The following is a 276,552-nucleotide window of genomic DNA, read 5'->3' as shown; positions in this document are numbered from 1 at the left end:
GAACGCGTGGTGTAGGTTGGTGTCAGAACAGCTCTTTGTAGATGGTTCTGCAATTGATAACTGTTATTTGTGGTGTGTAGCTATGAGGAAACTGAATTTGATCATGCAGATAGAATTTTTTCAGTATTAAATTCTAGCCAGGGAACTACTTTACCTTGGGTTTTTATTTACACCCACGCCCATAATCTGATACAGAAGTGGTTGGGATTTTTAGGTCAGTGCATAGCCATGCTGACAGAATTTCTATTACACTTCTGTATAAAAATCAGTTCTTGTGGATATGACTGCAGAACAAGTGGCACACACTGTAAATGCCAAGGAAGGGGTAGCCGCCTTGTCTCAGTTCTGTCATGTACCTATGTAAATAAATTTTACTAATGATGGGGAGGGAGCTGGAACTCTCAAATAATTTGAGAATTCAAGCGAAGACCGAGAAGAAACCTTCTTGATATGCATTTCTGTTTTTCTCATTGGAAAGAAGAAGTAAAAGCAAGCAACATTTTTTTTGGAATTACATTCATATTTATTCTTGAAAATTTAACCAAAAAGCAGATGAAGCTAAAAGCACTTTTTCGGTGGACAAACATGACTTAATCCTTTGCTTATTCTCGTAACTGGAATTGTCAGTTTGCATGCGAGATCTCTGTTAGTTATAATTCAGGGAGAAAATAATGATTTTTTTTTTTTCTCTTAGTTTTCATTTCTCCATTTTGTGCCATATAGGAACTACTCCTCTTGCTTAACACTTAAGTATTGATCAACTTCAGAATAGACAGAACTGAGTTTTAGCAAAAAGCCTCTGAACAATGTCAAGCTGTCATGTTAAGCAGCTGTGCCAGAAAACAGCAGTTAAGTGTTTCAACAAGAAAATAATTAAATTACTCCTTCAGTGGACAAAGCTGATGTGAACAAAACATAGTTAATGGTTGACAATATAAATTTTTAACCCTTCTGATTTTTTCTTTCAGAAATACCACTGGGAAGGCAAAAGGCATTGAAAGAAAGGGATTAAAATAATGTGAGCTATTATGGCCTAAATGGGTTCCTCACTGGATATCACTGACCTCTTTCTATTTCACTGAACTGCTTTACTGTAAAGAAGAAGGTAGTATTTGCAGAGAGATTTCCTGTAGCTCTTTAAAAATTTTATGACTGCCCATGCAGTCCTTGTTATGCATTCCTATGACTAATGAATCAGCTGTAGGGACGTTCTTGGTGTTTCATATCCTGACCTTTCGACTGTTAGAATTGTGTAAGAATAAAGAAAAATTGTAGTAACATAGCCGATAAGCATGTTTCGCCTAAGTGTTGCTTCCATTATTCTTCATTTTTAATTCCACTGAAAGAATAAATGTGAAATTGGGTGGTCAGGGGGTATTTCTAGCAGCCAATCATGAAGTGGTCTTTGGCTTCTCAGTTACTGTAGAGTGTGGGGCTTTATGCTGATAATTTACTGTTTATCACTGCATACAGTAAAACAACATAATATTTGTGGATACTTGGCCACTAATTCCTTCCAATATCCTGGTACTTAAACCACTAGTATTCATCATAACTATGAGTCCTTGATTTATTAAGCATTATAATACTTCATTTCAAAGCCCATGGCCTTACATAAAAGCTTATTATTTTCTATTTCATATTCATCCTGAAATTTGTATAGGGTAGTATAACTTAACATATGCCACTATTTACCTTAGTTCATGTGTTGATTGTAGCCACCAGATAACCCATACTCTGCTTGTTCACTAAAGAACGTTTATCCTGACTGTAACTCTATGCTGTTTCTTCAAAGCAACCAGTATTTCCAATAGTCTTCTGCTTTTATTTTGTTTCACAGACTGAAATTAACAGACTGAAAACAGAATTACAAGTCCCAAAAAAACAAAAATGTGAATGCTGTAACCATTCATTTGGCCAAGGTTTTACCTTCCTTTTTCCTGTAAGAGTCCACCTGCTTACTTGTGTAGGTAAATTGACTTTTCCCAGCTTCTTACTCTTAAACCTACAGAGCAGGTTAAGACCTGAGGGAAAGACCAAGCATTCCATCTTGTTTCCCCAATTTACAGAGGTGTAGGCAAAGTGATCTGTGGAGTCTTCCTCATTAGCAGTGAAGCAATCCCAGTAAGAACCCATCTTAGGCAGCAGACTGAGCTTGCAGGGCTGGCAGTATAAGCAAAAACAGAAACATCATTTGAAATAGAACCCAAAGTAAAAACTGAACAGTGGTGACAGTTTCTAAGATAGTTGTCATCTGAGCCAAATTTAACAGCAACTCTTCACTGACCATACGAAATGACAGCATATCAAAGGCAAAGACAGCAGTCTACCAGATTGTCTTGGCAGAGAAGGAGGAGGGAGTATGTATCACACAAGTGCTATTTCACCAGCCGCACACTGAAGCTCATTTAGAAAATTAGTGAGAATCATCCCAAAGGTTACAGTGTATGTTTTCCTTCAGTCAAAACTCAGATCTAGAAAAGAGTTTCATTTCCAAAGCAAACATCCAAAATCAGATTTTCAAATTAACTCTAGTACAGAGGTGGCTTGACATGCAGTGAGAGTGATATTCCCAGCTGAATTATGTTCTTTTTTCAAACACTGTTCATCTTTTAGAGAAACAAGCTTTGTCTTCAGATCATCAGGCAACAAACTGTTTGCCTTTTCCCTGTTGTGATGCTGTGCCAGCTTGTCAGTAATGTGTTTTTCAAATTCTACCTGCCTCTGTGAACCATTCCAAGCACAGTTTCAAGAAGGAAAGAGCAGTTGTGACTGGAGTCTGAAGATCAGTAGCTCAGGGAACACAGGATAAAGAAATGTGCATGATGTTGTGTAGAAACCCTGTATTCCCCTGCCACAGTTTTGTCCATTTACCACTCACTCACCTTTGTGAGACTGTTCTTATTTTGTCTCCATGAGAACAGCAGCAAAACTGGCATTAGAATTTGAAACACCGGAGTTTCAGTTTTCCCTTTAGATTCCCCTATGTATCTTTTCATTAAAGAAGAGCTCTCTAACGCTACACATTCCCCAAGCCATTTTAGATAGCAAAGCTTTTCTAAAAAGCATTCAAACAAAAGGAGTTCAGTGGGAAGCAAGAATACACTTGCTAAATATTTGTGTAATTAATGTAAAATCAGGGCACGCAAATTTGCTGACAAGCTGATTTAACTTCCAGCAGAGGATATAATCTCTATCAGCAGGGTATACCTACAGCAAAATTCATTTATATGAAACAAAATAACCATAGCTGATACTCAGTCAGAAATTTTGTACTTACTCAGACAAGCCTTTGTGTACTGAACTTACATTCTCTGGCACTAATGTTAATATTTAAAAGTGAATTAAATGCATGTTATTAGCTGAAAACGAAGAGATTATTGTGAAAAACAATGTGAAACAGCACAGTCCTTTTTCAGGTCCAAAACTACTTGCTTTGGATTGTAGACAAGAAAAAGCTAAATGAGAGAAAAATAGGGCTAGATGTGAAAACGGGGATTTTACTTCAAATATATTATTAAGCATTCATAGAAAGGAATGTTGCCAAAAAAGCACTCCGTGGAGTTCTCCGTTGCTACTGCGGTCTATAGCTTGTTTTCACCTTTTGTCTTTAAGGAGAATGCAGGAGGCCAAGAAGTTTATCTGTCAATTAATGCTGTTTGGCCTTTTAGCTTCAAGTGTGATTCATGCAATCCTATACCAGAAAAGTTACACTTAGTCCATATGATCTTAAGTGATTAGGGTGAACTCCTACTAACCCACTATATAAATGTATTTAAGAGTTGCCTATGAACTTTCTGTAGAGGATAGTTCTTTGCTCAGGTTTATATCTTGCCATCCTTCATAAAACCTAGGGTTTAATATGATCTGCTGTCCTGCAAGGGAGCTGAATTCAGACCTTTGAGGGCTGACAAAGTGAGCTGGAGTTGTACAGAGGTGCAGCCACATGACAGCTTCAGCTGGGGCTGCTTGGGGGACTTTAACCTCAGGCAGAAGGGGAAGGGAAACAGCAAGGGCCAGTGACCCTATAAACTGCTATAGCAAGGTTTGCCAAAGTCAATCTATCACATCCTCTAATGGCATTTACATTCCTTCAGCTAACACGTGCTGATTAGTGCGAGATTTAAAAACACTGTTTAAGCCTATTCCAAGCCTCAAACTATCACTATTTTAAGCTTTGTGCAGACCTCAGGGAAGTGACTCCTTATGCCCAGACACATTTTTAAACTTTTTTGCAACTCTTATAACCATTTTTTACATTCTTTTGGAAGTCTGAATTTATACAGTAACACATGGCTTCTGCAAATTTAAAAGATATCTAGAAAATAAGGCGGCTACATGCTTTAAAATACACATGGGACATGCAAAAGGGTAAGACTTAAGGAGAGGGATAAGCTGCTAAAAAGGTACTGCGCACCCATGCAATGTATGTGCAGCACTCCGTGGTAGCATCAACAGACCTAAGGGCTTGTGCTGCAAACAGTGTGACGACAGCCCAAATCCACATCTCAGTGTATGAACACTGAAGCTGCCTGCTGCTGAAGGAGAGGCTGTGAAACAGGTACATTCAACCTCAGAAGTTAGCACTGTGGTTGGAGTTAGGGTATGCATGGTCAGCCAATGAGCTACAGTTACTTCTGACAGCAGCAGGGACTGCTGGGCTAGATTGCAGTCTGGCATGCAGCCAGCACTGTCCAAGTTTCAGGATAGTGCTAAAAAGTGGATTGTGTTTAGGATCAGTCAGGAATGATCTGGTTAGCTAAGAACAGCTCTGAACTTTGCAGATGATGCAGTGCTTAGAATAGTTTAGATGATAGTAGCAATCACAAGGCAAAGTCTGGGATTTGGAATAGGGTTAATACATGACCCACGCAGCTCAGTTATAGCTTAGTAAATAAAGGGCCACTTGATCCTGGTTTAGGGGTGACTTCATTTGGATTTCCATTTGGCAGTGGTCATTGAATGCCTGAGACTATGATTAATATTTGGTTGAAGTTTTGGCCTTGTAAGAAGCTGGGTCTGAGAGCAGATGGGCACATTATGCCATGATAAGACCTACCATGTGGTTAGTGGGTCTAAGCTTCAAGTCCTTAATGGGCTATGACTAAAATTGAGATTAGGTTCGAGATTAGGTTCAACATCAAGGTTTGTCATAAAGAAGGCCGACAAACTATGCAAAGGCAAATAAGGAGCTGGCTAAATTTAACTTTTAATCTAAATTTGGGGCCCAACGGGAGTGATTAACTATAGATAGTCCAGTGTCTGGCAGGGGGTCCCAAGGGTAATGTAAGATTGGTGATAACAGGGCCCAGATGGCAATCCTTTATGCTTCTGTCTACAGGGATCACTTAACACTGCATAAATGTTAGATTTGGGTTACAAGCTGAACAGCTACGATACGATCTAGGCAATACCTTGGCTGGGTGGAGATTTGGCTTAAGATTTGATGCTTGCTCCAGCCTTCAAGCTGCTTTCAGGACTGGAGTCCAAAAAGCTTCAGACGAATGCTGATAAACTGGGGCTGCTCCTGGAAAGAGAAGGGCTGCTTGAGTAGCCTTGGTTTGTACTGCAAAGCCTTAGACTGTTAAAACCTGAAATGGGAGTACTGTTATGTCTTATACCAGTTCTACCTGTTGAGCCTGGAGAAGAGAAGGCTGCGTGGAGACCTCATAGCAGTCTTCCAGTATCTGAAGGGGGCCTACAAGGGTGCTGGGGAGGGACTCTTCACTAGGAACTGTAGTGACAGGACAAGATGTAATGAGTTTAAACTTAAATAGGAAAAGTTTAGGTTAGATATAAGGAAGAAGTTCTTTAATGTGAGCGTGGTGAGGCACTGGAACAGGTTGCCCAAAGAAGCTGTGAATGCTCCATCCCTGGAAGTGTTCACAAGGTCAGGTTGGATGGGGCTTGGGTGACACAGTTTAGTGTGAGGTGTCCCTGCCTATGGCAGAGGGCTGGAACTAGGTGATCTTAAGTTCCTTTGCAACCCAAATCATGTGATTATATGATTCTATGACTCTATGAAAAACAGTTTGGAGGCTGCTGCTCTAGAGCACTAGTTCACTTTGAGCATTATGTAGCTATTATCTCTGTACCGAATAAAGTACACGTAAAATCCTCTACTTTGGCCTGCATCTGTAGCATGAAAGAGAAATCCTATCAGGCAATATAAAAAACAGTATCTTTTTCCCTCTATAAAAATAAGCTAAATCTACTTCCAGCTGTGCCTGGTTGGGCAGTGCTTGCTCATCCTCCGTAATTAAGACACAGTGGAAGCTGAGGGCTGGATGTTTTGATGTGTGCTGTCTCATAAGGAGTTCATGTCACAAAACACACATGGGGCCTATTTAATTGGATTTGGTATTCAGCCTATAAATGGCTGAATGTGATCTGGGCATACAAACAGAAGGAAATACTGAATGTGCAAGGACACTTTGACTTTTTTATGTAAGCTGGAAGAGTTAAGGATGTGGAACTTGGCAGCCTCACCCAATTAGAGCATTGAAAATTATCTTTTCCAATTCAAAATATGTTATTCTTACAGGTTACTTTTTTTTTTTACCATTTTTTTTTTTTTTTCCTTTGAAGGTGATATATTTAGCAGACGCTAGCAAAATGCCATTCGCAGAATGACATGTAGTTTGCAGAAAGCAAGAGGAAAAGGAGAATAACTGACAGTAAGGTTTTGACTGGCAGTGGATCTTTTGTTCATACAAGCGTTGCAGCATCTCCTCTGCAAAATCAGGCACATCCTCATATGCCTGGTTTTGTCTGTTTTCTCTTATTCTCAAACTGGACTGTGTAAGGCAAGGGCTGTGCTTTTCTTCTCAGTCTGTAGAATGCTAATAATCCCTTCCATTGCTACAAAATTATGCTCTTCATAACAAACAACAACTACACTACAAAAAAAATACAGCCATCACAACAACAGTACTTAGGGATGTCGGATGTGGAAGGTCTAATCCTGAACTGCTAATACAGCTTCATTCACCAGTGGAAATTGCCTGGAAGGAGCCAGACCGTGAGGACTGACACAGCTGTGGGAGCATGAGGAAAATTCAATGAGCAGGAGCAGAAACCTCATGGTAGTGAATACACTGTTTTCAGTGGTACTTAAATTGTAATTCTGTATTAGGAGTAGGTTTGAATTACAGCATCAATTTCTTCTCTACAGATACAGAATAGAGACAGCCCCTCCGTTCACTTGTTCAATGCTAAGAGCTTCATAACCTCTTCTGAAGGAAGAGACACAAGTGGCTCCCCAGACCTGCCCCTGCCTCCGGAGAGCTGCCAGACTCTAGTTTTGCAGTAGTTTGGCATAAATAAGCATTGCCATCTGATGGCGGAGCTTTGGTACTGTAGTGAGAAGTTGACATTAAAGCAAACGGCTTTTTCTCAAACAAAGTGTCTATGACTAAACACCAGATATTTCCCGACATCACTTAACGATGATTTTGTCGTGATGAAAATACTGTTTTCCTGAACTAAGCAGGGTTTAAACAGCAGGAAAGAGATCACCTTAATGTCTGCAACATTAAAAACCCTTTTTATCCCTGATCACTGTATTTATAGTTTTTCCTTAGAGACAGGATGCTGGAAACTTTTGCTCAGCTTTTGCTTTTTCCCTCTCTGGGCTTCCTGTGGTGTTGCTCACAGCCATTCAGACAAGCATAAAGTTTTAGGCAGTGAAACCTCTCTGAGTACATATACTGTGATTTTGGATGGTTGGCTTTTCCCAAGTGCCATTCTATTGTTCTAGGTGGCAGTGTGTCTTGCGCTTGGACAGGCATCCCTTATAAAGACCTTAGTTGTCTATTTGAGTTGTCAAGAGTGGTGTTTTCATTCTCCACTATTGTAGTTTTGACAGGGATTTGTATAACTATGTGTCAGCATCACCACTGTAAAATCAATTTTTCCAATGGTGCCGGGCTTACTGCTTGGCACAGGAAGCCTGCCCTTCCATTCAGAATTCTGCTCCAGATTAATTGTCATCAAAAGAGACATACTGATGATCTCAGTGCTACGGCTAAACCAGGCCAGATCAAACTAGCATTGGCTGTGGGGCCTGGAAAAAGAAAAAGATTGATTACTACTAATTTATTTTAGGAGGAGAAAAGTAAGTAGCTTGAAATTCTACTTCATAGTCTGTGCTAGGATATCAAGGTCTTTACTAACTGATTATCTTCACAGCCTATCCTGTGAATGAGGCAACTCTGATATATTGCTTTTCTCTGAAAGGCCAGGCAAAGAATTCAACATTCTTAGCACATAGCTTTTCTCTTCCTCAATTTGGAAGATGGTGCTCACAACTTTGTATCTTAACAATTTCCTCCTGGAAAGAAATGAGGTATTGAGATTATTTCTCCAGTAGCCTGGAAATCACTGTTAATTAGCTCATGCAGAGCTCCATGCTGCTAACAAGACTAAACCTAGCAAGTCTAAACCCAATATATATATATTTCTGCATGGTAATGCAAACTCTCATATGCAAAACCCACAGTCCTTTGAAAAGTGGAACATACCTCAGCCACTTGACCTGTGGGTTTACTATCCTTTGTCATGCATGGGCTTACTGTTATAAGAGCTCTCACAGTTCTAATTTGTCACCTGCAAAGTACCATCTCATCTTTGTGAAAAGATATAACATTTAGAGAGGATCAATGCTATCTGTAAGTGCTGGATATCTGCTCATGCTCTACTCAGCATGCTCTACTCTATTCTGTACTAATGGCTTTCCACAGGGTGAAAACAGAGGTGTAGGACTTCTGTTCTCGTTCACATACACAAACATGCAACTTAAGTGGAGGTACAATCCAAATCTGTTCGACAAACCTTTAGCCTCAATTTGCTCCAGCCTGCTCATAAGTGTCAAACCTGAGTACTTCTTCTAAAGTGACAGCTTTACTAGACCCTGGTTGTTCTCTTGCTTGGTTTTGTAAGTTGTTACCCGCTATTTGTCTCACTTCATTAGTGGAATGTGTGATTCTCCCTCAGGTTTTCTGTGGTGCTTCTGAGAAAACAGATTGAGCACTTCCTGGCAAGAGAGAGCTTTGACTGCTGCATTTCAATGCATCCACTCCGTGTACAAAAAAAGTACACATTTCATTATGGCCTCTACTTAAAATGCTGAAGATTTCCTCCACGATTACTCTGTAACATGCCTGCTGCAGCATGCTGCAAACTGGACTTTCTTCTTACCAGAAGTCATACACAGCATATCAGTGAAGATGGATGCAAAACAGAGAATGAACCAGATGAATTTATAAGATATTTCACAAATAAATTCTTAGCCTTAATTAATTACAAAGAACTCTGCCAATAAAATAAATTACATTTCAGAGCCATTTATTGATTTGAACTTCCACATGCTTCTTTGTCTGCAATCACGAGAAACTTGAGCTTCAAGTTTTTAGCCCTACTGGTCTGTAATTATGCTCTCCTAACAACACTGTCAAAAAGACTCCTTATTGAGAATACGGTGAATTTTCATTTATTACTTTGTACCCATTCAAGAGAGGTTTTAGGCAAGGAAACTACACCTCATAGTTCATAGTCTTTGAGAAATATTACAGAAGAAAGTGAAAAAAAATAGAGAATACATCTTTTCCACCGTACTGAATGATTCAACTGTTGTTACTCTTTCTGTCACTAGTAAAATGTATGTGAATGAAGCATAGTCTCAAATAATACAGATGTGTATGAATTAGCTGGTATCATCATCTATTCCAGCATCATCCCATTTGTTGGAAGCTGTGAGTGTGAAATTTTCTCTCCCTGCTCTGATTTTTTATCTTGGTTTTGGCCTGTGTGAAAGTAGAAAACAGTGTAATCTGTAACATGCCCAGGAAATGGTCACCTAGCTGCAGTTTGCAGTGAGTTTTCTCAGCTACTTCTGTTCTAAAAAGGAATAGACAATGGTCTATGAATTGGGGCATGTTGATGTGTCCTAGACCTTAGGCCAGCCTTAGCTACAGGCCTTTTGTATGTGTAAGCAGTTGCTGAAGAGCGTGAAATAAAGATATGAGATAGCACTTTCTTTAGGGAAAGAGTTAACTTCTGGTCTGCAAGGGTGGCTTAAGCAGCAATATGCTCTGCATAGTAAAGAACAGCAGATGGGTTTAACATGAAAGGTTATTCCTAAAGTCATCTTGCCATGGTGAAAGCAGTTCCAAATATCTGTGCTGTTTGTATCTGCTGGTATGGTGGTGTACGATACCCTTATCCTGATTGTCCTCAGCATGAACAGTGTTCTGTCTTAATAGAACTGTCAGAACTTAACAGAACTGTCTTAATCAGTGTAGTCTTAATTCTTGGCATATATTAAAAGGATATTCTTATCATAATCATAGAGTCATAGAATAGTTTGGGTAATAAAGGACTTTCAGAGTTCATGTGCTCCAACCCTCCTGCAATGAGCAGAAACATCTTCAAGACATCTTCTTGGCAGGTGCATGAAGGCAGCAGTCATCTGCTATTCATGACGATAATCTGTATGTTACTGTTATCTGTATGTTACTGAGTTGTGGTGTCTGCAGGGACTTCTTTTTCTCCTTCAGTGTTGTTCATGAGGTTAGTTCATCATGCTAACTGTTTTCATTTACACTCCTTTCCAGATTTCCCACTGAACCCAGCTGACAGCTGCCCTCATCTGGCAGTGCTTTCACAGACTTTGGCCTTCTGAGTCACACTCTGCTCCATCACCTTATGTCTCTCATCTGAGATCAGAGATCAGGCTTCCTTCACCTTTCTTGCAATACAATGCTCTTTTCATGAGCTTCCAGATGCCCTGTGGCCAGGCAGGCATCGCAGAGGTCTAGTTCTCATCAACTCAGAAAAATGACTTGGCTGCCAGTTGCAGAAGCCCCGCTAAAAGTGTTTGTGTCTCTGTGTGTGTATGCATGTGCATGCTTCTCCCATGCGCCAGTGTCAGCTCTGCAGTTGCACTGCCCTGGCCCCACTCACACAGTGGCAGCAAGTGGCCAACGGAAGACATACTTCAGTGCCACAACACTTCTGATCTTTCCTAGTCTAATAATGCATGTTTGCTCGTTTAAAAAAAGGGTTGGAGAAGCCCTTGGAAACATGTCAACAAAAGTGATATATTTTGCTGAGGTGGGTGATGTAACAGCCAAATATCCCCTGTGGAGTCAGTGTGCACTGGAAAAATGACAATATGTCTATATTTTGAGGTAGTGGGCTGGCACCCCTTTTTGCTCTTTCCAGTCAACGCTGGATCCCCCATGAGCATTCTTTAATACTTCTTCAACCACAAAATTTCTCTTCAGTGTTGTGTACTCCACAAGCCTCACCCCATCATTACTTCAGATGCTAGCTTCAACAGTTGGCTAAGTTTTGTAAGATGTTTCTAGGGCCAGAAGAACTGTGGGAGTCAAGTTGCTTCTGGACTCACTGAAGCAAGTCCAGGTCCCCCTTGTGTTGGGGGTCCCCAGAGCTGAACGTAGAACTGTAGATGAGGTCTCACAAGAGCAGAGTAAAGGGGGAGAATCATCTCCCTTGACCTGCTGACACATGCCTTTTGATGCAGCCCAGGGCACAGTTGGCTTTCTGGGCTGTGAGCGCACACTCAAGCTGGATCATGTTCATTTTCTCATCAACCAACACCCCCAAGTCCTTCTCTGCAGGGCTGCTCTGAATCTCTTCTCTGCCCAACCTGCAGCTGTGCCTAGGATTTCCCTGACCCAGGTGCAGGACTTTGCACTTGGCCTTGTTGAACCTCATGAGATTTGCAGAGGGCAGCCTCTTTAGTATGTCAGGGTCCTTCTGAATGGCATCCCTTGCCTCCAGCATGCTGATGGCACCACACAGCTTGGTGTCATTTGCAGACTTGCTGAGGGTGTACTTGATTCCATTGTCCATATCACCAGCAAAGATACTGAGCAGTGCTTGTCCTCATACCAACTCCTGAGGAGCAGCATTTGTCACCAGTCTCCACTTGGACATTTTGCTGTTGACTGTATCTCTTTGCTTGCAGACATCAAGCTAATTCCTTATCCACCAAGTGGTCCATCTGTCAAATATATGTCTCTCCAGTTTACAGACAAGGATGTTGTGTGGGACACTGTCAAATACTTTGCACAAGTCCAGGTAAATAACATCAGTTGCTCTTCCCTTATCCACTGATTCTGTCACCCTGTCATAGAAGGCCACCGACGCTTATCAGTAATTTTAAATGTTTTGTTGGGCTTTTTTTGCCTGTACTTTTGGCATGGAACATAATATTTATGGTAAAGAAGAGGGGAAAACCGTATAAACAGTCACTCAGGCTCATTTGTTGGCCATGTTTTTTGGATGTTACACAAAAGGATTCTTTCGTGGGTATTGTTCTGCATTTCTTCATAATGCTCTATAGTACCTCTCACTACATGAATTTCAGGTCAGACCTTCTTCACACTGCCAATAAAACTGGAAAAACCAACCACTCTTTCTTCTGTGCCTTTATGCAAGGAAATACTTTCAGTTGTGCTGATAAACATTTGAGATTACCTAGAAATTCTGAACTGAATCATGTAAAGTTAAAATTACCAGAGCTGAAAAAATGCCTGAGTTAGACCTTCACAGCTGAAACTCTGTTAACACTGTCCATGTAATTAATCCTGAACAACAGGATCTGAAAAACCTGAACAGATTGTACTTTGAAATACAGCAATATAACTAGATATTGAGCCAACAATTCAATCGCTAATGGGAGATCTGTCCCAGCAATCTAACCACGGATCAGGGTCTAAGAACAGAGTTTGACCTTTTATACGATGTGTTCTTCCTCTGTCAGTCTTCAGTTCTCCAGGATCCCAGATTAAATGTATAAAAGTCATTTTTTTTTTCCATTTGGTTGTTAAATTGATAAATTGCATCATGTAATAATGACATTATGTCACTCAGTGCTGACAAAAATTATTTATTTCTGCAAAGTGAACTGTTATAGATTATACCTTCCTAGCTTAATACTGAGTGCATCAAAACCTTTACATGGTTTTAACAGTTTTGTTTTAGCTTTGTCGATGTAGGCTTGGCGTAATTACTTCAAAGTCTTTTAGTTTATACATTTTACAAGATGAGAAGTAACAGCAAATGTAATATTCAGGTAGCAAATTCTTTGCTCTGCTTTCTTGGTAGGATCTTGTAAGTAAGTAACAAATACAGAGATTTAAACATTACTGTTCAATATTCGTATTTCAGAGGCACACAGGCTTCCTTTCCGGGATCTACTGTCTGCACATTAAGTGTTTTGTCACCCTGCAGAAAACTGCAAAGGGACTCCGACAGAGTGCCTCTCACAATAAAATGCTGACATTATTCATACTACCACAAGAGGGCAGTAAGCAAGCACGGCACAGGAAAATCCTTTTGCACTGGATTTTAATTAATATCAACGTCATAGTTCAATTCTGCTTATTAATCATAGGAAATAGTACAAATTGTGAGAGTAATTTAATGCATAATATCTAATGACTCTTATTTTACAGCTACTGTACTAAGGAATTTTTTTTAGCATATAATATATATAATTACATATGTTTAAATATAAATTTATGACTTTTGGTATCTTTCACCTGTGTCCTGAAATGCGAAGTACTTTGCTATCAATCACAGTCATAAATAAATATTCTGGGATGCTGTCTCAGCATAGGAAATTAATGCTGGTGAAACAAAGTGCTTTCTGAAGCAAGGAAGACAAAAAATTGATTGTCTGGCTAGAAATCCACTTGGTAATTTCCCATGTGGTATTCTTCCCTTCCTGGAGCTCTGCATATACTACTGCAGTTCCTCCTGATTGATCTCCTGCAACATCCAGGACCAGCCTCAGTCATCATCTTCATTCTGCTCCAGCCCTAAACCATCACAGTATTGCAAGGTAGAGAGCATCTGCACATGAACACTCTTACTTCACAAAAAAAAGGGCCTTTGTGAACGAGTTTGTTTTTTTAGCAGTGATTTGAACCTACAAGAGGCAACCTTCATGATAAAATGCCTGGGGATTTCTCATCAGCATGTGTCTTATTTTCAAAAATAATTAGATTTGAGATTTTACATGCTGAGAGAAAAGTTTGTTTCAAAGAAGTTAAGTGGTTTTGGATGCTTATGGTTCTAAACCAGCTGTGAACCATGTCTGGTTGAACACTATCTGTTCGCAAACAAGACTGTTTTCTTCTATATAGAAGTGAGCTGTTTCAGCAATGTTTAATCAACCAGCATTGACCTTTCTTCTCAAGTGCCACAAATTCGTTTTCAATAAATGTTTAACTACTGATTTCTAAAGGGATAGGTTCACGACACAAAGAACCTACTTTTAATCTTACACTGATTTTATAGTTACCACATAGCATGGTTGGTGCAGGGCTGCATATGCATTTTAGCAGGTTAAAATCTTTTATCTGTATTCCAAATGCCTTTTTACATTGTGTTATCTCCTTCCTCACTTTGCTCCTGACATTTTTCTGTCCTGTCCAAAGACATGTGAAAATACTGAAAATGAGGAAAAAAAATGAAGCTCATAGTCCAACACTGGTTAAGCTGCTGTTATACTATGAGCTATATATATTTGTTAAGACTTTTTCTCTTAACAAATGCATGTTTGAGAATGGATCAGAATAATCTCATGAGACCTATACTGCTGACTGTGGTTGGTACAAACTTACCTAGAGAGCTTAGCTAGATAACCAGTTATAACAGAAGGGAACTCACTCCAGATTGCAAAGTCTGCCTGAAAAGCTGGGTAAGTATCAGGCAACGTATGGCATTAAGCTTTATGTCTACCCTCAACCATTAATTATTCAATCTAATTTTTCTATACTATAGCGAAATCCTAGAAATGACCAAAGTTTGCACATATTGCCAGGGGTGTGAAAATGAGTTAAGCTATAGTATGTTGAGTTGTCTTGACTGCAGAAGATTATGAACATGCTATATATGCTAAAAATAACTACATCACTTCCCCACAGTGGAAAATGTGCATCTGAGTATACCAATGTGGAACTATCATCCCTTCAAAGGATTGCTATTTCAGTTCACAGTTTGCTTGTTTCTACCTGGCTTCTGTGGTAAGAACAAAGTGAAAGTCTTTTCCCACTTACCTCACCAACTCCCACAGGGCAAGGAATTCAGCTTAGAACTTGAGGAGGGTAGGCACAGCCCTGTGAGTAAGGTGCAAGAGGTAAGCTCTTTTCATGCATGGATGCCAAAACCTTAGGCTGTCGCTACTTGTGGCTATTTTACACTGAACTACAGCTGTTCTGGAGATTACTGATGTATTTATTGGGGTTTTCACAATTAAGGTAAATTGTCCCAGATAGGCAACTCTGGAATTTGTTGCCATAACTCATATATTCCCAGGCTGTTCAGGTCTACTTGCTTCTACCAAGTTTAAACGCACTGATCGGAAATGTTCTCAGGTCTTTCCTGTTAATTGTTCTCAACTATTAAAACTGAAGTAGCTGCTATATGTGTTTGTAAAGTGTTGTTTATCCTTAAGGTACAGATAATCAGTGTGTTTTGCATAAAGAAAAGAACATATATATACAAAGAGGTGCACATTTTAAATCATTTTCATCCTGCATTTGACATCACCTGAAATGATTTCAGTATGCAGTATGAATTTTCAATTTGAGCCTGCTTATCCAACTCATGGAGGTATTCTGCTGGAAAGTAATCAAAATTTCTTGGATTTATCTCCTTAGATAATGTAAACATAAAATGAGGGGTAGTATAACAAATGTACCGAGTCAATCACTGGTATCCATATTTGTGTTTGTCAAATTATTATGTGAAAAAGTGTAATTAGGGCTGGTGTTGGGTGAATTTGCTTCACTTACTACTGCCTGGACTTTTCTGATCAAACATTAACCGCAAAACATATAGCTTGGTTTTGCTGCACAATCATCAGAAGGCTGAAGTCGAAAGCAGTGAGATTCATGAGGGTCCATGTACCTTGGTGTGTTTTGCAGCAGTATTTGTATGAGGTGCATTAATTTCTAGCTTTTGGAGTGCAAGTTGACCTGTATCTTTTTATTCAACAAGTTTAGAGAATTTGTTACAAAACTCATTGGGTTCAGCTGCCAGTAGCTGTTTCTTTGCAGCTTTTTTGTGGTGTTGGATGTATTGGTGCGTGTGCGGTTAGCATGATCTCTTTAAACAGAAGAAGTTAATACTTGACGTAATCGATTACTAAATGTGTGTTTTTTCTGTACTGCTGGGTCAGGATAAGAGCATTCCTGTGAGGCAGAAGACATTAACCTTGCTCTGTAGGTTGTGTGCAGTTCACCATAACCCAAAAGTCACACTCAGGGTTTTGCAATGAAGCAGTGAAATGAATAGGACTCCTACGGTTTTGGGCACACTTTCAGGAATATGAGCATTTAAGCGCAGGCAATGCAAACGCTGCCAGGACCTACGTCTCGATTTGCTTTCTGTGCCATTCACATACTTGTGCCTCCAGCACTCCATGCACCACAGTGCATGGGAATTAGACGTGCTTTGGTAAAAAAAAAAAACAAAACAAAACAACATACCAAACCAAACCAAACCAAAACGATGCTTGCGAGGTTTCTCTGCCACGGTTATTCTTGGAGAAAGGTGGAGTAGGACCCCTCTCACCCTCACCCCCATCCTCATGCCTACCCCCGGCCACCTCCAGCCCGGAGGAGTCCCCTCCATCTCGGACTCTCTCCGCCCGGCCCCGCCTCAGCCCCGCCCAGGGCCCGGCCCCGCCCCAGGGGGGCTAGTGGTAGTGGCGGCAGCTGCTGCGGCTGCACTGCCCCCGCGTCGCCACCATGACGGACCGCTCCGCCTTCGACACCAATGTCATCACCATGACCCGCTTCGTGATGGAGGAAGGCAGGCGGGCGAAAGGCACCGGGGAGTTCACGCAGCTCCTCAACTCCCTGTGCACGGCCATCAAAGCCATCTCCACCGCCGTCCGCAAAGCGGGCATCGCCAACCTGTGAGTCCCGGGATGCGGGGGGTTGGAGCGCCGGCAGCATCATCCTGCACCTTCCCGCACCCCCGCGGATCCAAGGGATCCTGATGCCTCCCTGGTGGTGGGGATGGCGGCTGTCCCCCGAAAGGCGTGTCAATGGGGTGACGACCACCCACCCGTTATACGGAGCTGTAAGCAGCTCCTTTAGTATCTTGGAATCTTGATTTTCTCAAGTGAAATGGATCCTATGCCTTTTAATAAGATGAGGCTTGCATTCTTTGACACGTCTGATTGGGTGCTTTTGGATGTCAAAATACGTCTGACTTATTGCTCACTGTAGTTACTAGCTTAATATGAAAGCACTGTTTTATGCTGTGAGGCATTTAATCAAATTCAGTGTGCTTTTTTCGTATTGCATCATAGTAACTTGAGTTTCTCTATGAAGCTTTGGATGTCTAAGGCCTTTAGAAAGAGCACTGTTCAGGAACAGTAGTCATCCAGTCAAAGAGGAGTTGCCACAGCCCCCTCCCAGTTACAGGCTCTCTGCAGGGGCCCCTGCCATGCCTTCCCACGAGTCCCCAACAGATGAAGTGCTGTAGCTGCTGACCATGTGTAGGTTTTGCTCTGAGATTAGAACTTGTGCCTCCGCCCACAAGTGTGGTGTTCAAAGTACGTTGTTTCCTAACAGCACTTTAATGCTTGCAGAAAAATGTTCAAGCTATTGTAGGAAACAGAGAAAAAAAAAAAGAGAATTATGCCAGGTCTTTTACTTTTTCTTGTGCATTAAACTGAAGGAATGAAGTACATTCCTGAAGTAGAGTGTTCAGGGTTATTACAAAAAGACCTACAATACCGGTATTCAGGCTAATCAATTAATTGCAGCAGAAGTATGTAAGAGTCATCTGAATGTGAGCAGAGCTGGCAATTGTTTTTCTGTTATGAGTTAAACTTCCCATCTCTCTCTGTTTTGTGCACTTTCAAAATCTGTTGCAAAGTCTCCTGGTACTTCCTGATGCCAAATGGTTTGATGAAGATTAGCTCGCAGGGTTTGATTTGTGTTCCATATTTTCATTTCTCGGTTTTATTCCCAAGGAAATTTTTACTGCTTGAAGTCAAAACTGAAAATATCGAACCATAAAAATGTTGATTTATCTGTGAGCATCTGTGTTTCATCATATTGCTAAGTAGGAGCAAATAACATAGAGAAGTTACACCATAACTGTGTTGTCAGATTCATTGCTCCTTTTTAAGCGTAAGTTTTCTAAAGAAGTCTTAGCTTTTAGGGTATGCAGCTATAATATTGGAATTTAGGATTCAGGGGCAGTATTTAGGTATTAAAGGTAATTAATTCCCCATTAAATAACAGTTACAATAAGTCAGCCTTCACAGCCAGCTGTGGCTATGTTTGCCTCTAGTTTATGGAGTATGAAAGGTGATTCCTTGTTTTGTGTTCCTCACGTTCAGTGTCTTCTGGATTTGCTTCCACAGCTAATGTTACCAGGTCTTGGCAAGAATCCATGGGACAGTAAATAAAAAACAGGCTTAGAGAACTGAGAGATCATCCAAAAGTGTTGTTTGTTTTACAAGCATAAGATTGCCATGAACAGGGTGCTTTGGAAAATGTAGTGCCCTGTTCTCATGAAATGCCCTTTCTTGTCATTGCTCCAGCTATGGGATTGCTGGGTCTACCAATGTGACAGGAGATCAAGTGAAGAAGTTGGACATCCTTTCTAATGACCTGGTGATTAACATGCTCAAGTCATCCTTCAGTACATGTGTAATCGTGTCGGAAGAAAACAAGGATGCTGTGATAGTGGAAACTGAGAAACAGGTTAGTAGCTTTAAAGGTTCTTGCTGCTTGACTTCAAATCAGCCTTTACAGGTGTATTGCTTCAGGTCTGAGAAATTGAAACTGACCTAAAAATTTCAGTAAACCTGTACTTCTTTATACTGGCAAATGAAAGGGGTGGGCTGGGCAGAGACAGTGTCATTCAGCATTTGTTCTTTCTGCTAATTCTGCTCTGGAGACTGATTCTTACTTTTATTTTATCCTGTTGTTCCTCCCCACCTTCTTTTTTCTCACCTTTTCCTAATTGTGGAGGGAAGTTATTTCTTGCTTATCCCATCTGATCTCTGGGATAAGCAAGGGATATGTTCTGACTCAATCAAGCCCTTTTCTAAAGTGTCTTTGTCACTAGGACACTGAATACCTGTTCTATGCAGACCAAATCTTGAGTTTTTTAATTCATGAGAATTCTCCTTGAAGCCCATAAACGACCCAGCAACAATAAAGCAGAAATATTTTTAATTTATTTAGATTCACATGTACTTGTTGAGTCATAGCTCCTTTTTTCCTAGCTAATATTTTGGTGTAAAAAAGTAGAAATCTGTGTAAAAAAGTAGCAAAACAACCCTGACTAAAACATGTTTTATAAAGTATAATAATGTTTGCTTTGCTGAAGCAGTTCTCTCTTTTTCTCCCTGCTGAGGAATCTTGAAAAATTATTTTATAGGCATTGGATGAACAAAGATTGCTTTAGATCTGAACAAACATGATTTCAGATCCTCCCTGAGGGAGGCTCACTGTTCATGCTTTTCTAAATTACATGTGAGTAACTTCAGAGTAGAGAATTGGTGGACTTAAGTAAGTTCCTGGCATCCTGGCATGCAGAGTGAAATCAAATGAAAAGGAAATATATATATATATAAAAGCAAATATATAAATAACTGTTGTTACACATGATTATCAAAATGACTGTGGATAAAATAAAGGGAAAACAAGCTATTTAAAAGCTACAGTTGATTGAGCTGTTTTCTCTGTACTGGTAATTTCCCATAGCTGTAGGAATCCTTGATACAGCAGTAGGCAGAGATTCCTTTTTTGGTGGGGAACTCCAAAAGCTGTGTTTCTTACCAAAGATTGGCTAAGGTAATTTCTGACCATCTGTGCATGCAGAGCACAGATAAAGTTTAATGTTTAAGATAAAATGAAATGTGTAGTTTATGAATGTAAGCTGTTAAAGCTGGTTTTAATGTCTCTTATTTTTAGCTCTACATGAAAAAGACTGATCTTCTTGTCTTTTCTTCCTTATGATTCAGAAAGCCTTTTCGAAGGAGACAAGAAACCGTAACCTGAGTAGATATTAGATAGATATTACAGAATACTTATCAAAATGCAAAAACATTAAGTAGATGAAGCTAAGCTAATAAGTAAAAATATTATCATATATATATAAATATAATGTATATATGATAATATGTAATAGATATAATTCTGTGGGAAAATCTTTCCCATGTCATCTCCTATTGCTTACTTCAAAGATTTCCCATCTTCTGCAGTGGCACAAATCTTGCAGTTGTAATCAAGGATGGAACCTGGGCCAAAGAATTTCTAACATTTGAATTCAGTTCCTTCATAATGTATAAATCCTTTTAGTTTATATTGTTTTGAAAGTCTCTGATACAATTTACCTTCCACAGTATTTTTATTTAGGGGAAGTGGGTAAATAATATCGGTAGTCTATTTGATCCCTCTTTTGTGTTTTCTAGGGTAAATACATAGTCTGCATAGACCCTCTAGATGGCTCATCAAATATCGACTGCCTTGTTTCCATTGGGACCATCTTTGCCATCTATAAAAAGGTAAAATGATTTCATGTAGGACAGGAAAAACTACTACTGTGCATCTTTTGATGAAACATAATTTCTTGTGAAGACTTAATAAAATCTAACCAAACTTGTTTGTGAAAGACTTTCTGGATCAGCTTTAAGTTAAATCTGCTATTTTACAGACATTTGTATAAAACGTTTGTGAGGGATTTGCATTAGTGTCTTGGAAGATGAGTTACCTATATGTAATGGAAGACTGACTGATATTTAATTATCCAGCTAAAGAAATTATCCCTCACAACAAATCAGGTCTTAGGTTTCATGAATATTTGTGTTGAGACAAAATACCATGTGTTTGTCATCTACCTGGGGAATGTGCTTTCAGGTTTTCTTGTTCTCTGTGCTAATAGTCCTGCTAGCCTGAGGACAGGCTTCAAACACAAACCAGAGCTGAAACATGGCATGTACATTTGAAGTGTCTAATTCACTTTGAAAGGCAGAAACCTTGTCTGAAGAAGCTTGAAATACCGGACCTACATGCCAGAAGATGGGGGAAAAAGTAAGACAAACCACACCTGGCTGTCCATTTTAATCATCGTTTATACGTTGTCATGTATTCCAAAATAACTATTCTCAACCTCATTTTTGTATGAAGCAAAAGAAAAAAAAAACCACACAAGTATTTTTGATCAGCTGTGAACTCCATGAGTCATTTTCATTGCTTGCTCTTTGTGCCTTGGTGTTTTCCTTTGAGTTGTCATCACCTGCAAGGAGGTACACAGCTCTATATTGTCACCTTAATTCTTTCCGGCTTCCTGCATTCCAACTAGGCTTATACAAGTGCGTTTCTAGATCACCGTGTTTGTCTCCTCCTTATAATTTGTAGTAGTGCATCCAGTAGGAATCTTAGCTGTTGGTCATGGTCATTTGTGCCACCTCATGCATTGTTATGGAGTAAACTCCCAGGGAGTCCAGTTATGTACGAATTATAGAAATTAAGTAAATTTGCCTGTGCTACTTCCTATTCTAGGTGTCCCCTGAAGCACCTTCTGGGAAAGATGCTTTACAGCCTGGGCGTAATCTTGTGGCAGCTGGTTATGCTCTGTATGGGAGTGCCACAATGCTGGTACTGGCCACTTCAGCTGGAGGTGTCAACTGTTTCATGCTGGATCCGGTGAGAATGTCTTCTGTTTCTTTGTTTTTTTTGTTAGGTATAAAAAGGTTACTGTCTGTAAGAACTGTTTGCTCCCCTCCCCCTGAATCAAACAAAGCAGCAATTTTCAAGCTAATGTGGAGAAGTATGCTTAATAACACATCAGCAGTAATGTAATGAGATTTCTGTGTTCTGCCTGTCTGCTGCAGTGGTGCTATATGTGATTCAACAGTGGGAAGATAGCCAAGTCAGTGAAGCAAATATACAGCATGTGTCAGCCCATGTGACATTTAAAATGAGCTGTTTTCTGCAAGGCAGAATGCCCTTTAAGACTTTATTTATCTTTTCCTTAGTGTTAGGACCTTAGTGAAGCAGAAAAGGAGAAATATTTAACATTCTTCTGTGTTTTCAGATCCCACCATGATGTATAAAAGAGTAAGTGAAGTGTGTGGGTGTGTTTGATGTTCTAGCACACATTGACCTCATAAGTTAAAATAAAAGTTGTGTTTATCGTAACAGAAAGTTGTTTGCTTGTAGTGAGCTGTTTTTTTTTGTAACCAGTTAGTAATGCTGCGCCACCTGCCAGTGTTAAATGTTTAGAATGTGCAGTGGTCAAGCTGCAGGAAATACTACTTGGTGCCCCTGGTTAAGTAACAGTTTAAGTAGCTGCATGTATTTTTGTCTATATTTAGATAACAAATTCAACTTTGAGCATGCATGCATGTTATTGTGTTTATTTTTATCACTAACTTAGGAATCTACTTTAATGAAAACCAAACAGACCAGACCTTGGTTGCAGAGATTGGCTCTCTTGACTCCAGGGATCCACTTAGCTCAACCTAAATGAACTAGAATTTATTAATATCTACAGCTACTTGAAGATGCTTATACATTTCTTCAGCTGATGCTCAGTTTCTAAACTCCCCAGAGCTGCACTAGCAAGATGGTGGAGAGTTCAATAAACAAGCAATGGTACTTTTTGCCACAGAAAAGTGATAGAGAGCTGGGAGTGGTAGTGTGAAGAAGCTTGCTTGAGCCCAAGAATTTGTGCTCTGTGTTTCATGTATAAAAAACTACTTCTGATCTAGAACACTTTTTTGTAGGTACTGATTTACTAATGATAATGGCAGCAGTAGTAAATTTTTTCCTGAATTGTGTATGCACTTGTTTTTTTGCTTTTGTTTGTAACTAATGAGCAATTAATGTGAACAAATTGGTTTTCTTTCTTATTGCTAGGCAATTGGAGAATTCATTTTGGTGGATAGGGATGTGAAAATCAAAAAGAAGGGAAATATCTACAGTCTCAATGAAGGCTATGCTAAATACTTTGATCCTGCAGTCACAGAATATCTCAAAAAGAAGAAATACCCTGAGGTAAAGGATCCTGTTTCAGAGAAAGTTTCTGACTACAGTCAACACTCATAATTTCCAACTATATGACCAATCACTGGTCAGAGCTTGGTCTTGTTTCCTACCTATTTAAAATGTATCATGTAGGACTGATAATTAGATAATTAGAGCAGTGGTTGATGTGACCAGATATTTCACCATCCTCCTGTGCTGCTCTTCACCCTTCATCTCCTTTGTATGTATTTGTTTTCCTTCTTTCTTGTTTCTTTTCTCTCTTTTTTTTTCTTTTTTTTTTTAATCTTTCCTTTTGGCTGGGGGCCTGAGTAATGGTGCTAGGGACAATACTGGGCATCTGGTAGCCAAGTAGAGAGGAAGTATTATCTGGTCATGAAGAAATTTGGTTGACATGTGTGTTAGATTGCTGCTTCTTCACTGCAGCATCTGAGTATGTGGAGAGCTGCATGGGGACAGCAGTGGGTCACTGCTGAGTGGTAACACAAGCTGGGTCCTGCAGGGGCCTCTCACTTCAAAATCTAGTGTAGTTTCAGGGTCCTCTTCCTCGTTTGGCAACTTCCTGGTGTCAGGAGGCCTGAAGGTCTAAGGAGTGCCCATAGAAATCATGTCTGTTTTCATGCCTCATGCCTGTCATCACTGGAATTATTATGCGGACATTGAAATGTAAACATTTACTGTTAACTGTTTGTGTACCTTCTTGACTTCCTGATCTTGCTTGGAACAAGCACTGGTGTTTTCATCTGGCATCTTGCCACACTTATGGTCTAGTTTATTTAGATAATAAAATAATTAATATACTGGCTGGAGTATAGTAAGGAAATTGTACCAGTAGCCAACTACTGACTTTTTCTTTCCAAAACCAAAAAAAGTAGAACATGACAAAAACATGTAGAAGAAACAGGAAAGGTCACTTCTTTTGCTCCTTGGTATTTTTTCTCCTACAAAGAAAAAATCCCAGCATCAATTCCTAGCACTTGATCTTTTATCTACTAGAAATGCAGTGTTTTTAAAGGGTTAGAGCACTGATGGAGAGCTGGGATGCATTTTCTGTTGTTGGCACTACCACTCATCTATCCTGAAATATTCTGTCAGTCCTTTTTCTTGGATTTTCTCAGTTAGAAAATGAGGAGGAAGCTTAATTTTTCTCCAAAAGTACTTTGAATATTATCAGTGAAGAACAATATGGAGGAGTTGGGTGTTAAGATGAGTAAAGAGGGTGGGTGGATGGACAGGGAGATGAAATTAACCTGATGTGCTTGAAAGTTACACTTATTTAAATTTCTTTCTGTAGGATGGCAGTTCACCATATGGTGGGAGGTACATAGGATCTATGGTGGCTGATGTGCATCGCACACTGGTGTATGGAGGAATCTTTCTGTATCCTGCTAACTCCAAAAGTCCCAAAGGAAAGGTAAACCTGAATAAGCCCAATTATAGAAAATGTTACATTAGATACCTCAGTATCACAGAACAGTATTTTGACTGCAGAGCATGTGTTTTACAGCTTGTTAGTTTGCACGTCTGGTGTGTGAGTATGGCTACCCCTTGCACACTGTCATAAGTGACAGCAGCCTGTTGTCAGAGACCTACTTCAGGGCTACTGCTAGCCTGTTTCCACTGCACTGACTTCCCTTTATCCCCAAACATTTTCAGATTACAAACTGTACCTGGGGATATGCTGCTCAAACAGGCTTCTCTGTACCATCTACAACCAAATTGGGCTGGCCACAACCAAGTGAAACATTACAAACCCACATTATCCTGAGATTCCCATTACAAGCTAGTATATAAGGAGCCTAAGGGTAGCGCGCCCCTTATGAGTAGCTCTGCCCAAAAGAAAATCATCTTGTGTCTTGTACTTGGTAGCACCGCCTTATCTGGAGGAGCTATGCCTGGCTGCCTCTGCCAGGACAACAGTCCATCAGGGAGGATCACACACTTGCAGGCTGACAAGGGGACTGTTTATTCAGCAAAGACCTTTCATGTGTTTTGCAATTGTCTGTAAATTATTGCTTCAGGTTGTAGATAAGATGCAGTTATTCATTAGAGAAATTTAATGGCACACTCGAGTCCACTGTTTTTCTTTTCACACAGGCCTATGTGGTCTGCTGCCTTGTTAAAGGTTGCATTGTACATATGAGCTTTATCTCTGTGTAAAGAGCACAATGCAAACATGACCTGTGGAGAAAGAACTCAAATTGGGCAAATTCACTGCGTTCACCATGTTTTGTTTAAAGTACAAATCCACACAATTTCCTTCCTGAGCTAAAGTTTATATGAAATCTGAAGTACTTGGAGTGTTGACTGGTTTTAAATCAAATGCCAAATGTATTTACATTTCACTGTTCTCAGCATTACCTGGGCTGACTGTTGCTATTTTTACTTTTCTCTTTTAGCTGAGGCTGCTCTACGAATGCAATCCAATGGCTTTTGTTATTGAGAAGGCTGGGGGAATAGCAACAACTGGGCATCAAGCAATACTAGATATAGTGCCTGAGGATATCCACCAAAGAGTGCCTGTTGTCTTGGGATCTCCTGATGATGTGAAGGAGTACCTTGAGATAGTCAGGAAGCATTCAGCTAAGTAGAGGAAGCTTGCTGGAGTCACTGTGGAGATGGGGAGAAATGTCGGACAGCTGAACCGAGCAGCACATTGCAATACTGCAAGGTTGAGCTGTCTGACCGCTGTAGCAAGAGAGCAGATAAGCCGTATTTTCTTAAGATTTTGTTGGGGTTTTTTTAAGTGAAATCTTGTGCAATTGCACTGTGCAATAAAAGGCATCTAAAGATTGTATTAAAGGAAGCATTAAAAGTAAAAGCAAAGGAAAAATGTTTACTTGATAGTTTATCATTTGTCATTACACAAAAGCCACTGTGCTACAGGGCAATACTGCATTGCATTAATTAACTAGTGGACCATGAAACTTTCTTAGACAAGCTGCAGCATATCCTGAGAATATCTGATTATGTCCTCTTCTGAAAACGCTGTGGTAAAGACTCTGCAGCCTCTTACAATGAGTGACATTTCCTAGACCAGTTTGTAGTTGTTTGGCAATAAGTATCCGTGCTGATGTGGGCACCTCCACATGTTGTTTCTAGGCCCCAGAAGTTACTCACAGGACTTTGGTCTGGGCTTAATCTGACTGAGATTTAACATTTGTGAAACAGGTACATTAGTGTATGCTAATTCTGGCACATACTGTTAATATTGCAAGTTGGCATTCTATCAGATCCGATTACACAAGGACGGAAAATGGCATTTTGAAGGTGGATTTTGAATTGGGTAAGGAGCATGTGTAGACAGCTTTGGTGTCATTCTGCTTTGACAAACTGGCTATCTTTGCCAGAAATTAACCTGCTTGCCTGATGAAAAAATGAACATCTGTGTTGCTAGCAACCCCCACCAGATGTTCTTTGTGTTATTTTTGGAGTGTGCATTACCATGGAAAGGGATTCTGCTGCTCAAGCAGAATTAAGTTGCAAAGATCCCCACAAAGCATACTGACATTTAATATGCTGAATCAGAGCATGCTGCTGGGAACACGGCATTAGTGCTTGAGAGCTAGATAGGCTGACCACCTGTTTGGGTATGGTTCATGTTCATGACTCACAAGCTTTTTTGAATTGGTCCAAATCTACAAATCTTTGACATTTCTAACTGCCCCCTTACCTTTTCCAAACTCATACTAAGGGATGTTGCTGCTGGGTAGACTGCTACTGAACTTTCACTCAAGCCATGGTCCGGGAGCCCATGGCTTATGTATTTTTGCCTGATAAGCGCCTGCAAAATCAGGCACCTCAAAAAGAGAAACCATGTGGCATGATAGTCTGATTTCTGACTAGTTCCTTCTGGGAGAAGGCTCAAACCCCCACCTCCCAGTGAGGTGCCCTTGTCGCCAGTCTGGGGGCCAGCCTGGAAGGAGAGGGTGTACTACCCCAACCTGTGAGTGCTGTGCCATGATGTGGGAGAGGACTTCATGCAACCAGACAGAAAGTGGGGCAGCTGTGTACTGGGGGAATCCTGGGGCCTGCGCTTTTCTTCATAAGATGCTCTTTCTTGTGCTAGGACCAATGCTGCTTCCTCTGCCTCTTCATGTGAGCAGCAAACCACTGGGATATGGCGATGCTCTCACTTTTGTGAAAGAAAGAAAAAAAAATGCACTCCTTGCATCTGTGTGATTTCAAAAGAAACAGCAAGTCTGAGTTTTGACAGGGTATGAAGGTACTAGGAGTGGCTGGAGATTCCCACCTCATGCAGTGAAACACTTCCAAAGGAATTGCATGTTCCTGTCCCTAGCATGTTCTTGCTGGCTCTGGCACATGCTTTATCGCACTTTAAAGGGCTCCATGCTCACTGAATCAGCCATAGCCAGCAGCATACTGAGAAGGACTAGATCTCTCAGGTTCTGGATGCTGCTTCTCAGGGAAAGTGCATGAATATTGTTGTCATACACAACTTTTTTACATCCTTATGTTTTTAATTCAACCTGCACCCAGAGCCATGGCACAATTTTTTGTTTAATATACTAAGCAGAGGATAGTTGGAAGCCCTTACAGATCTTTTCTGGTTTTCCATATATGAGTTTGGACTGCAGTGCCTCAGTAGTCTGTTGGCACAAGACAGAGTGTGTCCACATTGGCCATTTTTGTCTAGTTGTAGTAATTCGTCAGCTGTATTCTGTACTCAAGCTCTTCTGGGGTCCCTAGGCTGCATGTATCTATTTTTAAGACACCATACTGGCAGCAGGCAAAGGTTATAGAAGGAAAGCCAATACTCCCTGTGTTTGTAGGTCAGTTCCCAGTGTTTTGGTTGTGTCTGTAGGCTGACATTTTATAGTTATCATTTTCCACATTGTGACCTGGGTTTTTCTTTCTGTCTGTAACATGTAAGCTCACATTTGAATGGCATCCCCATGTAGGCACCAACAGGGAGGACTATTCAGTGATCGCCTTCCACAGCCTTCTTTCCAGTGCTTGCCTTGCACTCTCCTGAGGGTTGGGAGTTCTGATTTGTCACAGCATCTGCTGTCAGCCCCCACTGCAGTAGTGCCCACTGCCCTCCCTGCTCAGAGGCTGAACCGTGGCATTTGGTGAAAGGTCACTGGCTCCAGTTTCATTTGGCACCGTCCAAGAGACTAACATTTAAAATCAGCTAGAAAAGGTGTCACCTTCAAGGCACAGGACTAGTTTAATATGCCAGTGGAAGTCTGAATCACCTCTGAGAGCTCTTGTGTAAACTTAGAGCACAAATCTCCCATCAATCTGTCAAATGGAGGTGTTTATATTTTTACTTTTCTATACTGTTCCCACCCATCCTACTGAGTGGTCCTCAGGCTTAAAAACAATCATCACACACTTTTTAAACAATCTGATTTTTCCCCTTATCACCCTTAAATGCTAATTATGTGTATAGCTTAATCATCAGTTTAAACATCAAGGTTTTTATCATTCTGTGGGATCGCAGTATTTATCTAAACAGGGTAAGGTTTGCATGCAACACAATCTTGTGCCTTTATCCAAGTTTTATCCTTTTAGTTCTCTTCTTGCTTTGCTGCTGGCTACAATGTTTCTAGAAAGCTTGAATGTAGAGTCTGTGTTCTTCACATATTAGTCTAAGTAAGTTAAATTCATATTGAAAGAATGTTATACCAGTCTCTTCATCTCCTATTATTAGTTAGTGCTTGTGTGTACCCTTTTGCCATTTGTCTGTCAAATCTTTTTACAGTATAAAAGCCTACCTATCACTTAAAAGATCTATAAATCTAAGTAGAATAAATAAATATATATTCAGCATATTGTTTTTGCTTTTTATTTCATTATTTTGCCTTTAATCTTTTGAGCAATGCCACACCGACATAAGCTGCGTGTATAAAGTAACTTTCTTTTTCTCATAAAATTTTTCACAGGATCCACACATTTTTCATTTGTTCTGAAAACAGTTTCATCAGTATATCTATGCCCTATCTATTACTAAAACAAAAGCTGAAATGAGTTTTGGATTAGTGCTTAAAGGCTGGAGAAGGTCTGGAGAATGCCACAAAGATTATCCAAGGACTGGGAAGCCTGCTATGTGAGGAAAAAAGGCTCAGAGAATACCTTATCAGTATTTAAAGGGTGGCTACAAAGAAGATGGATACTCCCTTTATACATGTAATCACTGGGACATCTAGTGTAGGTCATGCTTGGCCTAGAAAGATTGGACCAGATAATCCCTGAGGTACCATCCAACCTGGTACTCTATGACAGATTCTATGACTGATTCTCCTTGAGCAGCAGCTCAAAGCACTGTGATTTATATATACTAAAAGGTATTCAGGACCTGTAAAAAGCATCTGAGGATTTTTGAGTGAAAAAAAAAAAAAAAAAAAAGGAAAATAGTAGGAAAAAACAAAAAGAGGCAAATAATGGACTTGCTCTGATAGCACCCTTTGAACCACTAAGTCCAAAACAAACTTTCTGTTAGAAGATTATCTGAACTTTGTCTTCTTGACCAATGTAAAAGATCATTTGGAATCAACAGAAGAGCTGCATGTGATGTTTTGACAGATGTTAGAAGCAACAGGCCAAACACCACCCCATTTCTTATTTGATAATTTGATTTAATATACCAGTGATGTTCTAGCTATGCAGCAGAGGGATTTTGCATTAGAAGCATTTTAGTACCGGTCAGGCTGACAACTGCCATGATGGCAAAATAATGTGTAGAATGTAATGGCTGTACCAAAAGCAGATCTCTTTGCATTATAATGTCAAACCTGTCCCCTTCTTTTATCAATAGCACCATATGCTATGCCAGAGCTCACTAGGTATGTTATTTTCTTGTTTTGTACAAAGTCTGTTTGAAGAAAGAAAGCCTCAACCTGGTAAAAAGTACTCGAATCTTGTGACATGAGTGGGATTACATAGTTTTAACTACAGCACATTTGTAGGAAAGAGAAAAACTAATCTTCAAGATCACTTTCTTCTACCATTGCTTTAGAGGCAAGGTCTGCCTGCTGCTTCACCTGAGGAGCTCTGCTCATCTGTTCCTCCTCCTCCTCAAAATGAGACTTGAATAACATCCTCACAAAATAAGCACATGAGATGCAAGCAGCACTGAACTTGTTGCTAGTGCTCAGTGCTGTCACAGAACCATAAAATCATAGAACGGTTTGAGTTGGAGGAGACCTTAAAGATCACTTAGTTCCAACCACCCCTGACATGGGCAGGGGCACCTCCCACTAGACCAGGTTGCTCCAAGCCACGTCCAACCTGGCCTTGAACACTGCCAGGGATGGAGCAGACACAGCTTCTCTGGGCACCCTGTGCCAGTGCCTCAGCACCCTCACTGTAAAGAATTTTTTTCCTAATATCTACTCTAAATTTCCCCTCTTTCAGTTTAAAACCATCACTGCCTGCACTTGTAAAAAGTCCCTCTCCAGCTTTCTTGTAGGCCCTCTTTATGTGCTGGAAAGCTGCTTTAAGCTCTTCCTGAAGCCTTCTCTTCTCCAAGCTGAAAAAGCCAAACTCAAAGCTTGTCTTCATGCAAGAGGCACTCCAGCCCTCTGAGCAAATTCGTGGCCTCCTCTGGACTCACTCAAGCAGGTCCACGTCCTACTTGTGTTAGGGTCACCAGAGTAGAAGAGGTGTGTGGTACCGTGGGCTATTTCCCAAAGTATGACATTTATTGATGACAAGCACACTTTTGTCTTCCAAAGCTTGCTCTGCTGCTGTGGGTTTTGGCCAGTGGTGCATGAAAAGTGTTTGTGTGCCTGTCCTGCACTCATCCATTGCATGGAGGGAGAGCTGGAAAGCAGCAGCTGCTGATGGGGCAGCAAGGCTGGAGCCCTCCCAAGCACAGGCTTGCTGTGAACAAGCAAGAACCCCCAGGGAAATGCAGCTAAGGGAAGAGCAGAGTTCAATCCTGCTATGAGTCTGCACTGGGCATGAGTGGCCCTGGAGTGCAAGAGCAGCGGGCAAGAACCAAGTCCAAGGGGCCCAGGGGATCCCTGACATGGAGCTGTGCTCAGTGCTGCAGAGGACAAGCAGCAACCCCCAGGGGCAACCCTGGAGTCTAGAAAGCTTCCTCCCCCCTGGATGCAGGGCACGAGGGCCACCTGCATGGAGCATGAGCAGGCACCTAGTGAAAATGGCCCAGAGAAGCTCTGGCAAGGTGCCATGCTCAGTGCTGCAGAGGAAGGCAAAAAACTCCCAGGAACACTTACGAGCCCACTGTGGGGGAAAGGAAGCCTTCCTCCTCCCAGCTGCAGGACGCGAGGGGCCACCTTCGTGGTGCATGAGCAGCAGGCAGTAACCTAGCCTGAATGCGTCACAGGAGCCCTGACAAGTGGTCATGCTCAGTGCTGCAGAGGAAGGCAGAAAACCCCCGGGGACCAGTGCCAATCTGCCCCGGGGGAAAATTCTTCCTGACCCCAGCATCGGTGATCGGCTATCCCTGAGCATGGGAGCAAGACCTGCTCCTGGTCCACAGGCTGGTCATGCCTCCTCAGAGATGCTCAAGCCCTATTCTCCCTCAACCTGGAACCACCTCAGAGTGGCCAAATGCCCCCGACCTGATTGACCTTGAGGGCAAGAATTCTTCCATGCCTGGTAGGGCACCAGTGGGTGCTCCCTTTCAATGTATCTGCGTCCCATTTCTCACAGCTACTGCCCCTGGCTCCATGGGGAATGAGAATGGTGAGCTCAGCAGTGCTCCTCAAGAAGGCATTCCCATTACTGGGCCATGGCTATCCAGCTGAAAAGGATTTCTGTCCTTCAGATGAGCTTTGAAGGTGGCCCCAACAGGAACTGACCTTGCAGTGTAGAACATCCAGCAGCCTCTTCCAGGCTCTGGTCTTCTTCCCTCTGCCCCCTCTAAGTAATTCCAACAGCTCATGGACTTCTCAAATGTCTCTGGGCTTTCCCCAGGCCATTGGTGGCAGAGGAACATGGGAGGATGATCCCTTTTATGCTTCATTGTGACTGCTGTATTGCTGGGTGGTGGCACTGTGATATGGGGGTAAGAAGGTCCTCTGTGTGCAACCCTGCATGCTGCCTCTCTGCCCAGCATCCTCTGGAGGAAGGCCTTTGGGGTTTGATGAACTGTAGTTATGTCCATTAAATGGGTGATGGGATTGTAAACTGTCACTTCCTGACTTTCCCTCTGAGCTCCACCACACCTTAGGAAAAATGCTGTCAAAAAGCAAGAGCTGATAAAATTTGAACCCTGTAGGGAAGACTAAACTGCTCTAAAGCACTTTTACAGGACTTTGAAGTGACTCAGTTAATGTTTTTATGCTCCTTACTGTCAGTCTCAAGGAAGACCTTTGCTTGAGGCTAGTTTCAATGTAGAAAACCTTAGCAATCAAATCCCTTTAAAACTCTCCACATGATGCACTGTTCATAGGTGAACAGATGCTTTTAGGAAAATCCAAAGAAATGCTAAGGATTAAAAGAGGAATGCAAAGGGAAATCAAAACTCTGTGCCTACAGCTACAGTTCCTATTAATGAAGGCAAAGCTAGGTATATTTTGTTACTGAACTTCGTTTCAGTCTTCCTGGCATGATTTTAGTGCAGTAATTTGGGTTAAATGAATGATAACAATGAAACTCAATGAAACTTTTCTTGTGTAACTCTCAATTTTCTTGTTTTGCTTGTGGGCTTTCCAGATCTTCTGCTTAAAAACAAGAGAGTGCTGCTAATAAGTAAAATGAAGGCTATAACACGTAATTGTTCGTACTTCCTTATCTGGGTGGGAAGACAGTGCTGTAATTAAAGTGCAGAATTCCATTGATCCAGACAGCATGTAGCTAGTTCACTGACAATTCTGTCTCCCTTCACATTAGCAGCATGTGATGCAGGTATATTGCTTGTAAGGAGTTACAGGCAGTACAATTGCAAATTTGGACATACCTATATTTACACGGCATACTACAATACCAAAGCTGACATAAAATTTCATTTTGTGAGTTGTGAGACAGACATGCTTAAATCAGATAAGCTTTGTTTGTAAATTATTGAAGGTGTAATTATTTTGTAACCTATAAAGCAACACCTCACCAGTACCTCTCATTCACACAAGCCCTATAATATTACAAGTAGCGCAGACTGGGAATGAAGTCATTAAGAGGAGATTGCAGTAGACCAACTAGCATCATAAACCATTTTAATAAATGCATGTCTAGATGCACCCTGCACTTACTCTTGATTCCCATGGGTTGTGCCGTACACCTACAAAACTCTCCTCTATGGAGAGGCTGAAAGAGAGCGAACAAGCAAGGATTAAGGCAACATAGGAAGGGAAATTCATTGTCCAGAGCCACAGCATGGCGGATGCTCTGCTGTGGGGCACTAGGACTCGTGTGGTTACCTACACCCTATGTCTTCATTTCTTGTGCCTTGCAAATTGTGTGTTTTGCCTTGGCTGTGCTGAGCTTATTGCTGAGTGGCAGGTACAGGAAAGCAGTTTCCAGCTAAGTGGACAGCGAGATTTTTGCATTACAGTCTAATGCAGAATTTGAGTATGTTAATAGATCTGCACATCACGAATTCCAGTGTTTGGGAAAAGCAGCTGAGCACTGGCTGCTGAGCTGTAGTCCCGTCTCTGGCTCCTTTTCTGTATCCAGAGGAGCTGTGGAGCCAGCCTGGGGTGCAGTTATTCTGAGCCCTCAATCACATGGTCTCAGAAACATCTTAATAAAATCTGACCAGCAACGCAGACAACAGCTTTGCCTCAGAATAAAACAGCTACCCAGGATCTCCGCACTGCAATAAATTGTCCTGTCCAGCCGAGGAGTGAGGAACTCTGACACCCAGCAAAAATGTCCGACAAAACCCCCTTCGAAACGGATATGCTAACGCTCACGCGATTTGTCATGGAGAAGGGACGCCGTGTTAAAGGAGCAACGGGGGAGCTGACACAGCTGCTCAACTCCATGCTGACTGCCATAAAGGCCATTTCCTCTGCAGTCAGAAAGGCAGGCCTTGCCCACATGTGAGTCCTACCTAGCTATAAGGGGAGGAAGAGGAGGTTAGAGAGACAGCTGCTTGCACAGGAAGGCTGGGGAGTGGGCAGGGATTCACAAATACGTTGGAAGTGTCTTTTTTAAGCCAAGTGACTGTATGTATGAGGCCAGAGCCTGGATTGTCGAGAGTGGGAAGTGGGAAATCTCTTTTTTCTGGATTATTTTAATATCAGCAGAAAGGCAGACATTTAAACTAACTGCTGTTACTCCAAAAATGTAAGCCAGAGCATCAGTGCATTGCTCACCTCATCATCCCTTGTAAATGTTGATATTGATCTACTTTTAAATCTACTGTGAATTTGAAGAATATCACACTGTGGTATTTTCAATGCAGAATATCACACCATGATATTTTTTGCTAGCATCCAAACCTGGTGCTGAGCTATGCAAATCAGAACTTGGCTTATCTTTGGGAGCTGATGTTCTGCCTCACTGCAGTATAACTGATGGTCTGAAGCAACAGACCTGCAAGAAATGCCATATGCTGCTACGCATAAGTGCATTTCCCTTTTCTTCCTCAAGCAGTATCAGGGGTACAGATGGGGAGTCTTAAAAGGCCCTGTATGGAAAACAAAAAACACTATTTGGCATGTAGTTGTTTGGCAAATAAATAAAGAAGGAATAAAGAATTGCCTTAGCAAAGCCTGGAATGAACCAAGCTGTTCCTCACACAACCAGATGAAATAGACATCAGTGTCATTGTTTTAATGGTGATCTATCTGAAGCAGTTCAGAGAGCTGGAATATCCTAATAAAATTATGTATTTAAAATATATAGGTTTTGTTACGTATCGATATACATGTTTCTGTACGTTCCTGCGTGTACACATGCATACCATGCATAAGAAAGACAGGTAATATATTTGTTAAGAAACACAACATTTGTCATTTGTTGGGCTTTTTGTTGTGGGTTTGTTTTTTTTTTCTTCCTGTGGAAACACCAAAATGTGTAAAACCTTGAGGGGGGGTGGGGCTTGTGCTTTGTTGGCTGTTAGACCATTTGGCCAAAGTCCTTTATGATCTTTGCAAATGGTGAATTCAATGTCTCAGTACTATCACTCTCACTTTAGAGGTATGGAACATAATATGTAGAAAGGACATAAGGCATACTCAAATTTAACCACAGCACCAAGCTCCTATGCCTTTAGCTGTTAAACTATAATTTGTCTCTGTACTCACTAGGTGAAGCTGAGCTGTTTTGCCTCCCTGACTTAGAGGAACAGTTGCTTTTGTCTCATTTTAATCTTTCAATATGCAGCCTCTGAAGTGTTTAATAAGTAGGAAGAACCTCTATTTGATATACTAGAGGTAGAATAGCCACCTAGTCTACAGGATACATGGCTACTGTGCTAATGAATCTTCCCCTCAGAAACAGAACACCTGTTATGTTAGACAGCAAATGTCCTTTTCAATAAACAAAAGATTCTGGTAATGAACCAGAAATATCTGACATAACCAAACACACAAATGAGTAACTTGCACCATTCAAATTACACCAAGTAACCATGAAAATTCAGAAATTCTCATGGCAAGCTTTCAGCCAGTCACTGGCTTGCATCCATCTGTATTTGTGAAGCTAGAGAGCTCTGATTTTTTTAGTGTCTCCAAATAGACACTGTGAAGTGTCTCCTTCAATGCTAAAGACCTCAGCATGAATTTTTAGCACATTTGCCATTCAAAAGTAAAGGAAGACTTTTTCCAAGATAAAGACTTGAGCTGGGAATGTGCCTGAAAACACACTAACTGAAGAATGGGTGCTAAGGACTCCCTGAAAATCATGGTTCTTTCCAGTATCTCAGACTTGGCACTCAAAAATAGAGTGCCCCAAACACTATACTTCTGAAAAGCTCAGGCAGTTTCGAGCTGTGAGTAAAATAAAAGATTTACCCTGCTTCCAGCTGATGCCTGCTGCTGACCAACACCTTAGGGACTTAGTTGTCCCTTTCATTTGTTTTTCTTTCTCCATAATGAATAAAAGTGTTGCATCTATTTCCTGCATGATTCGTTATACTTCTAAGATGCCCAGACCATGCACATCAGGACTAAACAGTGCTTCCTCAACTAGAAATCTCAGAAATACGTATACTACTGTATACTGCCTCATTAATATATTGCTAAAAGTGGAACAGGGAATGAAAGCATCATCTTAACTCAGCCAAGGGCCACTGAATGAAACAGACCTTGATCCTGGAACACAGTTCAGCATGAGGAATTATCTGGAGATGTCTTCAATGTTTCTGGTTTTGGGGTGGTTGGGGACTGAGTAGGGGAGCGTCAAAGGTCATCATGGAGCTCTGAGCAGCCAATGGCAGAAAATAATGCAGATGCTAACTGCCTCTTCTCCTTCCTCAAAGCTGCTGCCAGCTGTTTGTGGGGTTTCTAGGGAAGCCTGGCACCCACTGGGTGGGCTGGGGGCTCTGGTCTGTCCTGGAGAACGTCCAATCAGGAGCAAAAGGACCCAGATAAAGCCTCAAAAATGGTGCCTTTCTTATGCATGCTTTCGTTTTTTTGAGCAGCAGCAACCATCTCGTAATTCACCTAGTAGTTTAATCCAAAGATTAGAGGTTTGGGAAGATGAGAGGAAGGAGCCATCCTGACATGGGTTGGGTTTTTTTTCCTAAAAACCTGTAACATTGGCCTCCCTCCAGTTTCTTGATGTTTTCCCTTTTCTGTAGGTTTGGTATAGCTGGCACTGTGAACGTGACCGGGGACGAAGTGAAGAAGCTGGACGTACTATCCAACTCCCTGGTGATTAATATGCTACAGTCCTCCTACAGCACCTGCCTCCTGGTCTCGGAGGAGAACAAAGAGGCCATCGTCACCCCCAAGGACAAGCGGGTCTGTACACCGGCTCGGGCGACAGCAGGGGGCAGTCGTGCTTCACGTGTGGAAGCCAACCCTCCCCGAGGGAATGCGGAGCATTCGCGCTGTTACTGCGTTGTTTTGGTTAATAACCGTGGTGCAGGGCACGGCTTCAACAGCCAAATGAGCTGTGCAGGGTAAAATTATCATTAAAGTTCTGTGAAGGGGGGATACAAATAATTTTTGATCTTGCTAACACGCTCCAGATCTCACGTGTATGCGTACTAGTGTATTCCCTGGGCGCCAGTGCAACAGCTTTGGATTACATTAATAAATCGGCAACATAAAATGACAGGAGAGGCTGGCAGAACTGGGGTTTACATTATGTGTCCAGAGGAAACACCTGACTGTTTCATTAGGCTTCCCCCAGGAGGGGATCCTATTGCAGCAAGATACTGCTCACGCTGATGTAACCCAGCCTTTCCCCAAGATGTTTTCTTACTCTCAAACCTCCCATCACAGGCAAATCCTTTAGTCTGGAACAGAATGTAACAAAAAAAAAAACCAAACAAAAAACCCCCCACCTTTATTTACTTGAGGAAGATGCTTGCTTCCAGAATGAGTCACTCCTTTCGCTTTCAAGTGATTTCTTGCAATACTTGGCAGCAGAGGACTGCTCCTTTCTATCATCAGATTTTGTGCTGTCTGTGCAGAAACATGCTCTCTCCTCTTTCTCTGGCAGGTCCTGCACGGAGTGGGTCTTATGCTGCAGGGCCAGCTGGGCCAACAGCACAGCTCTCTCTGGCAAGCCATGTCAGGCATGCTTGCAGGACTAAACATAGTGATAAAAATATGGGTTTTGTCAAGTAAAAGGAGAGAATAGTGTAAGAATATGGATCACTTAACGCTTCCCTTGCCAATTCTGTTTTAGGGTAAATATGTGGTGTGCTTTGACCCCCTTGATGGTTCTTCCAATATAGACTGCTTGGCACCAATAGGAACAATATTTGCTATCTACAAGAAGGTAAGACAACAAAGCACACATGGCATGATATGCTTGGTGAAAGCAAAATTTGTTGGGTATGTCAACTTGCTTAGTTTCTTTCCTAGGTTCTGTAAGTGATCCACAGAGCCTGAGAAAGTAAAAGAGATGACACTGGAGATTCACATGTGCTAAAATGCTGCCTAAATTCCCAGGAAGGAGACATTCAGCCCCATGAAATTGCTGTGTGACAGCACTTCCCTCCTTCAGCCACACAGACACTTAAACAAAACCCTTTCACCATTAGGCAGCTGGGTAGCTGCTCAGTGATTCTTTACTCGCTGCAGGTGAGCTGAAGGGTGTCACAGTGCCTGTGAATCACAGTATTTGTATCATGGATACTGACTGGGGAGGGCTGATGGTCACTGCCTGGACTGTATTATGGCTAGCAGTTTGGTGACCTCCCACTGCGTGTTGTGTGCTTGTTACAGATGGGAGTTTATAAGCATGCTAACAAGTGAAAGCCACCTGAGGCTGAAGGAAGCGGTTACTTACAGCCATCAGGGCCCTGACAGTGTATCTGCTCTCATGGGGCTGTACAGAACAGCAACTGCGCAGCCAATTAATGAATGTTAATAGAGTCATGCCAAGTCTTGTGATTTGATTGTTAATCTCTCAGTAGCTGGTGTTTTTCCTAAACCCTGAGCTTGCAGTCATATGACTATGAGAGACCCTTGGCCATTACTATTGTGAAGTAACATTTACAGTACTGCAAAGAAGTCTTTACAGGCTCAGATGCTACACTTCAAACATATGAAGATAAGTTTTTAAAGTCTGTCCCACCTTCTAACTCATAATTTTCAACTGGCTAGTCCTCCTTTTTTACATTGTTAGGCAATACACGAATCATCACTGCTGAGAATATGCATCTACTAGCAAACCAAATAGTCAGGGCACGATCTCTACAGACTCATGACACAAGCCAAGTGCTGGAAAATGGCTGCCCACACTGTTAATGGTTAGTGCAAACCCTCATCATAGATGCAGGCCTGGCCAAACAACATTGAGATAATGACTGGGTATGGTTTGTGGAAAGAGCAGTCCAGGACTACCTCCAGTATCTTCCACCATCTTGGTTTTTGCAGGGAAAAGAGTTTAGCTCTATGGATACAGTTGATGCCATGTGTTCTTATGGTAAGCAAAGGGGCCCCCATCCTTTTCACTTACCTCTCTAAATATAACCTAAAAGACTACAGCACCTCCTAAGATTGACAGTGGGCAATAGCTGTGTTGTCCACTGTTCTTAAAGTTGGTAAGCAGCATCACATAAACACTAAACATTAGCTTTAAAAGCAAGTTATCAGAATTCCCTACCATCTTTAGCTCACCTGATAATGAGTATGAAGACTACAGACTGCCTAGTCTTCCGAAGCATTCTGCTTCAGAACAGAAACATTCCCCAAAAGACTCATATTGTTCCCAAATGTTCAAGTTTTCAATTTATTTTCCGATCCTTCCACTGTTGTTGCTCTAGCATAAAAATAGACATGAGCCGACAATGTGTGCTTGCACCCAGGTCAATCTTGGCCAAAGGAGCATGACCAGTAGGTCAAGGGAAGTGATTCTGCCCCTCTACTCAGCTCTGGTGAGACCCCACCTGCAGTATTGCATCCAGCTCTCGAGTCCTCAGTGCAGGAAAGACATGGACCTATTGGAGAGGGAGGGACCGGAGGAGGAATACAAAAATGATCAGAGGGATGGAGCACCCCTCTCATGAGAAAAGGCTGAGGCAGTTCAGCTTGTTGAGCCTGGAGAAGAGAAGGCTCTGGGGACACCTTATTGTGGCCTCTCATTTTTTTAAAGGGACCTGTAAGGAAGATGGGAAAAGACTTTTTATCAGGGTCTGATGCAATAGGACGAGGGGTGATGGTTTAAAACTAAAAGAGAGGAGATTGAGGCTGTGTGTTAGGAAAACATTCTTTACAGTGAGGGTAGTAAAACACTGGCACAGGTTGCCCAGAGAGGTGGTGGATGTGCCAGGCTGGATGTGGTTCTGGGCAACCTGATGTAGTTGGAAGATGTCCCTGCTCATTGCAGAGGGGTTAGACTAGATGGCCTTGGAATGCTTCTTCCAACCCAAACTGTTCTACGATTCTAGTTAACATATTTGTTGTAAAATACTGTTTCTAAGTTTCTGTTTTTCATGTGGGTGGATACCCTTCAGCACCTCATAAAAAGCACATTACATTGCTTCGTACAAACACTTCATGTACAAAAGAAAACCCTGCTGCTAGGATGAAGTGTGGTTTGTCAATTATAAGAACAACTTACCAATTTTCCCTGGGAAGTTAGAAACAATGTGGAATTTACAGTCTTTCACTTGCATAATTCTTTCCATTAAAATTCTAATTCTAAAGTACATATTAATTAATGCGTCCTTCTCTCAGAGAAGAAAATTTTATGGCAACGCTGCTAACTTTAAATACTATTAACTTCAAACCCTTTGAAATAATGAAATAATAATGCTTTATTGATTGTTACTGAAGAGTAGTACGAAATGAAGAAAGTGAGATGTTTATCCTGATGGATGAGAATCACTTAAGAAAGAAAACACAATTTCAAACTATTCAAGGTTCCTTTGGAAAAGCTATAAGAATTGTAATTCCAAAGGATGATCCTTAGCTCCTGTCTGATATTTATTACCTTCCAGTTCTCAGATGATTATCTGATTATCTCACCATGTCAACACTTCATTTCCACAGGCCTACCCTCCAGAACTGAAATATTTCGGAAAAAAAAATAATCAGAAAATAAAAAATTAAAAAAAAAAAGGATAGACAGCACTTTTCTACAAAGGTCAGACTCAGTGCCAGCACATTGCAAACCTGAAAATGGTTCTCTGGCTGCTCCCGGTCCAGAGCCACCACCATAGTGGCAGGAAAGCACTGTGTCAGTTTCATAGAGAAAACCACCAAAAAATAAATGTCATCTGAAGTTTATTTAATTTTCCACCTGGCTCTTACTTTCTGATGCATGGGTGGTATTGATAAAATAAGCAGAAACATCAAAAAAGCAGGGCTGAGGGAGGCCCCTTGTGGAATCAGTGGAAGTCAGAGCAAGCAATAGGACATTGACAGTCACTGCCGCTAAGGGGCTCTCAGCTGCTGCAGTGCAGAGGGTGGTGACAATATGTATTTTTTGCTTGGATTCTTCAAAATTTTTCATGCCACTGAGCTGAATCAACAACTCTCCGTTCGTACTGCATATACATGATATGAAACTCTGCTGCTTTTGTTTTGTTCTTTTTAAAACTTGTATCTTTGCACAGTACCTCAGATGCATCCATTGTCATGAGGACAACATCCTCCCCTCTATGTGGTCCCTCATGGGGAAGGTGTAAGAATTCAATTAAATGCAATGGATGCTCATGAAACACATGGTACAAATAGAGACCTGTAAACCAAGTCCTTCTGGAGCTGTACCCGGTGCTGATCAGAACTCCTCCATGTGATGTCAGGCAAACCATACATGCAAATATTTTCCAACTCAGATATCACCCAAGGGTACCCCTATAGCAAGACTCTGCAGACCTTGTTTCATCTGCTTCACACCACCAACGAGAAAAAGTGACTGTGTCAGTGCTTGTCAGAGCTCTTTTGCAGTCCCTCTGCTTACTTCAGTGCTTTGCATAAAGACCTCTCAAGAGGTTTGACTACCACCATTTCATAGTCAAAATGTAATGTAAAGGAAATCCATCTGTGCACTAGAAAGGACTGAAAATATTAGCAGCTATCACAGTCTACCGGCCAGCTTAATTCCCTGCTTTGTTTCACAGTGCAAGGTACTTGGCAGGACTTCTGCAGTCCTAAAAATGAAATATCAGCCGATCTCTAGCTTTTTTACATTCTGACAAGCTCTGCAAAATATTTGTTTGAGTTTTTTTCCTTCCTTTTGGAAGCTGCCTCTAGGAAATGCAGTTGTGAATTAGTATGGAAAAAACAAGTTAATTCTGCCAACTGTACATCTCCTGATGGAAGAGTTCCTCTGTTTTTTCATAAGAGTCAGCAAATGTGTGGTTTCTCAGCCATGTAAACATAGAAATGAATTTAAGAGATAGGACTGAAAAGCTCATCTCACAAGATATTTTAAGTCAACAGCACATGTAACCAGCAGCAACATATACTATATAAACATCGTGCTCTACAAAGCAAACCTGTTTACTGTATTTATACAAAAATATTTTTTATTCAATGAGAAAGCATACAAAAACCTAGAATGATCATAATATGATTGCAACTAGTTCTGTAAATATGTTTTTAATTCTGCATTTAGTGTTGCAAACCATTAGTCTATTATAGACAACCATTGCTTTTGATGTTGAGATGTGCCATGGAGATACATTTTTGAAAAAGAAGATGCTATATGTAAGGTATAATCCTTATATATTCTGTAAAGATTGTTTAGCAAAGGATTAGCCACTAGTCGTCAGTACTCAAAGCTCTGGAATATACAAACAGGGGTTTTAACCAGGCTTCCTTCATTACATGCATTATAACTTCGCTGAATAAGCATCTTGATGTAGAGCACTTCCAAGGGACTGCATACAAGATGTATTTGTACACACTCTATTTCAGCTCCTGTGACAAACTGGTTGGCAAAGGGAATTTTTTCCACAGAAGAACTTGGCAAAATAATACTAATAAAAATTTTTGAGCAAAATATACAGCTAAAAACTGTAAGCCACAGTAACAAAAGTAACAAAATCTTCTAGTTAAAAATGAAAATATTTTTATGTGGAATTTGTCTTCATATGCCAAGAAATATGTAGTTTTGGTGTCTCTCATCTCAGCTTTCCTCCAGGTGTTGGCATAAAATGATGAATGGGATCCCCAGGTTACTCTTAGCTTTCCACCTTCATAGGACCCTTATGGGCACCCTGAGAGTTACTTGCTCTCCGGTGTGCTCCTCTCCTTGGAGGAGAGGTGTTTTTCTCTGGAAATTATCTGCGGAAGGCATTCTTGATTATTTAAAGAATTTACTCAATATTCATGAAATATTTTATTTCCTACACAAAATAGTCACTGATTTTTATTTTTTTAACCACATATTTTGGAATAGACCTGCTATTTCTATTTAGCTGCTACTTAATCTAATTAAGCCCATGCACTCACTGAGAAATTGTCTGAGTTTGGAACAATAAAATGCTAAACTGGGATGGAAGAAAGGATCTCATTTTAATTCCTCACAAACCACCTTCAAAACATCCACAGAAGACCCTTCACAACTGACAAGCCTTTAAAAAGAAGCATTACTGTCAAGCATTCCCTACCCATTTTGCAGTCCCAGGTACCCGTCCGCGTCTGTTATTCTTCCTTATCACAGCGGTCAGTCTCTTGTAAGTCTTGGCTAAGGCACCCCCTATTGCTGCCTGGAAATATTTGCACCAGGTCTGACTGAGTTGTTGTTGTTCAGTGATATCCAAACCAAAATATGAGCGTCAGAAGGTGATTAAAAGCCTGACTTGAAATCTCATGTGAATGTTCTATGTAGAGTTATATATACACACCTCCATACATTAAACATGCTACTTTATGTATAATTATATATATATAATTTTATAAATAGTTTTTTATAAAAATTTATTTTATATTTAATTTGAACATTTATACCACTTCAGTTACCCATCTCTTCACCAGCAGAGACCGATGCACAGTCTTGGTTCCATCATGTTGCACCATCTATGCTTTTATTCTGATTACTGAAGCAGTTTGTCTGTAATACTTAATGACTGCACTCACCTCACAGTTATTTCCTGTGAGGGGTGTCAGAATGATAGCTTAAATTTATACTTCCAGAAAATTAGTGCTATGTCTCAAATTTCTAGTGATCTGGAATTAATGGACTGTGCTGTAAAGCTAAGGTATCAGCTTTTACTGCAGGTATTGTATTGATTGCATGACATGTAATAAACACAAACTCTCAACATCCTGTCCCAGCATGCACATGTACTTGTACCAAACTTGCCCTGAAGTAGTGAGAACAATCTCCACTTCAGTTGTTTCAAAGGCCTGCATAGAAACAAAAGGGAAATCTGCCCCACAACATTATTGAAAAGTTGTTTTGATTGTTTCTTGTAAGAATTTAACCTTCAGTCCAATGGTAATTCTTCCTCAGGAAACAGACGATGAGCCCTCTGAAAAAGATGCTTTGCAGCCTGGACGCCGTATTGTTGCTGCAGGCTATGCCTTGTATGGGAGTGCTACACTGGTTGCCCTCTCCACAGGGCAAGGAGTGGACTGTTTCATGCTCGATCCGGTACAGTCATGGCGTTAATCACATTGCCATAATCTTTTAGAGCCTTCTGTGCTTGGATTTAATCATTTTAGTTACTCCTTGTCTCTAATCTAGGCTATCTATATGATTCTTGTTTTCACCCATGTCCTGGAGCATCCCACCTCCACCTTACAAGTATTTAATAATACATTAATATGTTGGTTGCAATACCTCTATTTGGTTTTTCTCCTCAGTGGAGTGTAAGTTATGAGCATTCCAGACTGCTGTTTTGCACAGACACTTAAGAAAACTTACTCTGAGCAGTGTCTTTGCCTCCACTTAAAGGACGCCTGCTTTTAGATTGCTCTTGATTTTTCTCTCTGTAGAAGAACCTCAGCATGTTCTGTGTTTAGCTGGGGGCAAGGACCGTTTTTCAATACAGTTCATGCAGAGTGATGTCTGATTGCCTGAGTGCAATTTGGATTTATGGCTAAGCCTTCTAAGCTGCATAACCAGCAATTTGCAAAAGCAGAACCATACCCATACAATTGGACATATGCCACCCTTTGGTGCCCACCCTTGGAGCCCAAAAAGTGTTACTGGAGGAATGCAGAAAAGAGACCTCTGGTTTGAAAGAAACAACATTAGATGAAAGCAATACTATAGGAGGTTTTTTGATACGAGAATGCATTATTACGAAACTTCTTTTAACCTTATAAACAGGCTTATACCAAGTGTGAGGAACTGGGAGCTGAGATGCTCTGGTTAGAGACAAAGGAATAGAAGGTGGAAGTTGTACTCAGACTGCAGATAGCAACACCTGGGGGTAGCATTCACTTTAAGATATTTAGGCAAGACAGGCAAGAAAAGTTCAAAAATCAGAAGGCAGTGTAATTTCTTAATTTGTAACCTTGAGATCTGTGGTCAGAAATTCATTATACATCTGTTTTCAGGGCTGCCTGGTGTTCTTTCAGTAAGCTAACTATTAAGAGTTGAATTGCTTTTTATTTATAGTAATAATGTGACAAGTTTTCATGAACTTAACCCAGATTCTGTGCTTTCTGCTCTGTTTGAAATGCTATCAAGCTGTACAGAGTCTGTTGCTAAAAGGACCAAGCTGTACTAGAGTTTCTGCCATCACTAGTGTAGCAACTGTTACAGAAAGCCAACAAGCTTTTCTGCTGCTTGCTAATGGCTGGTCTACCATTTTCTTCTATAGGGTCTTGGTGAATTTATTTTGGTTGACAAAGATGTTAAAATCAAGAAGAAAGGGAAGGTATACAGTCTGAATGAAGGTTATGCGAAGTATTTTGATCCTGCAATGACAGAATATTTACAAAAGAAGAAATTCCCTGAGGTAAGAAAATATTAGTACTGTATCCAATGTACTGCGGGCTGGCAAGCACTGCATTCCACAAAGTCCTGGATGATAGGAAAGGATCTGAAGGCCCCACTGAGTTCAGCCCCATATAATCCTTTTGTGCTATTGGGTCCATTTTGGGTATGTATCCAATGTGGTTTTTTCTGGCACCCTGACGCCTTTCATAACTTAAACTTTGGTAAGTAAATTCATAGCTTGTTCCTCACTGTATGGAGGAAAATATGTTGTACATGAAGAACCAGGTTTTTCAACAAAGCTCTGAAACTGTGCCAGCAAAAAGTGGTGGTATCCTTATTTTCTACCTTATCGGAGTATGCAGCTCAGTCATACGTGCAGCTGAGCATCTGGGGCTAGATTCCACATACTGCTCAGAAGGTGCTTTCAGGCATCTGGGTGGCATCACCTTCTCCTCCCTGTACATGTTTGCATCTGAGGTGTGCAGTATCACTCTTGCACTATCATCTACTTGAATTATATGGAGCATGAACCGACTCACAGGTTGGGAAAAAAAAACCAATGGTGTAAGGCATACTTTCAGTATATTCTGTTAAGAGGATTATACTGTAACCTTCAGAGGGATAAAGATGAGAACATCCTGCACCTGATGAACTTCCTTGTGGAGACATAGAACTCTGTATGACCTCTAGTCAACCATAGCAGGATATCACGCAAGTTCTCAATGTGGAAAACTGGAAGCTCCCTAGGAAGTGTGGCTATGTGAAAATTGATGTATCCAGTAGAAAACTTCAGCATATTGTACCTGGGAAGTTAACAAGTAAGAGTTTAAAATATAATCCTGTGAGAAGCTCCTTCTCACATATATTGCAATGCTGACCTCTCATTTAAATGTGTTTTCTGTATTATCAAATTGTAGCTACAAAGGGTGCCGCATCATAGCGTTTTAAACACATTCATTTTTAATATTTGAGGTAATTTTGAAACTTCAAATTCTGCTTTCAGTCCAGCTGTGAGAGAAGCCGAAGTCCACAACACAAATTTCATACTTCCTGAAAACTAATCCAGCTGAGAAAGAGAAGTGCCTCTCATTCTACTCATGTTATGCTGAGCTACGTATTCAGTATAATGCACCAACACCGGATTTACTAATATGTGTTTTTTGCAAACCACCCAAGTGCTGCTTAAAGTAAAACTCTCAGTCAACCCCAGGCAGCCTCAAAAGATCAAACTCAGTGGAATGACCAGGCAGATATTTCACCACAGGCTGAGTGAGGACAGCTCTATCATGTGATTCACTAATCCTTAGGACACACAGGAAAAACCTCATTTACAAGCACTATTTTATCTTAAATCTGTGCTTCATTTGAGGAAAATCTTCTGGAAGTGTCATTGCACTGATGCAATAGAAGTTTGCAGAAGGTGTTTTCGTTACTTTAAAGCAAAAAACTAGTGGTGCATAGGTTATTTAGGGCAGCAGAAGCCTCCTCAAGGGTGCTGAGCAAGCACATTGCTTTGCTACCCTGAGAAGTAGGGCTGTCTGCATGAGAAGGGCCAAGGCACCAGTGTTACTGCCACAAAGCACAAAAAAGTTCCCTGCCTATCTGAAAGCTTGTTAGGAACCTGACTTTTGGAAACAGCATATTTGCTGTTATTTGCATTGTGGAAGGACAAGAGGGAGAACGTGTCACCACACTTCCATAGCATGAAAACTGCTTCCTATCATCACCTGTAAACCTTACCAGCTACGTTGGTGATGATCCTACCTTCCCTGCAGCACCCTGACAGCGCATTGCACAGCTTTGGTATCTTTGTCTTCCTCTCTTCAGTATGCAGAAGGGCACTGGGGGTGTCTGCTGGATACCTCCCGCCTGTGACTTGAGGAGGTGTGGGGCATGGGGGACCCCTTCTTACTCAAGCAGACCACTTTGATCCTGTGGCCTTCTGGTCACTAGAAGCCAAGAGACTAGGCATTTATTTTAGCTATTTGTCACTACCTTACCCCTTTTTTCCTTTGATCCTACCTGTATTTCCTCCCTGTAGTTCTTGATCAATATGCTGTTCAGATGACACTAACATTGCCAGAAAAAATCAAAAAGTTAGAAATAAAACAGGAAAAATAGGATGCTGTCTTGTATTCTGTATCACTGTCATTAGCAATCAAATATTACAAATCAACTGTTTATGGGGAGAGGAGATATTTTCCCTCACTATGTAACCAGCATTCCAGATCAGACAGTTAAGGATTTGCCTTAGCAGTGACATCAAAAACTTAGCAACAGCACATTTTAGCACAAAGCATTCTTCTGCCAGTCAGCCAAGATGTGCCTGAGTGATTTTAAAAAAACTAATAAAAACTCTGTGCTTTTGTTACCATATCTGTAGGTGGACCAAGGGATGCAGGGTTTTGCTGCTGTATTTTTCTCCCCCCACTCTCCTAAGTCATTACAGTTATGCGAGAAAAACATGGTCTTGTTTTGCTGTGGATGAACATAGCTGTTGGAATATCTGTGGAATAAAGAAAGAAGTGAAAAAGTAACTCCCATCACATTGTGAAATAAAAAGAATCACAGGACCTATCTGTTACGAGCCATTTTTTGTTCTTTTGGGTTTCGCAAACAAAAAAAACGAGGGTGAAACTGAGTGCAATCACAGGTTTACTCAAACACCATGAATGCTGACTAAGGGAACATCAGGGTTTTTCAAATCCTTCATTAGCATCAGCCAAAACAGTGTGAAGTTCTCACTGGGCAAACACACAGCTTGATATTACTCAGAACTCAGTATGGAACTCCCTATCACTCATGCTCTGCTTTTTTGTTTGAGAAGAAAGCGTAGGCAATATGCCGACACACACGCAACCCCTATTAAACTTCTCATCTGTAAGACAAATGCATAAGTGACCAAACACGAGAAACGAGAAGTAGCATTTCTAATAACTGAAAGGACTATTTATTCCTCCCATGCAGGTAGCTGGACTCTAAGAAAGTGAAGCAAAAATTTTATTTCAGTCTGTAGTTCCAGAGATCAGTATCAGAATGAAGGACTTTTTCATATGTAATTTTCTCAGCACAGATTCAGCTCTGTGTTTCTAGCAGATGAATTTCTATCAGGGTAAAAAGCAATTAAAATTGCAAGTGTGATCTTGTCATCCTCACATAACAATGCCCCTATACACATAAATTGTGTAAATGACCTGCTCATGAATAGGAAATCCAGCTCATCCCAACTGCATCTGGTGATCTGTACTCAGGTGGCTCAGCTCTGCCAGGATCTTTCATTAGACAACTGATCCAGACAGAAAAAATGTGCAGAGATCTTTCCAAACCTGTAGCATTTCAATACACAATTGCATGTATTAAATGTGTGCAAAGTCCCCGTGTCTAATAATTTTCTGAGGAGGCACAAATTCCTCCTCTGCTTCATTGAAGACAGAGTGAAATATACTGACAGATTTCTTGGCATAGTAGCTTTCAAAACGCTTTCCTTCAGTTTACATTTGTATTGTGTATCTCCTCCTTATAAAAGTACGGTGATGCATTGCTTTCCTCAGGTTATATATTTGGTGTATATAACTTCTATTTGTGCAAGACACCTTGTTTGTCTTCTATATTTCCTACCTTTCCTTACCATTTTTATAACCAACAAACCTGGCACTGATACGAATACTCCCCTGTTTGCTCTTAGTAAAATGAACTCTCCTTCAATTGCATTAATTTCTCAGCTTAGAGCAAGGAAAACCATATTCATGAATAAACTGCTTTCTCTTAAACTAAGCTGCAGAATGAATGTTATGATCAATTTCCCAACTTGACGAATAGGCTAGAAGCCCACTGGGAAACATGTAGACCTGTTGTGAAAAGTGACATCCTACGTCTTGCCCAGGCTTAGGAAACAGTGAAGGATCAGCAAACAAATGGATACCTTGTTCTGATAATGCCAGGAAGTTTTTACTCACTTTGCAGTGAGTTTGCAACCCTCGCTTTTTCAGACTGGGGATTGATACCAAATTACAGGTTGTGCACTCAAATTACAAGCAGCTTGTTTTCTATGCTGTGAATGCAGCTCTTTAAAGTGCTTATTTTAGAACTCCATAGCCAATCTTACAAAAAGCTAAGCTTCAGGCTGGTTTAGGCATTTATAGTGTCCGTAAGCAGCCATTGATGTAAGCAGATTTGATTCCTGTTTCGTAAGAAAATTACATTTGTCTGTGCTACTAGCTGTCTAGCCTGGTAGATTTAATGCTTTACTCTACGTTTTTCAGGATGGCAGTTCCCCGTATGGTGCCAGGTATGTGGGCTCCATGGTAGCTGATGTTCACCGTACATTGATGTATGGTGGGATTTTCATGTATCCTGCTAATCAGAAGAGTCCTAAAGGAAAGGTAAATAGTTTGACTTACTGTCTGGGGAACTTAGTCAACCTAATTCCTCTGGTTTTCCCACAGAAGTAAAGGAATAGTTTATATATATAAACAGATAATAATTTTGCATCCCCTGGAGAAAATTATTAATTGATACGATGGTCAGCTATCAAATTTAGGCAAGAAACTTAAACAATTGTCTATTTAGGCAATTCCCAATTTAGGCCAGATATCTTCCCGTGTGCTTTTCTATTACAAACTACTCAAATGATCTTCACCGCAACCAAGGGCTTTATTCATCTTTCTGAAGTGAAATATTTCAGTACCACAGAAACCTGCTGAGATACCGGTGACAGCTGGCATAGCTCCGGGGGGGTGGGGGGGGGGTGGGGGGGATGGGGGGGAAGAGGAGGAGGAGAACAAATAAACAAGACCAAAACCAACCAAAACCAACTAAAATAAACCAGCAAAACCCCCTCAACCCATTAAACAGTGTGGATCTGTTTGTGTATCAGAGCAACAGACAAAAAAAGGAATTTGCTGTGTGTGAGAAAATTGGATTTGCTGATGGGCCTCTTCAAATTAAACTTTTTGTTTTGAAATCTGTGTTAAGCCATTGGTGTAGAGAAAATACGAGAAACAACAAAATTACAAACGTACAAAGTACAGAATTTTATAAAAATCAAGATTTCTGCATGAGTTAGCCTACATTGACTGTTTGATCTGGTTTGCACTGCCATAATGAAATAATGGAGAGAATATTGAAAGAAGCAAAACTACTACCATTACAAATCAAAATTTTCTTCTTTCCTTCTCAGAGGGCAGATGTAGACAGTATTTTCCACATAAACCTCTTCTTGATAGAGAGATCATGCCTTTGTGGCAGGTACCTGATCATTATCTTCTTAAAGACAGTCTATGCACCTAGCTGAAAGGAACCAAATGTCATAGCAAACATAAATGACATGCATGTAGGCTCTAGCATATAGAACTCCTTCATTAGGTTAAAGAAAGAGCTAAAACAAAATGCTCAATAACCAGTACTGGTTCTATCAGCCAACAAATAGATCCTCTTTTCAAATTAGATATATTAAATCATAATTTTTAATCAATTTAAGGCTTATAGTTATCTATTAGGTGAAAAATGTTAAACCAGTCTGGAGACAGAGCCCATCTGAAGACTCGTAAGTGCAATTGCACTATTATCTGAAGGAAAGCTGCTTTATTTAAGCCACACAGTCACAGTATAAGCAGTAAGAAATTCAAGTTGTAGTTCCACTGCTATATTCTGGCTCATGATCTTGCAATAGTTGTCCACGCACTGAAAACAATGGAGACTTTGGTCCTATGTTGCCTCTCAGGTGGAGACCTTGTACCAGAAATAGCATTTTAGAAGATACAAATGAAGGTGATATGTGTTATTAAGTTTTTGACACATGGTTTCATCACAAACAGCATGATAAAGGAATGATGGGTAGTAATGTCCTGTGTCCAACCCATTTCTTTGTCTCTTTATACTGTTGCATTCTGTCATGATTTCTTTTCACCAGGAAATACTCTCTCTTTTGCACATATGAACAGCCCTTTAAACATAGTATGTACTAATATTGTCTCACATAAGCACTTCATAGACCATCAAAGATTCAACTAAACCTATGCAAACAATGTCTGTTAAAAACCAGCCAGCTACTACCCGTGTCCTTTTAAACACAGAAACTTTTGGCATATGTCCCAAATAAGTTTGCATTCCACACAGGCACTCCAGAGGCAACTTTTTTAAAGTTGTGAACAGATATCAAGGTCCAAACCAAAAGTGTGTCCATACCAAAAGGGAAAATTTGCTTTTACTAATTACTGCAGTTACTTCTGAAAACGGAGTAGCTATCTGGATGAGTTCAGGCAATTAATATCTATTCACATTTCTGAAGAGTGAAAATGAAATACTGAAATTTGAAACCAGGAGCATCAAGTTTCAAACTCCAAAATATCCTGACCAAACACAGTGTGATTACCCCAAGCTTTGAGGTAATCATAAAGCCTCCATATGAGAAGAGATTGTGACTTTGGTTTCCAGGTACTGTTAACTTAGCTGACTGAACTCTTCTGCTGATGTCTTTAGCTGACAGCTACTTTTGACATTTTTGGCAAAATACAGTTTCACTGGTGCTGCACATCAGTCCATCAATTTGGAAACGATGGTGGTGATGCTTGGATGCAGGGTCTGTACACTGTTCCTCAAAACAGAAGATGTTAAGGGAGGTGAGAGGAAGAAAGTGAAGAAGGTGGGACTGAGAAACATTGCTACTTAGGTCAATTGACAAAAGGAAGGTTAGGTTCTGGTAAGTTCTTTGGTGCAATTTTCCCCAAAGGCAATCATGTGCTCCTTCTTTCTTTCTAGCTCCGACTTCTCTATGAGTGCAATCCTATGGCTTTCATCATTGAGCAGGCAGGTGGGATGGCAACTACAGGGACTGAGGCGGTGTTGGATGTGAAACCTGAGAGTCTTCACCAGAGAGTCCCTCTCATCCTTGGTTCTCCAGATGATGTGCAAGAATACCTCACTTGTGTACAGAAACATCAGAAGAGCAGTTAAAGGCTTTTTGGCATCAGAACTTGCTCATTCATCTTCAGTCTGCAGGAAAAGCTGTACCTTTCAAGATGGTGGATTCTAGCAAGTAGCACCCATCTCCAAGTGAAAATCCCACTTTATGAGAACAAGAAAAATAGTGGGAAAAACAAAAAAAAAATCATCTTTTCTTGCAGACAAGCATAAAAAAAAAATCCACTATCTCTGATTTATGCAGTGCAAATTTAGAGACAGAGACCTGATTGCTAAACAGGAGCAAATTACTTTATATAGTATTAACAAAGGAAGTGGATTGTGTCAGTACCCTCATTTGATGTGAAGCTTTACATCTGAAACTACATGGTTGGCATGGTTTTCACATCAACATTTGCAATGCCATTATTTGGATTTTGTGTCAGAGGTTTAATTGCAAGGTGCTTTTTATCCTGACAGCCCTGAGAAGACCGAAAGTCTCATGTTGTCAGAAAACAGTGTTTTTAAGCTTCAAATTATATATGTCTTGGGTAATTAATAAAGATGAAAAGGCTGCAATGTTGCCAGGGTAATTCAATTCTCATAAGAAGGAAAATGCCCTCTGTTATTGCAGACAGGTAATTGTCAGTGGCACAAATTCCAATAAACCGTTGCTATGGATGTGACACTCAGATCATGCCTATTCCCTGTTTATCCATTGTCCTTTGCAACAGAAGATGAGCTATCACCACAAAGCTGTTACACCTCCATTTTCTTTTACTTTGAAAGGTTCTAATTTCAGATTGAAGCTTGCCCTTTTCTACACATTACACTGGCATTCCTACCCACCGCCAGTACACCCATCCTGTCGGTACCCTAGCGCTGTCTCAGGTTTGACACTGCCTTAGGAGATCAGGAATCAGCTCTGATGTGATACTGTGATACTGTGTGACACTAGCAGACATTCATTAACCAAAGAGAGCTATTAATTAAGAGAAATGTGTGATTATGTTAAGTGACAAGGGTGTGAAAACTGGGCTTTAGGTCACTTTTAGTATTAGACATCCTGATACTTAGACATCCTGATACCTTTTTAAGCCTCCTGTCTCATGATATGGATGTTTGTTTGGGCAACCATCTTGATGTAAGCAATTCCTGCCCCTACTGCTCATTTTCACCACTACTCCATGCCCTCAGTCATGGGTTACATGGAGTAGTGTTGTCTTGTATGCTGGTACAAGACATTATTAAGAACATTCTGTGAATTACAGTAGGACACAGATAGGAGAAATTCATGCCAGAATAGAGTTAAGTGCCAGGAAACTCCAGTGGCTATTTTTAAACTTACAACTATGTTCTACTATTCAAAAAGAAGCAGGCTGAACAAAGGTAAACTGCAAATTATACAGCACGTCTTTATCCTTAGGCGTTGTTATCCCAGTGGGGAGGGTGTGATTTCAGTACTGCTTCAGGTATCAAAGCACTCTTTTCACAGGTGTTAATCTGGCACTCTGTAAAGCTGTAACAGTGACAACAGGATCAGCAAGTACACTGTGTACTTGTTTATTCTGCTCCTCGTCATGTGCTTCCTGAATCTCTGCTATCAACAGCAAAACGCAAGGAACACTTAAATCCTCGAGAATCAAGAGGAGGCAGAAAAACCTGTGAGGGTTTAGGTAACAGCAAACTTTACACTGGAGAACACAATTGTGCACTGACTATGAAAGCTAGTAAATCAATTTGCCTTCAGACAAAGTATGCACACAGTGTATGTACCCATATATATGTTCACAAATATATTTTATACATACATAGTCATGCCCTACCTCTCTCCCCCATGTTCTCCATATAAGAACAAAAATAGTTGTTGATGTCACTGATTTACTGAGAGACTCTGTTGCATTTTTAAAATCAGGAGGTGATCCTGCCCCTCTACGCTGCTCTCGTGAGACCTCACTTGGAGTATTGTGTGCAGTTCTGGTATTCTCAACATAAAAAGGACATGGAACTGTTGGAACAAGTCCAGAGGAGGGCCACGAGGATGATCAGGGGACTGGAGCACCTCCTGTATGAAGAGAGGCTGAGGAAGTTGGCTGTTCAGCTTGGAGAAGAGAAGGCTGCATGGAGACCTCATAGCAGCCTTCCAGTATGTGAAGGGGGCCTATAGGGATGCTGGGGAGGGACTCTTCATTAGGGACTGTAGTGATAGGACAAGGGGTAACGGATTAAAAGGGCTGAGAGAAATGATTAAAGACAGAGAGAGCAAGAACAGGGTCTTGGTACTCCCCGGTGTAACTGCAGGGCCTCTAATAATAAGCCCTTTTCAGGGAAATGCTGAAAGAAAGTTTGTATAGCAGTGGGTATACACACTCTAATGACTAAGTTCAGTGTTCCTGTGCTGGCAGTTAAATTAAATATCTGCACACTGCAACATGTCAGTCATTCAGTGCCCTGATGCCAGCGTAGAACCATAGAATAGTTAGGGTTGGAAAGGACTTTAAGATCTAGTTCCAATCCCCTGCCATGAGCATGTCACATCAAACTGTGTCACCCAAGGCTCTGTTCAACCTGGCCTTGAACACCGCCAGGGATGGAGCATTCACCTCCTTTGACCTGCTGGTCATGCTCCTTTTTATGCAGCCCAGGATATCGATAAATCAGCAGCACCAGAGTTGTCTTCATTTAAGTATGTTTTCACAGCAAAACCTGCATATAATCCCAGCTGCTAGACTTCCCGTGACTTTCTTTTTTTCCCTGAATTTACACCAGAAACACATTAGTGAAGGAGCTAGCACTATGTCACCCACGTGACAAACAACTGCTGTTTGGGTGGCTGTTGATGCTTAAATGATAATGCTTAGATTTTGTGGGCTGCAGGGTGGCTAGTATCTAGGAAGAGATCAGTATCTTCCCTGTACAAACAACCCATGCAAACCCCAAGTGCAGATTAAGAAGGCAGTGACTTTGGTGTGAACTGTGGATTTTCTTTGCCAGAGTTCCACTTTAACGTACCACACCTATACTGTTTTCCTAAGTACTTCTGTGATATCTGCTACATCTAGTACAACTCTGCAACCAGACTGCTCCACTGAGCCCTTCTTAAACCATCAGGACAGAGTTTTCAGTTTCCCTTCCCAGTGCAACACCATTTCAGACCATTTCTCCAGAGCTCTCCAACAGAAATCACAGGGTGTCTGTGGCGGTGGTGATGGTGGTGGTGGGGTCACGATCTACAAAGCCCTTGTGCTACTGAACCACAACTTCCCTTTACGGTCAGCTGCCAGGGTGTCTGAGGGCATCCAGACAGCTGAGAAAACAAGACTTAGCTTGTTGTTGTGGCTTGTCCTTTTTTAAGAATCCAGAGACTGCATCTAATGGTTGGAGCAGGGAGGGGATGTACCATTAGCAGCCATCAATGCCGCCTACAGGTGCGAGGAAGCTGGCATGGACCAACACTCACTGCCTCTGCTTACTGAAGGTGATGCCAGGTATTATTCCTTGGATACTCATCAGCATGATACAAAATTATAAATACATGGAAACACCAAGTACATGGAAGAACAGACACACATTTAAATATTAGTTCACATGTGTGCCTTTGTGTTAGTATTTAATGGTTTCTTATGAAATTATATATAAACTAGATATTTTATATAAGTTTTTTTTTATTATGGTTTTATATATAAACCACTGCCAGCTTGATTTCCTACTACTTTTGGAGGAGGACATGGAAAGGAAAGTATACTAGTTGTATTGTACCAGGTATGTAACAAATATGACTATTCTTAAAGCACTGGTTTGTGACTTGTTGCAAACCTAATTTTTACTTCCAATTGCAGAACACATTTGCATTGTTTCAGAAGTAAAATAAAAGCTAACTATATCTAAACCTGAGGGTATGCAATAGCAGAAGAAAATGCAGAAACCCCAGCAGTCTATTATAAAATGAGCAGATGTTCACCAATTGCTTTGACTGGAAATTAAGTCAGTCTGAACAGCCAGCCACAGTGTTGGCCTTGTGACTGCAATCACAAGACCAGGGATCAGAGAACAGGTTGAGGCTGGCAGGCTTCCCACCCAGCTTGCGGTGCCCAGCCTGCCTGTGCTGCTGCCTGCCTGCCAGCCCAGCGCTGCAGGCTGCTGATCCTGGACCCTCTGCAGTGGGAGCTCACCCTCCAGAGACAAACCAAGACAGCTGAAACACAGATGATGTTTGAAATGTTGGCTCAAACGTACCTTTGGGCATTTGTATCAAAAGTCAGTACTTTCATTCTATTTTCCATGAAACACACACACGGAGTTCTGTTGTTTGGGTTGTTTGGGGTTTTCTTGTTTGTTTGTTTTTAAATAAAGACAATTGATATGTGTGAAAAAATCAGGCAAGACTTTTCTTTCTTTGTAAAATGGAAGCAGTATACTTCATGAAAATTACAGAGAAAGCCCAAAAAAGAGCTCTCAGTACACAGCTTATACTACCCAGTCGGGAGAAAAGCATCATTGGTACTTGTGAAACAGAATTGAGGGATTAACAAGGAGAAAGATCATTAAGTCCTTCAAGACATCAAAGCTAGAAGGATCTGTTTTCCAGAGATATCCAGTGCCCAAATGTGGGTAAAGCAGCGAACAAAATGAACATTGAGCTAGAGGATCTGCAGGCAGTTACCCAAAGGTACAGAACAGTCCCTACCATTCAAAATTTATGTCATCATGGGCAATATTCACAAACCCCAGGCACTGGTACTGAAAACACTTTCAGGTTTTGTTCCTAGCTTTCTGCAAATACAGATGTGGTTTCAATAAACAAAAATAAAAACCTCAAACCAAGCACGTGATCTGATTTCACTGAACTGATTTTAATACTGCATGGAGATAGGTGACAGACACGTTTTCCCCCGGAGATCTGCCTGGGGTGGGGATTGCTCTTACCCAGTGCGATGATTTACATCGTGGATTTGCAGGATCCTGTTCATTAGGAGCCCAGCAGGTTTCTGGCAGTGGATTTTGCCATTCTGGCCACTCTGACCAATGAAGCGAGCTTGGTAAACCAGCTTGGAGAGGGTGTTGGCCAGGATAGCTATGTACTCACACACTGATAAACACAGTTTGGCCTAAGTATTCTTGTCAGCTGCTGAGCAGATCACCCAGTGCATATTTTATCAGTTTTGAAGAGACTCCTCCATAGAGGAGATAATACAGCTGCTCGATTACCCACTCCGCTGTGCTGGTGCTGAATGTGCGAGGCCAGCCTAATCCCAGCCCGAGGGACAACTGTTTGCCATGTCTCATCCATTCAGCATTGCGCTCAGTTGCACCATCGGCACATGCCCAGGAACTAAAGAAGTCGACTTCTCCCCACGCCCAGCTGTGGCAGCACTGGCCTCGGGATCACATGTTGAGAAAACCACTGCTCTGACACGCCAGTGTGCCCTGCGCCTACCTACCAGGTGACACACAATCTGTGTTCTGCCCTTTCGATTGCCTGGTTTCCTGTTTTGTTCAACACCAACAATTTTCTCCCTCTTTCAACAACTCAGTGTGATTTGCTATTCCAAAACAGGAAGAGAAAAAGAAGATGCTCAAATGAAAAGAAAGCAGGAAAGATAAATGGAAGGGAAAGAGCCACGCAGGCAAAGGTACATCTGGAATTTAATCTCATGAAAAGAACAAGAATGGGGATGTTTACTTTTTAGCTGTGTTGAACCTACACTGGGAGAAAACGAAGCCAAAGAAAGGTAGCCTTCTCCCAGATGTACATGCTGTTAACAGCTGTTAATCAGGTGCATGGCCTCTCCCAGGCAGCCTCACTGCTTTTGGCCTTTTTAATTCTCCCACTCCTCAGCAATGTGCCAGTTTAGATTAAAAACTTGCTGGGAAGAGAGGTTCTCTTGCTTTTTTGTTTTACAGAGCGCCTAATAAAATGGGACTATGAAGTTTGTTTAAATACCTGGAAACAGTGCAGCTGAAGTAACACTTCAAAACTATTCCTGATGGGCTTCCTGTGACAACAGTTTTGCTTCTGAAATGCTCCGCTATATTGTGAGAGGTATGTGATCAAACCTCGTAATAGCCCTGAATCAGAAAACACAGGTCCCCTCCAATTCTTCCTGCGACTACTGAGATACTAACGGCCAAATGGCAGCAGTTTTTGTCCTTAATCTTTGCACAAGGCATTATAATTTCTCTATAAACACAGACAGAAGTTTATTTCAACTACAGGCAATTATTATCATAAATCTCCAAAAGCCAATGCAGTTTCACATCACAGCTGATACTTTCAGTATGTATTTCCTATTCAAAAAAACCACCCTGCTGTCAGCCAGTGTTTCATGCTTGTATGAGGAATGCCAACTGCAATACTAGTAAACACTGCTGAGCAGAAGGTATGTTAAAGAGGGCTACAGAGAACTTGGCGCTCACAATTCTTGCATTGCTGTGGCATAATTGTAAAAGATTGTGGTATGTGCTTGGCCATACACATATCTAGCATAACTGGGCACCTGCAGAAACAGCACTGAACTGTTTCGAGAGCTCTGTGGGCAGCCCTGTCTAGGTTTTTTTTTTTCTGTGACTTGTTACCAGTCTCATAAACGGATATATTAGAGAGACATCTAGAGATCCTGACTCCTTTTTAAGCGTGAAAAAACACCTGTGGTTTTTCAGACTTGGCCAATTTTATTTCATTTGACTTTCAGATTTTAAGCAAAATCAACTGTGTCCCACAACATGTGCTACAGCCTTAATGAGTTCTCAGCATCCCATTTCAGCATCCCAGAAATCTAAGCCTGTTTGAGTGTCTTAACAGCCCAGCATTTATTTTAAACAGTTTTATGTCACTGTACACATGCTGTACAGGAAGCTTTCTCTGGTAATTAAAAAAATGCCAACTTAATCATTAAAACCAAAACTTAGTATATTTCCACAGTGATTCCCAAGATTGTGATTTTCCCATGTAGACACATGAGTCGACATGGGAGGAGAGAGCTTCAGCGGGTCCTCGGTGGCACCCCGGGAGAGTGCATTTAAACCACTGTTGCCCTGGAGGAACACACATTAACACAGATGAAGAACTTACTTTGAAATTAGAAGTTAAAACCTGATGAATGTCCAAAGTGGATCAGATGTCACAAAGCATATGGGTGACCTTTACCAGGCTGGAAAATCATATCTTTCCTTGCTCACATCTCAGCCCAAGCACAGTCCTGCCCTGGAGGCCCTCACAAAGCCAGCTCTACCCAGAACTGTCTTCTGAAGGTGGCCAGGGAGAGGAGGAGCTCACTCTGACTTTGCTCCATCTTTGACCCCTTCTTTTGAAACCACAAGATCTGCTGAAGGTAAAGTAGTAGGTATCAGAGCTGCAGCACCACACCTACCAACATGTTATTTCTAAAACATGTATTTCCCAGCATCATTTTGTTGAGAAAGGCTATCAGGTTTTGCTCAGAAGTAGGTTTTGCGTCTCCTCGAGGTGGTGAAAAGTCTAATTGAACAAAACAAGGAAGAAGCATTTTAAAAAGAACACAGTATGTATTATATAAATACCTGCTTTCATGGTTTCATTGCCCCTTTACTCACAAAGGTTGGTGGTAGCTCTTCAACACAATGGAAACAAAAACTGCCACATAAATAAAATTTTAAGACCACTGGAAAACGTATAATCACGCAACTTAGCATGAAAAAAAGCAAGCAAGCAAGCAAGTTCTCTGTGAACACAGATGAAGGTGGTTTCTACTGCGGACCAAATGACTCCAATATATCTAATCAATCCATGGATCAGGTCTCCAGCATATGGAATTTCTTCCCCAAAGTTAAAGTTTCAGGTTGGGCTCCTTGCCTGTTTTCAGATGAGCCTTGCTGAACATCACCTATGTTCAGCTTTGGAATTGAAATCTTTGTGAACGAAATTTTGTGTCTGATTATATCCTTTCTTCCAAATGCTTTAGGTGCCCCTGCAATTAAATTAAATTTCACCAATGATTTGATAATGGCCTGCAGAAGAGAAGGCTCCAGGGAGACCTATAAGAAATCTGGAGAGACACTTTTTACAAGGGCAGGTGGGAATGGCTTTAAACTGGAAGATGGTAGATTTAGATTAGGTATTAGGAGAAGTTCTTTACTATGAGACTGATGCAACACTGGAACAGGTTGCCCAGAGAAGCTGTAGATGCCACATCTCTGGAAGTGTTTAAGGTCAGGTTGGATAGGGCTTTGAGCAACCTCATCTAGTGGAAGGTGTCCCTGACTGTGGCATGGCGGCTGGAACTAGATGACATTTCAGGTCCCTTCTAACCCAAACCATTCTATGATTCTATGATAAAGCCCTGATTACAGAATGAAAGAAAACATCCCTATTAGTGATTTCATCTTGAACAATTCTTTCTACAAAACAATGTATTAGTTAAGTCAGCACTTCCTGCTATGACTTCCCAACAAAATGAGGGAAAGGTACTGGGACAGACTGCAACTAAAAACAGGCTCTCAATCTATCATATACCTTTAAAGTGCAAAAAGAGCTAGGAAGCAGAAGCATCAGCTTACATTATCACAGCTATCCAAGTATACTCAATTCCTCGGTTAACAGCCAGAAACTGAAGTTAATCTCAAACATGTAAAAACTGATTAAGCATAAGAGATACATGGCAGGATTTTTTATTTCTTCAATGAGATTAATTAAAGACCAAATACTGATTAACTGATGCTCAGAAGCTAGAGTTTTTGTAGTTTTATTTGGTTTTAGTGGCTATTCCTATTTTCCTACACCTCTGGTTGTCTCAGAATGATGGGTTTGATGAGTGCCCTTATGCACATCACCAGTTAATCATTCACTATAGCAGAACTTCACCGATACAACTCATCACACTTGGCTTTCCTGTAAGGTTTCAACAGTGTGAGATGACAAATATTTTGTCACTGTAGCCATTCAAAGTATTTTGAAAATTACTTTCATGTATGGATTGTGTAGGAGGATAATAAGCTTATTTGTTCCACTGCTAATGTTAAGAAATTGATGTTAACATTAGCAAAGATGAAAAAACATCCACATTAAAAAGAAAAAAACACATACACCCCCCCCCCAAAAAAAAACCAAAAAACAAAACCAAAACAAAACGAAAAACTTTGGGAAGTTTGTGTGCTTCTTAGACTGGTCAAAAAAGAAAAACAAACAAACAAACAAAAACTAACCCGAAAAACCAAAAACAAACAAAAAAAATCCATTCTACTTAGCAGTCACAGGTAGAATGAGAAGACCACTTTTAAAGGGAAAATAAAGCTTCCAATGACAGTTAAATTAATTTCTTACTGCAGTTCAAAGAACAGACACTTCATGTGTGAGTTGAATAATTTATTTTCATCGTTCTCCTTGCTTCAAGAGTACTTGCCTTTAGAAACTCATGACCAGCTATTGATAAATAGTCATTCATCAAGAAGATCAGGGAAACTTACGATACCTTTAGGTCAAGCACAGTCTAAGAAGCACACAAAAGAAAACGCAAGATCTTTTTTCTTCCCAAATTTAAATAAAACAGGAAAAGCAAGCAAGGAACGCACTGCTTTATCACTACACAGAATTGCCATCTACCGTGCATGTAACAGTGTCCGAATCACGTATTTTGATATGTGTAAGACCCCATTAGCAACAATAGCTGTAATAAGCAGGGCCCAAACACAGCAGTCCAGATAGGGTGTTTTACTGGTAATACCTGTGCATTAGTACCTTTATAAATAAAACATCTTGTAAGAAATGCAACTTCAGCTATCAGCAGGAATATAAAACCAAAGAAAATCTGGAAAGAAAAATACTGGCACACAGCCAGAGAGCTATAATTACTCACAGCTTTTCTGGGAACAACTCAGAAGCTTTCTCTGCACATGCATAATGTGTATTTGCTGTATCTTCAGAAAGGAACTTTTGAGAGCGATGACACTTTGCCCAACAGGATATACCATTATGGAATCATTTGCTATTTTGTAATAGTACTTCTGAAGTAAATGAAACAGCTCTACAGAAGATAGGGCCACTGCAGTGGAATTGCAAAAACAGACAATGTAATTCTTGAAATGTCACAGATTTTAAGTTTCTACCGCTTTGCCTAACTACAACTTACACAAAATTTTACTGTTTTAGTGTCATGTAAGGCAACAGTGGCTGAAGTTTATTCAGTTATCTGCATCACCTGAGTTACCCTGTCCCCTTCTTGATTATTCCACTCAGAAGAGAGGATGTTCAGCCAGAACCATCAGCAAGTTTTAAGGCATACAAATAGTGGCATTATCACATTTTACTTCAAAAAAATTCAGAGGCTGATGAGTCTTTTGTGAGCTACATTCCTATTTACGTGCATATACTTTGGGAAGTTACATACTTTTCTTTTCCCATCTGTTCATAAATACCTTGTTTTCACAGCAACTTTTATTAACCTTGGCTTTTGTAACCAAACACCTGTGCCTGCTGCCCATTATTTTACAGCAGTTCAAGTCCTAGCAGGCTTTGTACTAGTCTCACCCTTCACTGGATATTCTCACTGTCTTGTTTTAATCAGTATAGAAAACCAGCAGCATTTTAAGTATGGTAATGTTAGCTTTCAGGATTAAAAAAATGTTCAGACAGGTCTCTGCCAACCCCCAGGTCTGGGGCAGCAAGAATGAAAAACAGCTACATAAGCTGATAACAGTCCAGGGCTGTCAGCGTTTTCATCTTGCCTCCCATTTTGAATGGGTATATCACTGTTATTTCCTTCTGAACATAAACCTCTACAGAACTACCAGTTGAGCTCCATATTCATTTCCTCCACTGGTTCTGCCAGGCAGTATGGATGCTATCCGTAACAGGCTTAGCAAGACAACTTAATAGCTAAATTCTAACCGGTATTTCAGCACTGTGGCTTCTTAAATAGCTACTATTTAAGGCTAAGGGAGGTTCTTCCTAAAAAAAAAAAAAAAATCTCAGGCAGATTCCAGGTGAAGGAATTCATCAACAAACAGCACACAGCAACTACACACTAGTTAAGTTTTGATTATTAACTCATCTTGGTTTTATTTCAAAAACTAATTATGGAATGCAAACTCAAGGCTTATTTTATAAACAAAGATATTCAGTTTCTGTAACACGCAGTCTAAGTGTTCCCTTGAATGCATGGTTATCAGTTTCAGGAAAGATACTGTACTTAAAAAGAAACAATACACCCATAAAGTCTGAACTGGTGCTGGTTAATCTGCAGGACTAGGCTCCTTCCCCTCCAGCCCAAGTATGAGAGGAGGCAAAAACAATGCAAGTCTTCCCCCCAAGCTGTTTTTGGTGTTACCAATTCATCCTCCTCTGCAGAAACTACTGTTACCAAAACCACATCTAAACAAGAGTATGTAACAGTAATCACACTTCAGCAGCAGAGATACTCTCAGAAGAAAAAAGTCCTTTCAAAGAGGAGATAAAGGGCACAGTGTAAATCATCATAGTTTGGTCAGCCACTGAATATCCAACGACTGAGAGTGGCCCAACTTCACTTTCCATAGGAATAAAATTCCTACCACCTCCCCCCACTTTTTTCCCTAGACAAAGCTGGTGTATGGGCAGAATATGTAGGACAATAAATACTATCTCAAGAACCAAGCTTTCTCTCTCTCAGAATAGCCCAGGTGCTTTGGGTGTTCCTGCTATATCCTACAGTGCTCAAAGGAGACAACTGCTCTAACGTAAGTGTAGTACTTTCAGGTGGCATAAGAAAACATTGATGATATTACACTTAAGTGAAGATCAGCTGCTGTATGCAGGAAAAAGACTGAGAAACTTTGTAACGAAGTACAAAGAACAAGAGATACCATCATGTCTGGACCATGGGACTACACCAGAATTCATTTACAAATGCAGTCCAGGGATCATATTTTCAGTCACTTCTACATTTTAGCTGATAAAATGAAGTTGAAAAACATCTTTGTGTCACAAATACTATAGTTTATAACAGCTATTAACCATTCCCAGATAGATAGGGTTGTGTTTTAGTAACTGATAAAGAAGCACAAATACAAACTTCAGCTAGTTGTACGATTTAGGACGCCCATTTGATGGAGTCTCAAGTGGAAAAAACACGTATCAAACAGCCAAGTCATCTGTACACACTGGAAATTAAAAGATTTATTTATAAAGTAAACCTTTGGACATATTGTAATTCTTTTTTAGAAAAAAAAAAAAGAAAAATACAAAGAAGAATCTATTAGATTAACCAGTCAAGCCAGCAATATCACAAGCTGTTTACATACCAACATTTACATTAATTTAAAACAAGTGGCATGTCACCAACATGTAAGACATATTTCAAAAGTTAAAAAAAAAAATAAATCAACTTGACTTTTGAAAGATACAAGTCTACCACATATAGACCAAACATGGGTTTGGTCATTCAGTTTAAAATCCCCTCTTGTACTGAAATGTTCAGTCTTCAAATTATACAAGTGGATAGCTAGCAGCTGTTGCTATTCCACAGTGGTTCTTCCTGTCCTTGGCCATGTAGATATATCCTTTGTCACCCCACTTCTCACCCCAGCTGAAAACAGAAGTAAAGGATTTGTTTTCATACTCAGAAGAGACTTTACCCTTCCCCCCCTCTCCCCCATATTTAAATTGAAGACTGCTACCTTCCATTTGTGGAGGAAAAAAAAAAAAAAAAAAAAAAATCAAGATTCTGCAGCCAAACTACAGTGCTTTCCAGCAATTAAATGCATGCTGCAGAAGAAGCACCCCAAGCTCACAGAAGGGTGAGCCATCCTCTCATGAGGTGGAGACCTCAACATGCAATCCTTGATTATAGATGCCTGAACCTCAGACACTGCCCCCAGCCAAATTTAAGGGAAGACCAAGACTGCAAGCAGTCTGAGGGTGGTGCCTCATTATTGCTGAGAACATGAGACAAGTTCATGTGACATGCCCTTCAGCTTTAATTTATTGTTTTCTCTCTAACCCAGGAGGCAACTCCCTCTTTAAAGTTCAAGCATTACCCTATTTCACACATTGAGCAGTGCTCTGCTTCCAAAAAATCCATTATACCCTCACGAACTTGCTTCCTCTTGCTCTCCTCCACCACTTTAACATCTACTAGCTTTATAGGTTGTTGCACTACTGAGCTCCCTTGAATTAACTGAAAAAGCAGAAGAAAGAGTTTGCTGCTTTGGTTCTACTTTATGAGGTTGCCAGCAGCATAAGCTGGGTTTAACTTCTGCATAGAGTACAACCTGGAAACTGTTCCCGTATTTTTATGCTGTTTTTAATTGCTGTTGTCTTTCTGCACGTACACTGAAAGTGACAAACTACCTTCCCTTCCCCCCATCCCCAGAGTACAAAGCATAGACAGCAATCTTACCTGTTCTTGACAATCCAGTATTTCTTCCCATCTACATCTTCCCCCTCAAAGCCATAACCTACAACCAGAACACCATGGTCCAGGTCTTCACTGCTGCAGTCTGGTTCATAGTAGATACCTGTAGAGACATAAGACGCATGTGAACGAGCTCATCTGCAGGAAACTCTTCTCCCTCACCAGAAGTTCTGCGTATTTCAAATTAAATGATGCACAGCCTCTAGAAGGTCATAGAAAGAGGAGTCATAAGTGAAGTGTATCGCAGCAGAAACTGAAGGACAAGTACACAGCTATGTAAGAGAAATGTGAAATGTGGAGAACCTGGAGTAGAATTCAAATGACTCCTGATAACTTCAGCATCACAACTGTGGTGGGTTTTCACCTATTAAACTCAAGGGTAATGAATACGAAATAAAAAAAAAAGCAGAGTTCTGTGCATGCAAGTTGCTAACAAATCCCCACCTGACTGATAAAACTGGAATGAAGAATGGCCTGCATCAATAGCAACAGACACTGGACCCACAGCTGCTACTGCTTTCATGAGAGCTCTTTCGTGTCCTTGAGGGATGTCAACAAAGCCAGTGTCATTAGCAGCATTGTACTCTGCCTTGTAGCGACAGTCTTCATCATCCTAAATAAAAAGAAAGCCCTAGTTATTACATAGACATCCTCTTAACATACAGGTGAACACATGAACTTCCAGACATCCTGGGACTTTGCTGCCGTGAAAACAAGATACTGAAGAGGATCAAATTGCTTCAGCAATGCTTTGAAAGAACAGAGGGAGAACACAGAAGGGGCTTTTGAGTTTCTCAAAGTTACTGAAAAAGCACAGGGAAGTGGAGCCCAAAAGGAAAACTAACAGCATGCAAAGGACCATCACATCCTGGAATCCTGCTTTTTCGGCGAGCAGGACAAATGTCTTTTCATGGAGGAAAGAAGCCCAGAATGCATTAATGGGCAATGCAAGAGAGCCAAGTATTCATTAATTACTAAGCAATCCAGAAACTGCTCATTGAGCAAGCACTTAAAAATCCACAATTTTACCTTGTCATACCTTGAAGAACGGTACAGAATGATTTGGAAGTTAGTCATTTGTATCATATGACCTTACATACAAGTACGTTTACTTTTTTTTTCCAATAAAGAATGAAGCCGAACTGTTAGTGTCACAGGCATTTACCACAAGAGAGAGGCCTAGTTTGGAAGTTAGGCCATGTGAAATTTGAACAGACTGGAGCAAGCACATCCCTCTCTCGTGTGGCAACTTAAGTTACTAAAGTTGCATCCCTGAACTAAAGGGACACAGAATACACCTCAGTTGCTTACTTTTTACACTCTGGAAGTTAGGCACTTTCTATAATCCACTAGGATCTCTGTAAGAGCCAAGATTAGGGAAAAAATTGAGATTACAGGAATGCAGATGAAGAGGAACCAAATCCACAGGCTTCTTTCTCTATTCCTCACAACAAATGGCATTGCTATTCCACATTCAGTCAACACTAAACTGAAAGGGAAGGTACTCTGCACTGAGCAGAACTCTTAAGTAGTCAAAAGGTTAAACCATGGGCTCTCAAGTAATACCACAATGTCCCACTGTGCTTTTGTCCTCTCATGTCTAACTTTTGATAGATAAGAGATTTTAGAAGTCTGCCCATTATATGCATTTATGCACATTTAATCTAATGGCGTGGCCAACAACTATTGTTAAAAAAGCAAATCACACTAGCTGCAAGAATTAGTTTGTCTATGGGTAGCAACTGCATAATAGCTCAGTTATGGGAAGCTGAACTGCACCCCTACAATTACGTAGCATTGTTGACAAGGACCGAGTCCTGGTCTAGTGGGTCAACCAAGATAAGGAATGACATCTGATAGGAGGGCAGCAATGAGGGAGAGAAATAGCAGTATTTCCCCTAGTTTTTCCAACTGGTCTGGTAAGATTTTGACCTCAAAGAGCAGTGCAGTACGTGATTCCTACTGGGGCTAGCAGTCACTCTAGTTTTCTTAGGAAAGATGCAACAGAAAGAACAGATGTACCTATTACTATATAGACATTTTCCTTTCTAGGTATGAGTTTCCCCAACAGTTTGTCCACAGATCTGATACCTGCAATACAAGTTCAGCTATTACACTTACCTTTGCAGTGTATGGGTAGGATTCCTCTGAATCAATTCCCCCATTATCCTGCACGTACTGGAAAGCCTGGTCCATAAGACCACCATTGCAGCCTTGATTCCCCTCAGGGCGAGAACAGTCCACCAGATTCTGCTCACTCAGCGAAACAAGTTTGCCAGTTTTCCTGAAGTGCTGCCCTTCAAGAGCTCCTGTTGTGCTGAAAGCCCAGCAAGAGCCGCACTGACCCTGAGGCACAAATGAAGTCACATGTTACAAGTCTGGACAGATTAGGCAATTACAGTTCCCTTATCACTGACCTAAGCACAAGCAAGCCCAACACAAAAGCCACAAGACTAACTTCAGATTTACACTCCTAGCATGTCCAAGTAAAGATATTACAGGCCTGTTCGGTTCTTAAATATTTAGTACAGAATCCATAAAACAGCCTAAAGGTGTGCAGCAATTTTATCAAAATGGCACCCAATTTAGTAAGCTTGCCCTAGGCTTCATTACAGAAGTCCATAGTTTTTCCTCTATGGAAGTGGACATAGCATTCAAGAAGCCAGATCTGCACCTGGTTAAAAATCTCCACTGGAGAATACCTGGTCTTTAACTGGAGTTACATATCCCTTCTCTCTCCAATCTACTGATCGTGGCACTTCCAGGAAGCTGGGCTCAAGGAACTGGGATCCTCTGTATTTCCTTTCTGACTTCTTGTGTATATATCCATTCATCAGCTGTCTGAACTCCTCAGTTGTCTGAAGAAAATATAAGACATGAAGTCATCATCTATCACACACTGCTGTTTAGAACTATGTTTCATGCCTCTGTACATACCATGTCACCAAACTGATTCATTCCCAACTTGTAGCTGTGTTTTCCTAAAGTGTGATCCAGATTATGGAGTTCAATCATTTTCAGATTCTTCTCCCACACCACTCTTCTCCAGCTTTCCTCTCTCTAAGGGGCCAGAAAACAACATACTTCAAGGAGGCAGCTCAAAGCTCACTTGCACAAGAGTTACGTGCTTTGTAGATTACTTGAATCATAAGTCTGAATGCTGTTTGAGATGGTCTTTTTTTGCCACCCTCCTAATAAAAACAAAGAGTACAGTACAGCTGAGTCGAAGCACAGGACAGGGATCTGGGGAAAACAGGATTATCCTTCCAAGTGCAGACCATAGTCTACATAGCGTAGAAACAAAGCAGACATGACTCAGCTGGCAGGGCCCTGCTGAATGCGTTCAGAGCTTGCCGAGCAGAGCACGTATGCCCGGCGCTCACCTCATGGTACTCCTTGTTGTGCCACGACTTCCACAGCTGCCAGTGGCTGTCGAGCTCGGAGTCAACTCTCGGAGCGGCGAAGGCCAGCCCCAAGCAGAGGCAGAGCGTGGTCAGACACAGATTCATGACGGCAGATCTGCAGGGAATGGAGGAACAGCGGTCAAACGGAGCAACGCGCCGGAGAGCCGCCCTTGACTTCACAGCCCTGAGCAGCGATGTCCGACCCGAAACGCGCCTGTTCGCAATTCCCCCACCCCTGCATTAAACCATTCACAGGAGAGAGGAGCAAGCCACGTCCTCCAAGCTCTCCGGGCCCAGCCCGCTAAGAAGCTGGCTGCCCCGGGCCCCGCTGAGCCCCCCTTCGGAGGCCCCACGATCCGAGCCGGCCTCTGCCCGTTCCCCCCTGCGGTCTGGGTCCTCGGCCGCGGCTGTAAACAAGCTCGGGCGGCAGGGCTGGCGGGTTGGAATGGCGGCCCCGTCCCGGCAGCAGCCGCTCCGCCCCAGCACAGGGCCCAACGTCCGCTCAGACCCGAAGCCCCAGCTCAGGCTCGCTTACCCCCCTACCCCGCACACCAGCCGACCCGCCGTCCAGCTCGACAACACTGAGTCCCCGCGGCCCTTCTTATAGTCGCCGTGGCCGTGTCCGCCCCGCCGCTCCGATTGGCGGTCGCGCCGGGCCTCGTTCCGCTGGGCCGCGCCTTCCGCCGGGGCCTGGGCGGCGGCCTGGCGAAGCTTCGGGGGGGTTCTGGCGTGCCCTCCGCGCTCGGACGGTAGGGAGCCTGCCCGCCGCGGAGCACGGGTGTCCGGAGCTGCTGGAGGTGATGTGGGGCTGCCGTGGGGCAACCCGCACCGCCAAGGGAGCCGTTACATTGTGCAGTGTTTGTCTAAATACTGATGATGGGTCCGGGCAGGCTGGAGAGAGTGGCAGCACACTAGGGCAGCTGGAATATGTGTAACCTGGGGAGGACTTCAGGGTGGCAACTTTGACTAAAGAAAAACAAAATCTGGAGGAAAAGGACAAAACCGCAGGTTGCAGACCAGTTGAGGATGGCTCTTGCTCTGGTCAGCCTGCCGGGCTGCACCCGTGCAGCAGAGATAGTCTGTGGCCCTGGGGGTCTCAGCGTCCTGCCAGAGGCCAGGCAGGCAGATGCTCTTGCACCGAGTCTGGTAAGAGTTGGGCATTTTACCACCAGCGTGGCTGGTGTCTATATGCGTAGTGTCCGGCTACTGGAAAGCACTACAGCACTGGGAGTTGCAGCACACGAGATGCAGAGATATACAGTGTCTTGGCCTACATCAAGCTAGGACTAGATAGACTTGAATTTTTATCAGGGAACTTGCCTCTTATAGTGGAATAACTGCAAGAGCTATGCAGGGTTCCCCCTTACACTCTCGTAAAGCCTGTATTTAGCTCACAGACTTGAAAGCATGTATTTAGGGTAAAAAACAAGGTTTGTAGACTTGTGCAACAGCAAAAAGGAAGAAATCATATGATGTGCGCTTCTCCCTTTTTTGATGTCTTAAGACAATGTATCATTAAAATGAGCAATACATGTTTCGTTACCCCGATTATCCTGGGAGCAGTCTCTGGCTCAGGGAAACCCTACAAAGCCAAATATGAAATATGAAATATGACCATCTCAAATATGAAGAGGAGTTGTTTTGCCTTTGCAAAGTATTTGTGTAAGTCTCCTGACATTGAACTAGTGTACCGATTCCACAAAAATACAGCCAACAATGGATCTCCTTGATTAGTGAGTAGTCATAAGCAAGCATTGGAAAGCCTCCAAGAAAAGAAGGTAATTTAGAGCTGAACTACTTACTTGGGTGAAAGCTCGCATATTAACACTGAAGACTGGTTTATCAAGATCATTTATACATGTGCAGCCGTACCACTTTGAGCAGGGATGTAAAATGTAGAGGGGACTTCTTCAAAATATCACTGCAGCAAATGTACACTGAGTACATTACAATTGCTAGGGATTATTTGCACCCCATTTTAATATTTACTTGCTTTGCAAAGCTGTGTTATCAAATTTCTAATGGTCTTTGTGGCTGAAATTTCTGGAAGTTCTTGTTTTGCCCAGAGTTGTTATATGGCTAGTAGCAGACTGACCATACAGAGACTCTGCAAACATCTTCTGAAGCAAGGAAGAGTGTGACATACACTGCAACAACCAGCACTGAACACTGGCACATATTAGAAGAATTAGAATGTAGGTGTGAAAAAGTAAGCTACATATCCTTGTGCTTTCTATTCAACCATTTGTATTTCCAGTTGTCAAACAACAGTTTCAAGACCAGCGTTTTCTAAGGAAAACTGCCAATTTCCTTAGGAAAATGAAAATGCATGCATTGAGTAAGACTATCATTTGTGTCTTCCCAGCATGAAGCTTTTCACTACTTAACCAGTCCTCATGTAAATACCTTAGGAGAGTTAGATGAACTTCATATAATTTGGCTAATTCATAGTTAGGTTTTTTGGTGGGTGTTTTTTTTTTTTTGTTTGTTTGTTAGTTGGTTGGTTTGTTTGGGTTTTGTGGTTCTTTTTAGGTTTTTATTTTTTGTTTGTTTTTCTTTTAATTTGTATAGGATTTGAGAAGTTTTTATTTTAACAGCTCTTTGCTATTATTTTCCATGCAGTGGGACTTCTCAGTCGTATTTGGGTTAGCTTTGTTTCTGCAGTTGTATCTGTTATCAACTGAACATTGAAAGGCTACAATTAAGTTCTCAATGAGCTGTGGACAAGGACTTCTCTCCTAAAAGGGCAAGATGTTTAGCTAGCATGACAGGAGGTAAGGTCAAAATTACAGAGTCTTGCACCATAAATCACATGTCTGCTGCTCTGTAATGTACCCTGAGATCCATGAAGCTGATGCTTTTCTGGATGGTGTGAGGTCCTGTCTCTTTAGGGAGGTTACCATGTAGTCAGCTAAGCATGTGATACCAGTGTCTTACCTCTCCTCATGAATACTCTTGTGCACGTACACACACACAACTGCCAGGTACCATTTTTACTATGAAGCTAACTTCAGCCTACAAGTTTATTTATTATAGTAGGTAGAATTTGCTGAAATTCTTGGAGGAGACAGGAATACTTTCACCTTCAGCACACTGACTTTGGCTTGCACTCAGTCATAACTGTTGTGTGGACATACCAGTTCTCCAGGTATTTTTGGAAGGGAGCCTGGGAGCCCAGGTGCAGAAACATAGGCATATACAGGGGAAATCTGTGCTACAACAGCTGTGGTCAGAACCTGGTCATCACAAGACTGCCATTTAGAAACCTGTGATAGAAAGCTAGCCTAGGACTACCTCTAACTCCTGGATAAACTTTTCCTCTCTGGGAACTAATTATATTGTCATCAATGTGAAGACTGCCAACCATGCTGCAGAGACTGTTCGTGACTGCAGACAAGGTAAAAAAGTCATACAGCACAGCTACTAGACATCCCCCTGTCCCAGCACTATTCCTGCTGCTCCAGTCTGTACACTGTGATGTGTTCACATGCCAAACTGCAAATGCGGTGTAGTCTGCTGAAGTCTGTTGAAGATATCTCTGAGGGCAAGCAACCATGACATGGTCTAGTGGCAAAGCACTCCTTTCACATTAGCAGACTGAAGGTGTGAAATCAAGAGCTTCTTCAGTTCCTCTTCTTGAAAGCTCAGCTGTGCATCCAGTCCAGAGGAGGTCTAGATAGCCATGCTAATCACAGTAGTCACAGTCCTTTCTGCAATAACCTGAAGCGCAAAACTTGGAAGGTAGAAAGCCCTTGTCCGTGAATTTAAATCTCTCCTGTTTGGAGGGTAACTTTCCAAATTGCTTTGAAAAAACAGCTTTTGAGGAACTCTATCTGTGCAGAACTCCAACTCTTTTGCCAAAGGCATACCACACTTCTAAGACACAGGAATAACACGTTTTAATAAGTGGTCATGTTTTCATTGCAACAGCTTAAAGATTGCTAACCTCCCTGTAGCTGTCTGGTCCTACAAGTTACCGGATGACAGAGGCCATGCATTTCTCAATATTCCCAAGAATGTGCACAGCAGTGTGTTGCCTCTGTGCTTGGTGGGTGGTCTCAGCATGGATCTCCAGTGAAGCATCTTATCAACGTGAAACTCAGCTGCCACTGCACATCTCAGGTGTGCAGCACAATCCTCCCCCTCTGGAGCCACTCTACGTGTTTGAATCCAGGATTTCTGAACTTGTTTGGTACTTTGAAATATTTTTTTCTTTTTTCTTCTCCTGGTAAAAGTAGTGCAGAGGAAAGGGCCAAGGGCAACCTCTATCTGCCAGAAAAAGACCCAGAAATCAGAACAGCAAAGCTCCTTTGTCATGGTAATTGACTTGCAAAGCTACAATGGGCTGCCAGTGTATCAAAAACATTTGTGCAATGTAAACAGAATAAGCTAAGGTCACACTTAACCATGACACAAATGTGTGCAGGGGCAACTCCCACAGACCAGCAATCTCAAGATAACTCATGTACTATGATCATTTCTGAAGCAAAAACAAGTGGTTGGTTTGGATGCCATTTATCACAACAGCAAAGGAAGTAGATTTTATTTAGGCAAACATATTTTTTTTTTCATTACTATGAAGACTAGATACAGGATCTTTATTCCTGGAATAAAAAAAAAAAGTTGAACTGGCTTACTTTAAAAGCTTTAACTGTGAACATGTTTATTTATACCACATCTGGCTTAAATCTGTGATTAAGGAATGGACTTCTACAGCAGTATGATCTTAATCACGGTGTATCTTAAAATATTATTTACCCTCAAATGCAAAAAAAAAGAAAAGAAAAAGAAAAAACAGAACAAAAAAACCCAAACCACACACACACCAAAAAATAAAACAAAACCAACCCAACAAAATTCCTGTCATATAGGTACTTCTGTTCAGTCCCACATTGATCCAGTTTAGAAAAGTACAGGCATATTGCAGAGCACTGTGCTGATTTACATTTATGTGTAAGAAATACCAGAGTCATACTTGTGTTTAGGAAAAAGAAACTTCAAAACATCAGGTCATAGAAAGTTTCAGAAAAATAATCATGTTTTTCTTTTATTTTATGGTAAAGATTCTTCTTATAGAAAAAAAGCACAGTAAGTTTCCAATACCAGAGTGACTATTTCAGAAAGCTAGGAGGATGTGGGTAGATAATTATAGAACAGATATCCTTGTGCCATCTTAAGAAATACTGCTCACTTTAATAGTTATTTTTAGTGCCAGTTTTTTATGTAACTTGATTTGAATATGGCTGGTAAAAAGGCTACTAAAATGCATGGAGAGTTTCTCTTCTTCCTTAAAGCTCCATGCAAAGTAAGCAACCTTTCTGCCCAACCAAAGATCTGAGGTGGGTCTGGAGTTTATAATATCCCTCTGGAATCAATAGCATTCATAAGTACCCACTTAAGAATCTTTGTTTTGGATTCTCTCTTGTAAAAAATCAGATTCAAACTGTGCTTCGGCTATAGCACCCATAATGAAGTTAGTTGCATCATTATTAGGTTAGAAAAAGAAGCAACGTGTGCTTCAAAGGAACATAGATAGGATTCTGTGAATTTTCTGAAGACCTGGGAGATGGCTGGGACGCAATGACACAACCCTTTTGAAACACCTCTTTGTTTTCAGCAGTCTTATGACCTCCCAGAATCATCATTTCCTCACCCAAGTTCCAGATAAGAAACTGCATTCCAGCTTCTCTGCTGGCTCACAAGGCAAAGGCGACTTCGTTTGCATCTCAATGTCTTACCTGATCACAAGAGTTGGGGAATGATGCAAGGAATTGCTTGCCTTGCAAGAAAGAAGAGGGGGGTGGGGCGGGGGAGGTGGTGGTGGGGGGGGGGGGGGTGGTTTGCTATCACCGCTGCTTTAGGGTTAGAATTTCCCAAAAGCAGTATGATTTTCCTGTGAGGTTTTCTGGTTATTTTTGTGTGTGTGGCAATATAAGTTGATTTGCTTTCTTCTTCCTTAACCTTAACTTGCATTTTGTTTAGAGAGGCTAAATATCGAGTCATATTTGAAGTCAGCTTTGAAGCTTTGACCATGGCATAGCTCACGTATTTAAAATGTCAAACCTCAGTTTGATCAGTTCCTCATTCTTTACTCAGTGTCTTCTGATTTCTGGTGGGTAATCATTTCTGAGTTTTGGGAGACTTGTGATTTTAAAAGCTAACATGGGGGAATAGTGGCGGCATGTGAGAAAGTATATTAAATTGCTGATGTAGAAGTTCATAAATAGAGAATTATTTTCATATTGATGTTTTCTCTAAAATTTAAAGGGCATTGGTTTCCCCCCCATATTAAAAAGGATACTTTTTTCAATTTTTACACAAAAGTGGTTACTATTTTCTGACTCTCTTAATTTAGAATTTTATTGTAACAAGTTTGAAGTTTCAAATCTTGTCTGTGTTGTAAAGTTTCTCTGACCAAGATCAATTTTTTACTGCCCATCTCTCCTCTAGAGATCACAGTGAAGACATTTTTAACAGAATTCAAAGAAGGCTTTGGGGAGTACTTCTTATATTGTTTAATGTTTGAAATCACATTTTGATTTAAACAAATAATGATACAACATTTCTGTTTTGAAATGCAAGCAGTAATTAAGTTCAGAGAGGTGTAAATCTTGCTTAAGTGCAATGTTTGTGCTTCTGCAAGGTGTTGTAAACAGTTACAGAGCACGAAGGAAAGATCTGTGTCCTGTTGTTCTTGGAGCAGTGGTGTCTAAAGGGCAAGCTGACATGCTGGAAAGCATTTCCCATGATAAGGTTAGAGACTGTGAATGATGTGAGGAATTATTTTTAAACTGAAAAGTTACAGGCTAGGCTTCATTAACAGATCATGTGAGGGAAGGTTAAACAAAAGCTGCTTGCAGAAGAGGAGAGAGGTAATTGAAACAATCCACTACTGGTTTAAGGTTTGTTTTCCTGAAAATCAGGTAAAAGAGACCAGTGCATGTGCTTTTTGTGTGAGAGCAGTGGTGACTCACAACTGCTGCTATTCCCACTTTACAAATGGAAATACTGAGGCAAAAAGAAGCCATGGTAAATCATAATGCATCTTTTTCCTTTCTTCAGTTAATCAATATAAATGCAAGGGTTAGCTCATTTTGGGAGTGTGAACAAATGTGATATAAATCAGTGCAATAAGCATTGCCTTCCCTGTCTTTTGAGGACCACTTGAAGCATACTCAGCCCATTGAGCACCAGCATGCTGGCATTTGCTGTCAGATTTACATAATTATTTCAAATATTTTAGTAACTGTTTAATCACTGTGGCAGACACACACTGCACCAGGTCATTTACATGACCTTTCTGGTGGCCAAGGATCTGCTTGATTCAATTTGTGTCACTATCAGTAGAGAAGTTTCTTTTGATCTGTCTTTGATTACCCTGCAGCCATGGAGCATCCTAAATGTACATCCCAAAGCATCATGACAGCACAGCAGAAGGAGAAAGACTTTGTGCTGGTTGCTTACGGGGACTGAAAGTGAGTGTGCACAAGTGGATGCAAGAGGAAGCTGGTTTTGTCAGTGGCCAGCATGAAACAAGATATTTTTAGAACACATTTCACGTCGTGGCAGTGCCGTGATGACTCCATGAAAAGGCCATACATAGTGCAGCAGCTGCAGAGATGAATGTTGTGTCTCTGACTTGTCTCATGGCAGCTATAAGTTTATGTAATTTATAAGCTTATGCAATTTCCTCTTGCTCCATATGGGAACATCCATAGGGAGTTTGTTAGACTTTACCCTTAGGCTTGCAGAAGGGCACAGCGAGACACAACATTTGTATGATTACTTCTCATCCCTGTCACCAGAGTCTTCCTCTCCCCTTGCAGTAGGCAGTCTCTTTGTGTGTGATCATACAGTGCTAGAAAAGTGGGCTGGCATGTGGTGATCACTGTGGTGTCAATGGTAGCATAGAACTATGATGGACTGTGGCCCAGCTGCCTAATATTTGGGCCTGCTCAGGTCCAAGCCTTACCATTCACATGTCAGCATCCTTTACTTGCAGATTCCTCCCTCCCTAAGCAGTATTGTTGTAAGTAAGAGTTTCAGGTATCAACCAAATAAACTGCTTCACACACTGCTTGCAACCAACTCATTACCTACAATACCCATGATTATATTCAAAAATCTGACTTTTGCCCACTACTGGAAAGGTGGTACTGAAGCCCCTTTGCCCAGGGTCTGTCACAATGCTGTGTGCCAGAGTTGCCTTCTGCTCCCCTGCCCCTGCTAGCATCCGAAACACCTCCCATTAGCATGAAGAGCAGACAGCTAAGCACACACTGCAACCCAAGCACAGCACTGGCTGCTTTCTCTCCCCCAGTCCCAGTTAACTTTTTTTTTTTTTTCCCAGTATTTTGTGTTTCACTGAACAAATAACTGTTCAAAACACAGCCTGTGTTTGAGGGAGAGCAGTTAGGGCTTCTTTTTAGCTTTCTTTAGTTGGCACAGGTTGGAGCAGCATTGCTGGGGGGCATAGGAGCCACTAGCTATGTCCCCCCTGCATCATGGGAATTAAGTTTGCCTGGGTGAATGCAGGCTGCTCCAGCTACCATCTTTGCGGACAGAGGCTTTCCTTGCTGCGGGTTTCAATCCAAGTTTACACAGGCCCTCAGTAACTCAAATATAGCATCACACCTGCTGTTTCATTTATTGTTCAGTGGGCTGAATTTGTACTGTCCTAAACCAATCATGGAAAGTACCTGAACATGCCTAGAAAGAGGGGTAAACTATTCCTGGAAAAACATGCTTTAGTGATGTACTGGATTTAGTGTACTACGATAATTTAAATTAAAACGTTCCTTCTTAATAGTATTAAAAATTTCTCCCCTCGAAGCAGTAGTTGAAGCTAAAACTGCAGAATTCTCTTATCAAATACCGTATCAGACTTGGTTGAGCTAGCTAGAAAGGTTTCTAATTCCACATAGAAAACTTTTTTCCTCTTCTTTACTTCTCACTGAAAGACAAGCCAAGAAAATGTGGCAGAATCCAGCTGAGATTCAGACAACTGGCTTGCTTTCCGTGTTTGCTTTTAAACAGGAATCAATATGCACTTGTTTTTAAGTGATACCAGAATAGCTACCATGGATATGTCTGCATGTTTTAGCTCTGGCTGTGCCCTTTTCACCTGGACTTCGGGATATTTTCTACCTTGCAGGTAATCCCCTACAAATCTAGTGCCACCAAGGTTGTTTGCTTCTCCAGGAGTAAACTCAAGGTAGAAGTCCACTTCCTCAGCTGCTGACCTCTCTGCCGCCAGTGGTCTTTCTCTTAACCTTTCCTCATGTGACAAAAGCTGGGTGCTGATGACTCCTCATGCAGAGTGAAAATGAAGACAAACAAAGGGCAGAGTTGCCAGAAGTGACTGATAGTTGGCCTGAGTAGAATATGTGAGATTTCTCAGCATTTTCGCTGGCTTTTTTCTTTTCCACCCATCAGGTCAGTTCATTGTCCTTTATAGTGCTCTTTCATCCCTCAATTTTTTCAAAACAAAAAAGAGCAAAAGCAAGCTCATCCTCCCTTCTGCACCCAACTTGTATCAGCAAGACCATTCACTTTGTAAAATGTGTTTTCATTAAGTGTCAGCCTAACCTTATCACTATCCTTTGAGAGAAGCAGAGAGCAGCAGCCACCCTAGATACCCTGTTAATGCCCATTGTATGTTTTCAACTAGATCTGGAGTGAAGATAATCAGAACAAAATGAAAAGGAGATAATAAAATACCTCACTGTCATGGTATCAATACTAACTTGGATGCTTTGCCTTGATTGAATGCCTTCCTCTTCCACAAACATTAACGAACAATGTTTTATCCTTAGGTAAATCCTGTGAGGGAGTGGGAGATCAATCCTGAAAATAATCTGGGACTGGTGTCTCTGTGAAATCTCCACATAGCTGTCAGGATGCTTTCCTATATATTTTCCTAGCTAAAGCGTGTCTGAGGAAAACAAATTCACTGAGATAACAAATCAATGTATGTGTCACTGCAGGGCTGCCTGATCTTTAGGGGTGGAAGATGAAAGCAGATTCTCAGATTATTTTTATTTTTTCTTCCTTTTTTGTTTTCCTTTCCTTTTTCTTTTATTTATTTTTTTTTCTAAGATAAAATGTTAGTGCGTTCTTTGAAAAAGGCCCAAAACCATTTGTTTCATGCACAGCACTGGGAAGACTACAAGAATTCATCACCTATGTTTGTATTTCATCAGTTTAGATACAATTATGCAGCCTGAACTAACTACAGGCCTGGAGCAGAAAACAACAGACTGGAAATATCATGATACAGTGAGGTCTTGGCTGAGTTGTTGGAGTTCTCCTCCTCAAGCAGAGGAATTAAGGAGGATGCTGGTTACTTGTTCTCACATTCTACAGCAAAGGTACATTCATAGAAACCCAGCTGCATGTGCAGTGGTGTTTTTTTTTTTCTGATAATACTGCAGATAGTGGGGCTGTGGGTGACTCTTTATGAATGCTAAGTGGGTGCGATATATCATAAGAGAAAAGTTTTATCCTCAGGTCCCTGAATGACCTTCTTCTCACCTTTGGATACTTACTTGGAATTACATACCTGCATACGCGGGTACACAAATGTCACCTGCCTGTTGCCTGTTATTTTCCCCTGTGTTTCCACTCCATTCCTCCCTCCCACTGGTTCTGGGAACAGCCAGGGTTACCTCACGCTTTTCAATCAGCTTTTTAAATTTACTAACCCCAAGTGTTTTTCTCACTATATTGCTAAGTGTGCCACAAAGCAGCAGCTTCTTATAAACAGGGAGTGCATGCAGAAATTCAGCACAACTATTTTTTTCCATTTTCCTGTTTTGGAAAGACAAGAAAATACTCAGTTTTGTGTGAATCATAGCGAAACGCACCCTTACGTAGGCTGAATTCAGAGTGACATTAAGAGCTTTGCTAGCTAGGCAATGCAGAAAAAACCACACTTGCCCTCCCTTAGTCAGACCATCAGTATCTTCTGGGTTTTTTTTTACATAAAGAATATGAGACCTAAGGCATCAAATCATCCATGTGTCTATTTCCCTCCTCATGTATCTTTTGAGCACATTGTGTGTGAAAGGGAGAAGTCGTCTCCAACTTGCCTGGAAGGCAGCAGTTTAGTAGAAGAGAAGACATACAAACCAAACCAAACCAGTGCCTCCGCTGTGGGAAATCCAGGTAGACCACAGCTGCCACATGGCAGTGCTTGTCAGTTGCTGGTGTTCCTTAGCTTGAGTAGGTTCAGCTCTGGACTGTCTGTAGCATAGCTCAGCAGAGATGGGAATAGGTACAAAGAGGAAAGGAGCAGCTGGAGACAAAAGAGAGATCCAGCAATAATGAGAATTCATAGGTTTTGCCCTCCCAACATTTTTCTGCCGTCCATGTTGCCCAGCGGTCGTCACAGCTGGTTCTTTCATTTACTTGCAGAAGATCCTATAGCTACCTCTGTGTCACTACTGAAGACAGATAAACAGATTCTTGAAATGATGAATCTCAGCTATGAAGAGCAAGTGGGAGCGCATTCCTACCTGCAATTCTTTTGTTAGATTTCATGTGCTGAAGTGAAAGGGCAGTGCAGTATCCTTGGGTAGGGAGACCAAGCCTTTGCACTGTAAGCAGGCAGCCCACAGACAAAGGAGGAGGCAAAGGCAGGATGAGTTTTTCTTTCCTGTTTGACTTTTCTGTTTTTGCTTGTGTAAAGTCTTTTGGGGTGAGTGAAATCATTGTAAAGATTGAACACCCTGCAACTGTCGAGTATGATGTAACAGTGTACCGATTTCTGGTAGCAGAAGCCAACAATGGTAATAAACATCAATAATTTTTCTAACCAAACATCTTAGAAAAGCAATTAGACAGAAATGATCAGCACTAAATCTCAACATATTGCATGAAGGATCCATTATTTAATACAAATTTTAAAAATAGAAACCTTCCCCTTTTCTATAGATGCCACTTCTAAAACACTTGTCAGGAACCTCCAGCCACCCCAGTTATGAAGAAAGGGAAAACCCACACCATGTAATATTATCCAGAGGGATGGTTTCATGTAATTCTGTGAATTCACTCACCTGAATAAACTTACACACCTTTAAATGTTTGCAGAGCTGATCCCTAATCATCTAAGCTGTCTACTTCAGTGAGAGGGCACAATTAATTATTTTTGCTCAGGGAATGCCCAATAACACTAAGTCTTTTGTTGCCTCAATTTTTTTCTCAACATTAGATTTCATGAAGACTGTAAGATAAAAGATAAATAATTATAGGGCACACATATGCAGTCTTACTCAACAAAGTGTGTTTTGAAGAGTGTACAATTGAAGGCCATATTTCTCATAAGACTAAATGGAGAGGAACCTAATGTTTTTGACACCTAACTTGAGAAATTAGTGACTTTCTAAGAGACGTATAAGCAACTAGTATGTTGCAGAGGCCAGGTGGAACTGAGAGTAAATTATCTCCCTGCCCCAGAGCTGCTGTGAGGCTCATGTGGTAGTTTTTGCAGGTATTGCTCTCTGGAGCGCAGAGTATGAGGATCATTAATGGTTTGTTCCAACCTGTACAAGTGTTACAACCTATTTCATAGCTGTTTACATCTCTGTCCAGACTGAGTGCTTGAATGTGAAGAATCGATGCTGGTAGTGTTACTTTTTGTGCACAGTGTGTTCCATGCTAAAGAGATGCTTCTCTTTCTCTTCCAAACCCTCCTTTTGTTTTTTTTTCTTTCTTCAGAAGTTATTTGGACTTGCATGTGGGAAGGAGAAGGTTCTGACCATGAGCTGAACATTTTCTTTAGGCAGTGTTGATGGGGCAACACCACTCACACATGAGGTTAGCAGTCATTCACATTACTTGTACATGGAAACTGGCAGGATGAGAGCAGAAGATTATAGCTGCTGTTTTACATAGACCTTTGTTACACTCTTCTTTTCTCTTGCCTTTGAACCTTGCTTTATATGCTTTCTTGTCTGACAGCCTCTGTAGGGTTTTCTGGTTTTCTGCTGCCACTTGAAGAACTTGATTTCTTCTGAGCTTCCTGAGGCTTGAATGGATGTGTGTGGTTTCCCTCCCTGCATGCCCTCCCCCTCCCTTTGACTAAAAAAATCTATCCCCTGTGCTGTAAATATCCCTGCAGGCTCTTTCTTTCTTCTCCAGTTGTTTGCCACGACAGAAAAGCCCAGCTATCTATCTACATAGAAAGGGTAACTGAAAGGACAGCATGAAACAGAAAATGATGTGGAGGATGATCTCCTCTATATGACCTTCTACAATATGGAGCCTGAGCAGAGCAAGATAAATTCACACTCACTAATATGATGGGTGCAGCACCCAAACTGCTGGACAGAGAAAGGCATTATGTTTTCCCTTTGAATGATGAAACAATTCCTAGGCTCTTTTTCTGCTGCAGAAGTAGTGTGTGCTTAACTACATTCTCATCCAGCCAAATATTTAGAGACATTTAAGCATATTTTGCAGGGGCCCTGCTAGTGTGGTGACTTCAAAGGCATGTGTCTGCACATGACTTACTTGGCTAGCAGCTATAGCAATTAAACAAGTTTTGCCAGTAGCTTGGGTCGACATAGTCCTTTTCCCATTAAATAGGTCACAACATTGTTTTTTGATTTGTGCCCTTGTTGATTGGATTCTTACCCTGACTGGCAGATTGCCTGAAGGCATGATGTTGCAAAGGGGCCCTGGGATGACTATAGGTTCACTGATGAGAGATATGTCCCTCCTGTTCAGGCACAGAGCTGTACACTGCAATGTCTTGTATCTCTACAGGAGTCCCTGTACACATGGACATGAAGTGAGGGAAGGAGATTGGGTCAGAGCACATTGTACTTTGTGGTTGGTGATCGTGCAATGCAGTGTCCCCAGGCAGAAACTTAAGCCAGTGCAACAGGCCACTTGACTCCCCACACCAAATACCTCCCCATATTCTACCAGAATGCATCGCACACAGGCTGTACAGGAAATCAGATGTAACAAATATGTGGTTATGTTGCAAAAAACCCTGACTCTGTGAAATCACCACATTTGTTTATCTTAGAGAATGGTCAAAGGAGAGACTTCTCACCTCCTTTTAGAGGTGAATTGAGCAGCTTGTACCTCCAAAGGTGACGGGGGGGGGGGGGGGGTGGGTGAAAAAAGACCATCTCTTTCACCTCCCAGTGGCAAGTGTGCTGGCAGGAGTTGAGGAAGGATTGTAAGACAGCCAAACAAAGGAGGCATGTTGCAATGGTCATTTTGAAATAAACCTGTTTGTGATGAGCAGTGACTGTGGTGATATTTATGCTATGATTCATACCGAAGTGCAGCACCTGCAGTTTTAGTCTGGATGGCTTTTAGGATAGAAGCGGCAGCAAATACTGTTCTAACATTTGAGAGTGAGAAAGCAAGCACTGAAGCTGGTCTTGGATCTTGGACTGCACTAACTTAGAGTACAACTTGTTTGAGAAGTGGCTGGAGCATCTTTCCAGCACAAGGTGCAGCTTGCTTATAACTGACATGACAAACAGGGGTTTGCACAGTTGCATCTCTCTGTATTCCCTTGCAATCTCTCTTCTATGCGGTAATTGGAATTACAAGGATCTCTGAGCTGGCATGTATCATACCACATTAGAGTTTTTTGAGGATGCCCTCAGAAAGCCCCATACCACCCTCCCACCCCCTGTTCCTCCATGTTGACAAATCTGAACTTTCTTATCTGTGTCTATGCTGGATTGCCAGTTACAGCATCTGCGTCTCTGTCTGCCAGCTCCAGACATCTACTGGTAGCCCCCTTATGGCAGTCCTTACTGAGAGACATGCATGTTATTCTCTCAGTGCTGCTGATAAGCAAACTGATATAGCCAGGAAGAGGTCAGAGATAGTCACCACTTTGTACGTCTGGTTGTTGATGCTGTCAGAAGGCAGTTTGGGTATCTACTTTTAGAAACTCATCAAATTCCAGTGGGCACCTTTTGAAGCTGCCTGTGATGACACTGTAAAAACATCTCTTCTGAGGGAATCAAAATGGTAGGTTCCTGTTTCTTTACAGAAACACAGCACAGAGGCTTCAGAATGTGGGACTGCAGTCCCACTCCTGCACTAAGACTATTGATAAATACTTAGTGAAAATCTTACAAGGGGAAAATAAGATCAGGAAAGGAAGTGCCCATAGATTATTTCCTCCAAGAATATCTTTGGTTCCAACAAAATCTTCAAAATACAGGCTTCTTAGTTCAGACTGCAAGAGTATTCAGTGTTTTTTCCTACCAGTGCTTAAAATACTTCAAAGTACTGTGAAGAATCTTCACACAGGCTGATTGGGTGACTCCTCTGCTTAGCACTACACACGTTCTGTTGTTGGTTTTTATCTTTACTCAACTACTCGAGGGCTAGCTTTGAACAGTTTGAACAAAACACCCTTAAACACTTAGGGACAAAAAAAAAAAAACAACAAACCAAAAACCTCTAAAAAAAGAAAAGAAAGAAAAAAGCAGTTTGTTCAAATAGGCAAATGCTTAACCAAAAGCCTGGAAGAACTGTTTCCTGTGAGAAACTTGCTTGCTGACATTTTGCCCTTCTCACCTGTCTTTAATTTTTCACTTGAAGTAATTTTTGTTTCTTTTCCTTTCCATTTCAGACAGGGAAAACTACTTTTTGTCTTCTAAGTCAATGCAAAGGTATTTCAGATCCTAGCTGGTATATTTTCTTTACTGCTGAAAAGGCAAAAGTCATACCTCTGCACTTTGGAAGTGGGTGTGTGTGAAAGCCAATGTTACCCACCCCTGAAGTGATGACAGATCCCTTGCTTGTCCTAAACTTAACAGTTTTTCCCCACAGCACAGCCCAGTCCTTCCTACTTATTTACATTTGCTTTATAGGTGAAGAGGAAAAAATTCAAATACAGATTCCCAAATCCTTCCTAAATTAATGGGGATCACAGAGCATCCTTTACATGCATCAGGGTTTATTAAAATACTTGGGAAAGTGCTTTCTGATTCACTTACAGAATCAGTAAGGTTTGTTGGTTTGTTTTTTTAATGCTTTCCCAGGCAGTGATCTAGACTGAGGTCTTGAAACCACCAGTAATATTTGGTGTGCAAGCAACGGAAGAGTGAACCTTGCTTTGTAACAGTACTTTGATTTTTAATTCCATTTGCTCATTATGTTGGTGTAAGAAGCATTTACAGCAGCTGCTGTAAAATCAGGGGGTTTCCCCCTTCTTTTCTGACTGAAAGTAACAAATCCAAATGCCAATAGACTAAAAATACCTGCTTGAGCATAATAAAAAAGATTAAAGGGGTGAAATGGCACACAGATGAGCTTTACTCAGAAATGTTTAATCGTAAGTAGTACTGTATTTCTTCTTCATGTTCTGTGTCTTCTGATCAACATCTCCAGCTAATGTTTTGTTTTGTTCCAGCATGTAAAGCCCACATCTGCATCTCTGTGACAATGCTGTAGGACCACAACATGCCCTGTAATCTCTAAGAAGTCTAGCCAAAGCAGTGTGAAGGTGTAGAGGTCTGTGGCACTGAGACTACAACCAGTTTTAGAAACACTCGCTGTGCTGAGCCTCAGTCCAGCCCTCACAGGCAGGGTAGTACTATTATCTGCCTATGCACTGCAGAGGGATGAGTCAAGGATGGACTCTGCAACTTCAGCAATGCCACAAGAATCCTGTGGCACAGGCAGGAGAAGCAAACTCCCTTATCCTTGCTTCAGTAGTAACATTTCCTTCATCACGAGATGGACCAGAATTAGCTGTACCCAGACAGAGCTTGAGAGAAGGAAAGGGCTGTGGATGTCACTCTTCATTTGCTAATGGGAGCAAAACAAAACACTATTCCTAGTATTTCAGGGATGGCCATGAGTCAGGAGAGCTGAATCCCACAGGGGGTATTTGCCATGCTGCCCTCTCCTCCACAGTGGAGCAGATGTAATTGGTGCTTAGGGCTAGCTTTTCTGGTTAACCATCCCGCAGGGTACAGGCTTTACCATCTCACACTTGCCAGTGTTTCTGGAATAGTTGCTAGTTCCCTAGAAGTGGGTAGAGGACTGTTTTAGTTTACTGTGATCTCTTTAAAATGTCTTTTCTGCCAAGAAGCACTGACATCTGGACAACAGTTTTACCAGAGCTTGTAGAAATGATTTGTTAGCTAAAACAAATACTGAAGTCAAACCTTTACAGGGTTTTAAACTATTTCTGGGTGTGGTTTACCAAGCATCTTAGGCTGATTTAAACCAGCATTACTGCTGAGAAAAAGGCATTCTGGCCCTTCCCTGTCCTGTTGACTTCTCATTCCTGCTCTAAGCTGTGGCAGCAAGCTCATTGGACTGCAGACAAAGCCTTCAAACCAAAGTGATAGCTTCCTGGTGTATCAGTGAGCCAAACTGGCTGGGCATGCCAGGTAAGAGGCCAAAAGATGGCAAAGCAAGGGTGGAGAGGACAGGACTTCCCCCTTCAGTGCGACACACCTTAGTTTAGCCTCAGGTACTTGGGCAAATCCAATGCAAGTCTTACGGTTTCAAGACCTGAGATATGGCAGAACTTGATTAAAGTCTCTTCTATGACAAGCTGAGCAGGAATTTAGATCAGCCAGCATCAAATTCACCTACTCTTATACAAACTGTCTATCTCCTGACATTGTTGTGAAAATGCTCTGGATTAAAGATAGAAGAAAAAGCAAAATGTCAAAACCACAGATGTTACTGCAACAAGGTATCTAACCCCCATCAGCTGTCCTGAGCGTAGTTATAAATTCGCATGCAAGCCAGCTGCCCTGCAGATAAGAGATGTCAGCCTTGGACAAATCCACTGATCAGTTGCCAGCAGTCTCCTGACTGAAACGTATGCAGTAAGGCTTCGAACTGTGGCTACTGGCCAGAAGAGCACCTGCTCCTCTTTGCTCCGAAGGTAGTTACATTAGCTGCTGCATGCTAAGTTTTGTTTACTGTTTCCCACTAAGCTCTACCATGCTGCTTTTCCAAGAGAGCTTAAAGATGAATACAGCACTCACTAAGCTAGCAGAATTAGACTCCCTCTTGCAATAGATGTAAATGGGTTCTGCGAGAACTGTATGTACAGAACTCTCCAGGAACCCATACTAGAACATGGTCCGGCTTTAGAAAGAGCTGTTAATCTATTTCCCAGTTGCCTTGTTTACCAGGACTGCAAGTGAACCAGGGCCTACCCCTTTCAGGACACTGCAGCACAGGGAGTAATGCAGGGGATTTGTCATCACTGCTTCCTGCCAGCAGTTAAAATTGTCTGTGCTCCCTACAGAAAGCAGTTCAGATATTTTTAAAGGTTAATGCCATCAGTATGTTCTCTAGTCTGGCTATTTCTATGTTCTCTAATTTGGCTATTTCAACTTGCTTGTTTCATTCCTGCTCCCCAAAACATTTTCTTTAATTGGCTCCTTGGAGCAGGATTACAGAGATAGGCTTCGAGGAGCAGAGATTAGGAGGAGCACATCTGGCTTCCCAGATTTGAAACTGTCCCTGAAATTTGGTGCCCCAATGAGCTAAAAGTCAGGACTGTAGTTATTTGTGATACAGCAAAGGGAGATAGCTTGTGAAATTTGTTCCTCATACAGGAGCATGAAACTTTTTTTGACCCTAGTCTCTAGTTTCAGTTCTTGACATCTGAACACTGCAGCTTTGATCAACAGACACTAGTACGTAACATACTCAACCATTTGGCAAGGTCAAGGAGCCACTGATTTCACACATTTCCTTATTTTTCACATTTCCATTCTACTTTCATCATCAGCCCCATTTCATATAATTTATAGAAATGGCCAGAGATGACAGAGGACACTTGAATAAACTTTCTCACTTATGGCTTGCACTGTAGTCCTCATCTCTTATTAGGGCAGTCCAGTAGAAGTCCCTTGGCCACATCAACTACTGCATCTCTGCTCATCAGGAATATGATTGTGCCATTCCTGGCTAATGCTGGGAAATGTGAGGAGACGACATTTGGGAGTCTTAACTTGGCTCTACCATAATACTATGGCCATGGCTGTAAATTTTTACAGTAGCATGATTTGGACAATGTCTCTCATCAACAGTTGGACTGATTCAAACACTAACAAGAGGAAGGACATCCTCACAATTAAGCATGTGTCAGATGAGAACTAGGTGGCAGGGGCAGTTTAATAACCTAGCACCACACCCTGCCTGATGGCAACAGAGAACGTCAAGAAGCCACTGTTCTGGGTTGCTTCTGCTAATGGAGGCCTTGTCTGAATTGCAGAAGTGACACAGTACATCTGGGATTTGTAAGTGTTGGCAAGTGCTCTCTGGTCCATGGTACAGAGTCTTCTGTTGGGAAAACACAGGAAACCAAGCAGAAACACACTTCTGCCAAGCAGAGGAGAGAGAAGTTGGACTTCTGCTTGGAGCAAAAGAAAGCATTCTTGGTTGTGAATGCTCCATCCCTGGCAGTGTTCAAGACCAGGCTGGACGAGGCCTTGGGTGATGTGATTTAGCGTGAGGTGTCCCTGCCCATGGCAGGGGGGTTGGATCTTAAGGTCCTTTCCAACCCTAACCATTCTATGATTCTATGATTCTATGATGTCTCCAATGAGCGATTCCAACCTGATTTCTTAATAGTCATGTTTCAGAATATAGCCCCAATCAATATACTAAAGGCTTTCCAGACTTCATTGCATTTCAAATCAAATTTAGATTTGAAAAAGACAAATGACTTGGCAGATTTATTTTTTTTTAACTGGAAGCTGCAGAAAGAGCATAAAAGCAGCTTTTTATTGCAACTGAAATGACCTTACCTGCACCTGATCTTAGAGCTTCTCAAAAAAATCTTTAGCACTGTTGGTCCACTTCTTGAGATTCACCTCAGGCTGGATAAACATGTGGAGTTCTGGGCAGATAACAGGAGTAAAAGGGTAGGCAGAGAAACGTAACCCAGATAGTCCTGAGTAGGAGTGAGGCCAGGTCTGCAGGTCACTTCCTCCAAGCTACAAATGGAAATTGGCTTCAGCTTATGCAAAGTGTGGCTCTGGGCCTGGCTGGTATTAAGAATAAGGTTCCAGGGGCATAAGCGGTCCTTATAAGTCTGACCACCTGTAGAAAGTACCACAGGTTTCATGCTTACTGTGTATGCACAGATCTACTAAATACCTGTTAGGGAGAGTAGTCTTCATTCCTGTCATGCAGAGGCATAGAGAAGTCATGACTGCTGTGGTAGTTAGTATGTAAAAGCATAACATGGAATTGTGGCTCTAGATTGATAGTGGATTTTAGTTTTAGTGGATTAGTTTTGAAACTAATTCTTCTAATGACAGAAACAATTTGCATAGTATTTCACTTACCAGTTAAAGTAACAGTGGCAGTCTCTATTAATAACTCATATGAGTAGAAAATTGCTATCAAAGGTTATGTTTATCTTCTGGGGAAATTTTTTTTTTTTTTTTTGAGATTTCATTGAAATCTCAAAAATCCTAAAACCAACATGGCCCAAAGATGGAGACTATAAACACGTGCTGAAAACAAGAGGTTTCCAGCACTTACATAGAGATTGGCTTCACTTCTCAGAATGAAAAAGCGGTGTCCAATGAATGCTGAATGAGGCAGGAATGTTTCCCATACTTCTTAATGCAGTAGTACTGAGCTTTATACAAATACATGAGTATCAAATCTGAGTTTAGCAAGATGCCTTTGTGCTTCCAAAGCCTGTTCCTGAGCTCACTGGTGGAATGTGAAAGATGCTTCATGTCAATCACACCATAAAGAAAACATAAGACAGTTGGCCTTCTGTTCTCATCAATGGATGTGGTATTTTGTATTTGCAGCTAAAGCATGGGAAAGTCAGAGGTATCACACCCATACTGCATGTCCTGGGGTCAGGAATGTGGTTGATCTGACAGTAGAGAGAGGCCCTGGGACCGTCACATTTATCTGGGCAGCGACAGCAGCCACCACGTCCATTTACTTTGACCTGTGGTGTTATTGCGTGCAATGCCTGACTCACCTGGTGCTGCAGATGGCATTTTGCACAAGTGACATAGCACTCCTTCCTGCAGTGAGTAACTCAAAGCAGAAAGGCAGGTCTGGTAGGGGAGTTGTGAAACTACTGCACTAGCATGGAAGACTGCAATGTTTAAATAACTGAATATCCTTACTGAAGAAGCCAGAATTTCTCCCTGACACGCTTTTCTTTGGTGACTATGGGAGTTCCTACAGGGCTTTCCTAGCCATGATAGTAAGAACTGGGTTAACTGCATGGTGTTAAGTCACAGCGGGAAAAAGTGAGTCTTCCCATAACACTCCTTGACCTTCCGCCAAATCATATTCTCACTGTTTTGTTAATTATAGAAGAGACTGGGCCTTGGAGAGTGAATGGCAACTGGGGAGGTCATTTGATGGCTTTGTGTTCATTCTTTACACCTGCTCTCTACACCCAAGCCGACACCAGTAGATTAAGTTCCTTTTCATATTTTCCTGAGAAGGCAGCAGCAACTGCTTTGCGAAGTGCTTCTCAGCCAGGTAGCATTACCTGGGATAAAGAGGTCTGGAAATCCTCTTCCCAGTAGCACTTTGGAGCTCTGGGCTTTGATTCAGTTCCTGAAGCATACATGGAAGCTGTGTTAATCCATCAGTTTATACATTCATGCAGCTTATTTCTGAACGTCAATTAACAGACTGATACTGCAGGTCACTTCCTCAAAAGCTTCCCTTGACACTCTTTACTGGCACTTGACTGCCAGGTCTAACAGCTGCAAGCTGTATTTCCTTGAGCAACTGAGGAAATTCAGCCCATCCTATCTGATGCTAATTTGGTTATGGTGACTCAGCTCCTTCCACAATTTCCAGACTAATTGCTACAATATTCTCAAGCTGCCAACACAATCCCCAGGGGCCTGTAGAAAATTTTGATTCAAAATGTTCTAGGCGTAGGGGATGGTGGTTTTGCTCCTTATGTATAAATGTATCAGAGAATGTAATCTTAGCTGTCAAAGCCTTTAATGGGTAGAAATGCCTCCAAAATAATCTCCTGCTGCTTCTGCAAATATGTACCTTAGGAATGGTACATACCATAGGTTTAGGAAACTTATGGGGGTTTGGCACCGGCTTTCATGTGCACTCACATACTACCTTCAGCACAAAATTCAAGACCTATACCCTCTGATTTCCATGGTAATATTCCAAGCAGATGACCCTTCCTCTTTGTGTTCCCTCTGTGCAGCTGACTCACTCTACTACATACATTTTGGCTTGTAAGTATTCCCGCACAGGGGAAATTCAAGTAAGACTGATTCACTTCCAAGGGAAATAGAATACACTATAACAATCAAATACACATTTTTTTTTTTTTGTGGGCAGGCTAAAATAGTGGATTTTGCAATACAAAAAGCAGCTCGAAAATGAAGCACAGCGACTCAGAAAGTCGTACACACATCATCCTTTAACAGCATCAGCAGTCTAACTCCAATAATGCAAGAGTTCTCCCTTCTCTCCCATGTTTCCTTGACAACATTTTGAAAAGCAGAACTTTATCCTCCCCACCCTGTGCACCTCATGTGTCTCACCCAGCCTGTACTTACTCATATGAATTCCACCACCTTTGGCAGGTAACCCCCCCCAACCCAGCCTTAGATGCCAAGATGCAGCAGAAGCATCATGATTATACTTCAACACAGATGGCCTAAAGCTTCTCCAGGTCACTTACGCTCAGCTGCAACAGTGCCCAAGTCAGCAGTAAAGATGCCTCACCGGACTGCACTCTTTGGATCCTGTGCAGGTACGAGAGAGAGCATATTCCTGAACCTGGACACACAGAAGCTAGAAATGCCTTAATTATTGCAGCAGGTACTATGATGTTTCACAGCAGGAGGAGGAAGTATAGGCCCAGGCTGTCAGCATCCACCATGATCCTCCTCTGGCTCTGTGGCAGCATTAGCTGTTGGCTCCACTGTTCCTATAAAGCTTGTTATGATAAATGGTATAGCCACACAGAGGAATACCAGCAGTCCTCTTCTATATACAGTCAGATGAGCTGTATATAGAAAACACAAACACTTCTACAAGCAAAGTCTGAGTGGCTTGGCCATAACCCTTTTGTGTCTCACGCATCTTCCTCTTTTCTACCTACTACCTTGCCTTCCAAATCAGACAAAGACTGAAAAAACATGGGAGCGAATCTCTGGTAATGTTTAGTATTTTTGGTGATTTAAAAAACAAAGTCAAATAGAAATAAATTTTAATATTGTACATAGTGCTTTCGGGCCACCTTCAAAGAAGATACTGCACTGCTTCATCTCCTCTGGCCTAGAGAGAGGTTTCAGCCAACAGAAAGCATCATTTACTTACTTTACTAAGTTACAACTTAGGCGTTACTCCTCACTTTCACTGGCAAGCTGAAGTAGCAATATGAATCAAATGGAGGCACATGTTTTAAAAGGATGCAATGAACTGAAAGGGAACTCCTTGGAGTGGGGAATGTAGCCAGCACACGTTCAGGTCCTGGAATTTGCTCCAGCACAGCCAGCATTAACAGATTCACTGTTACTCTCTCTAGAGACCTCACCATTTAGGAAACTGTGTTCTGGCTCCTTTCTAAGCCTCCTGGCTCTGTCAACCTTTTTAACATTTGGGAGTCGCTAAATCCCTGTAGTCCACAACTCTTTGTCAATCATTTGAATCACAGGGATCCTAAAACCTGTGGCTGTCTCCAGTTTACACCATCTTCAGGCAAGAAGAATCATATATATCCCACTTCCAGCCAAGGTCACCTCTGGATGCCCTTCTTGTCCCACCCTAAAATCATCTGCATGTAGCCACTTACCTCTTGTGGCTTTTCAAATTTATCAGTCTGGTCAGCAGCAGAACTCCCACAGACAGTAAAACCCAGTAAACCCTAATACAAACAGCAATATGAAGCACTTCCCTACCCTGCTGCATGGCAGAGAGAAAAGACTCAGCTTGGAAAAATGTTTTGCACCAAAATGTTTGCTTCTTCCCTATCACCACCTTCTTCAGAATGTTTTGAATCCAGATGCCAGTAACACACGTCTAAACAGGAAGGCCATCTGTAATGCATCTGGCCTTGAGTAACTGTGTTGCAAGCTTGAGAGTTTGTCTGCATTATGGATTTTGAAGACAAAATGAAATGTTTGACTTTATCTGCTTTATCTTCAAAATTCTGTTTCAGAAGCTCTGTGCTGAGGCCAGAAAGAAGTGGAAAGTAGAGAGTCTCTTAAGAATATCCAGCCTCACTTATTTCACTATCAGGAACTGAACTCAGCATGTTCCTTGAACAAACTATACATACTGTACATTTATGGCTAAAGTGCTTTGATCTTGCAAAGACCTGCATTCCCTCAATTTCTGAGGTGAGTAAAGCAGGCTCAGTGCATGTTAAACACAGTTCTAAAAACTGCGGAATGAAGCTCTGCTCTTAGTGGCATTCACAAAGCAAAACAGGCAATCAGTAAAAGTGAAGCAGCTGAAGGGATGTCCACTTTTATCACTCTGCTAACCTTTTTTTTTTTGTGTTATTTAGGACAACAATTTTTTTTTGTCAGTGGCACATGACTTGTAGGAAAGCAATGCAAGCTATCCTATGTCTGTGATTCACTTTCCTGAGCCTATTACCATGAAAACTGTAAATGATGCAATAGGCTGTCACTGCTGTTCAAGGAAACATCATAGCATCTGCTAAGTCATTTATACTCTTATTTTACAGGCTGTAAAATAAGGGCTGTATTTTACAGTAAATGGAAGCAGAGAGTTGTCAGGAACATGCTGTTGTTTTCTGCATGTCAGGAACATGCTGAAAAAGGGCAAAAGACTATTGCATCAATGTTGGTCAGTCAACCACGCATAAAGCAACACAGGAGGCAGGCAGGGTAGGAGCTACCTGGTATCTCAAAATCTTGCCACTCCACCACAAGCAGTACAGTGGTGAACTAAATCCCAAACTAACAGACACTGCTGACAACCCTGCTTTGGAAAGGCATCTCGGAGTAGTCTCTGCTCTGAAAAGGCTTCTGATGGCAAGTCCTGCTCTACTGCAGTCACATGGACTCAGTGAAGGTAACTTCAAATTTGATTCTTGAAAACAGGCCTAAGGAAATCAGCAAGAAAACCATAAAGTCTTATGAGATGAGAAAGACCCCTCCACATACCAGAATTCAAAAAAAGTGCTGAATGTGTTCAGAGAGGGAAGTTGAGGCATGGAGGTGGCCATGATATGACCTAAGTGAATACAGCCTGTGGAAAGCTGAGCTCCTCACTGAGCAACTTTGGGCACTGGTGGGAGACACTGAACTCGGTTCATTGGAGGCAGACTATCAGAGCACAGACACCTCAGGTTAGTACTGGCATTAACCACATTGCTCACTGAGGACTAAGACTTCAAGAAATGTCTAACAAAGGAGCCCAGTGATGCCGGGGGAAGAATTTAATGAAACAAGAGAAAATATGGAAAGAAAGGCAGTGGAAAATGACAACTATCAATTTAAGAGATGACTATTTAACTCCTTTGCAGCATACACAGGGAGGAGGTATTGTGCAGAGCGGCCTGCATAGAGTGCTGTACTGAGACTGTGCAGCTATCAGTGAGTGATGCTGAGGGTTTAAATGAGCAGCCATAGCGCTCATGTCATAGAATCGTAGAACGGTTAGGGTTGGAAAGGACCTTAAGATTATATAGTTCCAACCCCCATGATGAGGGGATCCTTAATGTAAAGGACTAATACTGCAGCACAGGCTCTAATGCAGTGTTAATCCCCTTTGCAGCACAGCATACTCGAAGCTTCCTGATGACAAACTCATGTCTGCTGTTTTGGTTTCCATTGCAGAAAAACACAAAGGAGAAGCTATGTAGCACAGAGCTTTGGCTTACCATTTGTCAACCAGAATGCAAATCCCTCTGCTGCAGAGGGACCACCTCTGCAGTAAAAAATGAATAAATATTCCTCCTGATTTCTAAGAAATTCCCCTGAAATGAAACAGAGGGTTCCCAGGACTTCAGAAGCCAAGCACTGCCTCTCCAGGATTGAGACACTAAGGAAAAGACAAGTTTCAGTCCCTTTCAAATACAGAATATGAACGACACGGATGCAACAAGCAACAGTTTATTTGTAGAAAAATCCTTTAAAATTTTACTACATTGTAAGATTAAGGAAAAAATAGTATTAATGTATGTACATACAATATATATAAACAAACACACATCGCACCATTAAATTACATGCTTTTCAAAACAGAAAATGGTTCATATTCCCTCCTATCAATTTTAAAGTTATCACTGCAAGAAACCTTGCTTCCTTTTTGTTTTTATCCCCATCGAAGTTTTCAAGTACAGGAAGTAAAGTAATGCAGGATCTAATAGTAGAAAACCTTTGTTACACACAAACGACTGACAGCTCTACAATATTTTTCCGCAGTAACCAACACTTGTGTTTTTCGAATTCTATAATGAAAAGCTAACTTTTACCTGAGGTGCACGGAAATAATGAAGCATGGTAATTGGCAAGTTTAAGAGATTTTCACATTATGATCCCACTGTAATTGAAGTTGATTAGGTATCACATGTCTATACCCATAGTACTGGTACAAGAATGCTCTGTGTGAGTTATCACCAATGTCTTAGAAGTGCAGAAAAAAATCAAAAGGCAAGCACCACTCGCAATGATAAGCATGCAGACGATTTAAGTGAAACAGAGGTAGCATGTTCTTGTAACTCCAGCAGGGTCATTCAAATCAACTGCACCCTCCCTTCTGCAAAAGGCACTCACTTTATCAGCTAAAAACAGTAAGATGGTTTGAAATTCAGTCAGATTGACCACAAATGGTGGATTTCTTTTCTCTCCTTACAAATATAAGAAAATGTTAAGCAGAGGATGTGATGGAATTTTTTAAAAAAAAAGGGTGTGTATAAGACATATACATTTCAGGTAATATGTGCTATTCCTCTCCCCTTGCCTGTTATGGGGAGACTCAAAGTATTTTATAAAAACATTTGCAGTACATAAAAGTGAAAACTTTCCAGTTAAGATGGCAGTATTAAGCAGCACATTATGTATAAAGAATAACTCTGAAACACCAGAAGTACACCAGCCTTTTTAATAGATAAAGAGCAACAATTCACAGTTAGAAGTAGAAAGTTTATGCACAAAAGGTGGTGCTAGAGAAGGATAATGATCCTTTGATGTAAGAGCTCATAAACTAAAATGCACAGAACTTTTTGTACTGTATCTCTTATCCTTTCTGCAGTTTGAAAGTATGTCCATGCAAAACACCTGCTTTTACCGTGACACTACAGAGCTAATTGAGTTATAAGAAGTGCCACTGTTGCAACTAGAAGCATAAGCTTCTGGACCATTAGCATCTAAATTTATTTTGAATACAGAAGATGCCTTCAGTAAAAAATCTGCTGCATCTCTGCGACCTAATTCCCTCAGCTTAGACATTAGGATACCTACAGTGCTCTCGGGAGCATTACTCCACTCCTGCAGGAGAGCATGGACTGGGCTCGAGATAAAGTCATTTTGTGTTCCATTATTTGTATTGTACTTTGCAACAAGATCAGGGAGGCCTAGGTTCATGGCCAGAAGGCACCAGTCTTTCCCCATAGGATCAGGTGGATCCAAAAGTCGACTTAGTTTTCTCCTGGTAAGTAGATTTAGATCAGAAACATGAATATCCATTCCTAGGCTTCCCTGGGAGTACACATCAAGACACCCAAAACACAGTATACTGCTAAAGCTCTCTTTATATCCCCCCATAGTGTTAGTTAGTGATGTCTCTTTTTGACTCTGTGCACGGAAAAAGTCTCTAGGCTGGTAGACCATTACTGGTTCATGATGTTCCCTCAGCTGCTGAGGACTAAGGTAGTATTTCCCAGTCAGAAGGCCTGGTAAAGTTGTGGCCATTAAATTATCAATGGTGCTGCATACAGAATCCAGAAGTAAACAGCACTTGATCTTCTCTGTTTCCAGTCCTCTAACTTGAACCTCTATACCCTGACCATGGTTGACCAGCAGCACTAAAAGCTCAGCTCCACGATTCATAATCTTTGATCCATTTACCCATAGACGTATATCTGCATCTCCCTCTGTGCTTTGCTGATGAACCCACCTGCAGAGATTCACCTGAACTTTATGAAAAATTCCACACGGAAATGGGGTAAGATGTTCCACAGGAACGATTCTAACACCACCATAAATCAGCACCTCATCCTCCTCATCTGTCCAAGACCTGTGGAGATTGTCAGTCTTTATGAGAGCAGGAATATCCACCATTGCTCCACTGCTAAGGTCCCTTGCACAAATATCCATTGCATCCAAAATCTGTATCAGTTCTTCCACATCACTATCTGTCACCAGACGCTGGATATCCTCTAGAGTGTACCGACCTCTATAGTGATGGAGGGCTTTTGGGTTCTCCACTGACAGGATTTTTCCAAGGACATTTGAACAGAGCCAGCGAGGATCCAGAAGCACAACATCTTGGACAGTTTCACTCTGCATAATGTTAATCTGTTCATAAATATAAAAGTTATTATTTATGTCTTGTGAAGTACATGATACCCCATGTTCTTTCCTCCCTAACTTGCTGACCAATCATTTTGTTAGCACTGCTGACAAGAGAAAAACAAACAGTGCATTTTATTTTCTTGCAAGTATTCAGAACAAAGAGCAGGTCTTGTTCTTGATTTTCACTAGTAATGAAGACTTTAGAATCCAACAGCTGTACAGCCTAGCCATGCCCTGCAAGCTGTTTATGCAAAGGTGTTATGCGTTGATTCAATTTCTAATGGACATACAAATTTCTCATATGCAGTTAACACATTAGGCACTGCTTCATTAAAGATGAAATCATACTTACACTTTCTGGGTATTTTACGTTCTTACAACTACAGAATAAACTGTAATTCTTCCTGTTTCAAGGAAATGCTGTTGAATGAAATAGGAGCCACAGGACAATAATGATAACAAAAAAGCATTATTAACCAGTCTACGTTTTATGATGTCTTAAAAAGGGAGGAGGAAAAAAACCTACAAGCTACAAGACACACTACAACTACAAACTTCCAAACTACAGACATCTGCTTCAATCTCATTAATCAATATTCTACCAGAGCAGCACCTTGCTAATAAAGAGTTGCAATTTAGATAAAAACACTTACCTCTCCTGTGCTGTGCAACTGCTGTGCAATATGCCGTAGGTCATCTTCACTTGCTAGGGGATTAAGGTGTTCCTCTACATCGTACACAAACTGCTGTAACGACATCAGCTGGTTGGGTCCATTCATTTTTCTCCATGAAGGCAGTGTGGAGATTATTTTTTCACACAGATGAGTCATAGGTGGGCAACTCTTATGAAAGCACAGAAAACATGTTTGTAATTCTACTGTGCAGAGAATGACAGTACTGTTGTTGTGGGTTTTTTTGTTGGTTTTGGGTTTATTTTTTAATGGAGGTTACAAAGTCTAATATATTCATGGCGTATATTCATGTCTAAAGACTTCCTCCTGTGATGGACCCTTACTCTCCCATTTGCTTGCCATAAGATCTACATTTTCTTAATAAAGTGTTTTTCAATTAAATTAAAACAAGATTTTTTAAACATGATTACAAAGAGAATCCTGACATGTGAAACAAAGCTTGGTTTATATAGTCCTGCCTTGTCAAATGTCAAATGACCAACTTCATGGTCTAGAAGATAATCTTTATTTCAGAAATTGTCAACATTATCTGTACGGGGCCAATTTACTTCAATAGAGGAGACAGCAGGGTACCAGATCAGAAGATGTTACTTTTATTTATTGATTCTCTTGGACCTCACTGTTGCCTTGCACTCTCAAGCCACAGCATGCACATCTGCAGCAAAGCCCTCCAGATTTCAAGCTAGTGAGTGTGGCTATGATAAAGTTTTGTCAGAGAAGAAAAGCTTATTAAATCAAGAGACCACTGGGAATGTAAAATAGACTGAATTTGGTATGAACCCAAACATTTCCTACAGAATGAACTAATACATTCACTTTTCATTCATTTAAAAAAAAAAACAGCCTATCAGAAGTGGCTACAGAACGTCTTAGTGTGTCACACAAGTATGGTATGAAGAAATTTAAAACCATATAGCACAGGCTGCATATCGACTTGACTTGGTCACTGTTGTTATGGATTCCTGTGATATCACCAGAAATGCTGTGGATTCCTAGTAATAACATCAAGTCATGGCTATTTTACCTACAGTCTCATTTACATATACTTAGCCACATCTATACACCTCCAAGCACACATTTTTCAGTAAAAAAGTAAAAAGTTTATTAATAGTCAGTTCACACATCTATATTGGGAATTATCTTTCTAACAGAATCAATGTCACTGTCAATTAAAAACATGAAACTATAACTTTGAACTGAAAATCTTGAATTGTTTCCTTTTAAAAGAGATCATTTTGATGACCTAATAAAACACCTATAATTTTGAAAATGCTGACTGAATCTTTGCTGTCAGGAGTTTCCTTATCACCATGTTTGTCATGCAAGCTGCTAAAAAATTTGAACAGCACTCACTGAAGTTACATAATGTAAGTACTACATTTACAGTAAATTATTGCACAGGATTCTTGCATTTTGGCTGGTCCAACACAGACCATTAGAAACTACTTACAGAAATTATCTGGCTTCTTATTTCTTGCAAGTGATTTCGGAGAAGCTTCATATCTTTAGACCCAGATGCTCCAGCATCCAACACATATAACTTTTCTGAAATTTGAAGATCATTTCCAAATCTAAAAGAGGAAAAGCAAGCAATTATTTACGTAGTCCCAAATCCAGTTTTATTTCTTAATTCAATTGTACTTCAGTCTTGAATTACAGTTATTTTTCTCCTAAGATGAAAACATTTAAGTACTGATTATGCTAAGTTATTTTATAAGCACAGAGAGTACAACTGCTAATTTTCTTGAAAATAAACAGAGATATTGAGAGAAAATTGTATTTCCAAAAAATGGAGGCTGAACATTTATTAGAAAGTAACAACTGCATCACAAGACTTGAAATTACAAACTCAAACATTTTACTAAAGGAGGGGTAGTGGAAATTAATTATTTTTAAGGTCTCTGTATTTGCTGTTTTCTTTTTTCTCACTTTGAATAGTTCAGTTGTCATTGCTACTGACACCAGCTCTCTTCTCCAGTTCCTTTTTTTTTTTTCAACAGCACATATTTGTTTTCTTAGCTCTGGACTTATCTGCATTTAAAAGTATTCCAACATCAACGATTATGCAGGTATTTCTGTTGGTTTATTTCAACTGATTAAGACACTGCCCTGCCACTATTGCACTGGGATTCCCACATCTATTTCTTGCACTCCAGACAATTATCTATGCCTGCAGGTATGGACAGTTGCTCATATCATGTGTTACTCACTTACGTGCTCACTGTGAACATAAATTATTGTCAGTTTATACAATAGTATGTCGATGACAAATTTCCCTTTTCCATCTCCAACCAGCATGCTCTCCAAACATTTGCTGAAAAAGGCTAGAAGTTTCCCTAACTTCTAGGTAACTCTTGGATAACCTCGTCACCTGTGTGACTCCACAATACCCAGCTCTTCACAAACTGTGCAGGGAGTACCTCCAGGTTTAAGTTTTTTCCTGCCCATCCTAAATCGATTCAGAGCAAAAGGTGGCTTTTCTGTAAAGCTTCCTCTTTTGCACCCAGAGTCTGTAGCTGAGAACTGCCCACTTTTCTGAGACTGGTGCAAAACCTGAGTACCAAGTGTTAGGCAGATGTCTGATATGAATCTTTGGATGAATCCCAGTGTTTACAGGGTGAGACTTCCTAAGCCTCAACTGATTTTTGCATCACTTAGCTCGTTTGAGGTCACTTCAGGCAGCTTGCTCACTGTATTAATGGTAAGTGACTAAATATTTGCACAGTATAAGCTTCCTGAACATACTCACAACATCAAATAATAAAGCTTAAGCCACATAAAAATCTTTTACATATTCCTATCCATTTATTATTTTTTCTTTCTTTCCACTTGGCATGTTTAAGTGCTGTGTATATCACACTCCCCACTCACCTGTTCCTTACTTCTTTCAACAATGACATATCTTTGTCATACCAAAACTCTCCCCCAGCAGGCCGAGGAAGATTCACTATGTCAGCATGTGTGGCAACCAGAACAACACGCAGTGGACTTTTCAGCTTTCCACCGAATGCTGGAAGAGAAACAAGAGCACTCCCTCACTATTAGACATGCCTATGGAGATGGCTGCCTTACTAAGCCAGGAAAGTAGCAATACATTTTACATTCTTCATACCATTCATTTTTTGCAGTGGATTTACCAGCTCTAAGTACAACCACAATGTGGGTACACCACTGATGCTTTGTGGTTTTTATTTGCCTATAAGATTATCTAGGTAGACTCCTTGAATATCATCAGATACATTGATACTACATGACTTTATTGTTTTAACAAAAACATTAATAACACTAATGACATCTATTAACACTTTGACAGTGTGAGGAAAAGAAGTAAAAATAACAGCTTCTTCAAAGGGTTTCTCTCAATCTTTGGATGATGCTTAATACTACAGGTACACATTAGAGGACTATAAGTAGAACACAGAAGGTCAACATTCATACATTAGCATGAATGCTATTTTGCAGTACTTACACAAACAATGACCTCTCACTTAGGTGAGAGTTAAGTAGGAAAGCCTGTCAGTAACCATGAAAAAGAATAAGAAAGAAAGAAAGAAACAAATGACATGAATGAGGTGACAGGATGGAACACAAGAGTTTTCAATCTTTTCTCAAACTATCTTGCAGAAAAGAGGAGACATTGTTAAACTATTTTTTTAAAAATGACTACATCCAATTCTGCTGTTTTAATCTAAAAAAACATTCAATGGGAGAATATGCTTACATCACTAATCAGTTTTCATCAGCCAAGGGCTACAGAATCTTGATTCATTCATGAACAGTCACATTTTCCCAAATCTTTGCATAGTACTTCCACGGTTAAGTATTTTGTACTAGTATATATTTTTTTTGGCAGCTGAATGAAGTAATTCCAAAAGTATAAGTTTTCTGCTAACATCAGTTACTACAGATTACTTACAAAGAACTTGTACAAAAACGCATGGGTACCCAAACTGAGCCCACCATTATAAACACTGATTTAAGCAAAGTATTTAAATAATGCTGATAATCAGCTCAGCAGGAAGAGACAAATTCTAACACAGTCAAACCAAGAACTATGCTTCCTCACTATAGACTGAGGAGCTGTTAATAGCTTTCCACAATTGCAAACTCATTGCTTTTTTCAGCTTTGATTTTTTTTTGCATATTTCTGAGCTTTTACTTCCAGAAGTAATTTCATGTTGGGTAGATCCAAATGCTCATATTGTTAACCTCTGTGACTACTGTAACTTGATCTAAAATGCAAAGTGCAAATGCCTGAACTGAAAACTGAAGGTCTTCCTGGGCTCATCGTTATCATTATTTGTCTGAGACAATGCACACAGAATTGAGCAGAACACAAAAAAGAGAGAAATACTCTTTGCACTATGTAAATGCTTAATATGCTTGTCTGTTGAGTCCCTAGCAGCATTATACATGCTTGTGAGTGCTGAGCTAGATCCACTGGCTGGAATAATATTTTGATTCATAGAACCAAGACACATGCCAGACCCTGGTTCATCCCTGAAGCTGCAACAATCTGCAGACCAATGCTCAGCTAAAAGCACAAACAATTTATATGGTGTATACATACCCAGACTTACAGACCTTTTAAGGATTAAAAAAATAATTCTGTTTGCCTGCCGAGTAACTTTGTTAGAAAGCTTATATATAAAACAGATAAACTTACTCAAAACCTGTGCAAAGTCTGAGAATATACAAAGTCAAATTTACAAGAAATAGCAATTTCTGTACACCCCGATACACCAAAAGGTTAACATATTTGAAGTCCCAAGACAACTCTAGTTAAACATATTAAAGTTGCATGTATTGAGAGATAATGCCATGTCACTATTTTCTGTCCTGTTCTCACTGACAAGACTAACTTATGCTGGAAATGCTGTTAATTTGGGCTAGATTTAAGTGGAACTTAAGCAATACATCTAAAACTGGTTTTAAATTGTTCCAACCGTCTGAAACACTTTTCCACACAGCTTATTTAACATAAAACTTCATGTGCCATTTACAGATGTAAATCCCAGTGCCGCAGGAGGCTGCACCACACTTCATGATCACTTCTAGCTGGCCTAAGTGGTGTGTACAACTCTTCAGGCTTGTTCCACAGATTAATTCCCTTTCTTTAAGAAATCTTGTGTGAAGTTTGTTTGAATACATGGGGATGACATAACAGTGCTCAACACAGATGATGTACAAAGTTGCAGAGAAAGACAAGAAGCTTTATTCTACAGTTCCCTATTATTTAATTAACAGGCAGAAGAGCATACCTATTGGCTCCTCAACTGGGACTAACGATTTCAGTAAACTGAGCCAAAAGGTCACTTGGTTTAACTGGATTTCGTAAGGCTCCTCGAGACTAAAAAGCACTATGTGAATTGCTGTGGCATCATTTGCAGCAAAATAATCATAACAGCAGAAGTACACAGGATTCCCAGAAAACTCCCAGATGCTGAAATCACCAACTCCTGAAAACAGACAAACAGATGAAAAGATCACACTTTATCAGTAAGCACAAAGCATCTTTCAGCCATGGAAAGACAAACAAAAGAGTTAATCTGATTTAAACTTTCACAGAGATAAACCCTATGAAACCCGTATGAGAATGACAACTGCAAATGCAATCATCATGAACAAAGGGAAGAGGTTTCAGTCAGTTTCAGAGGCTGAGAAGTTCGGTGCTCACAATCTGTTCCTCTCTCACATTCATTTCTCTCAGACAGTCAGCTGGATGCCACATGGAAACACCTGTGTGTTAACCGCATGCACCCTCACACATTAAATTTGCCTTTGCCTTGTAATTCACTTGCAAAACAAGAGTTACAGCTTCCCTTCTTTTCCCGCTCACCCCCAAAATCTGGGCATTTAAATTAATTCTTCTTCTTAACATGTCACTGCTGCTATTAAAACGAGCTGAGGGACAAAAAGAAGCCTTCTGCTTTACAGAATTGCAGTAATATTCACATCACATTATTAACTCAGGATTTAAGAATCACCATGTTAAGAATCCCAACAGATCCATGCTTCTTGTTGCCATCTCCTTTAGCTTTAGGTGAGAAAAGTATTAGTGTGTTGCAGTATACAGTACTTCCCAGATACACCATCTGATTAGGGGTAAGTCTGCTGCACTTGTACTACCTCTATTTAAATAAAATGCTGATTAAGATGAACCTTAAACTTCTAGAAGCTAGAAACCTCAAACCTGCTGTTAAGAGTACAGCTATTCAGAGTTCACCCATGTGTATTCATTTTATATCAAGACAGCACAGAGAAATAAAAGAAACCCTTTCTGACAGTCTGTTGCACAACTGTTTCACTACAGAACTTGACTTGATTTCAAAGACAGAGGAAATTAGCCTGGACAAAGAACAAGCTTTAGCTGCATGGCAAATTCTTCAGCATCTAGGATGAACATTTTGTCACTTCATGTGTTAGTGTGTATATACTGCATTCATAAATAGTTTTCACCCTCCAAGACAAAAATCTTGATTAATCCTAAATCAGAATCAAAATTGCAGCTGTTAAGGCATTCAGAACATTTTCACTATGAAGAAGAGATCCTACTGGGAGAGATCTTACCCCTATATAATAATATGGCTGGTGGTGTATATGAGCTCTTTGTATGGTCTTCACAGTCAAAGCCATATATGTAGTTATGACAACTTCTCTGACTGACCTCTTACTGCTAACATGTGTATCTTTTCCTTTTAAAAGAACAATGGAATCAGAAGCTCCGCTCACCAAACATGCTCTAGCCCTGTTATGGGGTAAGAATGGTAGGTCCTTCATACAGCTGGGAACTATTTACATATCGAGGACACTTGGGTCTATAGGACCAGATTAAATCCAATAAGGATATGGCACAAATGACATACAGTTTTGGTGAAGGAGCCTTGTTTGCTAACCCACTCTTATTATACTAAGTCCTTCCTTCCTCCCTTCCTCCTGCCCCACTTACTCACCTTAAAAACATTTCTGTGTGACACTATAAGCACCTGACACAAGTGATTATTATGTATATTACAGGCATAGAACTTTATGCAGATTTACCTTCTGCTTAAACAAACCAAATCCCACCACTGTTGAGTTTTCAACCACAGTCTCTACAATATCAAGTCAGATTTTTTCTTCTTCTCAGTTTTATTTTAAAAAACAAGCAATATGGCATTAGCTGTCCCACATCATTAAGGCACACGATCCCACAGCTTTGCTTACCATGCAAATAGGCATTCTGAATATCAATGGCCTTGGTGGACTGGTCATCAGCAGGTAAGTGAGAGTGATGAGCAGGTGAAACGAAAGCTTCTAATACTCCTTTGGTCAGGCCCGGCTCAAACATCATACTACGGCTTCTCACACTCACATTCTCACAACCAGGATAAAGATTTGTAATACTTACTGAAACTAGGTCAGGGAAAGGAAAATGAGATTACAAAACATGTGAAAATCACAACCAGATAAATTCAAAATTAAGTATGCAAAGCATAAAAGCTGATTAAACAAACAAACTGCTCTTCAAAGAGAGTAGATGACTACCAAGCTGTGAGAATACCAAACTACATCCTTCTTTGACTGAAAAGGACAACATTAGAATGATCCCATACAGCACTTATTGCCCTTTAGCATGTATACTGCTGGGGAGGAAGCACAGAAGAAAAACTCAAAACCTGAAGATTTGTGAGTGAAAAGTTTCAATAGTTAAAATTCTTCTATGTTGCAAAGATAAGCTGTTTTTTTTTTACCTAAGTGCTGCAATTTCCCAGTATGGTCTATTTTTATTGGAATATCACTACCTATTCATATTGTTGATTCCCGCAAGTAAGGATAAAAATGTCACTATGTAACAACACCTTTCTGGGGAGATGGGGGAGAAAAGCAGGCCCTTAACCAAAATTATTTTACCAGTAAGCAATTTGTTCAGCTCTTGCCTAATTCTGATTCCGTTAAGAGAAATGAAAGGGCTTTGTAATTGACTGGCACCATCTAGTGGAGAAAGTAGTTTCCTCTCCTTTACTAGACATTGCATTTAATATTGGGTTTTAACATAGAAAGCACCTGTCAGCTGTGAAACTGTATTTTAATGTTTGATCTTCTACTGTATTATTTGTATCTTTAGGCTCTTGTAAATAAATACGTGGTGAGGCCACACATTTATTTTTGCAGAATATAAACAAACCTAAGCACATGGAACCACAGAATCAACTAGGTTGGAAAATACCTTTAAAGGTCATCAAGTCGAACCATTACCCCAGGACTGCCAAGACCACCACTAAACATGATCAAGTATAGATCAAATTGTGCTGGTTTTAATGTTTATCTGATTATGTCACTCAACCCATAACGTTATTTATATGTTATATAAGGAATTTCATCCAAAGGAACAGATGCTGAAACAAGCAAAAACCAAACAGGAAAATAATGCCACAGTAGCTTTGTTTGCATAGAATTGCACAAGTTTCAAGTGTGCATAGCACTACACAACTTTTTGGTTTATATTTAGGTAAGCTGTTTTCAAGTGCACACTTTGAATTCACCGTTATTTCTATAATGATTTGCCAATATGACTAGTAGTGTGGTCTAGATTTTATGATGGTGTGAGTACATAACAACTATCCTCTGCTTCTGATACCAACCAACATTGAAAAAAATCTGTCTTAAGTCAAAACCTTCCTGAACTGCCTCCAGGTACTGACAGAAACTTCCAGGTACTGATATTCTTTGAGTGACTTATCTCCTCGCGTATGACACAGTACATTAAGATAAATAAATCAAGAACTCCTATTGATTCCTTTAATCAGTTCTTTTTTCTGTCATCACAGATGTGAGCTTCTTATGTTAAGTAAACTGCAAATGCAATAACAATCTCTGTGCCAGCCATCTTGTCTTAAGCCACTCTGAATACCTTTTAGCTTCCCCAGGTGACTAGAGAGAAAGCAGAGACAAAATCTACTACTAGCACTGTCCTAACATGCTTAAAAATGATGAATAAAACCTAAACCTGCAAGTATTATCCAAAGGTTTTTAAAGAAAAAGGCAACCCTCGACCCCATCTAAAACTTACTTAGTTAAGACTATTTCTAAATATCGATTCAAATTTGAGTTTCTCCACGTGCTTGCTTAGCTTGTATATTGTGCAGTCTCTCAGGACTAGAAGAGGCACCTGGACAAATAGTTTGCTACTCTCTCCAGAGTACTTCCACCACAGCTGTAGATTCCTCCAAAGTCAGGCACATGCTGAAGTATAAACCTAGCTAGCTCCTCCATGTTCTGCAGCTCTTCCAGCTTCACACGTGGGCAAAGTTTTCCCAATTATTAGCACACATTTATTTCAGTTTAGAAAACTTCTATTTCCACCTTGTTTGGAGAGAATTTTAGACATCTCTAACTGGGCTAATGCACTCCTGTACCTTACAGAACAGCACTCCAAGGCATCAGAGGCAGTCTGAATGATCTGTTATTACTGAAGATCACAAAAAGATGCAGCAACTGTTTCAACTCTGCGCAGTTTATTGGAGCTACTCAAAAAGAAAAGACTGACACAAACCTAATCCCCAAAATCATGACTGTGACATGTGGTCAGGACACTGGCATCACAGCCTAGGGCATTTTGTGAAAAATAAATGCCAGTGTTCACAAGTCCTGTCCTCCACTCTCCAAGTTCATGTAAGTAAACAAAACCTTAACTACTCCTGCATCCTCCACACTGCCTGCTCCCCTTTGCTCTTACTGTAGGTACAAGCCTGTGTACAGGGAAGTCAAAACCCTCCCCAGTTTTTGCTTTGGTTTCTTAAACAATTTGTGTGTCCTGTCTTTTGCAGTGCAGCCAACAGCTCTTCCTTGGGAGCTACACAGACCAAGAGGGAATGTCTTCTTATTCAAACATTACAGCTTCAAAGCCATACCTGAGGGTTTGGATGACAAAGGAGATGGGGGAAATCTAGTTGAGTTTGTGGACGAGAGCCTAGGCCTTCGTCTTCGGAAAAAGCTTCGTATCAGGCCACATTTGAGAGACTCCACGAGGGTTGTTTTTCCAGCACCTGAGTGTCCAAACAACTTCAGTTTGATCCGGGGCTGTGGATTCTGTGTGTGTCGCAGTTGCTGGATAAAAATCCCCCGGTGAGCATCCTAAAATTCAACATAAAGAAGAAATCAGAATGTGGCAGGGAACTCGTGCCTCTCAGTAAGTTCAAACCACAGGGTTTAGGTGACACCTTCTTGCGAGGCTGGTGTTCATCTGGAGCAGTTCCTTTATCTGCTTCACCATGCAAGTGATCAGTTACTGGCAGAAGGGCAGGAATAGGTAGACAAGGTAGAGCTGACAGCTTGCTTTCAAAGTGCCACTGTGAGTCTTCATGAAAATCACACATGACTTCAAGCTTAACATCTGTGAAAAGGATCATTCTGACCTCTGAGAGAGAGGGCAAAGGAAGATAACCTAGCCTCTTTCAGCACCCGTTCTCCTTACCTGTCACTCTTAACAGCGTAACTGATATTCATAATCTTATATAATATACATATACACACAGCATTGCAGAATTTTGCAGGGACATCTACTACCTGAGCAGTCCGAAAACTTGATGTGTGTTTCCCCTCTTCTTTACATCGACTTCTTCTGCACTTCTCATATTTGGGAGAACTCTCCTCTTCCCTCTCCCTCTCCCCTATCCAGTGTTCTGTATACTTTCACTCCAGTTCTTTGCAAGATAAGTATGCCTTTTCCCAGACCACTCTTACCTCTCCTTTCCCCACACTTACTCTTCTTTACATGAAAAGACCTCTCGCAGACTATTAATTTTCCATTTTTCTAGCCCTCTACTGGAAGTGTACATCCTCTATACTCATCTCCCTCCTTACTCCCAAGCCTCCCTACTCAATTAACCTTTCACAGTTTGCCCTCTGTTTGCACCCATTGTCTCTTTCATAGCTGCAATCTCATCCTCCTACACAGGCCTTCTTCAAACCCAATCACATCTACAGAAGAGCTTTCAGCTCCCCCATTACTCATCTGTATCTTTTCTTTTAGTACCTGAAGTACACTCCTGTTCCTGCCAAAGATAGGAACGAACAAATCAAATCTATCTTTTCTTTTTGCCCAGCAAGAGGTAATCAGAAATGGATAATCTTTCCCACATAAAATGAGCCTGGAAACTCAATTTAGCAAGGGGGTGCAGTGCAGGACAGCAAACTATCACGTGTCTCTCGCCACAGAAAGATGGGCTTTAAGAAAATTTGGAGATAGCAGAAAGGTGAAAAGGCAAAGGAAGTAGCTTCATCTTCCCTTCCTTCATTCCCCTATTTGGAGCTGAGACAGAGGCTCTGTTGTTCTGCGTTTGTACTGAGTTTAACACGTAGGATGAGTCATTAGATGAGCACCTACAGCTCCCCAAAATTATAAGCATGCAGCAATTAAGCTGAGAAATTTGACAGAAATAGTAGTGCATTTAATTTAGTTCCTTCCTCACCAACAGACATTTATTAAGTAGTCACAATGCAAATACTGAACCCCTTATGGCTAATACTGAATTCTCTCTAAAAACCACTAGGTAACACTAATGACAGTAGGTTCTTCACATGTGCTATTGGAAACTAACTCCTTCACAAGCACTGAAAAGATAACAAGTGACAGGCACGCTCTGTAATAGATTATATTGATCATTTTGAATAATACTAGAGTATTGTTAGTGGTTTGATGTAATTCATTTCGATTGACTAGATTGACTCTGTTGCAATGACTGTGCTGATCAAGTATGTAAGACATGTTTCCCATATATATACATATATATATATATATATATATATATGCAGGGCTTCAATAATTAAATGTACTTTGCTATCAAGAAGAAAGTTAACAACTACTAACATCTCTTTCAGAAGATGATTTATCTGACCTCCCTTTTGTTCCAGGCCAACTTGTATTAATTTCATATCTAGATCTTGACTAAACCACAATTTTATTTATCTGCCTGCAGACACCAGCAAGGGTTCGGTGTGGGGATACAACTGTGCAAAAACCAGATCCTGTTACCACAAACATATAAAAAAGCTATCACTGCAAAGGAAGCCTGAACTTTGGCACTTTCTTACATCTTCACTGATATACTTTACAATTGTAGCAAGTATAGTTTTACTGGCAGGACTAAAGGATAAGACTCTACTTCCACCTTGGCAATGCCTGGCATGCACAATCTTCTATTGCTACTCTGCAATGTTCATTTATTTCAGTTTTCCCCAGGCCCATCATCATATTTAAAACAGGGTTCTTTTAACTGGTCTGGCTTTTGCCTGTAACCAGGAAAGTGGTCCCTGAACCTTCACATTCTGAATGATGCTGCCTGTCCAAAATAATCAATGCCCTATCAGATGTGTCAGACCTACTGCCTTACAAGCCTCGCTTCCTGGGAAGATCAGCTTTCTGTTCTAGTTGTCATTCTAAAATTCCAGAATTAAAAGAAGACATTGAAAACTTATGCAACTCTTCCATATGGTATTAGTTTCCAGAAGAGGCACAACCCCCTCATACTTCATAACCCTGATCTAACTAAAATGGTGATGGGTAGGTTAAATAAGTCCTCTTGTGGGATGTGCTAATTCTCAGTAGTTTATTTTCCAATTTTTTCTAACACCTTAGCTGTTTTGCAGGCAATGTCAGAGACAGGATATGACAGATTAGTGGTGCAGATTAGTGTAGCCATTTTTGTTAGTATGTACATACTAGCTTTAACTGAGGGCATAATTTTGAATTAAATTAAAAACAAAATCACAAAACCCAAACAAACAAAAAAATCCTCCTCCCCGAAAGAAAGAGACACCATTCCAGTAAGGATTTTTGCAACTGCTTCTTCAGAGTGGCTTTGATGAGAATCTTATCGCATGATTTTCCACGGTCAAACTTTTCTTGGTATCTTAAAAACAGGAAAACCACAGTTAAAATTCATGCATTCCCAACCTTTTTAAGTCTTGCAAGCAGACTGGCTACATGTTCATGCTGCTCTGCTCTGGCAAGATCTTCTGCTGTTTTCCCATCCTGTCAAAACACAAATATATTAGTAGCAGTTCCTTCCTTTTTTTTCTGACAATAAAAAACCTCACATGCAACTTAGCTCAGCTACTCAAGGCAGCAACAAAATTGCTGTCAGATGCAACTGCAATAGGCAGAAGGAAAAAAAAAACAACAAAACCCACACAACAACCAATATTGATCACACCCTACCAGAATCCCCATCTTTTTTTCAGTTGTCCAAAAAAGATATGGTACAATGAAGAGCAATGGCATTTCTTTCACAAATTGGCATCTGCATACCACTGCAATAAGATATTTTGAATTTATAACCTGCGAGTGATGCCAGTACTCCCCATCTGAGTTTCTCTTCCCATCAATTAGAAGATGATAGCAACTTCTACACACTGAATAGACACAGAAGTTTAAATGAATGACAGTGGCATAACAGTCACTGGAGGATTCCAGAAAGCAAGAACTTTGTAAGGGATGTTGTTTAAATTGCATCAGCAAATCTTAAAAAAGCAAAGCTACCTTCAGCATTCTTCAGGTCTTGCCATTTAATTACCCATGTTTCAGAGGTCAGCAGCTTAATATTAAATTGGCTGAAAGGAAAGTTGCTCACTACTTATACAACTACATTAATGCTATTGTATCATTTAAAATTTGGTAACAGCTAACTCACAAGCACTTTGCCTCTTTCACTCTCAGATAAAAACATTCAGTTATTAAGAAGTAATACTGGAAAACTAAGGTCTCTTTATTTGTGTTTCTACCTTTGATTTTCCTAGTTTTTCATGTGAAACCTGCATCGTCTTAAGTAGTTCCTGAGGTTATTGTAATTATTACAGTATTATTACAATTACTGTATCATAGGAAATAAACACCTTTGACAATTGAGTGTCCATATACAGAAGCAATTTTCAGGTTTCCGTAAAAGTTATCATGTACTCCAGAGATAATTCAGGCAGAATAAGAACAGAACATTAGCAGGAAACAGACAAAATTGTAGTTGATGGCATGAACTGGCTAAATTTGAACCAATGCCTTACCCTTCAATTCCTTCCACAGCTGACATGTAATTGCACCTTTAGTAAAGAAACATCTGAATATATTTCTAAAAATTTATTTTCCTTAAAGATGTATCAAAGGAAAAAAAATTCTTTATTTGTGCTCACCCTACTCTCCAAATCCTAGTTAATTCCAAGTGTCTGCTGCAAGAGAGGAAGAGCAGTCTAGTGGCTGGGCAGCTAGCCTGCCATCAGAACTTCTTCAATATTTCTAATGCTTCCAAAGTTTCCAGTCTTGGGCACATACAGTGGAATCCAAAACTTTAAAGTAAAGGGGAAATCTTGATCCCCGTGGTAACGGGATGTAGCCTCCCCCAGACGGAAGTGTGAATTTTATCTGAATCCCCAAACCGTTGGCCTCCTCTTAAATCCAAAGCAGGACTGTTAGAGCCCAGCCCTGCACTCTTCCTGCTGCAGCATACGGTTGGAAATGGCTGTCAAACTCCAGCACCAAGCATGTATGCAGTGACAGATTCCTGCATTGGCATTATTTCGTTGAATCAAAGTAGGTCCCACACCTCTTGATGGTACATAACAACTGTATTGGCAAGGCTAAGATAACTTCACACCCTTGTTTGCTGTGTCTCAGTGCTCCATCGGGGTTTGCTTTGGCTTCAAGCCTGACTTTGGCTACTCAGCTGTACATCATCTGCTTAACTCAGCCACAACTATATGGGCACAAACACAAAGGAAATAATCTGGTGAGTATTTGAAAAGGAGTGTGGGTGGCAGTTGCTCATTGGAAAAATGGCAACAAGAATGGTACAAACTGCTAACAGTCTAAGCAGATGTGTGAACAGAGCAAGCCTACCAGTAAAAGTGGGGTGGCACTGTTATGACCCAGAGATCCCTCTCCACTTTTTCATAGGTTTTTGAGCTCAAGACCAGCTGCTTGATATAGCTGTCTAATCTTGGTGCTGTGAAGGAAGAACACCTCAAAAGCAGCCCTACCAGGAGCTTTGCACTACTTTTTGCTCGGGCGTTGCTCTTACGCTGAAGCTTTTGCCCTTGGTCTTCACCTGAGCAACACCACAACTATATGTCTGTGTGGCCATGTATCCCACTGACCCACCTCCTAACTTCTGGGTTTGACCTTGAACCTGTTTCTTCTCTATGGAGTTGCCCGGTATCACTAGACCCTTGGCTGACCGTGGTCACTTAGCCCAATTCCTGTCTGAAGCTGGTTGCCATCACTGCACCTGCTCTGCCTGTCTTGCTTGGATACTGCAGGAGCCAGCCCTTGTTGTGGAGGTCACTGTCCTTGCTGTGTTGTTTACTCTTGGCTCGTAGCTCACATCTGCTTACAGCGAAATGCCTTAACAAGGGCGATGCCTGACAAGCACGAGTTTTGAAGTTGTGGTCATTTGACCACAGAGTAAACAAGACATGCAGAAAGGCCACTCGTGTAAGAGAAGGATACCACAGAGCGCTGGCAACAAGTACAGCAGAAAGAACTCTAGGTCAAATTCAGGCCAAAAAAGCACTTTGAGATGTTTACATTGGCAGAGGCTAGCAGTTCAGTTCACATGTCTGTTTTAAGTACAGGCTCAGATCTGGAAGCTCAGTTGAATAAGATAACATGTAGAAAAAGCATTTGCTTCTATGACAAAGGAATTGACAGAAGAAAGGTCCCTTTTTGTCCAAAACTGTAAACAAGATGAGGCTGTGCACATTCTCTGGGTGTCCACAGCAGGATGAACTGCAGAACACAACAAGAATTAGAAAAATACATACCCAAGTAAAATACGAAACGTGTTTCAGTAAGTTATTTTCCTATTAAAGTTTTCTTGACAAGTACAGGGTATATATACACTGCAACAGCAATGTGTAAGCAAAACTGGTATCTAAAAAGGGCTTGGGTACAGGGTCAATAAAACCATATTTCATACCTGGTGGTAGCATTTCACTGCAATTGCTGACTGTCTCTTGTTGCAAATCAGACAGCTATGCCTGCAAGAGGTGGTCCTGGGTTTAACTGGCCATGTGCAAGCATCATCATTCAAAGGTTTTAAGTAATTTGACAATCTTAAACTTGGTACAATTTTAGAAACTTCTGTGAGGAGAAGCCAAGAACATGGTGCCAGGTAGGGTGTGAGCACAACACAAATTTTCTGGTGACATTCAAACATTGGAAATGATTGTCTACTTCAGGAACTTACGGCTTTTTAAGGTTACTTAACAGCATTCATGCAATCTAATTCAAATAAACTAGTCCTTAAATGGGCTTACTGCAGCCCAGTTACTTAACAGTGCTGGAAATGTTAACTTCTCAGAAACAGCATGCTGAGAGAAGAAAAGGGTCATTAATTCTACCGCGCTGACTCAGAAAAAGCTGTTACTAAGACTTTTCAGAACAGTTTAACATCTACCTGGAAAACTAACACAAAACTGAAATTCTATTAAAATCACAACACTCACTTCCTCTCTCCCTCTCCTCCTTTTCCTTTCTCTTTGCTACAACAATGCTAGAATAATGGACAGTTATGTATTCAATCTGCTTCTGCCACATTTAGTATCAGCACGATTCATTTTGTTAAGCCTTTCAAACTATCTAAAGGTAAAAAATACTTTTATCTTGTAAGGACAGGGTGCATACAGGTAACTATACCAAAACGGCTGTCATCATGACACAAAGCAACACAGCTCAAGAATTCTCCTGTCACCTTTTTGTTTGCAAATAAAACAGATTTTTTTTCTCCTTTTTCCCCCCTCCATTTCAGCCATCTCAGGAGTAATTTATTAGAAAATTTTGAAAAACATGGACTCTACTAAAATCTAATCACAACATGATTTCAATATACAGAACAATAGTTCTTTCTGAGCAGAATGCACTGGTTAGGGCAAGTAGCTATGCAAACATATCTAATACATTTGAAAATAAAATACGTTTAGTTTGTTCAAAACACAGGTAGTGGTGTGTATGATACCTAAAATGTATCACATGCATATGAAGGTGTATGATGAAGGACACTTCATCCCTGCTGTGGATGTGTCAGCTAGGAGGACGTTTCTCATATTAGTGAGAATGAAAAATACCTTCAGTATTGCTAATTGGCAGCAGTGGTGCTGACTGCTCTGACACAAATGATTTGCTTTGCAAGGACAATTGCATGCTAGTTCACTCATCCATGAACCCACACATTTCCCACCATGAGAACAAAACTTTTTAATCTCCTGAAAGCAAGAAAAATATTTAATATATATACAGTACATTTGTACGGCAACTGTACGTGATGTGAAATGATGTACACCTTCATAACAGCAGCCCTGCCATTAAGCACACATTTCTGTGTGCTTACAGAAAACACAGTGCTGTAAGTAATTATTAAGTCAAGAAATTCTTAGGTATAAATGAAGTGATAGCTATAGTGTACCTTGATCAATTTCAAAATTGACCCCTCTCTAAATTAATTTGTTTCCTACTATCATACATAAGAAAAGCAGTAAGCATAAAAGTATCTCTCAATACTTACAGAAGTTAAAGCTTCTACATTGGCCCCAGTTAGACACAGGAAACGGACAACATCAAGAATGCCATTGTTTGCTGCCAGATGTAAAGGTGTTCTTCCATACTAAAAAGGTGAATAAAGTGACATTAGTCAAAGAACTTAAATTTTATGACTAATAATCAAATTTATTTTACAATTATACATCCTGATACACAGTAAAAACTGCGAGAAAAAGTACTTTTGGTTACAGCTTAAGTACAACTACTTAAAGTTTAATTAAAAAGAAAGGCTAGAGCGACTACTACAAAATGAGAAACAATTTTATAGCTGAATGCCCCACAGCTCTAAAGGAATCCTTGATTTTTTCTGGCTGTATTTGAGAATGTGGTTTTAATTTCCAGAAATCTAATTGCATTTTGCTTAATTAAATATGAACCAGTTAAGCAACACTAAGTCCTTAACCTTTAAAACTCTGGATTTTATTTCAATCCAAGTTATTGAAGACTACGTATCTGCAGTCTTCCCCTTCCACTGAAAGGAATAAGAGGAATGAATGCAAGAAGTCAGGCTGAAGGAATTTGTGCTTTCAGTGACAGATGAAAAGTGCTGTAAGTATTGCTTCCCAAATTTTTGCTTTTCTTTGTGATTCTCTTCACTGCCAACAAGTGCTCACGACATCCACTTCTGGTCTTTAGTGTTCGAAGCTACTGTTGTAAATATCACTACCATATATTCTCTGCGTGTAACTCCTCTTATACTACTTCACATATTTTCATGCTTTCATTACTGATCTCCCTGTTTCAACCCTACATTCAGAAACAAACTCACAAAACAGCTTCACAAAAGGATGTTTCAAATCAAAGCTAACTTTTTGACAACTGGAAACTGAGAAGATGCCCAGCTCCTCAAAACTCTATACCTCAAGGCAAATAGCATCTGGGATTGTATCAGAACTAGCGTGGCCAGCAAGACTAGGGAAGTAATAATCTCCCTGTACTTGGCACTGGTGAGGCTGCACCTTGAATCCTGTGCTCAGTTCTGGGCCCTTCACTACAAGAAAGACATTGAGGTGCTGGAGAGGGTCCAGAGAAGGGCAATGAAGCTAGTACAGGGTCTGGAGCACAAGTCCTGTTAGGAATGGCTGAGCGAACTGGGGTTGTTTAGTCTGGAAGTACATAAAATAGAGAAGGCTCAGAGAGGGACCTTATCGCTCTCTACAACTACCTGAAAGGAGGATGGAGCCAGGAAGTTTCTGGTCTCTTTTCCAAAGTGATAGGACGAGAGGTAATGGCTTCAGGCTGTGCCAGCGGAGATTTAGACTGGATATCAGGAAATAATTCTTCACTGAAAGGGTTGTCAATCATTGGAACAGGCTGCCCAGGGAAGTGGTTGAATCACCGACTCCAGAGATATTTGAAAGATGTGTAGGTCTTAGGGACACGGCTTAGTGGTAGACTTGGCAGTTTTACGTTTATGGTGATCTTAAAGGCAATTTCAAACCTAAATGATTCTGTAATAAGTAAATGTGTACGATGTTTTACTGCACATAGTCTATGGAAAAAAGAAATGGTGTCCTCAATTGGTATTATGTACATGTGGGACTAAGGATAAACAGTCATTAATTATATTAATGCACTCCCATTAGAGGGCTCACTGCTGAAGAGGACCAGCAGAAATAAATATTCTCTATTTGATAAGACCCAAACTCACCCTTTCAAATAAAGAACACTCTAAAAATCACTCTTGTATACACAACTGTTAAAAGAGTAACAGAACACAAGCTATAAACATGATCCTACCCCCACTGAACTCAAAGACTGATTTATTTTTTCCAGACCATGCTTGCAGCCAGGCCATTGATGCCATTCTCCATTAGGAAAAGAGGTGCTAATCCAGCCTTGTGCTTAACTCATATTCCCCAAAGTGTGTTCTCAGCTGTGGATCTTGATTTAATGGCTTAGTCAGTCAGGTTTAAGCTTAGAGGCAGGACTGTGGAGCTCATTATTTTAAGTTTCTTTCACTCGGCAGCTGATGATTTTAATTATTAAAACCAAAAGTGATTGCACTGGATAGCCCTCAAGCGAAAGTCATTTAGCTGATGAATACGGAGAAGGTCAGTGCTTGGGTAATAAATGGAAGTGTTAACTGGCAAAATGTAATTACCAGCACATGTACTTTTCCAGAAACACAAAGAATCTACAACACCTGAATCAAACAAATTGCAGAAAGAAATGTGAATATTCCTATGAGTAACTTTTAAGCTTTGTAGCATATATAAAGTTTAAAAAGGGCAGAGAAAGATATTCAAAGCTAAGTATTGTGGCCTAAGCCCCATCAGCAGAGTCCAATGGCTGACCTTAACCTATTCAAACTAACCAAAGGAAAATTTCCTGAAACTGCTTACTTCTCTTGAAAATCTCTGGTGAGGATGCCAGAATGTGGCATGATGCTTTACAGAAACCTGTAAAGCATCACAGTCAATTATCTCATACAGTGACTGCAGCACTAGCACAACAGAAGCAGCAAAAAAGATACTACTGTCTCAAAGTTTAGGGACAGCTATTATATATTCTTTTGGCAAGTGCTTACAAAAATTATGGACAGTTCACATTTTTACCTGGCAGTAACCCAGTGATATACATTGGGATCAACATTTTTAGCGTTACAACATTTACCAAGGGTGTCTACAATTGTCATGTGTTTTTGAAACAATGAGCAATAAGAAAATTCCCCAAAAGCACCTTACTCAGACTGTCAACTTCAACTTTTGAAAATAATTTTACATTTAACATTTTACTTCTGAGGTTCCTGTACCCTGCCAGTGACAATCTGTTTCATAAATAAATTTAAACTATTTTAAGATAAACGTTTTATTACGGTTTATTGTAATAAACTCAATGCAGAAAAGCATAAAAAAGCCAATATGACACTTACTTTTATAACTGGGAATAGAATCTGCAGTTGAGTTAAATCCTTTGGTAGGTGTCAGTACAGAACTTTTCATGTAATTTGGAAGAATTCAAAACATATTTTTCATAAAACTGTACATTCAATTCTGTATATAAATTACTGGTTTTAAATCACATCAAATCAAGGCCAGCAGCAATGCATATTATCTGTTCCCCAGTGCCTAGATGTAATTTGCACAAAGCAAAGCAATCCAGATAGGGAAGAAGGTTGGCATATACTTCAACATTAGAGCTGAGTGGCAAAGTACACTGTGATATTTCAACTGGGTGAGCTTTTCATGTATCTTTAATCATCTACTCAACTGAAACAAACTTAGGCGAATGTGCAAAGCGACTTGTTTAATGCTTTGCATTTGGCCACTTCAAGAGATAAAATATTTTTTGTATCAGAGAACTGGAAAGGTCATCTAATGCAACAGGTGAGCTATTAAACAAAGGAGTTCAGCATCCATATTCCATTTACCTTATTAGTGACATCCAAATTACAACTTGCTTCACAGAGTGCCATCACAATAGGAACATTCCCATCTTTGCAGGCCACATGCAGGGGAGTGTTGCCATGTCTGTCTTGGAAATCTACAAAACATCCTTGACTGATGAGAGTTTTAACTACTTCTATTTGACATCTTCTCACAGCAAGGTGTAAGGCTATATGACCATCCTGAAATAACAAGACAACGTGTAAGTGAGATTTAATAATGCTAAAAATCAAAGCATTTTGCAGAGTCACCATATTTTCACGTAACTGGGTGTATCTCCTTGCCTCAAGAATCACAACGGCTTTTATTTCGAGCGCGGAGGCAGTATCTGTCAGAACAAATCAGTATGGCATGAAAGCAAATTTCTATTAAGGCACCAGGCTTTGCAGTGGAATGGATGAAATGCAAATACACATTCTTTACTAAGAGCTTCCCTAGGAGGCGAGAGAGTGGCCAACTGTAACAACCAGTTGAATATTGTAAACCACTCTAGCGTTTGCTTACAGAAATTAGTGATGCAAAAGTCATGCAATCTACTTAGTGGTCAGGGCTTTCTCTCTGCAGAGTAACTAAAAGAGACAGTGTGACTAGAAGCACATTTTAGAAGCAAAAGCATTTTTCTGAACTTGCTTTAGTAACTAAACAGCAATAAGAGGACAAGCATACCAAAAGTGCAAGCAATGAAATGTTAAATTTCTTTCTTGGGATTACACCATGAAAGACAAAACCTGATTCTGAATTAAACAGAGTTACATTTTTAAGTAGTTAGAATTTAACTTATTGAAAATAGGTGTGATTTATCCAACCACTGGGAATCAAAGGCAAACAGTAAATCCATCATTTTTTTCTCTTAACAGTTTGTTGCCAGTTACAGAACCCAAAGTTCCTGCCTTTTGTACAGTGTAACTCATAAGGTGGTAATTGATAAGGTGATGATGAATCAGCAAAATCCCAACCATGGAAAAATAAACAGCAGCCAACTTTAAAGACTGCTGCAGTCACCCACAGAGTGTCTGTGTGAATTACTCAGAAAATCCACATAATGGAAACAATGAAGCATTCAAATGAAGCAATTCAAAAAGATGGCTCTGTGACACCTTTGATGTCTGGATGTAATTCCTGACCAAAAGAAACTCAAATTAACCTTGTCTGTTGCATGAAGATCAGCCTCATGTTCTGCCAAGCATTCCACTATATCATGGTAACCTCTAGCAGATGCTGTCAGAAGCGGAGTCTCCCCTTCTTTGTTTTTAATGTTCACATTGCAACCTGCTTCACAGAGTGCTCTGGCAACAGAGTAGTAGCCGTGCCAAGCAGCACAATGCAGTGGGGTTTCCTCCTCCTATTAACATAAAAAATAAAAACAACAAAGCAGAGTTGAACCAAATGCCAGGAGGAACAATTCCCCAGCTTAACTTAGAAAAACAGAAAGATGACACAAAAGAAAAAGGTATTGTAGTTTCTAATGCTGACATTCTCAAAGCAAGGTAACGTCTTCTGATATACCAAGTGATTATAGCAATGCAATAGATTTTCACCATACTTCTCACCATAAAACTATCTACTGACAATACCTTGCATATCTAGTCTTAGTTTAGATGGTTCCATGCTCTTGAGCTAACTGTCTTGGTTCTCTCACTTGAAAACATTCTCTTTCATAAGAAACTTCTACATCCTGTGTGCTGAGAGACTAATCCAATGTTTAAAACAGAACACTCACCAAGGAGATGCAAACCCCTGAACTCACAGAGCACAAACCACCACCCATACCTTTGTGATGTTGACTTTTGCCCTCGTTAAGCTTTCTGAGAGAGCCTGTGTTTTGTAACAGTAGTTGGTTGGCCTTATTTGTAGAAGAAAAACAGTCTCCATGACTTACCTTGTCTTGAAAGTTTGGATTGGATCCAATGCTACAGAGAAACTGAACCACATCCACATGCCCATACCGAGCTGCGACATGGAGAGCGGTCTCCCCAGACTGCAATTACAGAAGAACATGCCACTGTAATTTCATGTGTCACCCTAGACATACACTGCTGTGTACAGCCTGAATACAAGGCATGTACACTGCATGGGGTACTCCTCCCTCCCTGTAACCCAGTGGCACAGCTTCAGCCAGCACAGATCTTCCCTTACAAGCTGTAGTTGTACGTGACAGACTTGACAGGTTATTTCCTCAAAGGCCTGACTTTTTCAGAACTTATTTTCCTACTTTACTTGTTCCAGGTCACAGCCACAACAGGATTTCTGAGCAATATGAAGAGGTAACTGCATGGGCAACTGGTGCTGAAACAGACCTCCTACTTCTATTCATTCTATTCCCATATGCCCCTCTTCTGCCTTATATATACAAATGTAAGGAGCTCGCCTAACACCTTGGTATGTCCTAGCATATTTGGGTCATTACATGTAATTATTTGCAACCTTTTATTGAAGTTGTACGAAAAATAAATGGCATTTTTATTAAGAGGATAACCTCTTTCCTAGTAGCCCTATCAGGAGTCAAACACTAATTTTGCTAATGTGCCTTGCACTAGTTCTCTAAGGAAACTGTATTTCACAAGTGCCTCTGTACTGCAGCTTTAGTTAGTATAAAAACACCACAACGGCATAAGATTTTAACAGCAACTAGTTTCTAGGGCAAATGTTGCTAAAGTAACACTGCTGGAGACAAGGTAAGTGCTCATCAGCTATAAATTGTTAGGCTTCATTATATTCAACTTAATAACAGTCAAATTTACTTGTCAGACAAAAGTGATTTTCAATCAAGAGGAATAAAAACCAGAATCACGATTTTGCCCTATGTTTCAATGAGAAATCTAGTTTTCAAGTGAAAATTAAGTTAAGTTTGTACTTCCCCACCTACCCACCATGTAGTCACCACACTTAAAATGCATGCTTGGTTAACATTTGTCAGGAAAACAATCAGTACATCCAGCTACTTTAAAGCTGTGTTATCACAGCCCTGTATGTCAGCTTATAAAACCACACTAAAAAACCCGGTCATATGGTTGGAATTACGGCACAGATGAAAATCATTCCGAAAGACCTTTCTCCTTGTTAAGATAAAGTTATAAGAAAAAAAGCTCTCTGCATGAAAAAGAATTCTTTGCTTACCTTATCCTTAACATCCAAAGGACATTTATTATCATCAAGAAATTTCAGCGTTTCTACATGACCATGTCGAGAAGCCCAATAGATTGCATTGGATCCAGCCTGTCATAAATATTTGATTACAGAACTTTTTGATCTTTTTAGAATCCTAATTCTAGATTATCAGATGAGGTATACATGCACTTTGATGTACACAGATATAATGAACAGATATTAAAGTTTACATGAATATATTTACTTTAAAAAAATTCTAATTGAATCAACAACCCCACATACCAATGATGACAACAAAACCCCCTCTATGCAAAGGACGACTAACGGGATCACTAACAGCAAGGATAATCCTCTTTTTAAGGGAAGTTTTTTGGAAACAGTCATAGAAACCTTTCTGTTTCTGACTTTGCCATCTACAGACAGAGAAGCAGACAGTGCTTCAAGTTTGTTTTAAATGAATCCCAGACTGTTACACTACATTTTGGAAAAAAGCTTGCTGCAAAGTATACCTTCTGTCACGTACCAGTTCTAGTTGCAATATCATTCATCACTAACATGTGTATTCATCATTCCATGATAAATAAAGCTCACCACTGTGTTTCAGGGCAATCACTAATTTGAACTAATTGAGGCAATTTTGCAAGCATGAACTGTATTTTAAGATTAGTATCAAATTATTTCCGCTAATAAAGTGATCAAAATCAGAGGATATGCACTAGAAACAAATGACATTATTAAAGATTTGCATTTATCTTTTTGCTGTAGAAGACAGTAAATGGGCTCTACAGCCAGCATTTTTTAGTTTCCAATACAACTTGGTCAGAACTGCTTGTCTACTCCTAACTGTACCAAATAACTTACATAGAATGGTGACAAAGAAAAACCCTGACCTTATCTTGAACATCAATACGGGATCCATGCTTTAAAAGCAACTGAAGCATCTGAATGTTTCCACAGCCAGCAGCAATCAGTAGCGGAGGTGTTCCATGCTAACAATGAAATACAAATGAGAACAATCTATTCAATTTTTGAAGGCTTAAGAAAAGAAAGCGGAATAAAAAGCAAGTACTGAATGGCATCTCTGGGTTTCTAGTTTCAAATTATGTCTTCAGGGAACACTGTATAGAAATAATTTGTCCCCTTGACCAAAGAAATTTATTGCATGGCAATCTTCCAAATTTTTGGGATGAATTCACACCTGCTACATGATACATCACACATTAAAGATATGTTTTTCAAATCTGGAATATTAATGTTAGGCTCTCATTAGGCCAGTCAGGTAAGGATGATCCCCTTTGCAACTCCTTTATATCTACATATCTACATTTAAAGCTGGATTACCTAAGGTATTTGAAAGACGCAAGACACCAGCAACATATAGGAAAGTTAAATGGGACTGCACCACTAAAACACAAACCCACTGATTTTTTTAAAGGTAAAAAAAAGTAAAATAACAGATGCTTTCACTTTACAGTGCTCTTCATGAATATTTCTCAAAATACAGATTTGGCAGTCTGGTTATTCCTACATATTCCGCCATGTTCATCTGCCACAAGAAACAACAACAAAGGCTAACATCTGATATACCGCTGTTCTTGACAACACCATTCCATTAACACTTTCTTAAAGGCCTAGGGGGGAAAAAACCCCCAAACAACAACAACAACCAAACCAAACAAAAAAAACCCAAATATTTTAGGTTCCATTTTCAGGTAGTTTGAGAAGTCTGAACACAGAACACATTAAAATTTCTCCTAAAGAAAGTCAGAATCATTTCCCATCCACCGGTCTCTTCTTTTTGGGTGCTGTATTTCTACCTTACAACCATGCTGCTCTATTCAACAGGGTGATAGCTAGTCCCCCACGCACCTCAAGCAGACCCACACTACCTTGTTGGGTTGATTGACATCGTAATTTGTCAGAGATCCCAGAAGGTGCTGTAATCCAGGAAAATTGTCATCATTGATGGCATGAATAATAGCTTTCATTACAAAAGAATCTTCCTCATCCTTGTAATTAAATGAGAAAGAAGAAAAATTGTTAAAGGAAAAAAATCCCAATCTCAACAGCTGCCAAGACATGTAAAAAAAAAAAAGTAACATTTTCAAAGTCTTCAGCTGCAAGCTGTAACCCTTTGTGAAGCATATGGCTAACATGTCCACAAGTTATATGAAAAGAAAACCCACATCAAAACCCCCCTCACTTTTTCCAATACTGTTAAGTTTCCCCTTTCTTCGCATATGTACCCATTACTCATTGAGATTCCAAACAGGTTTCTTTTATTAGTTGTACTTTCCTTTTCCTCCTAGGACTTTCAGTAGATGCAGTACTTGCATCAAATGAAACTAATTCCATGCATATATGTGAACATTAAAAATACCAAGAAGTACACAAATACAAACTGGAATATCAAGTCTTGCATGACTATGACATAGGAGAAGTGCTTTGGATAAAGCTTTCATTTATTCAAATGGACCAGTTAAAAGTCTAGAACGTAAGTAATGAGCCTAGATCCCTCTACAGCTGTAATTTTGTTGTTTGGTTGTTTTTTTTTCCATGCAGTAAAATATCAGAGAACTGAAAATCACTGAGTCCAGTATTTGTATTACTCCTACCTCCTGTCTCCTGAGGTTTCAGATTTTTTTAGAACACTAACATTAGGCTACAATCCTTTCTGCTGCAACATAGGCTGAAATGCTGATCCAGTGTTAAAAGTCATAATGATAGCTGAGGTGGGGGAGGCAGAGAAAGGAAGGCAAGATGGAGAGAACAAAGAGCATGGAAGTAGAAAGATAAGAGGAAGAAAAGTAGAAATGGGTGGAGAGCTGCACAGGGAAGATAATATGGATAAAAAGGGCTCTGCAAAATATTTGACGTTTGATCCTATTAATGCATTGAAAGATGAGGTTACCCAGCTCTAAACATATTAACATACGTAAGTTGCTGATCACAGGGAATTTGTGACACGTGTATTAAAACCTGGAGCGTAAGCTAAAGAAGAATGTTTTTGCATTTACAAGCATTTGTAATTACAAAGCATACAGCAATTGCTTCTGACTACTTAAATCTAGTAAATGCAATATTACAAACTGATTATTGGCCAACTTAAAGATTTCCCCCTTAAATAAATAACAGCTTGTGATACTGCTGTCTAGCATTTCACTGAATCTAAGAGTTTCAATGATTTTGAGTATTCTGTTAAAAATGCCATATTATTTTACTCTACACAGCGCCGTAAAAAAATTCAGATGCAACTTTTTCACATTATAATTGTTACAGCACAAAAAATCCCCTTGAATAAAAACAAAGTTAGATGAATTTCTGGCTCTAGCTATCAGACTCACCACGGTAATTAATAAATTCAACTTCAAGGTTTGTGATGTGCAGAAAATCAGACTATCAGTAACTGATCTCTGCAGCCTTATTATCTATTTCATCCTACATAAGAGATTGATTAATCGCCGTGTTTTTAACAACCCAATATTTCTGTTAAAATAATTTCAGAAAACGTTAAGTTTCAGATGTAATAAAGCATTCTAAGCATGTAAGTATACACTTACCAGAGTATCATCACTTCTAGCGACACTCATGTTACTTCTGGACAAGAAAGATCTCGATAATCTTTGGCACAAGGATATTAAGCGCACCGATTGCTTTTCAAAAACAGAAAGAAAAAAGCTATATTAAAAAAAATTAAAAGGGAATACTGTCATATTAGCAAAACAAAGTGGAGCTTGAATTCAACACCCTCATCTCCTTTTTATATTGCATCTGAATCTTCAAATTCTTTTGCCATTTATAATGCAAACAGGGTATACATATACACTAAGCAAAGCTATATATTATTTTAGGATCACTACTATTTCATCATGCTGTTCAAAATAAAGCAAACCTGATTTGTATTACATCCTCTGACTTACATTGAAAACATTTAAATGTAACTACTTTAAAGCATTTACACACAGAAAACCTAAACTGAGTGTGAATTAGCTGACAGCATTCCTTTAAATGCCAGGTGTCAAACCAGTTTAAGATATCCCTAGACCCACTATTTCATTTTAAGGCAGCAGACTAGTACTTGAATTTTATAAACACCATAGATGTTCACCTATCACAGCCACTGAACTGCAGAAAAAAACATTGTACTGCCTGCCTGAACATTTTGTGCCTTCAGACCATAGCTTAGCAAAATCATCCTATTTCCTGGCCTCTGTGACAATGAATGAAACTCCTTTTCTAATAAAAGTGACTTCTCTTGTCTCATGTCTCATCTCTCCTCATGACAAAACAGATTTCACATACAACATTCATGCCCTCGTTTAGCCTCAGTGTGAACTCCCCTATGGGTATGCTGGAGGACGAAGGACCTGTCTCAATGAACTGCTCCTTGCACAAATCAATGCTTTCAACTAACACCTTGCCTCGCTTCTGGAAAAATAACCGATGCCAACCTTCTGAACAGGTTGGCAATCTCAGACCAAAACTCCTCTGCAAAAGAGACTAGTTTTTCCCTCCTACTCTGTGAAGTCTTGGCATAAGTACTGGAGCATTTCATTCTTTGAGGCCTGCTTAAACAATGCTTTGTTTATTGGGATTATTGTCACAAAAACATGTACCTACACTTAGAAATGCCTTAGAAATGTTAGAAAACATTACCAAGAGAGATGACAGCATACAGCTAGAGGCATAAAACAAAAAATCCATACACACACATTTACATGCAGATCACTAACGAAGAAGTCTTCTCCCATACCACCATATTCCAAATGACAGAGGAATGGGTTTCTTCTTCCTCCTTTTTCACTCCTAAAGGCACTGATGTTTCCCTGGAGCAGGTAAGTATTACTACCTCATTTGTACGTCACCTATTTTCTTAAGATTTATTGAATGACTTACTTTCCATTTCCGTCGTGCTGCAAACTTTTTGAATTTCTCCATATTCACTGCAGATGCTTTTCTACTAAGTGCTTGCTGGGTGTCTTTAGGCTATGTGCAACAGGAAAATAAAACCGTAAATCCCAAAATTACATTCAGAACTTTCCTAAAATACCTTTCTGTATGCAAGACTCTGTCCTTCAGTGATGACTTCCACTTACATTATAATAATACTGTAATAATAAAGCAATCGTAAGCACATCATTTTAACATCCACAGCCTAGCGGCGCATGCAGACAGGATTTCCTCAGAAAATGCCCTGAAGAAAATCCAGACCTAAGAATATTTCTTGCAATAGTAAAACCTGTTTTTTTTTTCATTTTTAACAAAATAAGTCAACACTCAACAGAATATTCAGCTTTATCCTTCTCCTCCCTCTATGACAGAGGCACTGGATGTCTCCTAAATAAATCCTGTCTTCTTGGAAGGCTTCCTGCTGATTCTAAATGCAACCAAACATTGTTCCAGTCTCAGTGTAATCAGCTGGATATTGCACCAGCTACCTGTGGAACATACCAAATTTAGACTATACGTTCCCATACTTGAAGTAATTTTTATGGAGAAATGCAGGTAAAGGTAGTGAAGGGAACAGGAAAGAGAAGATACGATCAGTATGGTGGGGGAAAAATGCCTGGAAAGTTAAGATATAAAGGACCATAAAAGGGTACAAAACAACATGCCTTGCTGCAGAGTGGAGGCCTTGGTCCCTGAGAGACAAAACTGGGCAAAGCTTGTAGTATAAGAAATCATTTCAGCATGTTTCAACTATTTGAGATTATCCCACCAAAATTCAGCAAAGCACAGTCAAATCTGTAGCTTGGTGTATAGGAGTAGAAATGTCTGCACTACAATGCTGAACTGGACTGGAACAGTTGCGGCATGGGTAAATATTCTGCTAACCAGCTCTCTGGGAAGTGAATGGGGTCAAATACACACTGTGAATTCCTAACACCTGGGAAATCAATGGCACTGAAGAGGTTTACTACTTACAATCAGAATGTGGTATGGAATTTGAAAAAAAAAATTAAGTGGCAGGTATTACTATATCCATTAAGAAGTATGAGTCCCACTTCCTCCCTTTCAACCTAGCAACACCGCAACAGCTCAAAGCAAATCACACACTATGGAACACTGGAAGAAGCAGACCACTGCCCTGCATTAACTGCTTTCTTCAGTTTAAAGAGGAAGGACAGAAGAGATGACCCTTTTCATTTTTTTTCCCCCACTATAAAGAAGGAGATTAAAAGATGAAAAACATGACAGGAAACTGACCAGGGGTCAGAGAATGTATCTTTGTCAGTGCAATGCTCCCTGAAGATTACCTTCTCTGCCTAAGCACTCATCTCAATAGTGGGCTACATCCCTACTGATGACTTACATAGAGGATATATTAAAGAAGTCCACATTCTGCATCTATTAGCTTTCATACAGACAGCTTTACAAAACAGTAAGTTATATTAAACAGTTATGCCAATTTTCCCTGTTAAGGAACTTGAAAAATGAAAGCGAAGTACGAAATGAAGAATGATTAAAAACAGGACAACAGAATGAATGACATGCTAACCTTGATCCAAGGATGCAGCAAACTATCTTGAATAGTCATTCTCTTCCTTTAATAGAATAAAAGGCAAGACTGTTTCAGATAGTAAAAAATACATACAGCTATATGTTTGTTAAACTAACATCTAAAAACATAACGTGAATTTGAAACACTACAGACATAGGCTGCAACAGTGTATACACAACAGAAACAACTCACTTTGGATCCTTGACTAGAAGTCTTTGTATAAAGTCTTTAGCTAGCGCGCTGGTATTACTGAAGAACTCTTCTTCAAATTCATAATTCACAGCAGACACATTTGCTAATGTTTCCTGTTTTGTTTCTCCAAGAAATGGTGATGCACCACTTAGTCTGCAAGATAAGTGGTATTCCTCTCATTTCATGTTGTAACATTGCTGTTCCAACCTTCTGAGGTCAACTAACAGTAGAAAAGCGAACATTTTTATTTTCTGCTCTAAGACTGCAAACAGACTTTCAGGAGGATGTGCTGTAGCAGGGCAAAAAGCTTTGCTGCTATTTCAGGGAATATTGACCAAGATAAAGCCACTGTGGAAAATCATCTACAGATCTGAAGACAGCTTCCCATGCTATCTTAATGCTAATTAATGGCCTTCCTTTCAGTAAATATATTATTATGATTGTTCAACTTGAAACATGATGTGCAATCAAAATGGTTTGACTTCTACGAACACCACTGAAAATCCAGATGATGGAATCAGAATAAAAAAAAAAAAAAAGACAAAAAAAAGACAAAAAAAAAGAAAAAGCATTTTCAAGAGCACCCACAGATTTTGGTACTTACAGAATATAAGTTATTACACCGATGCTCCTGGAGTGAAAGGTAAAAAAAATGGGTGAGGGAGGGGGTAGAGAAACAGATGGAGGGACAGAGAGGAGAGAGAAAAAAAAAAAAAAGGTTAGAACATAAGAATAATCAAGAGAGATTTACTTCAAATAAGATCCAATAACTTACCACATATCTGCTTCAAGACCAAGAGGCTCATAATTTACTATTTCAGGAGCTAAAGGAGAAAGCAGGAAGATCAGTACGTAGTCAGAGAACAGATCTATGTCACTCTGAGCCTATATATGTCAGAGATAATAAGCTAAGATGTTGATAGATAAAGACACCTTAATGCAAGTCTAAGTTGGAACTGAATGATACAAATTGCTTATTTACATTTCAAAATGTCATGAATTACACACAAAGTGCATAATCTGTATCTCAGCCAAACCAAGCTGTGCCACAAATTCTGTTTCATAGACTGAAAAGAATAGTTTGAAGAAAAAACAGTTTTCTCACCAACAAACTCCGGCGTTCCGAAGATATTTTTGAATTCATTTCCAAAGTCAATTTTGTGTGCTAAACCAAAATCAATAATCTTGATTCGAGGCTTTGGTACATTCCTGTCCAACAACATTATGTTTTCAGGCTTTGAGAAGGAGAAAGGGAAAGAGAAGGAGAGATTATACATAGGTACAAAATGTGCAATACATATCAGCATTACTCAGCACTGAACACTTCTCAGTCTAAAATTCTGTCTTCAACAGAAAAATCCCACCTTTTCCTATTATGATGTAACATATGCTAAAAATTAACTACAGTAAATTAGGATTTTGTGTTGATGACAGAGTGCTATGATTTCCACAGGGGCAAGCTTTTAGCTCTTGTAGATACAACAGCTGCAGTTTTCTTGTGGACTGACCGTAAGTGAAACACGCTGTCTTCCCTGAAGACCACAACTTCTGTACGACAGCCATTCAACCAGCCCTGGGAACTTGCAAGAAGCAAAGTCACATAAACTAGCATTTGGGCTTGGTTAACATTACTCCTTGAAAGAAGTTTCTTTCACACTACAAGCAGTCAGGGAGGTATATCTTATTGCCTTTGGATCTCCAACATAAACTTTTGGAGTGGTCCAGCTCCCAGATTTTAAGGTTCAACATACTGACAAAAAACGAAGCAGAACAGGTCCTCATGTCTTTTCTATCTTATTTTAAAATACAGACTTTGGATTATTTTACAGCAAAGATTTGCAAAACCATAAATGAAGTTAGGAGGTAAAATTTTGAGATTACCAAAGGAGCCTGATTTTACACTCCATCACTTTAGTTCGGATACAGAACCAGCTACTTAGTCTCCATATCCTGACATGCCCATAAGCTGGCATGCTTTGAAAAGTTCCTTAAGTTACATCCATCTTTGTTCAGGACTTCTGGAGTCATCCAGCTCAGCTTTTCATCGTCACCCTTCTTTTACCTCTCCTCCCCAATGAGAGGGGCTGATATGTGCAAATGTAATATTCTTCCTTCCCTTCCTACATTTCTGTTGCGTACTTCTATTGCTCGGCATACTTTGAGTCCTGTTGCATACAATTCCTATGTTCTTGGTATCTGGTGAAAGGGTGCTTTGTATTATTACATTGCCAATTTTGGCCAAAATTTACATTTCATATTGTAACAAATGTATGTCTTACTAGATTCACAATTTTTTTCTCTTGTTAACTGTCATATAAAGACCAAGTATATTACTGTAGGCAATGAGGATGAGACTGGGAAAGGTATGCTTATTCTAAAAATCATTTCCTTCTCTACTTCATGCTCAGAACGCAGCACCCCTTTCAGAACTGCACTGCAATGTAAGAATTATGACTCCTTTTCCTATTATGGATATAGCTGCCAACTTCAGGGTATGTTCAGCGGCCTACCTCTGAAAAAAATCTTACAGAAGAAATCATTCTGGAATTAAAACATTAAGAAAGCAATAACTGAGTTTAGATACAAAAGATATCTTTTCATTATCAAAAGGATGCAATTTAACAGGCTTTCAGAAAATGAATAAAAAAGCCCCAAGAGCAAAAAAAGCAGACAAAATGAGCTGCTCTGTTTGCTCCGTAAGAATGTTTGTATTTAACTCTGTACTGTTTCAATTTAGTACCTATAAATAACACACAACAGCAAAAAAAAAAAAAGTTAAAAAATGCATCCTGTTCAGATTATTTCATCCAGATCCCGTTCACATTACATAAAATCATAATCATCATTTTTATTTTGAGACTGCTTCCCCAGAATGGTTTAATTTCATTGGAAGTTGCCATTTTCTGTGAAGAATCTTACATTAAAACCAGATGGGAACTATTTATGGTTTAGTAATTTCTTTTCAATGGCTGACCTTTCCTCCGTCTACATAAGCTAGCAAAACAAAACTGCCGCCAAGGTCTGCATGACGGTGGATTTGTGGCTGGTGTTACAAAGAACTTTAATGGAAACTGCTTACAGTTGTCAAAGTTTTTATTTGCTCAACACACCTTAAGATCAAAGTGGGCAATTTGCAGAGAGTGGAGATACTGAACACCATTAAGTATCTGTTTGAGAAATTCTGTGGCTTCCTCCTCTGTGAGAGATTCTTTCTCAGCTAAGAAGTCGAAGAGCTCTCCACCTGCAACACTTGGAGAACAGAAGCAGAGTTACTGATGAGCTTCCTTTATCCAATGGATTCCTTTTAGCATAGGTAGTCTCGAACTAGCCTTGAAAAGGATACAGATGCTTTGAAATCTGTCAATACCAAAAAGAACATCAAAATAACTTAATTCAATACCCCAGATAGTTAGTAACTACTCCTTGTCTCTGTGAAAGGAATACAATGAAAAGAGTCTTATTTGCTAACAAAAGAAGGTTTAAAAAACCCAAACACATATAGTTGGCTGTATCTAAATTTAGATTAAGTAAAACCCACCCACTCTGTGTATGCACATTTAGAAGAACATAACTAGATGTGAAGTATACTGAGAACATACCAATGTAGTGGGACATCTAGAAAATAAAACATGAATTGGTTCCTATCAGTAAAACATCAGATTTCCAACCCACTTCTCTCCCCCATTGAAAAATACAAAATTTAAAGTTTACTGTGAAACAGATACTGGTAGCTGCCCTGCTGTTCAGTTTCTAAAGTCCTCAAGGCATTCAACTCTTTGAAAACATAGTCTTTGAAATAGTGTGTTACATTCAGCATGTACGTTGTATTTGTTCTCTAACATTACCACCCTTTTCCTGCAATGCAAAGCCACTACTGCCCCCAAATTCCCAGCAAGTGTTTTAACTGTGCAGGCAGAAAGAGGGGTAAGAAGTGAGGAAGGTACATAAGCACATCCAGATTTTTGCGTTTAAGGAAGCAGAATAAACTGAAGATGACCCTTTTCTCAGCTCTGTCAGCAGTTTGGCAGGAGAGGCAATAACTGTCAACAGAAAAAACAGATACTGAAGAGAACAGGAAACATGAACTACAACTATTCTTAAACAACCCATCTCCTCTCAGTTTAAGGACATAGGGAGATGACTGTCTACTATGGCAAACTGTTTTTCCTGTTTATAAAAGTAGCTTTATTACTTAGAAATGTCTTAAAGACCATAAAGATAGTCATATTACCCCCTATATTTTGCACTGTATTGGGATCAGAAAGTACACCCTAATTTATGTTGCCTTTCTGTAGGGAAAACAATACAATCTGTTCACAATTTACATTTCTGATTATGAAAAATAATGGGATTAACACATAACAATAGCTAAACAATCTGTGCAAATTTCTGGAAATACATTTGACTACTTTACATGTCAACTTTTCAAGAGACTTAATCTGCATTACTGTAATGCAAATTGCATGAAAAGTGTATTTTAATGAGCTCTTGGAGCTTTCACTGAGCTGCCCAGACAATAATGAGAGTATTGTTTTTGGTATTACTTGTGTTGTAGTATTTTCTGCATGAAAGCAATTACTTAAACAAAATGCCATTAAATACATGAATCATGGACTGGAAGGAAGAGAGGTAATTTTGTTTTTTTGTTTTTTTTTTTAAAAGAGATATTAAAATAGAATTTCTAAATATTAAATAATTTTACAGAGGCTGGTCAGAAAAATCTTACAAATGGATACACTTGCATATTCTCTCATTCTTTGCTTCCAACTGAAAAGACAGGAAAAGGTTTTCAGGCAAAGGTCTGTATCTGCAGCATTTTATGATAATGCACAGAAACATGGATGGTGACACAGTGCTGGCATTTCTCTTCATTTTCAGTTACTGGGCTAAGAGACTTAGACATCCATGGAACTTGTTTCCAAGTGGATGTCTGCTGCATTTGCCAGGAGGCTGTTAGCTGAAGCACAGCCATGCCACACAGAGCAGACTCACTTGTGGTTGCTTCCCCAGCCATGGGCAGCCACAGAAGCAGTCACAGCAAACCCCAGCAGCTCTGTGCACTCAGCATGGTTTGCCATTGGGCTGTTATGCAGTTTGGTGAGCTGGCGGAGCTGGACCCTTGGCTGAGGAAGAGTCCCAAAGGCTCCACCAAACACATGGTTATATGGTCTACTTCTCATGTGAAACAGTGAAAGTGCACGATGATGCTTAAATCATCAGAAATGCAAAAGAAGTACTCAAAGAACACATTTTCAGCAACAGAAACTTGCAACACTGTGCTGCCCATCCTGCAGTCTAAAACAGACTGCGACTGTGTCACACAGGTATTGGTATGTTTTATGGCTGTTACAGTTTAGTCTTACACCCACTGGCATATTAAAGATAGGCAATCTCTGTGAAACTTATTAATCATCTGTAAACAAGCAGCACTGATTACACAGCTTCCTCTTAGATCCAGAAGAATGATTTTATTCCCAATGTTTACTTATTTTCAAGTTACCTAACAAAGAAACGTTAACTGTGTTTGTGTAAAATGGAAAGAGTCTCCTCCAGGTTCTTATCTGCAATCATTCCATTTCGTGCAATTCTGCATCCTGAAACTTTACACTGCACGAAAGTGTAAGTTTCATGCACATGCACCTTTATGCGCCCCAAAGATGTCACATTTGTGAGTAGTTAATCGCATGAGATCACATATGGCTTTTCTCTAGCACTGCTGAGTACTATCCTGTCATTGCCACAGGTTAGTTTTAGTGACATTTCTTTTACGTGAAGCCTTATGCTAGAGCAAAATTGAATGTTACCTGTATTTTGCAGGTAATACAACTAGTGCTCATCAATCTTAAAACTGAGGTCCAGAGAACCTAACTGGTTAAAAAAAAAAAAAAAAAAAACTGATTTTTTTTTTTCCCCTTAAAATTCAAAGCTAGTTAGCAAAAGTTGCAGATTTTTATTAAGTAAGTGCTGTGTGCTTCTTTAGATGCCTGTGACCTAAGTGACTTGGTAGCCCTATACTTAAGCAGTGTGTGGGTGAGGGACTGGACGTAATACACTCACAGCTTTGTTCCAGAAGCAGCTGGACCTCTGGTCTACAGGATTTTACTGTTTCCCTTCACATTACTCATCTTAGCCTTAATGCCTAGGGTAAGATCCTATGCAGGTTCACCTCACTGAAAGGCAACTACTTCAAGAAAATCACAGAGGTTTAATACAGCTTACTTTACAAGTTTCACTTCCACAATTAATTCACTGCATTATAGTGACCCAGGTCTATATTCAGAGCCTGCTTTCATACATTTCATTACCAGATTATATATCTAAAATCACTAGATGATCTTGACTGGACTTTCAGATGTCACAGGTCAAAGAAATTTATTAGAACAAGCCAACAGAGACACTAGCTACGTAAGCTATTGCAGTCTTCACAAGCCTCCTAAAATCTTGCTGGGTTTTCAAGCCTAGCCCTGCACCTCAGCCAGGATAACAGAGTCCCACGGTAAACAAACACTGCATATTTTACTATCCCAGGGTCACCTTCAGAGGTGGAGCCAGAAACCAAGCAGAAACACCATTCCACCACCACTGCACATGTGCACATCCCATCTCATGCACAAATGCAATCTTAATCTAAAGGAGAAGGGGCAGACAACTCCATATATCAGCTTCTACAACTGATCTTTTTGAATGTCACCTTCTCCCAAGTAGTACACTGGTTCCACTTCTATTACAATCCTTCAGCCTTGTTTCTAAGTTAGCTTTAGTGTGGCTGGTGCATGAATGCCTTGTTGGAATCTGCCTGAAACCAGGTCATTATGCGTGTTTCCAGAGCCATGCAAACTGCCTTCAGGGCTCTGCAAAGAGGCCCATGCAGCCAGCATCTAGCAGACTGACATCAACCAGTGGCTGGATAGATTGCTTCCTCAAGGGAGTAGAGGCAAGAGGTTAACCAAGCACTAATGTTTCTTCCTGTAGAGCACTTTGGAGTGTCTGTACCTCGTATACTCTGGAAGCACAGACGTTCTCTTCAATTTCTCTGTTTGCTGGTAGGAATTATCACACAGCTTTCTGAGCAGTTCATCTGTGCTGTAACAACTCTGATCGCCAAAGTGCTCATAAATAACTGATAGGGAACAACCTATACCCCTTCAGATTAACAGAAGAGCTTGATTACAGCCAAGTCACAGCTAATTCCTTTATAGCTGCAAAGCCCCTATATTCTCCTTCACACACTGTTTTCCTTTAAAGCATTAGTTCTTTAATATTCCTGCATAAAAGTCTGTAGCTTACATTTAAACCAAGTCACAATTTTGCAGGCATCATAGGGTGTTCAATTATTTTGCTCAATAAAACAAGAATTTGTGACTCCTGGAGATGACAATTTTAATGATAAAATTTTAATCTTAAAGGACATGTTATATTATTGACCATGATATAACACAGAAAGCCATAAGGGCTCAGTAAATCTATTTTCACTGTTATAGCATGACTGCATTTTACATTGGTTTTGAGTAGCAGAGCACGTTTTCATAAATACTTTGTACAAGCACTAAGAGCAAAGCTGATACGGTACGTGTTACTTCCCCAGCATTTCGAGGCAATGCTGCCAGCTCTCCCTAGACTGATGCAAATAAAATAAAGCTTTGGGTCAACTGCATTCTTTTTTATAAAATGCCGCAGTGGTAAGAGCATTTCACAAGCATTTTTAAAGGAAGGTCTGCAACCCACATATTTCCCTCTGGAAATGAAAATATATCGCCTCTGGGAAAAAGGGTTTCTGGATAGTGCTTTTGCAAGTTGCCAGACTTTCTTAACTATGAAATGGAACTGATCACCAGATCTCAGAGGAAGTCATTATGGGAACCTACATAGGGAACTTAGAACTAATTAACCTTCTCAGCGCAGTCACCTTGTAACAACCCAGTCATATGCCATGTTGATCACACTGCTCATATTGTAACAGCACGTAAATGGTAATTAATGATTACCTAAGGATTTCTAATAAAGTGAAAAAAACACAAACCCCCAAACCCAAATGCAAACCCCTTGCTTGAAGAAAATTAACCTTGTAAGTTGAAGCTTACAAAGCTTAACTTGCCTTGCCTACATTCTGAAGCAACATAAACTAGTAAAATTGAAGATTTCCACAACCATTTTATTTCATTTTTTAAAAGCAGGTTTGATAAATTATCTGAATCCTTCTCTAATCCACGTCAACTGCAAAATAAATGCTTTCTCTAAGCATCCTGTGGTCAAATGGCTGCTGTATGACCCTTTCCATTCCTTTAAAACAGAAGTTATCAGCCTAAGACTAGACTGAAAAATTCCTACTTCTGTTTTATTTAAGGTTAAGTGGTTTTACCTCCACTGCTTTTCACAACCTTTATGAATTGTGCAGTTACCAACCCACTCATCAGAAGTACAAAGTGTACTGCATGTTTTGAAAGAGCAGAATAAGTCAGTTAGCTGTTTCCTACTCACAGAAAAACACTGTGCTTAGCTTTTTCTTTATCTAGCTACCAGAAATATCAAGACATGTTACAGCATCGCTATGCCTCATCATTTTCCTTTGTCCGGCTTCCATTAGACACACCAGCTGTAATGAAATAATCTCTTCAGTGTGACTGAAATCTCTCAGACACTGCGATGCTAAGGACTAAATTCTAAAGAAAGTATATAAGAACTTTTTAAAAAAGCATAAACCTAGTATTTAATACACAACGACTTGTAAGTCAATGTCATTCCTCTTTCTGAGCTGACACTTTCAAAGCTTTCTTCTTTTCTTTTCTGAAGTTCAGCATGTTATTCATCATTCAGAACTATGCTACAAGAGCTGTCTTCAGTTAAGATTTCCAATTCAGAAATGAAGGTATGTTTCTTGCAGAGAAAAACTCCATCCACAACTTCCCACTGAAAAGAGTCAGCTATTGCTATCAAGCTATTTTAAAAGGTGATACCATCTGATTACTTTTGAGCATTCTAAGGAACTACCATGTAGTTTAAGATAAGGGCATTCATTCTTTGCAGTTGAACTGAGAAACCATAACCAAGGTTCTACAAAGCACCACACACAGTATATTCTGTAGGTCTGCAGTCTAAATGAAAACAGAACAAAGTGGAAGGAAAAACACAACCGAAGAGTCAGATTATGTATCAAAGGTCAGCAAAAGGGGAACCAAGTAGATTCAAAACATGCTTGAGGAAAGAAAATAATCATTACTGTGCAACAGAAGCATCTGTGCTTTCTACTCTGTGAAGTCTGAGAAAATGATGGCTTCAGCAGAACTCACTGAAATAGCTAAGAAATAACAGAGACTACTTCCTGCAGCTGGATAGAAAAAAGTACCATAAAATTCTGACTAATTAATTATTTATGTGAATGGAGAAAAAACCCACAAAAACTATTACAGTTTTAAGCTAGATGAGGAAGAGACAGTGTCTTCTAGTTAGTATGTAACATGCACAGCATTCCTGGCAAGCTGATGAAAGAATTCATAGAATGGGAATTTCAAAGGTTATTTCCAAATCAGGGAGACACTTGCCATTAAGGAAGACCTAGAAATATGAAAATATGCCTGATTTCTCTAAATATACCAGGAGTGTCTCTCTAAATATAAAACGCTCTTCAAGAATATCTCATGCTAGTGTCTAACTTCTGAAGCTCTTAAGGATGCATTTGACTATTAAATATTTCAGTTTTTTGTTTTGTGAGGTTTTTTTTGGTTGGTTTGTTTTTTGTAGGGTCAGTGAGATAAGGTAGTTGAAAGAAAAAACGCCAGACATCTATGTGGATAGTTTTTGATACACAGCTCTTTTCTGCATTCAGTGTTGTGAGGACCTTGCAACCATAATAATTAACTAACTGCCTACACATTTCTGCATACAAATCACCACACTGAATACTTTGCTGGCTGATGTAACATTTACCACAAGGGAATGAAGTGAAAATTTGTAGAGACAATCATGTCTGAGAAACAGCTGACTAATAACACATGAAAATGTTTAGGATGCTGCACACAATACTGCAAGCCTCCTGCTGAACCAGGAGATAAAAATCAATACTGAACAGGCAATAGTCACTCTTGCCCTGAGACTGTGGATGTCAACATCTGGCAGCCAGCAAAAGGGCAGCTGCAGTGGCTTGATCTCTGTGGGCTGCAGCTTCTACCAAGAACAGAAACCAGAGATACTTTTCCTCACCTCTGCTCGTGTTGCTACCCTTGCTTATTAACATTAGTGTTTCCTCTGGGCTTTTGTTTTGTCATGAATCTCCCATACATAGCTGGAGTGTTGATTTTTAGTTTCTCTCTAAATTCTAGAAAAATCAAGTTACACAAAATTCTATCTGTATGTGGTATACTGTCTCAAGTCATAAAGGAACACGAGTCCCAGGAAAAATGTTATTTTCTGAGCAGAAGGGAAAACAGCCACTTAGGATGGGTTTTGAGCAGAGCAAACCAAGTTATTTAATGAGCTTTCAGCTTTGCATTTGTTTGAAACTGTTCTGTAAGAGCAAAGAATGTCAGGGGAGTAAGTCTCTAGGCATAATGCAAATATTAGAACATAAGAAGAAAGGGATTACATATTTAAATCTCTAAGCATGTAACTGAAATGACATTTTTTTTGTCTTTTCAGTAGCTTTACATACTATCATAGTGATTTTCAGAATCACAAAACGTTACAGCAATTAGCAAATTCAGTTTACAAAGGGTTCACAAATGTGTCATTTCTTCCTCTAAGTAAATTAATGCATTACCTTTGTGATATCCCATATAGCACTTAAACCTGAAAGTCTCACATTGCAGTTGGAAAGCAAAAAAAAAAGACGTTTCCAGCAGAAACTATATGGAGATTGTTAACTAGGCAAAACAACCAGTTAAATTGTAATGCCAACAGTTTGCTGAGCTTCATACCATCAATGTTAAGAAATATTAACGCGCATTTTCAGAAGCAGGATCTGCTTCCATTTAATGAACCTCAGGAGGTACACACAGACACACACACCAAACTTGTTGTCAGAAGAGCTCCTATCCATGTAGAAAGGGATTGGGGTGCAGAACAGCCCCATTCCTCCTACCGCTGTCCATGATTACTGTGTCCTCTTCAGAGCTTTCAAGTCCAGACACTGGCCAGATATCAGCTGGACAGATTACAGAACAGAAAGCATGCACTGCAGAAGCAGTGATACAAGGTTATAGACAGAAGGAATGCGATAGCTAGTATCAATGGGGAGAGGAAAAAGGATCACACTAATTTTGCTGAGCATTCATGACACATTTAAAGTGCTCCAAACGAAAACCAGCAGTAGTAGATATTCTGACAGGAACATAAGGTAATTTTACTTCATAGAGGATGATAGTTAATCTTTGTTAAAAAAACACCAAAACTTGTTTAAATTACCCCAAGTTAACAAACTAATACAAATGTGTACTTCTGGAACTAAAAAAAAACACCCAGAGCACAAAAAGTATTACAGTAAATCACCACATACTGGACTAGAAGTGTAAAAGTATGTCCTAATGTAACAAAGTAGTATCATGCATGTACATACCACAGAAAAGATGAAAATCCAACTTTCCAGTATTCTTTTTAAATCTAGGCTGCAAATCTATAGATACGTTACTGAAAGAGCCCAAAACTAAAGTATTCTTGTAAAGCAAGTGAAAATAACGTTTACTAAAGCTAGTAAACAGGAAGATATAACCTTCATAAGAAAAGTTACATGAACAGCCAAGGAAAAGACACAAGTGCTGCCCAAGAATCTGGTACCAAATCACAGAGCAGGAATGCTAATTATACAGTGTCAGGTATGCACCTTATGTAAAGATATGCATGTCCCACCAGCAGGCACTGCCAAACTGTAATGGGTGAGTGATGCTTAACTTCTAAACTTGCAATCTTTGAGGAACTGGAAGCCAGACTTGAAAGAATGCAGAAGTGTTCTCTGGCAATATATTTACTTCAACCTATTAACAATAACCTTGGATGGAAAATGGGAACTAAAGCTATATGAAACGACACGAAAGTTCAGTTTACATTTACATAGGACAGAACTGGGAAAATTCTGTTCTCTGTTAAGCGGGTTGAAAAAAAAAAAAGGAGAAAAAGCTATGATGCTACTTCTTTACATCAACATAAAGCATAGCAAAATTTGCTAAACTAATGTCCACTTAGAATCTGTATTTCCCCCTGCTCTTATCTTTATATCAGTTTACTTAGCCCCAGGTCATTCCTCTGGATCCATAACATCAACAGTGATTAAAGTAACAAGCAGAATAAAATTCTAAATATGCTGGTTTGGGGTGTTTTTTTTTTTAACCTTTGTAGTAGATTGTGTGGTGCACTGTAGTGAAAAATATGTGTAGAGATCAAGAAGCTACAACTCTGACTTAAAACTAAAGAATTCTAAGGCTATTACTGATCACCTTTTGGGGTGGTAATTAAATCATTAAATTCCTAAGTTCTCAGAAAAAGCATCTATTTTGTTAAAACCAACCAACCAACCAACCAACCAACCAACCAACCAACCAATATTTTGTTACTAGTCCCTAGGTCTCTACAGCTACTTACAGCTCCAGAATAAGAATGACGTCTGTTTTGTTCTCATAAACATCATGCAGGGTGATCACATTAGGATGTCGAATCTCTTTTAGTATGCAGACTTCTCGCTCGATATCTTCCCGACTCACCCCGCGCCGGCTGGATTTCGTTCTTCGTTTCTTGATGAATTTTGCTGCAAACTGCTGGCCAGTGCTTTTCTCACGGCATTTTTTCACTACTGCAAACTGCCCACTAAAAAAGAAATGGGGCAGGGGGTGGGGAGAGGAATGAAGGTAAGTGTTTGCTTCAAGGAAGTGTTAAAAGTATCCTCTATTTAACACAGTGGGAAAAAGAGCTGTAACTGAATTACCAATTTGACTAAAGTACATTACTGCTTTCTTATGCAGTCTAGAATAATACTGAAAAAAACACTAGAGAAGACAGAAAAGGCAAGTTAAGGTACTGCTTTTACATCACATAACCATACATACACACACATTTCAGTGTATCTGTAAGTAAAAGATAACACCTCTGTAGATCATTGGATTTTTGACAAATAGTGCATTGGGGATTACTGGGCAAAAGTAATGATTTCTGGATTTCTCCTTCTATATGCATGTTAAGGATAATTTTTTGTTGTTCTGGTAGAGAGACAGTGCTTAGTTTGTTCCAATCTATATGATGTCAAAATTTGCTTTATTCTGTCCTAAAGTATGTGGCTTATTTTCTTTTGTTTGTTTCTTTCTTTAATTTTTTGTGTGGGAGTTCTTTCGGGTTTTTTGGTTGTTTTTCTTTTTTTGTTTTGTTTTGTGTTTTTTTTTTTGGGGGGGGGGTATGTTTTGATTGTTTTGGTTTTTTTTTATGATACTGGGTTGCAGGGCTTTGGGTTTTAGCTTTAAAAGCACTAACTACATACAGAAATATCAAGAATTACAGCTATTGTATCATCTTCTTAAGTAGGAAGTGTTTGAAAGTGAGAAAAATACCAAAGTACTGAGGAACAAAAACCTGTGACTGTGTTACATACCAGAAGAAACTTCAGGAAGTTGCTGACTCCAATATGTTATTGTTTGACATACAAACCTGTTGCTTCTAGATCTACAGACCGGTTCTAATTGGAAATCACCAGGAATCTAATGCTGAGTTAAAGCAACCCCAGGATTTCTAATATTGCTGAGTTTTGCTTTTAAGTTTTCTTGATCACTCACTGGCAATTCTGGTTTTGGTTTATTTGACTGTATGAAGAATTTGCAAAATTATAAATTTATGCCAATGAGAAAATCTTCTGAAGTTAGCCTACCCTGTTAACTGAAGAAGTGTTGTCCCCTAAAGTAGACTTAGAACAGTGGTTAAATCAAAGCTAAGCCTAGTAGGCTTATATCTAGGTATGTATAATTCTACCCATACCATGAAGAGGAGCTGACTTATATTAGTGGTTAATTAATTACAGCTGACAGAGATCTCTCTAGAAGATGTATCACCTGCAAAAAGGGCATCACATAATGACAAAGTGCCAAGTGGGAATCACCCACATCTCATGCAGGAACTAAATGCACAATACTACTTTATACTGGAGAATGAACATGTGCCAAATATGCCAGCAAAGTAATTACACAATTAAGGTGTGCACAATATATAGAAAATAGAAGATGGTAAGTGTTCAGCAACCATTTAATGCAATAAATGAAGATAATAAAATGCTGTAAGAGAAAACCACACTCATGATTATTAAACTTAAATGGCTGATCAGCTAAGAATACCTTATGCTGCTGTGTCGCCACCGCCACCATTACTATGCTGACCCTATACAGAACCCCGAGTGACAAATTGACTTGAACTGGGACACGCAGTTGGGCAAGGCAACATAATTGTCACCTCTAGAAGGCAGGGCAAAGAGATCCTTTTCTAGGAAGCCACCATTAAGGTAGCTGCCACTGGGTGTGAGAGAAATAAACCCACAGGCAGTGAGAGAAATAAAGAGAAGCAAAACAAACAGCCTTTTAAGTTTCAAAGTTTGGTTGTATTTCAAGGTTATGATCACCATTCAAACCTAATTCTTCCTTATTTCCTGAAATCAGTTTATGAATTTGTGAGATGACTTTACGCTGCATGAAAAAAATCCTTGCCTTAAACTGCCTCTCTCCTTCCCCAGTTCTGCATAAAGTTGTCAAGGGCCAGGTTCAGACAGGGCTCAACACATTATTACAAACTGCACTAGACAGAGCACTGCTTTAAGCCACTCCATATCCTCTTACCCATTACATGGAGGTTGGAAGACCTGTTTCACTTACCTAGACTTGGTTAGCTAGTGATATCTGAGATGCTCTAGGACACCTAAGACATTGACATGGGACTGGCAGATGGGGCAAATAACCTCTGAAAGATGCGTGTCATCCTAAACTGGCAGCAGAGGGCTAGACCAACCCTCTTCGCTTGATCCACACCAACTGTTCCTGCAACAATGGCTCTGGGTTTGATCTCCAGGGTCTGAGCATTTTTACACTGTGGACAGCAGGCCAGAGTGGTACCATGTGCACTGAGGTATTTGCAATGTTGCAGAGAACACACCCAGTCTTCTGGCTCTTGCTTATGCGAGGGAAAGGAGCAATTCACTGTCTCTTGCAGAACATGCACATCTCCACAGAGATATGCAGCTTTACTTAAAAAGCAATCAGCTTTTCAGACAGTTCCCAGTTCCAGAGAAACTGCGAAGTCAGGCAGCAGACAGCAGGCATCACCACTCTCAACAGCTACTCAAGCTCATAAGCCATAAGGAAGTAAAAAGCCATTGCTTGCATTTTGGCCACCTGGTTGGCTTTCAGGCTAGAAGCCTGAACTGCCTGATATAGTAAGAAAAATATTTCTCCTTATGATTCATCCATAGGCATGAATGCTACGTGGCTAACCACTTAACAATGCTCACCTCTTAAGTCTAGGGCAAAACCTACTTCTTCATTTAAAGAAAAAAACACCCTACAAAGCAAACTGAACAAACCCAAAAAACAACAAACCCCAAAAGACTAAAAACCAAAATTACTGCTAACATCACCTCTGGAGAGTCTGGGACTGCAAAATAATTCTGAAGTACATTGACACACAATGCATTTTGACATCCAAGAAGATTTAAATATAAAGGTTGACTGTGATTAAGTTACACATGTTTCACTGACAAAGCATGTATCACTGACTTCTAGAAAATTCTGGTATTAGAAATTCCAACCTTTAGCCCATGGTGGAATTTTTCTGCACTGAAGAGAGTAATACATTTTCTAATTACTTTCTAAATAAAAAAACATTCCACGGGTGTTTTTAAATATGCACTGTAGACCTGTAAGCTAAAGAAAGATGACTTTTCCATAGTACTATCCATATTCGAATTACACCATTCCCCAAAGCCACTTCATGCTTCTGATGCCTTTATGGCTGAGGCTGTTTAATCATATTTTTGACAATGAGTGAACTATGGTATTAGAGCACGAAGCTGACCTACTGAAACAAAGTGGACCAGGTAGGACAAGCAGATCTCTCGCCTCCTCTTTTGAGCTATGCAGCTTTATTTTTTCAGTCTTTCACTTTTTCCTCCAAATACAACTACCTGTTTGAAGGATGTCCTATCTATTCCAGTTCAATATAAAAGTGTCATTGGGAGACCAATACATTGTTTAAAACCACACAACTTTATAGATAGGTACCATTCACAGTTTACTAGGATGTCAGGTTCCAGAAATCTTTGACATTGCTCAAGGCAGCAAAAAAGCTATCAACTAACAGGTATCTAGACTAAGTGTCAATCTTTTACCAAATAACCTCCTTATTGTTGCCTGTTGTGGTATTCAGCACATAACCCCACAATTAGTTGTTTGTTATTAAATGCTGTGCATGCAGATGACACTTAAGCCGCAAGGAAAGGGGCTGTTTCGTGCCTGGGATCCCTAAGACAAACTATTTTACAACTCTCCTGTTTTAAAAGCAGGAGAGGTATAAATCAACAGGTATTTATTGGGCTTTAACTCACAGAACTGCAGTGACAAGTTATTGTAAGTCAACTCTGTAGGATCTAACACATTTATACCCAGCAATATTCTCCCACAGATCCTACAGTTTCTGATCCAGCATTCATTCATACAGTGTGTCCAAAGCCAGAAAGTCCTTCAGATTTTTAAGTTCCCTTGCTTTTGAAGGTGATTACCATTTAGGAGACAATTATACTGAAAAATAATACAGAAATAAATCACAAATTCACACTTAATAAAATATCTGAGATTTTTTTTTTTCTGTTTGTTTTCCACATGGCAGAATCAGGTTAAACAGTACAGCAGGATGACAGCTTGATGTTAGAACAAATACTTCTGTTAATAACAGTAATTTCTTTTGTGATCTTGCAATTCTTACTCAACCAGCAGTTAATTACTATTCTAAATCCACTCTTTTTGGCACACTTGTCATGGTATCTCCACACTCAGTGATTTTCCAGTCTTGCTTCAGAACAAGTACTTATCCCATTACATTTTTCCATCTTTTTTCCAAAAGGACCTCACCAAGTCCTTTCATTTTTTTCCAGAAGAATGATCACAGTGACTAGGGGTGGCAGACAACCTGGATTCCTCCCCACTCCCAGATTTCTGCACCAGCTCTTCCCAGCTAGATCCTTCTTTAAGAACTAAAACTCTTGTCCCAAGAACACTCCAAGCTGGACAAAGAGATACTCAAGTAATCCCCACGGACTATTTGTCTATTATTGTCACAATAGGGCAAGCATAGGGAAATTCTCCATGCTGTCTTCTGAGGACTACATTCAAAAGCGAAAGTTTAATGGGAGCAGGGGATAAGAATAAGGAAAACGTGTTATGTTGACATCAGAGTAATAAAATATCTTGGTATGTTCCTGACACTTAGGATCACTTTTTCCTAGTTTAAAAACTTGGTGTTTACTACTCAAATCTGAAAATGTGCTATATTAAGATCCAACTGCTTTTACTATTTGTCTCACTGCTTTCCTTTTTAAATATTACACTAATCCAACAGAAGGAGGCTTACATAATACAATTAATCAGCCAGTGAAAAAAACTCTGACTCTATCATACAGCTACTCGTTTCCCCCAATGAAACCATTACTAGCAGACTGCAAATACCTCTGTCTTTCCTCAGAGATGTGAAGCAAGGAAGGCCAACTGAGCAGGTGACCTGCACCCCCAGCAGCACCTCAGCATCAGCTCCATCACTCACCACTGCCACCCAGGTACCGCTGCCCGTCATCAAGGGCATTTGAGCCGCTTCTGCTAGTAATGCTTTCTCACACAAAACTCTTCAGTGAGGTAGCAGTACCTGAGTCTTTTCCAAAGGAAAGGAAAACTTTTCCACAAACTGTGAAGGGTTATAGCTACATTAAATCCCTCTACATCTTCTAAATCAAGCAAAACATTTTCACTTCAGCTGCAATGCCAAATTGCAGGCAACCTCTTTCCCCTCAGTCCTCTCTCCCTCTTTATGGTCTTGCAAAAGACAGTGCACTTACAGAGACACCTGAGAACCTCTCTTGCATGTATGTTTACAATACCACAGCTGAGAGTCTCTAGCACAAAGCATTACCCTTGCCCCATTGAGAAGATAAGCTATTATCCTCATTAGCAAAGTGGTGTAAGCTGTGTTTAATAGGTTAATAGAGCACTCCAAGCAGATGCAACTGGGAAGTGGTAGCATTTCACAGGGACCACACTCAAAAGACAAAATGCCTCATGGAGTAGCAGCACTAGTGCTAGCTACCACGATCGCATCTGCAAAGAAAAATCTTCATAAAGAAACTGGCATACTCTATAAAAAGGTATCTTGGCAGGTAGAGTTTCCCTAAGAGCACGCACATCTTTTCCCCACAGAGGGCATTTTAAGCAACATGCCCTTTCCCCAAATCACATTTTTAATTTTGAGCCAACCAAAGCGTATAGGCACATAGGGAATGAATGCAGGACTGACTGATAATCTTGTATCATGTTTGTTTAGGCTCTGAAAGTCAGAAATACTTGCATGGTGCTCACAATTTTTGTGCTCCTCCCCTTGCCCTCCAATGTTTAATTTTCTAGCACTGATGCTGAGATTACCAGAAGTGTTGTTCAACTGCCAGTCCTCCACGCACTGAAAAGCTTTGAAAAGACATGGCAAGCAACACAAAGGTGATGAGAACACTGCGGGATAGCTGTTACCCGAAGGATATATAGATCCTGGATAGATAATTAGGCTGGGGGATATTTTTGGGTTTGGTGTGGGTTTTTTTTAACAGCTCTGGCAAAACAATTTTCAATGTAAGTAACAAGCACTTCAAGTGCTGACACAGACACACATCTCAAAATTAACAGTAGAGCCGTCTGCTTTGTGTCCATGGAGAAATGCATTTTCCTCGTTCACAGCGAATCTAAGTGGCAGCACTCAAAATAGTTGACCACTCTGTCACATGAAGGATCACCTAATTACTTGGTAGGATAAGGAGCCACAAGCACCTGAGGCCTATTTATCACTGTAAACATGTTTCAACTGCACATAAACACTTGTTATAAGGGCACACTGGTCATAGCACAACAGAACAAAAAAGCAGTACTAAACTGGTGAAAGAGGAGTTAAATATGATACAGCATATAAGCTAAAGAGAAAATACTCCTCAAATCCTATGAGAGTGTAAACAGGAGGATAAGCCCGCTGAAATCTGACAGTGCACTAAAGAGATCATTGTTAGGAGAGGTCTTTCCCAACTACTACTAATATAGATAGAAAAACAACTATAAGAACTGAATCAAACTTCACCATGAAACTATAAATAGTAGAGCGGTGCAAGTACAAAGGCAGAAGAGTAACACACTTATGTAATTTTGCAGTACATTCCAACATGTGTGGAGTTTAAATCAAGCTGTAATTTATACCTGTTTTCTCAGTAAAATGTATGCATTTTCCTTCAAAATATTCTGGAACAGCAGCAAAGGTTTAAAGAGCAAGGACAACAAGGAAAGGGTAGCAAAGAAGAAAATCTGGCAGATACATAAAGCAAAGACAAACAAATGTACTGACAACCAGTATTTCTTAATTTCCAAGTTTCTTGTTATACACAGATATGTTTATACACTTATGGACTCTGTGTCTCTTAAATTCCCTTCACCAGTTTCTGACTTAGAGGTATTTTGGTGTCAGATTACCAAGTTTCAGAAGTACCCTGATCCCATATACTGACTCAATCTATATGATGCTGTAATAGTTTGAAATATTTGATGTATAATTTAAAACTATTTTACCAAAACATCCAAAGCATAAAAAGGACTTCTTCCCTTATATATTTTAAGAAAAAAACAAACAGACCCAAACAAACAGAAGCCCAACTTTTAAAATCATCTGATTACTGTGTAAAATACTGCCAGTTGGAAAAAATACTGCATTATCAGATACCACTTTTTGTCTGCATAAATCAACTGAAACCTGTCATACTACCTATTCAAATACAGTTCAAACAGTGTAACTCTAAACTTATTAATGAACTTAATAGAAAGATTGTCTGTAACAGATGGTATCACACAATGAAGCAGTCAGAATTTGAGGTTTCAAATGCTGTAAAAAGCAAGTGGTCTAAGTTAATGTTTTAAACATATCCATATACTAAACTACCTATCATAACCTTGTATAACTGAGGTCATGTTGCAGAATAGACTAGAAAGCAAACAATCACAAACGTAGGGCATTTGTCTAAGCTGTTCTTTTCTCCAGCATTTTAAAGCTTGTGCCTTATATTTCTGTGGTTTAGTTATTTTAAAAGCTACCATTATGCATTTCAACTATGCATTTATCTCCAGCAGAAATCCTCTTGTGCTGATAGCCTCAGCAGATTACACCAATGAAAATGGAGTTCTCTATTGCTCTGCAGCTTTCTGCAATTTCATCAGGCTGCTAACTTTTCTCTAGATGTTTTCTAAGCTTATAGGAAAGTGATTTTCAATCTCTCTGTTGTTTTCTTAGAAACCCAGAAGAACCAGTAGTCCTAAGAGAGGACACAGATAAAATTATTTATCATTCTGTTATGACAACGCACAAGGAAGATAACATGCTGTTTAAAATTTATTATTTCTTATGTGCTTCCAAGTCCTACCTGGAAAATGAGAGAAAGGGGCAGGCAGAAGAGGACCCAAGACTGGGATGGACTACTTCTCCGCCTTTGTACAGGTATGCACATGTATCCAATGCTGAATGGAAGACTATGCTACAAAGTGTCTTCACAATACCAGTTTATCATACTATTACCTCACTTTCTGGTCCACACATTTAAAAAGGACAAATGATCAAGGGGGTGAGCAGCTTTGCCAAGACTCTCTACACAGTTTTCTATATACGTATTCAGTCAAGATGCCATCTCACTGAACACAGCTCTCCAGAATAGCAATTATTGTTAAGCACCAGCAGATTAATCAAATGGCTCTGGCAGGCTCAGAGAAAAGGGGATAAAGAAAGAGAGCTAGGTTTGGCACACTTTCAGTGTATTATACCCACATGTTGAAAGTGAGACAGCACACCAGTACACACCCTCCCATGGCTTTCTCAACACCCCGAACTAAAAGAAAGGGGCTAATTCTATTCATAGAACTATGATAAAAGTTTTTCCAGCACAGTTAATTTCAAACAAGATAAAACTGTTAGAGTGCGTATGCATGCACACATGTGTGCATACATTTACTGAGCTGAAAAGCACTCATAAAACTAATACAGTCCATCACACCAAGATGATAGAAAGTGGATCCTATGTATCAGCAATTTGACAGTTAACTTCTACTGCAGATGACTGAAAAATTGTTCACATTCAGAAACTAGAAGTTTAGAAAAACTATAGTCTCATGATTAGGCTTTATTTGTGAAGTGTAACAACTAATAAGTTTAAATATATATATATAAAAAAATCCAGCTCTTCCCGCCCTCCATTTACATGCAATACATGTAAATGCTTTGACCCACTCTCTGTGTATCTAAATATGCCAGTATCTCTATACAGTCATGACTACAGCACTGTAGGAACAGGATACAAACCAAAATATGACTACATGATACTTTATTTATTTTATACACACTATGCTGTGGAGCTAGTAGGTAGATATTTGATATATTCTGTCTTTGTAAGTGGTAACTGAGTTACCGTCCTTGAAAAGGGCTTTAATTAGTAGCATAGGAACCTTAAAAAAGAAATTAAAAGAGTCAAAGAGCTTGCAACATATGTATCCTGCTGATGCACTTTGCCTGAAGGCTAATGGACAGCCATTGCCAAGTATGGCTGCTATGTAACCAAATGAGAGTGCAGTCCTCTCTTTTACCCCAGGAGAGTGCCTTCACATTTTTTCCCTTAAGGAAGGCTTTGTTCCAGGACAGGGCTCTAAACTGAACACGATTTCAGCCCACTAAGTGTGTTTTCACTGGGTAACACTAGTCTCTCCATGACGTTGCAAATTTAACTGCTCTACACAATTCCTGAGTGTTGGCATACAAGAGCAGGGAAAAGAGTGGAAGGAATTACGAAAAGCAAAGTGAGAGGTGCTTTACTGTGTGCTTCAACATGAAAAGACTTTAAAAAAGGCAAACAGCATCAGGTTGGTTTGGAACAGAGACCATTTGTAATTTCCTTATGTAGTCTACCTCTTGATACTTAATTAGATGTGACAGAACCGTGGTTTACTTCACCACTTCAAAGGGATGTTTAGGTTAAGTACTTGAGTCACAGTACATCACTCATTACAAGTATAGGAAAAAGTAAATGCTGTTCAAGAACATATTAAATCATAAACAAACATTAGAACACAAACATGTATAACAAATTTAATATAAACAAGTCACATGAAGAACATCACCTCTGAAGACTTTATCTGCATTGAACATGAATTTGTCTATAGAGATACCACTGGTCTTAGTTCAAAATGATGAGAAAGAATAATACAGGAGTTATAGTGAAGAATGGAAAGCTCTCTACAAACCAAGTCAGCCTTTTGTATACAGAATAGTTCAACAATTATTTATTATCTAAACTGAACTGCCACACAAAGCATGTAAGACACTGTCAAGGCTTACAGTACATTTCATCATTATTTAAAAATATTGAACAACAAAGCTTACCCAAGACTTTAAATAAGAGTTAACATTTTGTCCTGGGTTCAGCAGTAGCAGTCATGTTTCACCTTCATGGTAGCTGGTGCACTGCTGTGTTTTGACTTCCAGCCTGGGAACAGTGTTGGTGAAGTCGATGTTTTCGGTTGTTGCTGAGTGATGTTTACCCTGACCAAGGACTTTGTGAGGCTCATGCTCTGCCAGGGAGGAGGGGAAGCCGGGAGGAAGCAGAGACGGGGCGCCTGACCCGGGCTAGCCAGGGAGGTATTCCATACCACAGCACGTCATGCCCGGGGTGGGGGGTAACTGGGAGTTACCCAGAAGGACACGGGCTTCCGGGTGGGACTCGTTTTTTGGCCAGTGGTACTGTATTCTCTTCCCTTGTTATTTTCTCTTATCATTGTTGTTGGTAGTGGTAGCGGTGGTGATTTGTGTTGTACATTGGTTGCTGGACTGTTCTTGTCTCAACCCATAGGAGTTGCACTCTTTCAATCCTCCTCCCTGTTCCTCTGGGAGCGGGGAAGGGGAGAGCCCTGGGGGGGGGGGGACACACCTTGATTGGCCTCAGCCCAGCACCACTCACTGGGAGTGAGTGAACAAGCTGTCTGGCTAGGGTTTAAACCACGACACATCTGTAAGCTCAAATTGGCAGACTACAACTCAATAGTGCAACAGATTTCAGCAAGTCCTTCAAAAGTTGCCTGCTCAGTAGATAATGCTTTGCAAGAAAGATGCATTCTGAAGCCTATGCACAGTCCTTAAGCTTTATTTCTGAAGCTGCCCAAGTTGTGTGTTTCTATAGACTACATCAGTCTTTAACTAATTTTTATTGCTTTTTCATCTTTAAGGGAAAGAAAAAAAATCCTATGACTCAATTTCCCTCAATTTAGATAACTGTAAAATGAATTTCAGTTGTTTTCCCAGGTGATCTTCAGATTTCTTAAAGCATTAAAAATAACCCTTATAATTTTCTTTTTTCACATCCAAAAGATGGATTTATACAATTCAGGAGCAAAATAAGTGGGAGAAAAAAAACCCAAATAGCCCCACACATGAAACCATTAAGGCAGAGACAAGACACAGAGCAACCTCACACAAAACAGTTATGTGAATGTGCAATCTTAATTTTGAGGGTTACTTTAGAAGATTTAAGCATTCACACAGAAGTCTTCAAACTGTTTCTCTTTTCAGCACCCATACAATAGAATCATTTTGGGAAGCACTTGAAAATTGCTGGAAATAGCTTCCATCTGTTAAATGTAATAAGGCGTCTGCTTTCCATTGAAGACCTTTGAATAAAATGTTCTATTGCTTTCAACATACAGCTGCAACCATTCCATCAGTTTATTCCACCTCCTGTTTAGAAATAATGGCAGGGGCAACAAAACCATCAAGTCCAAGATTTAAGAGAGTTTGGAGCAGGGCACCTCCTACTACACACCCTCCTTTCCTTTCTTCTACCTCAATCATGACTTGATTTCCTGGTTACAACACGTGATATAAACGAGGCTTGCTGTGACCAGGTGTCCCACTGTGGCAACATGATCAGAAACTGTGCAAGGCGCACCACTCAGTTTGCTGCACTGCTAGTCTTCCTTGGTGAAAGTTTTTTAGAACAAATGAAACACCCCTTGTTTGCCTATTGGCTTTTTTAAAACACTAATTTTGGATTAAGCTGCATAGTTTCATAGGCTGTTTATCTCTGGTGTTTACCATCTTCAACCCTCTTCATCCCATTCACCATGCTCTTTTAATGTAATTGAAAGACTTCATTTAATTATTGTCAGAACTGCCAGCCTTCTGCATTTATTTTCCTTGCTAAACACTCTTAATTCCATATCTTTATGATCTCTGCCTTTGCCTCCGACCTCAGCACTTTGAAGTCAACCTCTCCTGTACTTCACTAGATCTAGGTATTTAAGCCAGGTTGTCTAAAACTTTGAAAAATTACAAATTCCTCCTCAGTCTTTTGAGCTCTGCTCTCTTCTTTACGGCTTTTCCCTGACTCCAATGGGATGGCCAGGTACTCAGTCCCACCCCCAGTCTCTCCTAGGAGAGACTTCTGCAAATCACTTTCTTCTGCAAATCACTTTCTTGCCGCATATACTATGTCCTGAATACAATAGCTGGTTTGCTTCCAACTTGCCTAGCTTACCTTTGCAATAAAATGGCAGAGCACCCCAAAGAAACATATTTTGGGGACAGGGGACTGGGTGGGGAAGAACAACCAACCCTTACAATTACGCTTCCTTTCTGAATTAAACAGACTGCTGCACCCCAAACATGCATTCACACTTCCCCAAGCACCTTTAACACTCAGTAGAGCCTATTTATTATCAGAGAGAAACAGTCAGAACCTGTTCAGGTCTCAAGTATGGATGTAAGAAATGGGTGGAGTCTCCGCATGTTCAAAACCAAATTCCTTACTATAGTCTAAATAAAGAAATAGCAGTAAACTGTGCATTGATAATTTAAAGCTTCTACATATCTTACGTTAAAAATACCCCAGAAATCTACTCTTTTCAAAGTTACTTACTCTCGCTTAGATAGCTGAATAACACTTTTGTTACAACTGTTTTAAGGAACAAATTAAAAAAATGTGCACAACATCTAAATTTAACTTGAGAGCTAAGTGGCAGATGGCACATCATGTGCTTACCCATCAATCTGCAGCATTGGCAAAAGGATTAATCTGCAAATCCTGCTGCATAATCAACATCAATATAGGAAGTATCTACACCCCGTGTGCCTGTACTCTCCCCTCCAGCCCATTAGGGAATGGTATTTCAGCAGGAAATTCTTAGACATTTACCTATCCGTTTGCTTTTGGGCCCAAACCAGTCATTCTTAAGTACCACCCAATTAACAGTATAAACCATCTGAAGTTCCAGTGTTTGCCAGGATGTCTCACTTCCAGGAATACTATTAGGTATGGGTTTCACACCTCTTTTCTAATTCTAAACCAATATTCTTCCAAGAAGTAAACACAAATTTCCACTGGTTTGCTTTAGGTTTTTAATCTCCTTTCTCTCCCACTCCCAATTATTGTAAATACTGGTATCAATAGTCTCACCATAACTGAACTAAATGGAATAATTATCCAAACCACAGCAAATTAAATTCTCTTTAGCTTACTGCAAATGGCTCCAACTTACAGCAACTACATATTTTCTAAAAGTAACTCCAAACACAGAAAGGATTGGGGCATTTGTATGCTCTCTAGTCTCAGTGCATAGTATGAATTCAATAGCTGGAGGGAGCGGAGGGAGAAGATTGACAAGATTTTTTTTGTTTAACTATTTCTACCCAAATCCTTATCACTTTTTAACATAACACATAACCCTCCAACCCCCTTCATTCCAGGGAAAACAGAGCCCATAGCAATTCAATCTATGCATTTTTACGTTGAAACATAAAAATGTCTCAACATGCTGAACTGAAGATCACTGCTCTTTGTTACTTCAGTATTGGTTTTGTTTAACATGCAAGTATTTCATTTTAGGATTCCCTGCTACAATACCAATCACAGTGTAGTCGTGGAAGTCATGGATGAAAGCCACAGCCAAACCCAGCCACTTTGCTCCCTTCACTAAAAACACAGTGTTCTCCTCCTTTGGTAGGCTCCTGAAGTGCTGTTGTGCAGCACTTGAGAGATGGCAGATTTGGAGCATGACTGCTGAATAATAACATGGTCTCAGGTTAAACATGTGTTTTATTCACACGAGTGCTCCTTGTGGAACAAGGATGAGGTTTACAGTTAGACTTCCAGATGGAATTTGAGAAGCAGGAAAAATGTCAAGTCTTTGGATTGATAATTGGCTAACTCTTTCAGAACCTGAAAATGAGAAATGACAGTAGGTCACTAAAATTAAAAGGTTTGCATCGAATTAACAGAAGAAATAAGCCCATCATGATATCATTGATCTATTGGCTCTCTTGAAGTGTCTGAAAATTGCAGCACCACCACCATCCTTTGGGAATTCATCCATTTGCATTCCAGATTATTAATGGTGCCCACTTCCTCTCAAAACCCACTTTATTTTCCTTGCACAATATTTAACATGCTTTCTGTCTATAAGTACTTACTTTGACTTATGAAAAAGCCAGCAATATGCATATAGTTAAGAAAAGAGCATTAAAAGCTTCATGTTTCAGTGTTATGCTGCTATATAGACAATACAACGTTTTTTATGCTTACAGGCAGTTGAACTGCTCTTCTGAAGCAGAGAAATGGCTGAGTGATTTCTAGATGTCATCCTATTTAGCTTTATACTTTATATAAACCAGCTTATTGTTAAAAATCCTTGTTTGTTGTTTTATTTTAAATGCTCTAAATCTGTATTTTACTGTAGGTATAAAAATTACTGTCCCTAAAGAAAGATTAGGGAAGATGTAGCGATCCACACGTAAGGTAGTTTGAACATAAGGATCTCTGGAGACAGCAGCACGCTGCAACATCCAGAAATTACCTGAATCCAATGATTTGGGTTTCAGACTTTCATAAATATTAATGCGACATTTTAGGGGCTATGTTCCTTAAGTGGCAAGTGGTGCCTCATTTTCACTCCAAGCTGTAACTTGGGATGAAAGGTTAATCTTCTGCAGTGATACAGAAAGCAACCTGCTTATGCACAGCCGGACTGTGTAAAGCAGCATGTGTGCAGGCAGCTGCCCATCTGAAGCAGCAGCTGTCTCTCCATGATCTATTGGGGCACAGAATGTCTTCTCTACTCTGGATGCACTTCAGCAAGTTCATGTTGTGCCCAGTAACTCACTTCTGTAAGCTTTAACCTAACGACACCTTGACTGCTTACAGTCAGTACTGTAAAGTGGTCAGAAGTCCACAGGCATAATTCAATAAAACTTCACGAAAGCTATGAAAACTATTACAGAAGGTTGCACAATGTTGTAGCAATGCAGATACTTCATTGCTACAAGCAATATGTTCAATGAATATCAACATTAAGAACAAATATAAACAAAAAAGATACAGGGAAAACAAACCCAACAATAAATAACCTGGTTGCAAGTCCATATCAGCATTATCAAAAAGAGTTGTTTCCTAAAATCCAGCTTCTGTGCCAAAACAGAGAGCTTTTTTCTAAGTTTGATTTTGACTAACAGGATGCCAGGAGTTTTGTTATTCAAAATAACAATAGTTGGGTATTTACAATCACTACCATTGCATCAGAAAAGTTTCACTTTCTACAGTAATTCATTCAGTCTACAAAAGACTTGCACACATCAATTCTGGTTTTCAGCACTGCAGCTCCTTCTACACAGGTGAAGAGTTAAGACATCAGAATAAAGATGAAGTCACAGAGACATCCACACAGCAGTCACTGCAAGCTGAACCTGAAATCCTATCTGCCTGTTACAAGGACTGAGAGCAATGGAGTGCACAAACTACAGGAAACATTTAGAAATTATGGTCTTAACCGAAGGTCACTTCTGCAGACTTCTGCACTGAAGAACTGGAGATTGTCCTACACAACCCGGCCTTTCCCCTTTCACCTTCTTGCTTTATACATTATGGATATGCAATTCTACACCAGAGATAAAACAAGTGGGATAACTTGGAGACACCTGCTTAAGTGATAAAGTGTTTCTCAATATAGATCCAAAATAAAGAAACAATTTTTGAATTCACAAATGACTTTGTAAACACAGCTTCATCACAAGGGTGTTCTCACAGAATGCTAGTATTCCCCAGCCAGAGCTGGCAAACAAGAGGGTAGTACCCCTACAGTGAGCACTATCCGAGTCCATCCCTTAGCCATGCTCTGCTCCAGAGATACAAATGAACAAGTAAGGGATTTGTGCTTCTTCCTCATTGCTAGCACCAGCAGTATACTCCCTAGATTCAGTTCCCACATTCTGCCTCTACTCAGGACCTTCCTGCATCCCAGCTGAAGATAAGCAAGGCCCTGGAAAAAAAGCAGAACCAGTTGCCCAGTGGCATGTCGGTACTTCCAATAAACCTTCTCTGCATATCACTTCCCCCTCCATCCCTTGAGAGGTATTTTACTGTACCCCTTTTGCTTTCATGAATTCCTCAAAAACAACTTAAGAAATTCACTTCCTAAAAGCATTAACTCTTTATGTAATAGATTTCAGAAGCTTAGGGAGGAGTACTCTTGATATGCCCAAATGATACAAAGGGCTTTTGATTAATTTAACTCTGCATCAAAACTTCCTTTTGGAAAGTTTCAGTCAGATCTTTCTTTATCGCATGGTATTCTAATAAATAAGTAAATTTTAAAAAAGCCTGCAAGTGACAGGCTGCCTTATGGAAGATGGATTTGTTCTAGATACTGTGTATTTCTGCACACAGAAATAAATGTCAGACAATCCTGAGGTATTTCACTTCACAAGCTACAGCCTACTTTGATCTTTGATTTTCTAGATACAGACTTTTCAAATAAAGGCTTCAAATATTAAACTGAACTAATTCCATGAATTTTCTTGTACCTGTTGCCTTCCTGACAAAGGTGTATTCACCAAGAAAACAGATAGAAATGACTCAATATCCAGTAACACAAGCAAAGCCATAACTTCTTTTGCTGCAATTTTAGTGACAAAATCAGCTCACAGGGGCATTTTATTTTGGCCCCAAGAACACAAACTCCATTTTTGCATTTCTTTGCTTTTTCTGTCAGAAAGCAGCATTCATTTGCATGAGTCACACCTACTGGAAACATCACCTGGACCAAAGTTTCTCTTAGCAGGAAACGCTATTGTTTCTTTCATAGAAGCAGGGATCTGTAATAAACCCCGTTAAGTCGGATGACCACGTGCCTCTCAACAGCTCTCTGCATGTACCCCCCCCCCCCCCCCCCCTCCGCATGCCAGTGAAATGGTAAGCAGCCTGCCTTTCCAACCACAAGCCACCAGCTTTTCAGCTCAACACAAATTGTCTCAGGGAGGCCCGCACAATGTGCTCTCCCTCAATGTCATGCTTCATTTTGTTCCTTTTCATGTTAAAATGTCAGACAAAGGAAAAGCACTCCGGTGGGGGGTTTCTCTCATCTCTTTACATGGGGAAACATCAATGAGGAACTACAAGAGAGCAAGAGATCAGTGTGGCAGCGCATTTGCTACAGCTGACCTTGCAGACTAGTTTTTCAAAGAACAACCAATTTTAATTGTCCTTTTTCATTCCAGGGAAAGAGTTATTTTAAGAAGGACTTACTGTACTTGGTAAGAAAGTCTGTGCTGATAGACGCAGAGCCTGGCAAGCAGCATTTTCTTGTTTCACCTCCTGTAAAGGTCTCACGCCAAGCCAGAGAAAGCAGCAGTGGCGCCTCCTTAGGAGGTCAGCCCTTGAACCGGGGCAAAGCCCAGTGTTTGCAGGATGGCTCCCCCCCATCCCTGATGTCTCACTAACCTCCCTCAACACCACTGTTTCTGCTTTTCAGTCACTCAGTGTGCAAAACTCTCCATTTCAAGTAAGAGTCTTGCTCGCCCTCTACCCCACTATGTTCCTTAAACTATTCTGGCTGTTCACACCTGAACTTGCATCTGCAGGGCAATAGTTGCGTGTCAAAGTCCCCCTCCCCTCATAGGCCAGGTGCTTCTCACATTCAATGTGAGAGCTGCTTTGGCATCCCAGATTTGTCAGGGCTGAACGCAGGCAATGTGCAGGAAGGAAAACAGGTTGGGGGATGGGAGATGGAGGGATGGGGAGGAGAAGGCAGAATAAAATGGGATTGCCAGAAGTGGAAAAGCACTACATCAACAAATGCTCCCTTCCCATTTCCAAGAGTGACACCAGTGAATTTTTTCTCGCAATTAATGAGTTTGCACAGGTGTTACTCCAACGCAACCATAAGACTGTATAGCTGCCAAAAGCAACGCTGAAGTGATAGTGTGTTGGTGATGACAGAGAGAGAGAGAGCAGAGCTCAGCCGCCACAGTGCATGGTAACTACAGCAGGGTTGGCAATCAAAATTCAACTTGTAGGCTTGACATGGAAATCTGTCAAATAGAATGGGGAATTCCCAAACACCTTCTCATCTGAAACTGTACAATCACACGAGAAGAGTCAGACACAGCCATGAGCCTTAGCTCTTTTATAACATCTCACAGGCTTAAATTCACTGTCATTCTCAATGCACTCACTAGGTACAACTTAAGAGATTTATTGCTCTTCTTGAAAGCTTTCTTACAGCATGGAAATAACACAATCCCACTCCAGCATCAGATAAAATTTATCTCAATCTTTGTCTCAAAAGAACATTTGAGTAAACAAACTGAAATCCTGATAGGTGTGTGGGTTCAGGCTTCCACTCACAAGTGAACAGGTTAAGTACAGGCATTGCTGCAAGCAGCCTTTGTCAGGCATGCAGACAGAAACTGTCTTCACAGTGAATACAGAATACTCCCAACAAAGGTTCTTTAAACACCACATCCTTTTGGAAGCTGCAACTCAGTAGCGGTTGCACAGGAAAAAGAAGTTACCACGCAGCTGTAACTTCTACCGCACTACCATCTCACCGTGGTGCTAAAAGAACATGGTTTATCAGAGATGGGAGTGTGATAGTAAGATGAAACTATATGACAGAATGGCTTGAAGCAGCACTCACATGAAAGGTAGCATGATTTCTGCAGAGTAGGCTGTAGACGGTACTGCTAGCACTACCTGAGCACAAACACAGCTTTCTCATGACCACAAGTACAGGGGGTACTGGAATTACCGTGAGGACAAGGGAGACTGCTCTCTTTTAAAGACGTTACAGAAAACCTACAACCACGTGGAACTAGACTGCCACCAAGAAATAGTCATTCTTTTTCTGGCCTCACACGATTTTTCATGCTATGATGCTGAAATTCTTTTCCACATATGCCACATAATTAGTGGAAGAAATAACCTTCAGTCAACACCACCACAGTAGCACAAAAAAGGTCAACACTGAAGCTCTAAGAATCAAACCAGGGAAGGCAGCAGCTTTTTGCAATTCTAAAGCTCTACTCCAAAGTTAAAGCCTATGTAAGCCACATATTAAATAAACATGTTAAGTAAATCAGGTCAGCACATAAAATTAATTTAAAAGCAGTGCTATGAAGAAGAACAGGGGACTTGTCTATGTAATTTATTATCAACTTATAATTTTCCCCAGTCTTCCGTAGTATGGAAAAATATTTTTTCCATAATTCAGTTTAAATGATTTTCATATTAACATCATATACTTCATACACATTTGTTGGGCTGGATTGCTAGCACAGTGGCAATTCTGGAACATATAGTGCATTGCAGAAAGGGTCTCTAACATGTTCCTTCTCTGTCTAGAAGTGAATCTGTTTCAAAAATGTGCACATGGTACCTACCCTCCTCCATGCCCACCTACCTGCCCTAGTTGTCATGCTTCTTCCTCAACTCATCTCACAAAATCAAGATTTTCTTCTAGCATTAATGCTCAATTTTCCACTTCAAAAGGTAATTAAAAAACAGTGTTTACACAAGTCAGGAAGAAAGTGCTACCGAATGTCCTAGGATAAAATGGCAATCAGCTGAAATTCTTGAAATAAGTCCTGTATCCTGCAACCAGACTTGGAATGACAGTATTGTAAAAGAGGCAGGAAAGACCTTAGGAAAGCAGGCAGACCAGAAAATGAATTTATCAGATTGTTTCAACTTCTTTTATACCTCCTTTATCCTACTTTTTTGAACAAGAAAGGTTGCTGTGTGGGAGGTTTTGCTACCACGAATTAAAACTGATGGAGTGAAAAACAAGAACCTCTCATACAAGCCTTCTGCTTGGCCAGCCATATCTCAATCGTTAACATCAGCCAGAGAAGTTAGAGGAAATAAATAAATTCTGGAGGTGGCATATTAGAAGTTTTTTTTTCAACTCAGCATCTAGTAGTTATTCAGCATAATTTTCTGAAATTCCAGTTCCTTTAAGATGCTCCACCAAAGGCAAAGTTGAGGTTACTTGCAATATGATGTGACCACAGAGAGATATACTAGGATTTACATGGGGTGTAGTCAAAAGCTCCAGTTATCTTTCCACAGTGCTCAGTTTCTTCCAACTACAGAAAACCAGTTACTGTCAGGTTAAGAAACAAAACTGAAATAAATTACAGCTAGTTCCCTACGTTTGGGATGCTATTCTGGAAACATCAAATTTGACTTTTATATAAGGCAGTTACAGAGATGGATTACCAAAAATGAAATATAAGCCATTTTGAATTAATACAGGCAGAAAAAAAAGCACAAAAGGTCAGAAAATTTTCCTGGTAGAGGATTTCCTCCCCAGATTATAAAGTTGAGAGGACAGAACTGAGTATTTCCAGCAGCAGCACCAAGCCATCTATATAACATGCAAAGTTAACACACAAACAAACAAAAGGCCATCTTGTAATGGTTGTGGAGGCCACTTCAAGTGAGAAATATGGTCAAAACCCACAGTTGTCCCTGTAATCTAAAACCCAACAGAAATGTGTGATATAAAGATACTCCTTTACTACATAGTTTTCTTATCCCAGGAAAGTATTGGTGTACACTTTGGACTCCTGAGAATTTCAGCAGGAAATTCTGTATGGACAACAGTGAGGTTGTATGCACAACTAACTCTGATGTCTCCAAAGGAAAAAGCGATCAATTCCACCAGTCATTATGAGCAGATGAAAAGGCCGCATTTATAGCCCTATTTCCTGAACAGTTCATTCAAGTTCAGCATAACCTCCTCTAACATAAAATGCAAAAGACTGCATATCCTAATGTCATGGTTTAAGCACAGCCGGTAACTCAAAACCACGCAGCTGTTTGCTCCTTCCCTCCCTTCTTCCCTCTAGCTCCCAGCAGGATGGGGAGGAGAATTGAAAGACTGTAACTCCCACGGGTTGAGGTAAGAACAGTCCAGTAACTGAGGTATAACACAAACCACTACTGCTACCACCAATAATGATAATAATGATAAGGGAAATAACAAGGGGAGAGAATGTTAAACTAAAAAGAGAAAGGAAGAAACCCCACCAAGCACAAGTGATGCACAATACAATTGCTCACCACCTGCTGACCAATACCCAGCCGGATCTGAGCACTGATCTGGGCCCTCCAGGTGACTCCCCCCAGTTTATATACTGGGTGTGACATGCTGTGGTATGGAACACCCCTTTGGCTAGTTTGCGTCAGGTGTCCTGTCTCTGCTTCCTCCTGGCCTCCCCTCCTTCCTGGCAGAGCATGAGAGATTGAAAAGTCCTTGATTACAGTAAATGTTACTTAGCAACAACTGACAATATCAGCGTTATCAGCTGTTCTTAGGCGAAATCTGAAACACAACACACTAACAGCCACAAAGAAGGAGAAAAATAACTGTTACAGCTAAACCCATGACACCTAAATACCTAAAAAAAGAGCTTCAAGGCAAAGTAACTACTGCAAATGGCGAGGAAGAGGCAGTAAATTGACTGTTAGAGGCCTCTCAAATGCACTTGAAGGTAAAAAAACCTTCAGATGTTTACATTAATTCTTTTCTCAACATTTTCCCCCCCTACGTAAAAAACAGTTTTCAGACTAAAAATTATAAATGGCTACAGAGAAATTAAACTTTCTACCAGTTAAATATGCGTAAGCAAGATAAATATTAGCAATTAGCAGTGTTAATTAAGATGGATGCCAAGAATTCACTGTGAGATGTGTTCTGATACTAGTGATCCCAACATCACCTTTTTTAAGCTGAAGTAACAGTATTCCAATCACTTTTGGTTAAAACACCTATGACTGTAATATCCCTCTACCCCCCTAATCAGCCAATGAGAACTCACCACGTATCAAGGTGAGCTCATTAACACAAAAGAAAACCTTCTGAAGCAAATGATACAATCAGGATGATGGGCAAAGACAGGCTAATAGCACATCACAGATGAGGGAGATATCCCTAGACTAAAAATGGAGACGTTTCCACACTTTCTTGACTTACAAACATCCTGAAAAATCCCAGTTTCTGGGTGTTTATTAAGTGATTAAGAATCGTGTAGTGCATTTTGACAGCCAGAGATAAAGGAACAAATGCAACAGGCATCAGGAAGAGAGTGTCATGTTGAGATTAAATAGCTGGCAAAGTGTAAAGGACAAAAAGCAAATGTAAATGAAGACAACACCAAGACAAACCAGAATGTAGTGATGTGTTGTTTCTGATGGCATATAGATGGCAACAACCTTGATACAAATAGGAAGAATGAGAAGGGAGAAGAAAGGGTTGAAAACAAATGATTTAAACAAAGCTACACATATAAAGAAGCTGTCAAACATACTTAACAACCTGATTTGAGCTTTACAAAGATTAGCCAGCCTCTCCTGGTGCAACCTTGAGACATGGGGAAGCTACTGAAAAGGTAAGGTAAGCAGCAGGACTCCAGTCAGTACCCAACACTTGGAGGTCTGCTTCACTTTTGTTAAGAGTCAGTTCCCTGTTCCACTCTGCACAAGGACACATGCTTTACATGTGTCTATTGTAGACCTAGGGTAAACCTGCTCTCACTCCAGCAAAAGGCTACATGGTGCATCTAATAAATGTCCGTTACCTACTACCTCCATGCAGGTATCTGCCATCCAAACACAAGCATGTACATTTTATAACCGCCAACAGGGTGATATTAACCATATCCATCATTCCCTTCCATAAAGGATGGATGGATTAAATTCTCAGTTCAAGAAGTATCACATTACCTTGCTTTTTCCAGTCTTTTGAGTCTAACTGTAGCTGAGAAACTGTTTCTGTAAGATATCTCTTTATGTCAGGAGAGTTAGTAATTCTTGAGAACATACGAAAAACCACCAGCACATAAACACTATTAAAGATAACAGTATTTAGTAGATATAAAAAAGCTATGTTCAAATGAGACAGATTCAAAGGCTTTTAAAAATTCATACTTTCCCAAAATGAGCAAGAGAATTGGGTGAGGAAACAGAACTTTATCATTAAGAGATATTATGCAGCTGACTAAACACAGGACCTCTCAAAATATCCAACTCTAATACAATTTTATGGGGCAAAAATGGAAGGAAAAACAAGCACAGAAACCCAAATACCATACATCCTTTATGCCCCCACAAACAAGCACATAAAGCCTTTTTCCTCTTCCCCTTCACCCTTGTTTCTAAGAAAAGAGCAAGCAAGCTCCTTTACAAATATACTCAAGTGCATTTACCTCGTTACTTCCAAGAGACCTACAACAGGGGGGCTTAAAGTCATGCTCAAGGACCTTGGGTCTTCAATCTCTACAGTATAAACTACAAACCAACAGAACTGCATAAAAAGAATAATGCTAATTTGAAAAGACCCCCTTGACAACACACGGCATGTGAGATTTGAAAGGGCAATCACCTTTACATTTTTTAAAAAAGAAGGTAAAATACAGAAAAATGGGATAACTACTGCTGAAAGACAGGGGAAAACTAGTCACTTGTATTCTTATTTTCAGCTGCAAGTAACAGTCAGAACAGCTCTCCCACCTCAGCCTGCTTCTTCTCCTCAAAACACAGCCAGGATGACAGCAATACAAAGTGCTACAATGGATGAGCTTTGAATTCAGCAGCAGTTGCACAGTGAAGGGGAAGTCTCCTACAGAGACACAATCAGTCTTGCAGAAAGAGACAAAACTTAATAGCTCATATTTATTTAACTAATGAATCCAAGAGCAGCTAGGAATCACTGGTATTTTAACTTGCACCATACTTTGCACACCATTAACTTCAATAATCCCGAAAAACTTCACATTTGACACTGATGATTTTATTTACAAGTGGATTTTCCTGTCACTACACTACTCCATAAGCTAGAAAAACTCCCCCATCCTCACTGAATTTGGGACTTGTTTTAGTACAGATAGACACATACAAAGAACTCAAAAATAATTTCCATCTGCTTCACAAAGGAGCCAGAGAAAACATTTCTTCATTTGACTCTCATTTACGTTACCATTATGCACAGCTTAAACCAGAAGCGTGTTAAGAGAGCTTTCACAGTGTAGCCCCACATTCATCACAGCAACGAGTGACAGCAGGAAACACAGGCTTCCACAGATGGAGGATTCGGTCTGTGGCAACCTACAGCTTCAGGGTTTTTTAAGAGATAGCCCTGATGAGCTAGAAAGGAAGTACCACCAGTATTGAAAAGAAAGATGAAGGTTTGCAGTGAGGTGCAGGTAAGGAACACACTACAGGCTCCCTGGATGTGAGCATGCTGACAAAAGCCTGTCATGCTCTCTCTCTTTCCACCACATTTGGTGGCTGCTCTGCTTTGAAGATTTTCAGAACAATGAGCTAGCATTTGCACATCCTACTTTACTTTGTCTTCTGGTCTCCTATTATTTGTTTCCAAATCATCAGATCATTTCAAATTTACACTATGCCCACACATAAGCCTTCTAAGAAACACACAGAATGGTTTGGGTTGGAAGGCACCTTAAAGATCATCTAGTTCCAACCCACTGCCATAGGCAGGAACATCTCCCACTAGAGTATTTTTCATCTAGGGAAAGTATTGATTCACCATTCAGTCAGACAGAGTAGAGAGTTTCTGTTTCTTTCACTGCCATGCAGCACGAGGACAGCGATTTTTCAGAAAAAAAAGGTGCCACTGACAATGGTGTTTCAATGAAAAAAAAGAGCAGCTGCTAAATCCTCCAGAGACGGTGCCAGAACACAGCCCTCCCTCCCATCAGTGTGGTCTTCTTTCCAAGGAGCACAAGACTTTAAAGAAGTTATGACCACAGCGTTAGCAGACAATATATGGGATTTCTCCATCATCATACTCTGCTAAGCAATTAGGTCAAACTGTGCTCCTGAAAATTAGTTTAGCGCAGCTGAAGGTCAAGGAATAAAAGCATGTGGGGGAGGAGATGAGGCAGAAAAGGAATAGAAAGATTTATTTTAACTCTCAAGCACATGCAAAGTGCTTGCCAGAAGGAGAAGTTGCTCTGTTGCTAGAACTTTATAGTGTGTGAAAGGAACATTCTTGGCACTGAAGAACTGGCATCTGTGTACAAATAGGAAAAGTGTTGTTCCAAGTTACAAGCTGTACACAGAAACAAAAAGGAACTCCTTTACATGAATGTGCTCACCAGTACTGTCTTGTTCATTCTCAATTACACTTTTGTCAACGGATTGATGTGGCTTAATAGTCAGGTAAAAAAGCAGATTTTTGTTGCTGTTCACCAGAACAGAAAGGTATTATATGCTTTTACAGAGTTATGTAATTCCGTTTTGTTGGGTTTTTTTTTGGTTTGGGTTTTCATTTTGTTTTTTTGTTGCTGGTTTATTTTTTTCTTAAAAAAAAAAATTCTCTTGCAGGCGCAGGAATTCTGATGTCAGATTTATTTTCTTTCTATTCACATTTGGGTTTTGGAATGCAAATTTGAATGAATAAAGTACTCTAGGTCTATGTTGGCAGCAGATGTTCAGAAGAGAAGGCACACTGAAAGAAGCATTACTGAAGGTTTGATGATTCCGTCCTCCTGGAAACCCATAAATTACTGCAGATACAAAACTAAGACACACTAACAACTTTACAGATTGCTGTAAGAAGTTCACTAAACTAAGTTTGAAAGTAGTTAAACAAAGACGAAATTCTCTTTCATGCTTTTTATAGTGCTTTGAACGGTTGGAATAGGTGGGTGAGAGGCAAACATCAGACAGGCACAGACAAAACCTTCCCTGCTTCCTGTATATATATAAACAATTCAGCTCTGTCTTCAGTTTCATATTCTCTGTCCAGCATTCACTTGTACAGTCTGGGTAACACCAGACATGCGTGCTTGTCACTGTGCCAGTAGACAGAGACAAGAAATGCAAGTTATCAGCATCACTGAAACTTTATACAAGAGGCTGAGCAATGGCCAGACACTGGTTTGTTTTGTTCTTTTTTCCCTCCTCTGATCCAGTTGTTGCCTAGGCAGGAACAGCAATTACAACATAATGGAGAGGGGAAGCAGGGGAGAGAGAGAAATCCAGTTGCTGGCTATTCCTTTGTACACAAAAGCATAATACCCAAATACTGCGACTTGCTATCTTTAGGAGCCGTAACACTTCTTCCTGCTCAAGAGATAAAGAATTTTTCATGGCGATACCACAGAAGTCATCAAATAAAACTCTCTAAAGCTTGTGCTGAAATCTTACCTGGGTTAAGGTCTATTTTTACTGGTTCTGCTTGCTTAGATTTCCCTGGAACTTCTCTGTCCCAAATAGTTGGAATCACAGCTGAACACGACATTTTGAGATTTTTACTCTTTTCTTTATCGTTCTCTAATGCCAACACTAAGGAATCTGAGGAAGCTAATGAATTCCACACTTCTTTTGCCACTCTGGGTGATTTAGTAAAGTGTCTGCATACATTGTCTCATCCCACTTTCCCTCTCATTTAAAAAACAGCATTAACTGTAACAAAGTATTGTAATCCAGTGTTCCACTAAAAGGTCATTTCTCTCCATCATCTAATTTATATAGATTGATTATAATATTTGATTAAATTTTCCAGAGTCATAACCCCTCCTGGGGGACCAACAATTTGTCTCCAATGAGTTAAAATACATCCTAATTGTGACCTCTTTACAATACCACCTGAATTCAAACTTTTGTTACCCATACCAACTTCAACAAATAATTCAAATAGCCAAAATTAACAAAACAACTTACCAAAACAAGAACAAGTAATAATACCTTGGGAACTCAAAACCTACACAATACCAGGAGGACTTGAATCTCCCTTCTTTTGGCGACTCTAACCCCTGATTACCAAATCAAGTGGGACTCTAACCCAGGAGCTTACACAAAACCCAAAATACCCAACAACTGTGCAGTATTAAGCGGATGGGGTTGCCTAAAAGAAGGCCTTTTGTACTTATCAGGGTTCTTACTTCGAGCTCTCAGGTCCAGGGATCAGGGCTCTCCCCAAGAAAATCCTCAGTGCCGGCTGGAGGTTCCATGATCCCAGAATCCATCGAGGTCTAGAAGCAGGGTCCCATCTGGGTCACCAAAATGATACCATAAAACTCATCAAATATAACTCGCCAAGACTTGTATTGAAATCTTAGAAAACAGGCATTCCTTATAGCAGTGCTGGAGACATGGGGGATCCCTCCACCAAACACGTCTGCTTGGTGTTCTCAAAAGCGAGTATTAAATGACAGCAATACATGCATATTCATCACATTTCCTGTGAAAGTCATGCATATTTAAATAATTCCTTGGAACTCATGAATATCTGCCAGTCTGGCAGTCTTTTTATTAGAGTCGGAGGGCGGTTTTTGACGACCCTCATTGTTATTTTTCTAGGTATTTTTCTTTATTTCACCCCAAGTAGAGCTTCCTTATTTGGTCATATTTGTTGTACCTTGCTCATGCAGACATAAACTAGGAACAATATTATTCCATGTCGTTCCTCTTTTATCAGTGTTTACCTGTGTTTGCTCAACAGGGCTAAGATTCTTTGTTCTATCTTGCTTACACAGGCAAATATTCTACTCCTAGTTAAATATTTCCTGTTATCTAAATTGCTGAGCACAGGATGTATAAAAGACAGCTCAATTCATTATCTGCCAGGCTTAGCCTAGTCCATAAATATTAACCCTTTACAGTTTGAGTAAGCTGAGTACCAGTGGTTCCTTCTTGAGAATTTATTTTACCATACAATTAGTTTTCACTTTTAAATTTCATCTAATAGAGTTCAACTTAAGATGGCCAAAGTACACAAGTATTATACATACAGTTTGAAAATTTTAAAGCTAGTTTTTAAGCATTCTTTGACATATGTTCAATCCCTTTCTTATTATTACTTTAAATGAGACTAAGTCATACTGCTAATCTCCAAGAGCAAGTAGCTTCCCAGTAGAATAATAGAACAATTAAGGTTGGAAAGGACCTTAAGATCATTTAATTCCAACCCCCCCTGCCATGGGCAGGGACACCTCACACTAAACCATGCCACCCAGGGCTGTATCCAACCTGGCCTTGAACACCGCCAGGGATGGAGCATTCACAACTTCCTCCAGCAACCCATTCCAAAGCCTCACCACCCTTACAGTAAAGAACTTCTTCCTTATATCCAATCTAAACTTCCCCTGTTTAAGTTTTAACCTGCTATCCCTTGTCCTATCACTACAGTCCCTAATGAAGCGTCCCTCCCCAACATCCCGATAGGCCCCCTTCAGATACTGCAAGGCTGCTATGAGGTCTCCACGCAGCCTTCTCTTCTCCAGGTTGAATAGCCCCAACTTCCTCAGCCTGTCTTCATACGGGAGGTGCTCCAGTCCCCTGATCATCCTCGTGGCCCTTCTCTGGACTTGTTCCAACAGTTCCATGTCCTTTTTATGTTGAGGACACCAGAACTGCACATAATGCTCCAAGTGAGGTCTCAGGAGAGCAGAGTAGAGGGGCAGGATCACCTCCCTCAACCTGCTGGTCACGCTCCTTTTGATGCGGCCCAGGATACAGTTGGCTTTCTGGGCTGTGAGAGCACACTGCCAGCTCATGTTCAGTTTCTCATGGACCAACACCCCCTTCTCTGCAGGGCTGCTCTGAATCTCTTCTCTGCCCAACCTGTAGCTGTGCCTGGGATTGCTCTGACCCAAGTGCAGGACTTTGCACTTGTCATGGTTAAACTTCATAAGGTTGGCATCAGCCCACCTCACAAGCATGTCAAGGTCCCTCTGGATGGCATTCCTTCCCTCCAGCTTATCAACCGAACCACACAGCTTGGTGTCATCGGCAAACGTGCTGAGGGCGCACTCAATCCCACTGTCCATGTCAGGGACAAAGATGTTGAACAAGACCGGTCCCAACACCGATCCCTGAGGGACACCACTCGTTACTGGTCTCCAGCTGGACACTGAGCCATTGACCACAACTCTTTGCATGAGGCCATCCAGCCAATTCTTTGTCCACTGCGTGATCCACCTACCAAATTGATGTCTCTCCAATTTAGAGACAAGGATGTTGTGTGGGACAGTGTTGAATGCTTTGCACAAGTCCAGGTAGATGACATCAACTGCTCTACCCCTGACCATCAGTTCTGTAGCCCCATCATAGAATGCCATCACATTGCTCAGGCAGGATTCCCCCTTAGTGAAGCCATGCTGGCTGACACCAAGCACCTTGTTGTTTTTCATGTGCCTTAGCAAGCCTTCCAGGAGAATCTGCTCTAAGATTTTGCCAGGCACAGAGGTAAGACTGACTGGTCTGTAATTCCCTGAGTCATCCATTTTCCCCTTCTTGAAAATGGGGGTTATATTTCCCTTTTTCCAGTCATCAGGAACTTCACCTGACTGCCATGATTTTTCAAATATGATGGACAGTGGCTCATTTGCCAGCTCCTTCAGGACCCATGGATGGATTTCATCAGGTCTCATGGACTTGTGCACGTTCAGGTTCTTAAGATGGTCTCAAACCAGATCCTCTCCTACAGTGAGCCCAAGGTCTTCATTCTCACAGTCCCTGCGTCTGCCTTCCAAGACTTGGGTGGTTTGGTCAGAGCCTTTGCCAGTGAAGACTGAGGCAAAGAACTCATTCAGAACCTCAGCCTTCTTCAAATCCAAGGTAGCCAGCTCTCCTGAGAGCTTCCTGAGGGGGCCCAAGTTGTCCCTAGTCTGTCTTATTTGCATCATACCTATAGAATCTCTTCCTGTTACCTTTCACATCCCTAGCCAAGTTTAATTCTAAGTGGGCCTTAGCTTTCCTAACCTGGTCCCTACCTTCCCTGACAACATCCCTGTATTCTTCCCAGGCCACCTGTCCTTGCTTCCACCTTTTATAAGCCTCTCTTTTCCTTCGAAGTTTCCTCAGCAACTCCTTATCCATCCAAGGAGGTCTCCTGGCCTTCCTGCTGCACTTCCTTCTGGTTGGGATGCAACACTCCTGAGCTTGTAGCAGGTGATCCTTGAATATCAATCAAGTCTTGGGCCCCCCCTGCCCTCTAGTGCTATATCCCATGGAACCTTTCGAAGCAGGTTCCTGAAGAGGCCAAAGTCTGCTCTCCTGCAGTCCAGGGCAGTGAGCTTGCTGCACACTTCTCACTGTCCTGAGGATCTCAAATTCGACCATCTCATGATCGCTGCACCCAAGGCTGTCCTGGAGTGTCACATTTTCAACGAGCCCTTCCCTGTTGGTGAACACAAGGTCAAGCATGGCACCTCTCCTTGTCAGCTCCTCTGTCACTTGGAGATGACATATAGATGACTGACATAGCAGTGCTAAACTACGCTTTCACATTCTTACTGTCTCTCTCACTTGTACTCTACAGTTCACAGAATGCAAGTACAGACTGACAGAATCTTGCTATTGTGTGGTTCTCTCTCAATGAACATTTCCAAGTCACTGATCTTTGACATGTACATTGCCAAAACTGTAAAACAGACAAAGTAGTACTTAAACAGGGGAAGTTTAGACTGGATATAAGGAGAAAATTCTTTCCTGTTAGGGTGGTGAGGCACTGGAATGGGCTGCCCAGGGAGGCTGTGAATGCTCCATCCCTGGCAGTGTTTAAGGCCAGGCTGGACGAAGCCTTGGGTGAGATAGTTTAGTGTGAGGTGTCCCTGTCCATGCCAGGGGAGTAGGAACTAGATGATTTTAAGGTCCTTTCCAACCCTAACTATTCCATGATTCTATGATCTGTTCTAGAAGACTTTGGAGCTGGCCCTTTGTCAAAATGCAGTCAGGGAAAGTAAAACCAAAACACTCCATTAAATGTATAGCAGTTATACCATGTGACAAATACAAGATGTACACAACCAGTATGAAAGTGAAGTGAGTCTAAAACATGCACATATCGTTCTTGTAAAACCTGGAGAGGCAAAAACAATGTGAGAAGGTCCCTTGTCTCAAGTCCCTTAACACAAGCACTTTAAGTGATTACCAGACTACAGAATGTGAAGAACTAGGTATGATCTTATTTGCCCAAGCAAGTACTCAAGAAAATCATTTAGACAGAAGTCTACTCATAGACATGGTTATTTAAAATACCAGTGTGAAGTCTGTACTGAGATGTAGTTATATGTTATGTATAAGCTAAGGGAATATGTATGCCTGTAAAACTCCCAAGGCTGCTGGATGTCAGCCATTTCCTATTAACGGTGCTTGGGCTGGAGCTTGCTGAAACCCATTTGGTCTGAATATATGTACATCCGCTAAAGTCTTTTCAGAAATTATCTTATCATATGAAAAGCAGAGTACTTGCACTTGTAAGCAGTTCATAGAATCACAGCATAGTTTGAGTTGGAAGAGACCTTCAAAGGTCATCTAGCCCAACCCCTAACAGTTCAAATAATAACTACAACTATGATGAAAAAGCTAGTGTTGTGGTTTAAACCAAACCAGACAACTCATTTACTCACTTCCCCCCCCCTTCTTGCCCTTCCCCTACTTCTGGAGGGACGGAGAGGAGAGTCAAAAAGAATGCAACTCCCATGGGTTGAGATAAGAACAGTTTAGTAACTAACGTACAACACAAATCACTACCAACGACAACAATGATAAGAGAAAATAACAAGGGAAGAGAATACGATACCACCGCCAAGAAACGAGTCCCACCCGGAAGCCCGTGTCCTTCCGGGTAACTCCCAGTTACCCCCCACCCCGGGCATGACGTGCTGTGGTATGGAATACCTCCTTGGCTAGCCTGGGTCAGGCGCCCCGTCTCTGCTTCCTCCCGGCTTCCCCTCCTCCCTGGCAGAGCATGAGCCTCACAAAGTCCTTGGTCAGGGTAAACATCACTTAGCAACAACCAAAAACATCGGTATCACCAGCACTGTTCCCAGGCTGGAAGTCAAAACACAGCACTGCACCAGCTACCACAAAGGAGAAACATGACTGCTACTGCTGAACCCAGGACAGCTAGAAAGGTGAGATAATGCAGAAAAATGCATAGATTTTCAAGCAAAGTCTTACCCTTACTGCTATTTATGGATTAAAAAAAGAGCTCCTATGCACAGGTACCTGAAGGATCAATGACTAAGTATGTATCAATATAAATAAAGGCCATAATATCCTGTACCAGTACTTAAAGCCAGAGATGGATTCTAAATGCTTCTACTGTTCTTTAGTACTTCAATTTCCACCCCATTTGGACTTTCCATGAACTTTGTAAACTGTCTTAGCTATTAATATTAAATAAGAGGTTAGTTTTGCTATATGTATATGTTAAAAGAAGTACACGATGTACATCTGACTCAGAACTGAGCACAGAAGCTCAGTCATCACTTGCTCAGAAATTCTTAAACCAGGAGCCTGGGCTGAATATTAAAATACACATGCAGAACAAACTTCATTTTGGTGATGCTAAAGACTGTTGACGCTGCTATTTGATAAATAGAATGTTTTTGAATTTCCCGCTTCTCTTCTGTACCAATGAGTTCTGAAGCATGCCTTCAGTGCGTGTTTGTCCTTCAGCTTGAGGAGGAAGGATCTAGTGATAACGCTTACCAGATCTCAGTTATGCCATCCACTCTTTCATCACAATGAGCAGTTTCCCTTTATTTCACCTTTTAAGAACCTCCTTGTTTTATAGCACATGACCTATGATCTTAATGAGCAATAACAATGTGCCTCTAGGCAGCATTTCTTTGCAGATATGGACTCTGAAGCTATCTACTTTGAATGGCCACAAATAAAAATACACAAATGCATGACACTGTCAGCACAGCTGCACCTGTTAGATACATTAAATGATGCTGATGTAAGAAGATGTTGCTTTTTCAGTATATTTGAAAAATCATTTAATATGGTGATAGGGTACAGATCACTCACCAAACACTTGCTAAAAAAAGGGTAAAATCTGAAAGCAGAAGGTAGGAAGGACTGCAAAGTCCCAAACAGGTTATGACTCAACTTTTCCAAGAAATTAATGGAGTTAAAAGGTGTGGAACGTATTTCACTGTATTTCATTACTTCCCATCAAGTACGAAGAACCACTATAAAACCCACAGGTCTCTTACTAACCTTTCAGTACCAGAGCACAATGAGAAACATACAACCTCAAGCTTACACTCTACAGAAGATAGCAGAGTAATTTTTTGCATGGGAAAATTTCTGTGTTTTCTCCTCCAATTATTAATTTGATTTTAGCTAAATCCTTAAGAAAACCAACAAGCAATAGAATCTACAGACACAACATTTAGGCCAAAAAATTTAAACCAGTGATGAAAATACTCCTTTTCCTTGACTGAAGGCAGCTTTTTAAGAAGACATGGAATTACAAATGAAGCATATTTGTGTCATATACACAAACCTCATACCAAGTGCCTTAGTAACTGTCCATGTACATTATGGTTTTATGAGCTGCTATTTAGAGCCAAATAATTGTCTGCTTCCCTAGCTCTTCAGCCTTTATTCACAACTGCTCCTTCTCACAGACAAGCTCGGGCACTTAGGAATTTAGAACATAGAACACAGGAATTTAGAACAATACTCCAAGTTGCCCCCTCTGACCTCAGTGCAAAGGAGGGCTTGCCTGGCCACCCTCAGGCTGCTGGCGAAGGAAAACATACTCAGACTATGCAGTCACCAATGGCTGCCCATGGTTGACACAGTCAAGTTTTGCTTCCCAGTTCAGAGCAGCTGTTCCACACAGTCTCAGCCAGCCACACCTGTGACACACTGACACAGAGCACATGAGGCACAAGCTTTATGGTGTGCGTTATTAGACTGAGCCAGCATCCATCACAAACAGAGGCTGCCCCATCCCTCTGGCATGCTTTCCTGCCATGCTATGCCTGTGGCTGGCACTGACACTCCCGTGGTGCCCACCGTGACCCAGTTCAGGGAGAGCAATCTGTAATTCTCTCCTGCTTCCAGACTGTGCTCAGGATGGTGCCAGCACCAGCACAGAAGAAGCAGGAGAACATAACTCGGCAAGTGAGGAATAGAATCGTTCCCATTCACTGACCCCCCACACTAGGCTGGTTTAGCCACCTTGTAAAAACACTCAAGCAGGCTGGCAGGCAGGTAGGGCAGGCACCAACACACTCTCAGGAGGGACAGTAATGTAAAGGTTTCTTTTTAAAGGAACAAAAGGGACAGCAGAAGTGGGACAGCTTTATAAGATACAATCTGGAATGGTTTGTTCTCTAGTTAATGTTTTAACTGGCAACAAAAGCAGGGAAAGCAATCCTTCTTTTAGGCAGGAATGTGAAGTAAATGCTATCAGAAGGCCCTTTCAAGTAAAAAGCAATGGGAAAAGATGAGACATAAGGAACTAAGCCATCCCGTGATGTGTTTTCCTTTCCCAGGGAATCAACAGCAATTCTGCGCAGATGGCCCTGCTCATGAAGATAAGAAAATACTGCCAGACAAATAATACACCTAAAAAGTCCTAGGTCCCATACCAAAATATCTGAAGTCTATGTAAGCTTAGGGGGTGGGTAAAACCACAACAATGATAACAACAAAAAACCCAAACAAAACAAAGGGAAAAAAAAAAAAAGAGAAAACCCACCAAAATGACAACACACAGAAAGAAAAATCACAACCCCCCCAAAAAACCCACAGTCCCTCCCTACAGCCCACCTCTCTCAAACAAGAAAACAAACAAAACAAAACCACGCATACAAAAGAACCCACCTCAAAAGATGAGGAAAGCACACAGAGACAAGGTGAAATATCTACCTCTAGGATTACATCTGCATCCCCTTCATTAAAGGTAACAGGAGCCAAGTGCCCCAATAAGGGAATCAAAAGTCAAGAAATAAGGTATCAGAACAAAAATAAAATTTATTACCATCTAAGACTCCTGTGAACTTTGCTTTCTTAGGAAATAACAAACTGCCAGTTTTGTTGATAAAGCTATTGAAAGTGTTGAGTTTTTGGCCACAAAGCTGTCAGACCCAAGTATAATACCCACTAATTTTATTTTCCTTTGTGGATAAAGGGAAAAAAAAACTCAGATCCCTATCTCCATTAAACTTGGCAAAATGATTTAGTTGTAAACCATGCCAGAACAGAATACAATATTATCAATTAAGATAAAAATTAACTCCACCTAGTTATATCTACATAACTAGGCAAAGCACAATAGCAAGTAACACACACCACACACAGTACAGACAATTATAAATTTTAAGCATTTGTTTTCTCAGTTTCATTTAGAGATACAGGATTAGTAAGGACCATCTCAGCAATGAAGTTCAACCTTGCAATAGTCAATGAGACTCAAAATTTTAGAAAACAAAGAAGAGATGAGAGTCCCCACACTGCTTCCCTATAATCACAAGAGTTATAAGCCACCAAATACTCCAGAAAATGAACATACTTTCTCTGTCCCATAAGAGTATCAACTCCGAAACACCACAGCCTCAACAGACTGTGTGACCTGGGGAAAACGGCCCTTTGCTACCAGTTCCTGTGGCACATGAATAGGTTCTCAAAGTGAACACTTCTACAGGCACACCCATCCAGCAGTTCAACTCTTACAATGACTTACTCATACTTGAGAGAAAACAGGAAATGGACCAAAGCCCAGAAGCCAATCTATGTACCAGACTGAAAGTAGGGCTCCTCAAGTAACTTGTGAAAGCTTAGAAACACAGTATGAATTGCTCACAAATAAAGATATAGCGGAAATCAAATATTTCCAGTACACAAGTCCAGTCACAGGCTAATTTAGCGTTCTATTTAAGCAAGAAGCGCACGAACAGAATGGTACTGCATGAAGCCATTCTTTTTTTCCTTTCTAAAGGCTCACTCCTCTGTACAGGTCAGCAGAAAATTCAGTTGAACTGTATCTTTCAACCAGGTTGCACACACAGTTATGATTTACACTTAACTGTGAAGTCTTCCAAGTTTTGCATATATCCCCTATGTTTCTGACCACCCAGTAATTAAGAGATGTTTCTCTTTTAGGTAAGTACAGGTAAGATCATCTAATCTTCATAACAAAGCTACCTGCACCTGCAGGCAGGTGGTACTGGGGACTTTACTCTTACAAAGAGTGATATATCACTCCACTGTGAGGTCCTTGCTGATGGTGGTCAATGCATGCACATGGTCTGGGCAGCCCTGCAATGATGCTTCCTCCTCAACAGTATGCCTCTTGAAGCCAAAACTGTCTGTGACATTTGCTTGTGTAATCAGGAGGGAAGAAGGGGAAGGAAATAAAATGTAAAACCCAAAAGAATAAGATTGCAGACCATCATGTGGATTACTCAATGTAGTGTTTTACAACAATCCTAACTAAACCATGTGAACTACTTTGGATTTGGGTAAAAGAACATAATACAAGACATTCTCCCCAACATTAATGTGTACCACAATCAGAAAAGCCCACCAAACTGCAACACACTAAAAATGTAACACCTTTAATACAAAAGAATAACATCCTCAAGGACTACAGTGTGTCTGGAAACCTTGAAAGAGAGGGGTAAAACTGACCTAATATATCCACAATGACTGTATCCTTATCAAGCTTCTTCCTTCCCCAGGACACCATCATGCAATCCTCTCCTTTAATTTTACAAGCTCAATCTTGACACAATTTAGCTTCCCTGGTCACACTGTCTTCATTTCAAAGACAAGTCCCACAAGTTCACTCTCCTGGAAGCAAGCAGCCTCTCACTTTCCAGCTTGCAGATTCATCTGTGAACACTAAATGTAAACCTGGTTTCTAAATTTTCTTTGTTTCCTCAAGCATTTTTGTTCTTCCAGTGTATTTAAAAAACACACCACTGCAAGCTTTGTGGTGCAAAGCTAAATGTACCAAAGTCTTAAGTCTGCTCTCTCAAGAGGCTTCTTCCCACAGCTTCAGTGCCTTCACGTTTCTTCTTCATTTTAGAGTAGAAAAGCAGCAATCTGTTTGAAATGGAGGTACAAGAGCTCTGGGTAACATGTAAAGGAGGATGTAGCAAGGTATTGCATGAGGATATGGGGAGATACGTGGCCTACAATTCATCTCTTCTATTAGCCTGTTCCATAAGTGCACCAAAGCCAACAGGAACATCACCAAACTTACCAAAACATGCAGGCTCCACTCTCTCTGTAGCACCCTCTAGGTAATGACATCTCAAGAGTTCAACAGCATTACCTGTATCGGACTCCTTGGCACAGGCCTTCGGAGAATCCAGTTCCCCTAGATTTCACACCATTTATGTGTGAATTTAGTCCAAAATTCATTGCGTAACAAAGACAAACAACAAAATAGTTTAGGCTTGCTTGAAGATCTTTGGGCTTTGTCCAGGCTTCTCTCGGCTTCCACATAGATCTGTCATGAACTAGTGATGGTTAAGTTATATATAGTATATCTACTATACTGCATGGTAAGTCAATGAACAGTTTTCAGGTTTGTGGATGATCCTCCTTTATGTCACCTATCTTCCTCCAGTGCTGTCAAAACACAGTTTGAGAGACAACAGCTATTTGAGACAGAACTACGCAAGTTACTACCACCCAGGAAATAGAAACTACTGATCCACTGCTTTGACTGGCACCTTTTCCTTGGAATGTATAATCTTCCTAACAAGTTGCACAGGTTTGCTAAGCAAGCCAGTGAAAAACAGAAGGGCATTAAGCCATTAAGCACAGCTGTGGGTCTCACAGGAAACATACAATTTCCTACAAAAACTGATACTCTTTTGAATATCTCTGTCAACTGCAACAATCATTTGTCAAGGCTACTCTAGAACCACTGCACCATTCATCATTCTTCTAATTTCTAGCTTAACTTCCTTATTGCAGGTTTATGTTCTTCACCTTTGTGGTAAAGTGAGTATCTTCGGCCCTGCTACCTATTTAACTTGAGGTAGATTTATGGAGGCAATCACAATTCCATGCAGGCTGAGACTTCACAGTGCTTTCAGCTGATCCCAGTGTTCACTGCTGCCATAAATTAGATATAAGGTGCTTCTTCCCCCCACCCCTTTAATGGCACAACTGCATAAAACAAAACAAAACAAAAAGGAAACCCACAAAAATACACACCAGAGGAAAGTAATACTGCTTTCAGCCAGTAACAGCACAGGCTGAGCTTGGCACACAGCTCTCATGAAAGGATGGCCTCAGCCTCCCTTTTCCTAAGCTAAAGGGGTCAGTTTCTGTTTGGTACGTACAGCTCCAGCAGAGGAAATGACATACTGGAACATCTGGAAAGGGAGACAATGGGGAGCAAAAAAGAAACACCGAACCCCTTCACTCCCCAAAACACAGAAGGACAAAAAAGCAAAGCACAGAAAAACAGAATGGAAGCTTCAGCACATCCCTATCAAAGAAGCTCCAGTACTGACTGTGCCTCACTAAATCTGGTTAGAAGAGTAATCAAACATAAGCATTTTTACCCACTTCCTGATGAGTTTAGATTTACAAAGATTTGTGCATTTAAACTGAAGGCACAGAATAATCAGCAAACTCTAGTTTTAATTACACTTCATTTTAAAAGGCATACAAAGCAGGCATTATTCTCCCCCAGACTGAGAAATAAACTAAGCAAGACCAAGCAGTTACACCCAAAAAGCATCTGCACCTCTTGGATTTTTCACGAAGCAAACCTCTCAGCACATTTTATATGGCAGTAATTGCCATCAGTGGCACTGTATGGTGACAGCCTCTTGCAGCCTGTGCAATCAGCAGCTTGCAGGTTATTATGCATTTGTGAAAAGGAGGCATTTTGAGGCACGGCTGGGAGGTAAAGTGACTTGAGACATAGAAGAACAGTTCCTCCCACCACGCTTCCCAGTTAAGAGACCTTCTTTTTCAGTACCCACGCAACCACCAGGGCCAAGACTTGCAGACAAGCAGAGAATAACCAACTTCTCCTCTGAGAGATAATAAGGCTAATACAACATTCACAAGGTTCACAAACAGCACAGTAAGAGTTCTTCACTGTAATCCAAATGTTGAAATTTTCAACTCAAAACCAAAAAAAGGCACGCAAAGACACCAACCAGGCTTCCTGCTCAAACAGTGGCTTGGTGGCTAATGCTTTCAGGGCTGTTCGCAAGGCCTTTGAAAAACTCATAAAACCCACTCAGTTTACTATAATTAATTATTGTGTTCTACCAGAATTTACACACACATAGCTATAGAAGCAGCGTCTTCCATGCTTGCAGTATTTATTGCTGTGTATGTACAAATAACATAGGAAACAGTACTGCAGAGGCCTGCATCTTCTGCATATTCATATTCAGTATTTAGCCATTTCATCGCCATATAAGAGGGAAGGTTAACACATGCCTCTTAATAGAGCAGTGGAGAGGAGATTACAGCAAGAGAATAAAAAAAAAACAAAAAAACAGAACTTGGAAATTTCAGTGTATCACAATTAAAAATTTCTTACCTACATGCAGTACTTTTAGCCTTACCAGATCATCTTTCACAGTGCTTTCCTCACCCCACCCCTCCCCCCCAGATGACTTCCTGACCTGGTAATTCCAAGGAAAAAATGTTATATTCTAACATTATTAAAGATGGTTGCCATGGATTTCAAATGTGACCATTTTGAAAGGAAGTATGACCTCAAAGGAATTTCACATCCTATACATATGACAATGGAGCTTGACAATACTCACACAATTTTAGTACGTTGGCTAGTTTACCAAGATTAGTTTAGAATGTCAAGCCTGAAAAGCACTCTGAAGTACAAATTCTAGTTGCCATCCAAGTATTTTTGTTTTCATGTTTATACTTTTTTGCTGTTCTAAAAAGCTGTGTTTTTGAAAACTGATATGTGAATAACCAAAACCACATACATGCATGCATATATATATATATATATATATATATATATATATATATATGTTCTGCCTACATAGTTCCTGTTTACTACAGAAATCAGTTTGAGCATCCAGGGGGAGGAAAAAAAAAAGAAAACCAAACCACAAAAAAAAAACCAACAAACCCTCTCTTTTCACTCAACACTCAAAAGAAGGTAAAAGAACATTTTTCAGATTGTAAATACACATTTGCATAGCTCCCTGGTCTCTCTTATCAGCATCTTCAGCATGTTATCCTTTGCATTTTTCTCTCACAACTGATAAGGTGATTAGATACCTTAGATAGCAGGGTTAGTTAGCTTACTGCTTTTTACTGCGAGCATGGCTGCTTAGTGAGCTACAAGCAGAAACAGACTAGTTTCCAAAACTGCTGAAATTCGTCACAGCTTTTATTCAACAAGTTGTAGGTGTTTCCCTGGTGAGTCCAGCAGTCCAAACAAGCTTGAAGTTTAAGGGTATGATAACTCCCCCTTGCATTAACAAGAATCTAAAAATTGCAAACCACAGTGCAATGCAAATACCATTCTTCAATTCCAAAGCTGTATTTCAATAATCTGCAACTCTTTTAGGAAGCATGTGGAAGTTTAAAGAAAAAAACCCCCGAACAGGGGAGTGGGGCTAAAGGAGGAGGGAGCTGCTTGTAAGATCAAGGTCTAAATACCTTCAATTCACATAAATAAGACACAGTATGTCATTGATAACATAGCTTTGTTTGGGTATGTCTCCCTACAATTATTTAAGCAATGCCGCATTTCTCTCAGTGTGTAGCAACTCCCAAGTAAGGCCAGTCATAGGAGGATTACAAAAAAATAAAATAATAAATTAGTATTTTGATTAATTTGATCTATTTAAGCTTTTCATGCTCATGCTCACTGTGAGTGAGTCTGCACTTGTGGTGCAGGTTTTAAATACTGATAAACTTGAATTCCTGTCTTTTGGGTGGAATGGAGTAAAAGCACTGCAGCAGCATGTTTGAAATGCACGGTCGCATCACCTGCAACTGCAGGAGAATTAAAATGAACAGCTTGAGTATATTTCTTGCCTTTTCACGATAATCTCCACCACCACTCGACATTTCATGGTTGGATAATTACTCAACACGTCCGGAGGTAGCCTGCATCTGAACAATGCCAAGTAACAGGTACCACTCCAGATTTATAAGACAAAAAAAGTGTACACAATGCAACATAACACTGACCAAGAGCAGTGTCTTTGTATACATTCTACTCTAAAGACAGTATTTGATCCACAAGTCTCACACAAAACTCCCCTGGTACAAAAGCTTAAGACAAACAAACCTGAACATTTACAAATGTGTTAGAAGAAATCATGTACAGGCAAGACAAGTAAGGGTGATCCTGTCAGGATTTACAATCTCAAGTGCCTTTATTTTCCTTTGTTCTCCCCAGGCACAAATCAAAACAAACCAAAAGAATGGAATAAAACTTAAACATTTTAGTAAAAGGATGAGAACCATTTATTACTCTTTTCTGTAAAAGCACTGTGAAATGCCAGAAAACTAGAAAGTGCATTTTCAGCCCAGGCACATTATCCCTTCTCCTTGTTTCCAACAACTCTAGTTCTTATGCAGTATTCAAACCTCCATTACCCGTTTCAATCAAAAACTTCATTTACACAACCCATTTGCTTTCACCAACACATCTTTTTTAGATCACTCTTATTAAAATGATTTTTTTATTCTCACTTCTGTCAGAAGTATTACAAAGTACTAAAGATTGCTAAATAATTTACAAGGGAAAACAGTGAAGATTATTAAAATTTCTGAGTATATGCGTCTTCGCTGAGCTTTCTCAGAAGGCAGGTTGGCCTAGAATTTCATGATCCATTCATTCAAACACACCTCTGACAAGAGAAACTTACCTGTTCATTTATTCACCTTGTTTGTTACATGACTGCAGCAAAGCAAGAGGAAATAAAGGAATTCTTCCTAAGAAGGGGGGGGAAGGCTGATTTTGCAAAATAGAACCTTTCATCATTGCTTAGCTCAAGTATTAAATCATGATGTGGGCTCTCAGATGAACAGAAGAAATTTTAAAGTAAAAGGTGTTTTTAATATTCACAGCTTTCTGAGTTTTGAGCCTCAGTGTTGACAACTGCAACTACATTTGTATGCAAAGTAATGGTGAGAAACCTACATAAGGGGTAAAGGAGGAATAGAAACTCATGGGATTTACAAGGCAGTACTGCAAGCAACCACAGAAATTTAAGCTTTAAAAGAAGTTAAAAACACCACTAAAGTAAACCATACAACTATCCTAAGATTTGCTTACTCTTACAGTTTTATGGCAACACCTCGCAGTGAAATAATCTTTTTTTTTTTTTTAATAAACGATGCTGAAGTGAAAGCTTTGGCCCTTTTAAATAACTGCACTTTTAACACAAAATCCCTGTCAAACACTTTGTGATGTTTTACCACCCACTGGCATTTTCTCACGAATGTATATAAAATTGATGAGGTTCTTGGTTTTCTTCACTTTTTTCAAGGAAGAGACAAAAGAGTTTAAAGTTCTTTAATATTCGTAAAATATTATAAGTTCAAACTGCATGCCAACCTCATATAGCACTGAGATGAACAAGAACAACCTCAGTACCATAATAACATGTTTATAACAGACCACATTAATATACCATTTCTTTACTACGCTCCTCCTAGTATTCTGCCAACTTGAAAAACACTTTTTTTTTTCTTTATAATATTACTCAGTGTTTGCACTTCCCCATTCTGTAAAAATGACATGCTTGGTCTTCACTGCTGTGTTCTGGAGCCAACATGACTTCCAAAGGGTGTCTGGAAAAATACCCATGTATTTAAGCATTTCTTATGTGAGTGGCCTAAGGCAATTACTCTCTTTTATAAATGTGTACTGGGGACCTAACACTGCACTGACACTTTAAAATAAATGAGAGAGGTTACGCAAACCTTAACACCTTCTAAACTAGAATACCGACATCATCTTCTCCCTGAAGAGCCTTAAGAAAATAGGTCAATCTCTAGATGTGTCTTTATTTTCTTCTGTAAAGTAAACCATGTATTTGTGTCTGTAAGCACAAGCATAGTTTTATTTTTAAGAGTCCAGACGCCTAAAACTAAATTTCAGAACACTTCATGCATTCTTGCCAAGAAGAACGGAAATTAAATCGAACAATTTTTTGTGTCCTAACAAAATATTTAGGCCTCACAACTTAAACTGTGGCTTGGCACGATAACATGTCTTTCTAACATGACGTCCAATAAGTTAATATGACTTCACCGTCCTACTAACATATTAACATGGACTGTCATTCTAGACATACAAAAAGCCAACCCAGAACACAACATGAAAGTATGTATTTATCATGTACCTGTACAAGTCACGGCAACAAACTTGTACATAAGTAGGGTGAAGGTTATTTTAAATACAGTCCAATGAAGTTTCCAATAATGCAGGAGTTTTTTATTTATTTGGTAGGGTTGGGTTTTTTTTTTAAGAAACAATGTTGTATTTCTAAGTTCCTGCCCATGCCAGTATCTCATTTACAACATTTGTTATAACTCGTCCCTTCACTGGAAAGGTACACACAAGCACACACATGATCATCTGCATGTTGTCATGTCCACTGCCCTGTGGTAATGAAACACTGATCCTCAGCTTTGAAATTGCCGAGATGAACACTACAAAAGGATTCCGCCATACTGATGTGCTAAAATACCACTGAATTCCCTCTGAAAGAAGGGGAAAGGAAGATGAAAAGGAGACTTGCACGTAACATAATTCAGTGTTAAACTGAATTAAACACGGAAGGCACTGAGAAAACAAGGCATCACTAACAGCATGGACTCAGAGGAGATCACTACACAGCACCCAAGCATCATAGCTCAGGCAGGCAACGCTTTATCGTCAGCGCTCTGCTCACATCCCCTCATCCGACTTCCAGCTTAACAGGGATACCCAGAAAGTGATCTCCACCGCACGGATGAAAAGCAATTTATCTCACTTCTTTAATCGTCTTATTAAAGCGAAACCAATAGATACGGAGCCCCTCACTACACACACACCACCAACTCCCGGGCTACAAACCCACCACGTTTTCAGCTACGCGCCGGGCTAGCAGCAGCCAGCCGTACATTTCGCAGCTGACCCCGCACAGCACCCCGACGGACACCAAGCAGAGACGGTACCACCGAAGAACTGCCCGGCTCCAAACCCACATCAGACCTCTATTATAAGCGCAAACGCGCTGTAGCTTAAAAGCCCACTCCCCTCTCTCAGAAGGGGCATCTCCCGTCAGGACTGAAAGGAGGCGCGGGGGTTTTTCAGGCGGTTTGAGCAGCGCCTGCCTTGGCCCCTCCGCGCTCAGCGGCAGCGGCTCCCTCTGCTCGAAGCCGGCACCGGCCCGCACCCACCTGCCGAGGTCCTCGCCCGTCTCGTAGTGCTCCTCCAGGTTCTCCTGCCTGAACACCGTCATGATCGCCGCCTCACCTTCAGCCCGCTCTGCTCCGCGCCCTCATCACCAGCGCCCCGGAGCCGCCGGAGCCGCCCCGCGCTCAGCTACGCGCCCTGCGGAAGAGCACAGCTGTGGGTGAACTCCCCTGCCCGCGGCGGGGCGGTGTCCCTCCCGGCGCCGGGGCCGCCACCGTCCCCCGTCCGCTCCGCCCCGCCCCGCCCCGCCCCGCCCCGCTCCGCTCCGCCCCGGAGGAAGCGGCACCGAGGACACCTCCCCTACCCCGGCTCCTGCCCCTGCCCCGGCGGCGGGAGAAGAAAGCGGCGCCCGGAGCCCCGCCCCTCCTCCAGCAGCCGCACCGCCGCCCAGCTGCCGGCGCCCGGCTGCATTCCTCAGTGGCTCTGTTGCCTGGTCAACTGGGATGTACCGCCGGACCTGCGGCAGGAACCCACGGGCGTCCCCGTACCTAACTGTACCCAGCCCAGGGCAAGGACAGGAGGGTGAGGCGGGCGAATCCCCTCCCCACCGCCGGGCAGGGACTGCCGGGGCCCGGCCACCCGCCTTCTCCGCCGCCCGCTAACCCGCTCGCCCCTCACCCGCTGCCGCCCGGCTCCCCAGCCCCTCCGCGCCCCGTGAGGCGGTGCCAGCGCTCCCGGCCGGCGCGCCAATGGGAGGCCTTCCACCACACCAGCCCCCCGGCCCTCGCGGAGGCCTGTCCTCCTCTGCCGCCCGGGCGGCATGGCCAGGTGCGTCCCGCCCCGCCCCACGATACAGCTCGTTCTCCCCCGCGTGAGCCCGTGGCACCGGGTCCAGACCGAGCGCGGGCCCTGCCTCCACCCGGCGCGGCGCGGCTCGGCTCTGCGGTGGCTCCCGGCGCGGCCATTGTGTGCGCTCCCACCAGCAGCGCCCGCCGCAGCCCCGCGCCTCACTCCCGACTCCTCCACCCCGCTGGGAGGCCGCGCCTCCGCCCCGGGCCGGGTGAAGCGGGGCCGGGGTCAGCCGGGGTCGGGCGGCCGCTGCCTTCCGGCGACCATCGCCTGCACGCTGCTCTGCCACAGCCGCGGTCCCCGTAGGGCAGAGCGGGGCGGTGCCGTGGGGGGCCGTGGCACTGCATCCCCTGCGGCAGGGCTCTCCAGGCCCTCCAGCAGCGGCGGGAGCAGAGTTTAGCAGGGCAGCCCCGGGCACTGGTGGCGCGCCTCGGCTCCTCACAAAGGAAGCAAGGAGTACCGTGTGCAGATAGTCTCTTACCAGCAGGAAACAACAGCGAGCTTTTTTTTAATACAAAGTGTATTCAGTTGTCTCTGCGGAGTGTTGCACCTTGCATTTGGCATTTGTTAACGTCTCCTGTCTTCCCATGTGCTGCTGCTGCTGCTCAGGTTCAGCTTTCCCAGTGCGTGTTGTTCTCTCTGGTGTATTGGTACCATGCCAAGCTGTTGTTTTCCGAGTTGCTCTTTCCTCTCATCCCTGTGGTTCAGCCTCGAGTGAGTGCATGATGTCAGGTAACTCAACAGCTTTCAACTACCATCTGAACTCTTGAGATCTCTCAGAAAAATACTGCTCATCAAAGGTGAAAAGAAGTTCAGTGCAGTCATACAATATTACACTTGAGTCAAGAGAGCCTATTTCTTCAGGTACAGGGCAATAAGAACAGAAGCCCTGAAATTTTCTGAGTGAGTCATGGCATGACCTGAGGCAAGCATCAGAAATTTTTGCTCCTCCACTGAAGTCATCTGTAAAACGGAAAGAGGGCATTTGAATGGATTGCTGGACGTGAAGTTACATAAAGCCATCTTCAAGGATGGCAGCACTATCAATGGCCCTGCGTTCAGAACTATGCCCCCTCACAATGTGGTTTACAGCCAGGCATGATGCTGTGCCTTGTCTTCAGATCATCTTCTATGTGTTTATCTCTTAACAGGTTTTCAGACTCATGACTCACACACTTTAGATTGTTGGATTTTCAACACAACTCAAAGTTTTTAACAGACACTGGCTACAGGTTCAAAAGTTGGATTTTGTTTTACAGATTCTTCCTTTGCTGGAAATGAGGACAATCACTGGAGACAGCCCATGAAATCTGAGGCACCCTAACCTCGCTTGATCATAGAATCATAGAATGGTTTGAGTTGGAAGGGACCTGAAAGCTCATCTAGTTCCAACCGCTCTGCCACAGGCAGGGACACCTTCCACCAGACCAGGTTGCTCAAAGCCCCATCCAACCTGGCCTTGAACACTGCCAGGGATGGGGCACCCACAACTTCTCTGGGTAACCTGTGCCAGTGCCTCACCACCCTCACAGGGAAGAACTTCTTCCTTGTACCTACCCTCTTTCAGTTTAAAGCCATTCCCCTTTGTCCTGTCACTACATGCCCTTATAAAACATCCTCCTTTAGGAACTGGACTGGAAGGCTGCTCTAAGGCGTTCTTGGAGCCTTCTGTTCTCCAGGCTGAACAAGCCCAACTTTCTAGGCTGTCTTCATAGGAGAGGTACTCCAGCCCTCTGATCAGTCTTTCCTGCTCTTCTCTGGCCTCACTCCAACAGCTCCACATCTCTCTGTGTTGGGGGCCCAGATTTGAACACAGTACTGCAGATGGAGTCTCGTGAGGGCAGAGTAGAGGGGCAGGATCACCACCTTCGACCTGCTGGTCAAGCTCCTTTTGATGCAGCCTAGGACACAGTTGGCTTTCTGGGCTGTGGGCACACACTGCTGGCTCACACTTGAGTTTCTCATCAAACATACCCCCAAACCCTTCTCCTCAGGGCTGCTCTCAGTCCGTTCTCTGCCCAACCTGTAGCTGTGCCTGGGATTGTCCTGACCCAGGTGCAGGACCTTGCACTTGGTCTTGTTGAACTTCATAAGGTCCAGGTCCATCTCTTGAGCTTGTCCAGGTCCCTCGGAATGGCATCCCTTCCCTCCAGCCTATCAACTGCACCACACAGCTTGGTGTTATTGGCAAACTTGCTGAGGGTCCACTTGATCCCTCTTATCTTTGTTTTGTATTTTTATGATGGTGTTGAACTTGTGTAAGAGCAACATCCATTGTAGTTTGTATGTATTTTGCATTGTAAGCGCTACTCAAAGACACAATTCAGTAGAACTCCTTATGACCCAGCCTGCTTTAACTGAAGCAACTGAAATTTCAGTATTGATTCAAGTGAGAGCAGGCACACACTGGAATCAACACGCCATAACTGAGATAATTACTGAGATGCACAGGATCAACAGAAGAATGAATTACCTAAAATGTTCTGGTTTTCCTGTCCACTTCATTAACTACCTTACCTGAAGGGGGAAATCTTGCTCTTGTTGCCTATCTGTCGACGTCTGGGATGCCTGAATTTTGTTGTTCAGGCCCTCAGTGGGCCTGGGAGTTGCGTTTGAGTACTCTTGGGACAGTAGCAACAGCACTTGTCACCATGTCACTTGCATGAAGAGCAGTCATTCTCCGCTCCAGTGAAGACAGCTATGGCAGCACATCCATGCCTCAGTATATACAGGTACCAAAAAAGAAGTTTTCCAGCTGAAGCAGGGATCCTGTTTCTTCAGAGAAATGCTCAGCAGGTTGTGTTTCATGCAGCCGACTTTGAAAGGGCTTGCCTGTTCCGAGTGGCACTCATCTTGCAGTCTGGGAACACTGAATCTAGGTGAAAACCCAGCCCCACTGCTGTGCTTTCAAAATGCTCAACTTCCATGAGTGATACTAGATTGCACGTGTAATAAATGGGAAAAATAATTTTAAATTGCTGTCAAATGTAATTCAGGCATTGCAATTGTGATTTATGCTTACAGGTTTAATAGCACATTGGATGAAATCCAACCGTAATAAACTCAGCAGCAACATCTCTATGATTTCATGGTTCTGTGATTTCGAGCCAATGTGTATTTTTTGTTTATTGTAATGTAACAGGAATAATAAAGTGAGTTTAACTCCTTACTTACACTGTTGTAAATTAGGAGCGATATTGGTGTCAGTAAGACTATTTGAGTGTGAAAGAGGTTCAAGAGCAAGATTAATAGCGACAAATTTGTTGTTTTTTTTTAAGGAGTGATTTGTTCCTGCTAGCTTATTGCATCAAGTGGTTCACATATATTTTGCTATGTAGAAAAACAAGTGTTCTGTTTCTTAAAAAATACTACAAAGAATTCAGATTTGCAGAAAGCATCTGTATCTCCAAGCAGTGAGTGAAAGGAAAGCTACATTATTTCTTCAAGTCAAGTGATTTATAGCCCTATTCAGCCACTTTACTACTGAATCAACACAGCCATTTCTACATACAGTTAACAGACAAGGAGGCATATTAAGTGTACTATTTCAGGATAAATCTTTTCAAGATCACTGACTGATTTTTTTTCTGTCATCCAGGTAAGATGGTTCTTCTAACCATGTAAGATACTAATTATGACAGAAGACATAAATTGCTTAGTCTGGCTATTACTTCTTCTGTGTATAGTTTTCTTTTTAAGAGATTGGCATTTATGTTTGACATGACTGTAAGAGCAGTTTCCTGGGTTATGTTGTGCGGATCCATAGATTTTTCATACCTATTTTAATTTTTCACAAGGCAATCTAGTTACTGCCACTGAAAGCTGCTCTTCTGTGTTTATCAGACACACCAGGGATGCACCAGAATGGGTGACTGTTAGTGTCACAGAGCTACTGAGATTTGGTAAACCCAAAGCATTTTTCTTATAAAAGGAGCTCCAGATGTGCCAGTGACATTTGTGTTAGGGCTCCCATGCCTCAGAAAGTAGACTGAAATCCATCAGTTCCTTTCACAGACTCCTGAAATGGCTAGCAAGGTAGAATCTGTAACTTCACAGTGACTTTTAGCACTGTAACTAGACTCAACAATGGTGCAGAATAAATTTTGCTGGAAAAAATAATTCTTTAGCATTTCAGTCAATAAACAAAACAGCATTTTGTTAAAAATTCATAAAATTGCTGTGTTTTAGAAGACACATAGTAGTCAAGTTCATAAAAAATTATCAGCATCACTTCTGAAAGCACCAAGCACAGCAAGATTAGTGCCTCTTGTATTCTTTAGGGATTTATGTCAGTTCCTCATTAAAAAAAAAATTAAAAAATCTAGGATCTGCTTATTTATGTGTTTATTCATCACAGCCCATATCATGTACATCCCCTAGTGAAGACTTTACTTGGCAAGACAATTAATCGAAGGCCTGACTTGGACTAGTGAACAGCAGATAATCTGAACTTCCTAAGGACTTAAACAAACAATCAGAACTACATAGGAATTACCTATGTTAAACGTTGATTTCCTGTAACTGTTCTCCCATGTAGATTTGGTCTCTGTGTATTGCATATTTATTTAATAGAAAACAAACTGCAAATGATTAAATTCTTTGCAGGACTATTTCTTCGTGAAAAAGGTTTACTCCAAGTCAAAACATTTTGACAAAGATTTTGTTAACATGTAGTTTCAGAAAGGTAAATGTAAGATTACAACATTTAGTTAAAATGCTGCTTGAAATAGTATAATATATCCTTCTGTTCCGGGAAGTTTAGATTGGATATAAGGAGGAAGTTCTTTACTGTGAGGGTGGTGAGGCAGTGAAATGGGTTGCCCAAGGAAGTTGTGAATGCTCCATCCGTGGTGGTGTTCAAGCCCAGGCTGGACAGAGCTTTGGTTGACATGGTTTAGTGTGAGGTGTCCCTGGCCATGGCAGGGGGTTGGAACTTGATGATCTTAAGGTCCTTTCCAACCCAAACTATTCTATGATTGTATGATTCTATATACACAACATTCTGTGAGACAAAATATATATTTTAAAGCAGCACGAGAAAGTCCTTTGGTCTTTTGGCTTTTTAATTCTGAGCTCAGTTTGATTCCCTACAAAACCAAAATGCACCAGATATGTAGCAGTATGTTTGGTAAATTTTCTTTAGTCAGACCAAGGAATACTCCAAACCTACACTTGAAACAAGAAATCAAAAAAGCACTTTGCTGGAAGTCCTTGGTAATTCTCAAAGTACTTTAAGAATTTTACAAGGAAATTGAAGGCTATATTGTTCAGTATATTGTGCTATAAACCTTGAACTTGGCTGACATCTCAATAGTGTGATATGCATGTTTTATAATAATAATTTATAACGTATACTGTCATAAAACAATGGTCTTTGCATCAGCTTCTTGCACAATATGCACTAGAATTCCCATCTCTCAGATTTGAAATGCAAAACTTCAGCAGACTTATCAGTAGTATATGATACCATGAAACCACATTTACTCTGTTCAGTAAGCTTCTAGAGATAATGGATGACAGGATGAGGTAGCACTTGCTGTCCTGTCTTTATGCCTATTTCTTCTTTTTCTAAGGGAGGATCTAAAATCCCAGTCACAAGACAAACAGTAGAAAATCAAAATATATCTATAAAATGAAAAATGTTAATAAGGATTATTAAATTTATATAACAACTTTTATTCAGTGCTCCCCAAATGCTTTGTAAACATCAATTGCTTTAATTATCCTTTGATACACCTCTGTAGCAGAGAGTGTTGTTAAGTAATTATGCTTGTCAGTGCTGAACAGACACTCACTGCACTTGCCAGGAATGAGAACCAGCTTCAGGGAAAGCCATGTGGAGGGCAGAGGAGGTTGGTGAGATAGTGCTTGTGATGGTGGCTTTTGGTGCTGTAATCAGCAAGACCTCTTAGACCACTTTCCTGCAGATGTCATCTGTTAGAAGGGAAATCTGTTTGCTGACACTTGGCCTTGGTTCACTGCCTGGGAAAGCCATTTGTGGGTTCAAATTCCTTTGGCATAGTATGGTAATACAGAGGTCATAGCCTTATCCTTAGAAATAAATGCTAAGTAGTATTTAATGTAATCATTTTACAGAGAAGCCATTGGAAGTGCAGGCTGGATACAGGATTTAACCCCAATGCCATGGATGTGTACTTAATTGCTGACATTCTTTCCTTTTTTTCTTTTTAGCTAAATATGACTAAACCGGACACACAGAACATCTGTAGGACTAGTCTGACTTGCACAATCTTGCACTTGAAGTGAGTGACGATGACTGAAAAAAAAAGTGCTATCCTAACGCTTAACTCCTTATTTCAGTTAGTCCCAAAGACAGCCTCTGGCAGCTCCCAGGAGCCAAGACACCTACGTGATGTTGTTTCCTTTGAGGATGCACTGTGAAAATCTGGATGTAAAGTCATTAATGTTTCTGACTGCTGCCCCAGATTTTTTTCTGTGTCAGTAGGTCTGGCATGACAGATACACTGCTGTGGAGTCCACATTAAATACCTTGTTATTACAGCTAGCATTATCGCATCTTTTGTTCTTAAAGAGCATTTACCAAGGGAATCTCAAATCAGTACACTGTGCTGATCCAAAACTATCTTAGCACTGGCAAAATGTGCCTAAAACATACTTTTGTTGTAGAATAGCTTAGAACACAAGAATTGACTACTGCTAAACCAGGACAGATACAGCAAGCGATATTTAAAGGTAAAAATGTGGGAGATTTCTTTTGTTGGTTTAGTACATGATACAGGTTCCTCATAGTCCTGGGGAACCAGGGGCAGCAGTTTTAACATCATGGGGTATGATGAATTTACCAGCTTCCTGGCACCCTGACTAGCTACAGGGGAGTGTGAAGAGAGTAAGCACTCTCCAGCTGTTGGTGAAATGCCTATGTGTGAAATCATTAACATATAAAAAAAAAGTCTGTTTGAGTGTTTTGCAGCATTTGCTCAGTGTATTTGGGCATTTCTGAAAGCAGAACATCCCTAAGCATGAATATACAACAAATATGTCTCCATGGAGTTGTCATCTAGATGTTTGGGAGACAGAGTAATCATGTTTGGCATGTTTCATGCCCATACATTCCCTCTGCCTATCTATCTTCCCTACATGTTCAGCAGGCAATGAATCATTTGTGCTGTAATTTCTGAGGAGAGAAATTTGAAGTTTGCACTGAGTTTCCTCTGCATGTGATTAATTTTCTCAGGTACTATGTATGACACACTGCAAAGTGCTTTTGTATGTGTGCTGTGCAGAGAGCTAGGTAGGAATATGGAAAAAAGTACAAGAGGCTTCTTTAGTGTAAGTGACATTTAATCTTGGCTGGCTGATTAAGAGATACTGTGTGCTGTTCAAGTGCTGTAATCCAGTCAGTTGAAGTTGCCTGTGGTATAGGGAAAATCTGTGCTATTAAAATGCCAGTTTCTGAGGTTTATCACAAAGTTCACAAGGTGTAAAGAGTAATGGTTGTTATGCCCAGCCACTGCCTGCAGAATTTTGGTTTCACAGCCCTCCTAATCCCTTTATTTGTCCTCTTTGCATCGTTAGTTCAAGTAATGCAAACTACGTATGTTCCACCTTGCTAGGTAGGGATGGCTACAATAGCAGCTGTGGTGTGGAGGGCCACCATTAAGCACCTCCCATCTCAATGAGGCAGAGTGTATTAAAAGGGGGCAGAATCCATTTTCCTCAACTGAAATAATCCCTCCCAGCATGCCTTTAATTAATTGAGTATTGTATCTCCTTAATTGATTTATTATTGTATCACAGATAAAGCTAAACAAGTTGCTTAATGAGTTCAGCTACCAGGATGGATGGATGATTTTTTATATGATTTCGTGATAATTTTCTTTCTGTGCAATTTTCAGAGTAAAAGCATATGTATATGTACACACTCAACTGTCCCAGTAGGATTTTAAATCCTGAGTCAAAGATCTTCCTTCTCCAAATACCCTAGAGGCTTATCAGTTACAAATAGAACAGGTGTGACAAGTATTGCTGTCATTGCCAGGAACAATGTATTTTTTATTAGTCACTGTCACAGTTTCCCATTAGGAAAGAGAATCCTTGCAGAAATCTGTAACCGCGACTTGGCAAAGCAGATCCGGAGGTCTAGATGATAGACATAGCATTGTGAAGTCTGATTCTGGTGGAATAAACCACTGCTTGCCTAGGTACAGGCTGGAGAGTTTGTAATCACTCTGCTTGGTGAGCATCCGAGAATGCAGCACTCTGTAGATCGAAAGGTGAAATTCTTAATTATGTGCTTAAATAAATGGGCTGCTTTTCACATCCAGACTCCTCTCCTGACATCAAGAGGAAGGGACTGGCATGGGTTTGTCCATCATTAAAGTACAGAATGTTACTTTGGTATTATTGGCATAAAAGTAGCATCATGATTCATTCACAATCACATTACAAAAATGGTACATCACTTACATGCATATTGCTTAAACAGATATTATTGTATCCAGAAAGAATTACTAAATGGGAAGTAAGCACTCAAACCTTCCTTTGACTGAATTAACAAAGGCATGCATTAACAATGTCTTGTACCTGAAACCATATTTAACAGCGAATTAAACTGACAGGCAAGGAGAAAAAGTTCTCATGCAGCTCTTTTTTTTCTTTTGACTTTCAGCTATGCTCTTGCAAAGACCTAATGCATTATACTTAAATGCAAAGCACTTTTACAGTACATTCTCATTAGCCAAGTAGAAACGTATTTTTATTCAGAAAAGCATTTTTTATTCTGCAAAAGAATACCGGTATTTAGGAGAAAAAATAAAATAAAATTGCAAGCTGTCCAGTGGGATAAAAATGTAGTCAGGACGTGTGAAAGAACAATAAAGACATACTAAGAGTTTCAGATTAAAACCTAGAAATTGTTATTGAAAACCTGGTGAATGTTACTCAGGGGGAGAGGCAGCCCTGAATCTAGGTGAGGGAGGTATGCAGGTTGGTGGCTCAGCCATATGACCAGGACCTCTGATTTTGGAGTGAAACCAGTGCTAATGGGAAAGGATTGGGACTAGAGGAGAAGGAGGGAAGAAGCTCATGTCCCTTCAATGCATTGTAAATCTGCATTGTGTTGTTTTTCTGCTAAGTAGTGAGAACATGAAGAAACACTAGGGAATCCTAGTCTCTATTTCAAATAAAGTGAAAGATATTCAGTAATATTAAATGACAAAAAGTTATTCAGGGCTAGTCCTTCAGATGGTGTAAATCGATATAATAAATTGTCTCAGTCCTCTAAACTAATGGAACTAGGATAACTCAAAAAAGGGTCCATAATTACTATTAATTAAATGTTTATAACTGAAACTCTTCCTTTGATTTGGGGGATTTAGTGTTAAAAAACCATGTGTGAATCCACCTTGGAGAAATACAGAGTACTCAGACACTCAATAGGAGAGTGGTAATTGTCTATTGTTTCATTATGTGGAGGACAGGATTTTGTTTTGTTTTGTGCTTTTTTTATTGTAGCCTTCAGATCGTGGTACATGTTCTGCCAGCTGTGCTCAGCCTGTTGATCTGCTATGGAGGTGCTAATTTTGAAGTTGTTGTGGTGCAAAAGCGAGGTGGCACACTGCGTTAATGCCATAGCATTTTACCTCAGGAAATCAGGGTTTTGCTTTGGCAATACTAGGCTAGTGTAGGTGCTTGCTCCCACCCCTCCCAGTTGATCATAACGCAGTGTTGTGGAGCTGACACTGGCAGTCAGTGGGTGTGCGGAAGAGGTACAGGACTGAGGATGGACAGGCACTCACAGGCATCATCAGAGGGGACCAGACTGCAGACATTTCAGACAGCACATCCCGTGCTTCCTCAGCTTCTCTACCCCTGTCAAAACAATAACTATTACGTCCTCCACCCCAAAACATGCAGATGAATAGAGGCTGGGGGTGGGGATGGTTTGCTGATTATTGATGGTAATGAAGGAGAGTGGGTGGTGATTGCACATTGCAGAAACCTAGAAGAAAGGCAGTATGATATAATTTCACCCTGGGAATCTATTGCTATGGCAACAAAGAACAGATATTTTTTTTTTCCCTGAAAAATAGGGTTCAATACAAAAGTATCACAAAAGCAGAAAAAAAATTAGCAAACCTTTTCTCCTCTTTTCTTGTATTCATTCATTTGTATTATTACTGATATATTTGTAAGCAAAGAAGAGTAAATGTCTGTGGTTCATAGACATTTCCCCTAAATTAAATAAAGTATTGTTGTGTTAGCTTTATTGACTGTTGCAGGGAAGTCACAGCAAAAACCCTTGTGGTGTTCTTGATGTTCAGTCTACAGGCCACTTAGAGTTTACATTCCATTTACAGCTATTAAACTACTCCTCCAGATTTAACAAGATGTAACTGAAATCAGGATTTGGTCCTCAACATTTTCTATTCCATATAGACAAAGAATTAATGAAAACAATTACTTTTATTTAAAGCCACTGAAGTGGGTTTTGATGGCCATTGCAAGACACTCTGCCAGCAGCGTTTCACTCTGGGAACTGCAATGGCTTGGGCTGGTGAATAGGTGCTCCGGGAGGCAATCTTCTGCATTTACTGTGTGAGAAAGGTTTAAGCTCTGCAGTAGCATTAAATGAAGGAGCAGTGCTAATTGCCCCTCTACAGGAGAAGTAAGGCTTTTTGTCAGAAGGCCAAAAGAGAAATCCAGGAGCCAGATGAATACCGTGTGGCTCAGTGCCCGTATTGCCTTCCAGACCCCTGGGATCACCAGTTTAAGTCTACTGGAGACAAGCTGCTGGTACAAGGAATATTGACCAGATCTGAGTTTCTTTTCCTCTTCAGGGTTTAAATTAGAACTGTAAATTGCTAGCTAGATGAGCCAAGGATTAGCCTGTACCCAAGATCTGCTCCTGTTTCCCCTCAAGACATCTTCATTTTGTTCTTTTAGGCTTAATCCTACCCCATTTCCTAACACTTGCATTATGGTAATCACATTTGCAGTTTCTCTGCTCAGACATGATGTTCATTTCAATTACACACTATTTTATCTCTACACCAGGTATAATTATATTTTTTTTTCATTATATTAATCACATGTTTTTCATATCTCCACGCTTTTCATAAGATATTAAAATGAACTTTTTCACACCTTGTTTCTGACATGGAACTTGCCAAAGAGAACTCTTGTTGTGAGAAACCCTGAGCTCCATGCATAAAAACCTCTGGGAACATCAGTAACTTCAGTAGTCAAATTTATTGAAGAAAGGCAGCATGCTTACAGCAAGAGGCATTGAATAAAACAAAGCAATTTCTCTCTGTATGACTCGTTTTCACAAAACAGAATCCAAACTCAAAATTAAAAAAAGAAACAAACAAAAGAGAACCATTCTGACAGAAGGAAAAAAAAAAACCCAGAGATGAGGCTGCAAACAAACCTTCGCTTATGTTGGGTGTCCTGAGTTAAGAAGATGGGGGAAAGAGGGAAGTCTTCTTAGGGCATATTTAGATGTGACAGGACTGTCTGTAAGGAGCAGTGGTGCTGAGAAATTTTCTGAGACCAATTTTTGCTTCTCTCCTCAAGTGTCTTGCCTATAAATTATGAATTTGCAATCAAAGGACTCTGTCCAGCAGAGAAAGCTTTCACCACATAATTACTGCTCACAGAAACTACAGCACTCTTATCTGGATGGAGAGTGACAATTAGATATTCATGACACCAAAGAAGCACAAATTGGTCTTGGAGCTCTTGCTGCATAAAGAACAGGGGCAATCCCATGCACCGTTTTGCCTGACATCTGCTTTATTTGCTTTTCTTGTTCTCACACAACCACTATGAATTTTCCTGCTGGCAGCCTTCTGGCAGAAGCCTTGGCCCCTCTGAAGTAAACTGGAGCCCTGGCACTGCCACCATTGGCAGCAGGGTGTCAGCTTCTATTCCTTTGTGTTGCTAATGGAGTTTAAAATGAACATGCTTTTCCTGTTTGGAAAGTAACTTCACTTTTTGTTTGGTTGTTTTAGGGGTTTTGGGTTGTTGGTTTTTTTTTTGTTTTGTTTTTCTTGTTTTTTTTTTGGTTGGTTAGTTGGTTTTGGTGTTTTTTTTTAATACTAAGCAGCAGAAGCAGAATTCACCTGTGCTATTACTTTACCCTAAGCAATAATTCTGTGGCAGGCATGAATCTATCATCTTCTGTGTTCTAAGGCTGATGTTTATTGGAGAGACCTCTGTGAATAGTGAGGTACTTTTAGTTTGCTGTTAGTTAAACTGAACTTACAATGATACATTTTTGAAGCAAGCTGTGTTTAGTATGAACTGATTTTTGTTGCACATCAAATGCTTGGAATTTATGCAGCAGAGACTTCCCACCTTATATATAACAGAACAGAAAAGTAGCAATTTACCGCCTGTTAAACAATACAGATTTACTTTGCCTTATATCTGTGTAGGCTGCAGTAAAGGCTTTTTTTTTTCCTATGGAAAAGCCATATTGAATTAAACAGGGAAGAAATCAGTAAGATTACATAGAAATTTAGCAGCTAATAGGTTTGAATAGAGAGTTACATCCCCATGAGAGTGCTGCAGCACTCACAAGGCTGTTCTAAGTATTCTACAGAAAGCTTGCAGTTACCTATTAAACGTCATAGGAATTTCTCATAAATGTTTTTTGAGCTGTTGGAACTGGAAGTAGACCAGCAGCAAGGTTAGGAAGGGTTAGGAAGCATCATCCACTTCTTGTATACAACGAAAAGTTATAATTTAATTTGCCTTACATAGCTGTCATTCCTCTTGGATGACAAGGCAACCCAAAACCTGAATGCTGTTATGGTGGTGCACTTGCCCACCACTGCTGCACTTGCCCCTCACCATTTCAAATGGAGGGGGATTCATTGCATCTTTACCCTGGTAGAAAGGAGAAGAGAAATGGGATGCTCATTCTTAGTTTTAGCTCCAAATTAACAATATAATCCACCCTATATAGTGTAGCTGCATTACTGCAGTGTTGAGTGCTGTTTAGGGGTCAGCAAAAGAACATATTATTAGCCTGGTGAGTTTTAATACATACAGTGGTGTAAGTGCTCCAGTTGTGTCTGCCTGCTGGCTGCAGAAGGAAATCCTACTGTACATTCAGGGATTGCACTCCTGTGAATGACGCTGAGTCTATGTGATTCAGGTATCATAGCAACCTCCATGAATCACAATCTTTGTTTCTCTGTGACTTGTTCATAAAAAAACCCCGCAAACAACACTCTCAGCATGGGGCCTGGCCTTTCACTTTTCACCTCAGTGAAGAGAAGGACTGCAGAAGTGGTGCCACTATCGCGAGTGTGTGTCACAGGGGAAGGATTGTCTCCTTTTGTACTGAGTACTCCGTGTTAGGAACCACTTTGTTCTAGGTGCCTGTACAGGCATTAGCACCCACTAAGTTTGCTGACAATTATGCAGTTTTAATAACGAAAAAGCTTTGTTTTGCAATAACACAGAAAATAAGGAAATGTCACTTAAAACAATCCTTCCCAAATATGTTTTTCTAAGAAAAACAATTTTAGGAGTTACTGTGCTCACACAGAGCAGTGCTGTGTGGCTGGCTTTCCTTTGTGCTCACCAGGTCATGCTGCATGAACTGCTGAGAAGGTGCTGCCTCAGGAGAAAGTAAATTCCTTCAGACCCTGACAGCAAGTGATTTGCTTTGCTTATGCTTACTGCTGTGTTCTCAAGTTGGAGAAAGGAACTTCAGGTGCACACAATTCTCACTAGGCTCCACTTCCTCCCTTCCTACCAGTTGCAGTAGGATCAGGGAACAGGGGTTTGGCTCCAAACCAGGTCCACCAACCAAGTGAGCAAAGGAGTGAGATTGATGTGGTGCTTATTTGCCGTCTGCTTTGGTAGGTAAACACAGAGAAGGTGGTGCTGCAATTTGCTCTTGTGTAGGAACACAGAAAGCAATACTGTGTAGAAGGATAACTGCAGTGTAAGTGCTTGGCCTTAAAATTTTGGTCAAGCTATTGTTTCCATTTGGCCCTGAAGCTCCTGTGAAAGAGGAAATGCTTTTGTTAACAGTTTCGCTGTGAAAAGATAATCTACCATAGTGCCAAGTATTGAACAGAGAGGAGAATGTCGTGGTTTAAACCCTAGCCAGACAGCTTGTTCACTCACTCCCAGTGAGTGGTGCTGGGCTGAGACCAATCGAGCCCCCCCCCGGGGGCTCTCCCCTTCCCCGCTCCCGGAGGAACTGGGAGGAGGATCGAAAGGGTGCAACTCCCACGGGTTGAGACAAGAACAGTCCAGCAACCAATGTACAACACAAATCACCACTGCTACCACCACCACCAACAATGATAAGGGAAAATAACAAGGGAAGAGAATACGATACCACCGGCCAAGAAACGAGTCCCACCTGGAAGCCTGTGTCCTTCCGGGTAACTCCCAGTTACCCCCCACCCCAGGCATGACGTGCTGTGGTATGGAATACCTCCCTGGCTAGCCTGGGTCAGGCGCCCCATCTCTGCTTCCTCCCTGCTTCCCCTCCTCCCTGGCAGAGCATGAGCCTCACAAAGTCCTTGGTCAGGGTAAACATCACTTAGCAACAACCGAAAACATCGGTTTCACCAACATTGTTCCCAGGCTGGAAGTCAAAACACAGCACTGCACCAGCTACCACGAAGGAGAAACATGACTGCTACTGCTGAACCCAGGACAAGAAAGAAGAGAGAAAGAGTGAATCATCACTATGACCAAGCAGAACAAGACAGGCTAGCCATATTATTTCTACCAATTTCATTTTCTCTGCTGTCACAGGAATTAGTTCATGCATTTGTTCAAAATGGGAAATAACCATTTCTTAAAGCCACTGCACTTAGATGGTATTGGCCTGAAAACAAAGAACATCCATTAAACTCCTGAAGTTCTTTCTAGGGCAATAAAAACATACTGAGTTTTGTAAAATAAAACAGAGGAGCTGAGTGACTCTCTTGGGTGTTACATTAAATATCTTATGAAATTCCATAAGTCAGTAGAGCCTTTTAAAGTGTAAGTTGCTGATTATCATATAGATAATGGTAAAGGAATAGATACTATGGTAAAGGAATAGATACTATGGTAAAGGAAGACAAAGCTAACTTAAAAGCTCATAACCTTACCAGACAAAAGGTGCTGTAGATACCAAAAAAACTCAGAGATTCTTGTTCATCCTCCTCCAGATTAAGAGTATTTTGTGGTTGCTGGGAACTTGGACGTGTAATTTTGATTCAAAATGCAGCCCTTTGACAATAACCTAAATATGATACTGCAGACAGTAGAGCTAAATGACAGGAGTTCAGAAATTAACTGTAAAGATGAAGATCATAGAGTCATAGAACGGTTTGGGTTGGAAGGGACATAAGAACAGTTTGGGTTGGAAGGCACATTAGCAATCATCCCGTTCCACCCCTACTGCCACAGGCAGGGACACCTTTCACCAGAAAAGGTTGCTCAAGACCCTGTCCAACCTGGCCTTGAACATTGCCAGGGATGGAGTAGCCACAGCTTCTCTGGTCAACCTGTTCCAATGGGTCAGCACTCTCACAGGTAAGAATTTCTTCCTTCTAATCTAAATCTACCCTCTTTCAGAAGGCCATTACCTCTTGTTCTATCACATAAAATATCATTCTAGGTGAAAAAAAGTAATTCAGCTCACACTACAGAACCCCAAAAGAAGTGTAAATGTTCTTGCCAGTGTACAAGAAAGATTCACTTATGAATTGTTTTGCAGAGATATGTGGTGCCTCCATATATGCATTCATTAACCTCATTTCCAGGATTTCCAGCTGGTTGGCCTATGGGAAGGTAAACATTAATCCCTGTGTTACGTAGCATGCATGCCACCTCCACACTTCACACATTTATTTGTGGTGTTAACAGAGAGGCCAAAGATGTGAGTAATGCAGTGATTGTGCCTGAACCGAGTGTTTTGCTTGCAGGGCAATATTAACATACTTTACTGCCGAGCACTCTGGTGTGGTCACAGCTCTGTTTTTTTAGCAATTCTCTCACCCTCACCCCAGTGTGAAAACTGATAAAATAAACACTTTGCTCATGCACCTACATGGGGGTGCCTGTTATATCTGTGGCATCTGTTGTATTTGTTAAATACTGCATATAGCTGTGGCAGGTACGCTGTTCCTTACAGTCAGAACTACCTTTCTTGATTCCCAACAAGGGGCATCTTGAAGAAATTGTAGAGGTGGCAGAAGTCTTCCAGAGAAGAATGTATGCCTTTCCTGACTCCACTGGGATTTCTTCACTCTGAAATTACAGGTGCACTATCTACAGGAACCTAATGCTGTGAAACTCTCATTTATTTTGAACTTTGTTCTTTTATTTCTATACTGTATTTGTGCTTATCTCCCTTTCATTCCATTTGCTGATCCCCTTCATATCTCTTCACCTTGCTTGGTTTCCCACACCCTCCTACTTTTTTGTTGGTAAAGGCTCTTTTGCCTCAGCCACTTCCCAGCACCTGGGCTCTGTCAAGGCAGCTGAGGCTTAGAAAACTGCCTGATCCCATAGACCAGGGGCAGAGCTGCAGCCCCGTACCACCCTGTGCTTCCTTCCTCTGGCCTTAGACATCAGTTGCAAACTTCCCTCAGTCTATCAAATCTTGGATCAAGGAACTCAAGAGCCCTGGACAGCAATCCTCTTCCTCTTTTCAGTGATCCTAAAAATCAGAAAGAACACGGAGGTCGTCTGTCTGGATTTGCTGTGAAAATCCTAATACAAAGCATGTTGTGCCCTTTCCTATTTTAATTCTGCTATTCCAGTCATTATTTCCAGAAGACAGTGACGATCTCTGATTTCCTCTGTTAACAGGGCTCATTTGAGTGACCTTGCAGTGCTTGCCAGTACCAGATACATGACCTTTCTTCTCCCTGACATTCATTTTTTCTACACAGTGACATCAGTCACTGTATAAGCATAATCTGTTTACAGCTCTTGAAAACCTATTTGCCTCATATGGAGCTGCTGTCCTTGACCACAAATTGACGGCACACTGTAGCAGGTGGCTCTTTATGAATTCAAAGGGAAACATAGGAGAAACACCACTGACAGATAAATGTAAATCAGACAAACAGGTGCTTATAATGGTGATGTTCAACAAGCTGGGACCATGGAAAAAATGTTGCCTCATGAACAAAGTAGATAGTATCCAGGAAGCCAGTAACAAAACCAAATCCATCAAATAAGGCAGATTTCCATATATTTTGACTGCAAAAGAGCTTTGGGGAATCTCTTGACTCAAGTATAGAATCACAGAATCATAGAATAGTTAAGGTTGGAAAGGACCTTAAGATCATCTAGTTCCAAACCCCCTCCCATGGGCAGGGACACCTCACACTAAACCATGTCACCCAAGGCTCTGTCCAGCCTGGCCTTGAACACTGCCAGGGATGGAGCATTCACAATCTCCCTGGGCAATCAATTCCAGTGCCTCACCACCCTCACAGTAAAGAACTTCTTCCTTATATCCAATCATCTAAACTTCTCCTGTTTAAGTTTTAACCTGCTATCCCTTGTCCTATCACTACAGTCCCTAATGAAGAGTCCCTCCCCAGCACCCTGATAGGCCCCCTTCAGATACTGGAAGGCTGCTAGGAGGTCTCCAGGCAGCCTTCTCTTCTCCAGGCTGAATAGCCCCAACTTTCTCAGCCTGTCTTCATACGGGAGGTGCTCCAGTCCCCTGATCATCCTCGTGGCCCTCCTCTGGATTTGTTCCAACAGTTCCATGTCCTTTTTATGTTGAGGACACCAGAACTGCACACAATACTCCAAGTTAGATCTCATGAGAGCAGAGTAGAGGGGCAGGATCACCTCCTTTGACCTGCTGGTCACGCTCCTTTTGATGCAGCCCAGGATACGGCTGGCTTTCTGGGTTGCAAGCGCACACTCAAGCTGGCTCATGTTCAATTTCTCATTGACCAACACCCCCAAGACCTTCTCTGCAGGGCTGCTCTGAATCTCTTCTCTGCCCAACCTGTAGCTGTGCCTGGGATTGCTCCAACCCAGGTGTAGCACCGTGCACTTGTCATGGTTAAACTTCATAAGGTTGGCTTCAAAACTTCACAAACATGTCAAATATAGCTGTAAAGGATACAAAGAGCAATCTCAGTTCAGAATTGACAGATTAATCACAACATACAGCTTCATGCTTTCCTGTGATCCTTCATGTAAAAATGAAGATGGTGCCTCCAACACAAGCTAACATCAACAGCTAACATGATTGAGAGATTACTTCTGATGTTTCCACAACATGGTCCCAGTTTGCAGACCATAAAAGAGAGAGCACCTTCCTACACACACTGGTTAAAAGAACATGGTAACAAGAGTAGCTGCTGGAATTAAACTCTGGCTCCTTTAGACATCATGTTCCTCAGCAGAGTCTCATATAGGCCCCAAGGGACCTTTTGTAAGGAAAAGAGCACCAGTTCTTTCTAATTCAGACATTTGCCCTTCTTGATTGTTGTGAAAGTGTTGTTAGAGAGTGTAGCTAACGGTACACAGTGGCTGGCGTAACAGAAGTAATCTTGCTTCAACAATTGTGAAAAGAGCTGACAAGCCCTGCCTCACCAAAACAGGTATCTGCTTTCATTTTTTAGGTAGGGTGAGAGAGCAGAAAGGATGGAGCTCGAAAGGTCTTTCTTTAAGAGGGTAAGACTATGGTTGTTGCACGTCTCCATACCTGGAAGTCTTTTAGCCTGTAGGAGAAGGTTGCCTGCTAAGAAACCCCTGATGCCTGGTCACAGAGCTGTTGGAACCGAGCATTTCTCCTGGTAGTTAGGATTTTCACCATTTGATTCAGGGTACTCAGAAGCCAGGCAGAACACCCACTGCAGGTAGCTTAGTTAAACAGCTTAGGTCTAACACACAACTCCTTCTTCCTTCCCTCTTCAGCAAAACTACACTTTTTGCATTGTATTTCCTCTTTCCGTACAGTTCAGACTGGGAGATGCAGTTCACTTCCAAATGACATAGATTATGTTAGGCTCTATACTTCTCTCCCAGCAGGAGAGCACATCACTCACTGAGGAAGCTGCATTTCAGGACTGCTAAAGTTGCCTTTGATTAGTACCTTTGCCTTTCAATGGTGAGTCACCCTGTTCTTTCCTCCTGTGAAAGCTAATCTTAGTGGTTGTTTTGGGACAAATACTTTACAACTGCACTTATTCACCAGGAGAGAACTCAGTGCTTTTCTATTTACAGCAAACTTCCCACACTCTGTTGTCTTGTGATAGATCTGAACTTCACAGAATCACAGGGGATGGCACTGTACCCTTCTGTGCTGAAAAGAGCTTGAGAAGAAAACTATGTACTGCAAGAAGCAGAGAAGTGGGAAAGAGCAACAGAATAGTTTTCCACGGAGATGCTTCAAGACATATCTATTTGTTTCTGAGAAGCTGGAAAGGAAGCTGAAGCCCTAAGAAACTGGGGGGCATTTACTAGCCTCTCGCTATCCAAGTTCAAGAAGTCCTATGTCCCAGGCTGTCAGAAGACCTTGCAATACACAGTGTAACACCATCCTGCTGGAGAAGGGGAATCCATGTAAGTAAGCTAATCACTTGAAATGCCGTGATTGTGGTAAATAATTAAGTTGTACGATTGTGTAAGCACAGATAACTCTGTATGCAACAATGGTTTTGCTTCCTCTTGGGGAAATCATCTGTGACTGAGGTGTGCCTACACCTCTCCCTACAGAGAAGTGTAATGGAAAATTAGACAGGGAACCAGAACACAACTGGCTGTCCACACTGTAGTGACAGTGGTATCTATGAAGTTTATTTAGAGGTTTGTCCAAACCCCCACATATATCTGAGTATTTCTAGATGCTTCTTTGCTCTATGTCAGAGTTATTTATGATTTTTTCCAGGTTAAATGCAGCAAGGCAGCAATACAATCTGAAGGCCTACTAGCAAGGGAAGGAGAGATTCCCAACGAAAATGTTTGAGCATGGCATTGGCCTCCAGGCTAACAAAGGTTTGTTGGTGCTGGCTTGGAGCACGATTCCCATCCTGCCCATGGGACTATCATAAGCAGTAGTTGTTTTGACTTCCAAGAAACTATAACCCAGATGTGTCTTGATAAGATTGTGGAATATGAAGAGGGTGGTTGTTTCTCCAGAAACTGGGTCATCCTGCTCCCATCTGTTGCTTTTGAGTCAATCCTTATGTTACACCATCAGATTAATTTACTCAGTTCAGGATAAGAGTCTTTTAAAGAAAATATTTAGTATATTCTCTCTTCACTGCTAGCTATTGACACATGATGCAATCCTGCAGTTGCTTTGTGTTTTTATAGAAAAGAGTGAAGTGGTAGCTGTAGGGAAAGGCACAGCATGGTTTTCAAACTTGTTCATACTGTGTTACGAAGATATTTTACTTTCCAAACCTGAGGATCAGTTTTACTCCCATTCACCATTATACACCATCCCTCTGGCAACACCAGTGATTACTTCCAAACAAACATAGTTACAAAAGAGTGAAATATATTTGTATCATCCTTTAATCCACCTTGGTGGGTAAGACAGAAGGAGAAGAGCCATTCCCATGTCCTACACTGAAAAGTTTCTAAGAGAGAAAGTTTTGGTAGTGGGCAGATGGCTAAAAATGGCTTGCTGTGGCATTTTTCTCTTCTCTCTAAACTTCCTATCAAATAGCATGTACTCATTACTAAACATTTACTCCTCATCAGAACTATTTAGCTCTTCCGGGTTCCACGTTCCCGGCAGTGTGCTCTCACATCCCAGAAAGCCAACCAGATTCTGGGCTGTATCAAAAGGAGCATGACCAGCAGGTTGAGGGAGGTGATCCTGCCCCTCTACTCTGCTCTCCTGAGACCTCACTTAGAGTATTGTGTACAGTTCTGGTGTCCTCAACATAAAAAGGACATGGAACTGTTGGAACAAGTCCAGAGGAGGGCCACGAGGATGATCAGGGGCTGGAGCACCTCCCGTATGAAGACAGGCTGAGAAAGTTGGGGCTGTTCAGCCTGGAGAAGAGAAGGCTGCCTGGAGATCTCATAGCAACCTTCTAGTATCTGAAGGGGGCCTATCAGGATGCTGGGGAGGGACTCTTCATTAGGGACTGTAGTGATAGGACAAGGGATAGCAGGTTAAAACTTAAACAGGGGAAGTTTAGATGATAGGATGTAAGGATGAAATTCTTTCCTGTTAGGGTGGTGAGGCACTGGAATTGGTTTCCCAGGGAGGTTGTGAGTGCTCCATCCCTGGCAGTGTTCAAGACCAGGTTGGACAAAGCCTTAGGTGAGATGGTTTAGTGTGAGGTGTCCCTGCCCATGGGAGGGGGTTTGGAACTAGATGATCTTAAGCTCCTTTCCAACCTTAACTATCCTATGATTCTATGATTCCAACATATTTCAAGTGCATAACTGAAATCAGCTGGGAGATGGTAATCTGAAAAGGTTTCAGTATTAGGCCTAACAGTTACATGTATTTTCTCCAGTTTAGATCTTCCAAGAACATGAAACCAAGAGTGAAAGAAATTGTAGCATGCAGAATTCAGCAGCTTTTTTCCCCTGACCTTTTTAAAAAGGCTACAGTTGCTTATGAAGCAGCATACATCCAATTTGATGGATACAGAGCTTCTGGATGGCCAGACATGATTCCCAGTCCTACAGTTTGCCCAGGACATAAGGAATCAAGGCAAAGCACTGATGCTGTCAGGCAAATTACTAACAGGTTTGTTTTGGTGTCCAGATGCAGAGAGGTCACCTGACTTTATGTCTGCAGTAGTTAAATGCTACCAGGCATAATTTGAAAGGAAACTAATTTTGTAATCCAAAACAGTTTGCAGTATTTACTGCCAGCACATTCAAATGTTGACTGAAGGATTAAAAAAATACAACCTATATGAAATTGGTTATTCACCGGTGAAAGGACTAAACATTTACTATGGAAGGGACAGAAAAAACAATCACTTTCTACATCCCTCCTACTCCACCCTCCTTGGCCACTTACTTTCCCTTCCCCAGGGCATTTCACTCAGCTGCATCCTGCTCTTCACAAACTATCCTTCTTTTTTGGCATTTAGTCCCCTTAATAGAAGTTGCAAGTCATTCTGGTTTGCAACAGCTCTGTGACGTATGCAGAGGAGGAAAAACAGGATCAGATGCCCATGTTCGTGTTTGCTTGTAGCCTAGGGAAAGATTTGAACTCAGGTTTGCAGGAGGAAAAGGCATTATCTTTTTTGTTATTACAGTTCACAGTATGTTTCAAAAATTGTCATGGCTTAAAGCCCACAGCTTAAAACCTGGTATTGAATTTGTGCTTCCTTTGATAAGAGAAAAAACCCCACTGTGCTTGTATAGGTCTGAAAGAATGTAAAGCATAGCACCAAGTGCAGGTCTTTTACGTAGGCAGGCAGAAGTAAACTGCTCACTTACTGTTTTCTAAGATCTGACATATTGAGGCACGCCTTTTATGAAAAACTGTTCCCTGTTTCTGAAAGAACTCTGCATGAGTTCTTGTTTGGTAGCTCAGGGCACAAATGAAGGTGGAACAAAGCTTGCTCTTTGCAAGTCATTGTACATTTGATCATCTAAGGTTAAGCTTGGCCAGCAGAGCTACACTGCTAGGTCACTGAGGCCTCCTGTTAAAAGTTTGGCCTGCATGTTTCCTTGATGCTTGCAAACAGGCACACCTGACCCTCCCTGCAGGGAAGGGATGGGAGTGACTGACTCAAACACCAAGCCTGACATCTAGTTGGTTGTGTAGTGGAAAGCATTTGTTGCCCCACAAGTGCCGAAGAAGCAAAGCACAGAACTGTAACTAAAATTCCTCAAAGGTCCTGTCAATGACAAGAGAGAAAATCATCTTCCACAAGTTCAAATCTGGCAACTGTTGAATGTTGCAGAATGGCTCCAAGAGCAAGGCCATGGATCCTTAGAGGCCTTGTGTGAGCAAAGCAAGGTGTAGGCCGGATACCGGATGTGGAAGGAGAATGTGAAGCTGTGTAGAACTAACCAATACTGTTCTGACTAGTGGCTAAACACCACGCGGATATAAGCGAAGTGCGCCACAAATAAAGTAGAAGTTTGCTTATCATCCATATTGGGTTGGCATATCTTGCTTCTCCTCACTGCTTACAAATGGCGCCCGAACAGGGACGTGGACTATAGGGCCCCGGCTACAGGGGACCCGGAATACAGGGCCCCAATTAACGGGGACCTGGAATACAGGGCCCCGGTTAGCAGGGACCCAGAATACAGGGCCCCGGTTAGCGGGGACCCAGATTACAGGGCCCTGGTTAGCGGGGACCCGGAATACAGGGCCCCGGTTAACGGGGACCCAGAATACAGGGCCCTGAGTATCAGGGACCCGGAACAGTGAGTGAGTGGTGCCGGCGGCAGCGGCCGGGGAGCGCGGGCAATGCTGCTGTGGTGACGTGACGGACCCGGGTGCTTGGACTAACCGAAAGGAGTCCGCCGCTGGGGCGAACCAGACACTGCTGCGTCGGGAGGACGATCCGGAGACCAAGGTTACAGGACGACCCAGAAGACGATCCGGAAAAGGCCGGCCATGAAAATGGACCGAGAGGTAGCCCTGGACTTATTACAGTGCTTTTTATAAAAGCGGGGAATTGAGCCTGAGACTCTAAAGCAGCTAGCAGGTCTAGTGGCTGTAGGGGAGGCTAAGGGATTTTTTGTAGATCCTAATACAGTTTTTGAGGAGAGTGAGTGGTGAAAGTTTGGTGATGAACTATTTGACTCAATGCTTAATGATGATAAAACGGCAAAGAAACTCAGTAAACCACGGAGAGAAGTAATAAACTGTATAAAAAGATACAAGGCGTAAAAGAAAACTGCCGCGGTAGCAACGGAGAAACTAGGAACAGACGTCCCCGGTCGGTTGAAGCTGGGGGAAGATTACAACTCGTTTCCCCCAACTTGCTGGAGCACACAGTTTCCCCTCCTCCCCCCTTCCTTTTCTCCCCCTCCATCAGAAGGTGCCGTGGAGGAGGTGTAACCCCCTGCTCCCCCACCACCCCAGTTCCGAAAGTAGGGACTTTGAAAAGGACAGAGAAAGTATATTAGAAGGGATACGCATGATGAATGTCGAGGAAGCTGAAAGGAAGAGGGTGGTGCCTCAGCGCGGGATCGATTGGGGTGCCATTTTGAAGCACGCAGTAGAAAATAGAGATTATGCGCTAGCGGGAGATTTAAAGGAACTGCGAGCCTCTCCAACCCACTATGTCCTAGAGTGTAAATTTTTAACTCAGTTACGGAGGAGCCAGGTCTGCAGATGGCTACATACCGAATGAGAAACATCTGACAAGAAAGACATAGCTGCGAGCAACGGAGACCCTGAGTTCGGCCCAGGATCAGCCCCCGAATCCCCTGAATCCGAGCCAGATTTATATCCTCTGCTTCCAGACTCTCACTCTTTGTCTCCCGAGACGCTCAGCTGTAACAATGGTTAAACAAAGATGCGAACATTACTGGTGAATTTTCTGCAATGGGCATCTCTGCATATCCTGTGTTTACTACACAGCAGGGGGCTAAAGAGTGGGAAGCTCTTGATCTCAAAATAGTTAAGGAGGCCTGACAAGCAGTGACCACGTATGGGTTAAAATCCTCTTATGCTCAAGCCATATATGTTATGATTTTTTCTTGCAATTGACAGGGGGAGCCCATACAGTTTCTCTGTGATACTCATGTACTAGAAGTTGGTAAATATAAGTATGTCCAGGTTTCTATCAACCCTTGGAGACCTTTGTAGATACTGCTGGCCACTTCTTCCAGCACAGGCTGGCCACCTGTGTCAGAATGAGTGTGCATTTTGGTCAGTATAAAAGCCCAAGCCTCATACGATGTGGGGGAGGCAGAGCCTCTGCGGGGACACCCGCTAAGGTTGAGCCTGCCACCTTGCACTGCAGTGATGCTTCTCGGAGCTGGTTTGCTATTAGTCTCCACAGAGTCCTTGTGCCACGTTCTGTATGTGGAACTGTAGTGGGAGTAATGATTGTCTGGATTTTGTGCTTCAAATATTATAGTTGTGCGGCGTGTGCTTGTGGGATCCCATACGTGTGTGTGTGTGTGTGTGTGTGTGCTGAGGGCAGATGGTGTTCTGTGTATTTTTCTTGTTGTTGGGTTCATGTAAAAGCTTTCAATGGGTAGCTGTTTAACATTTCGGGCATGAAAGGGTTAACGTAAAGGTGTGGTTGCCGGTGGGTATTTATGGTTGCTGCTGAAGCAGGCAGGCCGCTATAGGTGCTGCCCAGCAGGCTGGCTTTTGCAGGGATTAAAAAAAAAAAAAAGGGGGGGGGGGGAGAGAGAGAGAGAGAGAGAGTAATGATGCTGCATTTAACCTGTTTAACCTGTCTACTTCTCAAGAACTGATAACCTGGGGGAGGGGGTATATTTGTGTCCTCCTGCCTACAGGTCCATGGCGACTGCCTGCAAAGTTTGTCAAGCCTTGCCATGAGCTGGACAGACGAATGGAAAAACCTGATGCCTCATCTACAGGAGCTGACCGTGAATACCCCAAGCAGAATGAGATAGAGGAAGAGAAAGAACACATAACTGCAAAACATCACTTCGGGGCAACTGAAAAGTAACATCCTGAATATGTATGCTTGTAAAGTAGCTATTATTAGAGGTTGTGATTTTGTGCATAAAACCACCTGTATTTACTAGCTAGTTGCTAATAAGAAACTGCACCTTGTATTGTATAGATTTGTCACTTGTAAAAGAGATGTTAGAGTATGGCAATTTGCAGTAGCTGTTAGAAAATGCTAAAGCAAAAGCTAGAAGGATTTTAATACAATGGTAGTGTTATAAAGCAGGTAATGGAACAAATTAAGAGGGTGGGAGAATTTCACTGGTAAGAAATTTCTTTGGCTAGTCCCTCGCTGCCATCAGCATCTTCAACATGCTGCTGCACCCTGTAATAGTTACTCTGCTAATGTAAATGTGTGTGTCCCTTGCTGTAGTAGTGACTTCTTACTGGATAAAACAAAAGGGGGGGGGATGTGGAGACAGTGTTCTCACGGGAGAATGCATAATTGGTACATAAACTTTGAATAGTCCTGAAAGATACAGCAAGGCCATGAGAGGCCCGAAGAAGCTTAAGCAAGCAAGATAAGAGGCTGGAATTCACCAAGTTAATGAGAACTGTGGACTGTTGGCAAGCTTTCAAGGTTGAGTTCTCACACCTGTGTTTAACCAATTATATGTTAGTCACTAAGGGTCTTCAAGACATGTATCCAATCATAATATGCCAAATCACTGTAAGTGCTTCAGCTGGGGCCTTGGCTCAGTTAAACAAGCTAGGCTGCTGGCTTGCTAAGCAGACAAATGCTACATCGAAGGCAATTTCTGATTTGTTGTTTGATGTTGACTCTGTAAGACGTGCAACACTGCAGAACCTTTTGTTGTTGGCGCAGGGACATGGATGTAAAGAGTTTGATGGAATGTGTTGTATGAATCTTTCTGGTCATTCTAATTTGATACACGCACGGCTGAAAACCCTGGCTCAGCTTACCCAGCAATTGCAAATGAGCAATGACCTAGGGATAACTAAATGGTTGTCCTCATGGGGCATTACAGGTTGGCTTAAAACACTGCTATTTGAAGGACTGCGCTTATGTATCATTGCTATTTTAATCACTGTAGTTGTTAGACTTGCTTATAGTTTCGTGGTGAAAACAAGTGAACAGAACGACCCACAGTGTTTTGCCCGCACAAAAGAAAAAGGGGGGAATTGTTGCAGAATGGCTCCAAGAGCAAGGCCATGGATCCTTAGAGGCCTTGTGCGAGCAAAGCAAGGTGTAGGCCTCACAGGTAACGAGATACCGGATGTGGGAGGAGAATGTGAAGTAAGCTGCGTAGAACTAACCAATACTGTTCTGACTAGTAGGTGTGGCTAAACACCACGCAGATATAAGTGAAGTGCGCCACAAATAAAGTAGAAGTTTGCTTATCACCCATATTGGGTTGGCGTGTCTTGCTTCTCCTCGCCGCTTACAGTTGAAGGCTGACTAGCTCAGCAGGTCTCAGAAAGTGTAAGCTTTCTTAGCAAATGATCCCTGCAGTGCCAGGTAACTGTGGATCCCACTGCAGATTTAACAAGCGTAAAAAGAATAGCTACAAAGCAAAGTACATGGACAAATTGCCCAGAACAAGTCCAAGATGAACTTGAGTGAGGTTCAGTCTTGGAGACGCAGAGTGTTTGGTGAGGCACTGGAATGGGTTTCCCAAGGAAGCTATGAATGCTCCATCCCTGGCAGTGTTCAAGACCAGGTTGGACGAAGATTTGGGTGGCATGGTCTAGTGTGAGGTGTCCCTGCCCCTGGCAGGGGGGGTTGGAACTTGATGATCTTAAGGTCTTTTCCAACCCTAACCATTCTATGATTCTGTGATTCGATGTTATTTTTTTCTCTGGCTTGCTGTGGAGGATTATGAAGGGGATGTTAATGGTGTTTGGCTCTTCTCAAAGTACAAGAAATAACACAAAAAGTACATATAAGTTCAAACCATTTCTTATAGTACCATTGATGTGAAGATTATAAAACAGTGCTTGGACTATTATGAAGTGGCCAACTTTTGTGTGATTATTTCATGCTGAATATTCATTTCCAAAATCTAAAGCAAAGGCTGGTGAATATGACAGAGCACAGTGAATCAGGATTCAATTCAGGTATGATTTCAGTATTACTCTTGCATATTGAAAATAAATGCATATAATAGTTTGCTTACTGTCAGGACAGAATGACTATTTAGTAGACTAATATAATAACCTAGACAAGTTATTATCGGTTATTATGTGCTTACCTGGGATCTTCCTAAAAATACTGAGTGCTATTTACAATTGTTATTCACAAGTTATTTACAAGTGTTATTCACAAGTTATTTACAAATGTTATTTACCAAATTTTCAAATACTGTATTTCTATGCATTTCATTACATAAATACTTAATTTGAAGAAAATAGGCACCTGAAATAAGAAAGGCTTTACACTTTTTTCCTGAACAGAAGTCAGAGCAATGAATAGAAAGGAAATGTAAAGACACAGGCAGATTGTTCTGTACTAAGTGGTGGATTATTGCCCTATAATTGCTACATTTGGTAAATAGAACATTTCATTTATAAGCCTAATGAAAAACTGGAAAATTCTTATATAAGTACAGATTTATTTTATACTGTTTGAATTCAGAAATTCTTTTCATAAGATTCTGAGATTTTGCCTGAATCAGAGCATTAAAAGGTGAAAAAGATGCAAAAACCCAGGGGTCTGCAATACTCCTCATCCCATGCTTTAAAGTATTCTTTCAACCAAGGAAGAGCTATTTCCATCTAGACCTGCTGTATTTTGTAATCACTCTGCCTCCTTCTGTCTGCTCCAAATAAGCTGTCTACTTCCAGTATGAGGAACAGAATGAGCCCTTTGGTCCTTTGGTCCCTATCAGTCTTGTGGGCACTGTCTCTTTCTTAGAGGGAAGAAAATAATGTAGACCATAAACCCTCTACATGTTCTCTTTTGGAGTGCGGAGAGTCTGTGCAACCATCAACCTTAAGTCTTCTCTTTGAAATCATGGTTACTAGAAAGACACCCAGTACCATTTCACTTTTCTTCACTTTCAGGCCTCTCTCCTCCAGAAGGAGGTTACCTTGAGTTTGGTGGTTATTGTAAAGTACCAGCCACGCAATTCTGTCTCTGTGTATAACCCTGCTATTACAGATGCTAGGATTGTCAGTTTCTATCAGAGAAAGTTCTTTGAATTCCATTAGTGTTCATTAACATGCATTCCTTCAACTCTCTCCACAAGTCCTTGCTTTGGAGTGTGAATATTCAATTAATTGTGTCAAACCTGCTTCTAAAACTAAGAGTCTGAGGCTGAGTTAATTTACATATAAACAATAGATATTATTTTCTGAGTTATTGATTAGCCCTTTTTTCAGAAGGATATTTGAGTAAGAAGGAATTACATAGCCAAATGATGTTTCTGTTTCGTATGTTTTACACTCTACATTGATAGTCACTAATCCTACAAAATTAAGTAAATGCTTTAATCCTGGCATTCTAATTGTCACACTAGAAACAGAACAGTACTGTATCTGAGCTAGCATTTAGGCATACTTTTTATCTCTATTTTTTTTTTAGAATATCAGCGGTACTTTACCTAGGTTCAAATATTGTCCACAGAGATTTTTCAGCACAGTTTGAGAGCAAAAAGTACAAAAATATTTTCTTTTTCTGTTGAGGTAACTTTGCATGAAAAATTAAGTGTCTTTTTAACACTAAAGAGGTATTCTTTGATCTGTAAATATAGATAGTTCAGCTGATGTCAGGCAAACCAGTCTCTCTTTGTTAAAATGGTAAATTTCCTACAGAGTTGTGTTTTAAAAAAAAGCAATAGTGCATTAGGGCTCTCTTAGAGCTGTTTGTATTCACTTGTCATCATAAATCTTCAGTTTTAAAATAGGCCAGACATTTTATTTTCATCTTCCTGGAAACAATATCCTGTACTCTAATCAAAGGGATCAGCTTATTTTAAGATACATAATTAATACAGACAGAGGCTTTTTTTTTTTACTTTCATGAAAGACCAAGAGCCAGGTTTGTTCAAGAAGAGGAGTATATCAGCAGCTATGCAAACACCAGTGGTCCAGCAATGTATGCTGACAAATGTAGTGTATTATTGCACAGGACAGGACCAGTGCTCCTCCCATTGCTGTCCTTCTCTTCCAAGATTCTTGCTGTATTTAGCACTGTCTCATGTCCTGCTTCTACAGCTACCATCCTGTTTACTTATACTGAGCAAAAAAGGACTGGAAAATTGGAGTAGGCATGTTGTGATTTTTAAAAAAACAAATTGCCTTGCAGTGAATTTACTCATTCTTGGATCCTAATATCACAGGAGAAGAGGATCCACTGTTCCTTCCATGATTTAGAAATAGCAATGAAAGAGAACCTGCAGCTCCTTCCCATCTATTTCTAGAGATGCAGTAGCAATAGGGTTCTCCCTAAACTGTTGCAGCTGAAGCCAGGACAGGTTCTGACTGGGTAAACTACATCTGCCTACACACCTGAATTCTCCTCATAAACTTCTCAGCATTTCACTTGCATCCAAAGACACATTTACATGTGGCTTGCTAATGAACATTTTTACTGAAGTATACCATTAAATAAAAGGTGCTGTATTACAAATTAATTCTCTATGTGGTGCCCACTCTATGTGGTGCCCACAAGGAAGCAGTCCCACATGAATCAAAGTTTGGGAACCCTGTCTCTAAAATCTCATCTGATTCCCATTGCTGTAATTTGTGTTTGCTAGCAGCTTGCATTCTGGAAGGCATCTGCCTATAGCAAGGTTGTATTCTGAAGTCAGACCTTGGTAAAATGTGGGAAGGGAAATTTATTCATTTTACTAATATTGCCAGAAGCTGCTTACTCCAGGAAAAAACCCAGCAGATCAGAATAACCTTTTCTTAAAAACTCAAAGGAACTGAACAACTTTGCAACATCTCAGACCTTCCAGCCTTTCCTCTGGAAGGCCAGAAAGCCAAAATTACAAATCGACAGGCCTAGAACTTGTCCCAGAAAAAAAGTTCATGCACATATCAGAGAGAAGGGGTGTCCCACAGAGGAGCCACAACCTGTTTCCACCTCCCTCAGCCACGGGAAGGGCAGTGCAGGGAGATTAGTGTGGAATGCCTACAAATGAGGCTGGACCCCTGGCTTCCCACATGCCTTGCTGGAAATGTGGACATGCATGTCAGCTTTTCCAATGTGCTTCTGAAGCCTGTTACAAGTGCTTGAGTTGGGTGGATGTTCCTGTGTGGGTCTCTGCTCAAACAGGTAACCCTTACTCAGCTCTGTCCCCAGTCACCTAACTCACAAAGCAGGGTTTAAGCTTTTACATTTAATTAAACACTGGTGTTTCTTTTTATCCTGAAGACTACCTGAAGTCTGCTCTTGATTTTTAATCCCATCCTTCCGTCAGAGGCTGTTGTACGCTGTCACAAGCTACTGCAGACTGCTGTAGGAACCATTTAGCTCTACTTTGTAAAGTACAGAAGATGCACACAAAACAATGACAGAAGGCAAACCACATTGTCAAACATCACATGGCACTTCCAAGGATGGTGGTTTTTCTGCCCTAATGGTATCAACAACAGCAGCAGGCCTTATGGAAATGTGTCATTTCACAAGATGGGAGGCAAAAAGCAGAAACTAAGGTGTCAGAGGCTTCCTGCTGGCAGTGTCCCAAGAGTTGTAGCATTTCCTGACCATCCTGACACAGCATGCCAGGAGGTGTGAAAGCCTTCTGAGCACTTGCAGTGACAGTTGAGCAGAAACCATGGCAACAGTAACTATGGCTGTGCCTTATCACCATTTAACTTTGTATTCTGGCCCAGTTTTAACTTTTCTGCTTTTAAAGTGACCACTTGGCTCAGGCACACATTTGCCTGCCTCTTAGCTAGGAGGTTTGGCATGATAGCTTAAAAGAACCCTATTTATGGAGTCACAGGCTCCAGTAGTTACCTGGATCTTTCTGCATAATATTCTACAGGACTTTTTTCCTACGTGTAATTGCAACCACAAGTAGCAATTATTTAAGTATAGACAGATGCAAGGACTAAGGTGTTCACTGGGTTAGGGATTTTTTCTTTAAAGACCTATCAGTCTTATACTGCACTCCCCCAGCATTTTATTCATTGCTAAAAAATGCAGGCAAGTGGAAGAAAACAGCACTGTGTATGCTTTGCCTTCAAGATATCTCAAAAACTAAATTCTTTGTACACGTCAATACAAAATATCATCATCACAGATCTGCTCTGGAAAAAAACCTGCTGGACAGAAAGTAATTCAGAAGAGTAAAGTGATATAAGCACAAGAAAGGTCTGATGTTGCAGAGAGATGAAAGCCATACATATAATTTGCTTTCATGGCAAGTGTTCCTGCTTTACGTGGTACAAATTGTTTTTTCTGCTGAACATGTAGCCTTGAGCATGAAGTCATACCCAGATCGATTAAAGGACTGCTTTACTTTCTACTTATACTTTACTGTTCTATTTTTGCATTTTGTAGATTACTTTCTCATGAAAGAGCTGTGATTTTACAGGCCTTCATGCTGCTGCACTTATCATCTCTCCTCCTGATCTGGTCACTGGCCACAACAGTGAGATAAGGTTAGACAAAATTTCATGGGAACAAAAGCCTTACAAGGGCTACTTCACTGCTGACAAGCAAGCCTTCGTGCTAAGTCATGTAACTTGCACAGTTATTTGTGGGAACAAAAAAAACCCAAACCAAACACTATCAGCTCTAGCTACATATGCTGCATCTTCCCAAACTAAATTTTTGATCTCAGACCCCATACCCTTACACTCTTGTGCCTTGCTCTAAACTGTGACTCCAGTATCATGCATTCTCCTTTTTCTCAATTTCCTGTATTTCCTGTGTTCTGTATTCTGTACTTCTGAAGCTGGATCCATCATACATGCTGTCTTCATTGCCAGGACATTTCCTTTTTAATTTACAGGGTTCCCTGTACCTCACACAAATACCAGCTAATTTCTTGAAAGTTGCAGATAAAAATATTTGCTGCCTTGTCCAGAATCATCCTAGAACTTGCAGGCTCACATCCTCTTTCCTGTTCCATGGATGCTGACAAATGCAGCAAACCATCAATAGGGCCTGTTCCCCAGGGCAACAAAGGACCTCAACGCACTCTGCCCTGCAGCCATGCAAGGCCTACCAGGAATTATGCTCACATAGGCATCACTAGAAAGGGCCCGACAAGGGCTGTTATGTAACAATTCCTTTTCAGGCATGTGGCATATCTTATGGTGAAAGACCCAAATATCAGAAGAACTTAGGCTAAAAAGAGAAAGCTGGGAAGAAGCTAGTAAAAAGAATACATTCATGAGGTTCTGTTAGATCAGTCCTAGTCAAGAGGGAAAACAGATCAGCAACGGACCAAAATAAGGGAATGTCTTGTTTTAACTACATGCATAGTTTATTGAATCACTGATACAGGGTTGCCATAATCTTCTGTATCAACACTGAGTTTGATCTTGGGTTCTATTTCTCAGGGTTTTACTGGGCCTATTTAGCATAATCCTTGCAGTTGGATTCTGAAGCAGACCCCAAAGGCATTGAAAAATGTCAACTTATTTTCTGAAACAAATTTTCATCTGCCTGCTTCACTGTGGAAAATGATGGCTCTCGTAAATATAATGGAATACGCCAGGTGCTATGGTATGCTACTGAAATTTATATTACCAGGAGCTTCTAGTATGTTGGTCAGAGTGACATAACAAAGGCTGCTATTCATGCTTTTAAGCCTTCCTTTCATCAGTTGCTTAATAATCTCCTATCTTCAATCAGGGAATTTGTCTTGCAGATGAGGACAAATTGAATATACAACTACAAATCTACAAACTGGAGACTAAAGTGCTCACCTAAGAATTAAAATGTCTTGCTCAGATTCTACATGTTCTTGAAGAGCAAATGATACAAGTAGTTACTTTACTCTGAGGTCTGCTGTATGCGTTAAATCAAAGAATATTTGTGCAATATTTACAAAGTGCAGCGTGCTATTTATTATATGGGCCAAAGTTTATTTTTGTTCAATATTACATCGAAGACTCCTTAAATGGCCAATGGGCAATAAAAACTAAAAAAGGACAACTGAAATGTCATGGAAACACATCTTTGCCATTGGCAATGGTGGTTGATGACATGCAAATAATTTTTAAGCTATGAGATTACTGGAGTGGCATGTTTCTATTGTGTCAGCATCTTCAAAGGGCTTGTGATCATCATTAAATGTATATTTTAGATAGCATTGTTGTTTTCTTTGGCTTCATGTTATAGTCTTTCTTTCTGTGCCTAATTGTAAGGTATGCTAATGGTGCTGTTACACTGTGAAAGTGGGTGGCATAAAATCTTTAACAGAACTGCAGATAAGACCATGTAGGTTTTTAACCAATAAATTGTGTCTCCCTCCTTACAGGGCTTACAGGAATCCTCCTTACAGGAATCTTTAATGTTAAGTGAAACATCAAAGGTCAAAGTCTTGGTTTGTTAACTGAAACTTCTTTAGAGTGAAAAGCATGGCAATTTCAGCAAGTAAGATCCAGGTTACTGGATTAGTTAGCTGTGTTCAGCTGTAACTACACAAACTTCGGAATTTTTCGTTTAAAAATACCAACTTTGCTGCAAGGATCTCTAAAATGGGAATGAATCAGCTATGCCTTAGTACACTTGATTTGTTAGTCAGAATGATAATGAGACTTCTGCCCAGACAAGAACATCAGAGCATGTTTTCTAAACTGTCCCCTTTTTTGGCATTAATATGTATTACTCTGTACAGGATCTCCCATCGTGATTCTGCTTTCAGAGCGATCACTGAGTTGAGTCATTGCATTTCTAACTGTAGGCAGCTGGCAAGTTCATATGATCCAGTTTGCTTTCAGGTAATTAATATATGTAATGTTATAGATACACATTTCTCTTATTATCTCTAGGGGTTTTATAAGCTTTTTTTTTTCTTATGATTTTGCTGATTCCTCTCTGATATATGGTTTTGTTTGTATCAAAACCAGGGAAAATCAGTTTCCAGATTTCATGATAATTCTTCAGAACTTCAGTGAAACTGTAATTTTCTGTTACTGTTTTACCTAAGTATATAGCATAGATACTTGCATGGCACAGTTTAAGTGGACTTCTCAATGCAGAGATTACTGGAAATGTACATGTTCCAACACTGGAAGAGAAAAAACAAGTAACCTTATTTAATACCTTCTGAAATAACCTTGAGAAATGAACCTTAGGTAAAAGTCACCTAGCATTATTGAAATTGTTTTACTAAACCATGTTTTCACTGATGGCTTACTTTGACAAATGGAATTTCTGTAGCATTTTCCACTTGCATCTGAGCAGTCTTGCTTTGAGGGCTGCAGTCTGTATACTGCAATTGTCTACAGGGCTAGTGTAAGGTAACGATGCTATTTTTCATGGGCATTTTTGCACAGAAACATCTTGTGAAGGCATTTTTGAAGAGTACATGTCAATGTCAGAACTTCACCCAACAGAAATGTAGCTCTGTTCCTTCCTGATTTCCCTCCAAAATATTTCCCTCCAAAAGAGAAAAGACTTCTCAGTTAATTGATATTTTTTCATTTGTGGAAATACAAGGCGGTTTTTCTCACTCCATTAAAAAACATTGTAGACTGTTACATACATCCAGTTCAGTGTTTCTTTTCAACTATTACCTCTCTGCTACTAAAGCACCTCACCAGGTACCACATATTTTAGGATAAAGAATAACACCTTAAGGAAGAACACCTTAAAAGTCTTTAAGAGAATGAAAAAAAAGACAGAGACTATGAATCAAGCTAATATTTTCCAGAGAAACTTGGAGGTGCAAAGTCAGCTGCCTGTGGTAAAAATATGAAAGAATTTCTTATATTTTAAGGTTCAAAACTAGAGCAGGGATTTTTTTTGTACCAATGAAAAATATGGATTTACACTAAAAATAACCCTCCTGCAGGTATATGGATGAGAGTGTCTAAAACCTAGTATTTTCAGTGCTTAACACAAAAATTGAATTTTTCAAGGAAATTAGTGCTTAATTTAATATCTAATGCTCCAGTGGCAGAAAACATCTGTGAAAACCTTCAATCCCCTCTGCTCAGCACACAAACCAAAGGCTTGTTGCTTACATAGTCTCCTGGTGAAGGGCTTCACATTACGTTATATACAACAACTCCTCAGAAGATACAGCCTAAACTGTATCTTACAGTATTTTTCCACCTTAGATTCTCAGGCAACCTACTATTATGCCTATCTTTTTGTAAGGCAAGGTAAGACAAGGAAGGAATTATTTTAAAACCATTAGTTTCATTAGTTTAAAACCATTAGTTTCATTTAAAAACCATTAGTTTAAAACCATTAGTTTAAAACCATTAGTTTCATTTAAAAAATGTTAGTTTACTTCAAAATAGGGCAGCAAGTTCAGCATATCGATGAAACATACTGGATGCTTAGTGCAAAGTACGATTTTATCTGAATCCCAAGCACACACATCCATTTAAGAATCATGTTTCACGTGGGACCTTCTGCCTCAGCCGTGCGGTGTGCTGCTCTGCCACCCACTGGCCTTTTTATTCCTGACAAAGACAGTGCAGGGGAAGAACAAAAACCTGTTTTCCTACAGACGTGAAAATGGTTATTCGAACAGACCCACCTCAGCTATCTTCACAGCAAATGAAGCATCACTAGCACATAGTATCTGTACTCTTCCAGAACAAAGAAGGATGTCTAAACAAGCATTGCTCAAGGACTGGGACAGACTTCATCCAGCGCGCAACCTAGCTGGATCACAACTCTCCTGGGTACCACAGAGCTGCTGAACTTCCCACATATTTTGGACTCATATTTAAGAGATGAGTGTCTTTCACTGGCATGAAAAAGGAGGTATGAATGACCCACGACTTGGAAAGTTAAGCCTATTGTTTAGATATTTAATTGTGGATTGACTTCGTAGGGCCTAAAGTGAGGCTACATTTGCTAAAATCAAAATTTAGAAGGGAGAGAGGCCTTGGATTCTACTCACCTGTCTGAAAGAGTTAATACCAAATGTGGAAAAAAGAATTACCACAGACTAGAAAGCTCTCTCGTGGCCTTTGCAATTTCTGTGTTGATGTCTCAGGGTTAAGTTTTGCATGCTGCAGACCATCTTTTCTTGTCCATAGGAGTACTAGCATTGAGTAGCAAAGACCATTTTTGTATTTCCAGCTCTTCACAAGTTGTTTTTATGTTTTGAAAATTAAAATGAGTTCTGAAACAGAACTGTCACACCCTTGAAATGTTTTGGAAATCTTCCGTAGTTTTACATAAAAATGGAAAATCTTTTCCCCAGTATTAAAAGCAATTAACAGATTCACAGTTTCTATTTTAACCTGAAAAAGAACAAAATCTTAATTGCTTTTGATTTAATATAAGGCATAAATATGTTACACCATATTTCCATGCTCACATGAAAGCACAGCTTTTTATGAGGGACATCCAATAATCTGCAATGATTAACAAGAGCCCTTTCTGTGCCAAACATCCAGATAACCCAGACCTATACACCCTCCTATCATGCAGTGTCAGTGATTAGAGCAGTGATTCAGAATGAGATTATCTTAGTTTCTGAAGCATTATTCAGTATGGAGGCCCCGCAGCTAATGTCTACCAAAGCGTGATATGTACCATAGGGCACAACTGGTATTCAATATGCAAAAGCAGATCTCTGCTAACACATCTAAGGTAAAGGTAAAATACTGAAAAGTCCAGTGATTTGACCACAGCAAACCAGAATGAGGGAGCAAATATATCATGACATTACCAGAAACATATCAGCAGAGATGTGTGTTTATCTTCACTGACATCTGCTCCCAAGCAGCACCCTTATTAGCTCATTTGTATTCAGTAATTATCTTACGATTGTTTAGCTAGAATTTATGCAAATTAGGGTAGAGGAGATACGAAATTTCACTGGGTGCTAATTAAGTCGCATAGGGTTTACTTCATGGGAATTCTGCAGAAGGAACACAATCAGATTCACTGGTTTTGGTGGTAATCACCTGTGCTGAACTGCTTGAGCTGAAGACAAGCACTCAAGTGCAAAATATAGTATTTTACATTATCTTTTTGATCAAGTATTCATCAGAATAACATAATAGACTATTTATTATACTTTTAATATAGCCCAGTACACTTTATTAGCTAACATTTTTCTTTGAGACCATGTTCTAGTTGTACCAACAGTGGGAGAAGCCTAGCCTCAGGTAGGGTTTCTGATCCCTGTTTTGCCCTGTCTTGGTCCTCAGACAAGTCAGGAACTCGTGCTAGCTGACTAGGCTCACACTCAGTTACCCACGAACATTTTCTCTTCATGTCTGAAGTAAAAGCATCCTCTTGTAACCTGATATAGGTGGGGATGTCCCTGCTCATTATGGGGGATTGGACTAGATGACCTTTGACGGTCCCTTCCAACCCAAAATATTCTGTGATTCTGGCCAGTGTTAAGAATGAGTGATGTCAGCTCATAATCACAGATGTGGTTTCAGCAGATGTTAAGCATTCATATTTCCAGTTCAGCAAAAAGAACAATTACAGGACTTTACACAATGACAGGGACAGAGCTAAAACAATAGGACCACCATCTAAGGCAACAGGCAGAAAGATTTTCTTGTTGCAAACAGGCATTAGAGAAATATTTGGCAAGCTGTGGCAGCAAAAAAATTAAGGGAAGAAGCCAGCAGACAGAAGGAAACAGTTTGGTCCAAGAAGAGGGAAAGAGTAAGTGTGCTTCCTAGGGAACAGAACCATGTGGGTGTAGTGAACCACCTATTAATGTCTGTTCCTTCTGTGTTGGAGGGAATTACAACTTTTGTTTGATCTAGACCCTCGGTTCATAGCTGTTCCCCTGTCTCCACCTATGACTGATCGCACTTGTATAGATGTTGAGCTCCAAAGTGTCTGTAGAAGAGGAAAAGAACTGAGTTTCAGCATTTCTGTGCTCTCCAGACTGAATCCACTCATGCCTTCACTTGTCTATATTTGTACAATAAATTTTTCTTTATAGTTCAGGTTATCGGCATCTTGAGAAAGGAGATATCAGAGGTGTTTTTTTAACAAGCACCATGCCTGCCCATATCACCATGACAATAATTATAGTTCTGGATTGCTTTCTGTGGATTGTGTGTCTCAGGCAAAAGTGAAAAGAAATAAATTAGAGGTATTATAGTAGCCGTGATCACAATTCTGAATGAAGCTGTTGTGCACAGTAATTTAGATTTACATTTTTTAAAAATAGCTGTCAAAATTGTATGTCAATCTGTTAGCACAATGTTTAATTTATCTTTCTCCTCAGCAAGGTTGCCTGGAAACAGGGAAATAGTCTGAGAAATCCCTTTGTGAAAGTGTGGTATCACTTGCGAAATCAGTATGACCACTTTATGACTGCTATTTTTATTCAAAGATTTAGAACCCCTGAAATTAAAAAAAAAATAAATAAAAGCACCCCCCGTAAAAAAAAACAACCTACCCCTCCAAGACACCCCCTCCAAAAAAAAAATCCAAAACCAAAAAACCCCAAACAACCATAACACACACCCCTCCCCCCCCCCCCAACCCCACAACAGACAGCTTTTAGTAATTTTTAAATACACCTGGTACAACTAGCAACTTGGAAGCAGGACTTTGTTCAGCACACAGCAACCATTTCTAACCACAGGCCATGAAATTGCAGCATAAAGCACAGTAAAAGCATGGGAGTATCTATACTTCGTGCCTGTGACTGGCAGAGGAACAGAAGTCTCATGGCCAGAGTAGCTTGTTCAAATGATAGTACTGAAGAGACATCCATCTACATCTGCTGTCAACTCATATATCGTTCCATGCTGTGTGTGGCTGAGAAGGGCAAGGAGGCAAGGACACACAGCAACAGAGAGATGACTGGCTTAGTTATATTAACTCTTCAAGGGGAGAAATGATCGTGCAAGATTTTTCAGAAATACAGCTCCACACTGCAAGTCTCTCATCTGCCTGTGGGGACCTCTCTGCTGATGAATAATGGACTTTAGGGAACACTTACAAAATATAAGCATCAGCCACTGCTAAGAGCTTTTTGAACAGCTAGGTTACAGGATTTCTTCTAATGCAGGCGATTTATCAAAGCTCTTGATTTTTTTTCTTTATTGGATTATACAGAGGTTTAAGAACCCAATACATCCTTAACTGTGTGAAAAAAACCCATCATCAAGTTACTCTCCTGAAGTTCTTGGAACACATGTATGAGTTTAAATGGACTGCTTGCTCAGGCTCCATCATTCTTTGCCTGCTGCATCTTGCTACAGGTTTTGCAGACCTAAAGGTGACCCTGACCCTGGCACTACTTTCCCCTTTCCCCCTGCAGCTGTGCTCTTCTATCTTCCACATTTCTCAGCATCTTGCCTTTGTAGATACCAGATAAGCATAAAAATTGCTGAACTATGAGTATGTTGAATACTAAGCCGTGAATGCAATAAGCAGAGGTGGCTGGAAAAGGTTTCAGAGGTGTCAGTTGCACCACTGTGCAGTCAGGCCTTGAGGCAGATGCAGGCAGAGCAAAAGAAGAGTAGAAGATGGTGCCTGCTGGAAGAGCAGGGTGAACAGTTTATACCAAATAATTAATATGATGCGCTTCACCATTCTCATTCTTTACAGACTGCCTGTCAGAAGGCTTATGATTTTCCCACTGATTTTTTTCAGGGTAAAAAATATCTAGGTTGACTTCTACCAGTGATATTTGTTATCAGAGGGGACAGAGTGAGCATTCAGAATGCAGACTCATGAATTGCACTGGTTGCTTTTGGCTGTATAAACATGCCTTTCTTCAGTCACCTTACCTGGATAGTGGCATTCTTCAAACCCTGGTCCTGTTACAATTGAATTTACTCCAGGATCCCTGTTGACTTGCATGATGTGAAACAATATCCTGCAGTCATATGTTCAACTCAACTCTGTGCAGCATAGGTACTCACACTGAAAATAAAAACAAATAAACAAATAAAAACTGCTCCACATGCAGGAATTTTCCTGTTCAAAAGGTCTTATACCTGGAGGACATGACAATAAAATGTATAGGTCAATTCCTGTTGTTAGATCTGAGTAAGAGAAGTGTAATTCAGTTGTTGCCAAAAGTCATTCTACATTGATATATTTAACAGCAAAATTTGACACAAGGCAGGAAGGCCAAGAGCTCATATCAAGCAACGTTCTGAGTTTTGTGGCCTTCAGCTAGAGCTAGGATGACTCACATAATGTAACATGCAGTTCCAATAACCCTACAGGGATGGTGTTCAAGTAAAATGTAAATTATGGTGAACTTATGCATCCCTGGAGATTTACTCAAAGAGAATACAGAGATGATTGCCTTTGGGATGAATGAAGGCTGCAGTACTCACTGTGCTATACCCACATTAGCTTCTGTGAGCAAGACATGAAGAATGATGGCAACAGAAAGCAGAGAATTGTTCTCGGGAGGGTTCCAAAAGAGCTGCTCCACGGGTGAACGCTCATCAGAGAAGCTGGGGTATCTCCAGGGCAACTTGTTTCTATGACACTGCTGACACAAGCATAAAGTATTGATCCGTACAACCCTATAGATGTAGGCCTTGGATTTCAGCAGTCTTTCAGTAAAGTCTCCCACTGTACACTGCTGTAGCACTGTTTTCAAGAGCAGTTAATTCAGGGAGAAAATACAGCAGCTCTCTGGTCACCAGCACATGCACTCAGATGCGTGTGGCCTCTCTGCTACCTGTGCATATGTTCACATGCTAGGGTATCTAGGCAGATGGGAAAGTTTTAAGCATAGGCAGGACAAGAAACAGTTATCAAGATATTGTTATCAAGACTCAAAACACATAAGTTTTTTTTTGCATGTTTTTGTTGTTGTTGTTTCCCTCTCCCCCTACCCCGTGAAATAACCTTAACGGTATTTGATTTACAATTTACCAATGTGGGGATAACTTTGGTCCTGTTTCTTAAAAATGTGTAATAGAAATGCTAGTACTTTAGGAGGTTGTGGTAGGGGAACATGGGAATTAATAGGCTCAGTCACCTGAGTTCTACGTCACCCCTAACCAGCTAGCACCTCCTGGGAGCATTCTTTATAGTCTATTCATTGCTAAAGGCTGTGGTGAGGGTGTGCTGTAGTTTTACTCCCTGACAGCTCCATTTACCTCACCAGACGTTACACTTGGAAACTGAGAAGTGCTAATGTACTCTGTTCCCTTATCTGAGACAGAGACAAGCAAAGTGGTCACAAAACTGAGCATTTTTCTCTGCACTGCCTTGTCTTTGTTGTGGTCCTTAAGAAGACTGTGGTCCACAAAAGGGGCATTTCAGGGGGGCACTCTAACTGTTGAAGCAGAAGTCTTTATTCAGAGGGATCTTTAATTAGCAGCTGTAAAGAAATGCTTGTGTGGGAAGTTGCATAAGATACACTCAAGGTTATGATACTAAAAGCAAGTGTGGAACTTGAACAGTACGGCAAGATAAAGGAAAAGGGATATGAATAGGAAATTACAGATGAGTTTTCAAGATGGCTTGGTTGTGTCATTGAAACTGATCTTTGTGCAGCCTGCATAAAGTTTTCTAGCCCAGGCATTGCAAGGGATACACTAACATGAAATTCTTTTCTGGTCTGCCTTGTGTTTGCAGGTATTTGTTAAGTAGCACAACAGATGTTTTGCTAATGGCTAAGAATTGCCAAACTCTAATAGCAATGTTAATTTCAGAATTTATAATTTGTTAAGTCTGTAGCTCAGATGATGTCTAAGTCCTTACTGTGAATATTCACCGGGCTGATGTTTCCTTGGCCACATGGCTTCTGCATACATATATAACATACAGAGTCTAAAATGTTCTGGAATAAAATTCTGATACAGAGAGAAGATGGGTTTCACTGACTTATTCGCTCTCCTTCCTTAGACACCTAAGAACAACTAGCCACTGCATTTAGACTAATTACAGTTAGCCAGGTTAACAAACGCTTGTCTATGTGAAGAAGCTCCATTAAAAAAATACATTTATCTCAGGATCGTAGGAAGCATCTTCTCCCTCATTGTTTTACAGATCTCCCCACAGCTAACAGCACATTGCTGTACTAATACAAATCTGCACAAATATAAACCGAGCTGTTTCATGGCAGCAGGAGGAAAACAGACTAACTTAATTTGTGGAATTTTCTTCTTCATCCTTAGAACAGGTGGGAGTTCAAAAGGTATAAAATAACCTGGAGAAGCTCAGAAGCTGGTACCTCCCTGTGCTTGACAGCAGCACTTGTGGTGGATATGCTGCCCTCCTCAAGCCACCTGCCCTGAAAAATCTCACTGCTGCCTTCAGACCATTAAAGCAGGACAGGCGCCACTCCAAGAAAGATCATTATTTTCGTTCATTTTAATTACCAAAACACAATTCAAAACACAAAACCCGGCCTTACCAGCCACCAAGCCGCAGCGTCTCCTAGTGCCCTCAGAACGCTTCTGCCACAGGGCGGCGGCCTCCTCTCTCATCTCGCGGGTGTTAAGATGGCGGCAGGCGAACCATGAGGAGGGAGTAGGACTTGCATGAGTAGCCGCATCCTTTTCCTAACAGGGGCACAGTCTGCGCTAATAGGAACGGGGAGATCTGAAGGGATTGGCTGCTTGTACCTGCTCTGCATCTGAAGACGTTCCAGGCGGCGGCTGCAGCCTTCCCCTCCGCGGCTGGCTCCGTGAGCCCTGGTTCCGTTCCTGTGGGGCCTCAAACAGAACTGGGGCATCTCTGCGAGGGAAAGGCCCACCCGAGGAATGAGTAATTTACTAATTTAACAAATTAGTTTACAAAATTATTGAACAAAATATGGTGACAGAGCTGCTTGTCCTGGCCTCAAAAGAATGTATCTACTCAAAGCTCCCTTGGCAGCAGTGAGGGTTTTACTGGGGTTTTGGGAACTCTGGTAAAGCAGCACAGGGGTATTTCTGATGAAGGAGATAGACGAGAGGAAATCACATTAGGGTAACTAAAGGGAGCGGGTAGGTTGTAATTGCTCTAATGTGCTTGTTTGTTTTTACAGCTGATGGCATGACTGGCTTTGCTTTTTCTTGCTTAAATGAGAATTTTCTCGTAAGGAGGTGGAGGTGCTGGTAAAGTGCGTCACAAGCAAAGATTGCACAGCCTTTGTGCAGTAGTGCATCTCAGAGACAGGAAGAACTCTATTCTGATGTAAAAGATGCTGCTACCAGGTTTTCTTGAGAGATAAAAATGAGCTTTGTATTTACACTTGGGAAAACAGTAAATAGGACAGGGAGCAGAACTGTGCTTGGCTGATGGCAAAAAATTTCTACTGTTTCATTTTCCCCCTCCTAGATATTTATCCCCATAGCCCTTCTTGGCTCTTAGTTGTTCTGAAATAGAAAAATTCTTAGCAAATTTCACCTCAAACTGCAGAGTAAAACAAATAATCATAAATACTTTGACAAAAATTGGATCAAACACTAACCTTGATGAGAGTTGTCCATGATCTGTATATATCCTCTGTCAAAGCGAGGGAGTTTTGCCTCTATTGTGTAATGCCCAAGCTTGTAGATATATCACCTCAGAAAAGATGCTAATGGAGTGTGACAGCTAGTATAATTTTATTTTTGTATTAAAGGAGCATAAGCTGTAATAGAGAAGGGGCCCACTCCAAAATTAAACCAGAATCAAACATGTTTTTGGGTTTTGTGTTTTCTTTTTGCCTATTTCCTTCAAACTTATTAGCAGAAATTAATATGCCATGTATGACCTAGTTTTACAATGGCTTTCTCTTGCTGTAATTTTTATCTGTGATCTTGGAACCTCAAATTAGTGACCAGTGCACCTCAGATGGCATACAGCTGTACCCTGCATGTGACAGACAGAATCTCTAGGCACAGAAGAACCCTTATTTTGGAACTGGATTATCAAGGTAATTAAGCTTTATGAGCTTGAGTTGTGCATGGCACAAGTGGTAAAATTCATCTGCGAAAGGACGGCCTTGTAACACCTGCAGCCACCTTCTCTTTTTTTTTTGAGCAAAAGGCCCCATGGGGTTCACTGAGACTGCAGCATGCCAGCATATAGCCCTGCACTCATTTCTGATGGATGCACCACTTGAAGCTGCTGTAGCAAGAGATGGGGAAGTAGAAAATACTTCTTACATCCCACTGGGCTCTGTCAGGTGGGATTACTTGCTGTTCTAATGTTGTGGTTTATTTCTAGAAAGAAAATTAACTCTGTCGGACCTGAAACCAGGCCATATCTGCAGCCCAACTGAATATTGAGTCCAGGCAGCTGACTGTCAGGCTGAGGTGTCCAATGTGCACGATAGTCAGTCTGCACAGGAGATGTAGTTTCTCATGTGGTTGCATTTTCGTCTCCAGGCCTAATCCCTGATTTCTTGCCAGAGCAGGAAGCAAAGCTCATTTTAGCCCAGTTTTGCAGGCCCAGGGAGTTCAGGTAAAGATTGGCTCAAGTATTTAAATTTTCTCATTTCCTCCAGAACTTTGAAGTGCTTCTCATGTATTCTGCTGCAGCTGGCACTAATGAAAACTACAGGTGTAAATGTAAGATGTGACCCAGAGAGTCAGGTTCCCATTTTCGTGCAGTGTAAAGCATCTGTTCCAAATTCAGCACGTGTAACCTCACCCGCTGATGCTAAAAGGAATTATGTATGTGAAATGAATAGAGGGCATGCCACGTACATGAGTTGAGCAAGCCAGTTTATAGTCGCAGTTACCCTGATGTAAAAGTAAGGTAGTTTATTAACTTCTAGTTTATACCCTGATACTCATTAGTCAAGTTTAATAATATATATACAAATGTATTTGCGTTTCTTTTTATCATGGTTGATCTGAGGCTCGGGAAGGTACCTTGTGAGTTTACAGAGCAATCACTATTAATCCACTGGGTGGTGCTGTTGCCGTTTTCTGGATGTACTGTAACGGAGTACAGATGTTTCTTCAGTCTATTTAATTTAGCTAAACTTTTGTCCAGGTGGCATTGTAACCAAGGACAGAGTTTAAACAAAATACTTTACATTTCTTTTCCAGGCACTCAGTCTCTCTGAACAATAAGGGTTCTGTTCTAATTGCCATTTCATGTACCATGTTTTTCAACCGTGTTCATGTCGTATTATTGTTATTCTTAAGTGAATGTTAATGTTCTTTGACCTGGTGCAGGACTGGAGAGGGCTCTGTCCTTCTCAGATTTTTGTTCCTCAGCGTATGAAGTAGTGTGACCTCAGGCTTTTGGGTGACAGCTGTGGACTATGCCATTTAGAAGGGCTTCTTTCTCTGTGAAGCTGTGTAGAGGGGCCTAGTGCAGGAGCCATGGTAACACCTCTTGCTCACCAAGTGGTGTGTGATAGTCACCTGTGTCCTCCTGTATGTTATGACTGAGCAGAAACAACACAGCTGTTATGAGGTCAAACTTCCGTACATAATGTTACCACATGTTCTTGTCTACATTATGCCCTGAAAGTTTAACTCTGAGAAGAAGAGAATATTTTGGTTCCCATGTCCATAAACTCCTGGCATTTGAGGTGATTGGTAGTGACTCCTACCTATACGATTCTGTACCACCCTAAATAAGTTACTCATTACTTTAGAATTTACTACTGTCTTGTAAAGAATGTTATTATAAAGAATTAGGCTACTTTTATCTGGTTTACCAGCTACAGGTCACACAAGTCACGCTTTTGTTAACTTCTCAGATGACTCTGGCCCTGCAGGCCTTTTTGCCCTTTCCTGAGTTCTCTCTTGTCGTGGTTTAAACCACCCAGACAGGTAATTTGTTCACTCCCCCCCCCCTTCTTGCCCTCCCCCTACTCCCGGAGGGACGGAGAGGAGAATTGAAAAGAATGCAACTCCCACGGGTTGAGATAAGAACAGTTTAGTACCTAAGGTATAACACAGATCACTACTGCTACCACCAATGATAATAAAGGAAATAACAAGGGAAGAGAATACAACACCTCAGCACCAGCTGACCGATCACTCGCCCCCCAAGCCCGACCAAGCTCCGACCGATACCTCCTCCAACCCTGCAGTCTCCCAGCCCTTCCGGCTAACTCCCAGTTACATCCTGGGCATGACGTGCTGTGGTATGGAATACCTCTTTGGTCAGTTTGGGTCAGGTGTCCTGTCTCTGCTTCCTCCTGGCTTCCCCTCCTCCCTGGCAGAGCATGAGGCTCACAAAGTCCTTGGCCAAACCAAAACATCGCTATCAGCTCTGTTCCCGAGCTGAAAGTCAAAACACTGCACTACACCAGCTACCAAGGAGGAGAAAAATGACTGCTACTGCTGAACCCAGGACATCTCTTCTGTCTACTTTTGACTTGGTGGTGGTCATCCCAAAAGGAGGGATGTAACTGCTGCTTCACAAATTGATAATGTCTTTTAATACTTCTTGAGCCTCACGGGTGAATCTAGCTTAATTCCCCTCTGATAACAAAATAACAGAGGAAGGCCAGACTTTGTCTTAGCCATAAAGTATGATTTCAGACAGTTTGGGTTCAAGAATGCAATTGATGCATTCCCATGTCCCATGGGAATTGCTCTGACCTTTCTAACAAGTGCTCACCTAGTTAGTTTAAAATAAATATCAGGTATCTGTGTATATGAAGTCTGAGAGGTGCATAATATATTTTATCAGGAAAATGAATTGCAATTCTGTGATGGATAAAAGGTTTCTGATTGCTTTAGGATTTATACAAGGTGAAACAAGAATACTAAATCTGCTGAGAACACAGGTAATCCTTGTTTGAGAAATCAAGAGCAAATTCTGCACAGAGAGTCTGTGTTGCTTTACAGGAGAAATGTTTTACATCTTTATGAAAGACTATTATGTATAAAGCTGCACAGAGTATTTTGCAAACTGTTGATGAAAATAGAGCACATTGACAGTGGAACACTTGGTTAATGTGCACAATGAGCCTGGTGACCACTTATCTCTGCATTTTGTGTATACAAAGTTCAATTTTGTAAAGAATCTATAATTCTTTCTCTGCTTAAACTTACTTTAATACATACTTCAGTACCTAATTCTTGATGATTTTACCTATATATCTTGAAGTGTGCATCACAAATTTAATTAAAATACACATTACACAAACTTTATCAGTGGCAATCTTTATTTTGAACAGTAGTTTCTTCAGCTACATCGTATTTCCAAGATGCCTGCCACTGTTCTGGGAGACGCTGTTTTCAGTTGCCAAAAAGTTAACAGCTTTCAGAGCAGAAATTTTCAGTGTTACGTATCTGCTTTGATCTGATACATATCTAAAGTTTAAGCTCAAATAGTTCAACCATTTCTGGGAATATGTACAGGAGGATAAACACATCCTTTGTTGTTGATGAGAAGACCTGCATGCCTTGTAGAAAAGTTTACTATGTGGTAGGGAGGTTGCTCTTTTGCCAGCTGGTGCTTTCTCTAGGCTGCACAAATGTACCTCCGTCTGGTCAGGTTTCAGCTTTTGAAAAAGCTTGATTTCTGTGTGCTCAGTAAAAGCTTTTTAAGAGCACAGAGCTAAATTTTGCCTAGAGATCTCATTTGCAGTGAAGGTTATGCACCCTGTCTCACTCCTTTCCAGCTGCCCTGTATACCCATACCAGGCCCAGAGAATGCAAACCATATTTAGAATCATTGAATCATTGAATAGTTAGGGTTGGAAAGGACCTTAAGATCATCTACTTCCACCCCCCCTGCCATGGGCAGGGACACCTCACACTAAACCCTGTCATTGTCCAGCCCGGCCTTGAGCACCACTAGGGATGGAGCATTCACAACATCCTTGGGCAACCTATTCCAGTGCCTCACCACGCTTGCAGTAAAGAACTTCTTCCTTATATCCAATCTAAACTTCCTCTGTTTAAGTTTTAACCCGTTATCCCTTGTCCTATCACTACCGTCCCTAACAAAGAGTCCCTCCCCAACATCCTGATATGCCCCCTTCAGATACTGGAAGGCTGCTATGAGGTCTCCATGCAGCCTTCTCTTTTCCAGGAACATCCCCAACTTTCTCAGCCTCTCTTCATATGGGAGGTGCTCCAGTCCCCTGATCATCCTCGTGGCCCTCCTCTGGATTTGTTCCAACAGTTCCATGTCCTTTTTATGTTGAGGACACCAGAACTGCACATAATGCTCCAAGTGAGGTCTCAGGAGAGCAGAGTAGAGGGGCAGGATCACCTCCTTCGACCTGCTGATCATGCTGCTTTTTATGCAGCCCAGGATACAGTTGGCTTTCTGGGCTGTGAGTGCACACTCAAGCTGGCTCATGTTCATTTTCTCATCAACCAACACCCCCAAGTCTTTCTCTGCGGGACTGCTCTGAATCTTTTCTCTGCCCAGCCTGTAGCTGTTCCTGGGATTGCTCTGACCCAGGTGTAGCACTGTGCACTTGTCATGGTTAAACGTCATAAGATTGGCATCAGCCCACCTCACAAGCATGTCAAGGTCCCTCTGGATGGCATTCCTTCCCTCCAGCATATCAACCGAACCACACAGCTTGGTGTCATCGGCAAACTTGCTGAAGGTGCACTCAATCCCACTGTCCGTGTCACTGAGAAAGATGTTGAACAAGACCGGTCCCAACGTGGATCCCTGAGGGACACCACTCGTTACTGGTCTCCAGCTGGACATTGAGCCATTGACCACAACTCTTTGTGTGCAGCCATCCAGCCAGTTCTTTATCCACAGAGTGGTCCACCTGTCAAATTGATGTCTCTTCAATTTAGAGACAAGGATGTCATGCGGGACAGTGTCGAATGCTTTGCACAAGTCCAGGTAGGTGATGTCAGGTGCTCTATCCCTGTCCATCAGTTCTGTAGCCCCATCATAGAAGGCCACCAAATTGGTCAGGCAGGATTTCCCCTTAGTGAAGCCATGCTGGCTGTCACCAAACACCTTGTTGTTTTTCATGTGCTTTAGCATGCCTTCCAGGAGAATCTGCTCTAAGATTTTGCCAGGCACAGAGGTGAGACTGACTGGTCTGTAGTTCCCTGAAAATAGTTCCGATACTTCCAGGATGAGCATTTCTCGGTACGTGTTCCCACTGTGTGTGTGGAGGGCCTCTTCCAGATTAGATGCTATTAAGAGGTGGGAGACTGGGGCAGAGAAGTCAGTCATCAGCAGCAATAGAGAAGGGGAGGGCATCAGGTCAAAGCGGAATAAAGAGCTTGTTAAAGGACCATTCCACAGGTAAAACATGCTTCCTGACAGCACTTGGAGTTGAATGTGAGGTTTCCAATCAGTATCTTCCTCCAAGGTCAAAAAACATCTTTGAAATCTATTGCTCAAAATATGTTTCTTACTTTCTTTCACTGGCTCATCCAGTTTAAGGTTAACAATTCACATGCATAAGCAAGAACTCTTTTAGCCTAAACTGAGAATCCATATGGTCTGGAATTTCTATTTTTTGCAATAAAAAAGCAAAGTTAATAACATTAAAATAAATTTAACGCTGAAGTTACGCACTCCAGATTTGTGATTTGCAGTCATTCCTCCCCTTGCCTTATTTCCTATGAGTCCTCCAGGTTTTACAACATATAATTCAGGGATTTTGGAGACAGCAACCTTATTTACTGAATAGCTTTCCTACACTCCCAGACTGTCTGTGCTCCATCCAGAATTTTGCAGAGACTGTTTTGAAAAATAGGGTGCACTTACATACATAAAACCAGCAGGATAGCATATGAAAAAAGGGGCCAAGTTTCAACAACCTTAGTATTCTTAGCTCCTGGATGATTTTTTTGTATCGCAGAGTACTTGGTTTGGTTATTTTAATAGAGCCTTGGAGGCTGAAAAATTAACTGAAGAAAACCAAAACACAGATACAGGATAAATCTTACCCTGTTTGAAGAGGAAATAAACCAGGTATCAGAATTTTTTTAGCTGGGGTAATGCTGAGATTTAAATAGATTTCTGCCTTTAAATGTTTATTCCGTTTCCTGTAAGTTCTGTTTTGTTTCTTTCCCCGCCCGGTTATAATGAATGAAGAACTGAAAGGTGAGCTGCAATTTTGCAGAAAGGTAAGGACCTAATTCTTTGTAAGTACTTTAGTTTAGAAAATGGCCAGTGCAAAAAAGTGTGCATCTGTTTTAATTCAAGTGACAACAAGGCATTTGGCACTGGCCAATTCCTGGAGGTTTGGGACTACAGTCTTTGCAAACACAACTCCACTGACCCCCTGAATAAGCCAAACTCCAACTGTTTTTACTTTCTTTGCTTTAAAAATGGAATTTGGCATGGCTGCGTCTCTGGTCCTGTGGGACTCTGACAAATACTGCTGCAAAGCCTAAGGATTCCAGGTGTGGAGTGTTGTACATAACTGCACAGTTAAACAGTGACAGCAATTCTCTGTAAGCAGTTGTTACGTTTCTTAATTTTATGCTCATTTATTGACTTGTTTAAACATATCTATGGCTGTCTTCTGTGCAGTCTTTAAACAAAGATATAAAGAAAGGGAACTATGTTCCGGCCTTTGAAACATTCTCACTTTCGCACTCCTTAACACTAGCTAGAATCAGTGAGAGTATCTTTGGAAACATTTAAACTCTTCATCAATTAGGCTTTGTTACTAGTGAATGGGTAAATTTACATGCCCATCAGTATTCTTTTTAACACCAATAGCCTGAATTAGAGACAGTCTGAAGTTCTGCAACAGAAACTCATGCTTTACTGTCCTCCTTCTAAAGGAAAGGGCCTCATGGCCTCTTCTTCCTTATATGTCTTTTCTGTCTCTCCTGGGTTCCTCCGAGGCAGTATTAACACTGCTGTAAGCCAGGTGACATTTGTTTGAAAACAGACTCCTTTGGGGAAAATTCCCTTTTTGGCATAGGGTGGGACAGAGAGTGGAGAAGTGGAAGAGTCTGGTTTGCTTCATTGTAATTATAAATTCTTAATTCTTTTTTGTATGACCTTGCGTAAGTATTAATATTTGCTTTGGAAATGTTGTGAGCTTCTGTGAGGATAAAAGGCGGTAACTCCGTATGTTCTGCTTTGGTGTTTTCAGAAGAATGTGAATAGTTATACATTACACTAGATTCACCTGTGGGATGTCTTTCTTACAATATGTATTGCATTTCCCTGTGGTAGTCTGCACCTTCTCTACTTTGGATTTATGTGATGCTGTTGTAAAGCAGGTGGTGTCACTGTCACACACCCTTTCTCAGGTCTCTTCTGGGATAGGGGAAGTAACCATGGGGAAGCATGTATATTGATTGTGAATCACACTTTCTTGAAGCCAGAGGCCTTTTATGTTAGCAAAGCTAGAAATGGCTCTGAAAATATCTAAAGGGGAATCGAGACAGAATTTCTCTTCTGAAAAATGCAAGCGGTTGTGCAGTTATCTTCAGAGGGTGATAGGCTCTCTGAGAAGGCAGTATTTCAGAGTTGTGTTTGTCTTGGCTTGCTGGGGTAGGTGAAGAGCTTGAAACCTAAAAGGGGAAAAGGCAGGAGTATTCAACAGCAGCTTAGCTGAGGGATGTGGTATGGCAAAAGGATAAAGGAGGTCACGTAGAGGAGATGCACTCAAGAACAAATTCTTTCGAGTGTGACAAGTTAATACACTCTTACTGGGATCCCACCTTCTCTTTTTCAGTTTCCAGTGTGTGGACTCTTTCAGTGCTGTGAGTTGCTATACTTCATTAATGACCCTTAAGGGGCTAACATTAACACCTGTTTGCAGTTATTTCCTGTCACTGTTACTCTCCCAGATGGTACAAATACAATATGCCTAGTGTGTTAGGCATTTGTCAGTAATACGCTCTTTGCCAGCTGAATGCCATTCATGTTAAATTTGGCAGCCTTTTCATAGCCTGAAGAATCTGTTCTCTAAGTCAAAAGCAGGAATTGCACACAGATAGTAGATTCTCAAAACAAATAGGAAAGAAATAGACCAATTGTTTGTCTTTCATCTTATAGTTTATTTTCTTGTACCAAAAGGGTAGAACTGAGGAGTAACTTAAAATCTAAATGAGTGCCTAAGACTGAGATGAGTGGTTCCAGGGCAATTGGATAGTGTACGACTGTGATCCTGAACCTATTATTTCATGACCAGAAGAAGATGTGTGAGTTTGTTGTGATGCCTGAAAGCCAAAGATACTGGAAGACTTTGCTGCAGAGAAGAATGTGGTCTCCAGGTCTTGAATTAAGTAGTGCGGTTGCCTTAGGAAGATATTTAAAGAAGTAACCAGGAGGCTGATAAAACAGTGTTTCTGGAGTGCTCTGAGAAGTCATCTAACACTGGCCAAAATGTTTTGTGTGTATGTCATGCATGACTTCAGTTTCAAGCTGTCTCAGGGCAGAGAGCATGGTTTTTTTTTCTAGGACTGTAATGTACCATGTCCGTTTCCAGTTCTAGAGAAATGTTTTATATTGATTGTAACAAAAACCCCACCATGTTAATTACAACTATCTTGCTTTGTCAGAGATAAAAAAGTTACTGACATGCCCATTTAGGAATTTCTAGTTCAAGAGGGAAAAGTCTAAAAGATAAGTAAAAAATCTAAAATCACTACAATACCAGCTGTTCACTAAAATCCCTAAAATCATTACTATATAAGTTGCTTCATATATAAATTCAATATATAAATTCACCATATAAATTACTATATAAATTCTTCACCAAGGGGGTGGTCACATATTGGAACAGGCTGCCCAGGGCAGTGGTGGAATCACCGTTCCTGGAAGTATTCAGAAATGGTGTTGAAGAGGCCCTTGGTTTAGTGGTGGCCTTGGCAGTGCTGGGGTAACAGTTGGACTTGATGATCTCAAAGGTCTTTTCCAACCTAGTTGATTCTGTTATTCTACATTCTGCATAGGAAAGGTCAAACAGGGAGCTCATGCCACCAGTGGGTGTATAGATGCATTCTTCCAGGTCAGATGATGTTATTTAGAAGCTGAATCTCTGACAGCTGTGCCTTGATGACAGAGATGATAGTAAAGCATTTATCTCTTGGTTCTACAGGCTAATGTTCAAAGCTGTTTATTGTACTAATCCAAACAAAGCAAAGACCTCATGGAATTGTGACAGCAGTCAGTTATTCTTGAGGCCCTTAACAAGGCATGTCTGTCTGTGGTGTTGTGCGTGTAAATGTTAAAGTCAATTAAGGATGCAGGCCAGGTTTAGCTAAATAATGAGGACCATTTAAGATACAGATTTTGTGTGCTGTTTCTTCACTTGTAAGATCTCATACAACTGAGTGAGTATGATCTTACTCATTAGATAAATGCTCCATCCCTAACAGTGTTTAAGTCCAGGTTGGACAGAGTCTTGAGTGACATGGTGTAATGTGAGGCATCCATGCCAATGGCAGGGGGGTTGGAAGTAGATGATCTTAAGGTCCTTTCCAACACTAACTATTCTATGATTCTATGATCACCATGTCCCAGGATGAGGGATAATTTGTCAATAATCCCATCAAACCTGGACAGTGGGTTCCTGTAAGTAAAAGGGTTTTAAGAAAGTAGATAAAGAGCAAGACAAAAGCTTCAGCTGGGGAAAAACCACAGGCAGCTGGAGGATCAGTGAGAGGTCATCTTCCCCTAGGCTATAAGAACAGAGAAGGTTGTTTAATACAAGGAACCCATATCACAGACAGGTGATTTTTTTACATTTCAGTGCTGCACTGGTATCATCCCTCACATGCAGGGGAGGGCAGTTTATAAGTAAGGGGTCCCAAATGAGCAACCATTGCTTTTGTTCTTGTTATTTTTGAGTCTTAACTCTTTGAAGCAATCTTTAGGCTTTTGTGGATGTGAGATATGGCCACAGTATACAATGGCACACATGTACTTAGGATAAAGATTTTTCTGTAGGTCTTACCAGTCTTAATATCCAAAACTTTTTATCAGTTTGTATGAAAAACTATCACTTTTTTTATTTTTTTCACCATTGTATGTGATGCCAGACTCATGCATTGCAACACTCCACTGGCCATGTGCAAACTGGCCTTATAGAAACCAGGCAATTGAAGGATTGTTTAAGAAGATGAAAAGAGTTAGAAAGACAGAGAGATGGAAAGACTCAGGGTATCTGGCTTCAATTGTAATGATTATGATCTGAGGCTTCTTTTGTTTCCTGCAGTTTTATGCCCCTTCATTGAGGTAGTATTGTAAAACAGATTATCTCTAAATTCAGATAATTTTCTGCATTCTGTTTTACAGCGGGCTTGTACAGTCACCACTGAATACCATTGCCCAACTGAATGGGCAGCAAAGAGCACAAAGGAGATAGAAACATGCATAGGACATGCTTTGGATTTTGGAAATGCCAAGCAGCTGACTCAAGAGTTGACTTTTTGAATCCAAACCAATAAAGATTGGTTTATTTTGGAAGTGGCCTCCTACTTCTTTAACTCCCTACTGATTACTGAGGTTTAATTTTCAGTATTGGAAGAAGTTTTATGTTTCTGGTTGTATGGTAAAAAGCAAGACTGTGGCCCAGATTCAAAGGGGTCAGAGTGGCTCCCTCTTTATGGGAAAGCTAAGATTTCTGACAATCCTGGAGGAGACTGTGTAGTTCAGAACAAGCATTCTTCAGCACAAATGTTTGACAACAACTATTAGAACATCTTTAAAGTTCTGAAAGCCTCATTCAGCATGAGACATTAAACCTGGAATCTTCCAGCAATGGCTGGGCCACAGATTTTCCAACAGTGCAAGAATAGTTTCTTCTGTACTGGCAGCCCTGCAAACTCAAACAGAGTCCCGAGAGTCTGCTTTATCACTATCAGTCATAAAAACTAAGTAATCTGGAATTAGATAATTTAAATGCTGATAAATATTGAGAGAGAATGGAATCTGGTTCGTCTCACAGCTGTGATGACATGGCTGTGATGACAGGGTTAAGCATGTGTGTGCCTGTTTGTGTATGTATATTCAGAAAACAACAGGGCTAAGATGCTACTTACAAACTTCAAGCAGAAGTAAATGCATTTGTGAGAGTTATTTCTCCCTTTTCAACTCAGATTAGCATTTAGAAGTGCTTGTACAAATAACCTTCAACGATCTGCTTGACCCATCTATTCTGTATCTCAAACAAATCTCTTACCTGACTTTGAAAAAGGTAAACCATATCTCACAGAGTCACAGAGCTTGAGCAGGAAAAGATGGAGCCATGTCTGCTTTTCATTCTCTTGAGGAATATCTATAGAGAGCTATGGAAATGGTGTGGGAGTCCAAATCTTTCCTTACAAACAGCAAATGAGACATTCTTGTGTCAACAGTGAAGATCTCTCTTTCTGTCTCTCAGGTATGTCTTTGCCAGTGTGTGCTCAGGAAGGTCTGCATGACAGTTGTTAGTACTAGGAAGAGAGCTGAGAGCACTGTCTGTAGTCCTGGGCAGATGAGGCATCCTAAAAGATGCTTTACTTCAGTCCAGGCCCTGTTTAGCCTGAGTTCAGTGCAAGGAACATTTTTCACTATGGAACTACGATTTTCCAGACATTAAAGCCCATTTTCACAGGTTAAAAACCATTTTATTTTTAATCATTGCTACTGTCTGCTTTCTTACTCCATAAAACACATACTTCTATCAGCAGCAAATGAGATCACTTTGAATATGTTATTTCTAGTTTTAATGATGTCTTTGTACTTTGATTGATGTGGATAATATGTTCAGCATGATCCTGTGCCACAAATTATTATCAAAACAGATTTCCCTCTGGAAATTTTTTGGATTGGCTATAACACTAGACATTTTTTTCTCAGGAGTATTAAGAAGATTCATTAAGGATGAGGCTAGAAGGGAGAGAGAAGTTCCTGAATTTTCAGTGCAGGGAGACCAATAAAGTATCTGGAGCAGGATTCTTCATTACTAACAAAGGTGGACAAGAATTACCATTCTGTCTGGCTCCAAAAGAACTTGCATTACTGTTCCTGAGCCTATATACACTTTTGTGACCTTGTACATCTGCTGTTACCTGCCTCAAGAGCAGTTTAGACAGAATATCTATGGAGAGATATTCTGAATAACTATAGACTATTATAACTCTATAACTGCATCTGTGCTGTGAAATTCAAGTGGAACATTCAGAGCTACTGGGAGGTTGCTTGTGCTCAGAGTGTTTGATCCTTCCTTGCTGTAGATTTGACCCACTCCAACTAGCACTTTTGCCCAAGCTGTTCCTGGACACAGCTTGGCAGCTCAAAAGGCCCACGGACCATTTCCAGCAGACTGTTCATATGCACTTGACTATCACAGATGCCACTGGGCATGTATAATTTAGCTAGGATTGATAACATCCACAATCAGTCTCAATGCAACTAAGTGCCCCAGTGTGCTCTATTAGCAGTACTGGCTGTGGTCTGAAAGTTGAGGACCTTTCCTTCACTTCTCCCACCTGTATGTGAAGAAGTAATGGCATCGTGCCCGCTGTTATTACAATCATGATAACTTTGTCTGCCATGATAGGTACTCGATACTCCTTTTTTCCCTTGTTCAAATGCACAAAGCCGAGAAAACTTCCAAGGAAGATAAATTGGTTTTGTCTGAGCTGTCAGCATTGTCCTGTTGCTTACCTGTTCACTGAGCCTGTGCAAGCATAAACAGCCTGTTCAGGTGCAGACTCCACAATGTACTTGTGCATTTGGAGTTATCCCAAACTACCTTTTCTGGTATTGTGATACAGAAGCAAGAAAGGACAACTGTGTCATTACATGAGAGTATCAATTATTGCCAGCCTGTAGGGTCAGCTGAATATCCAATGCTGATCAGATTTCTGAAGGACTGAACACCCGGTGTGTCCTCTTTTATATAAATGCCTACTAGTGGACTTTAAGCCCTTTTCAGTTTCACACAACTGGATTAAATATTTTTTAGTATGGTTTTGGTCTTTGTTCTACCTTCTTTTCTATTAAAGCTCAATGTTATACAGCTGTTCAACTTGCATGAGTGGTGCTTCTACTTTACTGCAAGATACTTAACCTGTGTTTAGTTATTCCTAGGGAAGGAAGACATTCTTTCATGAAATCTGTAGGAACAGACCTATACCATTTTTTGATGTAAGACAATTTATACAAGTTGTGCATTTGCTACAGTGAGAAGGGGTTTGTTATGTTGTCTGGTCCCATGGCTTGTTTTTGGGTTATTCAGTGGTCTGATCTCATTACTTTTTTAATGGTGGGGCTGGTGCTTCTTTGAGGCATTTCTTCATACAGTGTTTTGGATGGTTTTTCTTGACTGAAATTGCTGATTTCCTCCTCCAGCAATTTTTTTTTGGTTCTAAGAGCATAGGGATTTTTTTTTTTTTTTCCCCTCTCCCATTTTAGGTTTCTCTGTGTTTCTTCAAAATTCCGTCTTCCCATTTGGTATGCTTTAATATTTTTGTTTCACTCCCTCTGTGTGCAGCTTTGTGGTTTATGTTGGGTTTATTTACTTGTGAAAATTCTAGAAAATATTTAAGCTATTAGCTGTTTTCTGGCCATTTTGCAGATAGTCAATGGTAGTGACTCTGAAAGTTATTTTTGAGTTACAACATACCCTGAAAATCTAGCTATTTTAAGCATGCTTATTTCCCTTTAGATGGAGCATCTTTCACTGGCTATTTATATTGTTTACTTTATACTTGTATTCACAAACTTAAAAAATAAAAATAAAATCAGTGGTTCATCCTGCAAGTCATGCTAGAAGCATTTGAGTCGTATCACGAAAGCTATGTTTTATTACTTCATATTTTTTATTGAAAACGAAAGTTCTTACTTTTTTGTCTGTTGCAGTAGGGAGTAGGCTAAATGAGAGACAAATGATACACAGTTCATAGGACAAAGTCTTTTGTGTTCCTTCTGGACTGATAATCCATCATGGGTATTATGTAGTTATTTTTCTGCAAAGGTATAAGTGTCCCCACTGTCTGAAATGCAGACTTTGGAGTACTGTGTTTCTGATGAAAGACATTTTGGACCTAATTTGACCTGTTTGGACCATTGAGTGGTGATGGGGGTGTGCTTATTGGAAAAATTCATACAGCATGTTCTGTGAAGAGTTTTCTTTCCACATGACCACCTCATCTGTAAATAAGAAGATTAAATAAATTACAGGGAAGTGAATCCTTGTGATTTTTAGGATTAGGGGAAGATTTGCCATTTGCTTTAAAGAGAACTAGGTGCTTTCAACATGTTACCTTTAACTTTATATTTGCTAATGTTTGCATAGCTGGACAATGGTCAATATGGTACAAATCTCTGACAGCAAAGATTGACCCAAATTCTTTTTGTGAGGGGAAGTTCACAGCTTTCATTTTGCTTTATCAGCAGAGAATCTAGGTTCTGTTCTCTGAATTAAAGATATCAAGATTTGGAAAAACTTGTGACATGTATGTCATTTTCCAGAAGATGTGGAAAGCTACATGGGAAACCCATTATAAACTATTAAGAAAAATGGTGATTCAGAGATGTCTGTTTGTTGTGGTGTAACCTAGAACTATTTGAGATACCACCACCTCAGTGAGTAGGTTTTCTGTGAACTTTTGTACTGTTTAGTGGCTGGTGACTCTGCTTGGCTTGTGTATTACTTCATTTTTAACCTCTGAACAGCACTGGCAAAAGGAGTGGTTATTGTGCATTAATCATTCCCTGGCAGTGAGAAGGCAGTCTGGACATTTGGAAATGACACAGTAAATTCTTGACCATCACAGCAAAGCTCTCAGGGACTTTAGAGGGACCATTGCCATGAAGATGAGTCAACTCCTGTATTGTTGTGTAGGGCAGTGTCTTGATGTAGATTCAATATCTACAGCACACACATTGTCATTTTGCTGCGACTGTCAGTATCTGCTCTGTGGTCACTACCCAAGCCCTACCTCCAAAAAGCAAGTTTTTCCTCCTACTCTAGCTCTTTTTGCACAGTATAGGTGGTACATCATTAAAGCTTCTCCCTGTTCTTTTTTTTTCCAATGAAATACTGCCTTCTGGATCACAAGGAAACTCCAGATGAGTAGAAAAATCTTCCTTGTTCTGCATGTGAGGCCTGAGAAGCACCTGACGCCATGCTCCAGAATGGGCATTAGCATTCAGTCAGTTTGCTGCAGATTGCTCAATACTTCATCAGTGTGACTTTGTGTCAGCAAGGGACTATGCTCCTGACGCAACTGCAGAGGCCCAGCAGTTGTTCCAGCAAAGCCACTGAAGAGCCCTGGTGAAATGGAGCTTTGCTGAGCACACAGGCAGGGCCTGTTGAGGCAAGGAGGGCAGTAAGCTCTGCCCCAGAAGATGCAATATTCCATCTGTTTGGCAGTTTGTTCCTTGAAGTATCACACCTGGTGCTTCCCTCTCTCATACCTTATTCACAGGTTACACTGTTACTGTTCAGAAGGCTAGTCAGCAGACTCGATTTTCATGTGATGTTTGCATACTTTTCTCATCACCTTGGGTGTTACTTCACTTCCTTATCTTGAATGTACTTGGTACATGAAGGTATCTGACTCCCTTTTGCTTCCCTCCTCCTGTCTTCCTTTGTTGGTAGCTGCAGCTGTGATTTCTACATTTGCTTTCCACAAGAAATATTATTTTTCTTTCTCAGTCTTATTCTAATTTGTACAGATTTCTTCTTGCCTGGAAAATTATTCCTAAACTCTCAGTTGTCCCTATAGGTAGTTTAGGTCTTGGCCTATATAACCATCCCTCATGTGTATATAAATGACACCTATATCTGACCTAATTAGTCATAGGATCATATAACAGGGGAATTGGGAAGAAGAGAGGGAAGGTCATAGTCCCCCATTTAGATTTCCAATAATCTGTGAATATTTGTTATGTATTTCTACTTGTCTAATCTTAAATGTTGCTTTCATGTGGTCAGTATATAACCGAATTTGATTACTTTCACTGTTTGGAAAGTTGGTAATCTTTTTCCCTGATAAGAAGCTCAGCTTTTCCTTTCTCACTTTTTCTCTTTACATATTTTGCATTCTCCAAAATAAAGTTTCTGTGATTGCACTTAAACTCTTCTAATTTTTTGTAGGTGACTTTATATCCTGCTGTCCTTTTTATCTCTTAGTTGAGATATTCGTATTTCATTCTTTTACTGCTTCCTTATATGTCTATCCTTTCATCCCAGATCCTTGCTGTAGTCTTTTATGATGTCCTTGTAACTTGTAAATTATTTCTAGTCTGTGGAAAGTTTGCTGTACTGGAGATATAAACCGAAGCCTCAGTTTGTGTAGATAGAACCATTAGGCTGAAAGACCAATCTCAATTTAAAAGCTCTGTATGTTTTTAGTATCTGAAAATAATGACTTATATTCATTTAATGTCAAAATTTCCTGGAGTTCCTTTGGATTTTCATGTCTGTAAAGGAAGCTCAATTTGCCTTTGATGTTGGATATTGCATATATTACAGGGCCAGAAGAGACTGCTCTGATCCTCAAAATCCCCTCATTTAATATATCCAAGGATCACACTTGTTGACCACAGTGTTGGATTGGAAATTCGCATTCACTTGATTAGCCATCAGGAGCTCAAATCTTTTTCAGCTGCTGCTTCCAGAGTAGACTCTCTTCCTGTCAGTATGGCCTTTGTCTCATTTTATTCCTACATGGGTGAGCCTACAGAGCATACAATTAAACATTGTCTTTTCCATATACTTCCCAAGTGATCCAAATTCAGTGGCAACCTTATCTTGTCATTATTTTTTGTTAGACCAAATTTTATTTCAATGCGATATATTACTGCTAGACTTCCTTATATTTTTTCCCCAGTAATGTTAATAGTTTGTCAAACAAACAAACAAACAAACAAACAAACAAACCAAACCTAAAACTATTGCAAAAACCTCACCCCCAATTACACTGTCATTTTATAAAATGCTTTCTAGTTTGGCTCTTCATTTATAAGTGTAGTATAAATTGGGCATCAGCTCTGATGCCAGAAGTGCAGTATGTCCTGGAAGTTGTCAGGCACAAGTGCCTCCCTTTTGTTTGTAATCAGATACTAGGAATAACTAGCCATGTACACTGTTGGTGCTGCCTCCCTCCCCTGCTTCACTTTGCTGTTCCAGCCCAGCACCCGCTGACGTTTCTCTGACTACCCAGGACACCCGCTAATTGGTCCTCTCTTACAGCATTTAGTTTTCATCCAGTTCTCCAGAATTTCCTCTGTACTCCAAAAAACCATCTCAATGCATAAGTGGGAACTTGTAATCCAAACCTTTTTACAGTTTTTGGCTGCAAGTTTTCCATACCTGGTTTTGTTTTTTTATTTCAAAAATGATTGGTTTAAGTAGCTGCTCATGCACACCCCCATCCTTTTTTTGTTGAAGTGGAAAGTATTTCCTTGTGACAGGAGAGAAATCTGTCTCTTGCTTTTTCTTACCTATAATATGGAGCTATACTGCATATTTCTGGTATTTGTGTGTTACTAACAATCACTGAATTTTTTGTCTGGGTGTGGAATGCCTCTGTTACTGGGATTCCTTCCACTCTTAGTGCTCTTAGAAATCTTCATACTGTCTCAGTCTCTCCCTGCCACTGATTTATATTATGTCCTACTGTCATGCAAGGTTATTTCTATAAATTTGGCTTGTAATTTAGTTTCCTCCCTATCAACTTCCTTGTTAATTATAGTGGAATTTGTGCACTTTATTTTAAATATGAAGTAAGAAACTTTTTAGATAAAATTCTTTAATGCTGTTTTTCTTAACCTTCTAACTGAAGATTCTCTTTCTGTCAGCATCTCTGCCCACAAGGAACACTTATGACAGCACGTGTTTGGGTAGAGTAAGCTTATTAGTCTCCAACAGCACATTTTATTTTATTTTATCTTATTTTATTTTATTATTTTATTTTTATTTTATTCAATTTAATTTTATTTTTACTTTTTTGTTGTTTCTTTCCTTCCAGTTCTCTGCTATTTCTGGTACACTTGAACATCAGATAACAAACAGACCACTAAGTGGGATCATTCCTGGTTTTTATGTTTTTTTATTCCTTGTTTGAGGTTCATTATTTCTTCTAGCTTTTTGTGAGCATGAGCATCAGTCAGAAGATAAGCACAGCAGGAAGCAGGAGCTGTGCCATAGGGATTATACTCCAGGGGACACTGCATGCTGTTTTCTGATACAATTTATCAGGTGAAATGCACAGAACCTTGCAGTCTAAAGAAATCATTTTGAAAGGGGATCTGTTTGGTTACAGCTGAGTTAGGAAGATGAGGATTTCTCCCTTCCTCTGTAGACGAGATTTCAACAATTAAAGGACAAGGTGGAAATACTTAGTAATACTAAGCCACAAAGTGGGAAACTTAGGCAGCTTCAGCAGTGAGGCCATGATCTGTGTGCCATAGATCTGTGGGTGGGATGCTGCAAGGCTTTTGTAGCCTCAGGCAAATGCAGGCTGTGAATGGCCCTGGGCCGGGCTCTGGGGTTGGGGGGCTTAGCTTTTGGAGGGCAGTGTTATTGCCCCCAAACCCCGCAGTACCTAAAAACTTGGTGGGCTAATTGGCCATGCTGAGCCATGGCTAGGGTGTTGCAGGATGAGAAGTGCATTGGTCCTGCTCTGCACAAGACAGCCCCAGTGTAGGGTTTATGTTGGTTGGTTGTTTGGTTTTTGAAGGTGAAAAAAAAAACTGTGGTACTGTGACGGCACAAGGCTCACAAAATCCCCATTGTGGAAGTGGTGGCTGCACCACCTGTAGATTAGGATTTCATTTAGAGGGTCTTCATATAGTTAGGCAATATAGTTTATTGGCACTTCACAGTGCTGAAGTAATTACGAGGAGAAATTAAAGCACTGGGAAGCCCTGTTGGGAAGTAGGGCTTCAAGAGGCCCAGCAGGAGATGAAGACCTGCATGACCCTGGTCATCTTTCTGGTATTCTGAACTTGGAGGGTCACTGTATAAAGACAGCCCATGCTGAGGTCAGGATGTGCTGTGATTTACCTGGGAAGTGCCGCTGCTCTTTCAATTCCCGGTGCTACAGAACAACAGTGTAGACTATCTTGGGAGCCATCCTCTGGAAAGGTTTGTTATTAAACACAGGTTAATTGCATCTTTATTTGAAGGACTGGAATAGAGGCACTTCCAGGAGTCAGGAACTGACAGGATTAGTATTGTCCTATCCTTATTTGGTTTGGCATATGTGGAAATAAAAAATAAAAATTCTTGGATGTGGCCCAGTTTAATTTTAGGTCAGGGGAAACTCTGTATTCTTCCAACCTGACTGTTTTAATTGTATTATGAACATACCCCGCAGGTTTGGCCACTTTATGACCAGCCCAACTTCACTGTAAAATATGTCATTTATTTAATTTTGTTTGTTTTTTTTTTTTTTAAAGGGAGAAATACGGAAATGAACAGCTCTGCTTTGCCTAGGTCTCCAAAGTACAACACCATTTTTATTCTAAATTTGTAAAAAGAATTCTTTCTCTCACGTGGGACTGTCTGTGCCAAACCAGGCACCTCACCACAAAGGCATAAACCTCTCCAAATGCTTCTTGGTAGCCTGAAATGACATCATGTGGGTTCCATGTCTTTGTAATATACAATATTGTAGGAAGGACACTGACTGAAAGAAAAAGCTATTTTTCTGTTTTGAGATGAAATGCCTTTACACATACACTTGAGAGGAGTAGAAGGAGAAAATGAGAAAATACAAATGATTAATAGTTTTTAATGAATATTTACAGCATGTATTTTAGCAGGACTGTTGCCCTGGTTTTAGCAGTAGCAGTCATTTTTTTCTCCTTCTTAGTAGCTAGTGCAGTGCTCTGTTTTTGACTTTCGGCCTGGGAACAGCGCTGATAACACTGATGTTTTCAGTTACTGCTCAAATGTTTAGACTGGCCATAGGACTTTGTGAGTCTCATGCTGTGCCAGGGAGGAGAGGAAGCCTGGAGGAAGCAGAGATAGGACACCTGACCCAAACTAGCCAAAGAGATATTCCATACCACAGCATGTCATGCCCAGGATGTAACTGGGAGTTACCCGGAAGAGGACTCACTGCTTGGTCGGGCTCGTTCTCCAAGTGGTATCGTATTCTCTTCCCTTGTTATTTCCCTTATTATTATTGGTGGTAGCAGTAGTGATTTGTGTTGTACCTTAGTTCCTGGACTGTTCTTATCTCAGCCTGTGGGAGTTACATTCTTTCCGTTCTCCTCCCAGTCCCTCTGGGAGCCGGATGGGGGGGGTGGGGTGTGTGTGACTGCTTGGCTAACTTGATGACAGGGTTTAAACCACGACAACTGTACAAAAGTAAGCCAGTTCCTTTGTCACCTGCAAAGAAATTGTCTGGTTTTATTTTTAATACCTATGGGTAGGTAGTACAGGAAATTTTTACTACTTAAAAGAATCCTAATACGTGGAAGTATTTTCATTGCTGTATTTATTTGGAAACTGTAATTTTGCTGGGGGGAAAAAAAAAATAATTACTGGGCAGACTTAACACTCATATGATCATTCCTAACAGGTCTAAAGCTTTTTTGGATCCCTGTTCCTAAAGAAACTGAACTTGCATTCTGTTTGGTTTTCTTGCGTTTTTGTTTGTTTATTAATAGGGGACTGGGAGGTGTACTGCATGTAAACCATCAATGCAAATAGCTTTTCAGCACACTTTTCCATTAGTCTGACAAAATGTTCATGGTGGTGTAGTGGTATGATTTTTAAAAGACTGGGTTCTGTTCAGTGATTAATATGGAATTTTGGTCCTTTCTTTTCTTTGTCTTTTAAAGTTCTTGTAAGTAGTAAAGCATCCGCTGAGTGCGAAGAGATGTCCTTTGTCAGACTTATACACCAACTCCTGTTTTTTTTTGTGCAAATATAATCTTGGCTCTCAGTGATACCTGCAGAATATTTCCTAAAGTGAAGCAGCTATCAGTACTCTGCAGAGTGAGAAATTTTAGCTGGGAACAGTGGTCCAGCAATCCAGACTGAAAACCTGATGAATCTGTGCACTTCGTAGCGATCTGCTGGGTAACACATCGCCCAATGCAGTCTTCACTGACTATGTAGTACTGCTGAAAAAAAAAAAAACCAAAACAGCACAATCTTTTTTTGAGACAGCTATGAGCATGAAACTGCGTCTGGAAAACCAGAGGAGATGTCTGTACTGTTTGGTCCAGCAGAGCCTGGATCTGGCCTTCAGCAGTTGTTAGTGTCAGCTAATAGCATGAACACAGGAAAACTGTGCCTACAAGATTTCGCTGTGCAGTTTGTTTTAAGTGCAAGCAGGAGGGCAGGAGGAGATTGGTAAAGGAAGTAATACGTTAAGATGTACAAATATCAAGACTGGTGCTAAGTGTCCCCAAGTCTCAGTGGCTGCATTTGTGCTTATTTGACATTGATATAAAATCGTAAGTCAGACCTGAGGAGAATACAGACTTGGACAATTTCCAAATGAAGTCAATTCATTTTGAGCAGTCATTAGTTACTGCGCCTAAGTAATCCTGAAGGCCTCATGTTTTAAATATGAATAAATACATAGGGGTCTCCAAATGTTCTAGATAGCACTTGGAAGGGAGAATTAGTATGCACTTTCTGTATGGGAAATAGAAAACATAATTATTTAAGTTAGACCTAAACAGTGTTGTGGGTGACTTCAGTTTTGCAGAAGTGTCAAGCCTGAGGTTTTGCTTTTAATTTTATTTCATAAAGCAGCTCTTCAGCTAGTGGAGATGAAAAGTATTCCATTGAGATCAGTAGAAGGATCACAGATTTCACAAGCTCATGATCTCAACTTGAACACTTGTTCAAGAGACAGTTTGGCCTGCCACTGTTGAAAACTGACATGGATGAATACTTTTTCTGAAAGTGACTTTTATTTACACAAGCGAGAGATGTGTGTTTTGAGTTCTTCTTACCATTTATAGGCCTAAGGTGTAAAACCCTAGGTCACTGGTTCTGATTTTAACCTTTTGATTCATAAGGGAAAAAAAGCTCTCTCAGGATATCCTAACACATGGAGACCAATTATTTGCTCTCATTTTAGCTCTACGGGCTATCAGAAAGTAAAATAACACAACACACTCTGGTTTCAAGGCATGTAAAATAAAACATGTGCCCAGTACTGTATACACAAAGTGAAGAAAATGTTTCAGGAGAAAGGCAGCACTTTAGTATTTGACATTGGTAAATAAACATTGTGGTAACTTTGACCAAGAAGGACTGATTTTTTGTTCACATGTGATGAATGTTATTCTTTTATTCCACTGTTTCACTAACACTACACCACATACGGTACTCCAGGATAATCAGTCCACAAATATTTTAAGAGATGAAAGAAAGGCAGTATGTCAGTATAAATATCTATGCCTTTAAATGAACCCCGTGCTTTGCATGCAATGGCTGTTTCTGGGGTTCAAGGTCAGCAGCTCTTGCTGTGAGCAGAGGATTCTACACGCTGGAGAATATGGAGGCGAAATTGTGGTCTCTTAGGATTGCTACTAGTGTCTGAGAGGAAGGCTGAGGCAGATGGATTGTGCTAAGCTAAAAGGAGACTTTCCTCCTTCATTCCTGGGAACTTCTCTGCCCTCACTGGGCATGTGGAAACTTAGAGGTCCAGGCTGAGATCCCAGAGGGATTTGCCAATAACCAGACAGACCTGCAGTCAGGATGCATCAGTAGCCTACATCAGCATTCATGAGCTGAGATTGGAAGTAGGATGGATAACCAAAGATCCCAGCCATCAGGAAGCTGCAGAAACTCATATCACTCTAATAGGCACAACCATGTTGCCACATCACTCTAATAGGCACAAAACTGAGTTGTTGTATCTAGACAAGCTGCTTTCACCCCTGTAGCTCCCTTTGATGTGCAGAGATTTAACTGGTTCAGCAGGATTTCAAGGAGCCTTATCATGAAGTGCAGCTCTAATGCTAGATCAGGGTCATCCACATCTCCGAGGCGCCATGCTCACTTGTCCAAGGTCTTGCAATGAGACGATGTGGCTGCTGGCTGCTCCAGTGTCTGGGGAGGAAAGATCCGGGGCTTCAACTTTGAATGTCCAGCACTATCATTCATAAGGTACCCACTTGCTTGGAGACAATCAGCTTGCTCTATTTATAGAAAATGTTGTATTTTTTAATGAAAAAATCTTTGTTGACCAGAAAGGTTTGCCTGTGTTCTGCTAGCTCTAGTAATATGGCAGTGTGGAAAGCAATCAGCCCTGGAGTTTTAATAATACGTGGAGCTGCAGCTTTGCTTCGCAAGTAGATGGGTTTGTAATAGTGTCTGCTGAAGCTATTCCTGCCAAAATAAACACCAAGAACGATTTCTTTTCCATGTACCAAAGGCTCACTTTAGCATTTGCCAGGGAACACATTTTACTTTTCCTATCCTGCCTATGCCAGACAAAGAAGGCACCGCAGATAGGTAACTATCAGTCAGCATCTTGGTACTGAAGGACTGCCTGACAAGTGGTATCCTGCAATCATTTATGCAGTTTTCTCTGTGTGTTTGGGAAGGGTTTTACTCTTTTGTTTCAGCATTTTAATAAGAGCTCGGGGCTGGGGCCTGCATTTTTCTATAGTAAGCTCACAAAGTTGGATTCCCCCCGGACTTGCAAACCTTGGCCACATTCATATTTTACATGAGCCACTCTGTGCAGCTGATTCTTCTGATGTTTATTTTTCTTGATTTGAAATAATTCTTATTTCCCTCTGAGGAAACCTTGCCTGTTAATGATTGCTAGCTGTAACATGCCGGCAAGTATCCTCAGGTCTTCTCCCATGGCTCTGTCTCACCTCATACATCACCCCCAGACATGAGGTCAGAGGTTGCCATGAAGTGGGGGGAAAATAGCATGCTTTTGAGGAATCGAATTGTTTTGCTTAAGAACTTTGTCCTGAGGTTAGATATTGAGGCCTCCTTGGCTAAAGTGGTCTTCTCTGCCGTAGGAATGGAGACCCAAAATTTCCCAGTGGTGAGGTCATAGCTTTGGGCATACTGATATCAAAACCACATGCTACCATACTGACTGATAATTAGGAGATGCTCTGTGCAGTTGTGCCACTGTATTTATCCTTGTTTCTTTGTGTCTTTGTGTCTGAATTTGTGTCTGTACTTACAAATGTCTGTGAAAGTGAGATGAAAAACCTGGATCCACATCTTTCTCTTTCAACTGCATGGGTTTGCCTCTCCAAAGCTGCACCCAGAGCCTGGATCCAAGCAAAGCATGAATCCAGGAGGGTTCCCCCACTCAAGATGGGAGAGTAGCTGGGAGCGGCAGTGAATTAATGGTAAGTTTCAGGGTTGCAGGGTTTCAGAGTTACAGATGGATGAGACAGAGTTTTCCCACAAGTTGAAGCAGACCCGGGCTGTTTTAGAGATGCACACATGGTTAGAAATGGCAGTAGGCAACATCTGGGATGCCATGAAAAAACTCGAAACTTATGACATTTACATTTCAGTGTTATAGAACAAAGGATTTTGATTACTTTTAATTAAAGCTGACATAGTTTGTTGGTTTGACTAAGCTGGCTGGCCTTCTCAACTTCCGGGTTGTTGTCAGCATATTTAGCTGTTTCATTTATCAAGAAAATGCTGACATCCATACAGATAGGTAAGTATAGCATAAATGTAGGCCATGTTCTCTGATTTCCTCCAGATCCTTTACCTTATCAAGAATAAGAAATTCCTTTATTTACTTTTCAATTATAAATACCATAAAATTTCAGAATGCTTTACGGAGTGGCAAGCTCAAAGTACCATTGTCATTTGACTATGAAATCCGTAGCTGAAACTTACTTTCAGGCCCACCAGCCCTATGTTTCAAGACATTTACTGTTAGGAAAAGCTCCCAGTCTTTCTAGGAGATGAAGCTCAGAGTATCTTGCATCCATGCATAACACCAGATTATTCTGGATAGCAACCATCAACCTTAGCCTGAGTAGCCGTTGCTGTTAAGGTGATGGTCACTTCTATTCAACTGGACTTGCCAGTGATGAACTTGGTGACTATCCTGTATTATCAGAGCCTCATTGTAACATAAGGGACTCTTGCGTCTTCTCCAGGACTTCGATAAGAATTCAGATATTCAGATTTACCATTTTTTCCATTTATCTTAATGGAAAAAGATACTTGTGATGCCTGATGTGATAAGAGAAATACTGCCATGATTTGATATTATTTAATCTGACTGTGAAGATTAGTCCTCCATTCCCACTTCTGATTTCTCCTCTCCCTTTTTTCTCTGTGGTATAGTAATCATTTTTCCTTCTCCTTTATTTTTATCATGCAGGTAGATGAAATGCTTTTGAATCTTTGCTGAGTGGCTGGTGTCCAACATAGGTACATATTTTTATTTAATATTATCTGTTTTCACCTAAATAATAGAAAACAACCTGAATAAAACTAAACATTGGCATCTAAATATCAACTAAACATCAAACTTTCAACTTCCTGTAGTCTGCTCTCACATCAAGGGTTTCTTTCTTTTGTCATAAGTCATGCTGTTCTCTCCAATGGCTCAGTGCTTCACTTATGAAAATTCACATAGTTCAAAAGTGTTACAAAAGAAACATCACAGCAATAGCTAAGTGCAAAGCAACAAACACTTGGAAGTTAAGCATGTACTAACAGATGATGTATGCAAGTGTTGAACACTTAGCAGATGATGGTGGCCAGCTTCTGGTTCTTCTGATGTTTCTGTTTCACTAAAATCTGAACTTGACACAAATAGCCTTTTAAGTTTTCAAAGGAAGGTTTTCTGAGGCTGAAATGCAGGCAACAAAGAACAGGGACTGATAATATTTAAACAAGCTGTCAAGTTAAAGGAATTTTTTTATCCATTTGTTGTTGTTTAGGGTGGGTTTTTATGGTTTGCTTTGTTTTTTTGTGTTGTGTTTTTTTGTTTGTTTTTTTTTGAGTTGGGTAGTTTTGCTCTTACTTTAAAGTGATTGAGGGGCCTAGAGGAGGTGAAGAACGTCTATTAGGTTTCCCATAGATAACCAGTTGAACAAACAAACATCTTTAAAGAGAGAAATCCATTCAGGATATAAGGTTAAAATTACAATACATTATTTTTGCTGACCTGAATTACCTCTTTAGTTGGCTCTTTAATAGGGTTTCTTCTTAAAAGAGAGGTTTGAAGGAGCTCTGTTATTGGAAATCTCGTGACTGTATGAGGACAGTGTTGGAGTATTGTCATGGTACTTTGACACATCATTGTCATCCTAGTAAATGATCCAAATGTTGAAATTCAGTGTGGAGTGATGGGTTTTACAAAACTTTGCCATGTGTTTCAGCCCTCCTGGCAAGCAAAGCATTATCTGATGGTATCTCGCTTGGAGAGGAATGGAAGGAGACAACGGAAAAGAGAATGTGGGCTTTGTATGAGCTATGGTATTTGAACTAAAGCTGTAGCTGAATAAAACCTTTCCTGTAAGTTTACAAACATACAATTAAAACCCTTTCTGTTATCTAAATCCTTTTTCTTGCCTTATAATTTTATGCTAAAATGCATTACTGTTGTTTTTGGACTTTCATAATAACTCTAGTAGCCATGGAGAGAACTAAATGCTGTTTGTTTATTTATTTGTGAAACAAATTATGCCCCTCTGCAAACTTCACTGTGTCATTTGCAGATTACGACAATGCACACACTGGTTTGAGTACTCCCCTCTCCCTGGAATTAGAAGATGAAACAGCAGAATTGCCATGCAAGTGGCTATGATTTTAGTGCAATAGTTCCAGCTCATTGTATCTCCCAAAGTCAGAAATAATTTGTCACAACAGAGTTTGCCATTTGAATCTGCAGTCTGTGCCTGTAATGAATAAAACGTGGCTGTCAGAATTAAAAAGGATAGAGTAACACTCTCTGAGTACTGTTGAGTATGATTTAATAAAATTATGGATTTTCCCCCATTTATCACTGGTGGTTAATTTTGTTTAACAAATACAGTAGTCAGTTTTTGGTTACATTGTTTGCGTACCCAGAGCAGATGGCCTTTGAAATGTACCTTGTGACATTTTCCTTTGGTTTCTGTGAGTTTGCATTCTGGTTTTATATATGTTTTCCCGGTTGCACAGTATAGATACCATTCAGCAGCATAGTCATAGTTGCCACTGGACATCTTCATCATTTCTGCTTACATTTGTATTTGCCTCAGCCTCACCCAGCTGAAAAATGTGCTCTGTGCCTCCAAATGATGGTGTTTGGAAATCTGGCCAGGGTTTTCTACAGGGTGAGGCAAAATACAGAGCTGACCCTGAACACTTGCTGAGTTATTAGTTCATACCAGATGAAAATGACCCAGCTTTGCCCTAACTAACTGTTACGTGTGAGATTTAAGAAGATACATGCAGCTACTTTGTGTTGATCGTACCAGTATCATCTCAGTTAGGCCTGAAGAGAGAAAATCCCGTCTGGACCTAAATGATGTCCTTTAAGGCCAACAAAGTGAAGCTTTTACACTAATGGAAATATACCTCACAGTAAGTAGATTTCTGCCTCATTCCATAGGGTGTGCAACGGGTGATTGTGTCCCCTTCCAGATCCTGGAGCAGGGCTGGCTCTGCTCCCTGTGAGGTTCCCAGCTAACCTGGAGAGTGAGGTTGTGTAAGAGAAAAGACCCTATCTACCTCTCACGCACCCAGCCCCCTCATAAACTCATATGAGAATGTGCAACGAAGATGTTATGACGCCGATCCTGTCCAAGTGTTCTGTGGGTTACAGGGACAAACCTGGTTTGAGAAGCAGACTGAACCTCCATAGCCTGAAATATGTCCATGTGCTTTTCTTTCTTCCTGCCTTATTTCTCACTGCTTGGCTGCATATGAGTGCTCCTGGGATCCCAACTTCTGGGCCTCTGTATGGATTCCTGTGCCTCAGAAAAATGCCTGTGCAGGGAGCCAAAGCTGAAAATCTTCCTTGGAGATTTGGTTTGCCGTGAAGGACTGTAGGATGTACACTGTGTTTTTCATGAGAGTGTTAAACAAGTGAAAAGTAAAGGCATGTAGGAAGAAGACAAAGCATCCCTCACTTGAAATATTGCCATTTCCTGGGTTCAGCTGATGCTCAGCAGTGCCTTCCTTCCCATTGACCTCAAGCACTTATACCAGCTGAGCATCTAGCCTAGCTCTCAAACCTTTTGCACATTTCCACCACCAGTGCATGGAGTAACTCTTCTCACCAGCGGTGTGCAGGAGAAATGGTCCATGTTGAGGGGATCAACTTCTTGCACCAGCTACTAAGAAGGAGAAAAAAACTACTACAGCTGAACCCAGGACGCCTGTGTACTGGCACAGGTACATGGTGTAGTGGGTGTGTGGGCCATCTAGTTTACAGTGTGCACTGCTGGCAACTGTATCACATGTGAAACAGCGGGCTGAAAGAGAGGCAAAGAGGTCTGTTAGACACCAGATAAGCCTTTCTGGTGTTTTGCCTTCTGCCCTTACTTAGTTTTCACTTGCTATCGATTAAAGTGCTCAAGTAACTCAAGGGCTTGTTTCCAGTTGCGCCTGTGCTGATGGACAAGATTGAAGCAGGTTAGCTCAGCTTTATCATGTCCTTCAGCAGCATCTGTAATGATGCAGGGAGGAATATGCTGGGAATTCGAGGAGCAGAGGTTTATATCTCTGCTCTTTGCTGCTTGGTTGCCAATACCATAGGAAAATGAAAAGCTATATAAATAGCAAGCACTTTTAACGTGATTATACCATACCTTAATGCTACTTCTGTCCGTGCTACAGATCTGCAGGAGGCACAGCATTAAAAAGAAAACTCACAAGAGCAGACGAGGAGAGCATTTGTAATATGCTTCATTTTCTATGAAAGCATATAGTAAGCAGGCAAAACCATTGCTGACAGAATTAAAGATGTGCTGGTAGCAGCTTCTGAGTTGTTTTGAAATGCCTGGGGAATCAGGCATATAAAATGAAACATGTCATCCTAGGTCATCTTCCCTTTAGGACTGCTTCTCTCTTTCAGACTTATTATGCTTGGGCCAGCCAGCCAATCCTGCTGCGACCTTTTGGACGGTCAGTCTGTCTGCTCTGTCTTTTTCTTCTAGGTGCTGATGCTCACTGTGGTACCCTGTTTTTATATTTATCTCTGAGGACTCTGTACACTTCAATAGAGAAACACACCAGTTCTGAGAACAACAGTGTTGAGGGTGTTGTTCAGGGTCGTGGATGTGGGTGGCATTTCTAAATGCACATGGTCTGTCACCTTTTTGTATACTTAATTATCCATCCTCCCTTTGTGAATTTACAGAGGAAAACTCTGTTTTGTGGTTTGTGGTGTAAAAGGAAAATGTAAGGGTCCCACAATTCTGGATTAATATAGACTAGACAGGCTTTTTTTAAGGATCCTGTGAGTCCCCTATTTTACATATTTTTCACGTTCAGGTAGTGTGAATATCACTGAAATAAATTTCAAAGAAAACCAGCTGTGCTGTGGCTAATTTTCTTCCCCACTATATTAGTGGGACCATGGATAAATGGGTTTGTCACTTGTTTAAAAGAAAAACGCTACTGAATTCAAGGGTAGGATGCTAGGGGAAATAATTTTCAAGGGTCTTTTCACTGTAAGCCTGGGCACTTGTACATAAAATGCAGTGTAAAGTAATAACAGTATCTGAAAATACTCTATAATCGGTAGCTGGAGCAGAGAATGTAGTCCAAATGCTCTTCAAATGCAAATGAATGAATAGCTAAAACCCAGTGTACTCCATTACAATTACATTTAGGAAAATGCTTTGCCGTGTCTGGCTGACATGTTCTTAAAATAGAGGACACATGACTTCTTACCATTTCCTCTCACTCAGTTGGGAGCAGCACCTGGCTGTGAGTAACAGTGCAGAAGGGAAGGTAACACAGATGGAAAAAGGAGAACATTGTGAAGACACTCCAGACACAACCATATTAATTTTTTTATTCCAATTTCTTTCTGTGGGCCCCAGTCACCTCCTGCAATCTGCTGCTTAGGAACTCAGGGCAGAAACAGCAGGAAACTCCTTCAGACTTTCCTCCAGCTGTGATTGCTGGTGCTCCCTGTTACCCAGACATCAGTGCTGCACACCAGGTCTGTACCCCCAGGTAGTGGTATGAATTACTCCTAGAAATAAGCGCTGCCACATGGAGAAAGCTTTTGTGTGGAACAGCCCTCCATTTGGGGAACATCAGCTGCCCAGTAAGTGTCATCATGGTTTGTTACTCAGTATGTTGTCTCCCTATGAAATGTGAAGAAGTATGCAATGTCTCAGTATTAATCTCCAGTATCCTCAAAAGACTCGGCAGAGCCACCTGAGGCAGTGCCTCCCCCATTGTTGTCCTGGAACAGCTGCTTTCCCCAGAAGCTATGAAGATGTTTCTTTTGAGATGAAGGTGGAAGTAAAAGCTGAGGGGGCTTTATGGCTTTCAAGAAGTTCTGACTCCCAGGTAGGAAGGTTACAAAGTCTGGGACCTTACGATGCACAGCATTGCACAGATCCACAGGCTCATAGACGCAGCTCACCATGAGAAGGGACAGGGGTCTGACAGAGACAAACATGAAAGGAAGAGTGGTGTAGAGAATTCAAGAAAAAGAAAGGGAAATTTAAATACTTGTGAGAGATGGGTATCCCATGTAGCCAATTTGGAAGATGGGTATCTACATTTTATGTTACTTATCTGTATTTTGATATTCACAAAAGCACCTGTTTTTTCAGAGTGCTAAAAGTTCAGGATTGATAAAATGACCTCAAACATTCAAAGTTTAATATCAGGCCAGTATCAGAAAATGCTCTTTGAAGCAGTTTGTATATTTGGAAGAATTTGGCTACTCTGGTTCTTTATCAGCGGGTAGATCAGGGAGAAATCCTCAGGTTGGTGGAGTCAGGACTCAGCTTGCATTCATTTTCCTTATCCACTGTTCTTCCACTGACAGAAAATATTTGCTTGTTGCTATGTGAAGACCTATTACGTGGAAGTTTGAGCTTTGTCCTATTAGAATTAGAAAGCTGATGCATTGCAGATGCAGTATCAAGAAGCCAAGTGTGCTACTGAAGAGTTAAACATTTTTTTTGGGTGCTTCAGCTGAAAAAAAGGACTGAGTAGCTTTTATTAATAATGTGTATTTAATTATGGATCTGAGAGTTGGAAATAAAAGTAATAAAGAAAAAAAATGGATAAAACCCAAACACACCTAAAAAAGTTTTACATTATTAAGATCCTGAGGGAAAACAGAGACGTACAATATTGTTGAGACACTTGTGGCAAGTCAGGAACAAATACAAAAACACAGTACATAAAATACCTCTCAGAGACATGAAGTCTCCATGGTATGTAGGTATTTGAGCTCTTCAAGGCAAGGACTGTCTCTTACTTTGTTTTTGATCAGGACTGAAAGAGATTTTCAATTTCCAGGTGGCGTTTTAAAGACAGTCATAATGTAAGTAATGAGCAATAATAACTCCTGAATGTGAATCTGCAGCCCTTGATTATAGGAGAGGCACTGCTGACTTTGGAGAAGGTTTGCTGGCCATCTGTGGACAATTTAGACATCTGGTTGTGCTCCAAGAAGACCAAGTGGAAAACCAGGTTGCCTGTTTTGCATTTAATTACGGCTAAAAATTTAAAATGAGTGTATTGTGACGCAACCTTTGCAAGTGTCAGTGGTATTAAACTATTGCAATGCTATTGCAATACTATGCACCATGCGACTACATCTTAGATTTATCTGGAAAGTACCAACGCAGAATTTGGCAGATTGGTTTTGATTTTGCTTCCAGTATGCATTTCTCAAGGAGCTCATGATGTAATGCTTTGCTGTTCACTGTCTTAAGTTCCTGGGTTGAGTTTGCCCTTTAAACAGCCTGCAACCTCTCTCTTTGCAGCCACCTCTCCTTTCTGTTCTGGAGTGCCATGTCAGAGGTAGGAAGGATTTAGAGACTCGTTTGGAAATACAGAAGAGGTTAAGCCAGGAAGACTTCGCCATGAGGGTAACAGGCTTGTTCCTTGCTCCTGGCTCTGCTTTTGGAAAACTCAAATTGATTGAACTTAAATATGTGTTCAAACGTCTGTTGATTTCTTAGCCTTTTGAGAGCATAGAAAGATTTGCCAGTGGGGCACATTTAAGAAGACTGGTGGATGCTTGAGTAATCCCCAGTTTGGGGAGGGTCAGTGTAGCCTTTGTAAAAGGAAGCTTGGCTTAACAAACCTGATAGCATTTTCAAGAGTCTTAGAGGCACCTGGATAAGTCATCCCATTGGCCTATTATTGTTAGCTTTCCAGAGGCTTTTTACACACTTTTTCACCATGAACTTTTAAGGAACCTAACATAAGACAGAAGATGGTTACATGGACAAATACTTGATAATTGTAAAAAATGGGACATATGAATAAATCACCAGTTCTTGGAGTGCAGTGAGGTCAGCAGGGGATTAAGTGTGGATCTGTGGTGGGACCTTTAATGTTCAGTGAGCAGTGACATAAGAAAATTTATTGCTGAAACTGAATTACTCAAACCAGCAAAGAGGTGGGCAGAGGTGGCACAGATTGCCCAGATTTGCCATCCCTGGAGACATTCAAGGCCAAGGCTGGATGTGGTTCTGGGCAACCTGCTCTAGTTGAAGATGTCCCTGCTCACTGCAGGTGGGTTGGACTAGATGACCTTCAAAGGTTTCTTCCAATCCAAACCCAACAAGTAGAGACCTGGCCCAAATCTCTGTTGGGAACAAATGCACACCAGATGGTGCATCTTGCTGGGGCAGGATGAGGATGCTGTGCCCTTTACTCATCATCTATGATACCGTTCAGCCCAAAACAAGAAGAATTTTTATTTTAATATGTATGTGTTTCCATGGTTGCATCTTTTTAACTATAAACATTTCATGCTTTATAGGTTTAAGGAATTATCATGTTACACTGACAGCCTTCTTTAAGGAAACCCCTTAAAATACCAATATGTTCTGCCTAGCTGTCCTGTTGTTATTTTGAAATTGCCAGTAACTACTGAACAGTCATCTGCTCTGCCACAGGGTCCAACATGAAAATGGACTCATCACAAAAATGAATCACAGATTACTTCTGCAGAAAAAAATGTTTGTTTTGTACCCTTGCAATCAGCTCCATTAGGTTTTCATACTCCCTCTACCCCTTGCTTTCTCCCTGCCTCCCTCCCTCTTTTCAAAAGAAATTTTTAAAGCAGTAAATGGCAGGATTTCAGCAGTTATGTTACTGCCAAAAATTAATTAAAAAAAAAAAAAAAGAGAGAGAGAGTCTGCAAACTGAAAAAAAAATAAAAATTAAAACCAGGAGGAGTGGGAAATGCATTCCCTCTGCATCTGGAACATTAGATCTTGGCAGCTTAACTGAGGGCATTTTACCTTGAAAATGGCTCTCTGTCCTCTCCTCTTCACCAGACACAGCTGATTGCACTGAGCTTTTCCCTTTTTCTACTACACCAAGAGACATAAAACTTCACTTCTGCAGCTGCAGCTTGCTGGTTTATAAGGAAGAAATGCAGTCTAGTGTAAAATCTGGTTCACACTCTATTCCTAGGCTTTATATGCTATTTGCTTATGGTAATGAGTTAGTTTACGCCTGAGAAACAACATGGAAAACATGCTTTTAAGAAGACACTTTAAAAAGAAAAAAAAGAAAAAGTGGAAAGAAACTGGATCTGTTTACAGTAGGGTTGATTCTGATGCTATGAAGTGGATACTTTCAACAAAATTACTTCTGTTTACTTTTACAGCCTTGTCCTCACATCCACTAAATACCAGTGCCTTTCACATCCACCATCTGGGACAAGTTTAAAACAAGTATACAGTAGCTACCCCTAGTCATAGCCTCAGCTGAGCCAGGGAAAGGCCTGGTACACTGGGGCAGACCCACTTCACCGACTTCACACAGTGTCATTAGCAACAACTCATTAGAAAGATGTTCTGTACTTTGTGGACCTTCTCTGACTCTTTTCTAGTTCACAGTAAGACAGAGCTAAAACAATTGAGAGACATGGGTTTAAATGAATGACAAAATTATACTGTCTATTTTGTTTTCTCCCTTAATAACTGCTATTATTTTACATGCTTCCTTGATCTCTGTTGAGCATTGAGCTGATATTTTCAAACATCTGTGGTGTACCCACAATTACAATCCTGAATGGTAATGGTTAGCTGAGAAATTGCCATTTAACAGGTTGATTTAAGACTGGCTTTTTTCCCCATTTGTATCACATTATTTTTATCTACCTTGAATGGCATCCAGCAGATCCTCCTACATCTCTTCACAGATGTCCTTCATCTTTGCTGGTTTGAGTAATTCAGTTTCAGCAATAAATTTTCTTATGTCACTGCTCACTGAACATTAAAGGTCCCACCACAGATCCACACTTAATCCCCTGCTGCCCACCTCTCTGGGCAATCTGTGCCACTGTTTTACCACCCTCACTGTAAAGAATGTTTTCCTCACACCCAGTCTGAATCTCCCCTTTTAGTTTAAAACCATCACTCCTCATCCTATCAAAACAGCCCCTACTAAAAAGTCTCTCTCCATATTTCTTACAGGTCCCTTTCTGAGAACTGAAATACTGCTATTGCAGCTCCAGGAGAAGCTCCCTGGAGCCTTCTGTTCTCCAGGCAGAACAATTCCAACTCTCTCAGCCTTTCCTTGTAGGGGAGGTGCTCCATCCCTCTGATCATTTTTGTGACCATTCTCTGGGCCCTCTCCAACAGGTCCATCTCTTTCCTCTACTGAGGATTCCAGATTTGAGTGCAGTACTCCACATCGCGTAGAGCAGAGTATAGAGCAGAGCAGAGTAGAAGGGCAGAATTGACCTGCTGGCCATGCTCCTTTGAATGCAGCCCAAGACGTGTTAGGCCTTCTGACCTGCAAGTGCACATTACCTGCATACGTTCAAACCACCATATGTTTCATCCACCAGTACCCCCAAGTCTTTCTCCTCAGGGGTACTCTCAATCCCTTTATTTACCAGCCTGTATTGATACCAGGGATTGCCTGACCCAGGACCCTGCGCTTTTCCCCGTTGGACCAAATTATTGTCCCCTGTGCCTTGAAGCAGATGGAATCGGGATAGCCTCTCTCTGTCCACTTCTTTGGCATCCCATGCACCTGCTGCTGCCCTCATCCAGTACTCAGCATCAGCCTTGTGGAAGCTGAGTGACCATTTACAGCAAGATGGGACTGGTGCAAGCTCTTGTCCAACTCTTCCCTGGAAGATGCAGAGTAAAGGAAAAGTTACATGAACCCCTCTCTATAACTGTGTCTCACTGTAAGTTTGGAAAGATAGCTATAAAGCAAACACTAGAGATATTTCTGGTCATTGTTTCTGCTTCAGTGGGGAGACCTTGGAAGGGAGGATGTGTCCTCGCACCTTACTGATAAAAGCCAGGGGTATACATGCCAGCCATTGGGAAATAGTGGTAGTGGTGGTCTGCAGTGTTAACAGTTAGGAATTAATAGAGTGCCATCATCAGTCACTGCACTCAGCTTAACTGGTAGCAGAGTCCATCCTTCCCCATGCTCTGCTTTCCCATTGCAGGGCTTTCCTGCCTGCTGGTCAGGGCCTCAGTGGCTGCCTGTGCTGCTGTGCTGCCCTTTGTCCAGCTCATCAGCTTGCTCCCCTAAAAACAAACCCCTTACAATTAATATTGGTAGACACAAGCTTCCTCTTTTTTATTCCCTGCTGTAATTGGTTCACTCAGCTTTTCTCCAGTTGGTTTCAGCTGAAGGCCCAGTTGGGCTGGCCAACTTCCACGTGCTCGGAGGGGAAATGCAAAGTTTACCTTTGTGTAGCATTGAGTAACAAGATATGCACCCTATGGTCCATATTTTCAGAGGGAAGACGAAAAGGGGTAAAAAAGGGAGGCCAAAAATTATTCTTGTGTAAAGGATATGGATGTTTTCTGTCTAAATATGCTGCACCATGCACATCCTGATGTTCTCAAGCAGGATGTTTTTAAATGGATACTGATAGCTGATTTATGCTTGGTACTAAGTTGTTTTTGAAGGGACATATGTGTAAAAGAAAATATGAAAGACATTATGGCAAAATATAAAAGGAACTGTTGTTTTCTTAAATGACCACGTTTCTAAAATTTAAACATCTCTCTTCAGTATTGGAAAACTATAGCAACAACATCGTTCTGTTGCACAAGACCTACTAAAATGATGCCAGGAAGAAACAGAAGTAAAATTTATTTTTTCCATTGTCCTGCAGAGGGTAAAGGAGGCTGCAGGTTGTCACATAGTGCAGCCTCTGCTCAAAACGAGCTCCACCACATTCATCTGGTTCAATCATACTGTCTATCTGAAAGAGCCAAAGGGTACTTTTTTGAGGTGATAGCCAAACTGTCCTTTTAAACTGCACCACACTGCAGGCTGTGAATCAGCACAAGCCTCCCCTGGAAATCAGTCAGTGGGAAAGTATCGACCACTATATGTTGCAAAAATACATTGTTGCTCATCTTTCGTGTGTCTCAGGTGCTGATGCTGCCAAAGAGGTAGCAGTCAGTGCTGACGATGGTGAATGAGGGCTAGCCTTTTGTCCACATATATCCTTGTAAATTCCTGCCTGGACTGTTGAGGGGTGACAAGCTCCCAGCAGCTGCAAGTAGTGCAACATGGGAAGAGCAGCCCAGCAACATGAAACTGGTGGTGCAGAGGCCCACTGACTATGCTTGGGGGATTTTGCTTTGGAAAATAGAGGAGTGGCTGGAGTGCATTAGGTGATACCTCCTGGGAGGTATCTGGTGGTCTAGTTTTATCTCAAAAGAAACCAGTTGGTGCCCTCTGGGGCTGCTCTTTCCATGGCAAATCAAGGGGTGGGAAGGGGTGGTGCTGTCATGGCACCACCATGAGATGACAAGAGATGCAACACTCTCAAGAACTAATGTAAAAGACACCAAAATGTTCAGTTTAACAGCAGCTGAGCAAACAGTCCCGAGGGCAGAGGTGTCCCTGCATAGCAGTGATTCCTGTGCCACCCTGTCCCCATCAGCCCCTAGCATTCAGGCATTTTGGAGCACATCCCCACAGAGCTGCTGAGAGCTGTCTTGCCCTCAGTAAAAAATAGTGACATTTACTTCACAACTGCCTGTTTCTGTATGCGAGTAGCCTCCACCTTACCTCTGAGGCATTTTTTAAATTCCCTGCATTGTAGCATGCTCTCTTGCTCTCCCAGGCATCTCACATAACCGTGTGCCTCCCTGCCATGAGATGTTAAGCAGCTTGTTACTGTATGTCTGAGGGAAAGTTTGGAATAACCTTAATTTCTATTTAAAAAGCAGCTGCTGGTCGCTGCAATTGTCCAATTGTCCATTGTCCAAATGTCCCAAAAGGAACGTTTTATAGTTGATCTGCACCCTTATGTGAGTAATATTACTGAGGACAGGATAAACCAGATCTGGAGGTCTGTGAACAATACTGCATTGTGAGAGGCTTCCACCTTTTCTTTTGTGGCAGACAGAAAGTGTATGCCAGTAGAGAAGGCAAGGCTCACAATTAAGTTTGGCAAGTGTGTTCTTAAATTTTTAGGATCGCACCAGATATGCTTCAGAAAATGGAATATTTAGGGGATTTTTTATACAGTTCTATTAAGGGATTGAGAATATTGGCATCATTGAAACAGGCAAGGAAACATATTAGGCTGTCAAAAAGCATTGCACGCCAGATAAATTCACTGTTTCTCTGCCTCAGACTCTGCTTTCCTGTAACTCAGGAGATGTCAAGGACTGTAAAGCAATGGAAGAGTCACTGAGACAGCTGGTGTGTATGGGCTGGTGTTTTACTTTTCAAAAGAGCTTAGACAGGCACATACTGGAAATGGTGTCCTTCAGCTATTGTTACCATTCAGGTGGGCCAGAGATCAGGCACCTTTGGTGTTTTCTACTAATTCTTTGGGTTTGTGATGGCTTTAGTGAGGTAAACACAGACATGTTGTATTACATCAGCTGAAAATCAGGGCCTGAAGTTTAAAAATTGATATTTAGTTAAAATGCTGATTCAAAAATGTTTGGTATTAAAAAAAACAACAAACTGCAACAAAACCCAAAAAAAACCCTTTCTTGTGGAAGAACTTAGTCTGCAAGCAGAGATTCCAGAAGTAAGATCTCTAGAAAATAATTTAATTTTTCTATTATTTGAAACATAATGTTGGTAAATAAAACTTGATCAATTAACCCTTGCTTTTCACATCTGCTATTCATAAGGACAACCTCTTTTAAAGAAGAAAAAGGTATAAAGAGTATAATAATTGACTTAACTGATAATATTGCACCTTTGTGCTCTATAATATGCTTGTAAAGATATGCTTTGTGTTGTATCTCTTGTGAAACAGAACAGTGCAGAAGGTTGACAGGGAAAATTTTAGGTTCTACATGGAGGAGAAAAAGCTCTACTAGCCCATGAAACTGGAGTGTGGAGACTGTTATACTGGATTATGACCATCATCCATCTAGTCTAGCATGCCACATCTGAGAGCTGTCAGTGCCAGATGCTTCAGATGAAAGTGCAAGAAACTTGCAGACAAGGGATCATCTTGATTATTGATAGTTTTAGTTTTGCTTAAGTGAAGAATACATTTTAATACTTTTTCCAAAATGCTTCTCCTTGATGTATTCAGAGTTTATATAAGCATCTAGCGCTTTCTGAAGGTTGTCACATTTTGTATTTCAGGGTCTGTATGGGAACAGATCTCATGGCTTAATCCTATCTTGTGTGAACATTTTTTTCAGTACCATTCTGATCATTCAATTTCATATAAACCTGCTTGTGAGGGAAGATAAAGAACAGAAGCTCTTTACATAATTTCTTCCTATAAGCCAGTGTTCCGTGTATGTTTTATAATGCCCTGCTTTTTGTCACCACTATGAGATGAAAACTCTGAAACTTAGAACTCGAAGAGGAAAAAAAAAAAGATTCATGAGGGGAAAATTGTTCATATTTTTACGGGGTTGAACTATTCAAAACACACAGACAAATACTTAAGTATTCTTCTGGAACAGAGCTTAAACCAGCAAAAGTGGGTTACAAAAAAGTGAGTCTTGGCTTGGTAACAGTCTTAAAATCACATAAATTTGGCTTGGATTTTTTTTTTTTCCCCATTTGAGAAATTGACAAAACAGTAAAATTCTTGATGACTGAAACATGATAGCAACAACATTTTGTTTTGGCTTTGCATCATATGTCAAAAATGCAAAAGAAATAGATTTTGGAGGGGAGAGAAGTTTCTGCAGATCAGAATGTTTGCTGTTTCATGAAAAGGAATGTTAGAATCGAATCTTTCACTTTTTCTGAGAATGAAAAAAGAAAAAAGTCTACGTAGGGGAGCCAAAATCAGTGCATATCTGTTTTATACACCTGGAGGTTACACAAATCTACATGAGAGTATGGGGAAGAGTGAAGAGAGGATGATATGGGTATAACAGATTTCATGTAACAGAGGTGTTTTTGCTATACTTGCAGATTATTTCTAGAGCATTGAGATGTTTAAAACAGCTGTTTGAGGAGATGGCAGTGACACATATAGTTAAATTATAATGTTTACTACTCGTGCGGCTTGAAAATGATTTTTGTTGTTTGGAGGGAGGAAGGGATGTTGGCAATTTTTATTTTTGGTAGGATGCCTTTGCAGTGAATAGAGGAACAAGGAAAGTAGCAAAAGTAGCAAAACAAAAGCAGTCAACAAGACAGAACTGAATAACTAAAAATTTAGATGCCCTTATTTTTCATCTGTCATGTTTCTTGAATCATGTGAACCATTGTAAACTGCTTTTTCACTAGTTATGCAAACAGCCCAGTAAAATTCAGTCTGTTTAGACAGTATATAGAGATATTCTGGGAGCAAAACTCTCAAAATTTTATTGTTAAGACTCCAGTGAATATTAAGGTTCATTTGAAATATATATATTTAACAAGTCACTGGAAGAGGTTGTACAAAGAAGTGGTAAATGCTCCATCCCTGGCAGTGTTCAAGGCCAGGTTGGACCAAAGAGCCTTGGGTGACATGGTTTAGTGTGAGGTGTCCCTGCTCATGGCAAGGGGGTTGGAACTGTATGATATTAAGGTTTTTTCCAACCCTAACCATTCTGTAATTCTATGACTCTATGACACTGGCTTCTCCAGGGGTCTTCTGGAGTCATCATGAAGTCATCTGGGCAGGTGCCAACACTGCATCTGGAATCAGGAAAGCTAAATCTTTGAAGATGCTAAGCATCTGATATGTCCAAACAAGGACATTTGAAATCTGTGAAATGAATTACACTCCTAGAATCCTGTAATTGGTTTTCTTCATGTTGTTTGTACTGTTCATAACTAAATTTCAAGACATTTTTATTGCTTGTATTTCTGCTTTAGGCTGCACTTGACCAAAGGTAGATTAGTTTTCATGCAAACTTGGGTGCTTACTGAGAAGAAAACCATATTTGTTGTCCAGACTCTACTGACCCGTGCAGTAGTGAATAACGCTCTTGTCAGCATGTAACAAATACAGATCGAGAAAGAAAGTGTCCTGTCTTTAGTGTTTAAAAAACATCTTTGTCCCACTAATAAAACAGGTAAAAAAAAGTGTTTACTTCATACCTCTTCCCTTAAGTTATTGTTATGTTAAACAAGCTTCACCTGCTGGGAGCATTCATATTAAAAAATGGAAAGTTTTACAATATAGTAAGTAATAACTTCTGTGAGGTCTGAAGAATATTTTAAATTAAGTGAATAGTTAACTTCATTTTTGCAAACTCTGGAAAGCGTATTTAAACTGTTTTGACATGTTCAGACGCTCAGTTTAGAATCATAGTCTTTCCAGACATTACTCAATCCACCTGACATTGGAGAAGTAGGATTTGTCACCAATTCCTGATCTAATGTGTTTTCATGCTGAATTCAGAAACTCTTAACTCTATTAATGTTGAGTCGTTCATACTAAAAATATATTTTTTTCCATAGCCCAGTCTATGCCAGTTGACTTTACTCAAGGGAGAATGTGTGACCTGATACAGATGGGAGAGGCTGGGAGTAGAACTGTTAGGGGATCCCTCTCTCAGTAATTTCTAACCACTCTGCCATGAGTATAACCTTATTGTTCCAGATATTTACAGTTCTGTCATTGGTAAAAAGCAATTTTTCATGCTGGTTTGTGGGAACTCATTAGAGGTTATTAGTGAGTAAAGGCTGCATTCCTGCAAAACTGCATTCCTGCACAACTGTGCTCTTTTAACAAATGATGTTTGAAGTGACTTATGTCAGATCTGTTTAAGGCAACTTTCAATTTCCAGGAAGTCAGATCTTGGAAAAGGTTTCCTTAGATGTACTACAGAGTCACAGAGTGTCTGATTCTGGCAGGGACTTCTGGAGGTTGTCTTGTCCAACCCCCTCTGCTTGCAGTCAGGTAAAGCAGGCTGCTTGAGACCCCCTCCTGACAGATTTTGATATTTCCAAGACTGAGATGTCACAGCCTCCTGGGGAAACCTGTGCCAGTGTTTGGTCAATGTCATGGTAAAGAGGTGCACATCAACATGCTACAGAAACCTCCTGGTTTTCTGTAGTGGGGCTGCTTGTGCCCCACTGCATTACTCTTTTGAATATTACTGGAGTGGTGGCTGAAGTTCCCCATGAGGACGATGGTCTGCAGACAAGAGGTGCCTTCCAGTTGACCAAAGAATGTCTCACCTGCCTCTTCATGACTAGGCAGCCTGTAGCAGGTACTGCATTGGTTTACTCTCTAATCCTAATTTATGAACTCTCTGCTGGTGATTATGTGTCACCTCTCTCCCCTGTTTAAAATTCTCCACTCCAGGTTTGTCTGCATATATTAGTTAACTTGTAAGTAACACAAAATCACGTCTTAATGTTGCTATCACAGTTTTAACATGTGTTATCAGGTTGAGGTAAGCCCTAGATTTCTTTTTAGCTCCTAACATGAAACTCCAGGCTGCTTTACCTTTATTTACACTCCTTTGAGCCTATTATGCTCATACTTAATGAAGGTGGATTTAAAAAAAAAAACCATTGTGTTAGTAAAATAAAATTGTTTAACAAACACAAAATGTGTAGGTCCCTCTGAGATGGCTCATGGGGATTGTGATTTTGAACAGCCTTTTTGCTGTAAAATCTAATGCTTGGGTGGATTTTACCTCAGCTCTGCAGCTTAAAGAAAACTGTATGTGACTATACAGGCATATGTAGGAAGAGGTGTAGGATTTCCCTCAAACAGCTATCAATGCAAAAAGGATTTATCCCCATTCGACATGTGGGTTCTAGCTCCTTTAGATGTAGGACTTTACAAAGTCTCTTTCCCTGCATCACACAGATTTCTGTACTTCTTTATGTCCCCTGAGTGAGGAGTCACAAGTGGTGAAATAGTTTATCTGAGGAACTGATTTCCTTATCCTCTGCTGTCTCTGGAACAAAATGTTGTAGGGGAGTTCTTAACTATTTCATCTTTTCATGGCTTCAAAAACTCCCCTCAGTTTAATCTCCTTAATCTTCTTTTGAGGCAAAGAAAAGGTCTCTTCCCACTTGAACAAAGACAATCTTTTTTTTTTTTTTTTGGGACAGGAAATCAGAATAAATGTGCTCTTGTAGCATGTTTACGTTCACGTGCTCTAGATGCTGTGCTCGGTGTGGTCTGGCTATGGGTACCATGAACCATCTGCTGTGCCGCTGGTGGAGTGAGACCCACATGCTCCTCTCCAGGACAGGGATGAGCATACAGCCAACAACAGCAACAGCAAAATATGAGAGAAACCTCAGATGACACACCTCTGGAGACTGCTCTTCCTCTGTGATGTCGGGAATGTTATCTGCCTTCTTACAGGACAGCTGCACAGTAGGCTGGCTCCCACCTCCCACCCTCTTTAACCTGAGTTTGGGTCTGGCTGGTGCACCCTATGCCCAGCTGAAGTTTCAGCCCTCAGCATCGGGGCTTGGAGGGGCCTCTGCAAAAGCATGGTGAGGAAAGAGGACTGCGCGAAACAGAACCTTGGGTAAATGGCAAAATGATTGCAAATGTGAAATGTTTGCTGTTGTTTTAATTTGGCTTTTCTAACTGCAACTTTTTTTTATTGCTCTTTTCCACAGTCAGCTCTGCAGATGACAGTAGTTGTTCCTGTGAAATACTTGTGATTATGGTCAGTGTCAGCAAATACAGTATCTACAGCCCCTCTGCAGTGTTTTAAGAAATGTGTTAGCTGGACATAATGACTAATGGGTCAAAAAAGCAAAAATGGTCTGAATGTCAGTCTGAAATACAAAAGTCTTTGCAACCTGCTATTTCATTCAGCTCAGCAAAAGCTGCTTGAAGTAAGAAATGAATAGTTTTCCTACATAGGGTGTGTTGTTACTTTTCTTTAAAAATGCGTTGTTAGCAGTGGATCACACTCCTGCCCAGCTCCTGCAGTTGTGGTGTTATGGAGGGCTTCAGGTGGTGTATCATGAAATGCTGAAATGAACTGTTTGCAGAGTAGATGAAAAGGAGCTTCTGGTGAAAGGTCACACTGGCAAGGAGCATTTGTGCTGGACAGCCGCTGTTACTTTTTGCAGAGCTGTAGTTGTCACCTGCTTTTGGCTCCCATGGTGTGTTTTGAGCAGGCAGGTAGTGCAGGTCTCTGCTGTGTCAACAGAGACCTGGGAGTGGAGAAGACAGGCAGGGGAGCACTGGTCCCATCCCACAGGGGTTTGGGGGTTGGGGTTCAAGTCCTTCCTCTGGCAAAGACATCTGTCTGTCAGCAGAGCTTCTCCAACCCAGCAGATCCTGAGGAGCAGTGAGTAAGAAGACAGGCAGCAACAAATCTAAATCCACACAGTTACGTTAGCTGCTGCTTCACCATTGCCCAGGTTTCACACAAAAAATAAGCAGGCAGCACACCTCATGTCTCTGGCTGGTACTGCCAGATAGGCTGCAAGAGACAATGGTGGCTGATGTAGGAGAGAAGTGCAGGCAGCAGCAAGCAGGGAGGAGATAGGGCAGGATGCAGAGCCAGGGAGTGATGCTGAGAAAGGGAATGGTAGGCATGAGAGTCATGTGTGACGCAATATGTGGATTCAGTTGGGAGACCTGAACTAGTCTGAAGGCATATCCTGAGTTTTCACGTCCGCGTACTATAGTACGCTGTTATATACATTGATGTTAGGCCCTACATGGCATTTAGCCTATGGATCTCAAAGCACACAGTTGATCAAGGTACCAAGGCCCTATTATCCCAGTTATCAAGAAAAGGGTGACGGGAGGCAAAACTTCTCACCTCTGGAACAGAGCTAGATTCAGCCTCCAGTCTCTGCCTGAGCCACAGCAAGGCACAGCTCTGTGGCCAGTTTTGCTCAGGAGCCCAGGACCAGTCCTCAGAGATACAACCACTTGTTTGTTATACTTGTGTCCTGTTCCTCCCCTCCTCTGCTGGTCTTTGATCCTGGCCAGTGTTGGAGGCAGGGTGTTCGACTAGTTAAGCACACACACGGGTGATGTGTCTTTGGGTCTTTGTACTCTTAGTCTGAGTTATTTTATACTCACAGAGGAGACATATGTACTGCTGCTGTCAGTTTAAGGAGGTCTTCTGTTTGCCATGTTCCTCCCCAGAGGTTCAGTGCTGGTGCACTCAGTGAGGCTGGTGTTGCCTGGCACAAGTATTCACAACCAGTACATCCAGTAGTGACACTGGAACAGTGGGACCCCTGTTTTCAGGGTATTATCCATCTCTGGCTAAGATACTTGCCATGAAATAACTATTTATTCCCATCAAAGAAAAACAGGGTCTGAAGCAAGACACGGCAGCCTGTTCACCATTACTATAATGGGCAGGGCTGTCACACAAGAAAACACTTCCAATCTACCTGCTACAGTTAGACCAACATAACTCTCTTCTACACTTCTCTCTCCTATCTCCTATCTAGTTGTACGTATTTTTTGCACGATGATATGGTACTGTGCCACCCAGGTGTGCTGCAAGCTGGGGATAACTAAAAATAAGGAATGAGATTCAGTGAAAAGACATGTCCTCCAGCCCAAGCACTCTTTCCTTTTCCTCTGGTCCTCATACAGTTTCAAAAAAGCTCCTGGCTTCCTCCATCCTTATATGAGTGCCTCCTGGAGATTCAGAGGCACAAACTCTGATGATCATCAGCATAGATCAGCACAGGGAAAGCAAGACTCACAGAAAGACTTTAAATACTTCTATTAATGGAAAATTAGAAACCTAACCCACCGTAAGGTGCCCATGTAACATGGTTGTGATCAGTGCCTTTTTACCCTCACACTGGGTAATGTATCAACATATACTAGGAAGAGGCTTTCCCCTGAAGAAGCTTGCACCACAGATGTGCAGAAGATGGCCAGCAGCAGCTTTGTTATCCTTCAGTTACAAATGGGGACCTGAGACACAGCAAGAGTCACCCAAGAAAGGGCTTTAATACTGTTGTCCTGAGGTCTCATGCCAGCAGCTCCAATGAAGGAGCATCCTTGTCTCCCATGCCAGCTGTTGCTTTTCCTTACCTGGGCCAGGTCTCCTCCAGGTCCCTGA

General features: G+C 40.8%; 4 protein-coding genes and 3 long non-coding RNA genes across 10 annotated transcripts in view; 4 read left to right on the top strand and 3 right to left on the bottom strand.

The window, feature by feature from the left end:
* Positions 1-1,305, top strand: part of LOC133270799 (uncharacterized) — a 6,099-nt gene extending 4,794 nt beyond the window's left edge. The window contains exon 3 of the long non-coding RNA XR_009743907.1: positions 969-1,305. This is a non-coding gene — a long non-coding RNA (uncharacterized LOC133270799). The remainder of the gene's footprint in view (positions 1-968) is intronic.
* Positions 1,306-16,733: 15,428 nt separating this feature from the next.
* On the top strand, positions 16,734-25,892 carry LOC133270798 (fructose-1,6-bisphosphatase 1-like). Its single transcript, XM_061456307.1, has 7 exons — positions 16,734-16,957; positions 18,602-18,764; positions 20,483-20,575; positions 21,573-21,716; positions 22,932-23,069; positions 24,352-24,471; positions 25,457-25,892. Exons 1-7 carry the CDS (start codon positions 16,788-16,790, stop codon positions 25,646-25,648), a joined length of 1,020 nt encoding a protein of 339 aa, XP_061312291.1. The 5' UTR covers positions 16,734-16,787; the 3' UTR covers positions 25,649-25,892.
* Positions 25,893-33,706: 7,814 nt separating this feature from the next.
* LOC133270797 (fructose-1,6-bisphosphatase isozyme 2) lies at positions 33,707-52,543 on the top strand. Its single transcript, XM_061456306.1, has 7 exons — positions 33,707-34,033; positions 36,739-36,901; positions 37,797-37,889; positions 44,022-44,162; positions 45,340-45,477; positions 49,721-49,840; positions 52,218-52,543. The coding sequence occupies exons 1-7, from the start codon at positions 33,861-33,863 to the stop codon at positions 52,410-52,412; spliced, it is 1,023 nt and encodes a 340-aa protein (XP_061312290.1). The 5' UTR covers positions 33,707-33,860; the 3' UTR covers positions 52,413-52,543.
* An 11,913-nt stretch (positions 52,544-64,456) lies between these two features.
* Positions 64,457-69,265, bottom strand: CTSV (cathepsin V). The gene is made up of 7 exons (XM_061456305.1): positions 69,106-69,265; positions 68,660-68,782; positions 68,425-68,580; positions 67,844-68,068; positions 66,167-66,335; positions 65,708-65,825; positions 64,457-64,894 (listed from the first exon to the last, which is right to left on the bottom strand). The coding sequence occupies exons 1-7, from the start codon at positions 69,229-69,231 to the stop codon at positions 64,795-64,797; spliced, it is 1,017 nt and encodes a 338-aa protein (XP_061312289.1). The 5' UTR covers positions 69,232-69,265; the 3' UTR covers positions 64,457-64,794.
* A 5,812-nt stretch (positions 69,266-75,077) lies between these two features.
* Positions 75,078-82,678, top strand: LOC133270829 (uncharacterized). The gene is made up of 3 exons (XR_009743930.1): positions 75,078-76,049; positions 79,329-79,496; positions 82,267-82,678. It is a non-coding gene; the product is annotated as an uncharacterized LOC133270829 (long non-coding RNA).
* Positions 82,679-95,188: 12,510 nt separating this feature from the next.
* On the bottom strand, positions 95,189-186,030 carry DAPK1 (death associated protein kinase 1). 2 transcript variants are annotated; one of them, XM_061456304.1, is made up of 26 exons: positions 185,800-186,030; positions 141,624-141,845; positions 132,167-132,305; positions 130,162-130,291; positions 129,832-129,880; positions 129,661-129,687; positions 129,057-129,209; positions 128,862-128,907; positions 127,259-127,348; positions 127,096-127,188; positions 125,923-126,015; positions 124,252-124,371; positions 123,253-123,351; positions 122,372-122,470; positions 121,134-121,232; positions 120,399-120,596; positions 119,239-119,436; positions 115,831-115,929; positions 111,237-111,314; positions 108,193-108,415; positions 105,506-105,694; positions 103,561-103,758; positions 101,171-101,309; positions 99,750-99,870; positions 98,261-98,449; positions 95,189-97,610 (listed from the first exon to the last, which is right to left on the bottom strand). In XM_061456304.1, the coding sequence occupies exons 1-26, from the start codon at positions 185,859-185,861 to the stop codon at positions 96,378-96,380; spliced, it is 4,386 nt and encodes a 1,461-aa protein (XP_061312288.1). In that variant the 5' UTR covers positions 185,862-186,030; the 3' UTR covers positions 95,189-96,377. The 2 variants fall into 2 exon arrangements, with proteins under 2 accessions (XP_061312288.1, XP_061312287.1); XM_061456303.1 differs by lacking the exon at positions 127,096-127,188.
* Positions 186,031-225,894: 39,864 nt separating this feature from the next.
* On the bottom strand, positions 225,895-229,616 carry LOC133270828 (uncharacterized). 3 transcript variants are annotated; one of them, XR_009743928.1, is made up of 4 exons: positions 229,342-229,616; positions 227,574-227,954; positions 227,016-227,151; positions 225,895-226,038 (listed from the first exon to the last, which is right to left on the bottom strand). It is a non-coding gene; the product is annotated as an uncharacterized LOC133270828 (long non-coding RNA). The 3 variants fall into 3 exon arrangements; XR_009743929.1 differs by having other exon boundaries at positions 229,430-229,616; XR_009743927.1 differs by lacking the exon at positions 229,342-229,616 and having other exon boundaries at positions 225,897-226,038; positions 227,574-228,339.
* Positions 229,617-276,552: the final 46,936 nt, after the last annotated feature.

This window comes from Pezoporus flaviventris, unplaced genomic scaffold, assembly GCF_033815535.1.
Source record: "Pezoporus flaviventris isolate CSIRO_AGI_PZ_B2104156 unplaced genomic scaffold, CSIRO_AGI_Pfla_v1 ptg000022l, whole genome shotgun sequence".
Taxonomy (NCBI): domain Eukaryota; kingdom Metazoa; phylum Chordata; class Aves; order Psittaciformes; family Psittacidae; genus Pezoporus; species Pezoporus flaviventris.
Note: the sequence above shows the minus strand (reverse complement) of the source record. Positions and strands in the feature narration are given on the sequence as shown.

Coding starts and splice junctions, on each gene's coding strand:
- LOC133270798 (XM_061456307.1), top strand. CDS start 16,788: ATGACGGACCGCTCCGCCTTCGACACCAATGTCATCACCATGACCCGC. Junction 21,717..22,931: donor ACTGTTTCATGCTGGATCCG/GTGAGAATGTCT, acceptor TCTTATTGCTAG/GCAATTGGAGAATTCATTTT. Junction 23,070..24,351: donor AAAAGAAGAAATACCCTGAG/GTAAAGGATCCT, acceptor TTCTTTCTGTAG/GATGGCAGTTCACCATATGG.
- LOC133270797 (XM_061456306.1), top strand. CDS start 33,861: ATGTCCGACAAAACCCCCTTCGAAACGGATATGCTAACGCTCACGCGA. Junction 37,890..44,021: donor TATTTGCTATCTACAAGAAG/GTAAGACAACAA, acceptor ATTCTTCCTCAG/GAAACAGACGATGAGCCCTC. Junction 44,163..45,339: donor ACTGTTTCATGCTCGATCCG/GTACAGTCATGG, acceptor TTTCTTCTATAG/GGTCTTGGTGAATTTATTTT.
- CTSV (XM_061456305.1), bottom strand. CDS start 69,231: ATGAATCTGTGTCTGACCACGCTCTGCCTCTGCTTGGGGCTGGCCTTC. Junction 68,783..69,105: donor ACAACAAGGAGTACCATGAG/GTGAGCGCCGGG, acceptor CTGGCCCCTTAG/AGAGAGGAAAGCTGGAGAAG. Junction 65,826..66,166: donor ATTCCAGTTTTATCAGTCAG/GTGGGGATTTGT, acceptor ATGTCTCTACAG/GTATCTACTATGAACCAGAC.
- DAPK1 (XM_061456304.1), bottom strand. CDS start 185,861: ATGACGGTGTTCAGGCAGGAGAACCTGGAGGAGCACTACGAGACGGGC. Junction 129,210..129,660: donor GGTGTAATAACTTATATTCT/GTAAGTACCAAA, acceptor CTTATCTTGCAG/ACTAAGTGGTGCATCACCAT. Junction 120,597..121,133: donor ATCCAAACTTTCAAGACAAG/GTAAGTCATGGA, acceptor TTATGTTAATAG/GAGGAGGAAACCCCACTGCA.